General features: G+C 41.6%; 1 protein-coding gene, 2 long non-coding RNA genes and 1 other non-coding gene across 12 annotated transcripts; 1 reads left to right on the top strand and 3 right to left on the bottom strand.

Annotated features, from left to right (window-relative positions):
* Positions 1–9890: 9890 nt before the first annotated feature.
* Positions 9891–14422, bottom strand: LOC122448314. The gene is made up of 4 exons (XR_006271566.1): positions 12896–14422; positions 12063–12162; positions 11450–11506; positions 9891–11378 (listed from the first exon to the last, which is right to left on the bottom strand). It is a non-coding gene; the product is annotated as an uncharacterized LOC122448314 (long non-coding RNA).
* An 8353-nt stretch (positions 14423–22775) lies between these two features.
* Positions 22776–39834, top strand: LOC122448876. The gene is made up of 3 exons (XR_006271800.1): positions 22776–22935; positions 38135–38199; positions 39576–39834. It is a non-coding gene; the product is annotated as an uncharacterized LOC122448876 (long non-coding RNA).
* An 8665-nt stretch (positions 39835–48499) lies between these two features.
* ZNF438 (zinc finger protein 438) lies at positions 48500–232954 on the bottom strand. 9 transcript variants are annotated; one of them, XM_043479143.1, is made up of 8 exons: positions 232465–232954; positions 231843–231945; positions 175305–175362; positions 142986–143063; positions 81820–81887; positions 62820–62903; positions 50714–52496; positions 48500–49388 (listed from the first exon to the last, which is right to left on the bottom strand). In XM_043479143.1, the coding sequence occupies exons 5-8, from the start codon at positions 81854–81856 to the stop codon at positions 48770–48772; spliced, it is 2523 nt and encodes an 840-aa protein (XP_043335078.1). In that variant the 5' UTR covers positions 81857–81887; positions 142986–143063; positions 175305–175362; positions 231843–231945; positions 232465–232954; the 3' UTR covers positions 48500–48769. The 9 variants fall into 9 exon arrangements, with proteins under 9 accessions (XP_043335078.1, XP_043335081.1, XP_043335080.1 ...); XM_043479146.1 differs by lacking the exon at positions 231843–231945 and adding an exon at positions 160118–160230; XM_043479145.1 differs by lacking the exon at positions 231843–231945 and adding an exon at positions 155803–155930.
* A 3999-nt stretch (positions 232955–236953) lies between these two features.
* Positions 236954–237025, bottom strand: TRNAC-ACA. The gene has a single exon. It is a non-coding gene; the product is annotated as a tRNA-Cys (tRNA).
* Positions 237026–288358: the final 51333 nt, after the last annotated feature.

Here is a 288358-nt window from a genome sequence, read left to right as displayed (position 1 = left end):
GCACACAAGCTACACATCATCATCCTCTCCTCTGCTCCAACCATCACCCCCTGCCCTGCCCCCCGCAACCAATGACTCCCAGCCACTTCCTCCCTCCCAGTAAAACTGGTGGCGCTCCTATGGCCCCCAGGCGCCCCTCTGGCTCCACCCCAGCCCCTTCTCCACCAGGTCAGCTTGTTCCCACTGCAACCTCTGTGCTGGCTCTTCCTCTCCCTGGAAAGCATCTCCAGATATCCACACATGTCCCCCAGAGTCTCTGTCCAAATGTCACCTGTCGGCTGACTCTGATGGCGGAGCCCACAGTACAAGGAAAGGTGGTCTTCCAGCAGCTGGGCCAAACATGCTGAGAAGATTCCTGCTTCAAGGGAGCCCTCGTGGCCTTGGATCCTGAGGATAGGATTGTAGCAAAACCTGCAAGGGCCCTAGAGGTCAAAGGTGAGCTTCTCGAATCACTTATGAAGTGGGTGCCTCACACGTGAACCCTCAGAGTCACAGGTGGTCTTCCTGGTGTAAATGTTTCAGTTCAGTTTCTCAGTCGTGTCCAACTCTTTGCAACACCATAAACTGCAGCACGCCAGGCCTCCCTGTCCATCACCAACTCCCGGAGTCCACCCAAACCCAAGTCCATTGAGTCAGCGATGCCATCCAACCATCTCATCCTCTGTCGTCCCCTTCTCCTCCTGCCCTCAATCTTTCCCAGCATCAGGGTCTTTTCAAATGAGTCAGCTCTCCGCATCAGGTGGCCAAAGTATTGGAGCTTCAGCTTCAACATCAGTCCTTCCAATGAACACCCAGGACTGATCTCCCTTAGGATGGACTGGTTGGATCTCCTTGCAGCCCAAGGGACTCTCAAGAGTTTTCTCCAATACCACAGTTCAAAAGCATCAATTCTTCTGCACTCAGCTTTCTTTATAGTCCAACTCTCACATCCATACATGACCACTGGAAAAACCATAGCCTTGACTAGATGGACCTTTGTTGGCAAAGTAATTTTTAATATGCTGTCTAGTTTGGTCATAACTTTCCTTCCAAGGAGTAAGCGTCTTTTAATTTCATGGCTGCAGTCACCATCTGCAGTGATTTTGGAGCCCAGAAAAATTCAGCCACTGTTTCCCCACCTATTTGCCATGAAGTGATGGGACTGGATGTCATGATCTTAGTTTTCTGAATGTTGAGCTTTAAGTCAACTTTTTCACTCTCCTCTTTCACTTTCATCAAGAAGCTCTTTAGTTCCTCTTCACTTTCTGCCATAAGGGTCGTGTCATCTGCATATCTGAGGTTATTGATATTTCTCCCGGCAATGTTTAAAATGTGTAAATATGTGATGCTGTGTGTCCTGTAATGTTGTTTCATTTCAAAGCAAAGGAAAGCGCAGGACACTCTGGCCCATGGTGCCAACAACTTGGCACAGAATCCAGCAAGGCTGGAAGGTGGGGGTGCTGGTGGTCAGAGCCCAGTCTGACCCATCCCAGAGAGATGGGAGACATGGTGCTGGATGGGTTATCAGCCCAGAGACGCAGCACCCAGGTTCCCACTCACCCACCCCTGGGGTTCCAGCTCCTTATATCTTACAGATTCCAGAATGAGCTATGGAGGGGGTTGTTTTAGAGCTGAGCAGGGCTTTTTATAGCAGGTTTTCTTGTTTAAGAATTTGCAAGCTGTGTTTTACTATCTACCTAGAACCTCCCCCAACACCATTAGCTAATCAGCCTGGCAGGCTGGTCCCCTGGGAGTTCTCATGGGTACCTGTGGTCTCTCTCAGGCAGGCCTGCGGGGCCGAGGGAGGCTGCATGATTCACACCCGCTGAGTGCAAAGCCTTGTGGTGGGGGGGGGGGGGAGCTGAGGTGCAGGCTGGAGGGATGCCCGGAGACCACTGGGTACACAGCTCTGTTGTCAAGCCAGCAGGAGGCACATCCCTCCAGAGCCTTCTCCCCATGGCCCTGCTTTCCTCTGCCGGACCTTCCCGGACAAATGAGGACTTTCCCCACAACCTGAGCCGGGCTGGTGGTGATGCTGTTCATTTAATGTATCGCTGGACACAGAGCCCGCATGGGCTGACTGAACATATTCTAATAACTCAGGGGGGAAAATCCATATTGCAAATCACCGTACTTTGCCTGGCTTTACAAGAACTATTTATTCCACTAACTGCAGCATGTTCATCATTCTCGTTCTCCTTGGAGCACATGAAACAGTGCACAGATAAATTAGGGAATCCCTCCCCAAGCCGTTAGCTATGAAAAAAAAGAAAGGAAAGAATGCAAATACACAAGAATCCTGGAAAACAGCTGATCCAGGCAGTGGCTTTGGTCTCTATATCTGAATACTCATCACAGTTGGTAACATTAAGCTGTGGTCCCCCTCCCCAGGCTAGAGAAGAGAGTCATCTGTCACCCAGATGCAGAAAGTCTCTGTGTAGCCTCAGGGGGCTCAGGCCTCAGCTGGGAGTGGGGAGATGACAGGGAAGGCAGAATAGAGGGGTTTCTGTTGGCAGGGACAGTCCTCAATGATGCAAGAGTGTAAACTGAATGTCTCCTGGAAATTCAGGGGACAGGGTAATTACCTGCCTCTAGAAACAGCAGGTACCCAGGTGGCTCAGATGGTAAAGAATATACCTGCAATGCAGGAGACCCAGGTTCAATCCCTGGATCGGGGAGATCCCCTGGAGAAGTGAATGACTACCCACTCCAGTATTCTTGGTTGGAGAATTTCATGGACAGAGGAGTCTGGTGGGCTACAGTCCATGGAGTCACAAAGAGTTGGACATAACTGAGCAACTAACACACTAACAGATACAGGGATGAGGGGACACACAGCTTGCCCGCCTCTTCTATGCCTAGCACTGTGCTCATCAGCAGGTTTAACTGCAATCGGATAAGGTTCATTGTGATCTCATTTTGCAGTTTAAGGTCCCAGAAGCCACAGGAGATTTAGTAATTGACAAGAAAATGGCAGGTCCATTCCCTGGTGGTGTAGTGGATATGAATCTGCCTGCCAACGTAGAGGACATGGGTTTGAACCCTGGTCCTGGAAGATTCCACATGCTCTGAGCAATGAAGCCCACGCACCACAACTATTCAGCGTGCGCTCTAGAGCCCGGGAGCCGCAACTATTGAGTCCTTGTGCCGCAACTACTGAAGCCTGTGCGCCCCAGAGCCTGTACTCTGTAACGAGAGAAGCCACTGCCAGGAGAAGACTGCATAACCCCCGCAACCAAAAACAGCCCCCACTCACGGCCACTAGAGAAAGCCCACGCAAAGCCCTGAAGACCCAGCACAGCCAAAAGTAAATAGATAAATAATTTTTTTAAAAAGAGAAAAGAAAATGGCAGGTCTGAACCCCAGTCCTCTGACCCCAGACCCACTTTCCGGTCCCCGCCCACTACATGCTGTGGGGGAGAGAGGGGCGCTGAGAATTCAGGATGGAGACACAGCATCAAGGGAGGAGGGAGATAAAGACAGGACACCTGGGATATCACCTTCCTAGTGATGGGGTCCCCACTCCACAAGAAACCAACACCCCAGGTTGGCACACACCTGCCATGAGCATCAGTTACATATTGTCGTGACTTTATCTCTCAGTCCCTCTGGAGAGGGGAGGGGAGACAGAGGCCAGAAGAGACACTTTGAACCAATGTTCCTTGGGGTCTGAAAGAAGGGTGACTAAAGAAACTCCTGAAATCCATAAAGACACTTTTTTTTTCTGCATCTAGGGATATTCTTGAGTGTTCCTTAGAGGCCAAGACAGAAGTACCCTTGTTTAAAATTCATAACTCACCACTTGTTCATTTCAATCATACCATCTCCAAAAGAAAAGGAGGATTTTTGCTAGTGCCTAAACGTGAATTAAAATTCATTAAAGTTTAATTCACTATAAATAAATAAAAAATAAAATTCATTAAAATTTAAACCTGAAAACAGTATTTTTTTGAGTATTATGGATTGTGCCATGAATAATAGAACAACTTCTTTTAGCTCCTTTGCATTTCAACCCATTGAGCCCAGACAGCCAGGCAAAACCGTATCTGCCTATTCTTCTAATTTTGTTATTTTATATCAGATGGCAATGGTTTCCATTTGAAAGATTTTCTTTTTCCTGAATGTGGAAAGAACCTGAGAAAATTAATAGGGTATCTTGTAACAAGGCCTGCTCTGGTGTTTCCCGTATAGACATTTCAACTTGTCTGCCTCAAGGACAAAGGTTGGTTACCCTGTAGAGAAACAACCCTGTCCTCTTACAGCGCCTTGGAAGGGGACTCTCCCCACCCCAGGACTGTCTTCCAGCTGCCAAACTAAGTGGCATAGAATCAAAATTTCTAAATTTCCTTCCATGCTGCCATCTTGGTCTGGAGTCCCACAAAGCTTCCTTTAAAGCAAGTTAATGGTCTCTCCCTTCTCTCATCCACACAGATGCCAGCACCATATTTCCCAAATACAGATCAGAGCAGAGTATTTTTCACTCAGTCCCACCGTCAATTTGTTGTTGGTATTCCATCACTAAGTTGTGTTTGACTCTTTGTGACCTCATGGACTGCAGCACACCAGGCTCCTCTGTCTTTCACTATCTCCCAGAGTTTGCCCAAGTTCATCCATTGTATCATGCCATTCAACCATCTCATCCTCTGTTGCCCCCTTCTCCTCCTGCCCTCAATCTTTCCCAGCATCAGGGTCTTCTCTAAAGAGTTGGCTCTTTGCATCAGGTGGCTAGAGTATTGGAGCTTCAGTAGCAGTCCTTCCAATGAGTATTCAATTTTTGATTTCCTTTAGAATTGACTGACTTGATCTCGCAATCCAAGAGACTCTCAAGAATCTTCTCCAGCATCACTGTTCAAAAGCATCAGTTTTTTGGTGCTCAGCCTTCTTTATGGTCCAACTATTACATCCATACATGACTACTGGAAAAACCATAGCTTTGACTGTATGGACCTTTGTCAGCAAATTATAGACCATTATCTATAGAAGGCCCTATATATACTGTTAGTGGTAGTGTAAACCGGTGCAGCCATTATGAAGACAATGGAGGTTCCTTAAAAAACTAAAAACAGAGCTACTATATGACCCAGCAAACTCACTGCTGGGCATATATCCACAGAAAATCATAATCCCAAAATATACATGTACCCAAATGAAAGTTCATTGCAGCACTATTTATAATGGCCAAGATATGGAAGCAACCTGAATGTCCATCAACAGAGGAATGGATAAAGAAGATGTGGTACATATATATTAATACAATGGAATATTACTCAGCCATAAAAAGGAACAAAATTGTGCCATTTGCAGAGACATGAATGGACTTAGAGACTGTCATACAGAGTGAAGTAAGTCAGAAAAACAAATACTGTATATTAACGCATAAATGTGGAATCTAGGAAAAAAAGGTACAGGTGAACCTATTTGCAAAGAAGAAACAGAGAAACAGATGTAGAGAACAAACATACGGACATAGGGTGAATTGGGAGCTTGTGACTGACATGTATACACTACTGATACTATGCATGAAGTAGATGACTAATGAGAACCGACAGTATATACAGCACAAGGAACTAGACTCGGTGTTCTGTAGAGACTTAAAAGGGAAGGAAATCTGAAAAAGAAGGGATATGTGTGTACATGTAGCTGATTCACTTTGCTGTACAGGAGAAATGAACACAACATTGTAAAGCAACTCTACTCCATAAATTTTTTTTTTAAAAAGGAAAGTCCTGTAGCCGTCAAGATCCTCTTAGCATAGGGAGGCATGAACACCCCTCTCTCTATCACACCAATCAGGCATTGTCATGCCATGTGCTATATTTATGTTGCTCCTTCAGCTTAGAATGTTTTCTTCTCTGGTTAAAAAAATCATCCTCGACGACTTCCCTGGTGGTCCAGTGGATAGGAATCTGCCTGCCAAGCAGGGGACACAGGTTCAATCTCTGGTCGGGGAAGATCCCACATGCCACAGAGCAACTAAGCCCATGCCCCACACCCACTGATCCCACACACTGCATGTGCCGTGTGTCTAGAGCCGGGGCTCGGCAACAAGAGAAGCCACTGCAGTGAGAAGCCCGTGCACCACGACGAGAGAGTAGCCCCCTCTCTCCACCACTAGAGAAAAGCTTGCACAGCAACGAAGGCTCAGTGCAGCCAAAAATAAATAAATACAATTATTTTAAAAAATCATACTCGAGACCTAAAAGAGATTGGACCTCCCAATTCTTCTAGCTGGAATGGACCACACATTCCTCTTTGATCTCACAATATCTAGCGCCTCCATTATAGCATGTGTTTCACTTTGCTTTTTGTACTGTTTAGATTCCTTTGGCTGCAACATACCCTTCTTAATGGCAGACATCCTCTCTTTACATCCTGTGGATACTGATTGGGTGTTTCTCGCACAAGTCATGGAACTTGACCTTATGAGATTCACATTTAATAAGGCATGGACCTTTAAGAAGTGTGAAGTCCATATTTTCAACATGTGTGCTGGGAAGAGATCCAATATCTTAAGTATAACAAGAGCTCTGACAAACCAATAAGAAAAGACTAAGTATCCCTATAGGAAATGAAGGTGATTTCAGACATTGCTGGTGACAGTATTCATCTCCAGCACTTTTCTGGAGGGTATTTTGACAATATGGATTTAAAATATGTATAAACTTTGGCTCAGTAATTCCACACTAAGGAGCTTCCCCTAAGGAAGCAATTAGGACGTGCACCAAGATTGAATACCATTGTACTTAACATCATTATGTTAGAAATAGGGTGATTTATAATATTAAAAGCTGGAAACAACACATCCATAGAATGGAACTTTTTTGCAAAAATAAAAATTATTTTTCAAAAAGTATTTAATACACAGAAAAATATCTAGGATAAAATGTAAAAAAAAAGAAAAAAAGATACACACAAAAACCTGCTCCAACACTAGAATGTATCTCTAAGAAGAGGTATTTTAGGTTTTTCGAATTTTGTTTTCAAGTGATTATATGTCTATTTTAAAAGCAGAAAAAAAAATTTTTTTTGAAAGAAGAATATTAAGTATAAAATGAGAGATGAGGCAAATACAGAAAGGCCCAGGGCTGGGGTTCAGCCAATATACACCAATATGTAGCTGTAACAGCTAGGGGCCATTTGATTCATTGGGAGTCTGTGTACTGGTCATTAAAGATATTTAGCATTGGACTTCTCTGGTTCTCCAGTGATTAGGAATCCACCTGCCAATGCAGGGGGCATGGGTTCAATCCCTGGTCTGGGAAGATCCCACATGCCTCGGGGGAACTAAGCCTGCATGCCACAACTGCTAAGTCCCTGCTCCACAACTGCTGAAGCCTGCCTGCTCCAGAGCCTGTGCTCCTGCTCCGAGGAGCCCAAGCACTATGAGAGAAAGCTCACGCAAAGCAATGAAGACCCAGCACAGTCAAAAATAAAGAAAATTTTTAAAAATTAAAAAAAAAAGTATACTTATTGTCATCCATGCAAACAACCATGGTCAAAGGCAGAAAAGGATACATTTCTTAAAGCCCTGATAAGGTGCACTTAAAAATGACATTCAGTGAAAAGAACTGCTTGCTCTAAAACCATTGAGAAAGGAAATGAAACAGACCATCATCTGCTAGAGAATTTTGGAATCACTGAGCTTAAAAGCTGGAAAGAATCTTAAAGACAAGCAATGCCACAGCTGGAGAAAATGTGGTTCAGAAGTACTTACCCACTTTCCCAAGGTCCAAGATGTAGGGTGGGGTGATGGGTTGAACTGTGTCCCTCCCACCCCTCCCCTCAAAATCCATAAGGTGAAGTCCTAATCCCTCAGTTCCACAGAACATGACCTTCTTTGGAAATAATGTCACTGTAGGTGTAACTGGTTAAATGAATAACTCCAGTATTCTTGCCTGGGAAAGCCCATGGACAGAGAAGCCTGGCGGGTTACAGTTCATGGGGTCACAAAGAGTTGGACACAGCTGAAATGACTAAACAACAACAGATGAGGTCATCAGGGTAGCCTTGATCCTATGTGGCTGGTTTCCTTAAAAAGGGGCCATTTGGGCCCAGAGCTGCACACATGGAGAATGCCATGCAGACACAAAGGCAGAGATGGAGGTGATGCTGCTATAAACCAAACAGCATAGCTGAGGATTAGCCAAAAATTGCCACCAAATTGCCAGAAAAATAGGAGAGCATCCTCTCTCTTGGCCCTCAGCAGAGCCAGCCCTGGAGGCACCGTTGATTTTGGCCCCAGCATCCAGAGCTGTGAGGTGATACCTTTCTGTTGTTCTGTGTTACGGCAGCCCTTGCCCCCTACTCTAAGTGAGAAGCAGAGCCAGAACCCGGGTGTCCTGGCTCCCAGCCCAGGACTAAGGCCTTGGAACACGTGTCTAGTAGAAGCTGCCATAGTTAGCGAACTTCTGGACTCTCTCTGCACAGAGGGGTCCATAATCTTCACGGACAGAACTACCTTTAGCTTTGAATCCTAAGCAAAGCTGAGATCAGGACTCAGGCTTGAATTGAAGGGTTGTGAGCTGCTTACGCCTCCAGTTAGAGGTGTGGGTGGAAATGGGTCCTGGAGACCCCTTACCTGTGTGTGAGGTGGGACAGGATGGTGGCCTTAAAGGATCGTGTTGTGCTGGAGTGAATTTCTTTCTATTAAGACCAAAATGGCAGCTCTGTGACCAGTACCTTCATCTCAGACATTTTGCTGTTCGTATATTCCTCCTCCAGGTCCAGATGTCTGAGGCCAGAATGCCAGGTCTGTGACTGCCAATGCAATCCAGATTACACATTTTTTAAATTGTATTTGTTTTGTGTACTTTTTGTTTTTGTATACATTTGTTTTGTATACATTTTTCCAACTGTGTAGTTGATTTACGATGTTAATTTCTTCTATACAGCAAAGTGATTCAGTCACACACATATATATTCTTTTCCGTTATGGTTTATCACAGGAGATTGGATACAGTTCCCTGAGCTGTACAGTAGGACCTTGTTATTTACCTATCCTGTGTGTAATAGTTTGCATATGCTAATCCCAACCTCCCACTCTTTCCCTCCTCACACCCCTCCTCCCCCTGGGCAGCCACGAGTCTGTTCTCTGTGAGACTGTTTTTGTTTTGTAGACATGTTGATCTGTATTGTGTTTTAGATTCCACACATTATGTATTGAATCCTCTTACCACCAGGGCAAAGGAGCTGCAGGGGATGGGAGTCTGGCTTGCTGGAGCTCGTCCCTCTGAGTAGGAAATAAGACACACTCCTGGGGTGATCGGCAACGGCGATCCACTGTGGGTGGGATCTCCCCACCCACGAAACACAGCAAAGGGGAGGCCCATCCACAGAGGCCCCCTGCCTCGTCTGTGCTCCTTGGTCAAAACCACCCCAGACTCAGAAGCAGCTGGAAACTCCGAAGGTCAGGGTCACGATGAGGTTTGTGTCTATGGCCCACTCTGGGATGTGAACTCTTTTGGACAAGACAAAACAAAGGCAGCAAGGAAGCCACTAGGAACCAGTTTCTTTAACTCAGAGTTAGGCAAGAAAACAAGAAATAAATAAGGCCCTGGACTTCCGTTTTCAACTCCTGGGCTGACCTTGGCCAGCTCCATCCTGACCCAGGCCAGACTCCCAGAGCCCCTAGTCCAGGCCCGGCCCTACTTGAATCACCCAGAGAACCAGCCTTTCGGGGCCCCGCCAGGATTCCAGCCAACTGTTCTGTGACCCACAGAACCTTGGAGAATGGAGTATTTTCACAAAGCAGTTTTAAATCCAAACAACAGACTCTTCTGGAAACCATTGCCTCAAGCTACAGGAGGCAAAAAAAAAAACCAAGAAAAGAACAACCTGCAAATTAAAGTTCATAATACATTTTGTACATAGTTTGTGGTTTTATAGTCACTTTAATCTTTTTTTTCCCCCCAAATGCCTCCAAAGATTTGTGCATCGGCTGAGCCAACACACAGTTGCACTTCTAAGCAACGAACTTGTAAAACTAGACTCTGGACCGTGTCCCTCACAGCCTTGTAACATCTCCAAGAGCAGAAGGTGACATGATATAATGAAACAGGTCCAAGTAACCATTCCTATGTTTTGAGTCAATAGCTTCTTTGTTAAAGTCTCAGGATGATACATCCGCCCGGCTGAAGGTTTGTTTGCCCTCCTTTCTCTGACCTGCAGGTTGGCACTGTGTGGCTCCATCATCCTGGGGGTGCTTTGAGTCCATCCAGGGTCCCCAGAACTAAGTCTGAAGATGCACTGGCACAGGGGGATGGCTGTGATGGGACAGACCCAGGGGAGCCCCCATTCTCAGCGCCCTGCGTCTCCCTGCCAGACAGATTTCAGGCCCCCAGCATCTGCTGGACCCCTCCAACATCAGGCCAAGGGCTACACTACCCCTGATGGGGAAGCATTATTCTGTTCTGTTGTCAAAGTCTCCATTTCAAACCAAGAACCATGAACACAACACCATAAAACACCTATACATCAGTAAAATTTAAAAAACAAAAAAAGCAGGGAATTAGATTCAATAACCGATGACACACCACCACAATGAAAAAGAATATGAGAAAGAATATATACATGTATTACTGAATCACTTTACTGTACAGGAGGAATTAACACTGTAAATCAATTTTACTTCAATAAAACTTAAAAAAAATAAAAGAACTTGTGTCTCCAGGCCTGGCCTTTGTTCCCTCTGTTTCCTGTGGAACCCTGGAACCCGGGGCCAGGACAGTCTAGCAAAAGAAGCTGTCAGACAAGAAAGAGTACAGTCAATCTAATTATAATACTTGGCATCTTAATCTAATCTAAGACTGTTCACATTTCAACGGGTGTGAAAACACGACGTGTACTGGAAGGAATCTGTTCTCACCATAGTGAGTACCTCTGGCCTGGGAGTCTGATGCCCTGGGTTTGGGCATGACTGGTCAGCTCACCATCCTCCTGGCCCTGGGCAGCCAAGGGGGTTCGGGAGATGGGTGTCATTCAGCGCGGTGGAAACTCCTGTCTGCATTCCCCATCACTCTGGTCTCCCCTGAAGGCAGGTCCCAAGTGCTATTTCCCCACATTTCCCACCCTGAGAGGCACGTGGGTTTTGGCTTTTTCTGCTCATCTCAGCAGACACACTGCACAGTCACACCCAGAAGTGGATTCCAAAGAGGCAGCATCACCTCTAGTGCCGCCTGAGTTAAGCCTGGGAGAAACTGAAAATAGTTATTTGCCGAGGGGCCTTTCTCACCCTCGGGAGGGTCTCAGAGGCAGACAGCAGCCCCGATGGCCAGCAGGAGGAATGAGGCAGAGGACAGCGGCCACGGAGCCAGTGGACAGTCCAGGTGGGGGCGTGGCTCTCCTCCTCCCCACCTTCTGCATCCAGACCTGGTCCACCTCCTCACCTTGGAATCAAGGATCTGCACCCAGAGGGGCCCCAGGTTAAACACACATTTGGGAGATGGGAGGGATGGGCTAGTGAAGAACCCACCTGCCAATGCAGGAGATGCAAGAAATGAGGGTTCCATCTCTGGGTCAGGAAGATCCCCTGGAGAAGGAAATGGAAACCCACTCCAGTATCCTTTCCTGGAGAAATCCCCTGAACCGGGGAGCCTGGTGGGCTACAGTCCATGGGGTCACAAGAATCAGACATGACTGAGCGAGCATGCAGACACAGGGATGGACACCACGACACCCATGAAAACCTTAGAGCAGCCGTATTTGCCAGCAAAGAAGGGCCTGAGACAGGGCTGGAGCAGAGGAAGGGGCGGCACCAGGGGACACTTCTGAGGCCCCCAGTAGGGCACAGACCCAGGGAGACAGGCAGCTCCTGCCCCAGGCCAACCCCAGGTCCAGCGTAGGGAAGTGGGCGTCGAAAGGCTGCAACGTTTGATTCTCTGGAGTGTGCGCTGTGACCCTCAGGGACAGCCCCACCAGCACCAACCACGCCAAGCTTGCCCTGGCCTTTGGGCACCCAATGTCTTGGAAGCCATAAGGCCAGGCTCTGATCATCAACAGGCCCTCCAATCACCTGGTACCACACTGACCTGGCTGTGGGCTCCAGGCGCCCACAGACAACCGCCATCCCAGCCCCACATCTGTACCTGGAGCAACAGCTAGGGACGCTGGGTCAATGAGGCCGCCCCGCGGTCCTCCTGACTGCAGGTAACCACGTGGCTCTCTGCCCTCTGCAGCATGCGTCCACTAACAACAGGGAAGAAGGGCGGAATTTCAAATGGGGTGAAGAGGAGGAACTCTCTGGAAGGCAGGGTGACATGCCAGGGCCCAGGAAAGGCTTTTCTAGAGCGGAGGGGTGTTGGATGCTGCAGCAAGGAGAAGCGGTGTGATGAGGATGCAAGGAAGACACAGACCTGGAGGACCAGGGGGTTCTGATGGCCAGCGGGACCAAGGCCACCCTGTGGTGATGTGAGGGGGGCAGGGAGGAACCGTCCCAGCATCAGGAGTCCAGAGACCTGCCAGGACCCTGCATCCCTGGTGAGAGATACCTCCTGCCCCACATGGGGACATCAGAGGAGCCCTGACACACGCGGTGTGTCCCATCCGCTGCACGCGCACGCACACACACGCGCACACACGCACACGCACGCACACACACACACACACACACACACACACACACACACACACACACACACACACACACACACACACACACACACACACACACACACACACACACACACACGATGCCCCTCCCCCCTGAGGGGCAGAGAGCAGGCCCAGACAGCAGCTATGCTCTGAGGACACCGTGGGTGGCATTTTATATGGTAACCTCCACAAATGATACCACTCTCCGCTTTAGTGCAGCAGGAGATAACTTCCTTATAAACCGATTTATCCAAGTAAAAATGTGTGTCCACTTAAGGAACAATGATGGAGTAAAGAGCAGAAACAGCAAAAATGATCAAGACAGTACCTGACGGTGTGAGGACGCGGTGGCAGGAAGGATGGTCCTCGGAGGAGTGGATTCGGCCAAGGCGCTGGGGGAAGGAGGGGAGAGGCCGGCAGGGCTCAGGCCTCACGCCCTCATGGCTTCTTGTGCCACAAAGTGGAGTCACACAAATACCAATGTGGCAGCCCCATATCCAGTGCCCTGGTCCCCGGGGATGCCGGTCAGGAGCGCATCAGCCCCTGGGCCCATCCACGGACCATCTGGCATGGTGAATTCCCCCTGGGGCCTCCAGCTCTTTGGGAATCAGCAGCAGAAAAGAAATGCAAACAATTAAGTCACCTATGTAGCCGAGCAGTCAGAGCTGGGTCCCTCCCTGACGTGGAGGAGCAATGCGGGGAGACGGGAGGGAGACCCCACCTCGGGGTGAGGCTGGGCAGACGCCAGCAGAACCCAGGCCAGGCCTGCCCTCCTCCGGCCTCCCTGACCCCGTGCGGATAACACGGCACAGGCGTGGGGGTGCAAACGAGCATGCGCGGTCAGCAAGGGGCCCGTGTTCCCAGCAATTGGGGGTGAGGATCTCGGCTCTGGGCTCTGACGCTGAACCCTATCTCCCTCGGTTTGCCGGGAGAACCCTGTCATGGGCGGTCGCTCCTTGTCCCTCGTCGGGTTCTGGCTCCCCCGCTGCCCCCCAGAGAAGAAAAAGGGTTACACCAACAGGGGCCCCGTGGGGTCTGCCTCTGATTAACCAGTCTGGGAGGCGGGAATTAACTCACGACCCGACCCGAGCTAAAGCTGGAGTTTACTGGAATCCACATGATGTCGGCCAGCCTTCCCACGGTGTCTGCTCTCTTCTCTTCGGACCCTTCCTTTCAGCCCTCGGTTTGGGAGCTGTTTCTTAGGAACATGAATAGTGGAGGAGAGGATACAGGGTTGCTTCTGGAGCACCCCCCAAGCCTGGCCCCAGAGTCCTGACTTCAGGCTCCGGGAGGGCCGGGTCGGCCAGCAGAGTCCAGCCCTCCACGCGCAGGCCAGACCCTCAGGCTCTCAGCGCCGCAGGGGCCCAGAATTTCCAAACTGAACGCACCTGACTTGTGTTAGTTCCGTGACTGTGCTTTAACAAGGGCGGACCCAGGGAGGGGCGCAGACCACCCCTCCCATCTGACCTGGACACGGATGGCTCAGGACCGGAGCGCTGGGGGTGTGACTGAAGAAGGGCCTTGGCTTTGGGGTCTGGCTGAATTCCAGCTCCTTCTCTCTCTCTGTACCCTCATCAGCATCACCACCTCCCACGAAAAGTACTCCTGTGGACCATGGGGCCAGGCTGGCGGCTTTGTTCTCTGATGTTCCCACTGGCTCAGGAAAGGGAATCGCTGATACATTTCCAGATTTTCAGAACTTCTTGGAACTGGGGGTCTATAAATGCCGATGAGGGCTTCCCTGGTGGCTTAGTGGTAAAGAATCCACCTGCCAATGCAGGAGACTCGGGTATGATCCCTGGGTTGGGAAGATGTCCTGGTGAAGGAAATGGCAACCCACTCCAGTAGTCTTGCCTGGAGAATCCCACGGGCAGAGCAGCCTGGCAGGCTACAGTCCTTGGTCCTTGGGGTCACTAAGAGTTGGACGTGACTGAGTGATGAACAACAACAGATGCAGATGAAGAATCAGCAATGTTATATGAACAATTACAGAAAAGCCCATTTTCATTCCCAGATCATGAACCTGGCAACAACAGAATTTCCTAATTATTCAGATCTCCAAGGGTCGGGAGCTGCCAAGAGCTTTGCCTACAAGATCCCCAGTGCTCCCACCTTTGGGCCGTGTGATCCCCTCATTTTAAAGACAGCTGAGGCTGAGAAACATTGGTCATCTCACTAGGTCCTCTGCTGGGAAGGATGGAGACCAGACATGGGGCTGGACAGGACAAGGAGAGGAGCTCTGGATGCAGGAAGCCAGAAGCTTGGAGAACTTGGCCCCACAAGCCCGGTCGATAAGGGATCAGGGAGGTTCCACTTGGAGAACAGAGGCGTGGGTAGTGGTTCTCTTCACTTGAAATCCCTTTGGAAGAAGTGGGCTCAGTGCACACTTGGGGAGGGACTGCAATCTCTGTGACAATGGGTTGTTCCACCCTAAACACACATGAGGGAGGTTTGCATTCTCCCTTCTGGAAGTGTAGACCCAGCAAGGCAGCAGCTACCAGGTGGGGCCTGGCAGGGATGCTCAGCATCCTGGTCCCACCTGAGGACTATGCAGCCAGAAACAGGATTCTGGAGGAGAAGGGAAGTCAGCCTCCTTGATATCCTGGCTCAGGGTGGCTGGCAGCAAGAGAGAGTGCTCACCACTGCTGGGTGGTGGGCACTGGAAGGGTGGGGGGTACTCACAGGGGTGCTGCTGTGCAGAGGAGGAGGGCTTGGGCTGCTGTTTTCAGGTATGTGGGTTTGTCCTGTTACAGTCACCAGGAAGCACAGCACGGGCACATCTTTCCTGAGGTGGAGATGCAGCCAGGTAGCCCAGCATTCAAAGCTCAGCTCCACCACCAGCCGGTCACACGGCCCTGGGCAAGTGAGGGCCCTTCCTCGCTTTTCTCATCTGTAAAGTGGGCACAGCCAGCCCTGCCTTCCTCCAGGGTTGTTGTAAATGCAGGATCCATCTCTAGTCAGTTCCTGATAAACAGCAGATACCATGTGATGTGGTGCTTAAAGGATTTGGAAACCTCATCTCTTTTTTTATCTTCATCCCATGAGTCAATGGATATCACTGCACCCATTTTACAGGAAACAGGAAAATAACCTGCCTCTGAGCTAATCTCAAGCTCATTCCACTGCATCACAAGCCTTTTTCCCTTTGCTTCCTTTTTTGGTTAGATCCAACCAGCACCTATAAGCCCCCTTTCCAGGCCTCCCCTTTTCACTCAGGATGGGTCTCAGCATCCCTTTTCCTGCTGCTGGGCACCCGTTGCTCCAGGCTCATCCAACCTCTTTTAATTGAGCCAGAGAGGGCCTCACCACTTAGCTCCTGCCCAGCTCTTATTAACGCAATTAAAATGCATTCCATGGCTCCAGGGTGTAAATGTGTTCCTACAGCAGGTGATTGTCTATGCAAAGAGGCATTTATGGTAAAAATAGTCTGATAAGTGGCTTAAAGGCTTACAGCAGAGTGGAAGACTAGCTTTCATCATTTGAGGCGTTTTTTTACAGGGCAAATTGTGATGACTGTTCCATCCCTGTGAACACATTGGCTTCAAACCAAGGAAGCGAAAGTCTAGTCATAAGGTCCCTGAAGGAGGGGAGGGCAGCTCAACATTCTGCTCATAGGAGAGTTAGATGCTGACTGGCATGAGGAAGGGCAGCCTGCTTCCCCCTCATGGCAGTGCCGACATCAGAATCCCAAGCTCCCAGATCCCAGATAAAGGCACTCAGCCGTTGGGGCAGGCCCTGCAGCTCACCCTCTGTGGCAGAAAGGCAGAGGTCAGAGGGTGGATCACCTTGACCTTCACCCACCTGCCTGTTCCGTCTGGAATTCTCTGCCTGCACAACCGAGGCCTGTCGGCCATCAGAGGTCCCCAGATGAAATCCTGCTAATCAAGAGCTTTGCTGATGTCTTAGCATTTCTAGGGTGACCTATCCCTGTGTCAGTTTTCCATAACTCTTCTATTTTTTTTCCCTCTCTTGTTTATAAGACCAAATCCTTGGACTGAGACCAAGTGGTTCTTGGTGCCAAGAAACCAGAGAGGCTGCAGAGGCTCCGAGCACGATGCAGAAAGCCTCCCTGAGGCCAGCACCGCCCTTCAGAGGGGCTGCCGGGTGGGGGGGGCCCTGAGTGCACTCAGGCCCTGGCTGCACCCCCAAGCCTGGTAGGGCTCACACCTCAAGTGCTTAAAAACCACTGGGGGCACAGGTCTAGAGCCTACTGGCTCAGGAGGGGAAACCCTGACCAACTGCCTAGGCAATTCTAGGTGCTTCCTGCCTATCAGTCCTGTGATAGGTATTAATACCATCCTTGTCCATACCATCATCATCATGGGTACCATCAGTACCACATCATCCTCACCACCATCACCATCTGGGCACACTCACCACCCTCACCACCATCATTATCAAGGTATCACCATCATTATCATTGGCATCCTCATCATCTGGGTACCATCAGACCCATCATTATATTCTATCCCTCACCCTTTGACCCTGGGGATAAATAGGACAGAAGCTTAATTAACCTGCCTGAGTTCACCCAAGAGGGGTGGGAGTGTTGGTTTCAAGCCCCAGAATCCTGGTTCACATTCTCTCCTCTTAGCCATTTCTCTCTCTCTTTTCTCCTGCCTCTTGGCAGGCTGCCCTCACTTCTTTTCTTGCCATTTCTGTGAGGGGAGGGGTACACATCAGATTTTGCAGAAAAGAATCCTCAAGCCGATGACATGACTATCTCGGATTACCCTACTGAGGGTGGTCGCTGGGTTGGGAGCCGAACATTTCCAGACAAATTTTCAAGAAGCCCTGTCCAGGTATCCAGAGTGATCCAACAGAGGAAGAAATCTTCAGAAGTAAATCTCTTAGACCTACCTCTTTAATTTTAGGGCTTTCCAGGTGGCACTACTGGTAAAGAACCCACCTGCTGATGCAGGAGATGTAAGAGATGCCAGTTCGATCCCTGGGTGGGGAAGATCCCTAGGTGGAGGGCATGGCATCCCACTCCAGTACTCTGGCCTGGAGAGTCCCATGGACAGAGGAGCCACACACACAGATTCTGTAGGGGTAGAGTAGAAATGCAGCCTTGGATGGAGCAGGTCTGGGTGGGCCCAGAAGTTTCACACTTCTCCCAGGGAACCAGGTGATGAGAAATTTCCGGTCTGAGGCCTGCCTTCTGAGCACCAAGGCCAGAGACCACAGGTGACTGACCGGATTCCTGGGGTTTCCTGAGGCTGCCTCGGAGGCTGGCCTGGGGGTTGCCGGAAGGGGTTTTGGATAAGATTTCCCTTGAAAGGGAGAAATTTTTTGTGCTTTGAGAAAAGGTTTGAAAACCACAGCCCTAAATGTAATATCCCATACAATTGGAGACACTTACTAGAGTATGTGGCAAGAAATTTCTCTCCCAAAGCTCTTTTTTCTTAAATATACTTCACTGACTCAGAGGAATTAGTGGCCATATTTGGACAACTGGCCTCACAATGACCTCTCTGCTACCTAACAGAAAAATGGAAAATGTTGAAGGTGTTCTACTTAGAAATAATTCTATTTACATAGCCTCCGTGGTACCCATCTCCCTCCCTCCCTCCCTCCCTCTCCCTCTCTCCCTCCCTCCCTCTCCCTGTCTCTCTCTCTCTCTCTCTCTCTCTCATGGATGCTTAGAGGAATACTTGCTTCTGGAATTCATCAGTTTCAGCTGTTGACTTCCATTTGAGGCCAGAAATTTATTTTTTCCCCTGTGGTTAAGTTTCTTATGGGAGACAGGGGGGAGGAAAAGCTTCTAGTAATTATCAGAAATTGTTATAGTCCCTGAAATATCAATCTGTCCCAAATTTTGAGACCTTGCCACCAGACTGGAGGAAATGAGATATGGGGGAATCAAGCTGGACCTCAATAGAATCCAGGGTTCTCCATCCCCTCTGGATGTTGTATGCCAGGAAAGGATTCTGTGATCATATAAGATGGCAAAATGCTGGCCTGAACAAACTCCTCAAATCTAGGATTCCTTGGAGTCCTTCATAAGCTAACACAGTATAACATTGTTGCCCCAATTGGGGCACAGGGCCTGTGGGATCCCAATTGTGGGATCACAGGGCCTGCTTCTCCCAGATCATCTCAAGGAACACTAACATTTCATGGACCCCTACTTCTGGGACCAGCCTCAGAGAGCCGCAGCTCTGGAGCATCTAATAATCCCCCCAAACTGAGTGGACATCTTTTCCTGTGGATTCCCTCTGCCAGACACCAAGGCCTCTCATCTTTGGAATTACAATTCCAGGAAGGTCCTGAGGGGGACCCTGGCCCAAAGAGGGTGATGACTCAGGCAGAAGCCAAATGCTGCTGGTGCAAGGCTGGGACCCAGGTTTCAGTCTCCTTTTTGTTCCTAGGGTGGCCTGCAGGGGAAGTCACTTTGTTTTATGTGGAGTCCCCTTCAGCTGCCCCAGGGCCTCACTTACTCATGTCTCAAACAGGGTTCTGTGACCTTTTAAGGACTCTACCAGTTCTGGCAGTGAAAGGTGCCTGCACTTTTTTTTTTAAACCAGTGGGTTTTTTTTTTTTAATATATGAAAACATATATTTAGGCATAAAAATGCAATACCCAACCAGAAACCACTATTCTATCAATAATGACATTATTATCTACTCGAAGAACACAGAAGTTAAGTTATTAAGGAATGCCATGAAGAACTAGCTCTTTAAAGTCCTGGTAAATTTACTGTGTTAAGAAAGATGACACTTATTTGGCTCTGGCCACAGTGCCATCGTGTTTACTTTCTTTGTTCCAGAGTGTGATGAGGGGCCATTCAAGGCAAGCTGGGTGACCTTGGTGTTGCCCAGACAAGCATTTTTAATTTCAGTCTTATGTTTTTTACATTTATTCCAAAAAATGTGAATAGAACCTCAAATCTATGCCTTCCTGCATGTTTGTGTTTCAATGGAGTTTGACACAGGCGGTCCCAGGGGCTTGGGTAAAGGCTTGGGTGTTAAAATCTACAAGGTGGGAGCAGAAATGACAATTGTGAGATGATGGTAGTTATAGACACCCAGGAAAAGTCAAGGATCTCCCCAGGGCAGAATTTCCCCCAACTCTGTGAGGTAGCTGCTCCCTAGGGCCAGGGACGTGTGGCTGTGGGGTCACAGGCTTGGCATACACTCCAGCCCGCTGAATCCCCTCCAGCCAGCAGCTGGGGGGGATGAAGCGCAAAGAAGCTCACCTGGTTTTCAGAACAACAGCAGTGAACATGTGTTCCCTGAGTCTTCAGACTCCTATGTCAAGGACTGTGTCTCTCCCACCAAGTCTGATGGTCCCCAGAAGTGACAGATGCCTGAGGACATGTAGGGAAGTCTGCGGATGAAAAGAAAACGCCAGAATGGGGACAATTTTCTGCCTGTCCAGCTGCCTTACGATGCTCTGGCTTCTGTCCCTTTCGATTCCAAACCCTGGATTTCATTCACTGGCTGAGTTATCCTAATCCATCCTGCTCCCGGGACACCTGGTTCAAAGCGTAAGAGAGAGAAACTTCAGTCCCTCAACAGAAGTCCTCATTTGATCCCTTAGCGCTGCAGTTTGACATGACACAGCCTTTGGCATGCACGGTGGCCAGGCTTAAATAATGCAGAACTTTCTATTTTCTGACTATAGCTCCAACCTAGCTCAGGCAAGAGGGCTCTGCCCATTTGTCACACTCCTGTGGGGTTAATAATAGTCCCTGGGATTTCATGAGGGCTCAATGTGTCAGGTACTATTCTAAGAACTTGCCACTTATTAACTCATCTGACCCCAAGAACTAGGGATGATTATTATTCCCATTTCATTGATGAGAAGAGTGAGGCCCGACTGAGAGGTGAAGGAAACTCAGAACTGGGCTCTTGAAGCCTGGGTCACTCACCATTCTCACCCCAGGGAAAACATTCAAGGACCTAAAGCCTTTCTAGTGTCACGATCACAAAAACAAAAGCCAACATCAAACATGTGGACGTCCACAGTCAGGAATTCTCAGCGTGGGTTGAGGGACCCAGAGTTTCCTCTAGAACAACGTGGGAATTGAAGAATCTAGATGAATCTCCAGGGGTCTGATGGAGAAACATGACTTCATGCCTCAGGAAACTGGACTTGGGAATGTAGCCCAAGCTCCCAGCCACCAGTGAGGAGAGGATGGGTGGGTGAAGGAATCTTCTGGAACCTGTATCCCCATGGTATCTCGCCCAGGAAAGAAATCGGGTTCGGAGGTTTGCTGGGAAGCCCGTTTGACCGGCTGCTTAAGAACCCCAGCTTGTAACAGGGCCCTTCTGTGCAGAACCGCCGCCACCTGCCACCTGCGGTTCCTGGAGCCCAGGCCGGATGCGGCTGCCCTGGGCGCTGCTGTCTGGTCGGCAGCTCTGGGGGTTGTGTGGGTCAGCGTGCAGTGTCCTGCCCACCCGAGTCCCTTGGGACATACGGTGACAGGCCATCACTGCTGCCCTTGGCCTGGATGGAAGAAGCCCCGTAAAGACCAAGTGGGTTGGGGACCTGTCTCCCAGCCCGAGGAGCTGGGAGACCCCTTTCTGTAGCCTTGAAGAGACTTCTCTGGACACTGGAGGATAAAGGGAGTCTAACCCCATCTGTTTCCAGGTTCCTCTGGCTTCTTTTAGCATGTCCACTCCCCTGTGAGCTCAGCTCTCTGGGGGCTTGACAAACATCTCTGTCCTGTGAAGTCCAGCCTCTGTCTGTTCTAGACCCCCGCCCACCTGACATTATCACCTGGGTATTTAATGTGTGCCTCACATCACCCCAATCACTACCACAAGATGCCACACCCCCTTGATTGATGCCAAGCCCACCTGCCTACCCCCCAGGCTGATGCCCTGGACGTTGTCCCTGATTTCTTCCTTTCTTCCACTCATCACATCCAGTCTGCCATGAATTGGCATCTAGATCAGGAGCCTCCTCCTGCTGGGATTGCTGCTGTGGGGCCTGCCCTTGCTGCCCGCTCCACAGATCCAGCCCTCACCCTGTGCATCCCCTCACGGCCCCCCAGAAGCCCCACCTGGCTCAGAGCTCAGGTCCCCAGCTGGCCTGCTGCACCCCTGGCCTTGTGTCCTACACTCTCCCCTCCTCCACCTAGCCCACGGGGCTTCTACCTCAGGGCCACTGTCCCTCCACTGGGCATGTGCTTCCCAGGTACCTGAGTGACTGTTTCCTCACCTCCAAGTTGGTGCTTTAATGGCCACCTTCACGGTCACACTTATGACTATGCCATGTCCTGTCCCTCTGGCCTGATTCCTCTTTCTCTGTAGCACTTTCCCTTCTAATAAACTACATGGTTTCCTCGTTTGCCTTCATCATCTGCCTGATTCCCTGGGAGGAGGAGCAAGGATTCTCACCCATCCATTCACTCTCCACTTGGGCACCTACCTCCTGCCACCGAGTAAGTGCTAATGCAAGTTTGTCACCTGAAAGCCCTGCCTATCCTGGGCGTTATAGAGAAGTGCACTCTTCAAACCCAGGGGCCTCTTAAGATTCTGCTTCACAGTTTCCAAACTAGATCCCAGGTCCCCAGGAAGCTCACCTCTCTACTTTGTCCCAGCTTCATGGATCTCAGCCATTGGGGGCAGGGGGGGTGGGCAGAGGGAAGGACCGCCACCTGGGGGAATCTGAGCAGTGACATGAGGACTGTCTCCTCTTCTGGCTGGAACCCTAGGGAAGCATCCTGAGAAGCAGTCAGGTGATGGGGCAGCTGGAGGCTTGCCCACTGCAGGCTGGCAGGTGATGGGCTGGGTCAGGGGCTTCAGATGGCAGGTGGGAAGCACTTAGCTCAGAGGAGGGGGGACCCCGGTGTCAGGTGTGTCTCCCCACCGGACTGTGAGCACCCCTCCCTGGGGTGGGGGAACATCTTCTCTGCCCAGGGGCTGGCTCAGAAGCTGGCACAGTGGGTACTGGTTAGATGCTGGTCAGGAGAGCAGGCACTCACCCCCTGGCCCCGGGTACACTTCCTCATTTGCACGTTTCCAGACTGAGCAGCCCCTCTGCAGGAGGTGTGTGAGTGGAGGGTGCATACCCCAGATTTTGCTTTGTGGTTGGTTTCTTGGATCTACCATTCTCTCAGTTCCCAAGAGGTCAGGCAGCTGTGTTTGCTGCCAGAACACTGCAGAGTGGCTTCGTTCCCACCCACCCTGGGTAACATGTGGAGCACACCCTGGAAACCAGAAAAACAGTGGAGCCCTTCCTGGTTCCCCAAAGAAAGAATGAAAGTGCTGCAGGCAATCTGGAGAAGGGACAGGCGCTTGGCTGCTCAGACCAAGCAGAGTCGTGTCCCCGCACCCCTCCCGTGCTCGTGTAGGAAGACGGGATGGAAGGGGTGGCCTGCGTCCATCTCCCTGCGCTCATCCCTGGATGATGGGGAGGTGAGTGCATTCTCCTACTCCCGTGAGCACACCTCTGCTCACAGCTCTCTTGCAGCTTTTCCTCTCCCTAGAGGTTTGTGTCATGGAGGGGGAGGTATCCAATGTGCAGGCATGGGGCTTAAAGCCCAAGACACTTTCCATCAGTGTGCTGGGCACCTTTACAGAAGACCAAACCTGTGACCATCTGGTGTCCTGGAAACTGGGACCCCCAGCTGTCCGGCCCTTCCCAGCCTTTCAGGTTTCCTTACTTGCTCCCCAAGTGCAATCCCCATGCACCGCCCCCACCCCCCAAGAAACCCACACACCAGGAGAGCTGTCCCCAGTTTGGAGTCCCAGAACCCCCCAGAGCAGTGACATATGGCTCCGTTTCGTCCGACAGCTACTTAGCTTGGGCAGCACTGGAAAACTCCACTCCACGGTGAGTAAGGAAGTTGGAAAGAATGTCGGTCTTCACTGGGATTTCATATGACAGGTTTCTGGCTCTAAGCTTGGATAAGATTAACTCTTCATTCTTAGGAAAGGAAAAAAAACCACTAACTCTCTGAAATAACGGTTTAGTGGAAAAATGTGCAGCTTTGAAAGTATCACCGGCAGTCCGATTTGCACGTCCCTTTCCCAGGGCTGCATATTTTCTGTGTCTGATGATATGTTTGTTACACCTCCTCTCGGCCAGGGACGCATACAGTAAATCGTCGGCTCGAAGCATGTAATCTCTTAACCATAAGGCTCCGACATCTGTTGGCCAGTTGCTGGACGGCGGGATCATTAACATGGCTTCTAATTTTACTCTTTGAATTTAACATAAAAAGTTTTAATGAGTGTATGTAATTCATACTTTCCAACTTCAGAGACTCCTGAAAGAGAAACCTATGCTTTTATAACCCAAGTCTCTGAAGTAGATGGTTGTGTTTTTAAATCCCATTTCCTCCCCTACCCTCACTACACAGATGCAGTATACAACAGATCCACTGGAAATTACCTCCCTGTCCCAAATATGTGTTCCAATATTTGTCCAGATTTTGGTGAAGAGCCCCTTTCAACTTCATGCTCACATGCTATGTCAGATGTCTTCATTCTTTATTTGGAGATTATACTTTCCTCCGCCTATTAAAAAACAAATTGCAAATTGGCACAAGAATGACGACCCTTGAGTCATGTTGAGAGAATTCAGTTTTAAAACTTGCTTTCAACCTCCTGCCTGTTTTTACCAAAATGAGCTGGAGTTGGTAATGGTTTGAATCCACTCTTCCCCTCTCCCCCTTCCCTGGCCATGTTCTCAGTCTCCAGCCTAGAAAGCAACAGATTTTGATTAAATGCCTTTTTGGATTGATCTTTTTACTCAGAGTCTTGCCTCTGTTAATATATTTGGGGATTTTTTTAGGAACCAACTTCAAGAAGCCAGAGCAAACAGAAATGTTCAACCCAGTAACATATGTGATGGAGAAAGCATTCCTTGAACCATTACTCGCTAGGGCTGTGTTTATCATTAACCACCTCCTGGAGAATTTCAAGAGGAATTCCCAGATGAGCATTTGCCTCCTGTTTGGGGTCTTCTGTACTGAAAGTGGGATGAGGCTTTTAAAGCAAAAGGCCCAGAACTAACTTGGTTAGTGTGGCTTATTAACTCCTGCTGCAAGGTCTGCAGATGGTCTACAGACGCCCGACCCTCTTTGCCAAGTGCATTTTATCTGTCCCCCCGCCCAGCAGAGTGGGACACCAATGATGGATGGCCAGAGTTAAGGAGCAAAGTCTCTGTGTTATGGGAAATTAAGGGGACAGCTTCCTTTTGATTCCAAGTTCACCCAAGTTCAGAGGCAGTATTGCATCACCACATTTTGTGTGGAGAGCAACGTCTCAAATGAGCAAAGTGGTCTCAAATGCACGGGGCTACTGAACTTGACCCAAGTCAAGATAAGTTTCCTCTGTCCCTCAGCAGATAGTACTAGGCTCTGCTTTATGCTGGGCACCTTCCAGGACACAGAAGTGAAGTGGAACAAATGGGCTGCTTTCTGGGCACTTATATTCTAGCATGAAGAGAAAAATGAGAAGCAAGTAAATGATTTGACCGTGGCAGTAAAGTTTTTCTATCAAAGAGCCAAAGAAAATTTCCTAGATTCTTTGGGTGACTAGCGATGTACTATTTTTTGAGAATTCTTGGGAAATTTTGCCTGTAAAACATTTTTCAAGAGCTAGGGGGCGGTGTGTTGGCTGGTGAAGAGGCGGAGGCCACAGCTGTGGGTTGGGCGGCGGTGGAGAGAAATATGGAGGAAATCTCGTCTATGGACATCGGATGGAAAAGACGATGCAGGTTACCGTCAAGGAGGGTGTGGGAGGGGCTGCCACCACCAGCTTTGGGCGTCAAAAGGTCTCTAAAGAAGATGGAGAGAAGAAGATGGGGACAGTGACATGGGAAAGGGGGAGGTGAGGAACGGGGAGGGGCAGGTGGGAACCAACTTGGGAGAGCCTTTGGGCTGTGGAGTCGAGTCCTCCCCAACAGATAGGGCTGGTTTCCGCCCTCGTCCATCAGACGGACAGAGCTTGGCTCCCCTGTGCTGAGTTTTCAGGTGATGCGGTCCATTTCAGCTTGTTCCCCTTGTAGGCTCTTCCCTTTATCCCTGTCCTGCTACGGGACAGGTTTCATCCTGAAGAGTCCTGTGTCCAAAGGCACATAAACAGTGTGGGGGTTGCCACCGTGTGTGTTTCAGTGGAATATTATCCACTGGAATAAAGTGAATACCTACAAAGACCATGCAAAACGAGGAAGCACATCGATTGCTCTAGTGCTTTGCCCCATGAAATGTATTGTACTAAGCAGCATCCTTGGAACAATTCCACCCCTCCCCCCCTTTTCCCCCCCAACTGCAGGGTATGCACGTGGAATCTCAGTTCCCCAACTGGGGATGGAACCCATGCTCCCTGCAGTGGAAGCGCAGAGTCTTAACCCCTGGACCACCAAGGAAGTCCTACAATTGACAGTTTTAGTTGAGCACATATTTGATGGCGCTGGCACCTCCTCTGCTGCTCTGATTGGCTCTGAGGGGAGCAGAGGGGCCGGCCTGGGGGTGGGTGCGCCGGCGGTCTGGACCCTGCCCTGCAGCGTGGCTCCTTGCTGTGCTGCGTGTGGTCTGGTCCACCTCTCAGGGTTTAAGCGTGGCTTCCCTATAGCGGGATGGGCGGGGCTGGGGGTGGGGTGGGGAGGCGGTTCACACAGGACTGTCTGGGGACCGGCCCAGCCTTGCTAGCCCCAGCATCCCCATATCCCACCAGCTTCCAGGCGGGAGAGCAGGATCCTCACTTTCCATCACACTTTCTGACTTCCTCGGGGTGGGGGGAGGGGGTGTCATGATGGGGAGGGGATGGGTACAGAGAGGAGAGTGAAAACAAAGGGAAGCATGGTCTTGCTCCGCGGGTGATCCACGGGCAACACAGCCCCATCCTGTCAGAGTCCATCTCGTCAGCTTGTCTTCTTCAGCCCTCGGCCCCTGGCACTGGAGCCTCATCCGCGCAGCTCCCCTGAAGCGCGACACTGGGCCTGTGAAGCCTCTCTGCTTCCTCAGGGGTGCCACCTCCATGCCACCCACAGGCCCGGGTACCAGCTGTGCCCCAGGAGGCAGCACCCAAGCCCCAGCAGCAGCTCTGCCCCAGAGCAAGGCTCCATGATAAGAGGTTCTGGCCCCAGGGGAGGGTGCTGGGAAAGATTTCCAGAGTTCCAGTGGCCTTGGGAAAAAAAAACAAACCTGATAAATATTTCAAGCAGAGAGAAAAAGGATCTGACTGATAAGTTTGGTTCGGGCTGGAGCCAGCCCCGGAGTGGAGGCATTTCAGGCCTATCCCCAGCTCCCAGGCCCCCACAGCCAGGCCGTGTCTCTAGGCGGAGGCTGTCAGTCCCTCCCGGGGCCCTGGGAGAATCAGAGACGCCACAGCTGTGGCCACGCTCATAAAAAAAAGATTCATGAAATCAGGGCCTCCTCCCCTCCACCCTCCAAACCCCAGCCAGGGCCTTCCAACTGGAGTCTCCCTGCTTAGGCAAGATGAAATCCTCACATCTGAAATCTGTCCTACATGCAAGGACCCAAGTAAAGTTAGGTGACTGTGTTACCGGAACGGACACCTGACTTTGTGTATCCAGCACGCGTGTGTTCCTGGGTGCTTTGGGGGGATTCTCTACTTACCCCTTATGATTATAAAGTGGAAGTGACAAAGAGATTCAAGGGATTAGATCTGATAGAGTGCCTGAAGAACTATGGACTGAGGTTTGTGACATTGTACAGGAGACAGGGATCAAGATCATCCCCAAGAAAAAGAAATGCAAAAAGACAAAGTGGTTGTCTGATGAGGCCTTAAAATAGCTGAGATAAGAAGAGAAACTAAAGGCAAAGGAGAAAAGGAAAGAAATACCCATTTGAATGCAGAGTTCCAAAGAATAGCAAGGAGAGATAAGATAGCCTTCCTCAGTGATCAATGCAAAGAAATAGAGGAAAACAATAGAATGGGAAAGACTAGAGATCTCTTCAAGAAAATTAGAGACACCAAGGGAACATTTCATGCAAAGATGGGCTCAATAAAGGACAGAAAGGGTATGGACCTAACAGAAGCAGAAGATATTAAGAAGAGGTGGCAAGAACACACAGAAGCACTATACAAAAAAAGATCTTCCCCACTGAAATGTTGAAGTAATTAGCCTCCAACTAATTAAAAAAAAAAAAAGTGCTTAATGAATTAAAAAAAAAAAAGATCTTCATGACCCAGATAACCATGATGGCATGATCATTCACCTAGAGCCAGACATCCTGGAATGCAAAGTCAAGTGGGCTTTAGGAAGCATCACTATGAACAAAGCTAGTGGAGGTGATGGAATTCCTGTTGAGCTATTTCAAATCCTGAAAGATGATGCTGTGAAAGTGCTGCACTCAATATGCCAGCAAATCTGGAAAACTCAGCAGTGGCCACAGGACTGGAAAAGGTCAGTTTTCATTCCAATCCCAAGGAAAGGCAATCCCAAAGAATGTTCAAACTACCGCACAATTGCACTCATCTCACACTCTAGCAAAGAAATGCTCAAAATTCTCCAAGCCAGGCTTCAACACTATATGAACCGTGAACTTCTAGATGTTCAAGGTGGATTTAGAAAAGGCAGAGGAACCAGAGATCAAATTGCCAACATCCGCTGGATCATTGAAAAAGCAAGAGAGTTCCAGAAAAACATCTACTTTTGCTTTATTGACTACGCCAAAGCCTTTGACTGTGTGGATCACAGCAAACTGTGGAAAATTCTTAAAAGAGATGGGAATACCAGACCATCTGACCTGCCTCCTGAGAAATCTGTATTCAGGTCAGGAAGCAACAGTTAGAACTGGACATGGAATAACAGACTGGTTCCAAATCAGGAAAGGAGTATGTCCAGGCTGTATATTGTCACCCTGCTTATTTAGCTTATATGCAGAGTACATCATGTGAAATACTGGGCTGGATGAAGCACAAGCTGGAATCAAGATTGCCAGGAGAAATATCAATAACCTCAGATATGCAGCTGACACCACTCGTAGGGCAGAAAGGGAAGAAGAACTAAAGAGAACTAAAGAACTCTTTTTTTTTGTCACACATTGATATGAATCAGCCATAGATTTACACGTATTCCCCACTTGATGAAAGTGAAAGCAGAGAGTGAAAAAGTTGGCTTAAAACTCAATGTTCAGAAAACTAAAATCACAGCATCCAGTCCCATCACTTCATGGTAATCAGATGGGGAAACAATGGAAACAGTGAGAGACTATATTTTTGGGCTCCAAAATCACTGCAGATGGTTACTGCAGCCATGAAATTAAAAGATACTTACTCCTTGGAAGAAAAGCTATTACCAACCTAGACAGCATATTAAAAAGCAGAGACATTACCAACAAAGGTCCGTCTAGTCAAAGCTATTGTTTTTCCAGTGGTCATGTATGGATGTGAGAGTTGGACTATAAAGTAAGCTGAGCGCCAAAGAATTGATGCTTTTGAACTGTGGTGTTGGAGAAGACTCTTGAGAGTCCCTTGGACTGCAAGGACATCCAACCAGTCCATCCCAAAGGAGATCAGTCCTGGGTGTTCATTGGAAGGACTGATGTTGAAGCTGAAACTCCAATGCTTTGGCCACCTCATGTGAAGAGTTGACTCACTGGAAAAGACCCTGATGCTGGGAGGGATTGGGGGCAGGAGGAGAAGTGGATGACAGAGGATGAGATGGTTGAACGGCATCACCAAAGTGATGGACATGAGTTTGAGTAGGCTCCGGGAGTTGGTGATGGACAGGGAAGCCTGGCATACTGCAGTCCATGGAGTCACAAAGAGCTGGATACGACTGAGCTAATGAACTGAACTGAACTACTCACCACATCCTGTCCCAGACCCAGAGCAGCCATGTGATCAGGGACAGTAGCCCAAACCCACAGCCAAGACCCAGGATCCTCCCCTGCACTTCTGCTGGCCTCCTAGGAAACTGCTCCACACAGCTGTGAGTTCTAAGCCTTGGTTCATCCCAGCGCCACATGCACTGTTTGGAGAATAAACACAACCAACCAGAGGGGAACCAGTGACAGAGCCCTGATAACATCACTCAGGGGACCTTCCTGGTGGTCCAGTGGCTAAGACTCCATGCTCCTAATGCAGGGGGCCTGAGTTTGATCCCTGGTCAGGGGACTAGATACCACATGCCCCAACTGAGAGTCCTCAGGCCAAAGAAGTCCTGTGCCTACACGAAGACCTGACACAGCCAAATGAATTTTAAAAAGTCACTCAGGCATCCGGAGGAAGTTGCCTGAATTTTCCAGTTGGGTGAGGCAACCCCTCCCCTAACTCTCCCCCAGTCTGATTTGAGTTTCTGTCACTGGCATCCTGTCTGGTGAAGATGCTGATCATCAGGAACAGGCAAAGGATGCTGATCCCTTAAATGATGCCCAAAGAGGCACTTTGGAAGAGGTGTGATAAACAGCCATCCATCTTTGCTTTGGAGGACTTTCCAGGTGGCTCAGTGGTAAAGAACCTGCCTGCCAGTGCAGGAGATGTAGGTTCGATCCCTGGATTGGGAAGATCCCCTGGAGGAGGAAATGGCAACCCACTCGAGTACTCTTGGCTGGGAAATCCCATGGACAGAGGAGCCTGGTGGGCTACAGTCCATGGGGTCGCAGAGTTGGATATGACTGGGCACTCAAGCATCCTTGCTTTGAAGGAACTCATCATCTGTGGCACCAATACACAACCTCAGCCAGCAGAAGGGAAGAAATCCCAGGTCTCCAGAGCATCTACCCCAGGGCTGGGCTTCCTGCCCCACACTCCCCCTCCCCCATAAGTCTCTCATTGAGGCAGAATCAGCCCATTCTTAAGGCAGATGAAGTGAGGGCGTGGGAGCGAAAGCCACCTCCTGGTTCACACTAACAGTGAGAGGCAGAGTCGGAGTCCAGATTTGGATCTGTCTGCCTCCACCCCACCCCGGAGTTTTCAAATGCACCATTCAGCTTCACAGAGGCAGCAGGGTCCAGAGCAAGGGGAGATGGACCGTCTCTCTAGAGAGGCCGGGGAAGGCCTGGAATCACAGAGCAGAGACTTCCTTCCTCCAGCCTCCTCCTCTGCACCATCTCTCACCTCTGGAGTCACGATGTTGCAATCAAAGAAGGTTCTGCTTCCACCCGGCCCTGGAACACACGGATGGACACTGCTACACAGGTGAGACACAAAAGAGATTTTAGGAATCATCCTTTCCACGGTCAGGAAGAAGGAAAGGCATAGCCTGGGTGCCCCAAGTCCAGGAGGGGGGACGGAGGCTGGGCTGCCAGACTGGGTGGACTGAGTTGCTGATAACTCACCTCAGGGTGCTGGCCCAGGTGGATCCGGGTGATTCCTAAAACAATGCAGGAATGCAGCCAGGGGAGGGGCTGAGCTTGCAACTTTGACAAATGGCCCTAGAGGACTATGGATTTTCCCATAATGAATCACACACACACACACACACACACACACACTCACACTCACATCATGGAACAGTCATCGTCCTGGTGGATCACAGCTCCAGCTGGGTGCTAAAATGTGCTGGGTGCTTTTAATGGGCTCTGAACTGTGTTTTGCAGACCCTGGTTTTGGCGGAAGGCCCCCAGTTAGAGGGTGGCTCTGTCCACTTAGAAGCCACGAGCACAAGAGAGAACCTGGAGCCCCAGGTAGAGCACATAAGGATGCCAGCAGCGTCCCCCAGCAGGGACAACGCGGGCTGCTCCCTTGGTAGACAGGTGCCACCCAGTGTGGGGAGCTGCGGCCCAGGAAGGTGGCTCAGGGGCAAACTGCCTGATTTCTGGGCAGCCTCTCCTAAATGCCAACTAAAAATGAAAAATAGATATGCAAAACTCCATCAGCACCTTTAGCCATTATACATCACTCACCTTTAGAATGCAATTAAGAAAATTCTGAAGCTTTCCTCCTGGGGTCTGTTTAAATATTCCAGGGATAGTTTTCGTTGACATCAATACAACATTTGGCCTGATGTTCCACATAGGGAGTCTGAACAGAAGAGAAAAAGTCCATGCTGGAAAAGATTTTCCATCTGTGTTCATCATTTTCTAAGGGAGCCTCTCCCCTCGAAGGGTTGTCTTTGGTGATATTTCTGAAATGACCTGGCACAGTATTTCCACCAGCTCTCACCTTCGGTATTAATTCCAGTACCAGCCACTCCTATCTGAAATGTCTTTTATAATTATGTAATTACACACCTCATTTATCCAATTGTTAAGCCCAGAGACTGATTAAATATTAACAACTGCTTGGTTCTCGTGGCGTCATTAGTTGGAACACAACCCTGCAATCTCAGGTAACAGGCGACGGTAATTATCCTTCACATCCACGCACAGCTGAAAACCCAGGGCAGTTAATCCAGATAAGGGCGCCCAGTAGAAAATGCATTGCCTTTAAATCCTGTTTTATCTCCACCATCTCCAGCAAGGTGCACTTCAGCCCAGCTCAGGGTGTTTCAGCATAAACCTGCCAGTTGCTGGGGGCCGGCTGGGGGTAGGGAGGAGGTGCAGGCATAACAAACAGATCAATCTCCACAGATCTGGCCCTCTCCAGCCATAAATCCGACTGGGCTTTGGAGGTTCTCATGGGATTTTCCCCTGAAGCACTAAGATGGAGATCTGGTTTAGCTTGTTCAGTTCAGTAGCTCAGTCGTGTCCAACTGCAGCACACTAGGCCTCCCTGTCCTTCACCATCTCCTGGAGCTTGCTCAAACTTATGTTCATCACGTCGGTGATGCCATCCAACCATCTCATCCTCTGTCGTTCCCTTCTCCTTCTGCCTTCAATCTTTCCCAGCATCAGGGTCTTTTCCAATGAGTCAGTTCTGCACATCAGGTAGCCAAAGTATTGGAGTTTCAGTTTCAGCATCAGTCCTTCCAATGAATATTCAGGACTGATTTCCTTTGTGATTGACTGGTTGGATCTCCTTGCTGTCCAAGGGACTCTCAAGAGTCTTTTCCAACACCACAGTTCAAAAGCATCAATTCTTCGGTGCTCAGCCTTCTTTATGGTCCAACTCTTACATCATACATGACCACTGGAAAAGCCATAGCTTTGACTAGATGGACCTTTGTTGGCAAGGTAATGTCTCTGCTTTTTAATATGCTGTCTAGGTTGGTCATAGCTTTTCTTCCAAGGAGTGTCTTTTAATTTCACGGCTGCAGTCACCATCTGTAGTGATTTTGGAGTCCAAGAAAATAAAGCCTGTCACTGTTTCCGTTGTTTCCCCACCTATTTGCCATGAAGTTTAGCTTGAGCATCCCTTATTTCAGAAAACAGTGCTGAGGGCTTCCCCGGTGGTCCAGTGGTTAAGAATCTGTCTGCCAATGCAGGGGTCACACGACTGATCCCTGGCCCAGGAAGATCCCACATACCATGGGGCAGCTAGGCCTGTGTGCCACAACTACTGAGCCGTCACCTTAGAGCCTGTGCTCCGCAACAACAGAGGCCACAGCGATGAGAAACCCATGCGCCACAGCTAGAAGGTAGCCCCTGCTCACTGCAACTAGAGAAAGCCCACGCAGATGCAGCAACGAAGACCCAGCTCAGCCAAAAAATAAATTAATTTAGAAAAGAAAAGGGAAACCATGCTCAGTCCGGCAGGGTTTGCCCTGGTTATTCCCTGGGGGCCAGAAGCAGCAGGAGGCTGGGTCCTGAGCCCCGCCTGGACAGCCCCTTATAAAGGGTCCTTCTGCACTGGTGTCCTTCCAAACCAGCCTTTCCCTTTGGGCCTCCCCAACCCTCTCTGTTGGAGACCCTCAGCTTCTCCACTCACTTTCCATCCTCCTCCACATCCTCTGACCCCTTCCACCCCTCTCCCCTGCCCACAGCGCTCCACAGAGCTTTTGCCCCATGGTACCCAGGGCTGCCAGCTGACTGGGGCCAGCTTAACAAGAACCTCAGGTATTGGGTTCACCAGACTCTCCAGGCTGCGGGAGGCCAGGGTCGCTTCCTGTTTGAAGATGCGTCAGTCTGGGGACAAAATCAGCCTTGCCTTCCCTCGTGTCCAGGGCAGCCCACTTGGCCCCTAGACCTCTCCTCACTTCCCTTCCAGGATGCACCCCCCGACTCGTGCCCTCCTGGTGGACAGCAATGGTCCATGTCCTGCCCTGGGCTGTTAGGTGCTCCTGTGGTCTCTGTTCAGACCCCAGAACAGGGCTGCTAGACATTCTGGAATGTTCCAGCAGCCCCACTCACACATGGGGGAGCACAGCACGGGCTGTCCAGCTCCAGGCCTTTCCAGGAGGGCTCCGTTCAGCACAGGAGGCTGCAGCCATCTCCCTTCTGACCCTGGGGTGGTGGCGCTGCCTCCCTTTTGGAAGTGAGCGCCTCGAAAGCATCGTCACATCCAATGTAACATCCCCCTGTAAACACCAAGAATGATGCGTGGCCGTGCTCTGCTTGGCTAATAATGGACCAGCACGAATGAGAAAGGATGAGCTAATTATTGCTCCAAGAAAGTGACAATGTTAGTCACTCTGTCATGTTCGACTCTTTGTGACCCTACAGACAGTAGCTGCTGAACTTGAGGGAATTGTACAGAAGGATTTGGGCTCTTTTTTTTTTTTTTTTAATAAATTTATTGATTGATTTATTTTTGACTGTGCTGGGTCTAAGCTGCTGATCAGGTTTTTCTCTAGTTGCAGTGAGCAGGGACTGCTCTCTAGTTGAGGTGCGCAGGCTTCTCATTGCAGTGGCTTCTCTTGTTGCAGAGCAGGGGCTCTGCGAGTGGGCTCAGTAGTTGTGGCTCTTGGGCTCTAGAGCACAGGTTCAGTAGTTGTTCAGTAGTTGGGCTCAGTTCTTCAAGGCATCTTTCCAGACCAGGGATTGAACTGGAGTCTTATGCGTGGCAGGCGGATTCTTTACTACCAGGGAAGCCCCTGGGCTCATTTTAAAGATATATTAATACTTGGGCAGCAGGAGAAACAAGAAGGGGCAGGTTATGCAGAGTCGATGCTGATGAGCCAACCCCATGTGGGGTGGGGGTACTGGGTGTCAGAACTGGTGAGGGGCTCAGGGTCCTGCAGGCTTTACCGTGATGGCCTGGCCCCTCTGGTCCTCACCTCTGACACTGTGAACCTAACGTCCCATGGCTTTACAAATTAAGAGAGGTAAAGAGGTTGGCATCTATATTGTGTGTCAGAGACTTCCTACGTTAAGTTAGAGGGAAGTGCAAAAAACAATCGCCCTTTGTTTGTTTGTTTTTTGGCTGCCTCACGTGGTGTGGGGGATCTTAGTTCCCTGACCAGGGATTGAAGCTGCAACCTGAGCAGAATTGAAGGAGTCCTAACCATTGGACAACCAGGGAATTCCCCAATCTCCTTCTTAAAAGCAATATTCTTTGCAGCAAATCTGGGGTTTGCATTTATTGCCCAGTAGAGCAAAGCTGTTTAAATCCTCCAAAGCAAACAGACTGGCAACCATCCTCCTGAGACGAGAAGGCAGTTTTCTTTTGACAACTCATTTGCTTGATCTTAATTAGCCCCGAGGTTTTCCTTTGTTGGTGGGTGTTTATTTAATACCAAAGTCAGGGGTAAAGTCTGCGGAGCAATATTACTGAGCATTCGACTCTCTGGAGGAGAAACTCAAGGCATGAACGTGGTTTCTATATGTCTGGGGCGCCGTTAAAACTAACTTTAAAAATAAGGAGACATGATCAGTGGCCCCTGCTTGCTAATTTCTTACTTGACAGCTTATCTAAGGATTTGCTCCTGCAGTCAGTCAGCCCGAAGGCAAATTCTGTGGGAAGCCTTTTTCCCTTTCTGATGTTTCAGTACTGTGGTTTCATTTTCCGCTCCATGATGTCCCAGCTACCTACCTCTTTGTGACCATCAAAGCCCGCAGTCAGGCTCCTAACCAGGTCCAGAAGCCCCAGTGCTGAGTCAGCGCTGTGCCTAGCACCTCGCACAGTGGCCCTGCCTGTGCGGATTTATCATTTTTCTTCTCTATCATGAGACTGTTCCCAGGGAATGCTTTTTCATGGTTGGCAGTAGGCAGGCAGAGCCCGAGACACCTGACAAGCCTTCTTGAGCCATGATTGAAAAAGCACTTCGTCTTACGGCTGCAGTGGGGAAGAGGCAAGAGAACTGGGTCCGACTTCAGGATTCAGATCACAGTTTTCCCTGGAGGTGTGCATGGCAGGAAACAACATTACCCAATCCAGGGCCCTTCTAAATGCTGAAATTAATCAAGTTCCAGGATCATTTGCAATGGGAGAGCGTATGAGAGCATTCGAACGTTTAATTACAATATTCTGTAATTGTCAAATCACCAGTGACATTACATAACGCTCTTGGTGACCAGTTACATGATGTATTTCTGTGTGAGGAGGCAGCGATGCTCGGCAAAGATGATGTCATTGCAGGCACCTTTTCTGCTCCTTCATCTTCCCCCAGAGGGACCAATTCATACAGATAATTTGACTTGATTGTTTTTAATTACATTGTAAACATTTCAAAAAAATTCAAGGATGAAGGTGAACCCAAGTCAGTTGGTAATAAAAATGCAAGTTCCAATCCTTCTTGGATGACAGACGAAATGAGTTTAATACATTTGTGCTTTGTGGAAAACAGGGAACATTTAAAATCGCAAACAACTGAATTTAATTAGCAGACCTTGTTCAAAACAGCCTGGAGAACTCGAGGGCGGGGAACTCGCCCTATCCACTCACAGCAGACCTGGGAGAGCATCGCGGTTCATGGTTGATGTGAATTTGGTGGGGAAACAATGTGAAACTGGCCCCTGGGTTTTTCCATCCGGCCTGACCTGGCAAGCAGATCTACTCAGAGCTTCAGCTGCTGATGCTTCCAATCCCTCACCTTACATAAGCCCTTCATTCATCAGAAAGATAGAAAAGTAGAGAAAATACATTCTGTGTTGAAAGATGGACTGCTGACTGCATTGCTTTCAAATGCAAGTAACTCCCAATGGTGAAGTTCAATTCCGACTTTCCCTCCACTAATAAATCATACTTGGCCATGCTCAGTGGGGCCCTGCCCTGCTCTCCTCCCTGGAAGAGTCAGTCCCTGGGAGAAACTAGTCCTCAGCTGACTTTTGAGTTGGTGATGCTTCCTGCTTCAGGAAGGGAATGTATGTTTTATCAAAGAGGGGGCCTTGGCCGTGGTGTCAAGGAATGTGTTTTCTGTTGCTTAGCAAGGTCATCCATTTTACAGCCCCAGAAACACACAGCATGGTTCACACATTTAACTGCTTCGAACTGTCTGCAGCAGGAACCCTGCTGGTCACCTGTGCTGTGGACTCTCTTTCCTCCATTTAACTAGTTGCTAATCAAGTTCCACGAAAGGAACAGCACCTTGAACTCCAGCAGGACATTTCAGTTCAGTCACTCAGTTGTGTCCGACTCTTTGCGACCCCATGAACGGCAGCATGCCAGGCCTCCCTGTCCATCACCAACTCCCAGAGTTTACCCAAACCCATGTCCATCGAGTTGGTGATGCCATCCAGCCATCTTATCCTCTGTCGTCCCCTTCTCCTCCTGCCCCCAATCCCTCCCAGCATCAGGGTCTTTTCCAATGAGTCAGCTCTTCACATGAGGTGGCCAAAGCATTGGAGTTTCAGCTTCAACATCAGTCCTTCCAATGAACACCCAGGGCTGATCTCCTTTAGGATGGACTGGTTGGATCTCCTTGCAGTCCAAGGGACTCTGAAGAGTCTTCTCCAACACCACAGTTCAAAAGCATCAATTTTTCAGCACTCAGCTTTCTTTATAGTCCAACTCTCACATCCATACATGACCACTGGAAAAACCATAGTCTTGACTAGACAGACCTTTGTTGTACAACTTACCTAGAAAACCAGAATTTTCAGCAGGTTTTCTCAACCCCCATAGCAGGATGACTCCAATGAAGACATTCAGTGGAGTTTCAATATGCCTGCATTTCATTTACCAGAAGTGACCCTCCGGCACTCCTGGAGCCAGAACAGGTGATCCAGTGAGAGATGAACTGCTTAAATGTTCATTCTATTCTGGAAACCAGCATCATCCCCACTTTATCCTGGGAATGTGTAGGTTGAATGTTTCCTTTTAAATCTCATTCTTCAGCCCCTCCCCCCTTAATTAAAAGTACTACAAATGTGCATTTTGCATACATGTATGCAAGTGGTACCTTGTCTCTTGAACTTTGTGTAAATCACTTGAAAGCACTACATTTGCAAAACTCAGCAAACTGGGCTTCTTGCGGGTACAGAAGGTTTGACAGTTGAGGATTTTAGCCTTCCTTCCTTGGGAGGTTAGAACTTGTGGACAAAGAATGTTGGCTACCATCCCAGTAAACAGGGAATACTGCCCATTGTCAAGGCATCAGTTACTGCAGCTGCCCCTGGTGAGGCGAACTTGGGATGCAGAAAACCAGATACTGGCCCTTGACAGTGAAGATGCACATGAAAAGTGATTCCAGACTCTTGCATCTTCCCATACACAGAAAGGCACTAAAATCATCAACCTGATATGTCTGTTCTTATAAGCCATATTTTGATGTTTGACTATGTTTTCTTCTTCAACAAAACCAGCTATATATCTGCCCTTCCCTCTCTGGAACAGTCCCTCAGAGTGATCTGAAAGACTGATCCCTGGGCTAGAGTCTTCAGTAAGACCCATGAAGAAAACATAACTAGCGACTTTCATGTTGTGCTTTTTTTTTCAGTCAACAAACTCACCCATGAAGATGGGACTCCACTCCACGCCCATTTGTATGAATCACAACATAAGGTAGGAAAACAGGCTTGGGAACAGGAAGGGGGCCGCTCCTGCTGGTGTCTTGGGGGTGTCGGGGCATCAGAGTGAGGGCTGGGCAGGCAGGGGGGTGATAGCAAGCCTGGGAGGGGGGTGACCCCCTAGACTGCAACCCCAGTGCTGAGGGCCCGCCCAGAAGTGGTGACGTGGGGCACACAGCTCACAGGAGGCTGGGAGGCAGGGCCGGGGTGGCCCCAGCACCTCTCCACGAGCCTGACTTGAGGGTGGGCAGAAAAGAGACTAAACAAAGAACAGATCGTCGCTGAAAGAAATCAAAGGCTACCTCCCAGTTTGGGACCCAGTAAAAAACTATGTCCCTGTTTGAGGAGGAGGACTCAGCCTCCCGCGGCTGGCTTGGGAGCACAGCTGGGGCCTCTGAGGGGCAGTCCCACCGTGAGCAACCACGTGTGAGTGGCTACGGGAACCACGGGGCAGATGGAGAGGTGAGACCGGCAGAGTAGAATGAGGGGAGGGATGCTTCTCACAGAGGAGAGAACAGGACTGGGAGCCAGGAGGGGCTCAGCTCAAGGTGGGCTCTCAGAGCCAGAGGGAGCTGTCTCCACCTGCATTCCCTGGCTGGTATGTCTTCAGAATGGCTTGGCCATGAAGCCATGGTTTTATGATTAAATGCTCACTTCAAAGGGGGGGAATAATACAGCCCATGGGGTATGTGGAGGGAGGATTTTCTAAACGCTTCAGATTTTTCAGTGGTTGCTGATCTTATTTTAATGGTCTTCTAGAAGAGTTTTCCATTTAAGACATTTTCTCGAAGATGCTATTGAATCTGACAAAGTATCGGGATGATGTAAGAGCTTGCTGCTGGCTCTATGGGCACCTATGTCAGGCTGTACTTAGTAGGAGGTTGGTAGGCCTCAGCTAACAATTGGCTGCAAGTTGGACTGTAGGACTTCCCAGCATGAAAAGTTTATTTTATTATTATTATTCTTGGCCTCAACATGCAGCATGTGGGATCTTAGTTCCCCAACCAGGGATGGAACCCAAGCCATGCCCCCTACAGTGGAAGGGCACAGTCTTAACCACTGGACTGCCAGGGAAGTCGCCCATGTGAAAGGTTTAATTCAAACCTCACAGTGGAGCAGAGCAGATGAACGTGGTCCACGCAAATCATACCTTCAGCCACCAGGCGTTTCAGAAAGAGAGCCGTTAGCCTGTTTTCCTGAAATTCAGTCAGACACGCTCACTTCAGGAGAAGCAGCTCTTTCATCTACCTCCTCTATCAGCCTCACCACCAACTGAAATTCAGCGGTTTTTTTCCCCCACTAAGTTAAAAGACTATTAATGCCTGAGCATGCTTAAATCTGACTGAGCCTATTTTAAATTCCTTGTTACAGCAGAAGGCCTTTTGCTGTTTCTGAACTGACTGCTTGTGACACTGATGGTCCCGCAGCCCCAAACTCTCCCTTGTCGCCAGCAGAGAGCAAACCTTGGGTCAAGACAGCATGGTTTCCTACTATTGCCTCAACTCTTGAGCAAATCGCTCAACTTGGGGGCCCAGAGATTTCCCTCCTGGGACTGTCAACCAGGAGGCAATGAATTTTGTGATAGGGAAATTTTCCCATTTGTAACTGGGCTGAAATTCCCAATGATTTCCCCTGAACTCAGAAAAAGCACAAGTTTGTTGTGAAACTGGCATGAGCTGGCCCTCTTCTTGCCCAATAATAAAGGCCCCCAGAGTTATAACAATTACTACTGAGGTTTTTATTTTCCATCTGTGATGATCAAGATGTTTGAGGTAGTGCTTTAGTGTAATGATGAAAATCAAAGCAACATGAAAACATGGGCTCATTGCCCAATACCTGCCAATTTCCTTCTCTCCTAGTGTCTTTTCCTGTTAACAAGAGAGTCAGATCCTCTGCTCCCATCCATGTGTAAGTGGAAAAGTACAGCCAGTAGCCATGCCTCCCAGTAAACCCATGTGACCGGAAGTGTGGGAGACCTTCCCAAACCAGTGCTGCTCTGGGCCAGGCTGGCTTTCAGCCCAGGAGCCCCAAGTGGGCTAGGGTACAGGTCTCCACATGAGCTGGGCACTCAGGCCTGTGTGTTGATTTGAAAAATTTCCCTGGAGGACCCGTGAGTAGTTCCATAAATACTTTTTTGGGCAACCTGGGACAGATTTAAGCCACTATAAAAAGGGGAGTCAGACTGATTTTATTTACGCCAACACGTTGAAACTGAGAATGATGGCCCCCTGAGGAATACACACAGGAGAAGGTGATTAACTAGGTGTTACCTTTGAGTGGTTTGGGCCAAGTGACTGATGCATGACAAGCAGAATTTGTCCTCACGGCGGCGCTGGGTGTCTGACATGGAGGAGGCAGGAGTTTGGCCGGACATATGAGCCTTGATCTAATTTCAGCCTCAGTCTCTGGAGATGATGGAAGGATACAGATGACTTTGAAGTCCAACCAGTTCTGTATTCGGCCATGTTCTATCCTGGGGACCCAGCTGCACTGCAGGCCTGGCAAATGGCAGATGTCTGACAGAATAGTGAGGCCTGGAGAATGAGAAGGAGGGGGTCATACCCACATCCTTAGGAAGACTGGCCAGACATGGGCTTCTCAGCATAGGCGAGGAGGGAAGGCGGGTGTGGGGGGGGGTGGGGAAGGGAGGGAGGAGGGAAGAAGAAGGCTGCTGGTTCCAGAAGATTCCAACGCTGTCAGAATCTGCATCCTCTTCCGAGGACCGGATTTCTGCCACACTGTTTTATGTGAATTAGGATGAGCAATGAGAGACAATTTCAACCCAAACCCAGAGTCAGTAACTAGTCAATTCAAACATTAAAGAGTTTCTCAGGGTAAGACCCAGCTGGGTGGCAAAGTCCCTGGGTTCCTAAGTGACAGAAACTAGAAAAGAAAAAGGAAAGAGGCAATGACAATAAGTAACTAGAATAAGACTCTTGAGAGTCCCTTGGACAGCAAGGAGATCAAACCAGTAAATCCTAAAGGAAATCAACCTTGAATATTCGTTGGAAGGACTGATGCTGAAGCTTGAATACTTTGGCCACCTGATGTGAAGAGCCAACTCATTGGAAAAGACCCTGATGCTGGGAAAGATTGAGGTCAGGAGAAGGGGGCGACAGAGGATGAGATGGTTGGATGGCATCACCAACTCAGTGGACATGAGTTTGAGCAAGCTCAGGAAGTTAGTGGAGGACAGGGAAGCCTGGCGTGCTGCAGTTCATGGGGTCACAGAGTCAAACATGACTTAGCAACTAAACAACAACAACGAAAAGAAAAAAGAAAAGAAAGCTTAGACATTATTTTTAAAAGATACATGTAAAAGACATGAAAATTAAAGAAAGTGAAAGCTAACTAAGGACCATAAAATAACTGAAACCCAAGAGCTAAGAAACCAAATGGTACAAAGGAATTTAGACAATTAAGAAGTCTTGAACATTGAGTGGTAATAAACAAATGAGCTACAACCTAATTTTTAAATGAGGGCATCAATAGAAAATAGACAAATCACAAAAGGAGAAATGTTATGACCAATAAACGTATTTTAAAGACTTTTTACCTCCTTAATAATAAAAAAATTCAAAACAAGATAATGCTAAAATAAGTTTTAAAGATTAAATTTGAAAATACAAAAGTAGAAGATGGCTTTCTGTGTTGGCCAGGGCTAGAATGGGGAGGCAAATGCTCTACTGTTCGTGGAGAAAATTGGTGTGATCCCCTTTGGTGGAGTGACCTGGGAATCTGTATTAAGAGCCTTAGAAATGTCTTTTGAATCCAAAATATATAAATCCAGGAATTTCTCTTTAATAAATAATCAGAGATGTAAGGAGAGCTACGGCCTTACCCTTTTCCAAAGGGCACTCTGGAGCCTCCAAGATGTTTCTAGAAGCACCAAAAGGCCTTCTTAGTGGCCACAGAGCCTTGGAACTTCCTAGCATTAGTCATCTCTTTGGCTTGAGGCCATTCTTCAGAAGGCCTGCACAATGTAAATCTGGGGACAGATGAGGGTTCTTCATCAGGCCCCTGAGAGCAGAGATTCAAGATCACCCCAGAAGACCAGGCAGGGACAGGGAGGGGTGGCTAGTCGGTCTAGGTCAGGTTGCGTATGCTCACTGGTGGGTCACAAGATCGATGTGGTATGAAGGATCCAGAATTAAAAGAAGAAATTACAACAGAATATTCAAGATGCAAAGTACATGATTACATAGACTATGTCACTTATAGGAAATCGAACTTTTATACCTGTGGGCCATGGTGTGGGACTGTCAGGCAGCAGTGGCTTGGCTCAGGGGTCAGATGGCTTTTCCCTTCTTCACATGGCGGAGGCCTTTCCCGGACAATGCCAACCCAGCTACTGCTTAATCCAATGAAGCATTTTTGCAACTGAAAAAAATAGATAAGATGCAGCCGAACATTCTAATAATGCAAAAGGAAGTGTCCCTCCTTCCCAACTCCTGGCACCCCTTTCCTGAAGCCACCTTCCAGAAGACTTCTATGCCTATTACAAGCACACATCTACCCCTTTTCTCCCACCCTTACTTCCTCCTTTGTAAAAAGGCATCTGAGAGCACACTACACATGTTCTGCACCTTGCTCCCTGCACGAAATACAGATTTTGGCACATAAAGTGCAACTTCCATTTTTCCTCCTGCAGCACAGTATTCTGTCACATGGTGCACTGTAGCTTTTTAAAACCAGCTCTGATGGACATTTAAATTTAGTGGGTCTTAGTTGGGGCACATGGGATCTTCAATTTTCATTGTGGCCTGCGCCTGCAGGATCTTCAGTTTTAGCACTTGGGATCTAGTTCCTCAACCAGAGATCGAACCTGGGACCCCTGCATTGGCAGCATGGACCACGCTTAGCCCCTTAGACCACTGGACCACCACGGAAGTCCCTGTTTGGTCTTATTACTAATGCTGCCATGAACATCTTCACATAGCTATGCTGACCAAAAAAATACACAAATTAGAAGTTGAGAATTACACTTTTGGGGCAGACATACTAAGGACTGATGCCAGGGAGATAGAATTTCAGGTTGTTTAGAGGGACTACTAGAGAGGAATCAGGATATATAGGAGTTTTTGCAAAACAAGAACAAAAACAAACCCAGGTTGTCAGAATATCAAATGATGACTGTTAATTGAAGAAAACCAGACATCTCAAAGTTAATGAATTTAGCACTTCTCTCTGTATGGGAAGATGCAAGGTCTGGGCTCACTGAAATCATTCCTTTGATATGCACTTTAGCTGTTTAGGGCCAGTATCTTGCTTTTCTCCATCTCTTCAGGGTGCACCACTGGGGGAGGCTGCAGTGGATGCTGGCTTGATGGCTCCAATACTGTTTGCTCACTGATACGGTGGGTGACTTTCTTTGTCCACATCTGTCTGTGCACTTGTGCAGGGATATCTGTGGGACAGATTCCTACAACTGGAGTCCCTGGATCAAAAGATCTGTGCATTTTAAAATGATTTTGATCGACATTGGACATCATTTTGATAGACACAGACATCAAATCTGGTTTGTTCTGTGGAGGTGGTACCAAACTCTCAGTGCCATTCTGTTGCCTGGACTCTGGATCCAGGCTCCCCACTCCCCTTACAGCACCCCACTGGGCCTTTCATCATCAGAAAGTTCCTCCTGCTATGTCTGCCCTCCCACTCCCCCTACCCCAATGTTTGGCATTCAATACCATTCAAAAAACTTAGTCTTCTTGGATATTTTAACTTTCCTTAATTGTAACCATTGTCAAAAAGGCTTGGTTCACTGAATGTTTTATGAAAAATTTAATGGTGCTTTAATTTCGATGAGACTAGGAAAAGGCAGTGTGTTAGTTTCCTAAGAGCGCACTCTTAGAGATGGCTATTCCGGAAATAGCCAGAGCTTAGGGAGGGTCCTGCACCTCATGTGTTTGAGCACCTGGATCTTCTTCGAGGCCAGAATTTTATAGTAAGATCTGCATGATAACTCAGGCAATAATGAGATCAAGTTCACTGCTATTTCTGCAAATGCCCTTAGAACATCTGATGATAGTCTCTTTGCAACTCCTGGCTGGAGATTAAATTCCTATTTAATGACAGAAGGTAAAATCTTTCATTTTTTTGAGTAGTACTTAGTGGCTGATTTATCAAAACATAATCTATTATGATGCTAATTGCTTGCAATTTTGTTTCTGGAACATACGAAAAGAGGCAAGAACTGCCATCCAATAGGATGAATTACAGGTGAATTCTTTACAGCTAAACTACCCCCAAGGTATAGTGGGCAATTCTGAGCAGGCAAGCAAGTTTCATTGGGGAAAAAAAAACACCCCAAACTTGGGTAAATGTTTCACGTCAAAATTAGATCAAGTAACCATTACCTCTCTTTTAGTTGTCACATTTGGTTTCCTTCAATAGATTTTGAATTTTCTCCTAGGGTTAAGGCAACACATTGAAACATTCTCACACTTCAGAGCATGGAAGATGTGATGTACCACTCAGCTAACATCCAAACACAAGTTTAAAATACGCTTGCAAAACCGAGGTTCTACTTTTATTATGGGGATTACCATGACCATGACCAAATATGAGCTACAATAAACATTTCACCTCCACAAGGATCATTCCCGAAGAGGTGGATGTGGTTCAAATATGTATTGGATTGCACTCCAAGCCCAGATAAGCTGCCGATTGTCTAATGTCAGGGAAGTCAGTATAAAGTTGAAGCTAAAAATCTGTTAAATCCCACTTCATCCTTACCAGGGCCCTTTTTCTTAGAGCTCAGTGCAAAGGAGGGGAGTCTATAAAATATGTACCTAACAAAGCATGTCAGCAGCTTGAATGGAGCAAACCAGTCTAGATCTGAGAATTCCAATAAATAAATGAAGCCGAGCATTTATTGCCAACAACCCTGTCACTGGGGCCACAGAAGACTGGAGCTGGGCAGCTGGGAGGTGGGAGGGAGCATGGAGCCCGGGAAGACAATGGAACGCACCCAGGTTGGATTATTTATGGCGTGGTGATGAAGAGACAGCTTTCCATATGAGGAACAGCTTAAGAGAGGAGACGCAGAGCTGGAGCCGGAAGAGGCCCAGAGAAAGAGAGAGAAACAAAAGGGGACATGAATAAAAGTGACAGCTAATAAAACAATACAAATCTAAACCGCTGTAACTTTCAGAAATAATTCAGGGCCAAAAGAAAAAGAAAAAAATAATTCTCGTTTTGTTGGCTCCAGGACAACTTTCCAAGAAGCAAAAGACATTTAAGTGAAATGAATGTGCTGCTTTTAAGACCAAATTTGCCTCTCTTCCTTCCTGGTTGTGAGTTCAGGAGCTCCCGAAGCTGGGTTTAGTCATAGAAAGGGAAAGGGGTGATTGTGTTGGTCTTTTGCTCACATATCCATTGTTTCAACAAATACTGTGCAGCGTTCCTTGTTACGTGCTGAGCAAAGACATAGTCCCTGCCCTCAGGAGGTTTATGGTCCAGCATGGGAAACTGAGAAAACCATTGTCAAGAGCAGGACACTGGGTGGGGTCTGTGCTGACAGCCGGATCAGGACCAGGGGAGGCCATAAAGGGACCGACATGCAGCTTGGAATGGAAATAATTCAGTGAATTTTGCCTCTGGTACTGATTAAAAGGGCTTTGCTGTGGCTCAGACTGTAAAGAATCTGCCTGCAATATGGGAGACCCAGGTTCGATCCCTGGGTTGGGAAGATCCCCTGGAGGAGGGCATGGCAACCCACTCCAGTATTTCTGCCTGGAGAACTCCATGGCCAGAGGAGGCTGACCAGCTATAGTCCATGGGGTCGGCAGAGAGCTGGATAGGACTGAGCGACTAACACTTTCACTTACTTCACTGATTAAATAGACACTTACCAAACTTCCATGCGATCCAAATCCCAGTCTGATTATTTAAAAATTAAAATGTACTTTTAAAGATGCAGATTTATGTGGTTCTCCATTGTTTTTGTCCTTGAATTCTGGACAGGAGGCTGACCTGAGCTGTTTTAAATGATCCTCCTGGGGCATCACATACCTCTTCCTGTAAGTTTGGCCAAAAGAAGAATAAATACCAACCACCACTTACTCCCTGGCTGGAGTATATGCCCGACGTTTTACATGTGTGGCTTCGACTGTTCACCACGGATGCCTCGAGGTGGGGTCATGTCTCCCATCTTACCGGACGGATAGTAGAGCCCAGAAAGCTAAGTCCTAGGCAGTGAGGCTCATGGCATCTCCTTCCAAACGCTACTGGCTTTGGTTTCTGTACATAGGCAGGGGCTGCACTAGCAACACAGCTGCACCCTAGGAAGGCTTGTCAGGCAAGGCCTCCCCCTGGCTTGTCAATCTGAGCTGATGCCAAAGTTCTTTTTTCTTTCTTGGCTGCGCGGGGTTTTCGATCTTCATTGCGGCATGTGGGATCTAGTTCCCTGACTAGGGATCGAACCTGGGCCCCCTGATGGGAAACGTGGAGTCCCAGCCACTGGGCCACCAAGGAATCCCCCCCACCCCCCAAGTTCTTTAGCTAAATCACTCCCTCTTTTCTCCCACCTCCTCAGTCAGACGCCCTCTTCTCAGAATTCCCATGGAGGAAGTGTCACCATCAAGGGCCAGAGATGACTCCTCATAGGTGGTGCTGGGCTGCTCCCAGTGTAACTCAGGGAGCGTCCTGATGAGAAGGGGAGCCTGGCAGAGGACTTCACGATGAGCCAACTGCATTTCCCCAGCTGCGCTCTTGGCCCCGTCCTAACCTAATCCTCTCTTTCTTTCCAGAGGCTGTCTAAGCCCTCACTGTCTCACCCTCACTGCAAGAATATGGGTCACAGATGAGACAGTCCCTACAACCTTGGGGATTTTGATTCTACATGTGGGGTGGACATACTCTGTCCCCAAACCTTTGCCCCGACCATCCTCCAGACCCACTCCTCTGCCCGAGGTCTTCTTGGCCAGTATTTAAAAAACACTGCTTAGCATCTGAAGACAGAGGGGCTGAAGAGCCACTTTAGAGCTAAACTCAAGTTTCTTGGTTTGAACTCAAGTAGTATTCATGGTAGATCTTTTTTTTTTTTTTTTTTTTTTTTACTGTTTTCGAGACCACTCTTCCAAAAACAAACCAGATGCTGAGCTGAATGGTAAAGCTGTCCTGTGACTAACCCAGTTCTAAAAACACCACACAGCGTAGGTCTGATATTATCTCTCTAAGGCCAGGTGAAGCGTGATGGATGGTGGTGGTGGTCTGTGATGACCTGGAGGGGTAGAATGGGGGATGGGTGGGAGGGAGGCTTGAGAAGGAAAGGATATGTGCATACTTATGGCTGATTCACACTGTTGTACAGAAGAAAGTAACACTACATTGTAAAGCAATTATCCTCCAATTAAAGATAAACAAAATGAGACACTAAGAAAGATAACTTAAGATCAACTAGCTTGTCAATTAGAATTTAGTTCTTCCTGGGTTTAGATAACTTCCTTTAACACAGAAAACTGTTAGGACACTGCCCCAGCCCAGCTTTGGGCTCCAGGCTGGCCACGAGTATGGTGCTTTCAGCCAAAAGCTGGGACGTGAATGGCTTGAGAGCTCCAATTCCCCCATTCCGAGAAAACGATTTTGCAGTCAGGATGGCCAGAGACTTCAGATGGTGATTTTTCTGATTCTAGGTAATTTCCCAGGAATTTAAGAGGCAATCACTTACTCTTGACTTTCAAAGAGAACCTGAACTTGAAAGGCACAGTTGCATCTAAAACTGATCAGTGACGACAGCACTTCCCGGGGAGGGAGGAGAGGCTGCTGACACACCTCGACCTCTGGGCTGAACCACCCTCTTCATTCTCTGGGTTGTAAATCTTCTACCTCAAAAGACCTTTTGAGAATAACTCTTTACCCAAAAAGTGGTTTCTCTATTAGCTGAAGTCCTAAAAAATGTCTGATGACTTTGATAGGGAGCGCTTTGTCAGTATAAAGACTTACTGGCATCTCATCTTCAGGGAAATGTGCTTTTAAGAAAACAAAATTTTAAAAAGTCAAAGTCCTAAAAAAAAAAAAAAAAGTCAAAGTCCTGAAAACATGGATTTTCAATTATGATAGATGGGAACCTTATTAATTATGCTGCTCCATGGCATAGTCAAATAAACCAGAGAATTTGATAAAGATCAACAGTACGCCAGGGTTGAGACTGAAATGTTTTTCCCACCTGGAAATTTATCACATTAATCTACTTAAACAGAAAACATGTGAATGAACACAGGACACACACACACACACAAACACATGTTTTCACTAAAAACTGTATTTGAAGAACAGGCTAATAGAACTCATTTCAGTCTGCAAATTTATCTTTTTATTGAATCTGAAATAAGTCTCAGACATTAACAGGATATAGGATTTTCAAATAAAACTGTATATGTTAGAAAAATATGCATCAAGAGCATATGTACATACATATTCCATAATAAAATAAGACTATGTACAAAGATCACTCCTGCTACTTAATGCTGATCCTAACTTGTTGGATTCTGGTGTTTAAGCACCTCCACGAAACAGAGGCAGCTGAGCACACACCTCTCCTTAACCCCCGACCCCGTGTTTCATTTTCTGGTTTCGCTGGAAAGTTGGACAACTCCCTGGCTGGAGAGCGTGCTGAAAATCGTCCACAGTTTGGGGGGGTCCTCACACTTGTGCTGCCACTCCCAGTGCAGAAGTAGCTCTTCTTTGCTTCCTAGTATCTGCGCACAAAGGACACAGTTGAAGCCAGGCTGGGGCAGAGGCAGGGCAGCCTGGGGGCCAGGACACTTGGGGCCCTGGGGGTCTCCCCTGGGCTCACTGGGTCCTGGCTGCGCTCGTTCCTGTTTCGTGAGGGCTTCCACGTCGTTCTGATGATGGAGGTAGAGTTGTCTTTTCAGTCTGGGGACTGCACAGAGCTCCCCGGCCGAGGGATGATGCCTTAGCAGCTTCCTTCTCTCAGGACGTTTCCAGAAAGGAGCAGCCTGTTTAGTCAGTTCTCCCTGAGCTGCTCTGCTTCCCAGGGAGGGTGAGCTCTCCTCTGGCATTTGGCCCTGGATTTCCTCGCCATGAATGGAAAGCAGGTGGAACTTGATTTCAGCCAGAGACTGGGCAGTGATCTGACAGCGACCACATCTGATCTGGAACCTGGCCTCATCATTCTGGTTCATGAGGAGGTCTTCTTCCAGGTTGGACTTGGTCTCCCTGGAAACGGGGGAGAGAATGTGTCAGATCTCACTGAAAAACTTCTCCTGACAGCTCCTGGCCTGAGGTCAAAGGCAGGAAGAGTAGAGACCGTGTGGGAGACAGAGGCCACGGTGAAGGTCAATGTCGGACCTGTGTGGTGGGGCCTCACACCTCCCAGGCTAGCAGGGCCACTTCGCAAAGAGGGTCCTCCTTTATGCATCTCCTCTGAGAGCTAACTGTTCTTTGGTTACCATGGCAACAGGTGTGCCCACCAGGAGAGCAGGAGGTACCAAACGTTGCAGGAACCCACTGGGTCCAGCTGAGATGACTGTCTCCACCCATCAGGGGGGCCTTCCTAACCCCAAGTACCCAATGCACTTTGCACAGTTTACCTAAAAATCAAAATGGACTCCATTAACCATTCAGAAGTGAGGTTTCTTTGCGGGAGGTGGCTATGTACCTTAGGAAAAGGCACAGGTATCTAAAAGGGAATGGAAATGCCTAAAGAGACACAGAGACACTCCGGAAAAGCCGGGAAGAAACAGGACTGGTGTAGCTTATTTTCAGTGACTGTGAGAGACTGAGTTGAACGTGAAGAGAAAGGACTGAAAACCATCAGAACAACTGGCGATGATGAGGGACCGAGGTTCTAAAGTGCTGGGAGAGGTTTGATTTGCATGGTACTGATGTGCATGCATCTTACAGAAACCCTCTCTGTCACTCAGAGCAAAAGGGACAGACTGAGGGTGCTTCCTTGGTTTACTCAGGACCCTCTGACCCACCTGACAGGCTTTCACATGACTCAGCTGCCTTGTTTACAATGCTGGAAAGCAGCACCACACAGGCAACGATGTAGGAGACGGCTTACCTGGCATCAAGGGGAAACAGACCAAGTGCTGAGGGGTAGGTCTGCACTGGAGGGGCTGAGTCCCCACCACCTGGTATGCCAGTTTTGGGGCAAACGATGCTCCTTCAATATACATTCTCAGGAAATGAGTTTGGGGGAAATTACTCGTCAAAAGGACCATAACCATAGATGTTAAGTTACTCTTTCATATTTCAGATGCAAAATTAATCTCATGCCCCAATGTCTACAGCATCTCTCAAGCTGGCCCTTGTGCCCTGGCTGATGGAGGATGAAATTGGTAAAAAATCATGAATGATCAGGGACCAAAGAGAAATGAGGCCATTCTTCACAGAACAGAGGTAAGTGGTAGCAGTTAACTTCTCCAATCTTAATCTGAGGGCTGTCTTTCCAAACTCACCTTTAGGAATGTGGGATCTGACCCTGATCTGGAATCTGAAAGCTCCTTCTGGCCAGGTCCCCCGTCACCTGCACTTACCTGTCCACCAGTCCCTCCACCTCACAAGGGGTCTGCTCTCTGGTCCTCGGCAGGTCCCCCGGCTGCGGCTCGCAGGGGCAGGGCTCGGTACTGATGGCCACACCGTGCACCTCTTTCAGGTGGCCGAAGTAGACTCTGATGTGGCCGAACACCTTGGCGCAGAACTCGCAGCACACAAGCTTCCTGGGCCGGGAGTCCCCGTGGTGCAGCCGCACATGCGCGCTCAGGCTGCCCCGCCGCTTGTACACCTTCCGGCAGAGCCGGCAGCTGTAAGGCCGGCTGTCCGGGGGTGCGCTCGTGTGCTCGCGGAGGTGCTGCTTGGAGGAGAAGGGGTTGTCACACACGTGGCTCCGGTGCCAAGTCTTCCTGAGGCCGGAAAACCCGTTGCTGAAGGCAGAGTCGGGCTTTGGGGGCTGGCCGTCCTCCTTCCAGTCCAGATGCTTGGGGGCTAGGGAGTGATCGAAAGACACCAGGCTCCCGGGTGGCGGGGGCTGGAGGGCGGCTGGAGGCGAGGCCAGGGCTGGCAGGACGGGGACAGGTTTGGGCATGATGCTCCGGTATTTTTTCACGGCCCCCGGTTTTTGGTTCCTGGCTTCTTGGGGATCACTTTTGACTCTTTCTTTGCTGTCTTTACAACTAAGGACACATTTCCACCTTTTCCCCTGAAATGTCAGAAGATCGTCTGGGCCCTTGCGTTTTCTTCCTCTTCTCTTCACTGTCTCACCGTTCAGTTTTGTTCTGTGGTTGAGGTCGGGCTTGCTGGCTGGGCAGAAGGCAGTGTCACCGGGGCTCTGTCCAGGAGCCGGTGGGGCAGGTCCCCTGTCCCCCACCTGGGGGGCCGCACGGAAGCCTTCTGGGGTGGAGGGGGTCTGGTCCCTGGCAGTCCTGAGCCCAGGGAAGGGGACATGCGCAGTGTTCACAGCGGCTCCGCTCCTGTAAACCTGCGCCGTCTTCACTCTCGAGTAGGGCAGGATGGGCAGTTTACCTCTGGGGATGGAAGAGGGCACCTGGACCGCATTTCCAATGACGCCTGGTGACGACAAAATGGCTTTGGTGGGATCGACCGGTTCTTGAGGTTTTTCACTGGCGACAGCAGAAAGTTTCCTGGGGGTTTTCTTGCCTGGAACTTTCGCTCTTCCTGAACTCTTCAGGAGGCCCTGCTCGGCGGAGGGCTCCTCTGGTGTGGCCAGTGCTGGGGTGGCAGGAGGAGTCCGACCTCCGTGGTTGCTGGACCCTGGAGGCCCGGGGTCTCGGTGGCCACTCCTGTTGGTCAGCACAGCTGGGGCTTGGTCTGGTGCCGGCTTGGGTGGCCTGGGCTTGTGTGGGGGCTCAGGATGCTCAGGTGGGGAAGGGGCTGCTTGGGTTTGGGCAGGTTTGCTGCAACCCCTCTCGGAGGAGGAACCGAGCCCCGGCTTCTTTCTGACTCCTTTGCCGGGTCTCGGAGGCTGGTACCGGGGGATGGGCAGCTTTAGGTTCTCCGGCAGAGGCAGCCGGGGTTTCTGGATCGGCTGAGCTGAGGCTACGTGCGGCAGAGCGACCAGCGAGAAGGTCCCTTCCTGGCCGGCCACCTGCATCAGCGCGTAATTCTGCGGGGGCATCCCCAGGGGCGTGGAGCCGAGGGAAGGGCCTGGATTCGCCTGATCAGAGAGTGAGGGCGCCGGGCCCGGCAGCACTCTGGGTGCCAAGACTTGGGGTGCAATCTTTGGAGCGATGGTTCTAAACTGACTCTTATTCTGCAGGCCTTTCCCACCGTGAATCGCCCCAGGAGGGATATTTGGTTCGCCTGCAAGGACAACACAACATTAAAAAAAAAAAAATCATTCTGGGATCACTGTCCTGTGGTGAGAGCACAGGTAAGCATCCAACCATCTCTGCCTGGAAGCATCCTTGGACCCAGCCCTACCCTTGGGTGCAGAGCTAGTGTTCCTCAAGATGGAGGTCAGCTCCTGCCCACCTTCCCAGGGACTGATGACTTATTCTCCAGGGTTCCATGGCCCTTGTCATAATGCTCACCACTTTCCATGGTAATTTATCTGTTTGTTCATCTCTACTACGAAACACAGAGCATCCTGAAAGCTGGGACTGTCCTTGTACTCTGCAAATCCATCCTCCCCGTTGACCTCACTCTGATTTATTTTACAGGCCAGTGCTCCCCACCCTGTCCCTGAGCTCTGGCCTACATCCCCTCTGGCATGTTCTGCTGCAGACTCTCATTTCTTTCATATAAATGTCTTGCTTTCCCTATTAAACTGATGCTCTGTGAGCACAAAGCCCATATTGCATCCCACTGTATCTCTGGTAGGAAACAAACGTTTCTTGTCCCAAACTCCTTTCTCACTCGGTTTTAGGACACATCTGACCCACTGGCAGCGCCATCTGTCCTACACACAGCGATGCAAGCCAGACTGAATGCTGGCTCTGTGGCTGCTTCCCCGTGTGACTTGTGAATTTCTTCTCACACCTCTCAAACTGTTTATGTGTGCTTTTGCAATTAAATCACCAGTATTAAAAAAGTTGATGTGACACCTTACACACATGTTGGAAGAAAAACAAAAAGATACAGAGTGATAAAGACACAGAGACAACATAAAAAATACATGGATCACACAAAGAGGCCCTTCCAGGACACCGATGGGAACAATTTTAACTGACAGGCTAACACTTCATATTTGAGATTTATTAGGCTGACCGAAAAGCCATGATTACCGCTCTGAGGGGACAATTATGGAAACATTTCCATGCACTGCTTCTAAGGACTGAATCATTGGTTTTCTCCCCTAAGGCCTCAAGCTCCTGAGTCCTGGCTGCAGAAGAATTTCTCATTTCTGGGTACCTTGTGTCAGTCAGCTTATGTTTTCCAGGTACCCACACTATTCTAGAGATGGCTGCCACACATGGTTTTTTTTCTGAAACCACTGGGGCCAGATGTGCTTTGGAATTTACACTTTCAAATTTTAAAAAAGTAATAAGATGCTTACAGCAGATGTTACATAACACCCTGTTGCATAATACCCCGAATTAAACCTATTACCACTTCTGTAGTGAAATATATGAGCATTCACAAGGTGGGGGGTCGGGGAATGATTTTTAAAGTTCTTATTTCAGTTTAGGCTTTGCCTCTGAATGTGTTTTAATATCCAACTTTTGATAACATTTTTTGTTTTCAGAGCCTGTTGGATTTGGGAGTTATAGGAAGAGGATCAAAGAACTATTTGTTTAGGAACTTCCAAGGGTATAAAGGGCTTCCCAGGTGGCACACTGATAAAGAATCCACCTGCTCAATGAAGGAGACGCAAGAGACTCGGGTTCAAAGATCCCCTGGAGTAGGAAATGGCAACTCACTCCAGTATTTTTGCCTGGAAAATTCCATGGAGAGAAGAACCTGGTGGAATACAGTCCATGGGGTTGCAAGGAGTTGGATACAACTGCCTGCTACTTCATGCCATGTCATGTATCATGTCATGTGAAATGTATAAAGATGAAATGATACAGCTTTTCCCTTAGTTAGCTGGCAATCTAGTGAAACAGCCCATTAAACATTAAAAATCAACCTTGATTTTAATGTCTACAGTGAGTGAACTAACAATTTTGGCACAAAATTGATTTTTTTCCGCAAAAATGACACTGCAAATAAATAGCGTAACAGGGTTAAAATATGTACTGACTGACCAACTTATTCTAGACAGTAATCACTGTTTGGTGAAGAAAAAGTATGCTAGAAACATATTTCCCATGGTATTATAACATACATTAGAGGAAGAAGGAAAAAGACTCATGTTAAGGTCGGAAAGATCAGACAAGGATAATTATGTAATCTGTTGTTTTCCTTTTTGGCTTTGTGACCATAAAGTTCATGGGTAAACTGACTGGTTGATCACCTCATAATAGTCACCTAAACTGATTGGCTATATCTGCTTCATCTTCCTGCATAGTTTAATTTATTTTTTAAGTTCTATTTCCACAGCTTTTAAATTTAAACATCTTTCATGTTAAACCTCATTTTAACCTTTTGGAAGAAGTACTGAAGTAAGCTGTAAATAAATACATTAAACCAGGATTGAGAGAGTTTACAGAGAGCTTAAAATTATTGACAGCTTTTGGTTGCCAAGTGACAAAGCTTGTTAAATAATTACACTGACAATCACAATGGTCTTTGCATCTATACAACCTATCACTGGGCGATTTCTGTTTAGTTCCTACTCCTAAGTGATGGAATACACAGTATTTATAGCAAGAAGAGCTGAAAGAGACGCTATGTTGGCCTTAATTAGTCTCAAGTCTGTGTGAAATACAATAATATGTGACAATAATGCATTGCAGCACAAGACACCTCACTTGTCTGCTCAAGTCTGTTCAACTGGCTCTTCATCCCAGACCGGAGCCTAAGTCCTTGCAGGGGCCTTAAGGGCCTGGAGCCCTGGGCTCCTGGGAGTGCTCCAACCTAGTCCCTTCCTGGGTTCTCTCCAGGCACAGCAGCCTTGCTGCTGATCCTCACAGGGGCCACACACCTGAGTCCCAGAGACTCACACATGCTGCTCTTACCACCCTGACTTGCTTCCCTAGATCATCCCCAGTAAGGGCTGCAGCATTTCCTTCAAGTTTTGCTCAAATAGCCTCTTCATAGCAAACTCTTCTCTTAGTAAAGCGAAGAGCCTTAGTAAACGTGTAGCCCCATTCTGAACTCCCTGCCCCACTTCCCATTTCCGTCTCCTCCAGCACACTTGCTCCATCTCATGGATTACATTATGGTCTGCAGTCCCCACCCCACACCCCCTCCATAAAAGTGAATTCCTTGACGATGGGGAGTTTATTTACCTCTTTAGGGCCTGGAACAGGGTTACGGATGTGTTCAGAAATCTGATAATTACTTGTTAAATTTGTAAGTGATACTTGTAATAAAGTGATCAGTAAATGAAAGAAAAAAAACACAATTTAAAAGCAAACTGAACATTGCCATGTTACGTTGAAAATTAAAAAAAGAAATAGAGAATAGATCTCTGGAATACTTTTTTTCAATTTAACTTGCCCACCATCAGAATAAGGATAGCACCATGATTTTTTTGTTTTTAAAGAAAACAAATAAACAAACAAAAAACCTTTTAAGGTTAAAGGGGAGAGGTGAGGCCAAATGACTAACCATCTGAGGAGGTAATAAGAGAGAATGGTAAATGATGCTATTGGGGTACAAAGAAACAAGCAAGCTCTGAAGAAGAAATTGCTTTAAAGAAAACACACACACAAAGAGGGGAAAAGAAGGGGATTAGAGAGAAAACAGGAGGAAACTAGAAGTGGAAAAACTGACCCTCAGAGCAGAGAATGGCTCTGTCAGCGTGATGAGGAGCAGAAATAACAAAGAACAAAAGATGCAGCTGAAGCAACAACTGGTGGTCAAGGTCACCTCAAAGTCCCCAAAGACTTCGGCTAGGAAGGGGCTCCCCAGGTTTTATGACTAAGTATAAGAAAGCAATCTTCTGACAGTTAAGGTTCCCAGCAATGGAGCCAGTTATATTTATTGAACTGCTCCAGAAGGGAGGGAGAGGGCTAATTATGATGTATTTAAAGTAGATATGCTTCAACGAATCTTCAGAAATTCCTATATTACAGTGGAAATAAAATCTCACATGAAGACCAATGACAGTCACAGGAAAAGGAAGCCGATTGTGGTCCCGGAGCAAAGGAAACTTTAGGGTAACCACAATCCCAGCAAGGGAGAGTACTGATCAGTGAGCAACCTGGGAAGACAGAGCCCTGGGTGACAGGTACGGGGCCTGCCACGCAGTCAATTTTGCCCAGGTTCCCTGAAATTCAAAGAGGTAGATCCTGGGGTAGAAAAGTATATCAATTAGCCTCATGATCAATAATCAGAAGAAATCTGTGGGGTGAAAGGATAAGGCCTTACAGGATAAACTGAACTTACTCACACTTAACTCGATCTGTTGGGAATTCCATACAGATGGAACAGGTATAGAACAGATCATGAAGGTGATGTTGAGTCCCTTCTCCCAGAATCATTAATGATGAGGTAATAAGGAATGAAATGATGCATTAGAAGAAAATCATAACAGGAGAAAGAGGGCAAGGCCACAAAAATAGAGGGAAAAACTCCTTAGGAATTACTCAAATGTTCAGCAGGAGGGTACTAATACAACAGCCAACCATGCAACAGAATACTATGCAGCAGTAGAAACAAAGTACTATTACAGGGTACAAATACAATACTCAGCCAATCAAGCAAAGTGATACATAACACTCTCCAAGATGTGAGATACTATCACTTGGATTTTTTTTTTTTAAAGTAGTGAGAGACACACACAAACTAATTCCGATGTATACACAGAACATCTCTCAGAGGAAACCAAAGAAAGTAGTCTTAGTGTGGCCTTGGGGGGTAAAGGCACAGTGGTGGGGGGTAACTATAGGGTGGGATGAGATGAATGCATATTTTCCACTGAATATTCTCTATGCCTAGCACAGAGGAAGGTACCTATAAATATTTGTTGAATGAATGAAAGGCAAATGAAGGTTTCCTTTTTGGATCTGTTTTGCAAAAGGAGTATCTTTGGGGATGTTGGTGATGGGTAAGTGTGCGTCCGTTTGTAAATGACTGTGTCTAGATGACACAGAGAACATTTCAAGTTTTTCCTTTCCTTGCCTACTTAAGGATAAGAATTGCTAGTGATAAGAGAAGTAATTGAATCATCTGACAGGCAGTGCATCACCACCCCTCAAGGTTCAGTCCTGGGAAGCATCAGAGCTCATTATCTTCCAAGGACAACTGAAGTGCTGAGAACCATCTCTCCCAACATTTGGCTCCTTAAAATAAAACAAGGCAGGGGCTTCCCTGGTGGTCCAGTGGTTGGGACTTCACACCTTCCAATGAAGGGGTGCTGGTCAGGCAGCTAGGATCCCTGACATGCCTCGAGGCCAAAAAACCAAAAACATGGACCAGAAATGATACTGTAAGAAATTCAATGAAGACTTTAAAGGTGATCCACAATAACAACAACAAAATCTTAAAAAACGTAAAACAAAGCGATTTGCAATAAAGGTCAGTTATGCTATAATAACCACAAGTTTTGTTTTTTTTTTAAAGTAGTTTGAACAACAGGAGTGTTTAGAGAAGCTGCAAATGCCATGAAGTTTTTTAAAACACTGAAACGGTACGACTGTAGCAAGTCTTTCACAGCTACGCGGCTGCAACAGTGGTTTATCCCACGACACATTTACAAGGCCTCTCTCCCAGATGGTGTGATCTAAAACCCCTCACCTGTCACCTACTAAATCACAGATTTCAGAGAACTGTGCACTAAATGGTAAGTCGAAATTTCCACTGACATTCATCATTTCTGGAAATCCTGCGAAATTACCCATAACACAGTTAAAGAGGCTCATAGGACTCCCAGGCACTAAACATGGACTTTTATTAACTGGAAACATGAAAGGCTCACTCAGTAAAATTAATTTTGCACAATTCTACAATGCAAATACTTAGTATTACAATTTTAAATGTGGGCTGTTTTTAATATGTTAAGTGTATTAAAAATAATTATTTTGAGGAGTGACATTTACAGTTGGTGAGAATTTGATCTAACTGTGGCTTAAAGGAAAATGAGGTTGTAGTGAGTCCTTATTATGGTCTAGAATCTGTGCTGGGTCTCTTAAGTGAATCCTTATGCAAACTCGACAAAGAGGGTATTACTGTCCCCCTTAACAGATTAAGCAAAAAGAGGCTTGAGGAAGTTAAGTAACAGCTGAAGTCCGCATCCATCTGATTCTAATGTGGACAATGAGCTTCTACTTCTTCATTCTCCCCTCAAAAGGGGGAAAATTTTTAGGCTTCCTTGGTGGCTCAGTGGTAAAGAATCTGCCTGCCAATGCAGGAAACATGGGTTTGATTCCTGATCCAGGAAGATCCCATATCCAAACTAAGCCTGTGGGCCACAGCTACTGAACCGGTCGTTCTAGAGTCTGAGCCAAAACTACAGAAGTCCATGCCCTAAGGTTCATGCTCCGCAACAAGAGAAGCCACAAAAATGAGAAGCTCGCACACCACAACTAGAGAGCAGCCCTTGCTTGCCACAACTAGAAAAAAGCCTGTGCAGCAATGAATACCCAGCACGGCCAAAAATAATCCATCAATCAATCAATAAAATTAATTAATAAAATTAATTGAAAAGGGGGAAAGTCTTTACAAAATTGCCCTTAACTCCAAAATATATTATATTTTATATTACATAATTTATATATTATATTAAAATATAATATTATCTCTAAATTTTAAGGAGGGGGGAAAATGTGAAAGTAGAAATGGCTGTTGTATCCCCAAACTTCAATGACCATTAAAATATTCTTTCCAACAGCCCACTAATTAGAGAACTGATGAAAAACTAAGAGTCACTTGAAGGTAAAAGCAGATATTCAAAGTTGAGCTTACCAATTACTAACCAGAGGATTCTGATGAATCCAATAAGGTGGCTAGCTATTTGTCTGGAGAAAGGACCAAGTGGGTCCTGTGTGCATCTCCTCCATCACATCTAACTGATGGGTGTGGCTGCACATGAGAGGCAGCAGAGGGAAGATTCGGGTCAGTAGTCCACGAGCCCACAGCCAAGCTAGCCTCATTAGGCTGCTTCACAACACGCCCCCATACAGACAGTGTTAAGAGACAAGCACATAAAGCAGGCAGTTCTCCAATAGCTGCAAAAACTCACTTCCTGATTTCCACCCGCAGAACCAAGGCTCAGGGTGCTGCTTCTGAACAAAGTTGCTCCCACTCGACCCTTGGCTGGCTTGGACATGGTTCCACCATCACTCCATCTAGGGAGACACCGAGGTCCGTGGCTAAGTCCAGAGCAGTGAACAGGTAGAGAAAGAGGGTCCCTGCTCTTGACACAGAGCTCCCTGGCTCTAGGCCCAGAACAAGAGTGCTGCCAAGCACTCTTGGCCACAAAAGAGCCCAAACTTTTAGGGCTTGTTTAGGTTTTAATTGTATTAAACCAAGAAACTCCATTTTCAGTTTTATTGCTTGGCATCCCCATTCTCCCTCTCACTTGGCTTTCCAATAATAAGTTCCAGTTGGGGTTCAAACTGTTTCCCAGGATGGTCTCTGGTTAAAACCAGTATGGTGAAACCCTTAAGTCCGAGATGAAAGAAAGGCCTCTGAACATGGGGGGAGATCAATTTAATTTTGTTGAAAAACCTATAAACACATGGAGCCATTGCCTACTGGCTCCCCCAGGCGCCTCCAGGCTCTGCGGCGCCGTCTGCAGGGCTGTGTTGAGTGCTGGCAGGAGAGACAGTGCTGTAAAGCACGCTGGCAGCATAGGCACAGTGTTCTTTGCTTCTGAGGACTCAGGATGCCGAGACCACTCCAGTCCACACATCCACAGCACTCAGACCTCCCAGAGTCACTCTACTAGGACCCCTAGTTGAAGAAATCCGACACCATACAGAGAAAGCAAGACAGTCCCACCTGGCAATCTTGTATCTTGAGTCCATTCTGCTTGGCACACTTGCCCTTGCTGAACTGAGGTCCCAGTCAGCTCCCTTCCCTCCCCTCTTGCAGCCACACCAGGGATGTCCTGGCACCTTCCATTCAGCACGGGCTTTGAGAGCTGTCTTGCTCATCATTGGCTAGCTTAGCAAGGAAGAGAATTCTTTTTTGAGCAAAAGAGATCCTTTTCTTTCCTAGCACTATCCAATGCTGTTTCTTCAACATTAATCCAATGATAAGGCATATTTCATGTGTCAGGTACTGTGCAAAATACTTTGGATGCATTATCTCCTTTAATCCCCACAATCCACTGAGTTAGGAATTACTGCTCATTTTCATTTTACAGATACAGATTTCAAAGCCAGCAGGTAACAGACTGGAATTCAAGGCTTGGCCCAGGTGACACCAAAGGCTCTTCCCAGTTCTACCTGCTGCCTGGAAGCTGTATCCATGGTGATGGCCACCGTCATAGTCTCCAGTGGGAAGACACGGGTTTAGGGGTTCAGACAGATGTGGGTTCAACTCCTGTCTCTGTCTCAGAGTTTAGGAAAGTCACTCACTCTCAGCCTGAGTGTTCTTATTTATGAAGTGTGCATAATTGTATCTGGTTGTTGTCAGGATTAAATGAAAGAAGTATCCATAAACGTGCCAGGGTGGGGTCTACCACATGGCAGTTTTGCAGTAGACATTAGTTTTCCACTCTTGCTCCCTCTCTCTCTTTCCTGGCTGCACTGGGTCTTCAATGCTGCAAGAGGGCTGTCTCTAGTTTTGGTGCCCTGACTTAGCTGCTCCAGGGCACGTGGGATCTTCCTGCACCAGGGATTGAACTTGTGTCCCCTGCACTGGCAGGCTGGTTCTTAACCACTGGACCATCAGGCAAGTCCTCTGTCCTCTACTTTCTCTTGCCAAGAAGTATGAGGCTCCTGACACTTATATTTAGTGGGAGGAAAAAGAAAAAACAAACAAACACAAATCTTGACCATGAATCATATGGAAACAGCGTTGTTGTTGTTCAGTCACTAAGTCATGTCTGACTCTTTATGACCCCATGGACTATAGCCTGCCAGGCTCCTCTGTTCATTGGATTTCCCAGGCAAGAATACTGGAATGGGTTGCCATTCCTTCTCCAGGGGATCTTCCTGACTCAGGGATGGAACCAGTGTCTCCTGCATGGCAGGCAGATAGATTCTTTACCACTGAGCCACCAGGGAAGCCCAGTGGAAATAGTACTGAATCCTTAAAAGGGTATTTCTTTGTTGAGAGGGAAATGAAGTAAAATGGGAAGAAATAACTATTCCTTGTGAATGATTCTCCCAGTAAACCTGTAAAGCATTTCTTTCTTGCCTGTCTGGGGCCACCCACTCTGGCAGCTTCATCTGATCCAGCCTACTAGGCTCTCTTCCCTGCCCGTCCCCCCCACCCCATTTTTTCATGCAGTTGACAAAGTGCTAATCAGATTAACAGTATTTAGTGAAAAGCAGTGAACAGATGTGCATTGCAAAGAGCAGTTTTCTGGGGCCACTCTCCTCTGCTTTTGTTTATACTGAGAATTGATACTAATTGCAATGGTTCTCCAGCTTAGCAGGGAAGAAAGCACCTTCTCTGGTAGACCTTCAGGGCGTGGGGTAAGCCCAGGTCTCAAGGGTCCTGTGAGGGACGGGAACTCTGGTCACATCTTGGGAGAAGGGTGAGAGCAATGGACATGCAGTTTTTCATTTTGGGAGAGAAAACATGTGAGTGCTCGAGGGTGTGGGCAGGGCAACCAGAAGTTTGAAAGCGCTTGTGAATGTCAGTATTTTGCTGGAGAAATCATTAAGAAATATGTTTAAGATAGCTTGTGTATAGAAAGAAGAATTTGGCACCCAAAGAGGAACTACAGCCCATAAAATCGAACAAATTAGATATGTAAATACATCATGAACTGGGAGAAAACAAGCATTCTTTATGAACAAGTTTAAAAGCCAATTACCTAAAATATTAACGTGAGAAAAAATGTTACACAATGTGGGTTTTGTTAAATTCAAGCAGGTAATTATTCTTTTCAAGTCATATAATTAATGTCCCAAATAAAAAGAAAATTTAAAAAGCTCTATCATTTAAAATACAGTTTAATAATGCTCGATTTCAGTGACTTTCCCCTTCATTTTAATCAAGCCCCCTTTATCAGTCCTTATTTCTAGGGGGAACTATTTTGAATTTCAAGTGCCTTTGATGAAAAACAGTTGAAAACTCTATGAGATAGTCTTATTTTTAATGCTTTGAGAAAGATGAAGCTTTTTCGGAAAAAAAAAAAAAAACAAACCCTGTAGCGTGTGCAAGATTTTATTCACTATTATAAAGCAGTTGATTTGGTATCTTTACCCAAATCTAAAAATGACTGAGCAGCATCAGAATTTAACTAAGAGTTAATGATCACTGGGGGACACAGAGCAGGACAAAGGCAACTTTTGAGATACTTGATAAGCCCATTTCCCCACTATTCTTTTCATTGTTAATATTACTAGAATTGTGAATATTCAGTTGAACCTGAGAAGACATTGCTCACTGAAGCTCATCAAAGCAAAATCAGCACATCATTTCATCTGAAGTCCAAACTCCCATAAACAAATATACCTGTACAAGTTGTCTTTCCAGGAGATTCCAACATCTTCTGAGTCAGCAGTTTCTCCACAGGACTGGGGAGCAGGGAGACATCTCCTGCAAGACAGCTTTAGTGAGTCAGTATCTCAGGGCAAGAAATCTTCCACCAACAAGTTAAAAACGGGCCCCTTCTATTTACATCTTGTATTTCAATATCAGTTGGAACAGTTACTATCTGGGATGACAGTTGGTGAAGAAAACCTTTTCCTTAGTGGGATAAACAGAAAGAACAAGGTTTCAACATCAGAACATGCAGACAGTTGGAACAAACTAGGGTGTGTGCACACTGTGCTTGATTTTGGTCAAAATACCCTGCTTATGAAACTCAAGTGGTGAAGATCACAATGTTTCAACTGCAGTATAGTTAAAAGCAAGGGGCTGGAATCACAAGGATATTCTTATTTTTATACCATTACTACAAAAGTAGATTTGCTGTATGTACATAGAACAGACCTTTTTAAAGAATGTACAAACTGCATTTTTTAAAAAAATGAAATAATGGTTCCACTGCTTTATGGCAGAGTTTTATAGATGATCTATCTTCACTTCCGATTTATCTTCAACTCACAAAGATTTAGGACATTTTTTTTCTTTTAATGCAAGTTTTTCTATATCTCAACTTTTATGTCAAATAGTTCATGATTTTAAGTCCAAATGTACAGCACCATGTATTTCTACATTATGTAGATACTTATTCCCTGAAACTCCTGCTTATTAGTAAGTCTTGATGGTTTCTCATTTCTTCAATCAAGGTACCTTCTACCTTAACACAGAGAGACCACCTGTGATACTGACTCTGGAAAGAAAATAAAGAAAATGAAGTGCCAGACACTGCTGGCACTGAGATCCTGAGTTTGCGGGGAACTACTTCTATGAGGTTGACCAGCCTAGCTCTGTGTGGGCTAACTCACATATACTGCACAGAGTGAGGTTCAGCTAATGCTGACCTGAATCACTAAAAAAATAAAGAATAACAATGAAGCCGTCAGAGTTTGAAAGCTGTAGAACCAATCTGGATTCCTTTTCTTTTGAAGTCTGCCCAGCTTCTCCTCTATCAATATCTTTATTGTTCTCTGGATGCAACTAGAGAGCTGGCTGAAGGAAACATTTACTCTCATCTCCAGGTTAGGAACGTGTAACAGTTAACCCCTCATTTTCCCTGAGGGGATGAAATGATGACAAAGTCCACCTGCTCTCTTTTCCCTGAGACTCTGCAGTTTGTAGGTTTGTATGCTTAGGTAGATACTCCCGGTCCAGATCAGGTTTCATGCCTGATCATCCATGGATACTCCCAGAATGCCACGGGTGTCTTTCCACAGTGCTTACCCTGACTGGTCCCACCCTGTACTTTCCACTCCCACTACCTACTGCCTGGAGCCAGAGAAACCCAGCCATTGTGAACACTGGACAACATCATAAATGCAAAGTTTCCAGTCCTGAACTGCAGACCAATTCCACAGTCTGTTTCTTATCCTAACAGACTTCCTTCAGTTCTTCACTGGGACCAGCCAGGTTGTTCCTGTTGCCTTTCTGAAGCCTCACCCCTCTGCCCTACCCTACCCTATCCCCATCTCTCTCCCTTTTCAGTGATTTTGTCATTGACCTTGCAATGAAATGAATACTGGTGACTCCTCCCCCTGCCACCCCCCACCAAATTCACATGTTGAAATTCTAACCTTCAGTGTAAGGGTATTAGGAGGTGGCACCTCCTAATACAGTCTGCACCTTTAGGAGATGAGTAGGTCATGAGGGTGGAGCCCTCGTGAATGGGATTAATGCCCTTATAAAAGGGACTCCAGAGATTTCTCTTCCTCTTTTTCTGCCATGTGAGGATATACTGAGATGATGGCAGTCTGCTACCCAGAAGGGGGCTCTCACCACTTAGAACCTGATCTTGAACTTCTAGCCTCCAGAACTTGAGAAATGAATTTCTGCTGTTTAGAGGCCACTCTGACCATAGTACTTTGTTATAGCAGCTTAAAGTGCCTGAGATCTTGTGGGGAACAGAGAGATCACTGTTCCTTCTTCCTATTTCTACACTCCCCTCTTTAATGATACAACACAAATAAGTCTACCTTCTCTGGGGTGGGGGTCAGGAGCAAGCATCTCCATTGGTCTAAATATGCACCATTCATCTTAAGTCCTCCAACAAGGCAGATGAAAAGATATATGCCTTAGTATTAGGAAATGGCCACCTGATGCAAAGAGCTGACTCATTTGAAAAGATCCTGATGTTGGGAAAGATTGAAGGCAGGAGGAGAAGGGGATGACAGAGGATGATATGGTTAGATGGCATCACTGACTCAATGGACATGAGTTTGGGTAAACTCTGGGAGTTGGTGATGGACAGGGAGGTCTGGCGTGCTGTGGTTCATGGGGTCGCAAAGAGTCGGACACGACTGAGCGACTGGACTGAACTGAATCAGGAAATGGGGTGTTCCCAATGCTGTGCTGCACCCACACATGTCTCCAGGCCCCTCTGTGGCCTCAGGGCTTCTACACCATTGATGAGACCCCCGAAGTCAGGAGGCTTCCTGGTCATCCCACCTAAAGGCAGTGCTCAGCCACACACACAGCTCTTTTCTTTCTCTGCTTTAATTGTCCTTCACAGCGCTTATTTTTATAATGAGATTGTCTCCTCCTCCTACACGGTAAGCTCACTGTCAGGACCTTGGCCCCCAGTCCCTGTCTGGTACATGGCCATCATACAATGTGCTGTTCACTAGCTGAGTGACCTGATAGCTCTTAGCTACACTGTGTTGCTTTCTCCTGTGCTTTTGCTGGACACAAAACTATACAAACAAAATCAACAACTGTAAATAATCCCGGGGCTGTCTCTCCCTTTCAAGTTACTGCCCTATCTCCTTTCTTTTCTTCCTGAGAACACTTACCATAGGTAGAGTATATAATATGTTCCCTGTTTCTACATATCAACAGGTGTCTTTCCTTACCCTAAACCATAAGCCCCCTAGTGAAGGGCTAAAATGTCCCTCCATCATGGGTCAGATTCAGTACTCAAGGTACGATCTCACTTCATCTTCTACCAGCTCTTGATCATAGTATCTCTGGATCACAGATGCAGACACTGAATCTTTCTGGCAAGTCACAAGCTGGCAGGGGAGAGACGGGTTTGAACCCAAGTCTGTCTGGCCCCAAAGTTGCTCTCCTTCCATTTCAACACACTGAACATATAAAGGGGTTTGCTGATGACTGTTAATATGTCAGTCTCCTCCAGTGACTGTGAGTGCCACACCATCCATCTCTGTGTTGAGAAAGTTAGTCTTTTTAACTTTTTCCAATCAGAGAATGTAACCATCAGGAGAGACAAAGAGCTTCCTTTTCTAACAGGAGTCTATAGCATGGTTGCTGGAGATTTACAGGACAGTTAAGATTTTTAAGGAAATTTACACAGAAAGAGTTCCTTCACAATGTGCTTGAATGCCAGGCTTCTTCTAGGGCGGTGGCCTTCTTCTTTTATACTATTTTCTTTTTAAAAATTTTTATTGAAATATAGTTTATTTACAATGCTGCGTTAGTTTCCATATAGCAAAATGAGTCAGTTATACATATATCCAGTCACTTTTAGAGTCTTCTCTCATTAGGGCCATTACAGAGTACTGAGCGGAGTCCCCTGTGCTATATGGTCCTTGTTGGCTACCTATCTTATACATAGTAGTACGTATGTGTCAATCCCAAACTCCATGGTGGCCTTCTTTAACAGAGCTTCTGGTGAACAAACTGCTTAGGTTTACACCAAAGTGAAACTTTTAAAAATCATTAATTACACAGTCTATTTAATAACACTTTTAGGCACTGACTTAAAAGAGGTTTTTTTTTTTAAATGATGCACAAAAATGAAAGGAAAAAGTCATTAATTACTAAGGTCTTTTATAATTTCAGATAGAATATTAAGTTTTCCAGATTTTTTTCAAATTCTAGTCCATCTGCTTCCAAAACTGAGGTCATTGAAGAATATTATAACTGAATGAAGGTGTCTGAAAATGCTGAAAGAACTTCCACGTTCCTCACATGGTAAGTCCTGTACCTTTAGTGAACTTGATAGACCAAGAATCTTCTTTTTTTGGTTGGGGAGCTTTTCGGGGGAAACAAGACAAGTCGGATTACATGTAAGGATGTGAGCTCTTTCACTCATTGCTGGAATGAGCCTGAGTGAGATCCTAATCCTTACGGGCCTGAACATCCTCTTTTTACCAAGCGGGAATTACACTAGCGCATTGTTTCTCGAAGTACAGTCTGCTGACCCAGGAGGGCTCCCCCACTCTCTTTTCCTGCTCGTAATAAGATGTCACTTGCCTTTTCCCCAATGCTGACCTCTGCACACAATGCATTGATGGGACAGAGGATGTAACTGGGTAAAACTGATGAACTCAGGACATGACAGCAAACTGTCCAAACAGCCACATTCTTTGCCACCAGGCTCCCTCAGCAGAACAACAAAAAACCAGGATGAAAATTTAGTTTTGTTAAACCTTGAGCTTACATGCCTTTATAAAATCCTGCATGATGACATGACTTCCGTGGCACACTGAGGCATGGTGGTAGCCCCGAGGAAAAATGCTCGTGGATGGTTTGAAGCTGAACTAGCTGCTCTTCATTGGAATAACCATCCTGACTTGAAAGAACATCTGACAGACATATGTTGAGAGATCATGTTCAGTCCTGGGTTCTGGGCAGACATTTTCTCAAAAGTGGATGAGTGAAGCTTGTCATTACAAGAGAAAACATCTGGCTGTATTCACGATCAAGGATAAAAATTATTCTTTCGAGCAGCATTAGAATTTTGGAAAACTTGAAGCCATCCCCAAGAGCCTGAAGCTTTCCTATACTTATTAAGTTTTTAGACGAGACTGGTGTTTATTTTAACAAATAAAATTTCCAAAATACTGTATAAAATGACATATATAGAAGACCTGCGTAATTCACTGAACTAATGTTTTCTTTCTCTAATTTTATTTACTGAGTTTTTACTGTGTTGGGTCTTCGCTGCTGTGAGGGCTTTCTCCAGTTGCGGCAAGTGGGGGCTACTCTCAAGTTGGGAAGCGCAGGCTTATCACGGTGGTTTCTCTTGGTGCCAAGCACAGGCTGCAGGTACAAGGGCTTCAGCAGTTGTGAGCTGCAGGCTCCAGAGCTCAGCCTCAGTAGTTGTGGTGCATGGGCTTAGTTGACCCTTGGCATGTGGAATCTTCCTGGACCAGGGATTGAACCGGTGCCCCCTGACAGGGCAAGGCGGATTCTTAACCACTTGACCACCAGGGAAGTTCTAATGCTCTCTAATAGACACTGCATGAATGAGCAAAAGATTCAAGTATAAAGACAGACCAAAATGTAACAGAATACAAGACTACAATACAGTTTCAATTTCACATTACAGTTACATTGTAAGCTGTTACCTTACTTGACTTGTTTAAGCTCTGTTATAGTTACCTGACATGTTTTGGTGTAGTAGCAAAGAAAAATATCCACAATTATCTGAGAAGGCCATTAAAATACCCGCTTTCCAGTTACTGTAAACTAGATTTTCTTCAAACACTCCAATATAAACAATGTATCACAACATATTGGCTACAGGACCAGAAAGGAGACTCAAGATTTTCAATGAAGCCAGACTTTAAAGATTTGCAAAAAATGCAAATCAGTGATAAGTCTTCTCACTAATTCTTTTGCTTTGGAAAATACAGCCAATTACACAAAATATGTTAAGCTGTAGTGAGATTACTATTGTTATTTTACTATTATGAGTTATTTTTGGCTGTGCTGGGTCTTCGCTGCTGCTTGAGGGTTTTATCTATTGTGGTGAGCGGCGGCTCCTCACTTCAGAGGCTTCCCCTGTTGAGGAGTACAGGCTCTACACACACAGGCTTCAGGAGCTGCAGCTCTCAGGCTGTAAGGCAGTGTCAGTAGTTGCGTGTGAGCTTAGCTGCTCCATGGCACGTGGGGTCTTCCCACATCAAGGATCAAACTGGTGTCCCCTGCATTGCAAGGCAGACTCAATCACTGGACCACCAGGGAAGCCCAGATTATTGTTATTTGAAAATGAATCCACAAATACACATTTTTTCAGTTTATAATCTCAAATACAGTAAATCCCAATTGATACAACTGACATAAACAAATATTCAGTAGTTTTTAAGAATGTAAAGGGGCCTGAAATTAAAATATTTGAGAAGTGCTAACTAGATGAAACCTGATGTTCCAGATCTTTGAAGATTCTGTGATTTTGTGTGTGTGTGTGTATGTGAATGAGAATAGAAAATAAAATCTGGAAATGTCTAATTTATGGCTGATCAGTTTTTCCTTCACCTTTTTCCTGTGTGAGAATCTGTAAAGCAGATCCTTAGGAGAGAGTTGTAAAAATAAAGCTTTTGGTAATATATCCTAATAAAAATATAAATTACAGTTAAATGTCATTAGTTGGAAATATTAGAATACAGCTTAAATAAAAAATTTTTGAGTATTAAAAATACATAACACTTCAAAATTTACTGTATTCACTTTGAATTTATATTCATGAAATATCTTATAAATTATTGGGTTGGCCAGGCAGATTGTTTGGGTTTTTCTGTAACCTCTTATGGAAAAACCCAAATGAACTTTTTGGCCAACTCATTATATTTAAACTAATGACATTTTTATTTTTTTCTCCAATTTTTCTTCTTCCAACAACACAAAAGAAGACTCTACACATGGACATCACCAGATGGTTGACACAGAAATCAGACTGATTATATTCTTTGCAGCCAAAGATGGAGAAGCTCTATACAGTCAGCAAAAACAAGACTGGGAGCTGACTGTGGCTCAGATCATGAACTTCTTATTGCCAAATTCACACCGAAATTGAAGAAAGTGGAGAAAACCACTAGACCATTCAGGTATGACCTAAATTAAATCCCTTGTGACTATACAGTGGAAGTGAGTAATAGATTTAAGGGACTAGATCTGATAGACAGAGTGATTGATGAACGATGGACAGAGGTTCATGACATTGTACAGGAGATAGGGATCAAGAAAAAGAAATGCAAAAAAGCAAAATGGCTGTCTGAGGAGGCCTTACAAATAGCTGTGAAAAGAAGGGAAGTGAAAAGCAAAGGAGAAAAGGAAAGATATACTCATTTGAATGCAGAGTTCCAAAGAATAGCAAGGAGAGATAAGAAAGCCTTCCTCAGTGATCAATGCAAAGAAATAGAGGAAAACAATAAAATGGGAAAGACTAGAGATCTCTTCAAGAAAATTAGAGATACCAAGGGAACATTTCATGCAAAGATGGGCTCAATGAAGGACAGAAGGACCTAATGGAAGCAGAAGATATTCAGAAGAGGTGGCAATAATACACAGAAGCACTATACAAAAAAAGATCTTCATGACCCAGATAATCACGATGGTGTGATCACTCACCTAGAGCCAGACATCCTGGAATGTGAAGTCATGTGGCCATAGGAAGCATCACTGTGAACAAAGTTAGTGGATGTGATGGAATTCCAGTTGAGCTATTTCAAATCCTGAAAGATGATGCTGTGAAAGTGCTGCACTCAATATGCCAGCAAATCTGGAAAACTCAGCAGTGGCCACAGGACTGGAAAAGGTCAGTTTTCATTCCAATCCCTAAGAAAGGCAATCCCAAAGAATGCTCAAACTACTGCACAATTGCACTTATCTCACACGCTAATAAAGTGATGCTCAAAATTCTCCAAGCCAGGCTTCAGCAATGCGTGAACCATGAACTTCCAGGTGTTCAAGCTGGTTTTAGAAAAGGCAGAGGAACCAGAGATCAAATTGCCAACATCCGCTGGATCATTGAAAAAGCAAGAGAGTTCCAGAAAAACATCTATTTCTGCTTTATTGACTATGCCAAAGCCTTCGACTGTGTGGATCACAATAAACTGTGGAAAACTCTTAAAGAGATGGGAATACCAGACCACCTGACCTGCCTCTTGAGAAACCTGTATGCAGGGTCAGGAAGCAACAGTTAGAACTGGACATGGAAGAACAGACTGGTTCCAAATAGGAAAAGGAGTACGTCAAGGCTGTATATTGTCACCCTGCTTATTTAACTTATATGCAGAGGACATCATGAGAAACGCTGGGCTGGAGGAAGCACAAGCTGGAATCAAGATTGTGGTCGAAATATCAATAACCTCAGATATGCAGATGACACCACCCTTATGGCAGAAAGTGAAGAAGAACTAAAAAGCCTCTTGATGAAAGTGAAAGAGGAGAGTGAAAAAGTTGGCTTAAAGCTTAGCATTCAGAAAACTAAGATCATGGCATCCAGTCCCATCACTTCATGGCAAAGAGATGGGGAAACAGTGGAAACAGTGGCTGACTTTATTTTTCTGGGCTCCAAAATCACTGCAGATAGTGATTGCAGCCATGAAATTAAAAGACGCTTACTGGAAGGAAAGTTATGACAAAACTAGATAGCATATTAAAAACCAGAGACATTACTCTGTCAACAAAGGTCCATCTAGTCAAGGCTATGGTTTGCCCACTAGTCATGTATGGATGTGAGAGTTGGACTATAAAGAAAGCTAAGCACCAAAGAATTGATGCTTTTGAACTGTGATGTTGGAGAAGACTCGAGAGTCCCTTGGACTACAAGGAGATCCAACCAGTCTATCCTAAAGATCAGTCCTGGGTGTTCATTGGAAGGACTGATGCTGAAGCTGAAACTCCAGTACTTTGGCCACCTCATGTGAAGAGTTAACTCATTGGAAAAGACCCTGACGCTGGGAATGACTGAGGGCAGAAGGAGAAGCAGGTAACAGAAGATGAGATGGTTGGATGGCATAACTGACTCAATGGACATGGGTTTGGGTGGACTCTGGGAGTTGGTGATGGTTAGGGAGGCCTGACGTGCTGCGGTTCATGGGTTCGCAAAGAGTCGGACACCACTGAACGACTAAACTGAACTGAATGATATATATTTTTTTCCTCCAATTTTTAGAATTATCATCACAAGATTCTCTTAATAGTATTGTAATCTTTTTTTTTAATAGCACTATTTTTTCAGTACTCTTAGCAAAATGCATTCAAAACCATTTAAAATTACTTTATCAAGATAAAAATAATCATTAATTGCTGCTTCTGATTTAAGTTAGATGCTGGAATTTCTATAAATGTTTTTAGCATTTTGATGTCAATTAATTTAAAGACAACAACAATATGTTTACTCTACTCAAAGCATGACAAGATTTATGAATTCCTATTCCTATTAGTAGTTGTTGTTTAGTTGCTAAGTTGTGTCACAATATTTGCAACCCTACAGACTGCAGCATGCCAGGCTTCCCTGTCCTTCACCATCTCCCAGAGTTTGCTCAAACTCATGTCCATTGAGTCTGTGATGCCATCCAACCATCTCATCCTATGTCACCCCCTTCTCCTCCTGCCTTCAATCTTTCCCAGTATCAGGGTCTTTTCCAATGAGTTGGCTCTTTGCATCAGGTGGCCAATGTATTGGAGCTTTGGCTTCAACATCAGTCCTTCCAATGAATATTCAGGGTTGATTTCCTTTAGGATTGACTGATTTGATCTCCCTGCTGTCCAAAGGACTCTTAGGAGTCTTCTCTAGCACCACAGTTCAAAAGCATCAATTCTTTGGTGCTCAGCCTTTTTTATGGTCCAACTTTCATATCCATACATGACTACTGGAAAAACCATAGCTTTGACAATATGGACCTTTGTCAGCAAAGTATGTCTCTGTTTTTTTAATATACTGTCTAGGTTTGTTATAGTTTTTCTTGCAAAGAGCAAGCATCTTTTAATTTCATGACTGCAGTCACCATCCGCAGTGATTTTGAAGCCCAAGAAAATAAAATCTGTCACTGTTTCCACTTTTCCCCCATTTATTAGTAGTATACTTTTACAAACATAAAATGCCTAACCTATATTCCTGGCTTTGTAACACTGAAATATTGCTGTCAAAGTTCTTCTCTTTTATCCCTGCTCCGCTCGTCACACCAGCCATCTGCATAAATAAAGACATTAGCATCTGCTATATGGCAAATGGTCTCAGGGGCAGATGTTCGCATCCTTGTGTTCGTGTCGCTGGGGCTGCATACATTATTGGAACAGATGTACACAATCTCAAAGTGTTGGGTCCCACGGTGAGATGTTTCCAACTGCTTCCTATCAAAGTACATAAATGCTATTTGCACCTGCATTTATGTTAATGATAGAAAGGCAGCGGGGGTCCTGACAAAGTGAGATGTGATGCTATGAAATATATTTACATGGTTAATTGGAGTTTCCGAAAGACTCCGCTGCCAAGTGGCTACAGTGACACTGATCCAGGCCTGAGTGGATGATCTGACTGGTAGTCTGTTTGAAGCACTGGAAGGCTGGCAATTTCCAATGATGAAAACAGTCCTAATCCAAATTTACTAAGAAGAACATTCTTGACTCTAGTATTTTATCTGAACTAGGAGTAAATTACTCCCAGTATGAGGTCTGCCTGATAAGGCTTAGGCCACCCAAGTCATTTCCATCTTGTCCTACAAGGAAACTTCCATAGGTATGTGTGTGTTTCCCATTTGTACTTCTGTCAACAGCATAACATACTAATACTCACGGCGGTATTTTGCAGAAGTTATTACATTGGAAAGTTCCAATTTGCAACATTAAGGAGTTAACCAAAACCAGCTTGAAAATGTCAATTTGTACTTGGTCTGCAACATAAAATGGTACCAAAAGGCCAAGAACAGCATTTACACTGCTAGTTAAGATCAAAATACTTCCATATGAATGTCACATATTTAGAAACATAATATTTTGGTAAAACATAGGGAACGTTCCCTCCCCTTCCCCATAATGAGGTCACAAAGCCACGTTAACCACTAAACACAAAGCATCAAATTACAGTGGTTCTCATTGCTACTGTGCATTAAATGTGAGCACTGAAGAGCCAGAGCTCACAGTGAGAGTTGCTTTTGTAGCTTGACTGGGCTAAGAACTTGTAGCTGCTCTCAAATAACATATTTATTACTTGATTTCCTTCACATTGATAATATCAACACTGCACAGTGTTGCACGGGTTCTAAAAGAAGTTTTATTCTGCAACTTATTCTGAAGATTTATATTGTGCTCTAAGAGTTTACAAAAGGCATTCCTACACAGCTGATCCTCATTTGCAGATCCTGTTATTTGTGAATATACCTGCTTGCTAAAATTTATTTACAATCCCCAAATCTGAGTCACATTTCCAGCGGTGGTGGACACTCTGCCTTGCCTCAGCTTCCCTGGTATAAACAAGCATTCTTTTTGCAGTCTACTTTAGTGGCACCTTTTTGTGGTATTTTTTTCCCCATTGTTAGTGATTTCACTGTCTAAAACAGCTTTAGAGAATAGTGCTGATATGCTCTCCCATGTTCCTACAGATTAGAAGAGTCTGATGCACCTAATGGAGAAAACATGTGTGTCAGATAAGTGTTGTTCAGGCATGAGTTATAATGCTGTCTCTGTGAGGTCAATTCATGTCAAGGCATCAACAAGATATATTCAGTAAGGTGTCTTTGAACAGAGACATACATAAAAGCAGTTTTTATATTGATAGATGAGAAAATGTTGTATTGTGATCAGAGACTCACAGGAACCTAACCCTGCATTTCCCCTGGGAGCCATGGTATCAGTCAGTTCAGTTCAGTTCAGTCGCTCAGTTGTGTCCGACTCTTTGCTACCCCATGAATCACAGCACGCCAGGCTTCCCTGTCCATCACCAACTCCCGGAGTTTATTCAAATCTATGTCCATTGAGTTGGTGATGCCATCCAACCATCTCATCCTCTGTCGTCCCCTTCTCCTCCTACCCCCAATCCCTCCCAGCATCAGGGTCTTTTCCAATGAGTTAACTTGTTGCATGAGGTGGCCAAAGTACTGGAGTTTCAGCTTCAGCATCAGTCCTTCCAATGAACACCCAGGACTGATCTCCTTTAGGATGGACTGGTTGGATCTCCTTGCAGTCCAAGGGACCCTGAAGAGTCTTCTCCAACACCATAGTTCAAAAGCATCAATTTTTCTTCACAGTCCAACTCTCACATCCATACATGACCACTGGAAAAACCATAGCCTTGACCAGATGGACCTTTGTTGGCAAAGTAATGTCTTTGCTTTTTAATATGCTGTCTAGGTTGGTCGTAACTTTCCTTCCAAGGAGTAAGCGTCTTTTAATTTCATGGCTGCAGTCACCATCTGCAGTGATTTTGAAGCCCAAACAAATAAAGTCTTACACTGTTTCCACTGTCTCCCCATCTATTTTCCATGAAGTGATGGGACTAGATGCCATGATTTTAGTTTTCTGAATGTTAAGCTTTTTTTTTTTTTTTGAATGCTAAGCTTTAAGCCAACTTTTTCACTCTCCTCTTTCACTTTCATCAAGAGGCTTTTTAGTTCTTCTTCACTTTCTGCCATAAGGGTGGTGTCATCTGCATATCAGGTTATTGATATTTTGCCCCACAAGCTTGATTCCAGCTACGCTTCTTCCAGCCCAGCGTTTCTCATGATGTCCTCTGCATATAAGTTAAATAAGCAGGGTGACAATATACAGTCTTGATGTACTCCTTTTCCTATTTGGAACCAGTCTGTTCTTCCATGTCCAGTTCTAACTGTTGCTTCCTGACCTGCATACAGGTTTCTCAAGAGGCAGGTCAGGTGGTCTGGTATTCCCATCTCTTTAAGAGTTTTCCACAGTTTATTGTGATCCACACAGTCGAAGGCTTTGGCATAGTCAATAAAGCAGAAATAGATGTTTTTCTGGAACTCTCTTGCTTTTTTTTTTTTTTTTTGATGTTGGCAATTTGATCTCTGGTTCCTCTGCCTTTTCTAAAACCAACTTGAACACCTGGAAGTTCATGGTTCACGTGTTGCTGAAGCCTGGCTTGGAGAATTTTGAGCATCACTTTACTAGCATGTGAGATGAGTGCAATTGTGCGGTAGTTTGAGCATTCTTTGGGATTGCCTTTCTTAGGGATTGGAATGAAAACTGACCTTTTCCAGTCCTGTGGCCACTGCTGAGTTTTCCAGATTTGCTGGCATATTGAGTGCAGCACTTTCACAGCATCATCTTTCAGGATTTGAAATAGCTCAACTGGAATTCCATCACATCCACTAGCTTTGTTCGTAGGGAGCCATGGTAAAGTATTAGTTAATTCAGTGTTCCTGTGACTTTACACAATGTAACTACTGTGAATGATGAGAATCAACAGTATTTTATCTCATTTGACTATTTCAGGGCAAGAATTATCATCCCCATTTGAAAGAAGAATGAATTGAGGCTCATTGACTTAGCCAGGATTACTGCAAGGAGATCCAACCAGTCCATCCTAAAGGAGATCAGTCCTGGGTGTTCACTGGAAGGACTGATGCTGAGGCTGAAACTCCAGTACTTTGGCCACCTGATGCAAAGAGCTGACTCAGTGGAAAAGACCCTGATGCTGGGAGGGATTGAGGGTAGGAGGAGAAGGGGACGACAGAGGATGAGATGGCTGGATGGCATCACCGACTCGATGGGCATGAGTTTGAGTAAACTCCCGGAGTTGGTGATGGACAGGGAGGCCTGGCGGGCTGCGATTCATGGGGTCGCAAAGAATCAGACATGACTGAGAGACTGAACTGAACTGAACAGAGCCCAGAGGCTTCCCAGGTGGCACAGTGGTAAAGAATTCACCTGCTGATGCAAGAGATGCAAGAGATGTGGGTTTGATCCCTGGGTCAGGAAGATCCCCTGGAGTGTGGATCCCTGGGTCAGGAAGATCCCCTGGAGTGGAAATGGCAACCCACTCCAGTATTCTTGCCTGGACAACTCCACAGGCACAGGAGCCTGGGAGGCTACAGTCCATGGGGCCGCAAAGAGTAAGATGCAACTGAGACAGCACAGCAAAGAGCCCAGAAAAAAGGGCAGAAGAACCAGAGTTCATCTCTTAGCTTGGTGTTCTTTCCCCGGACTGAGAGCAGAGGGGAGGAGAGAAGAAAAAACAGGAGAGGAGCATAGGAAACAGCCCCAATACTATGTTCGAAGAATGAAACTGTGATTAGACAACAAGACAACAAACCATTTTCAGGTTAAATCCTCATAAACAGTAAAATGCTTGGAAAGACAGTCCAGTTTTATTCACTGAATCTGAGCTATAAGAGAGTGGACCGTACTTTGGTTTCCTCTTCGATCTTTGTTCCTTGCCTCTCCAAAGGCAATAAAATATTTGTTAAATAAACACATAGACTTGAGAAGTTCAGCTTGGTGTTTCATTAAAAAACAGATTCAAATGTTTTCATAGCATCCAGGCAATAAGATTTTTAGAGAAAATGAGAGTTTAAAGCATTTTTAAACAAAATTTAATATGTATTTGAGAAACCACTATATGCCAGGATACTTTAAAGCTCACCAAAGACAGAAAATTCATGAAGAAGTTTATAAAGGACCTAATTGAGCAACTGAACACACACACACACACACACACACCCTGATATTAAGAGTCTAAAATAAGTAAGATTATTTTCCTAAATTAAAAATATATATATATATATTATTAACTAGCTATCCCACATATTCCTTTAGTTGAAATGCTATATTCACTAATACCAAAACATTTACTTCTGTGAGATGTAAGTACATATTTTTATGTCTGTAAGACATAAGAATATATTTTTAGGCTGTGATATGATTATTTTTTTATAGAAGTTTATTGAATCAGAAAATCCAGGGTTTTTTTGTTTTTTTTTTAACCAGCTTTAAATCTGAATTCACATGATAGACAGTAATGGTTATGGCTTCACAGTTAAATAATGCACAGGTTTTGAAAACTAGTAGGAGTTGTACAGAGCATGTTCAGCTAACTGCAATGTTTCCAAAGGGGGTCATTAAGACCCACTACATCTTGCCTCAAAGCATCTGCCATTTTCTCAGCTCCATTTGTTCTTACTCTTACTGAATAAAAACAGCACACACAATTTGATAAATATGTTTAAACAATATAAATGTTATGACAGAGCTGAGAAAAGTGTTAGAAGATTTCTGTAAGACCTTTCTACTCACAATCATCTTGCCTAGGAAACAGCAAGACTGAAGGGTGAAACTGGCAAAAAGTCTTGGGAGTTCTGAATGACTCCAGCAAAACAGCCCTGCCCTGGACCTAAGACTTTCCTGACCAATGAAGAGTGGGACTTGTTTTAATTAGCTGTATGGGGACTTAACACTCATGCTTAATTGGCAAACCACAGTCAACGTCTTCCAGGCACATAAAAAACATAAACTGTCCCTCTAAAAGGCCCATTTGGCAAGGTTGCTCATTTGTATGTTTCCTTGTATCAATAACAAATCCATTTGCATTTTCAATCCCAGTGGTGTTTTCTTTCCTTCAACAAAGTTACAGTATAGGTTACCACTGTAGCTGGCCTTAGCATGTAATTTTCCCCCTCCCCACCCCAGAAACATGGTTAATCCCTTGCTACAGTTTGCTGTTTTCCAACATAAAATACATGTCCTTACATTTTTATTAGTTCCTCATTTGAAAATGTCAAACAAAAAAAGAAAGCTTTGGGAAAACCATAAAACTCCAAATCCAAAATATGAGAAGATAGAAAATTGTAACAAAATACATTTGATGAACTTCTGGAGATTCTGTTAATAATATTTTCACACGGAAAGGGATAATATCAGCACTATTATAATAGAGGAAAGCTTTTAACATAGTACAAACTATCTGAGTGATATTACAATGTTAAAATTCTTTATCCAAAATCAGGAAACATTTAAATAGAAGGCACTGGAATTTCTAATGAGTTTCATCTAGTTCTTTCCCAGCTTTAATCCATGTCCCTTGACCCCTAACCCCCACCCTCTGTCTTCTACACCTGTGCTCATGTCCTGAGCAAATGCCACATCTGGTCATGTTTCCTGACCAGCCTCAAACTTCTGGCTCAATCAACTGTTCTCCAGGTACATCATATTCAGGTCTAATGCAGCATTTGTCATGCTTTATTCTGTTTGATTATATACATGTCTGTGTTCTACTAGGATTTTGTGTTTTATAATAGCACAGTCTTCTGTCTGATTTATCTTTGGATCCCTCATAGCATCTGGCATAGTTCCTGGTAAGTACTGTCTTGGTGATCATTAAATCTGCTTCCACTGTAAGAAATTTTGTTAGAAGATAGTAAATGATGCCATGGGTTTTCTTAAGCCCCACAACTCTGCTGTAATGTCCTACTTGAATTTCATACATTAGTGCATGTTGTGTTCGCATCCACACATGCTTGCAAGTCTGAAATTCAAAAGTACCATATTTTATAGACAGCCATAAATCACTCAGTATTTAATTAATAAATGACATATGCTCAGCAAACTTCTCATGTTCCACAAGTGATTATATTTGATGAAAGAAATATAAACAAAACCATAATTTAAAAATCTGGAATTTTTCTTTGTTAAACAATATTAATAGCAATCTAGGACATACAGAAAACATTTGATAAATGAGTAAACTGAAGAATAACTGGGCAATTCTTAGGCCTCATATGTATGATACTATTTTTTCTGACCAATATAATTAACTTATATTTATTTTAATTAATTAATTATATACTTTCTCATGATACAAATTCTAATTTCTGCGTACTTTGGATTGAAATGGCTTTTCATGCATATGTGCTAAGTCGCTTGGTCATGTCTGATTTTTGGCAACCCCAGGGACTGTAGCCTACCAGGCTCCTCTGTCCATGGGACTCTGCAGGCAAGAATACTGGAGTGGGTTGCCATGCCATTCTCAAGGTGATCTTCCTGACCTAGGGATCGAACCTGCATCTTCTGTGGCTCCTGCATTGCAGGCCGATTGTTTTATCACGAAGCCACCAGGGAAGCCCGAAATAGCTTTAAGCATTCATATATTAAATTTAATTCAGGGTCACACTTGGCCTCTGAAGGCTACAAGGCACCCACCCCAAGCAGGAGGGAGCTCTGCCCATCTCACTGCATCAGCCTCTAAAGGCGGAGGATATTAATAACCACCATTAAGAACAGGAGCCAGCATCATCTCATAAGGGCCTGCTCTACAGCGAGCAACGTCTGGGGTGATTTACATATATTATCTCCTTTCATCTCCACATCACCTAGAGGGTAGGACTTACTATCTTCATTTTATAGATTTATAGATGAGAAAGTTAAGGTCAAGTGATGTACCCGAGGTTATGCAATTCGGGGGCAGACATGATTTTCAAACATCCCACGCTCTTCATAGCTATGACACTACCTTTCACTTTGGCAGAGAACGTTTTCTCCAGTTCAGGATTCTTTAAAGCAAACTCCTTCCGCGCACTGACAGTTACACCTTCCACTGCTGTTGCTGCGTAGTTGCTTCGGTCGTGTCTGACTCTGTGACTCCAGGGACTGCAGCTTGCGAGGCTTCTCATCCATGGGATTTCCCAGGCAAGAATACTGGACTGGGTTGCCACTTCCTTCTCTAGGGGATCTTCCTGACCCAGAGATCGAACCCGCATCTCCTGCATGGCGAATTCTTTACTGCTGAGCCACCAGGGAAGCCCACATCTTCCACAAGGGAAGCCCAATTCTGAATCATTTAAAGGCATTTTTTTTTTCTCGCACATGTATCAAAACTTCTCTTCTGTATGGAAGAGAATATACAGAGGCCAGGGAAAGACTTGAATTCCTCTTAAAGGTTAGGCTTTGTTTGCTCTGCATGCTGAGGAAAATTAAATTACTCTTTACTCAAAAATGATTACCTGTACCCGTAAACTGCTTTTCTAAAAGGTCCAGGAGCTCTTGTTAAGAAATCATGATTTTCATTTTAAAAAATCATATGGGGGGGAATTTGTTTCTTTTACATTTCTTTTTTAAAATGGGTATATGGGAAGAAATAGGTCAAAAATGAATAAGAAAATACCCTCTCTGTATATGTATGTTGTGTGTGCACATGTATGCATGAATATATATGTATATATGCTTGTATACATCTCTCTCACTAGAACACATGTCATTCTGCTTCATTAAAGTCAATACTCTGGGGCTTCCCTGGCGGTCCAATGGTTAAGAATACACCCGCCAGTGTAGGGGACACGAGTTAGATCCCTGGTCTGGGAAGATCCCACACACTACAGAGCAACTAAGCCTGTGGGTCAAAACTATTGAGCCCTTGCCCTAGAGGCCATGTTCCCCAACAAGAGAAGCTACCACAATGAGAAGTCATGCACCACAACTACAGAGTAGCCTCCACTTGCTGCAACTAGAGAAAGCCCACTCATAGAAACAAAGACCTAGTGTGGCCAAAAATAAAGAAGTTTTAAAAAAATATTTTTTAAAAATACCAAAGTTTTTTTTTTTTTTAAAGCCAATACTCTGCAACCTCATTTAACATCTACTAACACCAGTTAGCTGCTGGCTGATGGCCTGGGCTCTGCAAATTTTGTGTGGAATGAGATGACCCTGCTCTCAGTAAAAGGGCTCAGTTCAGTTCAGTTCAGTTGCTCAGTCATGTCCGAATCTTTGCAACCCCATGGACTGCAGCATGCCAGGCTTCCCTGTCCATCACCAACTCCTGGAGCTTACTCAAACTCATATCCATTGAGTCGGTGATGCCATCCAACCATCTCATCCTCTGTCATCCCCTTCTCCTCCTGCCTTTAATCTTGCCCAGCATCAGGGTCCTTTCCAATGAGTCAGTTCTTCGCATCAGGTAGCCAAAGTATTGGAGTTTCAGCTTCAATATCAGTCCTTCCAATGAATACTCAGGACTGATTTCCTAATCTCCAATAAAGAAGTGTCATTTATAAACCATGGTTCCATAGACACTCAAGGAATTTACCAAAATAAATAAACTTTCTTATATAATTAGAAATTTTGTTCTTAGTTCCAGAAATAAGTTACCCTTTGGTTAGTGGGCAGTGACATTAAATGTATCAATTAAAACTCCTTACAACACACACATTACCATTTTCCCTGGCATAGCTTATCTTACCTTGATCTTTCGGTAGTACTGAAAATGAACTCTGCATTATGATGTCGCTGACTTGAATAACAGCTGTCCTAGAAACAACCAAGACAAGCAATAATTAGGAAAGAGCTGAGATGCCATGTTAAAATGTACAAAAACATAAATTGCAAGCTTTTTCTAAAACAAAAAGTCTTTTTATTTATACCTATATGAGTAATAAGAAATGGACTGAACTATTAGGAACTAAAGTTTTATTCCTTTCTCATTTTCATAGACACAGGATTTTACTGACTGCTCAGGTGTGGGTTTGGAGAAGGAGTAATGTGACACACTGAGAGTGAATTGCGTCTGCCTCCCTGCCCTCCTGGTGTCAGGGAACTGTGCAAGTAGGCAAAGCTGAGGTTCCCTAAATATGTCCTGCCTGATAATTATATTTTAGGTTCTGTTTAAGAAATAACTAAAATGTTTAACAATGTAGGTAAAGGAACTATAACTACAATATAATCATTTGATGAAACATAATTCAGTCATTAAAATGCAATTTTGAAGATTATGCAGCAGCATGGTAAATACCAATGATATAATATACTGGATGAACACACCAAATGACCGACACACTAGGATTACAACTAAAAAACAAAGGCACAGAAAAATGCATGACAGGAAATATGTTAATATGTATATTTGGGGTTTTTTTGGTGATGTAATTAGAGTTGTTTTCCTTTCCATTTTAGCTATTTTCCAAATTATCTAGAATGTGGGTTCCATATTAATAAGCCATGCAAATGTGTATATAAATAAGACAAAGTCCTTGGAAAAATACAGGTAAATATTTTTTTGTGCACTTCAAACACTGCCATGTTTCTAAATATGATGCCAAAGACAAAGTCATTAAGGTAAAGACTGATGAATTTTTCCATTGAAAATTTTAAATGTTTTTAAAGTAGAAAACTAGATAAAATAAAAGGGCATGACTTCTACTTCCAGCCAAGACTGAATAACAGAGGCCAGATTTTCCCTCCTTCCTGAAACAATCAAGACACAGACAAAATACATGAAACAATATTTCAAAACAGTGAACCTCAGGTCACAAAGACTGATCTTTGAGAGAGAGAAAACATTTGTTTTCTGTCACCCACATTACAGGAAAGGAGAATGTTGATGGAAATTTCCAGAGTAATGAAGAAAACAGCTGGAGAGAGAAGGAAAGAAAGCAATGAAGAGGATCCCTATCAGGTATTCACTTCTGCACTTATCAGCACATACCATGGAGGAAATCCTCCCACCCGAGGCCCGGAAAGATCCAAAGTGCCCAACACTCACGGGAGAACAGGTGTACCACTGGTTCTTACCAGTCAGACTGGAAAACCTAAGTCACGGGACACTGGGTAGAGTATGAAGGAGAATCTTGCTTTAGTAAGGGGGAATAACTGACCCTATTCCAAGCATTTCTTTGGTTTTATAAAACATATCTTAAAGAGAGACCGAAAAGGATCAAACTATTTCCAAGTGTAACTATGTATTAAGAACAAAGCTAAAAAATATTTATAGAAAAACAAAAATATCCACCATCCAACAAAGTAAAATTCAGAATGTCTGACATCTGACAAAGAATTATCAAAGAGGTAGGAAAATGCAAGTGATGGTGAAAAAAATAATAACTGATCCTGATCTGACATAGATGTTAGAATTAGCAGACAAGGACATTAAGTGTATAACCTGTATTTCATATGTTCAAAAATTTAAGTATGAACAGGAAAGATATAAAAATGACCCAAATAAAGTTTCCAGAGATGTAAATTACAATACATAAAATTAAAAAGTACACTGGATAGGATTATCAGCATATTAGACATGTTGGAAGAAAAATATTGGAAAACTTGGAGGCATAGAAATTGAGACTGTCCAAAATCAAACTCAGGAAGAAAGGAGTGAAAAGAAAAAAACAAAAATGAACCAGATCATCAGGACAGATCATCATTTGCGCTCTAGGACAACTTTAAGCCACCTAATAGATCTAGTAACCGGAGAAGAATGACATGGAAAGTCAAAAAAATTATTTTTTAAGAAATAGTGGCAGATCTTTAATCCATTTTGAGTTTATTTTTGTGTATGGTGTTAGAAAGTGTTCTAGTTTCATTCTTTTACAAGTGGTTGACCAGTTTTCCCAGCACCACTTGTTAAAGAGGTTGTCTTTTTTCCATTGTATATCCTTGCCTCCTTTGTCAAAGATAAGGTGTCCATAGGTTCGTGGATTTATCTCTGGGCTTTCTATTCTGTTCCATTGATCTATATTTCTGTCTTTGTGCCAGTACCATACTGTCTTGATGACTGTGGCTTTGTAGTAGAGTCTGAAGTCAGGCAGGTTGATTCCTCCAGTTCCATCCTTCTTTCTCAAGATTATTTTGGCTATTCGAGGTTTTTTGTATTTCCATACAAATTGTGAAATTCTTTGGTCTAGTTCTGTGAAAAATACCGTTGGTAGCTTGATAGGGATTGCAGAAACTTCCAAATCTGAATAAAGCTATAAACATATCCAAAAAGCTAAAAACAAACAAACAAACCCTAAGGCACAAGAAACATGTAAACTACACCAATGAATATCATGACCAAATTGTTCAAAACTACTGAAAAAAGGAAAAATTTAAAGTGAGATGATGCAACTGAGAAGAGAAGTGGAGCAGCATGTTTAAAGTACTGAAAGAAAAAAATCTGTAATCTAGATCTATGTTCATAGAAAGTATTTTTCAAAAATAAAAGAGAAACAAAGTCATTTTTGTTCATACAGATGCTAAAGGAATTCACTATGAGCCCACCCAAACTACAAGGAATGTAAAATGATGTCTTTTAAGCAGAAGGAACAGGATAGCTGATCAGAATATAGATCTATACACAGAAAGGAATATTTTGATATAAAAATAGGAACTTCATGGTAAGCATATAAGGTTTTGTCTTGATACTCAAATTTCTTTAAAATATAACAATTTAAATGAGAGAGGTGACACCACTACAGATATCACTGCTATTTAAAAATACCTGGCAATACATTTGATAATTTAAATAAAATGAATAATTATTCTGAAAGACACAAGCTACCAAAGCTCATTCAAAATGTGAGCCCTGTATTTTCAAAGAAATCAAATTTTTAGTTAAAATCACCCCTCAAAGAACTCTAGGTCCAGAAAGTTTCTTTGGAGAATTCTACTGAATATTTAAGGAAGAAATAATACCAATTATAAAGAAATTCTGGAAAACTGAAAAGGAGGGAATGGTAACTACCTAATTCCATGAGCCAGCATTATCCAGACACCAAAATCAGACAAAAAGCCACAAGAAGGAAAGAAACCTCCAGACCAAAATCTCTTCTTAACACAAATGCAAAAACTGCAAATCAAATCCAACAGTATGACACACCTTGACCATGTAAGGTTATCCTGGGAATGTACACTTGTTTAATATTCAAAATCAATGTAATTCACTGTATTTGTGAAGTGAAAAAAGGAAAACTGTATGATCCTATCAATAGATGCAGAAAACACATGTGACAGAATCCAACATCCATTCCTTAAAAAATGATCATTTAGAAAAATAAGAATAGAAGGAAACTTCCTCAACATGGTAAAAGGATATCTATGAAAAATCTACAGCTAATATCATGCCAAACAGAAAAGAACTGGATACCTTCCCTCTAAATTTACAAACAAGAGAAGGATATCTACTATTACAACATTGATTCAATATTGCATTGGAAGTTCCAGCCAGTGCAATAAAACGAAAATGAATAAAATGCATCCATATTGAAAAACAAGACATGAAACAGTCTTTATTTGCAGATGGAATGATTGTCTATGTAGAAAATTCAATGGAATCTATAAAAATAACTGAGTTTAACAAGCTTAAAGAATATAAGACCAATATACAAAAATCAATTACATTTCATATACAAGTAACAATCAGAAACTGAAAGAATAAATCAGAAAATAAAATTTAAAATACTATTTGTAATGACATCAAAAATATGAAATAACTAAGGGTAAATCTAACAAAAAGATATAAAATACTGAAAACTACAAAACAATGATAAGAGAAAATTTTAAAGACCTAAGTGAATGGAGAGATACGTACCATGTTCATAGGTCAGAAGACTTAATACTGTTAAAATGGTAATTCTCTGCAAACAGGTGTTATGGATTCAATATAAGCTTAATAAAAATACCAACAGGCATTTTGTAGAAATTCACATGGAAATGCAAAGAACTTAGGATAGCCAAAATCATTTTTAAAAATAAGACAAAAGTGGAAGGAAAATACTACGCTAATTTCAAGATTACTATAAAGCCAAAAGTATGAAGACAGTTTAAAGATAAACAAATAGATCAATGGAACAGAATAGACTCACACATATGTGGCTGACTGATTTTTCATGAAGGTGCAGAGGGAAATCAACACAGACTACTGGACATCAACAACAAAAATGACAGCAAAAAATGACAACAACACTGTGAGACCACACAGAAATCCAAAGGGCATCACATATCCGAATGGAAAACCTAAAACTACAGAACTCCCAAAGCACTCTGGTGTTTTATCATGCAAAGGTATCTTGTATAGGACTTCTAAAGCATAATCCACAGAATAGTTAACTAATAAGTAGACTTCAAAATTAAAGACTTCTGCTCTTTAGAAAACACTATTAACAGAAGGAAAAAACAAGTCACAGAGTGGGAGAAAAATAAATGTAAATAATACATATAGAAAGACCTTATATCCAGAATAAAGTACTCTCAAAGCTTGATAACAAGAAAACAAACATGCAATTTAAAAGACAGGCAAAAGATCTAAAGAAATATTTCACCAAAAAAAAAAAAAAAAAGATGTGGCTTGCAAATAAGGACATAAAAAGATGCTTAACATCATTAGTTATTAAAGAAATGTAAATTAAAACCACAAAGAGATACAATCACACACCTATTAGAATGGCTAAAAAATTTTTGAAGACTATACCAAGTGCTGACAAGAATGAAGAGGAAGTGGAAGTCTTATACCCTGCTGGTGGTAATGTAAAACGGTACAATTACATAGAAGAAAGTTGGGCATTTTCTTCATAAGATAAAGATACACCTATCATATGATTCAGCCAATCCCTTCCTACTTATTCAGGAGAAAAAAAGATCATGTTCACAGCAGCTCTATTTATACTAGCCCCAAACCTGAAGCAATCCAAATGTTCAACAACAGGTGAGAGTTTAAACAAACTGTGGTATATCCATTCAATGTAACACTCCTTGGCAATGTAAAGGGATAAATTACTGATCTGCACTACAATATGGATGAATCTGCAAAAACAGCATGCTGTATGAAAGAAGACAGATAAAAGAGGGTATATATTTTATGACCTTAGTTTTATAAACTTTTAGAAAATGCATATTATAGTGACAAAAAGGTGATTAATAGTTGCCTGAGCACAAGGAGACAAGGAGGGTTGGAATGAAGTACCTACTTGGTCCTGAGGAACATATATCCACCCATTAGGATGAACAACATATTCATTATCTTGATTGTGGTGACAGTGTCACAGGTATTACTTATATACAGCAAACTGCATCACATTGCACTTTAAATATGTGTAATTTTTATATGCCAGTTACATCTTAAAATAGCTGTCAAATATTAAGGCAAATTTACTGGGAAAAATTAGAAAACTCACAGCAGATATATAGTTATACAGTTATTCATTTAACAGTCTTTGAGGTGTGACTATACAAGGACACTGTAGACATGGTCCTTGTGCTTGGATCTGGTATAAACAAATTAATGAGAAAGCACTCCATAAACCATAAAACTAGCAGACTTCAGAAACTATGAAAGAGGACAAACTAGTAATCATCAGAATATTCAGCTTGACTAATAATCAAATAAATGCAAATTTCAAAAATAAAATTTCTTTGCCTACAAATTGGCAAAAACAAACAAAATGCATGCTTGGAAAAAGTCTGCAGAGATGTACATGCAAACTGGGGGGTATTTTTGCAAGACGCATTCTATGCCTTACAGTTCTGCACTCCTTTCGATCCAGACTGTCCTTACCCTTCAGAAAATCATGATAAATGTGCAGAGCTATACACTACCATCTTCACTGTCATCATCCTCATTACCTTTTTAAAATTCTTCAGGGTACCATTTAATATACACACAAAATATAAAATCCCTAAGTAAATTAGGACATATATATCTATCTATCTTTATAATGAAACTATTATAAAGACTGTTTCTTAAAATATTTAAAATTATGAAAAATGCTTACTACACATTTTTGTATGAGAGGGGTTGGTTACAGAGTGGTATGGTTCAATTATTTCCCCCAATATTCACATAAGAGAAACCACCAAACAATAAAAGTGGCTATCTCTGAGTGAGGAATTAAATTGCTATTTAACTTTTCCTTTTTTCTTTTTTGTAGTTTTGGCTGAGCTGGGTCTTCATTGCAGGACATGGGCTCTCTAGTTGCAGTGCCCAGGTTTCTCTAGTTGTGGTGCATGGGCTCGGTAGTTGCCTCATGTGAGCTTAGGTGCCCTGCAGCATGTGGCATCTTAGTTGTCTGACCAGGGATTGAACCTGCATCCCCGGCACTGGAAAGTGGATTCTTAACCACTAGACCATCAGGGAAGCCCTTTAACTTTCCTTATCCTTATGGATATATTACTAAGTTTTCCCAATGAAAAAATACTATCTCTGCAACTGACAAAAAAGCAGAACAAAAAGTTTTAATTGCTTTGGAATGCTATATTAGATAAGGATTGCCATTAAAATACTTTCAACTATACACCCCCAATATCATGGTATTTAAAATACGGAATTCACTAAAATGGAGTCTGTTATCTTCTGCCACATAAAACATGATAGTACTTAATTCTATTGTAATTATGAAAAATGAAAAAATTGTGTAATAAATACACCTAATGCTTATTTAAAAAGCACCTGAATAATCAAAATATTGTATCCTCTGATTGGGTTGGAAATAAAAGGTCACTATATAAATGTTCTAGAGGAAAAGATACATTAAAAAGTCACTTAAGTTCTATCAGCATTTTTCAAATATTACACAAGCAAAGCCAAGGCCATCTTGACTCAGGGTACCATGATACAGCACTAGCAGCCACTGTGTCCTTCACAGTCCAGAGAATCTCTGATCATTATAACCTGGCTTTTCTTACATGCATGCTGAAAAGTACATTAAGTAGAAAAATCTATCGGAAAGGAACAAAAATTAAAGAACGCAATGAACGAACACCATCGATTATAGCAAGACAATAGAATATGCTTTATAAATCACTCATATGGTTACTTTTCATTTGAGTTAATATGTCATTTTTAAACTGAGTTGATTAAAAATGAAAATTAGGTGAATTGGTTATATGAGAAGTGACAGCTCAATGGTGCTAGAAATGGAAATCTTCCATTTATTCCTGGTTGAGGAAACCTAGGTACATCATGCCTTCTCTTTGCTATGCTGCCTTGACAAGGTTCCTAAAAATACATTTAGAAAGAATCTTACACGAAAAAATCTTAAATGAAAAACCTTTGCTCCATGCTCAATAAGCTTATTACCGTCAACCCAGAGTGGGAGTATGTGTTTAAAAGTGTGTTCTTGTGTGTGTATTTGGGCACCACTCAGAGAGGTACAATGTCAAGTTACTCTAGATTATTAAGGGAACTTAATATTATCTGATTACTTTTAGGGAGTTACTTCCAGGGGAACTATTTCCTACAGAATAAACATTGCTATTCAGATAGATGCCATAATATGACGACTTTGGTCAGAAGAACATAAAGCATGAAAAAATTGAACAAGGTGAAAAAGTCTTTGGGTGTATAGCCACTGGCTACTTGTAACCGGCTCTTCTTTATATATTAAGATAACGCTACTGACCTACCACTGACTAGGCAGCTGTTCTTCTCCCAGGCCTTCCTCCAGTTTTGACTTTACAGTGATCTTGCGGCTCTGGATTTTAAAGCACTGCACAGTGATTGGCCCACAGATTGTAGGTTTAAGGCTAGAGCTAGAGTTGGTGAATTTACAGAAAACACCTTCCCCTCTTCTTCACTGAGTGCTTACTACTTGCTGGACCTACAAAGTGATACAAACACACAGACACACACCCCTCTATCCTCAGGAGAGAATCAGCACTGTCAGAATCTTTCAAGCAAAAAACTGAGGCCCAAAGAAATTAAGTAACTTGCTCAAGGTCACTAGGATGAGCCAAAACCAATTCTCCAGGTGTGTCTGGTTCTTAAACTCATATACACACTCCTATTTTACTGCGTTCAGTCTTCCTTCCCCATCATCTTGCCTCCACTTTTCTCTCTCGTGAACGCCTGTACAAATGTGTACCAAATCAATGGAAATAGAGAGAGAAGGTTTGTTGCTGGAAATCAGAATTAAAGGAAAATCAGTGAAAGAAAGAATGGGAACCAAGGAAAAGGGAAAAAGTGAGTTAGATAAGCTGGGAAAGGAGTGAACCTGGGAAATGAAAGAACTCAGCGGGAAATGATAGTTATCTTGAAATATTTAAAAGTCATCTTAAAACATCTGAAGAGAAGTGACATGGAAGAAGGATGAGAGGAATCCTATGTAACCTGAGTGCACAGTCCAACCAGGAAGGGAGACCAGTTACAAGGAAACAAATGTCATGTGAACACAAAGTAGCACTTGCTGTGACCACTTATACTCCACTATGGCAACTACTCTGTAACAGCTCTGAAACACAACTCTGTCACTGGAAACGCTGAAGGAGAAGCTGACTTGAAGCTGTTCTAACCAGCCCTAAGAACTGTCATCATAGACTTCAGGAGCATGGCAGGAAAGGACTCAGAGAGGCTGTATAAGCCCAGACATCATCTAAGTGAAAAAGCCGCCTTTTCTTTTTTTTTTTCCACTGAATTAGGAAAGGGTCATGACCCAGTGGAGGAAATGGAAGGAACAGCCCGAATAAACCTGTGAAGTATTCAGGGCTACTCTTGTCCTTTTTCAGACCTGGGTATTGTTTGAAAATGTTTAATGCATTTGAGGATGAATTTTCCTACCCTGTTTAATTTCATGTGCCCATTATATTTCACTATTTTAAGAAAACTTTTCAAATCAACTTTACTGAGGTATAATTTACATACAGCAAACATATATATCTGTGTAGCAATCAGTCTTTTTTCTACATTTTATAATGTTTTGATAAAGTGGGGGCTGGCTGGCTGGACAGAGTGCCCCTTCTGTTGTTCTTGTTTTGTCGCTAAGGTGGGTCTGACTCTGTGACCCCACAGACTGTAGCCCGCCAGGCTCCTCTGTCCATGGGATTTCCCAGGCAAAGAGTGGGCTGCCACTGGGGATCTTCCTGACCCAGGGATCAAACCCACATCTCCTGCATTGGCAGGTGGATTCTTTACCACTGAGTCACCAGGGAAGCATGCCACTTCCAGGGCTAGATAATCCTAGACAAACCCTGGGGAGCACACCTTTCAATGCCAAGTCCATATCCCCAACCCCCTCCTCTATGGAACTTCAAACGTGAGTCAACATTTCCCTGGGCTTCAGCCACCCCAGGACCAGGCACTGGACGACTAGGACTATCATGCAGCCTGAAACCACTGAAATTGTTCAAACTAGGCAATCTAAAATGATCTCTCTTGCCCTACCTTGCCTTTCCCAGGGAGACCACGATAAAGGCATCAGGCCAGGCTTGCCCATTCCTCCTCCCCGTTGACCAGCCCTGGAACCTCCCATGTGGCCCTGAATGCCTGGCACACCCTCTCTCTTGGGAACTGTAAGTAATAACTTCTTCTTTCAAAGGCAGTTGGCTCTGTCTGTAACCCTACCATACCAGATGAAAACAAAATCCCAGGTATGTTACAAGAAATACAGACATGAACATCAAAAGTCCCCTCATTACCTGAAAGAGTCCCCTTGTGTTCTTTTATGGTCAATCCCCACCTTTCTTCCCTGGCCCCAGGCAACTACTAATGCTTTTTGTCACCATGAATTAGCTTTGCCTGTTCTAGAATTTTGTATCATTTCCTATAAATCAAACAGTATGTATCCTTTTATTATGTGGATCAGTAGATCATTTCTTTCTGTTGCTGAATGGATTCCATCCTACAACCAGAATGTAATTTGTCCATCCATTCACCCATGGCTGAGCATCTGAGTTGTGATCAGTTTTCGGCTCTCATGAATAAAACTGCTATAAATATTTGTGTCCAAGTCTTTGCGTAAATAAACATGTTCATATCTCTAGGGTGAAACTGCCTAGCATGAAACTGCTGAGTGGTATAACTACAAGCAACTGCCTGTTTTTTAAAGCAGCTGTACTATATTTCATTGATTTAAAAAAAAAATAACCTTTTTAAAGCACTGATAGAATTCAAGTTTCTTAAGATTTTTATATAAATAAGAGGACTCAGTATCTTAAAGCTCAATTTTATCAAAATAATATAATCTTACGGTACTCAAATTCTGACTAATTTGCTCAGTTATAACCAAATGCTTATTCCTATCTCAATCTGTATTTAAGAAACAAATAATTTTAAGAAACAAATATTATAAAATTCTCAAATTGGTGGAAAAGAATTAGAACAGGTGAAAGAAAATCTACAGCATAAATTCGGACCCACTTTGAAAATTAACTGCTTGTATTAATATTTGCATTAATATCTTTGACAATCTTCCTCCCCACAAATGGTTGCACACTGCTAAAGAGTTCAATAAAACAGTGCCTCTTTAAATTCAGATATTTCTGAATGTCAGCCAGTAAATGGTTTACAGAGTCATCCTGGGGGACTAGTTTATTTAAGACCCTCTGAGGCAACTTTTTTTTTTTTAATACAAACTTATTTTTATTTATTTATTTATTTTTGCTGCGCTGCAACAGCTTACAGGATCTTAGTTCTCCAACCAGAGCTTGAACCCAGGCCACCACAGTGAAAGCCACCAAGTCCTAACCACCTCCAAAGGCTAACTTTTGTAGTGTTACTCCCCAGTCTGGATTCAGTAAACACTGTTGACTCCCTGTTGAAGGCTCTGTTACACTCCTAGATCTACTGTAACAAAACCACCACAAACTAGACAGCTTAACACAGCAGAAGTGTACCCTCTCACTGGGGACTCGAAGTCGAGGATCAAGATGTTGGTGGGCCATGCTCACTCCGAAGACTGGGGGGGAGAATCAGTCCCACACCTCTCTCCCAGCTTCTGGTGGCATCTAACTTCCAGTTCCAGTGGCTGCATCACTGCAGTGTCCGCCTCTGCCTTCACATGGCTTCCTCCTTTGTGTGTCCTTTCCTCTTTCTATGACACCAGTCACTGGGGTTAGGGTGTGCCTTAATTGAGCCAACTTTTCTACCGAGAGTTGGGGAAAGTCTGGCAGTCACCCAATTTCCCCTGATTTTAGACCTGTTGCTTCATGAGTATCACTAGATACTCACTGCTGTTCCCCAACCAAAACCCTAAAAGACAAGGCTGACCTTTAATTTTCAGGAACCCATTCTAGTCCCATCTCAGCTGTGCAATGCATTCAAAAATTGTAGAAGGATCCACAAACCAAGTAGGGAGATGTATGTTTTTAACCAAAATGTCTTACCGATGTGACCCTGAACAAGTCACTGAATCTTTTTGTCTGTTTCAGTTTCCTTATGTTAGAAAGGGAGAGATAATACTACTTAACCCATTTGGCTGATGAAAGGATTAAACTAGAATACTATGTGTTGACAATACTTGGTTAAAAAAAGAACTAATTAAAAAACAACTATTACTTATGGTAGTCAAGTTCTGCAGGATTCTTCCAAAAGAAAAAAAAAAAAAAAAAGGTTACTATTATCTCTGGCATTTCTAAGAAAAACAAAGGAATATACTACAACAGACTTTGAAATACAAATCATATCATTTTCCATGGTAAGATCTAATCATTTACCCTCGTAAAGTGGGAGCACACATAGATATCTGTGCTCTTTCACATGTGCTCCACACATGACCGGACCAGGCAGGTTACAGTATTTAGCAGGGCATTCTTCTACCTTAATAAAAATCTACGAGGAAAGTATGTTCTAGCCTTAGATCTTTTTTTCTCCCTTCACAGATTTTCTATAAAACTACTTCAACTCCTGAGACTCTAACCACACCTATAAATTTCTATTTCTAGTTTCCAAATTCCAGGGTGAAATGTTCTCAGCTTACTATTATACACAGGTCCACTTGACTACCTGCAAACTAAAGGCAGTTCCTGCCTCCAAAATGAAATTTTTTCAAATTCATTGAGGTGTAATTAAATGACGAACAAAGTTTTATGTGCTGAATGTGTACAATGCGATGACACAGGCGGACTTTGTGAAATGGTTACCATAGTCAGGTAATTGGCCATCACCTCACATAGTTACTTTCCCCACCCCCCAACCCGTGGTAAGAATACTTAAGTTGTGGTAAGAACATTTAAGGTTTACTCTTTTGGCAGATTTCAAGAACACGACACAGTATTACTAGCTGCAGTCACCATGCTGTACATTAGATCCCCAGGATTTATTCATCTTATCTTCCCCAGAAATAAGCACTTTGAATTCTTAGAGCTGACTGTTCTGGTATTTATACCTCCATTCTGTCAACAACATGCTTATAATCTTATTTGACTGTTCAGTGTTAGGCAGTATCTACTGGTGACCCACCGTGAAAGAGGAAGATTTATCTATATTTCTATCCTCAATCAACAACATGCTTGCTCAATATTTTTTCTGAGCATAGAATTCCAAGTTGAAATTTCCACCGTCTTCTGGTTTCCAATGTCGCTGTTAAGGAACCTGAAGCTATTTGTGATCCTTTATATGCAATCTGTTTTGTTTTTTTTTTTTTTTCCTTTATGGAAACAAAGCTTAGAAATTTCACAGTGAAGTGTCTTAGCCTATTTTCAACCATTTGCCAAGTAGCTGGTGGGTCTTTTCAATCTGGAAACTCTAGATCTTGGGACATTTTCTTCAATTATTTTTCTGAGACTTCCTAATATATTTTTCTCTGTTCTTTTCCCCTTGAACTCTTCTTATTCAGATGTTTACCCTCCCTGGACTGTTAAACCTCTTTTCCCTTTTTTACATGTTTTACTTCTTTTATTTTTGCTCTTTCTGGAAAAATCCCTTAACTTTATCTTTTAGTGTTTTTTTTTTTTTTTTCTTTCTTTTAGTGTTTTAATTGAGTTCCCCTGGACATCTTTACCCAGTAGTCTGTGAAGGGTCTTTTTCATGCAGATCTAATGATTATCATGTTTTCCCCAGGTTTCAAGTCCATCAGTGGCTTCTTGTTGTCCACGAGATACAGCCAGACCTCTTCAGTCCAGCACTCGAAGCTTTCACACCCTAGCCTGTGTGGCTGTCACCCCTACATTTGTTAAGAGCTGCATCTCAACAGTCACGTTATAGGCCAGCTCTCAGTCGCCTCCACGATTCTTCATGCAATCACCTTCTTGCTCCTGCCTTGCTACATAATTCCTACTCACTTCCTCCACAATGTCTACCTGGCCAATTCAAGACATTTCTATTGATCTGTTCATTATCCTTCAACACACTTTGACTGGCTCTCTTAGGTCATAGCATCTGTTTAACTCTGTCCATATTCCATTTAAATTTGCAAGTTTTACGACATCAGGGACAAAAATACCATATTTATCTTTGTATTTCCAGAACCTAGAAGTGACTGGCTTGTAATAAGGTTTAATACATGATTATTGGATGAATAAATGTCAAGAATCCTGTAAAAATAAGACTGCTAAAAATTATTTAACAATACTTGCGTGGTCCCATCAAATACTTTTCATACCACTTGAATCTTTTATTTTCAACAGACGGGCTTCTAAAATTCTGAGTCATTTTTAAAATGAATAGTGATTTTTGAAATCTGAAGTAATGTCTTATTAATTTTGCCACTACTATACTTTTCCATAACTTAGAGTGACAGGTAAATGATTAGGTTAATTTTGTCAGTAATACATTTTCCTTTGATCTCTACAGATTGCCTGGCTGTGTTTTTAGAAGGACTTGAACCATTCCTAAAATGACTTAAAAATTATATTATGCAAAGGTAAAGAATATCCTAGTGTCTTCATTTTCTCTAGTAGCAGGCTTCAGATGTTTCATGTATATCAACATTTTTAAGTGTCATTAACTACTGAAAACAATAATTTCCAAATAAATAAACCTAGAAAACAATAATTCCCAAAATTATCTATAAAAGCAGTAATTTGACACTGCTGCTTTCCTGTTAAAAGGCCTCAGTGCATTTTAGTTAAGTCTAAAATGACCCAAGTTTTAGGCAAGTTTTAACAAACAGGCATTCTTCCATTCCTTATTCATTCAAATGTAAAAGATAAAGATGTAAGAAAAATATCTGCCTCTTTGTACAACAAACAGAGCATCTTTGGAATTTCCAGCCTGGATTCTCAATGCTAAAAGAATGGATTGTTCGGGCCTGTGAGGTTACCATCATGATGAAGATGAAAGCATTTCAAAAGAGAACTGTACCATTTGGTAACAAATGACATATGGCATCAAATAAAAAGGCTGTCACTTACATACACTGTGAGATTGGTCAGTATTTTGCTTCCTTCCATCAGCCTGGTGGTAGTATTTCTATCCATTTGGGATTTAATTTATTACTTTGAAATGATCATTTCCACCACTCTAATCTACCTTCAGTGACAATCATCTCTAGGGTTAGAGAAAACAGACCTACTTTGAAGACTTTGGAGATCATTTTGGATTCCTCAGGTTCTTTTTTTCTGCCAAGTACCAAAGAGTTTTGGAAGCATCACCACAGACTAACTAGTGTACTTTCAACAACTACTGGATTGGCCAAAATCACTTGGGTATCTCCATAACATGTTAACAGGAAAACCTGAATGAACTCTTTGGCCAACTCAATGTTTCTACCACCTACCTGTCTTGGGGAATTCTAACTTCCCCACAGCACTGCCAGGATGGCCCCTCCCTCTCTCTAGCTCTTTTCTTCTCTACAGTCCACACTGAATTAAAATCCCATCAATTAGCTTTACAAAGACTGCCCAATTAAAAAAGCAACCAAACCCACTGCTCTGCTGTTTCCTGCTAACTTCATCCATGCTCTGTAGTTTTCATGGTTTTTGTGTGTGAACTACTGCCTCATAAGTGATTCTGATGATTTTTCTTCCTTTTCATAAAGTGTATCAGACTCTTTGTGACCCCATGTACCTACTCCATGTACTGCAGCCTGCTCCGATGTCCATGGAATTCTCTAGGCAAGAATACTGGAGTGGGTAGCCATTTCCTTCTCCAGGGGATCTTCCCAATCCAGGGATCGATCAAACCTGGGTCTCCCACACTGCAGGCAGATTCTTCAGTGTCTAAGCCACCAGGGAAGCCTCTCCTCTTCTTAAAATAATTTTTTTCACCATTTCCCTGGAGCACCCCAGTCACAAGTTTACCTCTGCAGCATTACCTAAATTTTTTTATTTCTTGTCACAGATGGCTAAGGTCTATCACTTACGTTATCAAAAATGATTATCTTCAACGTGGAAAAAGTGAAACAAAAATGAACAAAAGCCTGACTCTTGTCCTGTAACCCCAACTTCCCTACTTGGAGGCAACAATTCTTAGCATCTTTGTGGGAATCCTTCTAGTAACAGTCTGTATGTAGACAAGCCAACATGTGTAGAAACAGGCTGTATCACCCATTCTCCCCTCCGCAAGTTGAGCAGATTACACCCACTACTGTCTGGCTTAATATGTTTTCAGCTCCCATATCAGCACTCATGGATCCCCTTCATTCTCTGCAAAGGCTATATTGTACCTCACTGCAAAGAACCACGGTTTATTAACCAGCCACCTGCCAATTGACAATGAGACTGTTCTCAGCCTTCTGCTCTTACACACAAAACTTTGGCATGCATTCATATACTCACAACCCTGCTAGCACGTGTGAGTCCATCCGAACAGTGAAGTCACAGTAAGAATTTCTGGGTCAATTTAAAATTGTTATGGATATTACCATATTGTCATTCAAGGAAGTTGTACTGACTTATCCAATGATGTATGAAAGTGCTTCCAAACCACTATTTTCCATTTTTTAAAAAATGTGAGCCATTTTTAAAGTCTGAATTGAATTTGTTATAATATTGCTTCTGGTTGTTTGTTTAATGTTTTGGTTTTTTGGCCATGAGGCACGTGGGCTCTTAGTTTCCTGTCAAGAGATAGAACCTGCACCCCCTCTATGGAAGGTGAAGTCTTGGCCACTTGATTACCAGGGAAGTCTTCACTATTTGCCAAATTTGCCACAAGTTTTCAATCAACTATCCAAAAGCTTCAAAGACTCCAGCATACCTAGATAGTTTTCTTAATTCTAGTTGAATAGACAAATATTTCTCTTTGCTGAAATACACAAACTCTGACAATAAAATGAAAACCAAGTTTTATCTCTCGAGGATCTGGAAGAGTGGTCATTTGCAGGAAGTCCCTGATGGACTAGAGAAGGGAAAACAAGTCCGTTCGGCTGCCCTGAATCACCCACAGGAGTGGGCATGAGGGGCAGAGAGTGCAGCCCATGAGTTGGTGTCAGCCCATTCTTGCTAGGAAAATGGAAAGACAAAGTGATTTCCTAATTGAGAAAGACAAGCTGGATAAAGTTAAGAGGAGGGAAAGAAATTCTATCCATTTGGAAAACTTGCCTTTTAAAAAATGTTTTTCTTTTCAAGACATCACAGAATGTACAGGTGTAGTTTAAGAGATAATTTTATAGTGTAAAAAGGGTGGTCCTTTGTCTAAGATGAAATGGGGGTCTTCAATGAGGCGCTACAACTGAGGATCAGGTGAACCCAATTAACCCAATTTTTACTTGTCCTTACTAAGTAGTTTATTTTAGATGCACATGACTCCCTGAATCCTTTAGGGTATGACTAGGAAAAACCATAAACAGGCTCTAAAGGTCGTGACATTAATTTTCCTGTCATTCTCATGCTTTAAATAGGCATCAAAAAACTAAAAAATCTTGTCCTCTGGGAAGGTAGGCAAATCTGAAACTAATTATGGTAGTTATTATTGTAATACTATTAAATTAAATGCTATGACCCCAGCTAAATTTATTTTGGTACCTTTTGTTAATGAATAAACCTTCTCAAGCAAGATTACTGCATCCTCTCACATAGCAAAATGATGCGCCAGACGACTGCTAGGTCTAAGTCACCACTCAATAACCTGAATTCCTCACTCACCTAAAGCTGAAGTGAGAAGTTTAATAAGTATACATGGAATGCTTTTGCAGAAAATTGTGTCTGTTACAAAGCTGTATTTAAGGAGTAAAATCCTCAGATGAGTAGAAGACTGAACCATGAGTCTTATCTGCAATGGGCTGTCTTCAGTTGTCTATTTCACCAACTGAAGGCTTGCTCATAACTATTTCGATGTATTTATACCTAAAAGAGGGGCTTCCCTGATAGTTCAGTTGGTAAAGAATCCGCCTGCAATGCAGGTTCAATTCCTGGGTCGGGAAGATCCACTGGAGAGGGGATAGGCTATCCACTCCAGTATTCTCGGGTTTTCCTTGTGGCTCAGCTGGTAAAGAATCCACCTGCAATGTGGAAGACTTGGGTTCAATCCCTGGGTTAGGAAGATCCCCTGGAGAAGGGAAAGGCTACCCACTCCAGTATTCTGGCCTGGAAAATTCCATGGACTGTATAGTTCATGGGGTCGCAAAGAGTTGGACACAACTGAGCGACTTTCACTTTAACTTTCATATCTAAAAGAAAATAAAGGATGGTGGGTATCTCAGTAGCTTCTTTTTTCTGCTTAAGTTTCTAAGGCTCAAACTGCTTTTGTTAGATGTTTGGAGGACAAGATGTCAAGAGGCCACATTGAAGCTTAAGGACATTCTGGTAGTTGCTTGACCAACACCTGGGCACCAGGTGAAAGAGGAAGCCACCTGACCTGGTACTTAGGAAGTATTTGCTGTGTGTGTCTCCTAGTGACCAGAAATCCAAATGATATCCATGGAGACTCCACTGGGCTTGTTTTTGCTTTTAAAGGAGCTCCTTCCAACCTTTTCTGTTTTTAATTTTTATATGTACTTTTGGCTGTGAAGGCTTTCTCAAGTTGCAGCGTGAGGGCTTCTCAATGTGGAGCACTGGCTCTAGAGTCCACCATTGGGCCTGTTTTAATCCTATAAAGGCTAAAAGAAAGGGGAGGGTTGAGGACACTGAATGATGAGTTTGGGTGGGTGGGAAGGGAAAGTCAGGCAAGAAGATGAGCTACAAGCATCCTCGTGGGACTAACAAGCAGAGGAAAGAGGAATGAGTATAAACCACACAAGAAAGAAAAAGCAAGTGGGAGGAAAACAGGAACAATGGCAACATTATTTTAGAAGGAGAAATGGCATGTGAGGGAAAGAAAAAGCACTTAAATCCCAGGTTCCTTAAATATCTCAGAAGATACTCAGAGATTCTCAGAGCATCAGTTAAGAGCCAGTTCTTCCCTTCTCTACTACAGCCAGAAAGACACCTACAGACTCTGTGCGCGTTGCTAGTCGTCCAAGCAGTCAATAACCATCAACTGGTTGTTAATGATCCTCTTGTTGATCAATGGCAACAGCTTATTAAAATTTAAGGTAGGCTAAATGAAGTTAAATATTTTAAGAGCATCTTCTACTTCTCTAAATTTGAAAGTTAGGCTTTGAATAAAGCTTTTGAGTTATCTCTCTTTGTTTAGAGGCGTTGACTATGGGGCGTCACCTCATAGGAAAGATGAGAAAAAGAAGAGTGTGGAAAGAAGTAGGGGAGCCTTTTGTCTTGCAAGCCTCTCTACAATGGTTCATTGTACACACAGGAACCCCAAATCAAAGGATCTGATTAGTAGTGTTTTCTAATCCTTTGTTTTCATGTACTTGACCATGGTCCCCAAATCTATTCCTTCACACTTTTTAATTTGCATCTCAAATTGCTTTTTGTGCTCCAAATGTATACAATGTCATATCAGCAAGTGAAGCAATTTTTAAAAATTATTTACTTATTTTCTTTTAATTTTTGGTTGCACTGGGTCTTCATTGCTGCACAGGCTTTTCTCTAGTTGTGGAGAGTGGGGGCTACTCTCTAGTTGCAGTGCACAGGCTTCTCATTGTGCTGGCTTTTCTTGCTGCGGAGCAAAGCAAGGGCTCTAGGCACATGGACTAGCGTAGTTGCAGCAAGAGGGCTCAGTAGTTCTGGCTTGCGGGCTCTAGAGTGCAGGTTCAGTAGTTGTGGCGCATGGGCTTAGCTGTTCCATGGCATGTGGAATCTTCCCAGACCAGATAGCAAACCTGTGTCCCCTACATTGGCAGGCGGGTTCCTATGCACTGTACCACCAGGGAAGCAATTTTTTAAGCCAGTGTATGATGGTGCTGCCTGGCAACCAAGTGTTCATTCTGAAGCTGTGTTCAACTATGTCTGTGCAAAGGCTTTATGATTATTTAAATATTTCAATATATTTTGCTCTTATTTTAGAAAAATAGTGGAGCTCAAAAGATTAAAGGTAAATATGAATAATATGATATCAAAAGCATAGGTAACAAAAGTAAAAGTAGACAAATAAACTGTCCTATATGAAAACTGAAAGTTTCTGTACATCAAAGAAAGCAACAAAGTCAAAAAACAGCCTACGGCATAGGAGAAAATACTTGCAAATCATTTATCTGATAAAGGGTTAATATCCAGAATATGTAAAGAACTCCTACAACTCAACAACAACAACAAACCAAATAAACTGATTAAAAATGGGAAAAGGACATGAGCAGACATTTGTCCAGAGGAGATACATACAGTCAGTCACAAAGTATGTGAAAAGATGTTCAATATTACTTATTCTTAGAAGAATGCAAATCAAAACCAGATATCACCTCACATCCATTAAGATTAGGCTACTATCCCCCAAAATGGAAAATTTCAACTGTCAGCAAGGATGTGGAGGAGTTGGAACCATTTTACATTGTTGGTGGGAATGAAAAATGGTACAACTGCTATAGCAAACAGTGTGGCAGTTCCTCAAAAAATTAAAGATTAGAATTAACATAAGCTTCAGTGATTCCACCTCTGGGCATATATGCGAAAGAAATGAAAGCAAGATCTCAAAGAGATATATGCATACTCATATTCATAGCAGCACTATATTTATAATAGCCAAGAAGCAACCCAAGTTACCTATCAACAGATGAATGGATAAACAAAATGTAGTATGCACACACAATGGAATGTTGTTTAGTCTTAAAAAGGAAGGAAATTCTGACACCTGCTACAGTACGAGGAACCTTGAGGACATCAGGCTAAGTGAAATAAGCCAGAAGGGAAAAAAACAGACACATGCTCTGTGATTCTACTTATATGCTATATCTGGAGTATTCAAATCAATATAAGCAGGAAGTATAATGGTGGTTGCCAGGGGTTGTGGGGAGGGAAAGACAGGGATTTATTGTTTAATTGGTCTATGGTTTCAGTTTTGCAAAATGAAAAGTTCTAGAGATTGGCTGCACAGCTATGTGAATATAATTAACACTACTGAGCTGCACACTTAAAGACGGGAAAGATGGTAAGTTTTATGTTACGCCTTTTTTTCCCACAATTTTCAAATAGTGAATGTGATTACATTAGTGACAAGGAGCGTAAGCCTTGTGACCTATATAAATTTACGCAAAGATGGCAAACATTCAGGACATTTTAAGTGGGCAAATCTTTAACCTATACTGGAAGCACAGTGGACCTTAGTGAGGCATATATGTCTTCCTTTGTAAAGAAAAATAATAAAATTAAAGAATATTTATAAAAGATATAATATTTATATTACACATACATCTATGTGAAAAGGCATGATGTATTAAGGAACTGCATTTTTTTTTTTAACTTGTTCTCTGGTGACAGAATCTTCTTATATAGCATTATATATTTCAGTGTGTTTTTTTGAGGAACATATTTTATACAGAAGTAAATACTGCCCATAAATAGGAATTACCAGCTTAGGGCTCCTCAGGCCATAAGCTTGTGAACATAGCCACTCTCAAAAATGAACCTAGTTATACTTCCATTTCCCCAAAACATGTATCACCCCATTTTCTCTGGTGCAGTTTAAGAGAGAGGCAGGGGTGTCTAGACAAGCTCTGTTCATAAGGCTACTTTAGTGTCAGCAGCTGAAAAAAGACCCAGTGTTAACAGGGAAATAACATCTTCTCAGCCCCAGGTTGGCTCAGGCAGAGTGAGTGCTGCCCCTACCCCCGTCAATCCACTGCCCCTACCAGCCACACCTCTCCCCTCCTCAGGCTCTGGCACTATCAAAATTAAGTTTCAGGAATGAAGTTAACTCAAGTGGTTGCAGATTAAACTAACCATAGGCATCTCAGAGATTAGCCACAAATCCCTCCATTAGCTCTGAGACAAAAGCAGCAAGGCCATTTATTCTTGGGTCGCCCAAGACCTGGTGCTGTATTCACAACCTTGACAGTGAGACAGCAGACATGTGTGGGTGAGGTCAGGGCAAGTGGGAGGAGGTGCTCTGGGCCATGTACGGCCTTGTGAGGTTTCTGCTGGGAACATTCAGTTACACACGAAGGAGCTAAAACACTGGCAAAGACTGTACACCTACAGATTACAGCCTCCAAACAATGACAAGGCGTGAAATCCCAAACTGAAATCCAACTAATGGGGTCTTTTCTCATTTTGGTATGCAGTCTTAAACACTGACATTACAGGATCAATGGGCTGCTGCTGTAAATTCACTAAGCATTCCGATTTCCTATAAATGACTGGGCAGGGTGTTAATTTTAGGCTCACCAAGTAAAAGCACATAAAAATAAAGGAACGAACCCAGAGGGTAAGAAACTGCTAAGGGTGGCTGCCTCTGGAAAGAGAACTGGGAGGCACATTTGAGAGAGAGTGACTTCCACTGTGTACTCTTTTGTAAACCTTCTGAATATTTTACCCTGTGGATGGACTACTTAAAATAACATTATCAATGACAACAACAACAAGAGTGAACTAGATCTGGAGAGGCAGGTGGTCTTCAGTAAACACTGGCAGGGAAAGACGTGCAGGAAATAATCTTAAGTGAAGCAAACTGTGGAACAGTGCACATAACTCTGATGCCATCTGTCTTAAAAAAAAAAAAAAAAAGAGTTGTACTCCCAAGAGAAACATCAAATTGTCAACAGTGGTTACCTTTAGGACTTGGGGTGGTGAAAATTCCCTTTTTTCTGTACATTTTTTGGTGTGTGTGTGTGTGTTTATACATACACCAACATTCACATAAACACAGTGCCTATGTATACAGACACACACACACATATTTGTATACTGTGTAACCATCCATTTTTACATTATAAACAAAAAGTATTCCAAAAGAGAGAAAAAAATTAAGACAGATCCCACTTTTAAACATGTTTCTGTTCAAGAAGGATAAACAGGTATTTTGATTTTCAAATGGTAATTAACGAACTAAATGGCACTCTTTTCTCACTTTGTATTTTCCTCATTCCAAGTTTACCATAATCGTTACAGTTAATTAGAAATTTTCTGTCAAAATCAAACACACAAAGTTCATCATTCAACCATCTAATGTCTATCAATAAATATTAATTAGTAGGTTGTGCCTAAATCAATAAGGGGGCTGTTAATTTCTTAAAGTTCTTATTTCAATGCATTTGCTAAACCCAAAATAATTTCAGCTTAAGTAACAGACATTTAGTTGAGAACAGATTTTTAAATATAGTACAAAACTTTAAAAAATGTAAAAAATTAAGAATCCAAAGAAACAATCTTCTCTGACTTCCCCTGATGAATTTAGGTCTGGAAGTTTATGAGTCCATTACACAATTTAATTCTTTCCCACCTCCAATGGAACTTATATAAATTTAACATTTATCGTCCTGACACTCTCCAAGGGCAGGGTCCAACCCTGTCCTGTTCCCAGTAGCCCTGGGGCCCTGGAGGAGAGAAGTCTTTCAAAAGTATTTGATGAATATACTTTGAAAGACGTAAACCTAAACAAAAGGAGTTGTAAGATTTACAGATATTCAAGAGCAAAACAGATCCTTAATAAAGGTTATATAACCAACCAAACAAAAAAGATCCACATCGTCAAAAATTGCATCAAGAAAGAAGATTATTTGCTTAAACGATCTGTGTGACGAAATCAAAGCATATGTGCTCCAGGCTCAAGTTGCCAAAATTTCCAGAGTTTTGGCTGCCATGGAAATACTAGGTTCTGAGTCACACAGCCAAAGCCTTGAGAAAACTAACTACAAGTAACTCCTGAAATAGGATTATAACACGATATCTTTAAGGTATATTATTACTGTAAAATCCATCTTATTAGCACACTGTTTCAGAATTCTTCTTCAAGAATCTTTTAAAAATAATTATGAGATGTCTTTCTTTGCCAACAAAGGTCCATCTAGTCAAAGCTATGGTTTTTCCAGTAGTCACATATGGATGTGAGAGTTGGACTATAAAGAAAGCTGAGCCCTGAAGAACTGATGCTTTTGGGGTTTTGTTTTTTTTTATTTATTTTTATTAGTTGGAGGCTAATTACTTTACAATATTGTAGTGGTTTTTGCCATACACTGACATGAATCAGCCATGGATTTACCCAAAAGCCCAGGACCAGATGGCTTCACAGTTGAATTCTACCAAAAATTTAGAGAAGAGCTAACACCTATCTTACTCAAACTCTTCCAGAAAATTGCAGAAGAAGGCAGACTTCCAAACTCATTCTATGAGGCCACCATCACCCTAACACCAAAGCCAGACAAAGATGCCACAAAAAAAGAAAACTACAGGCCAATATCACTGATGAACATAGATGCAAAAATCCTTAACAAAATTCTAGCAAACAGAATCCAACAACATATTAAAAAGATCATACGTCATGACCAAGTAGGCTTTATCCCAGGAATGCAAGGATTCTTTAATATCTGCAAATCAATCAACGTAATACACCACATTAACAAATTGAAAGATAAAAACCATGATTATCTCAATAGATGCAGAAAAAGCCTTTGACAAAATTCAACATCCATTTATGATAAAAACTCCCCAGAAAGCAGGAATAGAAGGAACATACCTCAGCGTAATAAAAGCTATATATGACAAACCCACAGCAAACATTATCCTCAATGGTGAAAAACTGAAAGCATTTCCCTTAAAGTCAGGAACAAGACAAGGGTGCCCACTCTCACCACTACTATTCAACATAGCTTTGGAAGTGTTGGCCACAGCAATCAGAGCAGAAAAAGAAATAAAATGAATCCAGATAGGAAAAGAAGAAGTAAAACTCTCACTGTTTGCAGATAACATGATCCTCTACATAGAAAATCCTAAAGACTCTACCAGAAAATTACTAGAGCTAATCAATGAATATAGTAAAGTTGCAGGATATAAAATTAACACACAGAAATCCCTTGCATTCCTATACACTAACAATGAGAAAACAGAAAGAGAAATTAAGGAAACAATACCATTCACCATTGCAACAAAAAGAATAAAATACTTAGGAGTATATCTACCTAAAGAAATGAAAGACCTATATATAGAAAACTATTAAACACTGATGAAAGAAATCAAAGAGGACACAAATAGATGGAGAAATATACCATGTTCATGGATTGGAAGAATCAATATTGTGAAAATGACTATACTACCCAAAGCAATCTATAGATTCAATGCAATCCCTATCAAGCTACCAATGGTATTTTTCACAGAACTAGAACAAATAATTTCACAATTTGTATGGAAATACCAAAAAACCTCAAATAGCCAAAGCAATCTTGATAAAGAAGAATGGAACTGGAGGAATCAACCTGCCTGACTTCAGGCTCTACTACAAAGAACTGATGCTTTTGAACTGTGGTGTTGGAGAAGACTCTTGAGAGTCCCTTGGACTATAAGGAGATCCAACCAGTCCATCCTAAAGGAAATCAGTCCTGAATATTCATTGGAAGGGCTGATGTTGAAGCTGAAACTCCAATACTTTGGCCACCTGATGGGAAGAACTGACTCACTGGAAAAGACCCTGATGCTGGGAAAAACTGAAGGCAGGAGGAGAAGAGGACAACAGAGGATGAGATGGTTGGATGGCATCACTGATTTTATGGACATGAATTTGAGCAAGCTCTGGGAGTTGATGATGGACAGGGAAGCCTGGTATACTGCAGTCCATGGGGTCACAAAGAGTCAGACACGACTGAGCAACTGAACTGATGAGATGGCAAATATCCTTACATACACATGCACACAACTGAACTTTTGTTTTGACAATTCTTGAGAGAAATCCAAAGCATAATACTCTTTACTGAATAAGTATATTTTTTGGCATGTCTATACTTATGCAATCTATTACAGTTAAGTCTACTCATAAACTTGTATGTTAGTTTCAACAAAATTGAAACCAAACTGGAAAGTTACACTTTTTCTAAATCAAATCAAAAGAAGTGTTCTGGCCACAAGGATAACTAAAGTCATATACTTTCCTATGCAAGGAAAGTATACTTTCCTATCTTTTTTCAAAGCAGGATAGTTCATTCATTCAATCAACATATCAATAACTAATAACCCCACAAGCCAGGCAATAGAACATGCTTTCTGTAAAGGATCATGTAGTAAATATTTTCAGTTTTGTGAACCTTACAGTCTCTATATAGCTTCTCCTTTCTTCTGGGGCATGAAAGCAGCCAGAGAAAATATGAATTTTCAACAAAAACAACCATCATAACTGAATTATAATATTTGAATTTTCAAGTGAGAATTGTTATTGTTATTTAGTTGCTAAGTTGTGTCTGACTCCATGGACTACAGCACACTAGGACATGAGTTGGCTTAAACTCATGTCCATTGAGTCAGTGATGCTATTCAACCATCTCATCCTCTGTCACCTCTTTCTACAGGTGAGAGTTAGCTGTTAATATTTAAATATTGATAAGACTATCAATATAACAACAGCTGCAGCAACTAACATTTATTTTGGGCTTACTATCTTCCAAACAGTGCTCTAGGTATTTTAAATGTGTGTTAATCTAGTTAATTCTCACCACAGCCTTGGGATGAATATGTTATGATCACCCTTTCATGTATAAGGAATTAGGCACAGAGAAGTTAAATAACTTACCTTAGTTCACATAGTTAGTAAATGGTAGAGCTGAGGTTTCAAGATAGGTAGTAGGTTCTGCTAGGTTCTGCTTTTAATCACAACTGCCTCTAACCTCCAAAATTTCCCTCTTCTCTACTTAAAGTTCCCATTTTAAGTCTAATTCTCAGAAATTAAAATGCACAATAGAATAAGAACACATGGAAAACAACACAGTTTTCTACACATGGAAAACAATACAGTTAATGCTTCTCAGTAAAGTGCTAATCCTTAGATGGAGCCTATATTGCCAGTAAGAAAAATGGAAACTTGATTTAAATCAATGCAAGCTTCATGGAAAATTTGTGAACAACAGTCTAACTCCCTCCTGTGTGTGTTGGCCCATGAGGACAAAGATTAGTGAAAATGCCCTGGAAGAAGATTGTAAAAGGCAGGTCGCTACTATTTTCTTTAAATGACTTTTTTCTTTAATTCACCTAACTTAAATTTGCCTCCTGCTATGCTGCACACAAAGGGCATTTATAGGTTTGTAAGGTTTGTCTATTACTGATACATTAGCAATAAACACATGGGGCCTCCCTGGTGGCTCAGATGGTAAAGAATCTGCCTGCAATGCAGGATACCCAGATTTGATCCCCAGGTCTGGAACACTCCCTAGAGAAAGGAATTGTTACCCACTCCAGTTTTCTTGCCTGAAGAATTTCATGGCTATATAGGAACCTGGTGGGCTACAGTCCATGGAGTTGCAAAAAGTCAGACACGACTGAGTGACTAACACACACACAGCAATAAACACTATAAGCAGAGACACCTTTCTTGTAATAGTTACGGTAAAACTTAAATCACAGCCTATTGGCATGATCTGTTTTCTTCATCAGGTTTTTGCCTGCTGGTTCTGTATGCTGACATTCCAAATGCAAGTGAATGCCCAAATAACTAACTCTTCAAAGGTCATTTGAAAAAAATTTTAGGGTATAGATTAAAATTTATTTCTGTGTAGTCTTAAATTGCTGAAGTGGCTTTTAGAAATTATAATAAAACATTATTGCTCCATATAACTGCAGAATAAAAACATCTCTGAAGAACCTGACATTTTAAGACTTTGGCTGGCCAAGGAAATAAGAATTGCTAAAACTGATTTCATTCCAGTTATTCCTCACTGGTAGGTAGTTACCTGCCAGAAAATTATTTCAGAGTCTATTTTCAATACTTAAATCAAAATGAGGAAATTCAAATGACAGATGATCTCTACCATACTGGGGACCCTCAGCAAGGCCAAGTACATTATAAGACCCTGAAGATGCAGGCTAGGCCAAAAGAGACTCCAAGGGCAAAACTCATTTGGCATTTGTAGTTTCCGCAATTTTTTTTTTAACTTTCCCCAAATATTTGCTATCAGTAAATTGTATCAGTCAGTTTAGTCGCTCAGTCGTGTCCAACTCTTTGCAACCCCATGAACTGCAGCACGCCAGGCCTCCCTGTCCATCACCAACTCCCGGAGATTACCCAAACTCATGTCCATTGAGTCGGTGATGCCATCTAACCATCTCATCCTCTGTCGTCCCCTTCTCCTCCTGCCTTCAATCTTTCCCAACATCAGGGTCTTTTCAAATGAGTCAGCTCTTCGCATCAGGTAGCCAAAATACTGGAGTTTCAGCTTCAACATCAGTCCTTCCAATGAACACTCAGGACTGACCTCCTTTAGGATGGACTGGCTGGACCTCCTTGCAGTCCAAGGGGCTCTCAAGAGTCTTCTCCAACACCACAGTTCAAAAGCATCAAGTCTTCAGCACTCGGCTTTCTTTACAGTCCAACTCTTACATCCATACATGACTACTGGAAAAACCATAGCCTTGACTAGACAGACCTTTGTTGACAAAGCAATGTCTCTGCTTTTCAATATGCTGTCTACGTTGGTCACAACTTTCCTTCCAAGGAGTAAGCATCTTTTAATTTCATGGCTGCAGTCACCATCTGCAGTGATTTTGGAGCCCAGAAAAATAAAGTCAGCCACTATTTCCCCATCTATTTGTCATGAAGTGATGGGACCAGATGCCATGATCTTAGTTTTCTGAATGTTGAGCTTTAAGCCATTTTTTCACTCTCCTTTTTCACTTTCATCAAGAGGCTCTCTAGCTCTTCTTCACTTTCTGCCATAAGGGTAGTGTCATATGCATATCTGAGGTTATTGATATTTCGCCTGGCTATCTTCATTCCAGCTTGTGCTTCCTCCAGCCCAGCGTTTCTCATGTAAGTTAAATAAGCAGGGTGACAATATACAGCCTTGATGTACTCCTTTTCCTATTTGGAACCAGTCTGTTCATCCATGTCCAGTTCTAACTGTTGCTTCTTGACCTGCATACAGGTTTCTCAAGAAGCAGGTCAGGTGGTCTGGTATTCCCATCTCTTTCAGAATTTTCCAGTTTATTGTGATCCACACAAAGGCTTTGGCGTAGTCAATAAAGCAGAAATAGATATTCTTTTGGAACTCTCTTGCTTTTTCCATGATTGCATAGCTTTACATAATGTGTGACTGCCTTGGTAAGAAAGAGCTAGTTCTCGAAAGAAAATAAAAATATCCATTCATGTTACTTGAAATTGTTCATACACAGTGTGACTGAGGAAAATCTTCAGTTCAGAAATGGCCCTTTGACCCTCACTTTCCCAGCATCATGAGCCATGCCTTGTACCCCTCTCTTTCACTTCCCATCTCTAGGCTTTCACCAAATCATGTCAATTTTCTCTTTTTTAAAAAGCCCCCAGATACACACACTTCTGAAAAGTGAAGAGTGAAAGTGTCAGTCACTCAGCTCAGACATTTCCACTTCTGAAATCCACTGCCAATGCCCCCTGGCAGGACCGCTGGATACTCTTCTACCTGCTTCTACTCCTGCTCCTCCAGCCCACATGGCCACAGGGACGCTCTCACAGCACAGCGTGCACCACCCAGAATGAAAACAGCTATGCGCCTTAACACGTCCATGGGGTTTTACATGGTCTGCTCTTGGCCCGCTTCTCTGCCTCACCCTGCACTGCTCTCCCCCATTCTCTCTGTCCAGCCACACTGGCCTTCCCTCAGTCTCCACACAGTGGCTCTGTCATCAACAATCTCTATACACATGGACCTCTCCCTGTGATGCTGATTTTCTTTTCCATAACCTGAATTCATCCTTCAGATCACAAGACAGTATCACTCCCCCTTAGGAGAACTGTCTTTTGACCCTGTCTGGCTCAGATACCCCAGTTAATAATGAACAAGTACTGGGACTTCTCTGATGATCCAGTGGCTAAGACTCTGCACTCCTAATATAGACAGCCCAGGTTCGATCCCTGGTCAGGGAACTAGATCCAGCTAATGAAGATAGAGGATCCCAGGCGCTGCAGCTGAGACCTGGATCAGACAAATTAAAAAAAAAAAAAAATGAACACATATCTTTTTTCCTCAGATCACCGACTACAACTGTAATTTTACGTAGCTCATGTCTAATCCCCTGGAGAAAGGAAAAGCTACCTACTCCAGTATTCTGGCCTGGAGAATTCCATGGACTGTATAGTCCATGGGGTCACAAAGAGTTGGACACGACTGAGCGACTTTTCACTTTCACTACCCCCAACAGACAAGCAGCTTTAGAAGGCTAAGTTCACATCCCTTTGGGTTCACATGGCACCTGAAGCATCTGGCATAGTAACAGGACACCCAAGGATCTTGGGCTTGCTTAATATTTATTTATAGTTGTGATATATTTGTGGGCTTCCCAGGTGGCACAGTGGTAAAGAACCCACTTGCTAATACAGGAGACATGGGTTCAATCCCTGGGTTGGGAAGATCCCCTGGAGGAGAACATGGCAACCCACTCCAATACTCTTGCCTGGGAAATCACATGGACAGACACAGCTACAGTTCATTGGGCTGCAAAGAGTCAGACATGACTGAGGCAACTTAGCATGCATATTTGTGATATGCATAATTTGCATATCACAAAATTCACCCTTTAAACTGTACATTTTGGAGTTTTTAGTACATTCACAAAGTTGTACAACTCTCACCATCATCTAATGCCAAAATATTCTATCACTCTGCCCCACTGCCTGTCCCTAGAAATCACTGCTCTATCTTCTGTCTCTGTAGATTTGCTTATTTTGGAAATTTCATATAAATAAAATCATATAACAGGTGGTCTTTGAAAAAATATAGCCACTTACGGCCACAGATTTTCCTCTAAACACTGTTTTCTTTAGTTGCATCCTATAAATCCTGGTGGGTTACACTGTAACAACTTATTGGCCAGAGAGGTATTAATACATCTTTTGTTACTGAATGCCTTTGACTGAAGTGTTTCAAAAGTCACTTAGGTTAACAAATTGGCAGCCAAGGGCTTTAGTTTCTGCAAAAATCCCCCAGTCAATAATGTGTTAATATACTTTACATCAAGGTTTTTCTAATTTTCCCTGTGATGTCTTCTTTGACTCACTGGCTACTTAGGAGAATGCTGTTCAATTTCCACATACCTGTGAATTTCCCAAATTTCCTTCTGCTATTTATTCCTAATTGCATTGTACTTTAGTCAGAGAACATACTTTTATGATTCTGATCGTTTTTATATTTATTGAGGCTTGTTTTATGGCCGAATAGGTAGTCTATCAAGGAGATGGAGCCATATGCATTGGGAAGAATGTGTACCTTGCTCGTGGTGAGTGGAGTGCTCTCTATGTAGCTCTTAAGTCTAGTTGATTTACCTTTGTAAGTGTTTACCATTCCACTTAATATCACCCTAATGGTAAGAGGTACACAGTGCGAAGTCTTTACTTCAGATTTGTCCTTAAACGTATTTTATTTTGAAGAACTCTAGGAGAGCAAGGTATGAAATAAACGCAGCTATTCTATTTTTCCTGATTAATCTTGTATCTATCTCATAGCCATGGTATAAATAAATGATTGCAAACACCCTGCAAATAAAAAGTTAGTACAACTGCACAGTGAACTGTGAAAATGCTACTCTAAATAACTAATACTGAAATTTAGTTTGCCCAAGCACTTTTTGAAGGAAAGATCATATTTTGCCTGATATAGGAAAAAAAATTTCATGATTAACAAACTTCATTTATGAAACAGACTCTAGAAGTAGCATCCATGTTGACTTTTAAAAAATAGGCCTTATAAGGCAAATCTGGAAATTATGATTCCGACATCAATGTGCAAAAATTTTCTAATAAAATCTTTGTATTATTTTTGTATGAGGTTTATGGTTATTTCTCTCAAAGTGTGTAGAAGAGAATATTTGTTGATGTTCTTCACCACACTTAGAAAAGATAACTGAATTTTAAAACTTGAGATGAAAATGCAAAACAATATTATTTGTACAACATGAAGGTCATACTTACATTTATTGAAAAAAGAGTATTTAGAATCTTAAGTAAAAACCATAAAAATATTTACTTTATTCTACTGTGTAAAAAGCTCACCACTTTGTAAAGTACTAAAATTTTTTTAATGTATATGTATGCAAATATGACCTAAATAATGACTACTGAAACAGTTCAGTTCAGTTCAGTCGCTCAGTCATGTCCAACTCTTTGCGACCCCATGGACTGCAGCACGCCAGGCCTCCCCCAACTCCCGGAGTTTACATAAACTCACGTCCATTGAGTCGGTGATGCCATTCAACCATCTCATCCTATCGTCCCCTTCTCCTCCTGCCCTCAATCATTCCCAGCATCAGGGTCTTTTCCAATGAGTCAGCTCTTCCCATCAGGTGGCCAAAGTATTGGAGTTTCAGCTTCAACATCAGTTCTTCCAATGAATATTCAGGACTGATTTCCTTTAGGACTGAACGACTGGATCTCCTTGCAGTCCAAGGGACTCTCAAGAGTCTTCTCCAACACTACAGTTCAAAAGCATCAGTTCTTTGGCAGTTAGCTTTTGTTATAGTCCAACTCTCACATCCATACATGACTACTGGAACCATAGCCTTCACTACACAGACCTTTGTTGGCAAAGTAATATCTCTGCTTTTCAATATGCTGTCTAGGTTGGCCATAACTTTCCTTCCAAGGAGTAAGCATCTTTTAATTCCATGGCTACAGTCACCACCTGCAGTGATTTTTGAGTCCCCCAAAATAAAGTCTGTCACTGTTTCCACTGTTTCCCCACCTATTTGCCATGAAGTGATAGGACCAGATGCCATGATCTTAGTTTTCTGAATATTGAGCTTTAAGCCAACTTTTTCACTCTCCTCTTTCATTTCATCAAGGTTACAAATCCAAAGATATGCTTAACTTTTGGTTCTGATTATCACATAATCAACACTCAGTAATTCACATATAATATCCATGCTGTGTGCTGTGCTTAGTTGCTCAGTAGCATGACTCAGCAACTCCATGGACTGTAGCCCACCAGGTTCCTCTGTCCATAGAGATTCTCAAGGCAAGAATACTAGAGTGGGTTGCCATGCCCTCCTCCAGGTGATCTTCCCAACCCGGGGATCGAACCTAGGTCTCCAGCATTGCAGGTGGATTCTTTACCATCTGAGTCACCAGGGAAGCCCCAAAATACTGGAGTGGGTAGCCTATCCCTTCTCCAGGGGAACTTGCCGACCCAGGAATTGAACTGGGGTCTCCTGCATTGCAGGTGGATTCTTTACCAGCTGAGCTACCAGGGAAGCCTATAACATCCATGAGATGCTACTAAATCACTGCCATCTTTACTTGGGCAACAGGAAAATTCGACTCCAAAAACATATCATAAGTTTCTGTCTAAAATGTAGAGATCCTGATTTTGGGCTGAGATTTTATATTTCTAAAAAAACAGAACTCAAAGTCCAAACCTAACACCTTTCAAGTGATAAAATCTCAGAAAATAATTATTCTATGTGCTTCTCCTAGTCCTCATCTGACTTATTCTTCTTCATTTTATAGCCTACATCCTCTAGCTGAAAGTAAAAAAAGCATTTTACTTCTTGATACTGCATCATAAGCCATTTTCAGACTTTTACATTTCAAGGTAGTGTTAATGATAGAAGGGTGTTTTCCATCCCCTATTAATGACATTAACTATATTATCTAACTACCTGTGAGAAAGTTAAGTATCATGAAGGCATTTTAGAAGGAACTGTGGCTTATGCAGTCACGGTAACCATCATGAAACACAGGAGTGATTCTTAAAATACATTTGCATGCTGGTACATCATGCCTTCTTCCAATATTGATAACCATATCATGGTATATCCACACAACTATGGTACACATGGATGGCAGTGATAATAATCAGGATGCAGAGAGATTTCTGAAACTGTCTTCATGACCAAAATTAAGGTGCTGGCAGGTACATTTATCCTTATACACAGTGTGCCTGGCTAGATCTTCTTTCACATTAGTTCCTGAGACTCCATAGTCCCACTGAGCACTCCTTGAGAAGCGAGCTCTCTGCATTTAACCCATGCCAGGAAGGCAGAAGGCCTTCCTGAGATCCAGAGCACTGTTACCACATGTGAAAGTGGGGAAGAAGAGTCAACTGAGGCTATTCCTTCTTCATACCCTCTTTCCTCTTAGCTTTAATGAACCAGAAGCCCCTGTTATTTTCCTGCTGCCCTTCTGACCATTTCTTGGCCATTCTTGGCTCCTCAAGGTAAACATCGGGTCTCACTTTACAGTCTTTCCCTAGGAGATCTCATCTACAGCTTTACTTATCACATTTAACACACACAAGCACAAGGGCAAGGAGAGCTACTTGTATAATAATAGGCTTTATCAAAAGAGTGAGTTGGGTAATCATAGACTGAATGAAAGAAAAAAAGAAACTAAACAGTAAACACACTGAGGAAACCAGATCTGAAAGAGACACGTGCACCCCAATGTTCATCGCAGCACTGTTTATAATAGCCAGGACATGGAAGCAACCTAGATGCCCATCAGCAGATGAATGGATAAGGAAGCTGTGGTACATATACACCATGGAATATTACTCAGCCATTAAAAAGAATTCATTTGAACCAGTCCTAATGAGATGGATGAAACTGGAGCCCATTATACAGAGTGAAGTAAGCCAGAAAGATAAAGAACATTACAGCATACTAACACATATATATGGAATTTAGAAAGGGTGATAACGATAACCCTATATGCAAAACAGAAAAAGAGACACAGAAATACAGAACAGACTTTTGAACTTTGTGGGAGAATGTGAGGGTGGGATATTTCAAAAGAACAGCATGTATACTATCTATGGTGAAACAGATCACCAGCCCAGGTGGGATGCATGAGACAAGTGCTCCAGCCTGGTGCACTGGGAAGACCCAGAGGAATCGGGTGGAGAGGGAGGTGGGAGGGGGGATCGGGATTGGGAATACATGTAAATCCATGGCTGATTCATATCAATGTATGACAAAACCCACTGGAAAAAAAAAAAAACAGTAAACCTGCTGAAGTCAAAATGAGGACCTGTCTTACATGGTATTGGCTACCGTCTTTTATCCAATCTTATCAGTTTTTATTGGAATCAGTTATTGTTAGGGAACAGAACTATCTTTTATTTCCTACTGTAATTATGTTTTCAGTGTACAGCTGGCAATCCACCTGGTCTAAGTACATTAAGACACAGTCAAGATCAATCGAAATGACAACAAGGATACTAAAAACTTACCTGGAATTTTAATGGGTAGGTTAATTGTAACATGTCTTAAACCACTTTTAAACTGATATTTTAATGATCTCATATTTTACATGCATGTACATATGAAAACTAAAAATTACAATAGATTTTGATGGAATACCGCTCAATGATAAAAAAAAATAAACTACTGATTCACATAATATGGATGGATCTGAAGGGAATTATGCTACAGGGAAAAGTCAATATTAAAGGTTATATACTCTTAAGATTCCATTTATACAATATTATTGAAATGACAAAATTATAGAAATAGAGGACAGTGTAGTGGTTGACAGGGGTTAGGGCTGGGAAGTGAGGGAGGTAGGTGAGTGTGGTTATAATACGGCAACAAGAAAAATCCTTGTGATGGAACTGTTGTGGGTCTTGACTACAGTAGACACAAGAAGCTATACATGAGATACAAAGTGCATAGAAACTAAATATATACATACACAAATGAGTTCAAGTAAAATGAGGAAAATTTGAGTAGGATCTGCATTAGTGAAAGTCGCTCAGTCAAGTCCGACCCTTTGTGACCCCCCATGAACTAGTCCATGGAATTCTCCAGGCCAGAATACTGGAGTGGGTAGCCCTTCCCTTCTCCAGGGGATCTTCCTGACCTAGGAATTGAACCAGGGTCTCCTGCACTGCAGGCAGATTCTTTACCGACTGAGCTATAAGGGAAGCCCAGGATCTGGATTACATTGATGCTAATATCTTGGATATTACATTTGGGAGAAACTCTTACATGTAAAACTGCACATGGGGGTACATGTTATTTCTTCTAACTGCTGTGAACTAACAATTATCCTCAATTTAAAATCTAATAACCAAAAAAAAAAAAGCTTTACGGTGCTGACAGCGCACGCTAAAAGATAGTTTAGATGATTCATCCTGACTACAGAATTCTGATTTTTTTAAAGTAGTTTTTCTCCAGTTCATCCACATTCCATGTTTCTGATGTCAGCCCATGAAGAAAGGCAGATTCAGGTCGACAGAAGGAGAAATGTTTTGAGGTTGTAAAGAACACAATAAAAACGTATCAATATTTTAAAAAGTAGATCTTGAAATGTACTTGAAAGTTAGAAATCATAATGACATAAATAAGTATTTATGACCTAAGAAAAGCTGCCTCCTTTGGAACTTTGAAGTATTAAAAAAAATCACACAGAATTAAATTACAAAGCTAACACACTTGTTTATGCAGCTGGTCTTTTTTAAAATCGAGGAACTTTAAACCTACAATTCTAATGGGCTTACTGGTGACACCCCAATCCTTTGAAAAATAAATGAAATATCATAAATCATCTGACAGTTCTTAAGCTTAGATTTTTATCATCACTCAGACACTTTAACAATAAAAAGCAATATGAAAGGATAGGATCTTGTTTTTGTGACCTATAAAGTTTAAGATAGAAAATAAATCATACTATTAAATGTCATTTAGAACTCCAACTTCAATACTTAGGATTGAATTGGCATAATATTCTTGGTAACTCCTGTGAGAATTCACACAAGCAAAGTTGCTCTCCTTACAAAAGATTTCAGAACTCTGGCACTTCTTGTGATAAATGGAGCAATAAGGTTGTGGAATTGCAATCGGTTTATTTAAGTACTGTACATAGGCAACTGGACTGTCATCTTGCTGGATACCTAGCACTATGAATTTATTATTTGGCATCCAAAGGAATGTCTGAACACTTGTAAAAAGTAAAGGATTGGGGTAAGCCCTTTTCACTTTAGGCTAAGAACTTAGGACCACATTAGAGCTACAGAGTTCAACATTTATTTTCTGGTGAGTTCATTTAATGAAAATTACTCACAAATTTTTGTAGGAAATGCTGATATGAAAAATCCATAAATACCTTGAAACTGCTTAAGATTCAACAGAAGAGCAAGGTCTAAGTGTGAGCCAGAGCATCCTGAGAATTTTTATCACAGTTACATTTTGAGAAGATAACTTATGGGAGGCATTCTCCATAACCTGACTATAAGATAAATTTAACGACTGGTCAATGATCAGCTGAGGTGACATTTCAATTCTTAAAAGCATGTCTTCAGATGTCCTCTGGACTAGCATTAGGGGGCTGAGGTCAAAACTGTCCTATTTAAGACTGTAATCATTTTAGATTTCAGTCATTTTTCTAATTCATTTTAGAATACAGCTTCTGAAACCATGGACTTCCCTGATAACTCAGTTGGTAAAAAATCCACCAGTAATGCAGGAGACCCCGGTTCAATTCTTAGGTTGGGAAGATCCCCTGGAGAAGGGATAGGCTACCCACTTTAGTATTCTTGGGCTTCCCTGGTGGCTCAGATGGTGAACAATCTGCCTGCAATGCGGGAGACCTGGGTTTGAGCCCTGGGTTGGGAAGATCCCCTGGAGAAGGGAAAGGCTACCCACTCCAGTATTCTGGCCTGGAGAATTCCATGGACCGTACAGTCCATTGGGGTTGAAAAGAGTCAGATATGACTGAGCAACTTTCACTTTCACTTTCTGAAACCTTAGCCTCCAAATAAAGGCTTAACCAATATCGTAGCCCTATCAGGCTATGTACAAACATTTGATAAACATTTGAATAAATGACTGAATTAATGATATCAGAATGACAACTTCTTAAATTGTATGTATTATACTGTTGCTAGTAAAGAATGCTCAAAGATCACTTGATTTTAAAATGGATACTGGGAGACTGGGATTAACATATATACACTAATATGTATGAAATAGATTGCTTGTTAGGGTCTACTGTAGAGCACAGAGGGAGAAAAAAGAAGGTACAGTCTGTTTGTAGGACATATACTAAGTTAACCTTAAAAATGCATTATACATTAGATGCAGACAAATGCTACTCAATTCCACTTATATGAGGTACCTAGTATAGGTAAGTTCAGAGTCAGAAAGTATACTGGTAGATGCCAGGGGCCAGGGGTGGGGAGGGGGAGGATGGGAAGTCAGTGTTTGATGGGTACAGAGTTTCTGTTTAGGAAGGTGAAAATTTGGAAAATGGATGATGGTGAGAATGGCACAGCAATGTGAATGTACTCAGTGCCACTGAACTGGACACAGAAATATGGTTCAAAATAAAATAAAAATCACATTCTCTTTCATGAAATTATTATTAAATATCAAATATATATACCAAACAACATTTTAACATATGTGTAAGTTAGTTGTAAAGAAAATTAATAAAATGAACACCTGTCTTGCCACTACTGAGTTCAGGGAACAGAACATTGCTAATAACTCTGAAGTCGGTTTTTCGGCCTTTCCCATTCCAATCCCACTCCTTCTTGCCACGCCTTCTATCCAAACACCCTGAACTTTATCCCCCTACTTTCCTTCCTAGTGTTACCATAGGTATTTTTTTACTGTGTGATTTTGCAAGATCTGGGATGGAATTATTTCAGTTCAAATCATATCATTTTCATATGTTCATGAGGTTCTTCTGTGGTGGTATGTTTCAGTATGGGACAATCTACGTCTTCTCCTGCTGATGGCTATCCAAGGTCTTTCTGATTTTCAGGAACACTGTCATACGAGTTTCTTTGTGTATGTTTGCAACAGCTTTTACCCCTCGGAGTAGAACTGTTGTGTTTGTACACGCACAAGTTGTTAATACTGACAAACTGTTTCACGGTTGATCCAACTGATACCACCAGAGGGGTCAGAGGGGTCAGAGGGGTTGGGGGCCCCACTGCCTTGACACCACTTTCTCCAATCTGGAGGATATAAAATAGTATCTCCTTGAAATATTTTTTAAAGCTGTTTTTCCCCCCTCTCTTTTGGAGCAAAATTTGCATACAACATGTACCAATCATAAATGTATGTATCTTATAACCCAAACCATAATCACACCTCAAAGAAACTGCCTTCATAAACATTCCAGTCATTCCCTGCTCCATTCCCTGGATGCAAACACCTTATTATTTTCTCTCACAGACAAATTTTGCTTGTTCTAAACCTTCATAAAAATGGAGAAACACTCTATATATTCTTTTGAATAAGGTTTCTTTCAGTTAGGTATGATGAGATTCATCCACGCTGTTGCTGGTATCAGCGCCTTCTTTCTCTTGGGGTGGTACTCCACTTTATGAGTACACCAGTCTGCTTATCCATTTTCTTACTCACGGACACCTGGGGGCTGTCTCTAGTTTTTGGCTATTACGAATGAAGTTACATATATTATGTACTTCTTGTGTACATCTTATTTTGTGAACTTATATTTTCCTTTTTCTTGGGTAGATAGGTATCTAGGAGTAGAACTGCTGAGTCATCAGGAAAGTATACATCTAGTTTTTTAAGAAACTTCCAAATCTTTTTCCTAAGACATTGTACCATTTAACCCTCCTGGCACAGTGTAAAAGACTTTCAGTTGCTCTACATCCCTGTTAAAATTTGGTGTTACCAAGCTATTTAATTTCAGCCATGCTGTTGGGCATCTCACCATTTTAACTTGCTCATCATTTCCCTGCTGAATATAGGCTTACTGACCATCCCAATATCTTCCGTTGTGGAGTGCTAGTGTTATAAAGTATCTTTTCAAATCATTTGTCCCCCTACCCCACTTTTTCATTTCTGATCATCTGTGCTTTTGTTATGGAGTTGTATGAATTCTTCACCTATGTAGTCCCTTGACAAGTATAAGTTTTGTGAATATATTTTCCCCAATCTGTGGCTCATCTTTTTTCCTTAACAATAAGTGTCTTTTGATAAGCCCAAGCTTTTTTTTTTATTCTGATAAAGTCTAAGTCATAATTTTTTTCCCCTATGGTTATTGCTTTCTAGATTTAAATCTTTGTCTACTTTCAAAGCATGAAGATATTCTCTGATGCTTTCTTTCTAAAACCTTTATGGTTCGAGTTTTTACATTTAGTAATATGACCCATCTCAAATTAGTTTTTGTGTATGGTACAAGATAGGAATTGATTCCTTTTTTCCCAATGGATATTCAGTTATTCCAGCACCATTTGTTGAAAAACTTTCCTTTCTCCAATGGGTTGCTTTGGATTTTTCTTGGAAATCCAACGACCATGTAACTGTGGGTCTCTTCTGGCCTCTCTGTTCAGTTGCATCAATCTGCCTGTGGATCTTTATGGGAGCACCACACTGTCTTGGTTATTGCATCTTTATGGTCATGTTATGAAGTCAACTCCTTCAGCTATGATTTTGAAATTGTTTATGGGATATTTTCAGTCTTTTACATTTCCATATAACTTTTAGAATCAGTTTGTTAATTTTACAACAACAACAACAAAACCTGTGGGATTATGATAGGAATTAAGTTAAATCTATAGCTCAGTTTGGGGAGAACTGTCATCTAATTGAGTCTTTCAATCCAAGACCTGTCATTCTGCTTCATTTATTCAAGGCTTCTTTTTCTCGGTAATGTTTTATTATTTCCAAAGCAGAAATTTTTGCATGTCTTTGATTAATTTTATTCCTAGGTGTTGTGCTTTTATTAAAAATGGGAAATAGGTATGCTATTGATAATCTCAATTAAAAAATACTCATTATTTATTTATATTCTATACAGTAAACAAAACAAGAACTTCTAAAAATGGGACAAGGACTCCGTGACTTGGCAGTGAAATAAAGGAATGGAGAGAGTCCAAGAACACACATGATGGAAATGGAACAGAAAAATTCCATTAATCCACTCACTTTAAGTATATTCTGTGATGGGGCAAGAAGGGGGTTAAATATGTGACCACTCTTATCTGGAATTGTCTTGATCCTAGTGTCCTTCACAATGGACTGCTGCATGGGTGGCCCTTGGTGAACTAACTTCCCTTCATCAATGTTATTTTCTTATTCACTTAAAATGCTTCGTAACTTTTTCATTTCTGTGATTTCCTTGATTTTTTTCTGCCTCATCAGTACTAGGAGAAGGCTGAGTCTGAGGCCCTTTGGGTTTTATCATCTTTTCTTCCACTTTCCGCCTCACTTTCCTCTCTTCCTCCTCTTTATTAACACCAATGGCTGGCTTATATTCTTCCTCTTCCACTTCTACCTTACTTAAGGATGAACATTTTCTCACTGAAATAAGCTCTAAATTTTTCCACTGAGTCATTGCTGAGGAATAGAGTCTTAGGCTCATTAACAATTCTTTGGTCAAGTGTTTCTACACCTTCTGAAGAAACCTTATCCAAGGAGTTGCTCACAGTAAGATCAAGAAATATAGCATATTTGGGTAAACTTAACTTGTTCAAATCAATGATCCTTCATCCTTCATCAGATATACTAACATATGAAAGAGACAAAAGATCTCCAGCCTCTTTCATTGTTGATCTTAGGCTAAAGATGACTCCAGTTCTTTTTTTTTTTCCTTTTCTAGATGTCCATACATTTTTTTCTGGATTGATTTTTATTTCCTTCATAGGCACTTTCTACTCAAGAAGTTGCTGCACCATTCTTTTTTTCTTCTGAGGGAAGCAAAATTAATAAAGCTTCATCATCTACCTGGCAGGTCTGTATGCTTTGTGAATATGAGTTGGACTCCTCTGGGCAATCAAACTGAAGAACTCAATTCATGGCCTGAATATCCAACACCCTGACTGCAGTCTCAGTAGCAAAGAGCACTGTTTGTTCTCTTGCAGATAAACTTATTACAGACTTGCATTTTTCCTCATCTCCTGCTATCAACCACAGAAGTTGAGACTAGAAATACCAAAGTATAGGCAGTAGGAAACTCAGTTTAAGACTGAATCTCTCGACAACTGGAAAAAATATATAATGCTTCTCAAAAAGAACAGAGGATACTTATTTCTTACTTCAGCTCAAAACCTTTGTAGTTTTGTTTCAAAGGGACAGCAGTGTTATATTTTACTTTCCTAACCAACGCAAACATATTTAGAGATTTCAAAATTAAGTGCTCAAGGTATAAGGTATTTGACTTGTTTAACCTAGAAAAAGGCAAAGTCAATGTATTTTAGAAAGTTTTTTTTTTTAAATAAAAGCATTCAGTGTCAGCAAAGTCCATACCCAAGATCTGTACTTCATCATGAACTAACCTTTAGAGAATGGTACCATAAACATTAATTACTTTATCCTTGTAATAGTTGGATATGTATGCAAACAAGTATATTTATGAGGCTGACCCTCTCAAACATCCTGTCTCAGGCCCTTTCCATCAGTGATAAGACTGCTGAAAAGTCATGTTTCTTTTCTAATTCTCAGAAAACCAAAGGCCTGAGAAATATATAAGTTCTCTCATAGGTAATACCATCAGGACACAGAGTTTATCTGTCAAAGTCTGTTACAAATAATAAAAAAACTTCTACTACTGGGATAAGGAAGTCTTCCCAGGTGGCTCAGTAGTAAAGAATCCGCCTGCCAATGCAGGAGATGCAGGTACAATCCCTGGGTTGGGAAGACCCTCTGGAGGAGGAAATGGCAACCCACTCCATATTCTTGCCTGGAAAATTCCATGGACAGAGGAGCCTAGAGGGCTATATATAGGCCATAGGGTCGCAAAGAGTCGGACACAACTGAGCAACTGAGCATGCACACGCCACTCTATGACAAGGAAATCGAAGTCTTGCCAGATCCTGTTCTGGCAGCTCTAAATACATCTTTATCCTGAAAAGTCGGTTTTTTTGTTTTTGTTTTTTAAATCTGTTCTCTATTATTGCCTCATAAAGGCCCAAAGGAATAATTTTTGAAAAAATTTTAAGTTCAAAACTATTTGCCTGTTGACTTCTACTTAGAGGATTGTTTAGACAGATATAAAAATCTCTAAGTTACTTAATTTTTCTTCCAAATCTTTAAAGTATATTCCATTTTCTTGCACTGATTGAAGGCTGAGGACAATATAATTTCCCCCTTATAAAAACTTCAACCTATCTGCCTGGCTCCCAAAAGGAATGGCTCTTGACCTCTGATGTCCAGCAATTTTACTCGGTACTGACACACAGGATGCCCCTTGAATATGCAGGGTCTAGTTGTCTTTTATTTCAGAAGAGCTTACTCTCTAAAAATGGGATTTATTTTCATTAGTTTGGGTGTCTTGCATTTACAGTTACAAATATGATGGACTTGCTCTTCCTGTCTTCAGTATCAACAGTCTACAAACTGGAACCGTATGATGACTAAGAGATATGTGGGCACAGATTGTTTAAAGGCAATCAAATTCCAGATCTTCATCGTCCTATTACTGATCCTTTCTGCAATGTACCTGAAGCTAAGGTACCACGCCAGGCTTCTTCTCTACCCCGCCTTCAGAATCACCCACTTTATTAAAAGGAATGAAGACCACTCACTAATCCTGGCTAGTGCACTGCCCTGGAATGTAAAAGTCCTCCAGGAAGCCAAACCTGTAAATGCTCCTTTAATCAAAGCATCACAAGAAGGATTTGCTCTCTCCCCATCATACATAAAACATACATATTTTATTAAGGGACAGAGTATGTGGGCCCATGTTAGTATATTACAAATTCAGAAACATAGTAGAATGAAGCAGTAGTGAGAGTGTTTTTACTTAAGGACCTTACCTTCCAATACTTTTATTATTGTAAAAGATACACAACTCAACTCTGGGAGACTTTAGTGAGTGCAAAGCAAGAAATCTTGAAGGCAGCAGTATCACCGTATCCAGGCAACATGTTGTAAGTCTCTGTGCTTATCTATTTATCTATATTAGAATTAGAATTCAGCTGTGTGATGGTTGTCATGGAGACATACATTAATATATTTATTTGGGCTGAAAAATCAAGTTGGATTTTTACTGACAGAAGGAAGTCTGATTTGGAAGATGAGTTTAAAATTGACAACTAAGCTATGTCAATTAGATTAAATGGCAATCATTTTCCCTAAATTGAGTGATGTACATTATAGCTTCAAGGTGCCGATGATAAAAGCACATTTCAGATACATGTTAAGACAAAAACTTTCTCTAAAAATCCACCGCATGTTAGTAAATATATATTAAAATTCATTTTCCTAAATAACACTTTGTAAGTAGATTGGGCTAAACAAGGTGCCTCTAAGTAAAAGAGTAATAAATAAAATAGTCATTTGGTAAACCTTAGTTAAGCCTTTTTGATAAACTTCCCCAAATTGAGAAAGTGAAAATAAATCCCTTTCAAAGTCAGATGTTTCCAAAAATGACTGAGTAATGGAGTTGCCAGTAGACAGATCACTGAAATAACTGATCACTTTTGGATTTCTGGCATGTAACTGAGGATAAAAAAAAAGTTAATAAATGATGCAGTTCTGGCATATTGTAAACACTGATATTTGAAAATCACAGGTATTACATCATCTTTTCAATGTGTATTTGACTTGGCTCACTCATCTCTATGACCTCATTTTTTTATGTGTCATTTCTTTTCCTTTGCACTCTTTCCAATCTTGTTTACATTCCTTTGGTAGTTTTTTCTTTAACTGTTTTTTTCTGAATTGTGCTTCTGACTTTGTGTGTGTGTGCTTAGTCGCTCAGTCATGTCCGACTCTTTGCGACCCCATGGACTGCAGCCCACCAGGCTCCTCTGCCCAGGCGGATTCTTCAAGCAAGAATACTGGAGTGGGTTGCCATGCCCTCCTCCAGGGGATCATCCCAACCCAGGGATCGAACCTAAGTTTCCCGTATTGTGGGCAGATTCTTTACTGTCTGAGCCACCAGACAAGCCCTCTAATTTTATAATTAAACTTAACTATAACTATTCATTTGTAACTTATAATTGAACCATTTCCCATTTTGTGTGTGATATGACATAGGAATTAAATAACATACTCTTTCACATGAGCATCTCTTGCCCCAACTTGATACACTGAAAAATCTGTCCATCCTTTCCCCAAATGGTCTATAATACCAGTTTTGTTATAAATCTAGGCCCCATATATAGATGGATCTGTTTCTGAATTCTCAATTCTTTCTATTGGCCAATTTGTATATCTTTGTACCATACACTGGCTTAATTATTATAATTTCATATTAAGTCACAATAAAAGGCAAGAAAGACACTTTGCCTTCACAATTTTTGGACCACTCCTTTACCATGTAAGTTCAGAATTACAATGTTAAGTATCACCAAAATAACAACAATAAAGATGAACAATATTACTATTAGTAGTTGTTGTTGTTAAGTTGCTCAGTCACGTCCAACTCTTTGTGACCCCACTGACTGCAACATGCCAGGCTTCCCTGTCCATCACCAACTCCCGGAGCTTACTCAAACTCATGTCCATTGAGTCAGTGATTCTATCCAACCATCTTGACCCCCATTGTCACCTTATCCTCCTGTCCTCAATCTTTCCCAGAATCAGGGTCTTTTCCAATGAGTTGTCTCTTCATATCAAGTGTCCAAAGTATTGGAGTTTCAGCTTCAGCATCAGCCCTTCCAATGAATATTCAGGATTGATTTCCTTTAGGATTGACTGGTTTGATCTCCTTGCAGTCCAAGGGACTCTCAAGAGTCTTCTCCAACACCACAGTTCAAAGGCATTAATTCTTTGGCACTCAGTCTTCTTTACGGTCCAACTCTCACATCCATACATGACTACTGGAAAAACCACAGCTTTGACTATACGGACCTTTGTTAGTAGTAGTAACGTTAAAGCCCCAAAGTCTGTTAGGAATTTTATTCTAGGTATATTGAGAGAATTAGCATCTTTGTAACACTGAGTTTTAGAATCCATTAATACAGTGTTTCTCTCCATTAAACTGGTTTGTAGTTAATGTATTTCAATAAAAGTTTATAACTTTGTCAATAAAGGTTGTTGACACTACATTTATTCAAATGCTGTTTATATTGTGCCTCTATTGTAAAACTGTATATTTTTGAAATTTCCCTTTCTGTAGTAACTCTGCTGTGGAGAAACCTGGCAACACCAAATGATGAAGATTAATATCGCTAGTGATGTCATGTGGACAGGATGTGATACAATCATGAGAAAACATCAGACAAACCCCTTCCCTGGTGGCTCAGGTGGTAAAGAATATGCCTGCAATGCAGGAGACCCAGGTTCGATCCCTGAACTGGGAAGACCCCCTAGGGAGGGGAGTGGCTACCCACTCCAGTATGCTTGGCTGGAGAATCCCCATGGACAGAGGAGCCTGGCAGGCTACAGTCCATGGGGTCACAAAGAGTCGGACATGACTGAGTGCTTACACACACATAAACCCCAACTGAGGTCCATTCTACAAAAGATCAGACCACTGCCCTTCCAAGTGCCAGGTCCTAGAAAGAAAAGAGCAAGAAATTGATGTAAACTGAAATAGACTAGAGTTAACAGTTACATGGGGTTTAATCATGAAAGAGAAAAAAGGGCACAGGTAGAAAAACTGAGGAAAATATGAATAAAGGCACAGTTCAGTTAACATTATTGTATCAATGTTAATTTCTTAGCGTGAGAAGCTAAACTATGGCTATACAGGATGTTAATTATTTCAAAATAAAATGTTCTTAAAAATTACCTCCTCTGTTTTGCATTTGTTGGCAGTCCACAGAAATGCAACTGGCTTTTCTATACTCATTTTGTATCCAAAAACCTTGCTAAACTCTCTAGTTAATGCTAAGAATTTAGCTGCAGAGTTCTGTAAATTTTCTACATAGACAATGATATCATTTACCAAGAGTGACAATTTTTTTCTTCCTTTCCATTCCTACATCTTTTTTTTTTTTCAGGTTCACCCACCCGCAACATTTTACTCTACTGGCTAGGATCTCTGGTACAATACTGAATAGACATGGTGATATCATGGATCTTTATCTTTTAAGAGTTAAATTATATCTGCTGATAGCCAGTGATCATTTTAATTTCACCAGAATAATGTAAGGAAAATAAATTGCTTTTGCTTTGAACATTTATATCGTAGAGATTGCAATACAATTTTTAAAAATTTTCTAATACTAAAATGTTTATTTGAAAAGCATAAAAAGACATACTACACAAACTAACATGACAAAAAAAGAAAAGCAATACAGTATCATGTCACTAAAAGAAAATAAAAGTTCTGACACTGACCTTTGTTACCTGTAGACAATTAACAAACTTTCTTTCAGTTCCTGGTATGGAGCTGTCATTGCCAAGTAGCTGCCAAGTCAGAGTCTCCAATTCCAAACCATTCTCCCTTGTACCAGAGGAGGTCTTGTGCATAGTTTTCCCCCAAAGAAATGTCAGTGGAAGGGGACTGAATGTCAGACCTCAGGTTGAGGCTTTTCAGAAGCAGGTATGGTGGGTTCCTGCTCCTTTCTCAGCTGCTGGAGGATTCAAAGGTCCAAGATATAGACCATCACCTATTGATCAAGAACGAGTTCAGTGTACTGCTCATTAGCAATAAATATATTTTAATTAGGTTGAAGCTAGTATGTTTTTTGTAGTCTGTTTACTATAGCACTTAGCTTTTCCCAAGTAACATAAAAAATGCTACCTTTAAGTGGAGTGCAAGCCAAACAAAAAATCTAAAATAGATGAGAACTGCTTAAAGGCCCAGCAGCAGGAAAGAGAGAAACCAAGGAAAAGATAGAAACAGTCATGTCACACAGTCACAAATTTTCCTTTTTTAAATAATCAATTGTTTAAAAAATTCTTTTTGATGTGGACCATTTTTAAAGTCTTGATTGAATTTGTTGCAATATTGTTTTCTTTTACGTTTAGATTTTTTGGCTGTGAGGCATGTGGGATCTTAGCTCCCCAACTAGAGATCAAACTCGCAACCCCTGCATTGAAAGGCAAAGTCTTAACCCCTGGATAACCAGGGAAGTCCCAGTCACAAAACTTTTAATATTAATACAAGTACTAGATTGTAGAAAGGAATCCGTGGTGATAGAAGTCATAAAAGTGGTTTTGCCTCAGAGGGAGCACATCAAAGTGAAACAGCTAGAAAGCGGCTTGCATTGGGGATAATGGAAATGTTCTCTAGCTTATTCTTGGTGGTGGTTTACATGGGTGTATACAATTGTCAAAACTCATTGAACTGAAAGCTGTGTATTTACTGTATGTAAATTATTGTACCTCAATTTCTGAAAATGCATGAGATAGCTTCAAAGGCAGAACAAGTGTCTAACTAAGCCTACGCATGTGTGCTCAGTCGCTTCAGTCATGTCTGACTCTTTGGGACCCCATGGACTATAGCCCACCAGGCTCCTCTGTCCATGAGATTCTCCAGGCAAGAATACTGGAGTTGATTGCCATGCCCTCCTTGACCCCTCGACCCAAGGATCGAACCAGGGTCCCTTAGATCCCCTGCATTGCGGCAAGTTCTTTACCACTAGTACCACCTGGGAAGCCCAACTAAGACTATAGCTGTAAGGGAAAAGAGACAGAAAACAGAACGTTAGAATAACATTATTACTTACTGTATTTATTGAGAATTTACAAGAAAGAAATCTGCATGGGCAACAAACAAATAAGAGGTTTGAGAGCAAAACTGAAAGGGAGCAGAGAATCCAGAAATCTGGAGGCTCCCAGAGTTAGAAAATTTGACTGCTTCTGGACTATACACAGTAAAAGAGGAGACTGAAAAAGGCTTTGTGCAAAAATGGCCTTTTACATTTTCTATTGTGAATGGAGCGAAGTCAGCCTTGCTGTCGATCAGGTTGAGCACATGAACTTCCTGTGAAACCTATTTCAACTGGCCAACCAAGGACCCCTGTAAGCTGAGAGATGGGGGAACTGCAGAGAGGAAGCAAAGGAGTAAATTAGGTGTGGGACTCTCTGGTGTGCTCTTTTGGCTAGAGTGACAGTACAGAATTTATTGTCCAACCCGGGATAGTTTTGAGAGTGGAAGAGGGCACTATTACTTAACATGCATGAGTGCTATTAATATAAACTGAGACTGTCCGTGCCAGACTGGGACACCCAGTCCCTCTCTTACTGGCAAATGGAGTCAACTACAAGAAGGTGGATCAGAAGCCAACTAAATTTCTGAGGGCATAACAAGGACCAAAACTTCACAAGCCTTGCCTCTAAGCCGCTGGCTGACTCTAAAAACAATGTGCAAGCTGCCAAAATTGCATGGTCAGAGAGTAGGGAAAAAGGTTACATAGCCCCCAGTATGTGCTGCATGCTGAGTCGCTCAGTCAGGTCCAACTCATTTTGACCCCGTGGACTGGAGCCCGCCAGGCTCCTCTGTCCGTGGAGATTCTCCAGGCAAGCATACTGGAGTGGGTTGCCAGGCCCTCCTCCAGGGGATCTTCCCAACACAGGGATTGAAATCAGGTCTCCTGCATTACAGGAGGATTCTTTACCAGCTGAGCTACCAGAAATGCCCAAATAGCCCCCAAAGAGGGTATATTTCCCAATGACCACCTAACTGTGGACTTGGAAGAAGATGGGCAAAGAACCTTCCTGTAGACAGAGATTCAAGTCCTAGAGAACAATGAACAAAGGATTTCCATTTGGAGAGCAGGGCCAGAGTCTAATCAAGGGATATCTTCTACCCTAGATGAGAGATCTTCCAAACGCTTTTGCCATTTCTTTTTTTTCTTTTTTGGTCACTGTCAATATTCCTAATTCCAAATGCTCACTTAGCTTCAGAAAATTAAACACAAACTCATAAGTTGCTACTTGGGTCTAATGCAATAAATTATGAACACTGCACGTAATGTGATGGTGGTGAGAATAAACCCAAAGAGTCTTTTACAAAGATCACTGAGCTGCCTGCCAGGAGGCCATGATTCTCATCCAACCTTCACTATTAAGTGTGTGACCCTGGATAAATCATGATTCCTCTGGACTTCAGTTCCTTCATTTGTAAAATGAAGACGAGGATGCCTTCCAGTTCTGTAATTCTAATTTAAAATTCTTGACCTTGCTGAGCCAAAAGAACTACAGAAATCCTCTATAAAATGCCATTACCTGGAGAATCCATAATAGACTAGAGAGTCTGATTTTTACAGCAGAAGCAACTCAGCACAATTCTAAAAAGTATATTGGCAAGAAGGATCTTGGCACTTTTTCATTTCTTGATTTTTCTATATTATTTTGCTCTCATTATAGTACATTAAGGAATAAAATATAGCCCTTTTTAAGGGGAAAAGAAACTTGCCTTCCATTTCATTAGGCGTTCAAAACTAATCCAAAAAGAGAGGGGAGATACACTGTAGATTGTCAATCCAGGTTTGATGCATGAGACAGGGTACTCAGGGCTGGTGCACTGGGATGACCCAGATGGATGGGATGGGGAGGGAAGTTGGAGGGGGGTTCAGGATGGGGAACATATGTACACCCATGGCTGATTCATGTCAATGTATGGCAAAAATCACTACAATATTGTAAAGTAATTAGCCTCCAATTAAAGTAAATAAATTTTTTTAAAAAAGAACACAAAGAAAAAAAAATTTTTTTTAAAAAGCAATTTCAATTCTTTTGTAATATTTACAAACTAAAATTCAGAATGTTTTAAAAACCAAAATGCAATTTGGAGAAAACTTTCCATCTAAAAATACCATAAAACTGTATTTTATTATACAGTCAATATTCATTGAATCTTAAAGATATTAATTTTTCAAATATTAATTAATTTTAACAATTTTTAACTAGTTCACACTAATTAAAATGTGGAAAACATGTCTGCTAAATTTCAACTTTTGATACTTCTAATTTCTGGAAGGAAATAACACTCGAGACTGTCTTCTTCACTGATAAAAGACAAAAAAGTAATATTCCATGCTACATTCTCAACTAATTAATATTCTGTATTTGTTTTTCTCTTTCTGACTTACTTCACTCTGCATTACAGACTCTAGGTGACCCAATTTCATTCATTTTTATGGCTGAGTAGTATTCCATTGTATATCTGTACCACAACTTATTTATCCATTCATCTGTCTATGGACATTTAGGTTGCTTTCATGTCCTGGTTATTGTAAATAGTGTAGCATGGACATGTATACACCACCACGTATAAAACAGATGCTAGTGGGAAGCTGCTCTATAGCACAGGGAGCTCAGCTCAGTGCTCTGTGATGACCTGAGGGGTGGGGTCGGGGGAGAAGCTCAAGAGGGAGGGGATGTATGTATATACGTAGCTGATTCACACTGTTGCAAAGCAGAAACAAACACTACAGTCTAAAGCAATTATCCTCCAATTTTTATAAATTAAAAAAAAACCCCAATGTTCTACATAGATATTTTGTTACTCATAATTAATATAGTGTTATACATGTATAAGGATAACCTTATACAGTTCAGTAACGAATCTGCCTGCCAAGCAGGAGACCCAGGTTCAATTCCTGGGTCAGGAAGATCCCCTGGAGAAAGAAGTGGCAACCCACTCCAGTATTATTGCCTGGGAAATCCCATGGACAGAGGAGCCTGGCAGGTCACAGTCCATGGCGTTGCAAAAGAGTTGGGACACAATTTAGTGACTAGATAACAACATACATGTATAAAAATAAGAGCCAAACATTTGTCACTTCAAATTACTATATGCTGGATAAAGAAAAAACAGCCAACATTTTGCAGATCATGCTATCACATACCTTAATACCAATGAGTTTCTAAATCAGTTTTATTTATTGTCACTGACTACAAAGCTATGGACCAGATGCTGCACTACCATACAAAACAAGGAATATAAACTCTACAGTGCTTTGAGAAAAGATCATTCAATTATCTGTTGAGTGAATAAAACAATAAGAAACTAGAATAAGCATCATAAAATACCCTGAATCTCTAAAACACAAATTTGAAGGTGTACTTTTAGATTATATAAAAGATATATGTAAGTTTAAATAATGGAAAATTTGTAAGTGGAATATTTTAAATGTCCCAAGGAAATTATTTAGAGATATTTGACAGTAACTCTCAGGTCAAAGAAGATTTTCACATTCCTTTGCTAAGTCACAGTATTACAACTTTAATGATAAAAATTATCCCTTAAGAGACTGTTTCAAAAATTTATGTTTACATATAAGTACTGATGTTGAGAAGTCTCTTGTTTGTTCTTATGCAGAATACTTTGTATATGACAATTTTTCTTCTCTGGATTCTGGGAGAGTGTCTTGTACTATTTCTCTGATAACTTTCTCCCATTTTCTCTTGGATTAAGTAAGTGACTGAACTTTCTAGATCATGTCTCTAATGATTTCTTTCTCAGATTTATCTTTCAATCCCTGTCAGTCAGTCAGATCAGTCACTCAGTCATGTCTGACTCTTTGCGACCCCATGACTGCAGCACGCCAGCCCTCCCTGTCCTTCACCACATTCCGGAGCTTGCTCAAACTCATGTCCATCAAGTTGGTGATGCCATCCAACCATCTCATTCTCTGTCGTCCCCTTCTCCTCCCACCTTCAATCTTTCCCAGCATCAAGGTCTTTTCAAATGAGCCAGCTCTTTGCATCAGGTGGCCAAAGTATTGGAATTTCAGCTTCAGCATCAGTCCTTCTAATGAATATTTAGAACTGATTTCCTTTAGGATGGACTGGTTGGATCTCCTTGCAGTCCAAGGGACTCTCAAGAGTCTTCTCCAATACCATAGTTCAAAAGTATCAATTCTTCGGTGCTCAGCTTTCTTTATAATCCAACTCTCATATCCAAACATGACTACTGGAAAAACCACAGCTTGACTAGACAGACCTTTGTTGGCAAAGTAATGTCTTTGCTTTTTAATATGCTAAGTCGGTAATAGCTTTTCTTCCAAGGAGCAAGTGTCTTTTAATTTCATGGCTGCAGTCACCATCTGCAATGATTTTGGAGCCCAAGAAAAGAATGTCTCTAACTGTTTCCATTGTTTCCCCATCTATTTGCCATGAAGTGATGGTACTGGATGCCATAATCTTAGTTTTCTGAATGTTGAATTTTAAGCCAACTTTTTTCACTCTCCTCTTTCACTTTCATCAAGAGGCTCCTTAGTTCTTTGCTTTCTGTCATAAGGGTGGTATCATCTGCATATCTGAGGTTATTTGATATTTCTCCCAGCAATCTTGATTGCAGCTTGTGCTTCATCCAGCCCAGCATTTCACATGATGTACTCTGCATGTTAAGTTAAATACGCAATCCCTGTAAGAAATTTGTTTCAGCCATCATATTCTTAATTTTTGTGGGTTACTTTTGTTCTTTAATTTTCCTTTCTTCTCCTTTTTAAAAAGGACTCTGTTACCCATGGAAAATCTCACATTTTCAGAGACAGTACTTACAGTCCGTTTCTTAAGTTTCCTATTTCTGTCTCTACAGTTCTGTCTTAAGAGTTCTCTGTTGCTCTTTATTTCTGCTTTCCTATGGGAGGCATTTCCAAATATCTGTTGATCTTTGACTGTCTCTTCCATTTAAGTGGAAAATTACTAGCAAAGCAAGATGGCAGCTCTGTCTGTGGGCTGAACTTGTTGAAGGTACTCTTTATTGAAAAGCAGCCAGCTGGCTTTCCTTGTGGGGAACCCCTGTAAGGAGTTTCTTGGCAAACAGTCAGCTTCTCTAGAGAAACTCCCAGCACCTGAATGGGGACTTGAAAGTTTGGCTCCTGGTGCTCAAAGTGCCAGGCAGATGTCTACGTAACCCCACCCTCAGAGCTCCCATTTACCCGAGCCTAGGTTCTCTTAAGTTTCAACATCTCCAGAGAATAAACCTCTCACCCCTTGGGGAAGGTGGGTATCCAGCTGGGTTGAGACAAGGACCTGTATGTCCAACTGGTCCTTTTACAGACTTTCAACTGATTCTGTGTTTCTAACTACTCCTCCAGCCTGACCTAATAACTGTAATCACGGGACCTCCAAGTTTCTGCAAGGCAAAACTGTTTCCTTTCCTGTTACTCTCCTCTGTGGGAGCTCAGATTTTCACCTTCCTCTGCTAAGTCACAGCATCACAACTTTCTGTTCACGTTAGTGGATTAGGGTTACTGACGTCATCGACATTTTATCAAAGATAGAGCTGGAATTTTTTATTTCCTTCATTTTGGATGGATTTTGTAAAAACAGAAGGCAGAACATTCTTTGTTTGCCATCTTAAAATCAGAACCTACAGTCTTTACATGACTTCACACGCCGTGTGTCAGTCTGAGGCCACTACAGCTTTGGTCTGCTGAGCACTCGCTTCCATTGCCCTTCTTTGAACTCCTTTGGAGAAAGCCTCTCTCCCTCCAGGAGACCCCCCCAAGGGGGGCCTTCAGTCCCTGGGCACACACACACCCCTCTACTTGGCTAGGATTCAGTGATCATTCATCACATGGGGTTAAGGAGAGTCGATTCGCATCTTCTTTAAGGCAGGTAGTGAGGCATTTGGCCCAGTGAATTCTCTTTCTGTTGGGTCTGCTAAACTGGGAAGATGACAGTCCCAAGTTGCTGCTGGCCAGTCATCTTACTGATCACATGCTGTCTGGAGAATGACGAACAAAGAAACCGGCAGAGCCGAAAGAGTCCAGCTGAGATCATCTGAGTTCCCGGCTGCAGCCGTGCCTGATGCTAGATGCACCTCTGGAAACCATAGTTATATAAACAATTAAGTTGCTTTGATTTTCATATGCTGGCTTGAGTTGGCCTTCCTGCATTTACAACCGAAGAAGTTCTGGTGAATTCATCATTTAATTGAAGTGTTCCAAATTACTAACAGTTGAATGATACAATACTACTTCTTTGCCAAAAATTAAACAGCTTAACCTCTTTCATTAAAATAAAATTGCAAATCATATACCCATATGTCCCTTTCGCCATTTAGGTAAGATACTTTGATTTTATCTGAATAGTCTCATTTTTCAGGGCAGTGTACCTTGCAGAAAGATATATATATGTTCTATAGTTTTACAAACCCAATAGTCCCTAACCTGCAGAACAAATTTCATCCAGGGATTTCAAAAAGTCTTGTCATCTCTTTAAACCTTCTCTATCAGGGCTCTTAGTTTTTAATAAACTTCAAGTTGTATGGCTGTCTTGCATAAAAGCTATGTGGAAAAACAAAATAATGTATCTCAAAATATTTGTTCCCTTTGGAAGAAAAGTAGGGCTTATATGTAAAGAATTATTCAGCCTCAATCTCTGATCTAGAGCCTGGATATCAGGATAATTTCAATGCAAGGGTTTATGGGAAACAGGGAGACAGTAATAAGATGCTTCCAAGGAAGTAGGTGGGATGCTTAGAAGTCATGTGTCTCTGGGTACTCCTCCTGGACTAACCTCTCCAGTATCACCTCTGGGGCACTGTGCTCACCAGCCCACATTCAATGTTTAAGCCTCTGAGTCTAAAGTTCCTATCTGGATCTTTTATCAGTTTCAAGTGCATCTAGAGGCTATGCAGGTAATCCAACAGTATGAGGAGGCTAAACATTATTAATGTATTATAATTATTTCATTTGTATGAAAAATAAACCTTATTAAAATTCCAGTCTCTCGCACTCTCTTTTATTGACTTACTTTTTTTCATGAAGCATTTCTATCTCTTATTTCTACCTTCTCCATGGTTTGCTTCATAATGCTATCTTAAATAATAGCTTTTTGGCACAGAAACTCCCTGTATGCATAGAAATCATGTCTGAGTAAACACAAATAACAATGAAGATAATTAATAGTTCAGTTCACTGAAACTGAGTATGTGCCATGCACTGTTCCAAGTGCTTCATAGGTTTTAACTCATTTTGTCTTCACTTCAACCCTGCAAGGTGGTAGGGGAAGGTGGGTCCCCTCATCCTCACTTTGCAGACAAGGGAGAGGCGGCACTGAGAGGGTGAGCAACTGCCCGGAGGAGACAGCAAACAAGGTGTAAGTATGACTCCAGGTACTCTGTTCCACGGACCTCTGCCCTAAACAACTATTCTGTGCTCCACCGAGAAACATGCCATCGGTTACGGGCTGAACTGTGTTCCCCAAAATGTTATGCTGAGGTCATAAGCCCATGACCCCATGGACTGTAGCCCACAGGCTCCTCTGTCCATGGAATTTTTCCAGGCAAGGATACTAGAGTGAGTTGCCATTTCCTTCTCCAGGGGATCTTTCCAACCCAGGGATCGAACCCATGTCTCCTGCATTGGCAGGCAGATTCTGTACCACTGAGCCAACAGGGAAGTCCTGTCCTGGAATAGGGTAGGTCCTATTACAATATGATGGCTGTCCTTACAGGAACAAAGTCTGGACACAGGGAAGACAGTAATGAGAAGATGGGGGTAGAGGGTGGAGTGATGCAGCCACAAAGCAAGGAATGCATGGTGCCACCTGAAGCTAGAAGAGGCAAGATGGATCCCCTGAGAGGCCTTTGCAGGAGCAGGGCTCTGCCAGCACCTTGATTTCAGGTTTCTTGCCTCCAAAACAGTGAGGGGAAAAATTTCTGTTGTTTAAAGCCACCCAGTTTATGGTACATTGTTACACACAACACTCCTAGGAGAACAACAGTGTTTCACATATATTGAAACATGCTATCCTATCAAACCTGTTATTTTCAATTTTAACACAAATGGCAGAGTGAGTAACATTTAACTTTCCTCTTAATTCTATTTAAAGAAAACCAACAGTGAAGGGTGGGGGTTGCAGGGGGGTGGGTTGTGAGCACTGCAAAGCTCTCACTCATCTCAGAGAGACAGCTCCTTACTAGCTCTAATGGATGACAGTCACCTCGAATGGCAGGCCTAAAGCTGTCACATCTTCCAGTTTTCCAGAAAACCCAGAAATCTGGATGTGCACATTAAAGGGGTTAACAGAAAGTCCAATTTGGAACTAGTTAGAATAATACCAGTTAATAACATTATTCATGTTGAACACTGTGCAAGCCAAATGTGGTCCATAGCGATGGACCAAATTGGGCCACAGTGTCTGCTGTGTGTCTGTTCTTTGCTTCCTATGTTTCCTTTCCCTTTCTGGAGGCCTCCATCCACCACACCTAGGAAGCAGGTTCAGGGTTGGCCCTAGAAGTCAGGTGGGAGTCAGCACCTCAGGACGAGGGACCCTTTTTGGGATGTGTGGCAGATGGAGAAGAGTCCTACACATATCTGGTCCAAGGCTGACTGAGTGAAGACTTCTGTATCCATATCTGAGCACTGTTCTAATACCATCCTTCCAATGGTCTCAGCTGGTCTTCTGAAAGCATTTATCTTTAGACTTAGGGCTTTAATGGGGTAAAAGTTTGGGGTAAGCCTAGGACATGACCTTGGTACTTCCCAGGCTCACAGACACTTCACTCATAGTCTTGTCCTTATAACTTAATGAGTTCCCTACATTTCTTATCTCTTCTCTGTATACTTGAAAGAAGTGTAACTGGATGACCACTCAGAGCTCAGAGCTGTCTTTCAGTATTCACCATCCTGTAATCTATGAAAGGTGCCCAGAAACCACTTTAGAACAGCAATTCTGTGAAACCACGTTTACAAAATGTGACTTTCGTATTGGGCTTACTAAAAACTTCAAATATATAAATTGTTCTGAGAACATTAACATTACTGTTAGTCTGGTAGATCTATGACTATTCAATAGCCTTAGAATTTTCCAGGTCCTCACTGGCTACAAACATTTCTTCAGTATCTACTAGAGTCCAGACCTGTTTGATATGGTGCAGAAACGAATCATCTCTTCTGATGAGTGAAAAGGGGTCCTTGGGATGCTGCCAGGACTCTCTGCTGCAACTGAGATACCTAAATCAGGGATGAGATACCTAATTCAGGGATGTAGCTTGGCACATCATGGTGGTAGGGATTATAAAACTGACAAATGTTGTTTTGGAAGCTTTGTAGAGCAATGTTAAGATGTGAAATATCACAAAATCTGTCCAAGTCATCTCATTCAATGTTTTAAGGTTTTTATTAGTTTTTCTCTTGAATTAAAAATCTCTCATTCTTCCATGGGGTTTTATACCTATAAAATCTTACTGAAATTCACTAGATTACTCTCACAACAATCTCAAATGGTCAGTAAAATGGGTTTTAGTCCCACAGGACAGATAAGGGAACTGAACCTGAGAGTAGCTTTGGTTGTCAGTGGGGAAGGCAAACCTCACTATACCCGAATCTGCCTCCAGCCTCCAATTTCAAGTTACTGATCTTTCCCAGCAAATAGAAGGCACATGGGATTGTAGGATTAGGCTGTTTAAGTAGTGTGACGATCAGATTTGGGATTGAAACCCAGATTTATCACCGACTAGACCTCCGACCTCAGATTCATGTTTTAAACATTTCTCAAGCCCAAGTTCCTCCATTGTAAAATGGAGTGAAGATCCTAAAAGACACATAGGGAACATGGCACAGAGCAGTACTCAATAGATTTTAGTTCCCCTCTCTCCCCTTTCTCCTACAGGCTCCCTCAAGTCTAAGCAGACCATTCATCACCTGATTAAACATTTGGATGATCAGTGAAAAACCTAAGTTTTATATATTAAAAAAGTGGAGATATTGATAACACAACAATAAATTGTCACAGGCAAACAAGGCCATAGCACAGAGTGTCACAGGCAAACAAGGCCACAGCAGAAAGTGCTGTCATATAAGTCCTATTACAAAGCAGCCAAGAGAGTGGTTCTTTTTTTTTTTTTAATCCACGATGTTGAATCCTTTTTTAAAGGGGACAGGTCACATCAAAACATCTTATCTTGAATTTATTCTCTGTCATCTAATAAACAAGGCCCATTGTTGCCAAACATAGATTATTTAAAGCACACCAAAGAGATGAGAAATGTGTTCACTAACACCAGGTTTGAGACTCCTGAGTGTGGGTACCCTGGCAGCCTTCTCGTCCCACATCAGCCCCCAGGATTACCTGGTGTGTCCGTTTCACAGGAGAACTAAAATTCTAACTCCTTTCATCTCCTATCTGCTGGCTCCCCTGGGTGAGGATGGGGTGGGGGTGCTCATAGACCGACACCAGCAGGGGATGGGCCCGGAGAGGAGGTTGGGGGCTGCAGAAATGGGCAGGAGATGAGCATAAACTCAGAGCAAGGATAGCTGCTCCTGTCAGGAAGCAGGCATGGGTCTGCTACCAGAAAAATGAAGCAACTATCAAATTCAGTGCTAAAAATATTAAAGTGCATAGCATAATTTAGACTACTGCTTCAAATTTCAATGAGATGCTGGAGAATTATGTGCCAGTAAGTATGGTATATGTGACTCTGGCTGTTGGCAGAATCCCGCAGAACTGGGGTTATGTTATTGCATGTGTGGGTGGTTATTAAACACTTTATGCTTAAGCTAAAGGTCATATTCCTCCTGCACATAACTTCGGTTATGATTATGAGTTAGACTTGGTCCATGAGCGGACAATGGTCTCCTTCCATTAAATGCAAACTGGGGGAAATTACTGTATAAGTTGCCAGGCTGTGAGAGAAAAGAGATCACACTAATGAGGGTGAAGTGGTGTAATAGGTTTATAAAACAAATCACGCCAAGCTCAAGAAAGATACCGTCAACTCCCACACCTCCAAATTAAAAATGACCCCCCCATGTGACAGGAAAACTGAAGTGCTATTTACCATCCTCACCTACTGTGGGGAGGGTCAGGAGAACAAGTGCCTCCTTGCCCTCAATTCAGAGCTCATGAGAGTACCAGTGACCTAGAGCTAAATGTCTCTTATGCAAATATTGGAAACCCAAAAGCTACTGTCATGAGGGTATTTAATATGGGGGGCCCCTGCCAGAGCCCCTGCTCAGACTTCCTACTGCTCAGGCTGCCCAAGAAGTCCCTGCTTTGCTTCCAGGACATGAGAGATATGCTTCCATATCCAGAGTCAGAGGTCCTCTACAACAGCGGTCCCCAACATTCACAGCATCAGGGACAGGTTTGGGGGAAGACAATTTTTCCACAGAATGAGGCAGGCAGATGGTTTTGGGGTGATTAAACACATTACATTTATTTCTATTATTATTACACTGTGATATATAATGAAATAATTATACAGCTCACCAAAATGCAGAATCAGTGGGAGCCCTGAGCTTGCTTTCCTGAGCTCAGGCAATAATAGAAGCGGTGGGAAGAAGCTATAAACACAGATGAAGCTTCACTAGCTTGCCCGTGGCTCACCTTCAGCTGTCTGGCCTGGTTCCTAACAGGCTGCAGACTGGGACCAGTGGCCCACGTGTTGGGGATCCCCTGCTCTACAAACAGTGTGATATGTGGTGGCTGCATCAGTACTTATGAGTTAAACAATCTTGGAAGGGCAGACTGAGAAACTTAATGACTATTTATAACTGCTTTTGTGGAAAAATGTTTTCTGCATTCCAAACAACGGAATTGGACATGAACTTTGGGACCACAGTTTATTTCTGAGGCTGGGAACTGACTGTGTCTCGCTAATTACACCAGGGCCAGTGTTTTCCCAGGACAAGATGGCAGTGTGGAGGTCTGCCAGGGGGACAGGACGAGAACGAATAGTTGCCATGAATATGGACCATGTGTGTCTGTAAGGATGTAAGAGGGGAGGATGGGAGAAAAGCCCAGGCACATTCTTAATTTGTTAAACAAATACTGAGCATCATTAAAGGCTATGCTGAATGCTGTGCAAGACAAAACTATGTTAGACACAATGTTTGATTTTCTGGTCCTCATAACCTCCCTGGGAGATAAGACAGATACCAACACACACACACTGAAGTGGCAGGGTAAAATATGCTGAAACAGTGACAAAAACAAAATCCTGGCTGAAGTCAGCAGAGAGAGGGAAAGCTTGTGCTTCTAGCTGGAGTGATCAGGGGAAGTTTCGTGGAGGAGTCCACACCTGAGCTCAGCCTTGAAGGTGTGCACAAGATTTCAACAGGCAGAGGAACCAGAAAGGGAGGAGCAGGGGATATTACAGAGAAACACTAACAAAAACAGTCCAAGTCGAGATGCAGAGGCAAGAACAACAATGAGATTTCAGAGAACAGGAAGGAAGCTCAGCTGGCTAAAGATGGGGATATTTTAGGGGCTTGACTGAGGGCTCTGAATGCAGGCAAAGGCATGGATTCCATCAGCAGTGAGTGAGGAGCCACTGAAGGGTTTTAAAATTATTGGAGTGGCTCTACATGCAGATCTGTAGGGCAGCAAAAATACGACAGACAACAGAATGAAGACAAAGACCATGAGGAGGTAATTGTAATAGTTGGGATTGGTTAAGACGACACCTCAAAGCTATTTTTGGATAAATAGCTATGTATTTCAGGTTCCAGTGATAATTACTAAATATCTCCCTTTAATGATCAAGAACATAGTCAGAAAAGCCAGACTTAAGAAACTAAAAATATATTTGCTACAATGGAAAACCATTTTAGAAACACTAAGTTTGGCCCATAGTTGGGAATTGATACCTAGATGGTATCAATAAATAAAGGATGGTCGTGAGGTGCTACTCTCATTTTTAAAGTAATACCTTGAGTTTAAACATTATATTTTCAACAAGCACATGAGATTTAGCGAGTAATCATCTCTCCAATATCTTCCAAAACCAGCGATTCAATATACAAGGGAACTATAAGATACTGTGAACAATTGAGCCTTGAGAAATCATCAAAGGTGGTGAACTTAATCCTTCACATTTTAAATCAGTCTTAAGCTGGTGCTGAGCAATGTGAGCGGACTTACGTGAGTTGACTCGACTTAGCAAACGTCTTCTAAACTTCACGTTTTCAGTGTTGGCTGAGACATGGCATTCATCTTTATCTGAAAACAAATGTAATGGAAGTATGAAACTGAAAGAATTGATAGGTAGCTTACAGAAGCTAATTAGGTGACTGTACCTAAAGATCGTTAAGAGTTATATTTAGTTCTATAAAACTGATACTTATGTATAATTTAAGAACCTAAAATAAAAATTTCAAGCTATGCTCAAAGACTTCTAAACTAGGAGGTATAACACATTTTCTTCCTATGTTTTTATGTCAATCTCCTAAAAGTTCTGGAAAATAATATATTTAAGCCTGATTTACACTGGATCATTTAAAGTCTACCCACCAATCAAGCCCTATGCAGTACTACATCATGGAGAGCAGGGAGAGGTGAAGTTGAGTAAGATAAAGCTCCCATCCTCAGGAAACCCACAAACCACCAGAGACAGACGAACATGAATAACTCCACATCAAGGCAGACACAGTAAATGCTAAAAATGGTACAAAGTGCTACTGGATTTGGGGGGGCGGGGGGTGTTACTACAGGGAAAATATGTGATGGCTTTGTATTATGGACTGAACTGTGTCTTCCAACTCCTTCTCCTCCCCCCAATTAATGTGTTGAAGCCCCAATCCCCGAGAACCTCAGGATGTGGTTGAATCTAGAGATAGGGCCCTTTAAAAGGTGACTAAGGTAAAATGAGGCCTTTAGGGTGGGCCCTAATCCAATGTGACTGGTGTCCTATAGGAGGAAGTTAGGAAACACAGACACACACCAGGAAAAAGGCCACATGAGGACATGGGAGAAAGACTACATATGGACACGGCAAAATGATGGACACCTGGAAGCCAAGGAGAGACGACCCAGGGAAATCAAGCCTGCAGACACCTAGATCTCCGATGCCTAGTTTCCAAGACTGAGCAGACAAATTTCTGTCGTTGAAGTCACTGGTCTGTGATATTTTGTTATGTAGTCCTGGCAAAGTAACATACTCTGTAATGGTGACACTTAAATTCAGCTTTAAAAGAGATAGGACTTTTAGCAATCAGATAAAGGTAAGGTTTGGAAACAATATTCCAAGAAGAAACAAAAACTACTTTATTTTAGGCACAGCGGCCACAATACAGTGTGTGAGCTCAGGAAAGTCAATATGTTTCTGTAACATGAGCATAGTTTGGTGGTGAGGATGAGAAAAGTAGGTGGGGGAGGAAGAGGGAGGAAAGGCAGGAGGGAGAGAGGAACAGGAGATCCACAGACCAGCAGACAAGGACTGGACTGTGGGCTCGAGGTCCTGTTGTGAAAGGGCTGAATGCTACCTTCAGTATATGTGGTTTTATCTTGTACATAAAAAGAGCCATCAAGGGTTTTAGTAGAAAACTCATTCAAATTTATATCCTAGAAAGATGGTTCTGCTTTCAGAGTTACTACAAGAAGACTGAAAAGGCAGTGAGACCTGTTTTGTTACTACAACAGTCAGGATAAGAAGAAACCAGCGCAACTGCAATGGAATTAAAAAATCAAAAATACAATAAAAGTGTGCTTGAAAATGAGAACCAGAATAACCACCCCATCAGGTAGGTAGGACTGAGGGCTGGACCAGTTACCACCATCCAGTCAGACAGTCACAAGTGCGGCATCCTCAGCCTCCACAGACCTTGCCTTTCAATCACAACCATGTGTTGTGTGCATCCCTTTAAGAAAAGGACCACTCCTTAAAACTGTAAAAAAAAAAAAAAAAAAAAAGAAAGAAAAGAAAAGGACCACTCCAAAGACTCATCTGACTTCTAGCATCTCACCCTAGAACTTGAAAGCCCAAATAAAATCAATAAAAGCCCTACACTCATTTCCTAAAGCAGGCCCCCCGCCCCATATCTGCGTGGTCACTCTTGCTACAGCAAGTCAATAGGGAAGTCTGCTTACCTCCAAAAAGGTTTATTTATTTGACAAGCGGGCTTATCACAAAAAACTGATGTCTATCAATGAAGTCAAAGAAGAACAGTCAAAGAACAAAGCACCCTGTCTTGTGTTTTCAGAGCAGAAGGAGGACTAAGAATAACTTAACGGTTACTCATGATCTTAGAAAGAAATTTCAGGAGGGCAATAAAAGAAAACAAAAAAAATGGAAGAATTTAAAAAAAAGGAGAAATGGAATTAAATACCAAATATTATTCTTTTAAGAGGCCTTGCATAGTTTGAAAGTAAACCTGAATCTTCAATAAGAGTTACTATTTTCTTTTTAATGAGAGTAAAAAGAAGGAAAAGGGATTAATAATGAAGCAAAGTCAAGAGAAGGTAGAGTTAGCCATGTTAAGAGGCGAAACTGTTCTTCATGGTTAGAAATGGAAGAAAGGATGGGTGATGGATATAGATAAAAATTATTGTGTGTAAGGGTGTAAAATTGAGGGAGTTAAGGTCAATAGCAAGGCCATTTACTGTGATAGAGACAGGAAGGAAGTAGGGAGGGAAGGAGAGGTGGAGAAACAGTACATAAATGAAGACATATCTGAATTTAAGGGCTTTTAAAAGAAAAAAGTTAGAGAAGAGAAAGGGGCTTTCAGCATCTGAAATCTTGAAATGATTCTGACTGACAGAACAAAGCAACTTAAAGAATAATGAGTTCTGAGTATCAGAAATCTCAAAACATGAATTAGAAGACACAGATATAATCACACGGTGTGGTGTGGAGAGGACAGTTTCAAGTGTGATGTTGACATGATTGAGGAAGTTAGAGTGATGGCCCTCTTGTAAATCAACCAATAACAAGCCTTAGAAAGGGGAGATGGCAGCATAAGAGTTAGAAAAAAAAGGAACTGATGCACAAAGGTGGCACCTCGATCCCTGAATTGACATTGGAGAGCAAAGAAACACATCACCTTCCCTTTAAAATCTATAGACTTAGAAAAAAAATTTTTTTTAATTTTTCTTGAGATGGTTGTGGGGAAAAAAAATTGGCACTACCTACAAAAGCCAGGTTTAAATTTCTGGGGAGGAAAGGGAAGAAATCTGGGGATAAGATCAAAGTTATAGGGACTTCTCTGGCGGTCCAGTGGTTAAGATTCCATGCTTCCAATGTGGGGGCTGAGTTCGATCCCTGGTCAGGGAACTAAGATCTCACATGCTTCGTTCCTTTGAAAATGTTAATAAAATTGATGAATGCTTACTAAGAAAGAAAGAGAAAGCTCAAATTAACAGTATCATATTTAAAAAAAGACATATTGTTAATCTGAGCTTTCTCTAGTTTATTTGAATTTAGTTTGCACTTCTTTTTGTAGCTTTTTGAGATGGAAAATTATACCTTAAGTCGAAAACATATGCATTTAAAGTTATCCAATATTCCCTAGGTATTACTTTGTGTCTCACAAGTTTTGATACTGTTTGATATATTTTGATCACGGTTGTATTTCTTTGACCTGTGGATTATTTAAAAGCATGCTATTTCTTTTCCATGCAAATTTAGGGTTTTTTATGTTTCAGTTATATATTTCTAACTTAATTCTACTGTGGAACATATACTATATGTTATCTTTTAAAATCTGTTGAGATTTGCTTTTTGGCTTAGTACATGTCCTATTTTGGTAAAAATTCCTTGCATGCTTGAAAAGAATATGTATTCTGCAGTTGTTGGGAATAATATTCTATAAATAGCAATAGGTCAAGTTAATAACCTTGTTTAAATATTCTATCACCTTACACTTTTAACAATCACGTCAAAAATCTGCTTGTTACATTAGTGGTTGAAAGAAGGTTGCAAAATTCTCCAACTATGATTCATCTGTTTCTCCTTTTTGTTCTGTCAATTTTAGCTTTATGTATTTTCAAGTTATGCTGTTAGGAACATATAAATTTAGCACTGTCTGTCTTCCTACTGAATTGATCATTTATCATTATAGAGCGTCCCATAATTCACCCTTCTGTAAGGACTACTCTGTCTGATATTAACATATAAGATTTCCTTTAGTCAGTATTTGTTATAGTGTACCTTTTATTTTCTTCCATATCCTTTTATGTGAAATATGTCTTATGTCTTAACTATACATTGTCTTTTTAAAAAATCTAGTCCAAAAATTTCTGGTTTTAATTGGACGAAGAAGCCTATTTACATGTAATTTAATTACACTTAAAGATACTTTCATGTTATAAATTTTCTATTCATTCCTTCTGTTCTTTTTCCTTCATTTATTCTTCTTTTTTTGATATTCAATTTTTTTATTATTTTATTTTACCTTTGGTAAACTTTTTGTTTAAATATCTTTGTAATATTTCTAGCAATTATCTTAGAGATTATAAATACTTCCTTGACTTCAGATGACTTTTACCACTTCCTGGGTGTGAAAAAAAAAGTCAGTTTAAGTTCATTTACACCTACTGGCCCTTTGTTCCACTGATTTTAAATATTTTATTTCTACTTATGTTTAAAGCCCCACAAAACATTAATATTGTTGCTTTCAATGGTCTGAAATCTTTTATATTTATTCATAGGCTTCCCTAGGCTCCTCATTTTTCCTGAGGTTCTATGGCTCATCTGGGATCACTTTTCTTCAGACTGAATAACTTCCTTTAGTATTACCGCACTATGGGTCTACTTGTGATAAAATCTCCCACCTTTTGTCTAAAAACATCTTTATTCTGCCTTCATAAAAAAATACTTTTGCTGGGTACAGAGCTTCAGGTTGGCAGTATTTTTCCTTTCTACATGTATTTACAGATGCCATTCCTTAATGTTCTGATTTTAATAATGACTGTAAGCCAGTCAGCCACCAATCTTACTGCTGCTCCTTTGAAAGCAGTGGGGCTTATTTCTTTTGATTGTTTCAAGATTTTTTCTTTATAGCTGGTTTTCACAAGTCTCACCAAGTTGTACATAGGTGTGGTTTTCTTCATATTAATATTGCTTGGGGTTCACTACGTTTCCTGTGCTCCTTGAATTTGTGGATTGCTATCTTTAATCAATTTGGAAAACCTTTGGTCATTATCTTCTCAAATATTGCTTTTCTCATTCTCTCCTCCGGGGACTCCAACCACATGTATGTCAGATGAAGTGACTTGATCCTATGTCTCCTAAGCTGTTTTGTTCTTTCCATTCTTCTTGCTTTCTGAGATTGTACATTTTCCCACTGAACTGTCCTTTAGTTCACCAGTTCTAGTTATGTATTTTTTGTTGCACCTACTTTGCTCTTAAACTCAAATCTTAATTTCAGATGTCATATTTTTCAGCCCTAGGATATCAATTTGATTATTTTTTAATATTTCCACCTTTCTATTAATACTGTTCATCTTTTCATCCATTTTCCTAATTGCTTCCTTTATTTCCTTTAGCACATTTACAACAACTATAAAATCTTTGGTAACTCCTAGATCTATATCACTGGCGGATCTGCTTCTATTATCTTCTTTGAACATATATATATATATACTTTTTTTTTTTAACTTTTCACATGTCAAATAACATTTTACTGTATTCTCAATATTTTGAATGTAATAGCCATAAAACTGTGGCTGACATTATTTTCTCCCAGTGAAGGTCCATCCTTCCCTCTACTAGACTGGTAGGGTAAGGAGCTGTTCACTTCAATCTAATTATCTTACTTCTGGTGTAAAACGTCTCAAAGGTGAAATTAATTGTGTTTATTGCAGCTGCACCCTAACCCTACCATGCAGAGACTGTCTCCTAAGCACTGCAGGACTGCAGGAGACATCACTGCATATTTCCAGCTCAACTTCCCATCTTCCCATTCTGTCCCAAGGCTCGGGAAACAACCTATGGGGAAAACCAGCTGTGTGTCTAAAGCCTCCCTAGGGTCCAGTTCAATATGCCAGACTATGTGATCATCAAAACTTCCATGGTTTCTCTTTCCCCTCATAGAGTCTCACTTATGCAGCAAGCTTGATCCTTGGCCAGTGTTCATTTTGAGCAAACACACTCAGGAAAGAGGACTTCTAGCAGTCTCACCTCAAAGATGCTCTTCCATTTCTGTTACTTCAGTTCATTTAGTATTCTTTCCATTCATAGCTCTAAGGTCTTCAAAAATATGACTCTGCTTGAGTGACACAAATATTTTTAAACTCCTCCCATCGAGAAGTGGGTACACATATTACTTCCCAAGCTTTGAATCTGAATGGCCTCTTTAACCAATAAAATGTGGTGGATATGACAAGACACCAGTTTTTGGGTCTAGGGCTTACGAGACATGGACAATTTTAACCTCCTATATCTAGGAATATATGGAAGGCACTGAACTGCCACTAAAGAGAGCCAACTAATCTGATCAGTTAAAAAAAAAAACCAAAAAACAGCTTTTGTTTTCACCAATTTTTCTCCATTATTTGTCTGTTTTATAATATCCTATTTTATTGATTTCTATTTCTTGTTTACTACCTTCAACTTACTCTGGGTTCATTTTGATTTTCCAGCTTCTCAAAGTGAAAGCTTAGATAACTGGTTTTAGACCTTTCTTCTTTTTTAATATTTGTATCTTAAAGCTATACATTTTCCTCTAAGCACAGCTTCTGCTGCATAAATATTGTTCACATGTGTTTTCATTTTTCATTGAGTTAAAAATATTTTCTACTTTTTCTTGTGATTTCATGGAACCATGCTTTATTTAAAAGTGTACTATTTAATTTCTAAATATTTGGGGAAGGAATTTTAGATATTCTATTGCTATTCATTTCTAATACAATTTAGAAATAGTGAAAGAACATGTCCTGCATAGTTTTAATCTTTTAAAATATATTGAGACTTGTTTTATGATCCAACATATGACCTACCTTGATGAAAATTTCATGTGTACTTGAAAAGAATGTGTATTCTTCTATTGTTGACTGCAAGATTCTATAAATGTCAATTAACTCCAACTGGTTAACAGTGTTGTTCCAGATTTCTTTTTTATTAATATTCTGCCTACTTATAAATCAAATGCTGAGAGAGAAGTGTTTGAGACTAACTACAACTGTAGTTTTGCCTATTCATCCTTTATGTTCAAGGATAACAAGGCAGTATATGTCCACTCCGCTTATTTAAAATATATGCAGAGTACATCATGCAAAACACCAAGATGGATGAAGCACAAGCTGGAATTAAGACTGCCAGGAGAAATATTAATAACCTCAGATATGCAAATGACCCACCATCCTTATGGCAGAAAGTGAAGAGGAATTAGAGACTCTTGATGAAGGTGAAAGAGGAGAGTGAAAAAAGTGGGCAAAAAACTCAACAATCAAAAAATGGCTCTATACCAGCCTAGAGAGGTGGGATGGGGAGGGAGATAGAAGGGAGGTTCAAAAGGGAGGGGATATATGTACACCTATGGCTGATTCATGTTGGAAGTTTCACAGAAAACAACAAAATTCTGTAAAGCAATTATCCTTCAATAAAAAATAAATAAATTTTTAAAAATTGGAAAAAAAAACCCCACAAAGACCACGAGCATCCGGTCCCATGACTCCATGGCAAACAGATGGAGAAAAATTGGCAGATTTTATTCTCTTGGGCTCCAAAATCACTTTGGACAGTGACTGCAGCCATGAAATTAAAAGATGCTTGCTTCTTGGAAGAAAAGCTATGACAAATCTAGGCAGCGTATTCAAAAGCCGAGACATTACTTTGCTAACAAAGATCCGTAGAGTCAAAGCTATGGTTTTTCCAGTAGTCCTGTATGGATGTGAGAGTTGGACCATAAAGACGGCTGAGCACTTAAAAAAAGATGCCTTCAAATAGTGGTACAAGAGAAGACTTTTGAGAGTCCCTTGGAGAGCAACGAGATCAAACCAGTCAATCCTAAAGGAAATCAACCTGAATATTCATTGGAAGGACTGATGCTGAAGCTGAAGCTCCAACACTTCGGCCACCTGATGCAAAGAGCCAACACATCAGAAAAGACCCTGATGCTGGGAAAGACTGAAGGCAGCAGGAGAAAGGGATGACAGAGGATGAGATGGTTGGATGGTATCACTAACTCAATGGACATGAGTTTGAGCAAACTCCAGGAGATGGTGAAGGACAGGGAAGCCTGGTGTGCTGCAGTCCGTGGGGTCGCAAAGAATCAGACATGACTGAGCAACTGAACAACAACATCCTTTATGTTCTGTCAATTTTTACTTTAAGTATTTTGAAGCTCTGTTAATGGACTCATAGATATTTAGGATTGTTATGTCTTTTTGATAAATTGATTCATCATTATGAAGTATCTCTCAATATTGCTACTAATAGTCTCTGTTTTGAAGCCTATGTTGTAATTAATATAGCCAATCCAGTTTTCTTAGTGATTAGTGTTTGCATGGCATATCTTCTTCACTTCTTTTACTTATAACTTGTGTTCATATTTGAATAGGATTTCTTGTGAACAGCATGTAGTTAGTAGGTTTTGCTTTTTTATCTAGCCTGATGATCTGTCTTCAGAGCATTTAAACCATTTATATGTAATATAACTATTTACATGGCTGAATCTGAAATAATCATCTTGCTATTTTCTAATTTAGTCTTTGTTTCCTTTTCGCATTTTTTCTTGCCTTATCTGTGACTGAATATTTTTTAATATTTCACTTTATTTTCCTTGTTGGCTTATTAGATGTACCTGTTTCTTTTGCAGACTGAATATTTTTTAGTATTTCACTTTACCTTCCCTGTTGGCTTATTAGATGTACCTGTTTCTTTTGCAGTTTTATTGCTCTGGTGTTTAAACTATAGAGCTTTAACTTACCACAACTTAAGTTTTAATAATATTTTGGGCTTCCCTGATGACTCAGACAATTTTATCACTTCATAAATAAGAATTTTACAACAGAAGATACCTATTCCTTTCTTCCTGTCTTTTGTGCTACTGTTACCATCATTTAACTATAGTAAGACTGTCATCCTGCAGAAGGTAGGTATAGGCACTCTGGCTGACAGCCTCAGCCAAAATTAGCTTTTGAATGATTCTTATCAAAGTACCAGAAATGTAAATATGAAGCTGTCTCAGAGCCTCGCAACCAGCTCATCCTTCAGCTGAATGCCACCAACTAACCTCAGCTGATGCTACATGGAGAAGAATAACCACCAGCTGAGCCTGCCCTTTGCACTGACTTACAGACTGTGAAGTACAGCAAAATGACTGTTTTCCTAAGACTGTAAGTTTTTGGGTAATTTATAACAGAATTAGATAACCATAACAGACACTAGGACATGGAAGTGGGGGCTCTGTAATAAAAATCTTAAAATACTGACATTGGCTTTGGGACCAAGTGGTGAGCAGAAACAGGGAAGTCCTTAAAAACACTGTTAATGAAAGCCTGAAGGACTTTAGTGAAAATGTTAACAGATGGAGAAACGACAAGCCCTCTTACACGGTGGTGGAAAATGTGTAACACTATTCCTTGCATAAAATAGAAAAGAGAAAACGTGCCCAATAAAGTGGTAGATTTGGCTAAGGAGATTGCCAGGCAGAAGAGTGAAAGTATTAGTCTCTTTCAGCCTAGTGTAATACAGGATGCAAAGAGAAAGATAAGTTAACAAAAGAACTCTTCCATTTTCAAGCAGAATTTAGAGCTAACAAAAGAACCATTTCACTTTCAGAAATTTAAGGAGCCAGGACTTGCTCTTTTCAAAAACAAAATATTTTCTCATCCCCATTCTTCCCAGACAGAAAACTAAGATATAGCTTCAAAGTAAAAAGTCAAGTTTAGGCCTCTGTCAGTAAAGCATGGTTTCGGGATAAAAAATTCTAGAGTATGACTGTAAAATGCCATCATGATTACATGTTGTATCTAATTCAGTTCTAAGAATGTTAAGAGTGTGCCTCGTAAGACTATCTTTTCTAGATAAAAAACCTGTAGGAATCTTGAGGGTGTCCCTCTTGGACTTTTTCAAATAGAAAAAGCTTCACAGAATCTTATGGGTATCATCTTATAACACCTTTACTCATAGTCTGAAGTAGAAAAAAACATTATCTCAAAACAAATGTGAATGTGGCTTCTGTGTAACAGAGCGGACTATAATCTGATACACAGGAATTTCACAAAGCTTTTAAAAGAATTATGTCAGATAGGACTGACAGGAGCAGAAAGAGAGAAAAACTGAAAAGATGCTTCTGAACTCTCAAATTCCTACAAGCAGGAAGCAAGGCTGGCAAGATTACCCAGTTGTAAACATGAACCATATCTTATATAAAATGATAGATGACTCAGAGTTGCTAGGGTGAAGTCAGGAGTCATTGATAATCATTTCCAGGGGAGTAAAAATAACGCTAGTAAAGAAATGACAGCATTAGGATTTCAAAATTACTATGAACCAGTGAAAGCTATGCACCTCTTGCTTCCTGATTCTGAATGGAAATGCTTACTGCAGTGATTCTATGCCTGCCTCTCTAATATGTGCTGAATAAATAACTTGTCTTTTGAGGCAACTACACCAGGCGAGCTTCCTGCACGTTCAGACCTGACTTAAATGACAAGGTCCTGGACCTGAAGCTTGAGAGTAAAGCCATAGAGGGATGGCAACTTCGGATTCTCGGAAGGGGCTGAGTACATTTAGAATACAGGAGGAATGTAAATCATCTGTGGCCAAGAGGGTGAACTGTAGTAGACTAAGATGGCCACAAATTCTGATACCTCTTCCACTGAGAGGCCACTCTATGACCCATTCTCACTGAAACGGGGAGGGCCCTGGCACTGCTTTGACCAACACAATATGGTAGAAGTGATGTGGGGCCAGTTTCCAGTTTTAGACCTTCCTCTATAGCACTTCCCTTCCTATCTCTTGGAAAATTCTCTCTAGGTGTCCTAAGCCACAACAGGACAAGTCTGACTCCCTTGAGACTATGCTAAAAAGGTCATATAGACACATCTATCTTTGTCCACACACCATATATGTGTGTAAAGATATCCTAGATTCTCCAGAGCATCTAATCCATCTACCAAATGAATACCATCCAGTGATCTTAGTCAGTGCAATGTAGAATAGAAAAATTACCCAACTGAGACTTGTCTAAACTCCCAACCCACAGAACCATGAGCTATCCAGAACAAACCATTCAGTGTTGGGGCAATTAATTATATAATAACAGATCACTAAAATAATGTTACTTTGTAATTTACTTAGATTGTTGCGGGACTCACAATGTCCTGTGTCTCCCCTCTACTACCAAACTGGAAAAGGAAGTCTAAACCCAGATCTTATTCAGAAGTAATTTGCAAAGTTCATTACAACGTACAATTATTTGTTAGAGATAAAAAGGCCAATATTCTCAGAGATACTATAAAGCAATTTTCCAAAAATGACAAACTTCAACCAAGTTACTGCAATGAAAACCAACCATTTTCATCTTACTAAATAAGCTACTGTTTGTATATAATCAAGCCAAAACATGCACACACAGGTTGTCCTTTAGTTCATTTAACAAATGCTTATTTAGACACTTACTCATGATTAAAACACGACGAGAATTATAAATATAAAATTAATACCATTTGTAGTAGTCTCAAGCAGTGATTTAAAAAGAGAACATAAAGAAATACTGGTGTATTAAGATAAATTATGAAGTATAGACCAGGTAGTAGCTGTTACTAAGGGGATAACACACATATATATACACAAACACACATATATGTGTATGTGCATGTTGACATTCATATCCTTATAAATGCAAGAGTACCTGGTACCAGTATGTGTGCATATGCGCATGTGTGCTCAGTCTCTTTGCAATCCTATGGACTGTAGCCCATCAGGCTCCTCTGTTCATGGGATTCTCCAGGTAAGAATACTGGAATGAGCTGCCATGCCTTTCTCCAGGGTGTCTTCCTGACCCAGGGACTGAACCCACACCTCCTGCATCTAATGCACTGAAAGAGGATTCACCTGATTCTCATTCAGGCCTCTCAGCCCATAACCATTCTGATGGCCTTAAGCTGACTGGCGTAAAGCTCCTATTCATGGAGAAGCCTAGACTTGAGGTGGCAGGACCAAGGTCGTGCACATCTTTGCAGAACGCATGGTACCAGGCACGATGCTGTGTGTGTCATCATTCTCTAAGTATCTCTAGGTATTTGTCCACTGATTAACATTACTATTCAGTGCTCTAGGATGGTCCTAAGGTAAGGAATAACTATTTGGGAGAAAATATAAGCATTTTTCCATCATTAGAATAACAAATGGGCTTATTGGTTTTAGGCAATATTAACAGACTATAATTTAAGTAATTTGTGACTAAATGTCATTTTTCTCTATGACTGAGCAGTGCCACAGTTAGCCAGCCAGGTGGAAAAAGCTCTTAAGGACTTGGACATAGACTGTTGTGAGGAATTAACTGTCTAATAACAAAAAACTCTGAACAGGATCTATCATTAGAGACTAATAGGAAAAGTGAGAGTTAAACTATTAGACACGTGCTTAATGACACACGTACAAAGCAATTCAGAATCTACAAAAGTAATGTCTACTTCACATTTATTCAAACAAACCTCTACTGAAAGCCGTCCATGTGACAGGCTACCTCAGGCTCTGGGGAACTGAAAGGAGAATGGGAAACAACGACGAGTCACACTGGATTTCTAAGGCAGATCCAAACAGAATCAATCTAAAAACTCCTCTACCTGCCTCCATGGGAAACCACAGATAAGGTGTATAAAAAGTATTTTATCTCACTACCTGAAGCCATGCAAATAGTCTACTTTGGCCTAAACACCAGCAAACTTTAATTATCCTAGAAACTCCTTCAAAGAGGCATTGTTTCATTTCTGTCCCTCCCTGAATCCTTAGGTTCCCAAGTTGGTGGGTGGGAACATGGCAATGTGCTCCAAGCAACAGGAGCAGACTTACCCTGAGCTGTGTTAGAGGGAAGCTCTCAGGGATGAGGCCAGGGCTGGAATAGGTACTCTGTGTCCCTATCCATCAGTAGCTGCTGACATATACAGTGCTTCACAGGAACATGTCATTTGCTCCCAAAACTTTAGGGGGAAAGGAAAAAATAGAAAATCTTTTGCCAACCACAAAAATGCACGTTTAAAAAGTTGTGGAACAAAAATGAGCTGCTGTATACTTTAAAAACCAGATAAAAAGTAGAAAATAAATACCACCCTACACTCAGCTACTACCTCCTGAATTGAACTGAAGCAGAAATGTTGCCATTTCAGCTAAATGGCTTTACATGAGGTAACTTAAAACACTCTACCGATCACGTAAGCTAAAAGTAAGATGGTGGCATCAAAATTTACCCTTTTCCAATCAGAACTCACTTTTCAAATGTGCTTTTAGAAGGAAAAATGTAATCTTCACTAGATCCAAAGGGCTTTCGTTCACCTAGAAATTCACCAGTTCAGGAATCAGAAGATTTTTAAATCTAATTTGACAACAGGTTTGGTTGTTGGCTGCTAATGTGAATTTTAAAACTAATCCGTTAGTGCTCTGTTCTTGTTTTAAATCAAAGGCATTTCTTCTGGGCTGCAAATTAATGAGAACAGCTAGCCTATCGCATGGACCAAGAAGAGGTTTCTAATCTTTAGAAGCAGGAGGTCCGCCTACATACATGATCACCTGGGACAAACTTGGCTAGCGCAAGCTGGTGAGAAGGTTATAGGAGCCTGGGAATGTTTAACATCAAGAGAGGAATTACAGCTCAGTAAGATCAGAGGGAATTACACAGGAAATGTGAACAGTAACCCTTTCATATCTCCATGCCCGCTCCCACTGCCTGTGTGATAAATGAGGTCCTGCAGCCACCCAGCTATGTGCATACACAAGCCAACCGCAGAGGGGGCCTGGGAAAAAGCCATTTTATACACACGCACACAGACACACACACACGGCACAGCATAAATTTATGATGACATGATAAAATCACGTCCCTCCAGAAAAAAAGCCTTTAGCCTTTCTAACTGCCACATATGCACTCCATCACTGCCTTATCCAACAAGGGCCCTAAGTAAAAGTCCCAAAGAAACTTGAAGAATCAGGCGGGGGTGGGGAGGATGGAAGATTTGGCAGACTCTTCACAAGTAGGGAAACGTGGCTCCTCTGAAGCTGACCAAACAAACAGGTCTCCACCCTGGCTTATGTTTAAACATCTTGTTCCTAGTCAGTCTGTAGGGAAAACATTCTTTCCACAATAAATAATATGCAATCAAATCGGAAAATTCTTACCCCATCCTTTATCTACTCTCTGTAGAAGTTTCTTCTGTACTATAAGCCAGAAGCTTAGAGAATTCAACTGACTGCAAACTCTTTTTTTAAAGAGTTGCTTAGGTATAGTCAAGGCACGTTAAAATATTTCTAGTTGCTAATTATGGAAAAGCAAGTGTGACTTGCAGATTCTGGACTTCTTCAGAGACCCCCCTGGTTAGGATCTCAAGAAGCGAAGCTACTCTAGCCACAACTGCCTCTGAGAAAGGAGGAAATGTTCAGCTGCTATAAATAGGTGAGTCTGAAAGAGATTCATTAAAAAATAAAACAACAACAACCAACCAAAAAACCCCATGCTGCTCAAGACAGTAAGAATACATAGGGGGAATAAAATAAAATGAAGGGGAAAAGTGCTATCTTCAGTAGGCTAAGTCTAAAGTATGGAATGGAATTTTACAGGTTACTCTGAAATAAGATTTCACTGGCATAACCAGGTTAGGGACGGTTTGTCACAAAGAGTAGGTCAAGAAATCAATGAAAGTGAATACACAGATGACAAAGCAAATCACCAATGAAAATTAAAAGGCTTGGGTTTTTGGAACTATCCAGAAGAGGGAACAGTAAAACCAGAGAATTTTTTTTTCAGCAATGTGCCTCCTTCAAAGCACACATATTTTTCTCAAGCAGCAAACTATACCAGTAGTGATCCAGTATGGTGACTGGGGGGCTTTCCTGATGGCTCAGTGGTGAAGGATCTGCCTGCCAATGCAGGAGATGTGGGTTCCACTCCTGGATCAGGAAGATCCCCTGCAGAAGTAAATGTCAACCTGCTCCAATCTTCTCACCTAAAAAAATCCCAGGGACTGGCAGGCTACAGTCAAAAGGGTTACTCGAAAGGGTCACAAGGAGTCGGACACAAACACACACACACTGAATGGCAGGTCACACACACACATGCAGGACACACACACATGCAGGACACCCACACACACAGGACACACACACACACAGTGAACGGCAGGTCACCCAAAGAGCAACTGAGATTTTCACAGCTTCTAAGCAAGGATCAGTTCCCATCAGAGCCAAGACCAAATGGAAAGTCAATGGCACTCTCTCCTCATCCAGAATTGAGAGCTGACTTGGAAGGTCTCTTCATCATTTTAACTCCATGTCTCCTTCTGACAAACATAAAAACCTCACGCCCTCTTTGAATGTTGAGATTTGAGGATAATTTAAGTATTGCAACCAAAAAGAAGACACAGCAAGGTAATTTCTGGTCATTTTTTCAAACCATGTTCTACTGCAACAGAATTTATTAACAAATACTTTTCTATATAGACATATTAATTAACACCTGTTAACTTTTCAAGACAAAAAAAAAAAGGCCAAAATGTTTACAAACACTATATATTAATGACAATGAAAAGATATTTACTGGGACACTGGGTATGTCTCTTCTCTTTGAGTTACTGCAGATGATCTTTTCAACTCTTAACACTAGGCCTGAAGAAATGCTGGCTGTACTTCAAAATTTGTTTAGGCCTTCCCTGGTAGCTCAGACAGTAAAGAATCTGCCTGCAATGTAGGAGATTTGGGTTCGATGCCTGGGTCAGGAAGATCCCCTGGGGAAGGGAATGGCTACCCACTCCAGTATTCTGGCCTGGAGAATCCCATGGGCAGAGAAGCCTGGTGGGCTACAGTCCATGGGGTCGCAAAGAGTCAGACATGACTGAACAACTAACACTTTCACATTGAGCAATAGGGCCCCAGCTTCCACCCTGAAGATCACAGAGCTCTGATACAGTGCTCTCTTCCATGGAATAAAGGACAGAGGAAAGCAGGTTACATTCTCAGGACAGAGGAAACAGTGAGAGGCAAACTGCAGATGACCTCGACAACAGTTCAGATGACAAAATGATAGAAGTATCATGCGATATTCACACATTCACACAACGCATCACAATGTATAAGACACTTCATGTAATTTTACCCCACAACATCACTAAGTGGATGTTAAGGAGAGGAGTGCAGCAAAGGATGAGATGGTTGGATAGCGTTACCGATTCAATGGACATAAACTTGGGCAAACTCTGGGAGATAGTGAGGGACACAGAGGCCTGGCGTGCTGCCGCCTATGGGGTCACAAACAGTCAACACGACTTAGCAACTGAACAACACAAGTGGATATTATTACCATTTGATTGAAATATCACAAAGAGGCCTTTTCAAGGTTCCCCAGCTAGTTGAGCAGCAGAGCTGAGATCTAAACCTTCTGATAGCTGTCCCAGATAGTAAAGATCTTTATTTTGTCAAGAAATTTTGAAAATATCTTTATCCAAACTCTAAAGTCAGAGTACACATAATAAGCAGAATTTTTTTTTTCTCAACCCACCCAACAACCACTCCCTGTCTACAAACTGCCATAAAAATGATTAGTTTCTGCAACTGTAACCTTTTACCAGGATGGCTAAGAGCACAATGAAAAGCATCTTTCAAAATTTAACCTCTGTATATACCCTATGACTGATTCACATTGATGTATAGCATAAACCAAAAAGCAACTATCCTTCAAGCAAAAACAAATTAATTTTAAAAAAAAATCCTGCTCACACCTAGGACTTGTATCCTATAACTGACCCCTAAATAAGGACATCATCACAGGCATGGGCTCTGAAAATCATTAACTACTGAGGAAATGTCTGGGGTGTCTGTTCTTCATTTAGTATGAGTCAAACATGACACATGTACTACCGGCTCATGCCTGAAAGGTGAGCACACCCCCAGCCTCTGGCTTAGCAGAGACACCTACCTCTGGGACTGGCTGGAGAGACCAATGGCACAGAAGAAAGAATCTCACAGAAATAAATGTTATATTCGTAACAATTAAAAGCAATCATTCTGTTTTATTTTTGAAGTTGTACTAAAGAATGATGATTAAATTACATTAGTAATTTAATGTAAATGTGAGACAGAATAAAGTTGGAATTTTACTCAAATAAAACCAGTTTTTACTCACCTCTGAAGTTTATTATGAAGACTGGGAGACAAAACACATGAAAGATGCTAAATATCTTGCCTAGCACATAGTAACTACTCAGTAAATGTCAGCTGTGATCAGCAACATTACTGCTGTTAAAAACAAAAGATATAATGGAAGGTCACACTTAAGTGAACCAGCAAAACATAATACATTTGTGGGTTATTTTTTAACATCTACACAAAACACAAGTATCTTTTCTAGACATACATGTATATAAGTATTCAGAACAAGATTTGGAAGAATAAATGGCAAGAGATGACCCTGGCACTGAGATGGTCAAAGGTAACTTAAATCTGATGTGTAAGGCTTTAAAAAAAAATTATGTATGCCTTGCATCAATAAAATTAATTTTTAAGAAAGCAAAATAGAATAATAAAATTATACAAAGTATTATTGTATTCTCTTCAATTGCACAGCTGATTTCAGTATTACATGAAAAAGTTTATTTTATTTGTAGATAGGGTCCAAGTGAGGTTCTAAAGCTCCTGTTCTTTACTAACACCATTCAAGCTTTATATCACAGACTGCTTTCAACAATGTTCCTAATGATAGTCATGTTCACTACACTAAAAATAACTGTCTGTGCAAAAAAAAAAAAAAAAAAATCTTCCTTACAATTTTCTTAACTTTTAAAACCATTCAATGTACTTAATTAAGATCCAAGGAGGCTTTCAATATCCAAGAAGTCATACATCAAAACAGCTTTACATGAATGATACCTTTTTTGCCTCACATTTTGTGTGTGTTTATATCTCATAAACCACATACAGAAAGTCAAGTTGCGGATTCATTTTAAGGCCAGAGTTGCCTACTTAAAACCATCATAACAATTTCCAATGTCTTGAGGGTTGCTCTAATTAAAAACCTCTCCTCCTAGGCTCTTCCTAACTTCTAATTCTTTGTCTGTACCATTTTGATGCTGGTTTGAAAATTCTAACTTTCCTTCTCGTTCACAATCATAACTTTGACTTTTTCATCCCATTCTTCTTCCTCTAGATCACCTAAATGGGAGCCTATAAATTGTACACAAACCAGGTCACAAAAGCTCTTATTAACTTCCTCAGAGGAGCAAATAGCAGGCCTCCTGTGGTTCAGGCATGGAAGGACCACAGGCCCAACCAGCTGGGACCCTGCAATTTACAAATCCAGCTTATAAATTAAAGACCTCTAGTGCTGTAAAAAGGGACAGACATTTCAACAGATGAGAAGACAGAGAAAGCAGCCTCTTATTTGACCAGGAGGGCATTAGGCTGAACAGAAATCCACACCTCAAGTTTGTGGGAGGCAATGTGATCTCTTTTAGATATATTTATAATTCAAGTAAGCCTTTCTCTGTAAATAAATGGGGGAGAGTATTTGATCAAAAGGGATCTTCCTATAATTTCAAATAAAAAATTATAGGTATAATTTGTATACTTTGTATGTACATACTGTGAAAATCCTTAAAGAGATGGGACTATCAAACCACCTTACCTGCCTCCTAAGAAACCAGTAGGCAGGTCAAGAAGCAACAGTTAAAATCAGACATGGAACAACAGACTGGTTCAAAACTGAGAAAAGAGTATGTCAAGGCTGTATGCTGTCACCCTGCTTATTTAACTTATATGCAGGGTAACATCATGTGAAATGCCAGGCTGGATGAAGCTTAAGCTGGAAACGAGATTGCTGGGTGAAATATCAATAACCTCAGATATGCAGGTGACACCACCCTTATGGCAAAAAGCGAAGAGGAACTAAAAAGCCTCCTAAAGAGGGTGAAAGAGGATAGTGAAAAAGCTGGCTTAAAACTCAACACTCAAGAAATGAAGATCATGGCATCCATCCCATCACTTCATGGCAAATAGGAGACAGTGGAAACAGTGACAGATTTTATTTTCTTAGGCTCCAAAATCACTGCAGATAGTAAAGATGCTTGCTCCTTGGAAGAAAAACTATGACAAACCTAGACGGTGTATTAAAACACAGAGACATCACTTTGCCAACCAAGGTCCGTCTAGTCAAATCTATGGTTTTTCCAGTAGTCAAGTATGGAGAGCTGGACCATAAGGAAGGCTGAGTGCCAAAGAACTGATGCTTTCAAATTATGGTGCTGGAGAAGATTCTTGAGAATCCCATGGGCTGCAAGGAGATCAAGCCAATCAATCCTAAAGGATATCGACCCTGAATATTCATTAGAAGGACTGATGCTGAAGCTGAAGCTCCAATACTTTGGCCACCGGATTCCAAGAGCCGATCAACTGGAAAAGACCCTGATGTTGGGAAAGATTGAAAGCAGGAGAAGGGGGTGACAGAGAATGAGATGGTTGGATGGCATCACCGACTCAATGGACATGAGTTTGAGCAAACTCTGAGAGATAGTGAAGGACAGGGAAGCTTGGTGTGCTGCAGTCCATGGGGGTCTCAAACAGCTGGACATGACTTGGCAACAGAACAACAAGTTATTATACATAAAGCACTAGACTGTGCCCAATACAAAGCAAAGCATTGTACAATTCTGGGCTATTAGTACTTTTAATATCAGGAATGTGTACCTCTGCGGCCAGAAAGTTAATGAGCACAGCTTACAACAACCACTGAAGGAACAGGTGCCTTGAGACTGCTCAGTTCTTTTCTTAGAGCAAGTTCAAATCTCTTGCATCATTCTGTCCTGTGCATTCTAACTACTGATGTCTTCCTACATGTTTCTGCACACCTGGTGCTCTGCATACCTGATGATGCAACTCACTGTGAATTCTAAATGTCTTGAGAACAGAGACTCTATCTACTTCACCTGTAGTCTCGACATCTAATATAGCATCTCCAGAGTAGCTGCTCTATAAAAACCCAGTGGAAACACAGTATTAGCCATCTATCCATCAGCCTCATTCAAGTTCACTTCCTGAGAACAGAGGCTACTGAATGTTGGCCTCTGCACCCCAGAGGCCTACCACACAGTGGCACTTAATAAAAGCCTACCACCTACATTTTTTATCCAAGTTTCAAATTTATTCTGCATTTTATTTTGACTTATTCACAGCATCTATTTACTGAAACAAAATGCATTTCTGAAATGAAACGATTCTTTTTTTTTCTCCCCCAGAAGCTCTTGATAGAGTGGGAAATAAAACTTCAATAACTTTTTAGTTCTCAAGAGTGATGACTACAGCAGAGAAGCAACGATCTTTTCTCCACACTGTTCTGGATGGCGCCTTTGTGGGAATCATCCTCCAGAACGGAGCCAAAACAAAGCCCTTCTTCAGAAACAGTCACCCTTTGACAGTTGCACAGATTTCATTCAGTCACTGCTGTGTCCTTGCTCTTTCACAATTGTGACATGTTCATTATCTGAAAACTCTCTCTGCCCACCCTACTTGTGATCATGCCCAGCTCAGTTTTTGACAAAAAGCCAGCTTGGGCGGCCTCCTGCTGCTGATCGTGTAAAACAAGATTTCAGTGTGAACAGCTTTTGGACCACTCAGGAGCTCATCAATGAAGGATCTTCACTGTGACCTTAGGTCTGATGCCTGCTTGTGAGACAGCTGGGACCTGGGACCCTTTGCTGCAAGGCTCACACCTGGACAAAAGTCTCCTCAAGCCACAAAATACAAAGAAACTACAAGGGACTAAAAATAACTGTGTGCATGCATAGCTAGGGCAAATTATGGATAAGAAGATACACAAAGACCAAAAAGAACCCAAATGCCACTTTTGAGGAGCCAGGAGCAACAGCAGGGCGTTGGGACCAAAAGCAGGGTACTGGACACATCTCCCTGCACGCAGCATCACCAAAGCGGTGGGCAGAGCACCTAAGCCACCCCTCTGGCCCAAGTCCTGGACCTGCTGCCCCTACCCTCACCCAACATAAGGGACTAGTTCAACCCGCCTCAGGAAGCAAGCAAGGGCACGTGTTATTTTCTCTGCCCTCAGTTGTAGTAGGGGCCCCAATAAAGCCTTCCCTGAATGTCTCATCTAGCCTCTTATCAACTTCTGTTGATTCAAAAAGGCCAAAAACCATGGTCAGTAACAGCTGAAGGTCACATGGCGGATCTATCTCCCAGGACCCTCAGTCTCAAGACACACACACACACCCCAGGGACAAAGGCAAGAACCTTCTGGGAGTCTAAATAAATATCTTAGTTTTCTTAGGGAAAGATGGTAATTTCACATTCCTCTGAGTCATTCTATCACCAGATTACTTCCAGGTGTTGTAAGTGGGACAGTCCACCACAACATGTGTCACTTGCTAATATTAGGTTAGGTCATAAGTACACGAGTCACACATAATCCTTCTAGTTCTCCCTACTCAAGGTAGTAAGAGAAGTGATTTATTCCTCTTGACTGTACAGATGAAATGAAGCTGACTTCCTTGCTTAAATGAAATTAAAAATAAAAATGCTGTCAAGTGGAAATTCCCTGGTTATCCCTGGTGCCCTGGTCAGGCGTGGAGTTTCAAAGTTAGAAAGCATCTTGGAGAGTCATCTTTCTCATTTAACAGATCGAGCTGAGACCCAGAAGAGCTGAGAGGTTTGCCATGGTCACAAAGGAAAACAGAACCAAAGCTAGAATAACAGTCTTCCTGCCACCTCAGCCCATTTGCTTTCCACATACCACACAGACATGAGTCGCTGGCCAAGAACTTCACCCTGACCCACAGCCCTGGAGAGGCTGTTCTCAGCTTCCCCTCACTCCCTGCATCTTGGTAGTCCAGCTACATGATTATCAGTTAAAAAAATAGAGAAAGACAATCCTTCCCTCGCAAAGTAACTTAGCAACATCATTATTTTCTTAAAGATATTATCCCTTGCAACTGCTACAGGCTTGTTCCCTCCACACTATTTCCAAGGCAAGGCTGCATGGCCTCCAAGAGCCACTTCCCTAAATAGTCCTCAAGTATATTCTGAAAAACATGGGAAAGCCCCATATACAAGCACACTTATTTTAGTGGCAGAATGGAGATGACATCCACTTGAGAAGGTCAAAGGGCTAGGAGCATCCAAGGTAGGGGAAAAGCCTATCAGTGTCGAGCAGAAGGACAGACTCTGACACTGAGCAAATATTAGTGAGCGTGTAAATGCCATGCCCTGTGCTATGGATACAGTGACTGACAGGGACAGCACAGAAAGCAAGATCACCAGTAAATAACATTCCCCACCCATCACCATGAAATCCATTATACTCAATAATCCCGAACACAGTCTCATCAAATATAAAATTTGATATATTAACTTCAAATTTGAATTTTTTCCATTTCTTTCTCCCCACCTGGTCTGATAAGCAGGGAAATGGCCTGAAGGTGGGCAATAATGAAAAGAAAGTGTCTTTTTAAGCTATAATACAGAAATAGATCAAGAAAATGAGTAGTGGTGTAATATGGCATAATAGCATAACGACTTTCTTAAGATTCACTTTGATATACACTTGGAAAACAACAGCAATTCATTTAAAGTTGTGACAATATTAGGGTTTTCATAATTTTTATATGTATAAAAGTTACAACTATAAAGGTTAACAAAAGGAATATTTTATAAATTATCAAAATTACAATTTAATAATAGTCTGAGATAAAAATCTCAGATATTAATGAAAACTGAGAAACAGAGAAGTAAACCTTATTAACCTGGAGAAGGAAATGGCAACCTACTCCAGTATTCTTGCCTGGAGAATCCCAAGAACAGAGGAGCCTGGCAGGCCATAGGCCACAGGGTCACAGAGAGTCAGACACAACTGAGGTGACTAAGCACACACGCATGCAAACCTTATTAAATTCCTCATTTCCTACTGAGGCACAACAAAAGATACCACCTCATTCTCGATTGGTATGACAGGGACAGCATAGAAAACAAGATCTCTGGTAAACAATATGCCCTACTCATCACCATGAAATCCATTATATTTAATAATCCCAAACACTGTCTCACCAAATATAAAATTTGATATATTAATTTCAAGTTTGATTTTTTTTCAATTTCTTTTACCCCCTGGAAAAATCTACATAGGTACTATATAGATTTAAGGTTTCAAAAAAAATCTTAAAAAATAATATTTCAAAGCAGGCAAAATTCAAAACCAAATTAAACAAAAACAAAATTTAAATCAAACAGTAAAAAGTTTAAAACATAATGGAAAAATCAAAGACATTATAACAAAAACAAGATCAATGAAATAAAATCAATTAAAGATCAATTTTGATAATAAACATAAATGAGTTATAATATCTGTTAAAAGACAAAGGTTCTTCCCAATAGGTTAAAAATATCCAACTATGCTCCAGTTATAGAAAACCTATCTTAAAGAAATGACAGAAAGATAAATAAAGGATAAATATAAATAAAGATAAAGAAAGGATAAATATAGTAAGAAATATCGGGACATATAAACTAAAGTAGCATATTAATGTCAGCTAAAATACAAAGCATAAGATATAAATTAGAAAAAAGTCACATTATTCTGATAAAAGGTACAATCCTCAATTGAGCTACTGACAAATAACATATGAACACAGATATCAGAACAGACAGAAATATAAAGAAAATTAATGGAAGAAATCACTGATTTATATCTCTAAATCTTTGACAGATCAGATAAAAAATAATTATAGAAAAGTTAAGCAACACAATAAATAAATATTTTGGTGTCTTACAAAGAAGGCAACTTCTTTAAAAAGATCTGTGGAATTTTACCAAAATCGATCATAAATTAGTCCATAAAGACATTTAAAAATTAGAAAAGCTGAATGCTGTGTCTCCATTTACTAATAATTAGTACCGAAAGTTTAAAAGTAACTCATAAACTTGAGAAACACTCTCCTAAATAACTACTAGGTCAAAAAGAACTATTGGCATGAAATCATATACTATTTTAGAAATTATTTTACTTGAAAATACATACCAAAATATATTAGCTATGACCAAACAGCACACAGAGAAAAACTTAAAAATCTTAAATGCTTTCCAATTTGTCCAAGGGTATAAACTTTCTGCCATAACAGAAAGACTCAAAAATACAACAGCCAAAATTAGAGACTTTTCTTTTTCCTGTGCCAGTGTGGGGTACGGGGAGAGGTATGGGTCACAAGGTCATTCAGGGACCCAGGCTAACTCTATCAACTTCCACGTGGCTTCTGTCTCTGGACCGACATAGTCTGCTATGCCTGATGTTACATCTTAGCCAGCAGGAAAGGAAAAGAGAAAACCTAGGTTAAGCGGCTTGTCCTTAATGAGGTAACCTTAAACACATCATCAGTCACCTCTCCTTAGTCCAAAGCCATACCCTGCTGCAAGAGAAGCAGAGAAATGTTGCTTTTAGAAGGACAGCCATGTATGTGCTCAGGTAAAATCTAGGAGTTCTATTCCTAAAAGCAAGAACAGATTCTACGGGACACTGGAGTATCTTCTACATATTCTTATCAGTTTTTAAGAAAATGAAAAGAACAACAAAAGAAAACCAAGAGTGGATTATTCATAATTACTTCATTTAGCTGGATTCTTCTTAGTGCCAAAGATATTACCAAATATCAATTAAAGAAATTAAAAAGCTACGTCAAAGAATTCTAAGGATGCTAGGGTCCCATTCCAATGTATCAAATCATAGGTTAACTAACGGATTCATCTACTCTCTTTTCATGTTTAAGGATATTTAACTCATGTATTATTATTTATATAGTGTATACTAGTTTATCTAAATGGAATTTTTGGGTCAACTCAGCCTTACACAGAGGTCTTCTAACATTAGACAGAAGTTAACCTTTTGTTGGGCTTCCCTCGTAGCTCAGTTGGTAAAGAATCTGTGTGCAATGCAGGAGACTTGGGTTCGATTCCTGAGTTGGGAAGATCCCCTAGAGAAGGAAATGGCAACCACGCCAGTACTCTTGCCTGGAGAAGCCCATGGACAGAGGAGTCCAGCAGGCTGCTGTCCATGGGGTCACAAGAGTCGGACACGATTTAGCAACTAAACTACTACCAACAACATTTTGTTAGTAAAATAACTTTCAAATTTTTGGAATTTTTTCAAAACAACATTATAGAGGTATAGTTTATATACAATAAAATATTTACATTTTTAGTGTACATTTCAGTGAATTTTATAAACACATACATAGCCATATAATTACCACCACAGTCAGGATATAGAATACACTGACCAAATCAAAAGGTCCCCTTGCGCCTCATCCAAGTCAATCACACTCCAGTTTCAGCTGCAAATGACAATGTGTCTGCTTATTGTCACAACAGATTAAATTTTTTTTCCTAGCATTTCTGGTATAATAGCTGTGGGTAGTAAATGGAATCACAGAGCTTGTATTCTTTTTCGTCTGGCTTATTGAACTCAGTATAATGTTTCTGAGATTCATTCATGTTGCTAAATGTATCACTACCTTAAGTTCTGAGTAGTATACCCCTGCAGAGATATGCCACAACATGCTCATCTATTCACTATCTGATGGACATCTACGTGGCTTCCAGCTTGAGGCCATTATGAATAAACCCGCTTGGACATTCCTGTACAAGTAACATGTTTAAACATGTTTTCATTTCTCTTAGGTAAACATTTAGTAGAAAACTGTTGGATCATGCAGTATTAAAATGCTTAACTTTATAACACACTGCCAAACTGTTTAAATGGTTTATCATTTAGATTTCCTACCAGCAATATATGAAACGTCCATTCTAATATTTGTTCTTTTAATTTTGAGTATTAGCTATTCCGATGAATATCTGATGGTATCTCATTGTTTCGGTTTACATTTTTCTGATGTCTAATGATGTTGAAGACCTTTTCTTAGGCAAAACTGGCCATTTGTTATTTTCTTATGCCTAGATTTCTAACTGGGCTGTCATATTACTAATGAGCTCTAAGAGTTCTTTATATACTCTGGCCACAAGTCATCTGTCAGGTATATGTATTGTGAATATGTTCTCTCTGTTTAAAGATTGCCTTTTCATTTTCTTAACGATGTCTTTGGAAGAACAGAAGTTTTAAATTTTGATAGAGTCCCATTTGTCAATTTTTCTTTTATGGTTCATGCATTTTGGGCCCAAAAAAATCTTTGCCTATCCCAAGTTCACGAATATTTTCTCCTGCAATTTTTTCTTGAAGTTTTATAGTGTTAGTCTTCTATATTTAGATCCATGATTCTTTTCAAGTTATTTTTATATACAGAAGAAGTAAGGGTTGAGGTTAACTTTTTTACATTGAATATTCAGGTGTTCTAGTACCATATGTTAAAAAGACTACCTTGTCCCCTTTGAATTAACTTGGCATCACTGTCAGAAGTCAGCTGACCATTACTAGTGTGCATCTACTTCTGGATTCTCTATTTTATTCCATTGATATATATGCTTACCTTGATATATATACACGCCTTGATCACTGTAGCTTTAAAGAAGGACCTTTAAAATGCAGAGGAAGTCCTGAGATTAGGTACTAGAAACCTTCCAAAACTGTTCTTGTAAATTTTTTTTTCTTTTTTCAGGTCCGTTGTATTTTGATATAAATATTAACTCTCAATTTCTAATTTTTCATTGCTGGTATATAAAATTACAACTGATTTTGTGTATCTTGGTTATACCTGGTAGCTCAACTGGTAAAGAAACCTTCTGCAATGCGGGAGACCCAGGTTCAATTCCTAGGTTGGGAAGATCCACTGGAGAGGGAGATAGGCTACCCACTCCAGTATTCTTACGCTTCCCTGGTGGCTCAGCTGGTAAAGAATCCGCCCACGATGCGGGAGACCTGGGTTCAATCCCTGGGTTGGGAAGATCCCCTGGAGGAGGGAAAGGCTACCCACTCCAGTATTCTAGCCTGAAGAATTCCACGTACTACACAGTCCCAATGGACTATATATACCCCTGTATAGTCCATGGGGTCACAAAGAGTTAAACACGACTGAGCAACTTTCACTTCACTTGTGTATCTGCTTTGTGTCCTTCAAGTTTGCTAAATTCAATGACAAATACTAGTGGTTTTTTGGAGTTTCTTAGCATTTTCTCTATACGTGATCATATTGTCTGCAAATAAAGATCTTTTATTTCTATGCTGCCAATATGCATGCCATTTGCTTCTTTGTATTGCCTGTTACACTGGCTGGGTAACAAGCAATACAATATGTAATAATTCTCCATTATAGAATTAGATGGTGGCTCAGATGGTCAAGAATCTGCCTGCAATGCAGGAGATTTGGGTTTGATCCCTGGAGACAGGCATGGCTTTCTCCAATATTCTTGCCTGGAGAATCCAATGGGCAGAGGAGCCTGATGGGCCACAGTCCACGGGGCTGCAAAGAGTCGCATATGACTGAGCAACTTAGCAGCAGCAGCATGGTGGAGATGGGCATACTTTTTCAACCTTTCCTCTCTCGATGCTTTTGGTTAAATTCTCACCATGTTTTCCAAGTTCACTGACCTTTACCCTGAAAGATCTAATCTGTACTTAGTCCCATACTAGTACAATTTTCATTTCCAATACTGTATTTTTTAAAATCTCTAATGTTCCAATATTTTCTTTTTCTATCTTTTATTTCATTCCTCATTATGTTTATATACATGAACCATATTTACAATAGCTATTTTAAAGGACCTGTATGCTAGTTCTATCATCTGTCATTTCAGGGTCTATTTCTATTGGCTCCTAGTTATGGGATTTTTCTCCTGCTTGTTTATCTATGATGTTTGATTGGATGAAATTCACTGTGAATTTTATGTGGCTGAATGCTGGATTTCTTGTATTTGTTTAAAGAGTGTTGGATTTCTGGCAGACAGTTGATATTGAGGATTAATATGATTCTTTTGAGGCTTAGTTTTAAGTTCTTTTAGGGTTTGTATAGAGGAACCTTTACTCTAGGGCTTTTCTTACAGTGACCTGGTAATTTTTCATTTCTCATGAGATTGTCCTTACAAGCTTTTGCAAGTTTTACCCTATGCATGCACGGTTGGTGTTCATCAGACCTGCGGGGGCACCTTTATGTGTATTTCAGAAATTCTTTCTCTGTCCAACATTCACCTTTTTAAGAAGGAGAGACTTTAAATATATCAGGCTTTTCTATCCTGTACCTTTGTTACTTCCTTCCTTGTTCCATAGCAAGAGACAGGTACTTCACTTTTAAATTTGGTTACTGAATATTAAGGTTGAAAGGAAAACTAAGCTCCCTCTAAGAAACCTGCTAAGCATACCTTCCTAGGACAGGGACAGGCGAGAAAAAGGTATTTCTTTAGTTTTTTTTTTTTAATTGAATACAAAAAAAATTTACAAAAATTGAATATAAAAAAGTACTTATTTAATTACCCTTATTCTATTAATTGTGTTGGTAGGTACTGAACTAAAGCCCTAATATGAAGCCCCCACTAAACCATTAGAGAGCTAATACATTTATTGAGGAAAAAAAAAGAGCAGATGTTTGGGGGGAGGTTGAAGAGAGGTAAGTGAGTGGTAGGAGGCAAATGTTTCCTCCAAGGCGACATTGTGATGAACTAAGCTGGGGTATACGTGACAGTTGTAATAACATTAATCATCATAAACTATATCTAGAAAATTATGCTCACTACTGAAAATTGGAAAAGGCCACATATATAAAGATGAAAATATATGCCATCTGTAAATCTATCACTTAGAAGATTAACAACTGTTAACATTTGGCATGTATCCTCAGAGTTTGGCTAAGCATATACATGTATATACATACACACACACACACATATACACGTACATCTTTGTTAATTTAAAGTGAAATAATAATATGGATACCACTTTTTAAATTTCCTTTTAATTATAAGCACAACTGAGAGTTGTGTGTTTAGAAACATGATTCTACTTTTATTTTTTAAAAAACTTTTGTTGGTGTATAGTTGCTTCATAATATGTGCTAGTTTTTGCTGTATATAACATGATTCTTAACCGGGGACGGGATAATGGTGAGATGAGGGAAGGACCTGCAGGACCCCACTCACCTCCCCCAGCCCCAGACCTGTCTTGATAAGCATCTACTCTGATGCACTGACATTCCCTGCTGCTCAGAGTGGGGTCCATGGATCAGCAGCATCAGCAGTACCTGGGAGCTGTTAGAAGTACAGAATCTTGGGCCCCACCACGGACTTAATCAAAATCTACATTTTAACAAACTATCCAAGGGACTCACATACACACTGGGGTTTGAAAAGCTGAGGCTGATAAGCTTCAACCTGACACTGTCAGTGACAGAACCCACTGTCATTGGCAGCAGCCAGGAGTCTCGGTCTAAGAGTTCTATGCAGATCCATTAAGTCTGAAATTTTATTATACTTCTGAATAGAGATGTTGGACAGGGGGACATAGATAGGAGCCCGGAGCTCATGGGAAAGATCGAGGTAAAGAAATAAATGAGGGGGATAGATGATATTTAGAGTGAAGGATACATGAGTTCATATAGAGAAAAAATGGAGAAAGCAGTCATGGACTGACTGAAGAAAGCCAACTTCCTGAGACCACGAAGAAGAGGAGACCGCAAACGAGATTTGTAATTGTATTTCTATGCTATGCTGTCAAGTGTAAGTCAGACTGGACATTTAGAACCACAGAAGAACACAGCTGGAACTGATGGGGAAAAGTTACAGACAGATCTCTGCCCAGTGTAATGAGCAGTATAATGAATAAGCTGGCAACATTCTCATTCCTCCTCAAAAAGCAACTAGAATTATTTTATATCTACAAACTACAAAATCCACAGCCAGCCACCATGATCTTCAAAGACCACCTTTCAAAGTCATGTGCAGCTCCCCTTCTGCCTCCCAGACTACTGATGAGTCTGGAGAGCTCCATTTCACATGCCAGCCACTCAATTACCCATCCCTGGCCTCTGGCGTGGGTCCTGGCTTCTGAATCCAAGTTCTCACCCCCACTAACCACTTCAAGTTGCCCAGCACTGACCAGGAGGCACACTGAGATCATGTTCCGCAGAGCTGCCAAGAGTTCTTGGCATCTGATCAATGGAGCACACAATGAGTGAGTGTTCGGCAATTAATCAGGTGACAGAGAACAACGACTGACAAGCTCAGGAGCCAGAGGATGAGCCAAGGCAAGGCTGGACCAGGGACCAGCAGACTCCGCTCCACGCCTGTAAGCCTGGGGGACTCTGCTCTAGGTCACCAGTGGGATCAGACATCCTTAACCCAGACGAGTTGCAGTAATGGGAAGTTTACCCCATGTCCTTAGACTCAGGGCTCCCTGGAAGCTGGTAACATTAGGAACCAGACTGTAGGTACTGAACACTGTGGGCACCAAGTCGTTCTTCCTCACACCCTCAGGGTCGGCCTAGAGACATCTGTTATCCTCTGACCTCATCTACGATAATTCCAAACTAGCTCATAGGTGTTTGTGAAGATTAAATGAGACCACTGTAAACAAAAAGTACAAAGCGTACATAGAAAGTATGCAGTACCTATGCGCTACCTTCATTTATATGTTAGGTGACTATAAAATGACAGCCAGCCAGCTGAATGGTAAAGCATGTTTCCAGAAACAACACTTTTAATGCTCTTCGAGCACAGAAGAACAATAAAAAGACTTTTTTGTTTGTTTGGTCTGTGTGGACTATAATATGATCAATGAAATTTCAACGTGTCCTAAAAGAATTTTCTTCCCTTTTTAAAAACTTTCCTACCAAGGCTGGCACAAGTATGTTATATAATTAGGAAGTAAAGATACAAATTCTATTGATATGATATTGATGACACCAATTCTGAAAAATATCATCAAGTAAAAAAACTCTTCAAGGCCAACAATTATTCTGCAAAAGTCATTCAGGCCTGGGTCTGTTGTTTTAAATGTCTATATCCTTTAAGTACAATATATTTCTATTTCCCTTGATGAAATTTAAGTTTAACTAAAATCACTAAAGTTGGCAACAGCAGCAGGAGACCATTTATAAGGCCAGCAGGGCTATTTAATTTTATTAATGAAAAGTTATATAATAGTTTCAGCAAACTACAGAGCTCCTTTCTTATAGTCTTTTAATATTTATAGAAATTTAAAAGAGTTATACTGCTAGAGTTCATTTTGGAAACTGAGAATTTCAATTATCTGACAGCAATCAATTATTTCAGCTCAACTACAGAAATGGCTATGTAAGAGTTATGCTCATCTTTATTCATACTCCTTCATGACAGGTCAACTATGTCTAGCACTTGACCTAGAAACTCAAGTAGCTGTGACTGAACAAAACCACCCTAAAAGGATCTCAACTCCAAACCACTGAGTCATATCACTGGTGTTTTTGCTTCTAACAGATATACCAAAGAAAAGAAAAAGAGAAACGTAGTACTCTGTGAACCATGTAAGGGGCCTGCTTATGTTAACAGAAAGAGCTGTACTAAACCACTGAAGAACACACACATACCTTAAAGGAACTGAAGAGCAAGTCTATAACTGAGTTCAAGGAGATGTTCACGGACACCAGGTCAATGTCCAGAAAACAAAATCCCACACCTCCCATGAACTGTAAACTGAAACCTATAGTCCCATATTTCCCTGCCATCTCTATTGCATGGAATCTGGGTTTTTCTAAAAGCAGCCATTTTGATTTTTCAAACTGTTACACAGAAAAGCTACTCCTAAACTATAATTTTCAAATAAATCATGATTTTTTGGCTTTAATTAAAACTTTTTATCTTGGAATAATTTTAGATTTACAGAACAGTTGCAAAGGTACTATAGAGTTTCCATGTTCCTTTCACCAAATTCCACCTAAAATTAGCATCTTACATTACCATGGTACATTTGTCACCACTAAGAAAAGGATGTTGGTACATTACTATTGACTAAACTACAAACTTTATTTGGATTTCACCTGTTTTTTCACTAGTATCTTTTTTCAGTCCTGAGATCCAAGCCAGGGCACCACTTTGCATTTAATAATTTCTTTTTAGGACTTTAAGTTTTGAAATATGCCTAACTCATTCATCGTATTAACAATGTTCTCATTATAATTATTACAGAAAATAAATCTAAGGCTCCCTGGAAAGTGTGATTTATTGGACACCAGAGAATGTTATATTAAATTCATGTAAACATGGTATTTATAATATTTTTACTGAGAAGAATAAAAGGTAAATCTCTTAAGTAAAATATATTCCTTTGCCTATTTTTGTCACGAACCAATGCAATCAAATTATTTAATGTTTCAGAAATATCTCTTCAAAAAATGCTTGGCACTTACCTATGTCCTAAGGCTCCAGTAAAAAGTCCTAAGATATGGTGAATTCTTTTCATTAGTCCTGTAATAGAATATAAATCAAATATAAATATTAAATATAATATAAATATAAAATGTTATCACAATCATATTCGGATAATCCATTTTTATCAAATATATGCAACAACTGTATTCCTTTCATCCCCAAATTTCACTCTTAATTATTGTATGGTATTTTTTTAAGGTAACAAAAGAACTAATGTGAGGAACAATTTCATAAATGTATTACATCTTTAGTTTAAAAATGAAGGCATGCAAAATTTAATACAAGTTTTAAGATGAATAGAAAATGTTCTAGAAAAAAAAGGAGTACCACAATGAATAAAACTGACTAAGAAGAATGCTTCACATTCTTTTCCATGTGCATAATGCTGTGGAAATTACTAACTGGTCACAAACAAGTGAATCACATTGTGGGCACAGCCTTGGTGAGGGGAAAATGGTAACCAGGAGTTGGGGGTTAGGAGATTTTTGAGAAGACACGTGCCTGGTAAAGCATCTATGTGTGTCATTTTGACTGAGACAGTCCCAACTTATGTCCATTGTTGCAATGTCCCATCCAATTTATTATTTGTCTTGGGTTTTCCACTTCCTGGTGATTTTCAATGACAGCATTATAATAAGCCAGAACATTTACTTCCAGGCTCTGCCCTGATCTCATTGAGCGGTGTGAGATGCCTAAGCTGTTAACCTAGTTGTCAATTTAGCCTGTGGTTAAATGTGTAGACCCTGAGCAGTAACCCATCGCTGGATGGGCTGTAACTGACATCTCATTCACAAAGTCAGCATCTGAACCATGAGAAGAAAAGGGAAGTGCACTTGGACAGCAGTAGCCAAGGGACAGCTCAATCCTTCCTTCAGTCTTGGGTGGAGGTGGGAGAAACAGTCAATGTTGCTGCCCCAGCTGTAACTAAGCTTGACGGTGTTAATTTAAGAATAGCAGATGGAAAAAATGTTTTATATACAATATTGATCTACAAAGCATGACTCTTCATTTAGATCAAATGACTGGTCTTGAGATTAATCCTGCTCAGATCTGACTACAAAGTATCTTGTTTACGAAGTTAAGTGACAAGTATTATTCTCTTGGCTCTAATAGAGAAGAAATTCACAGTTAAATGATGCCAGCTTTCTATCCGTTGTCAGGAGATATTAATACATCAAACAGAAGAAACCAGTTAATTCCAAAAATGGTTTGACTGTTTTCATCCAATTTATGGAATCAACATAGAGCTTTTATAAGTCTATTCTGCACTATGTAGTACACCTGACACTGTATAGCTAATTCAGTTAAGAAGTTCAAAAACAAAGATAAAACTATAGTTAGTTCTCATTTGTCACAGTAATTAAGTTCTACAAAGTCATCATGAACACCAAATTAGCAAACACCAAACTACTGCTCTTAGAGGAAACACAGAGTTAGGTTTCTGTGAGCCTCTGGCTTCAACAGCTTCATCAACTGATCAACAAAACCTTGTGTTTTACATGTTTCTGTATAAAGACACTATATTTAATATATATTATTGATTCATTAACATTGAACTCACAGTCCACAGCACTAACTCGTGCCTGAATAAAGCTTATTTAAGACATGTATTTCCTCTGTAAAATACATCACATCGTAGCCTTCTTTCACTTAGGAACACTGTATATAGCACTTCAACATATGCCTTGGAGCTACTGTAAACAGTGAAATCACCAAAAAATAAAAAAGTGGCACCCTGAAAGGTGTATACTCTGAGAGTGTGAGAGCTGAAAGAAAGCCTTGCTTTACCTCAGCTGGGAACAAGTAGGTTGAGCAACTCAAATTTTCTGTTACTATGGCCCTAAATAACTAGAAAAGGGCCAAGAATACGGCTTTGAGGTTTTTAATTAATTTTTTTGTGAGTAGGGAGAATTCACAAAATGGAATTTGTAAATAATGAGGAGACATTATATTTGACTTTACAGTGATAACACAAACTTTAGTTGAGCACAGTATCACAGAGCAAAAATCAATGTTCTTATTAATTTATAAAGCACAGAACAGAAATTAGCTTGAACATGGTTGTGATTAACACCTAATTCACAACCATACCATGTAAATAGCAATATATGATGTTTAAGTAGATGCAAACACATCCCACAATTATATTCACCAAAGATGGACAGTCTACCAAACAACACTGACAAATATTTATACACACACACAGAGTTAAAGAAAGTGAACCAGAATATTTTTTGACAAATACGATGTTGAATAGAAACTACTCCAATGTGGCAGTACATATTTTCTCTTTTTGCTATCAGTTTAGTTGCTTAGTCAGGTCCGATTCTTTGTGACCCCAGGGACTACAGCACGCCAGGCTTCCTTGTCCATCACCAACTCCCAGATTTTGCTATATATCTTAGAAATCTTTAAGGTTTTTAAGACTCAGTAAAATCATCAATAGCGTGGAATTTTTTTCAGTTGAGCACACTTTAAATATTCGCTTCATAATAAACATATGGACAAGAGGGAAAGGGGGGTGGAGTGAACTGGGAAATCAGGATTGATGTTTATATACACTACTATGTATAAAATAACTAATGAGAACCTGCTGTATGGCACAGGGAACTCCACTCAGTGCTCTGTGGTGACCTAAGTGGGAAGGAAATCCAAAAGAGAGGGGATGTATGTACATGTGTGGCTGGTTTACCTTGCTGTACAGTAGAAACTAACAATACAGAAAAGCATCTATACTCCAATAAAAATTTTAAAAATAAATATTGGCTTCATTTTGTTCAGTTAGTTGGAAATCTTTAATTCAGATTTAATCTACACAGAGAACCAGGGCTTTTTACTTAGATAAGTTTATATTTTGTACCAGGATAAAATGGATTTCGAAATACTGACAATCTATTAACAGCAACATCTAAATTTGGTAAAATGTTCAAAAAAGATTTCTAAATAGATACAACTTATCTGACAAGTTTTCTCTTGTAAAAATTTCATTGAATAAAGGTACTCTAAATAGAGTAAAAAGAAATCGTGCCTATGAAAATATATGGGCTACAATATTTTCATGTTAAACTATTTAAAAAAATCAAAATTTACAATGACCTCAATAAAGTAGAATTTGCTTTGAACTTACCAGGTACCTTAGTACCTACACAGATGTTATACTCTCAAATTAAAAAATTTATGATTTACAGCAAGTAATAACTATTGAAAAAAATAAACAATTTCAAGTTTAGTAATCAAAAAAGAAACTGTGAAGACTACAATTTTAGGAAACAAAAATAATACAACCATGTTTCAAAACTACATTTCTTTCAGAAAAATACAGAGACCCAGGACTACAAACAAATTACGATGAAGAAACTAAATAATGTATATGAACTTTTACTGAGAATTCTATTTATGTTCTTTTTAAAGTTGAAAAAAATCAACATGAAACAGTTTTGTTTTGCTTGATATTTATCCTGATGATTTGGGTTTTTTATACTAACATGGAAATATGTTAATATTTTTCAGAAATAAATTTAAAAATAACTTCTTAATGGGACTCAAATAAAAATAAAAATAATCTGTCAATCAACAAATAAAATCATATTATTTCATTATTTTTTAGTACTTATTTTCAAAAAAAGAATCTTCAGTTTGGGTAATGGATGGTTAACCCAACTTCGGTGGTTAACTTTATGTGCCAACTTGGCTAGACTATAATGCCCAGCTGTCTGATCTAACACTAGTCTACATGCTGCAGTGAAGGTCCTTGTGGATGTGATTAACAATTAGTCAGCTAACTTCAAACAGATTATTCTCCATAACGTGGGGGACCTCATCCATACAGTTTAAGGCCTTAACAGCAAAGACTGAACTTTCCCAAGGAAGAAGCAATTAATTCTGTCTCAAGACTGCAACAAAGAAACCTTGCCTGAGTTTCCAGTCGGCTGAACTACCCTGCAAATTTTGACTCAAGGTTACATCATCAACTTTTACCTAAAATGTCTGCCTGTTGGCCTACTCTACAAGTATCACACATGCTAGCTCCAACAATGACTTGAGCCAGTTCCTTAACATAAAATCTCTTTCTCCCTATCCATCTTTCTTTCTTTATATTTATTTATTTGGCTGTGCTGGGTCTTAGATGCAGAATGTGAGGTCTTTCAGTGGCAGCATGCAAACTCCAGTTGTGGCATATGGGCTCTTCCTGGACCAGTGATCGAACCTGTGTTACCTGCATTGGCAGGTGAATTCTTAACCACCGAACCACCAGGGAAGTCCTTTCTTTCTCTCTTCCTTTCTATTGTGTATCTAACTACCTATCTACCTATCTATAGTCTGTCTGTCTATCAGTCTATCTACCTATCATCTATCTATCTATGCACTCACAAAAGCTATGATAGCATAGATAGCTATATCTCCTGCTACTTGCATTTCTCTGCACAACCTAATACACTAGGTAAGAGACCATTAGAAGTATCAAGCACCTCCACCCCATGGAAGCTGCTCCCTGATAAAAGTAGAAAATGAACCAGTTTCATCTCAGGAAGCATGCAGTCAAATCACTAACAGTATCTTTAAAGAAGAATAAAACCTCAGATTTTAGGGCCACATCTTTCTATTCCAGAATGATACCAGATAACCCAACAACCCAGGTTTTAAGGAACAAGGTTATGTCTTCCTTCTCTTTTTTATCACCATTCTAACAGGAAGTCTGATTAAGAGAAAGTGTTCTAAAGTGCTGCTTGGCAAACATTTCATTTTGCTAGACAAACAATGTCTCAGAAGACATTGTGAGTCCTAAGTGCTATAAAGATAGCGAGAGAACATAAAAAATATGTTTTTGAATGTTTTCAATAATCATGTTTTCAGTAGTATTACTGTTGTCATTCTGAGATTGCTGTATGTGTAATATGGGATAAAAACTAATGAATAATTATCGAATTTTCTAATTCTATAATCACTTGAGTCTTTCAAAACCAGGATTCTTGGCACAGATAAAAGGAGATATAAAAGGAAGATTCAAATGCACTGTAGTCTAGAGTTTTAATTGGAAGCATCAATATGAACATGTGAGGTATTTTATTGTATCTTAAATATGTGCATATATTTCTGAGCCCTGATGACAGAAAAGGCCTACAAAGACCAAACCAGCATCACTGAGCATTCCTTAGAGACCAGAGCTTCTTAGAGAAATGGCTAATTCTGGGACTCAGAAGCCAATTTCAAAAGGCTCCCACTGGCCAAAGATGGAATAATTTGAGCTTCATTAATGACAATAATTGAAATGGATTAAAACTCATCAAATATGTTTAAGAATTCATGATTTTTCTAAAAATTTGGTCACCTTCAAGAAATGATAGAGAACCAATTAATTATCTTAAAAACAATTAAGTCAAAGAAAAACCTCAAGAATTTGTCCTGCCTTTCCTTTATGAACTGTAATACCTAAACTTTTTCAACTAGGATAGCATTTGCAACACACACATCTAATGGTAATGAGTAAAAGTCTAACTGGCTAGGAGGGTATAAGCACAGCTTTAAAACAACAAGTGGTTTATATTAACCAAGGGGTGTCCACTGAGGGAAACACCTTCACACTGCCAGTTCAGCCAGGTCACTAAAAAATACATAAATAACTAAACAAACAACATTAACGCCCAGCTCCAAGGTGGTAAGTCCACAGAGTTGCTATATGTTATTTAAATTTTCCAGTTTTCAACAAATATGGCAAAATGTGCAAAGAAACAGAAAACCCATTTGCAGGAAAAAAGAGAGGCAATATAAATTGATTTTAAAGGGGCTAGATGTTAGACTTAACAGATACAGACTTCAAATCAGCTATTATAAATAAATTGGGCTTCCCTGATAACTCAGTAGGTAAAGAATCCGCCTGCAATGCAGGAGATCCCATTCGATTCCTGGGTTGGAAAGATGTGCTGGAAAAGGGATAAGATACCTAACTCCAGTACTCTTGGGCTTCCCTTGTGGTTCAGCTGGTAAAGAATCTGCCTGCAATGCAGGAGACCTGAGTTCGATCCCTGGGTTGGAAAGATCCCCCTGGAAAAGAGAAAGGCTACCCATTCCAGTATTCTGGCCTAGAAAATTTCATGGACTGTATAGTCCATGGGGTCGCAAAGAGTAGGACACCACTGAGCGACTTTCACTTTCACATAGAACTAAAGGAAATCATGTAAAAGGAATTAAAGGAAAGTACAATGAATATCAATAAAGATATAGGAATGATAAAAAAGAGCCAAATAGAAAATCTGAAATTGTACAATAACTGAAGAAGTACAATAACTGAAGTGGAAAATTCACTATAGGAGCTCAACAGCATATATGAGTCAATAGATATTGTACAATTTGAAGGATGGGGAGAAAAAAATGAAAAGAGTGAACAGGCCACCACAGAAAAAGAGAAAGGGGCAGAAAAAAGATTTAAATAAAGGCTGAAATCTTCCCAAATTTGATGAAAACATTAGTAATCTATATATTAAGAATTTCAACAAACTCCAAACCAGATAAATATAAAGAGATCTACATGCAGACAAAATATAACCAAAGTGTTAAGAAAAAGAAAAAATCTTGAAATTAACAAGAGAAAAATGACTCATCACATAAAAGGAATACCAATAAGACTAATAGCTGACTGACTTATCATCAGAAGCATAAGAAACTAGAAGGCAGTAGGACTGAATATTCAAAGTGCTGAATATAAAAAACTGTGAATTAAGATCTATGTCTAACAAAACTATCTCTCATCTATGAAGGTGAAATCAACACATTCCCAGAAAAACAAAAACTGAGAGAATGTGTTGCTAGAAGATCTACTTTACAAGAAATACTGGAGAATTCTTCAGGCTGAAAGCAAATGACACCAAATGGTAATTTGAATCCACACAAAAAACAAGACTGCCAATAAAGGTAATTATGTAAAACCTATAATTATATATTTCCTCCCCTTCTCTTAACTGATTTAAAGAGCAACTCAATAAAACAATAAGCATACAATAATATTGTTGAGCTAATAAGACATAAAGTTTTATATATTTGATAAAAAAAAAAAAACAAAGCAGCAGCAGATGAGAGCAAAGCTGCATTAGAAAAGGAAATAACACCAGATGGTAACTTAAATCCACAGAACACATGAAGCAATGAAAAATAGAAAAATTACTGTGACTCAATAAATATGTACGTACTCTCCTTCTCTTAGCTGCTTTAAAAGACTTAAGATTTTTTTTAAAGATTTACATAAAGTAAAAATTATATATTGTTGGGTTTCTACAATATACAGACATAATATGAATAACAAGAGTAGCAAAAAAGGGGGGAAGAAACAGAGCTATATAGAAGTTTATTTTGCTGAAACTAGGTAAATATCAGAAGGAGATTCTTTTAAGATCTGTATAGAAAGTCCTAGAGCAAACACTAATGAAATAATTCAAAATGTATAATTTTAGAATTATTAAAGGAGCGAAGATACCACACTGGAAGAGATTCACTTATTAAAAAAAAAAAAGAACAAAGAAAGGCATAAGACCTATGGAAAACAAAAAGCAAAATGGCAGGTTTAAATCAAACCATATCAATAATATTAAATGTGAATAGGTTAAACAATCCAACCAAAAGTTGGAGATTATCTGATTGTATTTTTAAAAACTGTACCATATGTTGTTTATAGGAGACACATTTTAGGTTTGATGAAAGTAAAAAGATACATGAAAGTGAAAGTGAAGTTGCTCAGTCGTGTCCAGCTCTTTGCTGACCCCTTGGACTATAGCCCACTAGACTCCTCCGTCCATGGGATTCTCCAGGCAAGAATACTGGAGTAGGTTGCCATTTCCTTCTCCAGGGGATCTTCCTGAACCAGGGATCGAACCCCAGTCACCCGCATTGCAGGCAGACGCTTTAACCTCTGAGCCACCAGGGAAGCAACCATGAGAGAATCAGACAAAACAGACTAAAACCACAACAACAACGAAGAAGAACTGAAAGAATAAATAAACAATTCAAAAATTATAATGAGAGATTTCTTTATCCCATTTCAATACTAGATAGAACAACCAGGAAGAAAATCAATAGAGAAATAGAAGACTGGAATAAAACTATAAGCCAACTAGACCTGCCAGACATCTGTCCACTTCATCCAACAACACAATATACATTCCTCTCATGTCCGTTAAACATTCTCTAAAACAGACCATACTCTAGACCATGAACAACCCTCATAATTTAAAGTGATTAAAATCACGTCAAGAATGTTCTATGACCACGATGGCATGCGTATCAGAAATCAGTAACAGAAGGAAATTCTGGAAATTCACAAATGCATGAAAATAAAACAATATACTGGTAAATAACCAATGAAACAAAGAAGAAATCATAAAGGAAATTAGAAAATACCTTGAGACAAATGAAAGCTAAAATACAACATACCAAAATTCATGGGGTGTAGATAAAGAAAGCAACGCTTAGAGAAATTTTATAGCTGTAAATGCCGATATTAGAAAAGAAGAATGATCTTATTAAATCAATAACCTATCTTCCATCTTAAGAGCCAAGGAAAAAACAACCTAAACCTAAGCAAGCAGGAGGAAGGATATAATATAGATTAAAGTGGTGGACTGCTGTCTATAGGGTCACACAGAGTCGGACACGACTGAAGCGACTTAGCATGCATGCATGCACTGGAGAACGAAACGGCAACCCACTCCAGTGTTCTTGCCTGGAGAATCCCAGGGATGGAGGAGCCTGGTGGGCTGCCATCTATGGGGTCGCACAGAGTTGGACACGACTGAAGCGACTTAGCAGCAGCAGCAGCAGCAGCAAAGTGCCAATGGATGAATAGACTAGAAAAACAAGATAGAAAATCAGTGAAAACGGAAGTTGTCTCTTTGAAAAGATCCCCCAAATTAACACCCTTTAGTTATGAAAGTGTTAGTTGTTCAGTCATTTCTGACTCTTTGTGATCCGTGGACTATGGCCAACCAGGATCCTCTATCCATGGAATTCTCCAGGCAAGAATACTGGAGTGGGAAGCCATCCCCTTCTCCAGGGGATCTTCATAACCCAGAGATCAAACCTGGGTCTCCCACATTTAGTTACAGTGACCAAGAAAAAAATGGCAGAACACACAAATTACCAGAATCAGAAATGAACAAAAAGACATTACTATTAGCCATACAGAAATAAAACGTATCGCATAGGAATACTACAAACAACTATAAACCAACAAATTGGATAATTTAGAAGGAAAGAACAAATTCCTAGAAAAACACAAACAATTAAAACTAACTGAAGGAAAAACAGAATCTCTGAATAAACTTATAACAAGTAAAGAGACTGAGTTGGTGATTAAAAACACTTCCAACTCAGAAGACTTCACTGGTGAATTCTGCCAAACATCTAAATGAGAATTAATACCAATCATTGATAAATTCTTCCAAAAAAAAAAAAAGAGGAGATAATACTTCTATGAGGCCAGCAGTACTCTGATACCAAAACTAGAAAAAGATATCATACAATAACTACCAATATTCTCTATGGCTACAGAGGCAAAAATCTTCAACAAAATATTAGCAAATGAAAATCCAGCAATATAAAGAAGCGTTATAGAAGACAACCAAGTGGGATTTACCCTAAGAATGCAAGGCTAGTTCAACAAACACAAAAAAATCACTCCATCAACCATACAAATAAAAAATAAAAACCACATGATCATATCAACACACAGAAAGAGTATTTTCCAAAATCCAATACCCTCTTGTCATAAAAAGCATTCAACAAACCAGAAATAGAAAAACACTGAATGCATCCCTCCTAAAACTAGGAATAAGAAAATAAAGTCCTATTTCTTACCATTTCTACTCAACATTTCACTGCAGGTTCTAACCAATGCAATTAGATAAGAAAAAACAAACAAAAAACTCAGCACCCAGAGTTGGAAAAGAATAACTATCTCTATTCGTAGAAAAAGGTGGCTTACAACTCAACATTCAAAAAACTAAGATCATGGCATCCAGTCCCATCTCTTCATGACAAATAGATGGGGAAACAAGGGAAACAGTGAGAGAGTTTATTTTCTTGGGCTCCAAAATCACTGCAGATGGTGACTGCAGCCATAAAATTAAAAGATGCTTGCTCCTTGGAAGAAAAGCTATGACCAACCTAGACAGCATATTAAAAAGCATAGACATTACTTTGCCAACAAAGGTCTGTCTAGTCAAAGCTATGGTTTTTCCAGTAGTCATATACAGATGTAAGAGTTGGACTATAAAGAAAGCTGAGTGCCAAAGAATTGATGCTTTTGAACTGTAGTGTTGGAGAAGACTCTTGAGAGTCCCTTGGACTGCAAGGAGATCAAACCATTCAATCCTAAAGGAAATCAGTCCTGAATATTCATTGGAAGGCCTAATGCTGAAGCTGAAACTCCAATGTTTTGGCCACCTGATGCGAAGAACTGACTCACTGGAAAAAACTCTGATGCTGGGAAAGACTGAAGGTGGGAGAAGAAGGGGATGACAGAGGATGAGATGGTTGGATGGCATCACTGAATCGATGGACATAAGTTTGAGCAAGCTCTGGGAGTTGGTGAAGGCCAGAGAAGTCTGGCGTGCTGTAGTCCAATGGGTCGCAAAGAGTCAGACACAACTGAGCAACTAAACAACAATTCAGAGATAACATGATTTCGTAGAAAATTCTAAGGAATCTACTATAAAATATTAAACACAAGTAACCAGGTTCAGCAAGGTTGCAGGATCCAAGAATAAAATACAAATTCAATCTATTTGCATACAACATTAATGACCAAAAGTGAAAGAATGAAATTAAGAAAACAGCTGCATTTACAATCACACCAAGAAGAATAAAGTACTCAGAAGGCATATATTTAACAAAAATAGTATAAGACTCACTCAACTGGAAACTACAAAACATTTCAGGGAAATTATAGACAAAACATGCTATATTCATGGGTTATTAAGAATTAATATTGTTTGGATGTCAATACTCCCGATTCATTTATATATTCAGCACAATTACTACTATGATCCAAGCTGCCTTTTTCTGCAGCTGTTTAAGAAAAAACTGATCCAAAAACCAATTCAGATATGCAAAGAACTCAGAATAGCCAAACAAGCTTAAAAAAAGAACAGAGTTGGAAGATTCACATATCCCAGTTTGAAAACTTACTATATAGTTGCAGTGATCAATACAGTATGGTACTGACACAAGGACAAATATATAAAACAATGGAAGAGAATTAAGAATTCAGAAAGAAACTCCTATATTTATAATCTATTTTGACAAACTGTGCCATCCAAAACAATTAAATGGCAAAGTACAGTCTCTTCAACAAATGGTGTAGGGAAGACTGAGTATCCATATGCAAAAAATAATAACAATGTTGAACATTTTCTTGCATAAAAATTAATTAGAAATAAGTCTGAGAGTTCAAATTAAGTGCTAAAACTACAAAACTCTGAGAAGACAAAAGAGCAGTAATTCTTTATGGTCTTGGGTTAGGCAATGGTTTGTTAAATATGATAACATAAGTACAAGTGACAAAAAAAATAGATTGGGACACATCTAAATTAAAATCTTTTGTGCTGCAAATGATACTATAAAGAAAGTGGGGGAAAAAACACAGACAGGAGTAAACAATCATAAATCACATACCTGAAGAGGGACTTGTATCAGTTATAATGAACTTGTAAATCTTTAATAAAAAGGTAAACAATTATATAATCAAAATTATTTTCCTAATTTAAAATTTTTAAATTAACAAAGGATTGGAATAGGCACTTCTCCAAAGAAGATTTACAAATGGCTAACAAACACATGAGAAGATGTTCAATGTCATTTGTCACTAGGGAAATACAAATGAAAACCATAATACATTTATGGTCAATTAAATATTCAATTTCTAAAACTTCAGTTCAGTCACTCAGTCATGTCTGACTCTTTGCAACCTCATGAACTGCAGCACGCCAGGCCTCCCTGTCCATCACCAACTCCTGGAGTCCACCCAAACCCATGTCCATTGAGTCAGTGATGCCACCCAACCCTCTCATCCTCTGTCGTCCCCTTCTCCTCCTGCCTTCGATCTTTTCCAACATCAGGGTCTTTTCAAACGAGTCAGCTCTTCAAATCTGGTGGCCAAAGTATTGCAGTTTCAGCTTCAACATCAGGCCTTCTAATGAACACCCAGGACTGATCTCCTTTAGGATGGACTGGTTGGACCTCCTTGTAGTCCAAGGGACTCTCAAGAGTCTTCTCCAACACCACAGTTCAAAAGCATCAATTCTTCTGCGCTTAGTTTTCTTTATAGTCCAACTCTCACATCCATACATGACCACTGGAAAAACCATAGCCTTGACTAGATGGACCTTTGTTGGCAAAGTAATGTCTCTGCTTTGTAATATGCTGTCTAGGTTGGTCATAACTTTCCTTGCAAGGAGTAAGTGTCTTTTAATTTCATGGCTGCAATCACCATCTGCAGTGATTTTGGAGCCCACAAAAATAAAGTCAGCCACTGTTCCCACTGTTTTCCCAATTATTTGCCATGAAGTGGTGGGACCAGATGCCATGATCTTAGTTTTCTGAATGTTGAGCTTTAAGCCAACTTTTTCACTCTCCTCTTTCACTTTCATCAAGAGGCTCTTTAGTTCTTCTTCACTTTCTGCCATAAGGGTGGTGTAATCTAAAACTTAGAAACAAAATTTATCTATCACAAAGATGGCAGCTTGTGACAACCACAGTTTGTTTTTAAGTTTGCATAAACTTCTCAAAGAACAAGGAAATAAAGAAATATGTCTATATAAATAAACACAGATACAGACATAGGTATATGAGGAAAGTTTGGAGTCATATGTTTCTGTCTTACTGGACAGAGTTCTGAATATGCTAAAGATCTCTTAAGAGCAATTTTATTTCCAGATTTCACCCAAGTTATAAAGGAAATGAAAATGGCAACATCACTGAAGTGATGTTCCAACATCACTGAAGTGATTGCTATAATACATCACCAACTCCCATGTCCACTCTGTCACAGACTCTTAAGAAATACCAATTCCTCCAGAATCTCGAACAAATCCAACTAGATATGCAGTCTACAGTGTTTTTGTCACCCTCAAAGTGTTCCCCAGAGTGGGTCCTAACTTTTCCAGACTGGGTATTATGACCAGCTTCTATCACTGAAAATAGTCTTTAACATTCAATCACTCAACAAACACTGATTAATTATGATGTTAGAAGCTATATTAAGAAACAAGAAAAGTACAATCTTTGTCCTTAAAGAAATCGTAGTCTACAGGAGGACAAGCACCAAATAAACCTCCAGAACTGAGTAGTGTGTTTAACAGCTAAATGAGTACAATTTACATACCTCATGGCTGTACAGAAAAGGAGCATCTAATTTCCAGGGACAGAAAAGGGACCAGGGAAGTGGGGCGATAGGAGAAGTAACCCTGAGCTAAGTCCTGGAAGATAAGCACTAAAGGGAGAAAAAGAAGTGTTTCAGGCAAAGGTCCAAAAGCCCAAGAGAACTCAGAATCAAGGCCAGTTCAGTCCTAACGCCCAGGAAGAGTGGAGAAGGAAGAGGAGCAAACATTAGACAGGCAGGCTGAGACCCAGTTTTGAAGCCCTCTGCTCGCATGGGCGGAGAAGGCAATGGCACCCCACTCCAGTACTCCTGCCTGGAAAACCCCATGGATGGAGGAGCCTGGTAGGCTGTGGTCCATGGGGTCGCTAAGAGTTGGACACGACTGAGCGACTTCATTTTCACTTGTCACTTTCAAGCATTGGAGGAGGAAATGGCAACCCACTCCAGTGTTCTTACCTGGAGAATCCCAGGGACAGGGGAGCCTGGTGGGCTGCTATGAGGTTGCACAGAGTCGGACAGGACTGAAGTGATTTAGCAGCAGCAGCCTGCATGGGAGGGAGTCTGGATTTTATCTGCAAGTTGTGGGAGGCCAAAGAATTTTGAGCTCAGGAATAATGTGATTAGGCTTGTATCTTTTTTAAAAACTCACTGTGCAAAAGTATGAGGTATAAATATCAGAAAGTCTGATATTGGAGATAGACAAGCACTTCTGGAGAGCATGATAGCAACACGGGTGAAAAGAAATGGCTCAAACTAAAGCAGAGACAATAAAGAGGCAGACAAAAGGATGCGCTCAAGGGATATTTAGAGTGTGGAACATGAACTGACTGCAGATGGGCGTAAGGAAGAATAAAGAATTACAATGAGTTTCAGGTTTCCTACTTGAGAAAAAGAACACTGCCATTCATCAATTTTAAGAAGAGAAAGAGAACACAGGAGGAATAAGAACTGCAGGTCTGAGAGTCATTCTGAGTTCTGAAACTCAGAAAGAAGGCAGTAGTTAGTAAAATCCATATCAATGTCCCCAGAGAGGTTCAGTTCAGTTCAGTCGCTCAGTCATGTCCAACTCTGTTACTCCAAGGACAGGAGCACTCCAGGCTTCCCTGGCCATCACCAACTCCCAGAGCCTACTCAAACTCATGTCCATCAAGTCGGTGCTGCCACCCAACCATCTCATCCTCTGTCGTCCCCTTCTACTCCCAACTTTAATCTTACCCCCAGCATCAGGGTCTTTTCCAATGAGTCAGCTGCTCGCATCAGGTGGCCAAAGCATTGGAGTTTCAGCTTCAGCATCAGTCCTTCCAATCATTATTCAGGACTGATTTCCTTTAGGATGAACTGGTTTGATCTCCTTGCAGTCCAAGGGACTCTAAAGAGTCTTCTCCAACACCACAGTTCAAAAGCATCAATTCTTTGGGACTCAGCTTTCTTTATAGTCCAACTCTCACATCCATACATGACTACCGGAAAACCACCAGAGAGGTTAAGTAAGCTCAGTTCTACAAGCCCCAGCTCAGACTTAACTGACTCAGAAACTCAGGATGGAAACCAGGGGTCTGTACTTCCATCACCCTCCAAATGATTCTGTTTACACACTAAACCTGGAGAATCTGGAGAAGCTCTGGTCTCACCCAACACTAGTTAATGATGCTAGCAAAGGCCTGGGCAATGGGTGGGCACTGATCATGACAAAGGGGAGGTCTATTATGAGGAGCAGCAGAACTCAGGTTACAGAAGATTTAAGGAATAAACTGGAGGAAAAGAAATGGAGACAGCATACATAGACCCTTCTTCCAATAAGCTTGAAGACAAAGAGAATACAGACTAGAAATAAAAATGAGTAAAAAATGATCAACAGAATAAGGTCCTCCAAGAGGCAGGAACAGATTCAGAGCCCAGGCAGAGAAGCCAGGCTTGGAAGGGATGGTGGACAAGAGGGGCTGCCTCCCAGTCCTCTTTCCATCTGGGATAACAGAATCCTAATTGTGTTCTTCTCGGGGAGGAGGGCGGGGGGACCATGAATCCTGAGTAGCCAAAGCCAATCACAGGACTTTTGTACCCCCTGCCACTGACTGGTTTAGAAATGGGATATAGGATGTAGATTTGGCTAGTAAAGTCAAGTCTTCTGGGAGGCTTCCTTTTTTTCACTCTGATAAAAAGACATAAGGGACTTCCCTGGTGATCTAGTGGCTAAGACTCTGCGCTCCCAATGCAGTGGGCCCAGGGTTTGAACTCTGGTCAAGGAACTAGATCCTCAATGCTGCAACTGAGAGTTCACATGCCACAACTAAAGATCTCATGTGCCGCAATTAAGACCAGGCACAGCAAATAAATATTTTAACAGTAATAACGAAAAAGACATAAGGAAGATGCTATGACCATGTGTAAAGCAGATAGCTGGTGAGGAGTTGCTACATAACACAGGGAGCCCAGGCTGGTGCCCTGTGATGACCTAGAGGTGTGGGATGGAGGCAGGGAAGGCAGACTCAAAGAGGAGGTGATATACATGTAATTATGGCTGATTCACGTTGTTGCATGGAAAAAACCAACACAATATTGTAAAGCAATTTCCCTCAAATTAAAAATAAATTAAAAAAAAACAAAAACAAAGGTCATTCCTTAAATGGGAAGGAAATCCAAAAAAGAGGGGGTATATGTAAACATAGAGCTGATTCATTTTACTATACTGCAGAAACTAACACAACATTGTAAAGCAACTATGCTGTTGTTTAGTTGCCCAGTCATGTCCAACTCTTTGCAACCCCATGGACTGCAGCATGCCAGGGTCCCCTGGCCTTCACTGTCTCCTGGAGTTTGCTCAAACTCATGTCCATTGAGTTGGTGAGGCCATCCAGCCATCTCATCCTCTGACGCCCTTTTCTCCTTCTGTCCTCAGTCTTTCCCAGCATCAGGGTCTTTTCCAGTGAGTCATCTGTTCAGATCAGGTGACCAAAATACTGGAGCTTCAGCTTTAGCATCAATCCTTCCAATGAGTATACAGGGTTGATTTCCCTTAAGATTGACTGGTTTGATCTCTCTGTTGCCCAAGGGACTCTCAGGAGTCTTCTCCAGCACCACAGTTCAATGGCATCAATTCTTTGGCGCTCTATCTTCTTTATGGCCCAGCTCTCACAACTGTACATGACCACTGGAGCAACTTTACTCCGATAAATTTTTTTTTTTTTCCAAAAAAGAAACAAAGATGCTAAGGTCTGAATGTCTGTGTCCCCCCAAGACCATATGTTAAAGCCCTAATCCCCACTGTAATGGTATGTGGAAGTGAGGTCTTTGGAGGCTATCAGGGTTCATTAGGTTATGAGCATGGAGTCCCATAATGATATTCAGTTCAGTTCAGTCGCTCAGTCCTGTCTGACTCTTTGCAACTCCATGAACTGCAGCACGCCAGGCCTCCCTGTCCATCACCAACTCCCAGAATTTACCCAAACTCATGTCCATTGAGTCGGTGATGCCATCCAACCATCTCATCCTCTGTCATTCCTTTATTCCGCCTTCAATCTTTCCCAGCATCAGGGTCTTTTCAAATGAGTCAGTTCTTCAAATCAGGTGGCCAAAGTATTGGAGTTTCAGCTTCAACATCAGGCTTTCCAGTGAATACCCAGGACTGATCTCCTTTAGGATGGACTAGTTGAATCTCCTTGCAGTCCAAGGAACTCTCGAGAGTCTTCTCCAACACCACAGTTCAACAGCAGCAATTCTTCAGCACTCAGCTTTCTTTATAGTCCAACTCTCACATCCATACATGACTACTGGAAAAACCATAGCCTTGACTACACGGACCTTTGTTGACAAAGTAATGTTTCTGCTTTTTAATATGCTGTGTAGGTTGGTCATAACTTTCCTTCCAAGGAGTAAGCGTCTTTAATTTCACCGTCCATATAAAATAAGAGACCAGGTGGAGAAGTGTTTCTCCTCTCTACCATGTGAGGAAACTAGAAAAGAGAGAGCTGTCTGCAAGCTCATGAAGAGTCAAATCTTCAGGCACCTTGATCCTGGACTTTCCAGACTCTAGAACTGTGAGACATACAATGTCTGTAGTTTAAGCCACTACACAACATTTTGTTATAGCAGCAGAATTAAGACAAGAGACACCTCTTGTTACAGTCTTGGATACTTTGATACAAAGATGTAAATCTTGGCGCTAAAGCTGTCTGCCACCTTGAGACCAGAAAGGAACAAGTTAGCTAGAGGACAAAGGCTAACTCATGCATGATGGCAGAACAGAAAGACAGAAACATCCCAAGAGCCCAATGATAGCAGTTAGCTGCTACATGAACCTACAAAACCATCTTTCTTTCAGAGTTCTATTTATATGAGATTATTACTTATTTTTTAAGCCATTTACAACTGAGTCTCCTGTTATTTACCAGCTGAAAGCATTCTGATATAGAAAGAAAGATTTTCACAAGATGGGCATAAATGAAATTAACTTTGCCTATTAGACACCATTCCTTTCTCCAGGGGATCCTCCCAACCCAGGAAGCGAACCTGAGTCTCCTGCATTGCAGGCAGGTTCTTTACTGTCTTAGCCAATTGAAGACCTGGGAATCTGAAGGAGTTTCAGCCTAAAGTTTCACTTATTAAACAAAATGAAGCTCATGTAGTTCTAGTTTATAAAGGGACTGACCTTAACAGCTCTTTTCTGCTTTAAAAAATCTAGTATTTCTAGTGATAACAATAGCCAGTAATGACAATAATGATGATAATTTTGATGATGATAAGCTAAAGTTCATGGTTATTAAAGTATTTTTAAAAGGTAGGTATTTTACCCATGTACTGTTTACCTTCAGCATTCCATCTGACTTCAATAAAGAAGCCATACCAATCTCTCTTACTTTCTGTTTATAACAGTTTTCATGTCAGTTTCACTTTTCATATTTTCGTATACACAACACTATACAAATACAGTTTACAGAGGAATCCTTAACTTTAAAGGACAAACTGAAAACCAAACAATTTGTAATAAGATTTGTATTTTTATTTCCATATATTTTCTAAATCTGTTCCTTGATCTGTGGAATGATACTTTTGATTCCTATCAGAGGGTATAAAGTCAACACTGTAGCCATACAGATAAATACCAGAGAAAGCAGGTTGGAACACAAATAACAAACAGCACTAGGTATGTGCCTATGCAAGTAGTTTCCAAACAGTGAAAAAAAAAATTGCAAGTTAAACTAAATTTTTGAAGCCAAAAACATTTTCCAATGGGAACCATGTTTCTATGAGTCATTCCATTACTAGGCCAGTCCATAAAAGCCTTATAAAACCATATGCATAGGACTATTGTTTGAACCACTTTTTCCTTTGGAAAATACATCATTTTCTCCCTCCACCCTCCCTCAACCAAGTCCCAAGGGAATGGGCCTTGTCGTGGATCCTCTCCAGCCTCATCTCTCTGCAGTCCAGACACACCGTGCTCCTTCAACCTGCAGGGCCTTCTCCCCTCCAAGTCACCGCTGTCATATCCTTCCTGTCCTCCTCATGATCACCTCCACTCAGCCTGCTGGTCTCACTCTAAATGCTACTTCCACAGGAAAGCTGTCCTGTGTCCTCCCACTGAGTCATGGGTCCCTGCTACCCCTCCCCACCACTGTTTCATCACAATGCACTCTACCCACTTTTCATGTTTCCCACTCAGTGGTAAAGAATCTGCCTGCCACGCAGGAGACCTGCGTCCGATCCCTGGGTTGGGAAAATCCCCTTAAGAAAGGAATGGCTACTCATTCCAATATTCTTGCCTGGAGAATTCCACGGACAGAGGAGCCTGGCAGGCTACAGTCCATGGGGTTGCAAAGAGTCAGACGTGACCTAGCAACTAAACAGAAGCAGCACAGCAAGCAAGAGTTAACCTGATCTATGGTCAAAACAGAGGATTAAAGGGGTTTTCCAAAGAAGATCTGTCCACTTCTGAATTTATACCCACAGCTAGTTCACATGCAGGAGGCTCAGCTATCTAATTTCTTTCCCGTTGCTGGTTAATAAAGTAACTTAAATGGAACATTAAAATTCTAGCAAACAGGAATAAGCACATTTTCTAATAATACCTTTATCTCTTTCTTGCAGGTAATGTTCATTCTTGTGCCTTTACTTAACTGTAACTGATTTCCAAATTTGTATCTCTAGGCCTAACACTCTCTCTTATGCTGAAGCTCCAAATTTTCAGCTATCTATAATTTTCAACCTGAATGTCCCACAAGGACTTCATTCCATCTTCCAGATCCTCCTCGACCTTTCTTTCCTCCAGTGTTTCCCATCTGAGATATTCACATCATCTTCCAGTCACTGGAGCCTGACACTTAAGTTAACTCACCCTTGCCACTTAACGACTGGCCCATGGACCAACAATGGTGCTCATCTCCTGGAAACCCAAAATCTGTGGCCCCACCTCAGACCTGCTGAATCAGAATCTACCTTTCAACAAAATCCCCAGGCAATTCACATTCACACTAAGATTTGAAAAGCACTGATCCACAATTCCTCATTCTCCCTACCCTCACATATCAAAGCTGTCACTAAGTCTACATAGGAACGTGTCCCAGATACACTCCTTCCCATCTATGTCTGTTGCTGCTAAGCTGCTAAGTCACTTATGTCCCACTCTGTGCGACCTCATAGACGGCAGCCCACCAGGCTCCCTCGTCCCTGGGATTCTCCAGGCAAGAACACTGGAGTGGGTTGCCATTTCCTTCTCCAAAGCATGAAAGTGAAAAGTAAAAGTAAAGACACTCAGTCGTGTCCGACTCTTAGCGACCCTATGGACTGCAGCCTACCAGGCTCCTCCATCCATGGGATTTTCTAGGCAAGAATACTACAGTGGGGTGCCATTGTCTTCTCTGATCCATCTCTGTTATCTCTGCTCTAATGTAAGCTGTCACCTCTTGTCTAGAACACTGTGATGACCTCTTAGCCCATCTCATTCCTCTAACCATCAACTGTCCCCTAGAATATAAAATGAGACATTCAGTTGTACAGCTATGAATTTTGAGACAGACCATGTGGCAGGTGGGGTGGAGCTGCACATAATGTAAAGCTTGTCTTATCTATTTTGCAATGTATAATCTAGGGATGATCAGAGAAAGGGTCACATGGGAAAGGATAAAAAAATAAATAGAAGATTGAGAACTACCCTTCTCCTGTCTCCTTGTCATAATCTCCATACTGATGCTGGCTGTCTATCTTTCCTGCCAGACAACGGCTTCCCTAAATGCATCCTGTATCTCAAGCATTAGCAGACAGCATTAATAGATACTCAAAACCTGTTACCAAAGTCAAGTACCAGACTTCCTTGGTGGTCCAGTGGTAAAGAGTCCCCCTGCCAATGCCAGAGACACGGGTTCAAACACTGATCCGGGAAGATTCTGTATGCCTCAGAGCAACTAAGTCCAAGCACCACAACTACTAAGCCTGTGCTCTAGAGTCCAGGAGCCGCAACTACTAAAGCCCCCATGACCTAGAGCCTGTGCTCTGCAACAAGAGAAGCCACCGCAATGAGGAGTCTGCACACCACAAATAAGAGAGTAGCCCCTGATCGCTACAACTCGAGGAAAGCCCACACAGCAACAAAGACCAAGTACAGCCAAAAATAAATAAATAAAACGATTTCTTAAACTGTTAAAAAAAAAGTCAATTGCCATTTACACCTGACATCATCAAAAGCTATAAAACTGGTCATTGATAATGCAAATACATACTTTATAAACTACAAAGTACTAAGTACCATATATACACTGACAAGAAGGAATCTTTTTTTAATTTTTAATGAAAATCTCTCTCAAGCTGTATACATCCAGGCACAGTAAGAGTTCAAATATGTCTGGAGACCTAGGAGGCCTAGTTGTTTTCTGATACATATACTAGATGATGGGACAGGACGAAGAGTTTAGCCTTTGACAGGGAGAGGAGGCGTTCAAGTCAGCCAGCTGATTTTTTAAAATTATACATCTTGTCATAAAGATCAAAGAGTTATCTTTATATAGAAAATAAAAAACTAAATTTTACCTACAATTTAAAATCTTTCCATTTTCATTTTGTATATTATTTTTTTAAAGCATTTAAAAATTTTTTATTTTATACTGGAAGATAGTTGATTTACAGTGTTGTGTTACTTTCACATGCACAGCAAAGTGATTCAGATATATATAATATATATATTCTTTTTCAGATTCCTTTCCCATATAAGTTATTACAGAGTATTGATGTAGAGTTCCCTGTGCTATAAAGTAGGTCCTTGGTGAGTACCTCTTTTATATATCGCAATGTGTGCCTATTGTGTACATGGTAATCCCATATTATAATAGCTTTCAAATGCAGCTGAAATCACGCTAAATATACCATTTTGCATTTGGTTACAAAATTTGGCCATAAATTATACTCATAATTACAGCCACCGTATTAGAATGATGGAACTAACACGACTGTCCATTAAAACAAACTGTAGTCCATTGAAACATTCACCAAATTTCAATCCTTTCATTCACCCTTTATTGAACAACTACTGTGTACAAGGCTCTGAGGCACAACTGCCCAGCCCTAAGCTCAAGAAACCCCAGACAAGTGACAGGGGTGACTCACATAGCCCACTCAGAGGGCAGTTCAGCAGCAGCACTGGCGAGGGTGGGAGGCCCCCCTCCCATCTGCTCTCCAGGGAAGAGCTCAGGAGGAAGGCACGAGAGAGGACAAGACAGGAGTCTGAAATCACTGTGTCATATTGAGGGCAGGGCAGCAGCAGGTAGTAGCTACAGCACAAGAAACAGCAAAAAGCAAATGGCCCCAGTCCCTTAAAACCTCACTAGAACAGGGAGTTATCTGAACTTCCAGTACTCCTGAGAGATAAGAAGGGATAACTCAAGGCTGATTTAAAATGCATTTCTTTGATTACCCATTTTTATCACTAACTGTATTTCTTATTAATCTGCTAAAATTCTCTATCCACTAATATACTAAATTTTGACATTATTTTTCCTCTTTAAGTTTGACAGAATCCTTCAGGTATTACAGATATTAGCCCTCAGTCACACTTGATATGGGCATTTCCTCCTGTCTGTTATATTATTTTTTTCATTGTGAAGAAGAATTAAATTTTATGTATTCAAACTGGTGATCTTTCCTATGGGGAGTTTGTCATTGCTATAATTTTTGAGTTAATGATTTTTTTTCACAAATCCAATAAAGAGTACACTCTATTCCTTTTTCTAAAATGTGATTTTATTTTTTGTTTTTTTCATTTATTTTTATTAGTTGGAGGCTAATTACTTTACAATATTGTAGTGGTTTTTGTCATACATTGACATGAATCAGCCATGGATTTACATGTGTTCTCCATCCTGAACCCCCCTCCCACCTCCCTCCCCTTCCCATCCCTCTGGGTCTTCCCAGTGCACCAGCCCTGAGCACTTGTCTCATGCATCCAACCTGGGCTGGTGATCTGTTTCACACTTGATAATATACATGTTTCAATGCTATTCTCTCAGAACATCCCACCCTCACCTTCTCCCACACAGTCCAAAAGTCTGTACTATACATCTGTGTCTCTTTTTCTGTCTTGCATATAGGGTTATCGTTACCATCTTTCTAAATTCCATATATATGTGTTAGTATACTGTATTGATGTTTATCTTTCTGGCTTACTTCACTTTGTATAATGGGCTCCAGTTTCATCCATCTCATTAGAACTGATTCAAATGAATTCTTTTTAACAGCTGAGTGATATTCCATTGTGTATATGTACCACAGCTTCCTTATCCATTCATCTGCTGATGGACATCTAGGTTGCTCCCATGTCCTGGCTATTAAAAACAGTGCTGTGATGAACACTGGGGTACACGGGTCTTTTTCAGTTCTGGTTTCCTCGGTGTGTATGCCCAGGAGTGGGACTGCTGGGTCATATGGTAGTTCTATTTCCAGTTTTTTAAGGAATTCTCCACACTGTTCTCCATAGTGGCTGTACTAGTTTGTATTCCCACCAACAGTGTAAGAGGGTTCCCTTTTCTCCACACCCTCTCCAGCATTTATTGCTTGTAGACTTTTGGATAGCAGCCATTCTGACTGGCGTGTAATGGTACCTCATTGTGGTTTTGATTTGCATTTCTCTGATAATGAGTGATGTTGAGCATCTTTTCATGTGTTTGTTAGCCATCTGTATGTCTTCTTTGGAGAAATGTCTGTTTAGTTCTTTGGCCCATATTTTGATTGAGTCATTTATTTTCTGGAATTGAGCTGCAGGGGTTGCTTGTATATTTTTGAGATTAATCCTTTGTCTGTTGCTTTGTTTGCTATTATTTTCTCCCATTCTGAAGGCTGTCTTTTCACCTTGTTTATAGTTTCCTTTGTTGGGCAAAAGCTTTTAAGTTTCATTAGGTCCCATTTGTTTATTTTTGCTTTTATTTCCAATATTCTGGGAGGTGGGTCATAGAGGATCTTGCTGTGATTTATGTCAGAGAGTGTTTTGCCTATGTTCTCCTGTAGGAATTTTATAGTTTGTGGTCTTACATTTAGATCTTTAATCCATTTTGAGTTTATTTTTGTGTATGGTGTTAGAAAGTGTTCTAGTTTCATTCTTTTACAAGTGGTTGACCAGTTTTCCTGGCACCATTTGTTAAAGAGGTGGTCTTTTTTCTGTTGTACAGTCTTGCCTCCTTTGTCAAAGATAAGGTGTCCATAGGTGTGTGGATTTATCTCTGGGCTTTCTAATTTGTTCCATTGATCCATATTTCTGTCTTTATGCCAGCACCACACTGTCTTGATGACTATGGCTTTGTAGTAGAGCCTGAAGTCAGGCAGGTTGATTCCTCCAGTTCCATTCTTCTTTCTCAAGATTGCTTTGGCTATTCGAGGTTTTTTGGTATTTTCATACAAATTGTGAAATTATTTGTTCTAGTTCTGTGAAGAATACCATTGGTAGCTTGATAGGGATTGCATTGAATCTATAGATTGCTTTGGGTAGTATAGTCATTTTCACAATATTGATTCTTCCAATCCATGAACACGGTATATTTCTCCATCTATTTGTGTCCTCCTTGATTTCTTTCATCAGTGTTTTATAGTGTTCTATATATAGGTCTTTTGTTTCTTTAGGCAGATATACTCCTAAGTATTTTATTCTTTTTGTTGCAATGGTGAATGGTATTGTTTCCTTAATTTCTCTTTCTGTTTTCTCACTGTTAGTGTATAGGAATGCAAGGGATTTCTGTGTGTTAATTTTATATCCTGCAACTTTACTATACTCATTGATTAGCTCTAGTAATTTTCTGGTAGAGTCTTTAGGGTTTTCTATGTAGAGGATCATGTCGTCTGCAAACAGTGAAGAGTTTTACTTCTTCTTTTCCTATCTGGATTCATTTTATTTCTTTTTCTGCTCTGACTGCTATGGACAAAACTTCCAAAACTACGCTGAATACTAGTGGTAAGAGTGAGTACCCTTGTCTTGTTCCTGACTTTAGGGGAAATGCTTTCAATTTTTCACCACTGAGGATAATTTTTGCTGTGGGTTTGTCATAAAATGTGATTTTAAACATATTTAGCTCTTGATACTAGCTGGACCTGATAAAGACATGATGTGCATAAACATTCACATAAATCATTAACCTCCCTCTTCCAGTCCTACTCCCATCCCTTTGCTAAGATGCAGCCAGGGAATTCCCTTTCATCCCAATGCCTCACCCATTTCAATTCAAATTCCACCACATCACAAGGTTGGGACAGGAGTGGCTGGAGCAGGTATCCTCTGCACTCTCTTAAGAGATGGCCCTGAGACAGCCACACCCTCTATAACAGAATTCAGAATTAAGAATATTTTAAGGTACATATTGAGGACAGTAAACATGTAAGTGCCTGGGCTCTTGCTACTCTCTTCCTACTCTGATCCACCAACTTCTGCTTCCTCTGAGATCTTAGAAAACATGATATACAAATCACACGAAGATATTAATCTCATGATGACACAATGCATTCCTCTTCTCAAGGCTACTGGTACTTAAGGCTTCAACCAAAGATACCACTTCTTTTTTATTAATTTTTATTGGAGTATAGTTGCTTTACAATGTTTGTGTTAGTTTCTGCTATACAGAAAACTGAACCAGCTGTATGTATACATGCCTCCCCTCTTTTTTTTCCATTTAGGTCACCACCCTACCATTGAGTAGAGTTCTCTGTGCTGTGCTATACTGTTGGTTCTCATTAGTCATCTATTTCATACATAGTAGTGTGTATATGTCAATCCCAATCTTCCAATTCATCCTACTCCCCCTTCCCCCTTGGGAACCATAAATTTGTTCTCTATTCTATATCTCTATTTCTGCTTTGCAAATATATTTATCTATCATTTTTCTAGATTCCACATACAACTGATAATTTACTTTCTGACTTTGTTTTTCTCTGATTTACTTCACTCTGTATGACACTCTCTAGGTCCATCCATGTTGCTGCAAATGGCATTAATTCATTCCTTTTAATGACCGAGTAATATTCTATCATACATATATTCCACATCTTCTTTATCCATTCCTCTGTTGTTGGACATTTAGGTTGCTTCCTTGTTTGGCTACTGTGAACAGTTCTGCTTTGAACATCAGGGTGCATGTAAGAAGATACCACTTCTTACCATGTCCTCTACCACCATGTGCAAGCTCCTGCCACCTTTTCACCTGGATCACCATGGTGGTTTCTGAACTAGTCTTCCTGCTTCAACCCTCCAATTCACGGTCTACTCTCAACAAAGGTCTGACCTAGGTGAGATCCTACCATTTCTTAGCCCAAAACTCTCTGAGGGCTTACAAGTTCACTCAGAACAAAAGCCAAACCACCTCCAATGCCCTGCAAGGTCATAAATGATCTGAAATGAGGAAAGCTAGAGGACAGGAAATCCACAGAAACACCAAGAGTCCATTCTGGTTCTGTTAAATTTGTTATAAGAATTCAAAATGCACAAGGCTGCCAAGAATGCATTATCGTTTGATCCTCAGAAGGGACTTCAGGCTTGATAAGTGATTCTCAACTAGGGGTGATTCTGTCCCCCAGGAGACACTCAGCAATGAGTGGAGACATTTCCAGTTGTCACACCCGGGACAGAGGGAGGTGTACTGGCATCTAGTGGGGAGAGGCCAGAGATGCTGCTACACATCCTGCAATGCACAAGACAGTCGTGGAACAGACTGTCATCCGACCCCAAATGTCACTAGTGCCGAGGGTGAGAAACATAAATACGGAAGACTTACTCAAATAGATCATTTTTAAACCAAAAGGGCAAGGTGAATAAAAAAGAGGACTAACCCTTGAAGAACTCCATTGAGAAGTGAAGCACAAGTGGAAGAACCAGCCAGAAAGGAAAAGGAGGAAAGCAGGAAAGGCTGGTGTGACAAAGGCACAGGGTTCCCAAAAGGAAGCACTATGCAGCTGAGGTCCCTGCATGGAGAACTGCTCAGACGCCTAGCAGCACAGGAGGGTGAGAGGCCTGGAAGCCAGGAGGACGGACGCTGTGGGCAGGGAGATACAAGACACCAGGGAAGACTGCTGGCAATTGTGAGGCAGCCAAGTGGATCATTAATGCGAAACCAGGCAGGTAGTGGGGTTCATCCAGTCCTAAGCATTTACCAGACAGGAGGAGATCAAAGGACTGCAAAGGAATGCTGGGCATCCGCAGGTAAGGAACTGAACTGGGGTGGGAGAAGGCTGGATAAGGAAGGACTGATGACCGAGGGAACTCAGCAATACAGAGAAATGGTGGGGGGGAGACGGGGTAATGAACTGAAAGTCTCGAGGAGTCATAAAGACTTTCCCACATCAATAAATAGAATTCTCTACCACACTTTTAACTGCTTTATAGTAATACAACCTATTTCTTGATACTGCTAAAGTAAATCTGATTTTAAGAAAAACTAGCTATTTACCTTTTGAAAACTGTCAGCCATCCTACTTACCCTAATGGCATTTGCGGAGAAGGATCAAATGGCATTTTTGGAAAAGACCGTGTCATTGTGAGAGATATGCTACATAATAGACTAGGTTAAACTCGAGCTCTTTCATACACAAGAGTTGCGACCCTGGACTACTTACCTAACTTCTCTGAACCTCAATCTCTCTACGTAACAGATTGTGGGAGGCAGAATGATGACACCTCCCCCCAAGAATTTCCACATCCTAATCCCTGAAACCTGTGAAGATGGTAGGTTACATAACAAGGGGAACTAAGACCGCAAGTCCCAACAACTGACCTTAAAATAAGGAGAGTATCCTGGGTGATTGAGATGGGTTTGAAAAGGAAGAGGGATGAAGAGTCAGAACCTGAGGACTGTGTTCAAAAGACCCATTCCTGCTGATGCTGAAGATGGACAGAGGAGGTGTTCCAAGGAAGTGCGGGCAGCCTCTAGAGGATGGAAAAGACAAGAACACGGACCTCCTCTAAAGCCTCATAGGAACGAAGCAGCCCTAGCAACCCTCAGGGACACCCATTTCAGGCTTCTGACCTCCAGAACTGGAAGAAAATTCATTTGCACTGTTTCAAGTCATTATGTTTTTTGTTCCATTTGTTACAGCAGCAACAGGACCCTCACACACAGGTGAAACAAATCATCTTCACAGACTGTTGTGCAGACTAACCAAGATGACACACATAAAGTACCCAACAATGCAAAGTACATAAATAGGAAGTATTTACGGGTTTTTTCTTTTTTTTTTTTTCCTTTTGCTTTTTGATGTACAAGAGGGTATGGGGGTTGGTTGCCATGGCTCTGCAGGACCAGAGATCAAATCCTGCTCCCTGCAGTGGAAGCATGGAGTCCTAAACATTGGACCACCAAGGAAGTCACCAAAGAAAGCATTTAAATAGCTGCTGCTGCTACTGTAATAGCACTAAAACCAATAGTCATCAACAGAGAGGGCTTCCCTGGTGGCTCAGTGGTGAACAATCCAACTGCCAATGCAGGAGACATGGGTTTGATCCCTGAGTTGATAAGACTCCCTGGAGAAGCAAATGGCAACCCAGTCCAGTATTCTTTCCTGGGAAATCCCAAGAACAGAGAAGCCTGGTGGGCTACAGTCCATGGGGTCACTAAAGAGTTGGACATGACTTAGCAACTAAGCAACAATAATCAACAAAGAACAGTGACTCAGTTCTAGCACTTAGTCAACTCTGTGACCGGATACCTCAGTTAGCTTCTGTAGGACTCAAGTTTTCTTACTTATGAAACAATATAAGGGCAGCTCAAATAGATGACTTTTGAAGTTTCTTCCAGCTCTAAAATTTTATGACTCTAAAACCTAATTCCTTAATGACACATTCTACTTATTGCCAATTAACTGATTCAGAAAATCCTATTAAATAAAAATAGTAAGCCAAGCAGTTTTCATTTTATGCTTCAACATTTTCAACATTTTATATTGCTGAGTTATGGCCTTATAAAGTTGAGTCATGGCCTAAAATCACAGACCTGCAAGTGATGAAAAATAACTAAGTCATCCTGCTACTATTTAAAAGGCTTACAGTCAAACTATAATATTACTAGTATCTTCTCAAATAGCTCAAAGTATATCCCTAAGTATTACCTCATTTATTCTTTTTTTAACAGCTTTATTGAGATGTAACTCACCTACTCTACAATTCACCCTTTAAAAGTACACTCTTCATTGACTTGAGTATATTCAGAGTTGTACAACCATTACCACAAGCCCTGACCATTTTCAACATCCCGAAAAGAAACTCCTTACACATCACTCTGCTTCAAGCCTCCCAGCCCACTAATCTACTTTCTGTCCCTATGATTGGCCTATCCTAGACATTTCGTATAAACAGAATCAAGGAATATACAATGATGTTTCGAGAGTCACCCATGTTGCAGTATGTATCAGCACTTTTCCTTTTTTATTACTGAATAAAATTCCATTGCATGATATATTTTGTTTATTCATCACTTGATGGACATCTAGGTTGTCTCTACTTTTTAACTGTTAGGAATAATTGCATCATGAACACTCATGTACAAGTATTTGTGTGAATGTATGTTTTCATTTCTTTGAGGTATATAGGAATGGAATTGCTGGGTAACCATGGTAATTCCACATTTTAACCTTTAAAGAACTACCATGCTGTTTCCCAAAGTGGCTGCCCCATTATACATTCCCACCAGCAATGTATGAACATTCCAACTTCTCCACATTCTTATCAACCCTTCTCATCACCTATCTTTGATTATAGTCAGGTAGTGGCTGTGGCTGCTATCTTCTGTGGTGATTTGCATACCCCATGACTAATGATGGTGAACATCTTTTATGTGCTTTCTAGCCATTTGTAAGTCTTCTTTGGAGAAATGTCTATTCAGCTTTGCCAATTTTTAAATTGGATTATCTGTCCTTTTTATTACTGAGTTATAAGCATTCTGTATAAATTCTGAGTACAAGTAGATTATCAGATACATAATTTTTCTTTATCTCATCTTAGTGCAGCTACTTGCACTAAATAAACAGATGCTGTGTTGCTATTCCCACTATACAGATAGAAGTGGCATGTCATGGGATTAAACGGACTTGAGAACTATCAGACTCAAAAGCTCCTGTTTTTATTAACTTAAGGAGGCCATATACTGATAACAACACTGGGGCAGAACATCCAAGGAGTCTCTCCCAGTTCAACCCTGATGCTGTCTTGTATGGATAATCAGACAATATGATCTCCAAGTTATATCATAGGTACAGTGTTATGAAGTGTTATGTAGCAGGCACAATAACTGACTCCTAGCTCAGGATGCATTTGTGAACATGAGACCAAATCTTTGTCCTCGTTAGCCTGATAATTTGGCAGGACGATGAAAAATCCCTCCCCAAAATCAATTTCTTAACAGCAAATGATCCAAAGAAAGAAAATTTTTCATCTTAATGCTTAAAGATCCACCCTCAACTCAGAAGAAACATGACAGATTTTAAAGTAGGTGATATTCTGGTTTTTAAAATAATCCAAAGAGCCAAACTATTTTGTGGCCTCAGATGACCTTGTTTTGAGTACTGGCCTTAATAAGGCCATCACTTTCAAATCCTTTTTATAATGCTGCAATGCTTACTTTAATGATATTGGTCAAAATGAAACTTGACTAGAGGAGGAAAATACTCATACTTTTTTTACCTTCAATCAGAAAAACCTGAAGGTTCCAAGACTCTATCTTGACCAGTTCCTACTCCACACCAAACAAAAATGTTATGATAGCTCCATTAAAAATAAAAACAAAAACACAGCACAAAAATCCACCACCAAACAAAGGGAGTTCTAGCCTTGCCTACCAAAGTATTCCCAATGCAGAGCAGATGGGTCAAAAAATCCTCACAAGACTGAAAGTCCAGCCCCTAAGTAGCCCAGGCAAACTTTAAATTTCTCAAACTGGTGTTTTTTTCTCCTGAAGAGTTCCCACTAATGGTATATTCTATACCATAATATGTCTGTGATCTTTTATTATAAAAAAGCACTTACCATTCTATTAATTAGGGTCAATATAAGGATTTGGTGAGAAGGCAAGACAGAATTCATGGCTTATTATTAGAACTCAATCCATCTTTACTGTGCAAATTTAGTAAATCAAGTAACAGCCAGCAAGTAAAACTAACACTGGGAAGACACCCATGCCCGCTTGATAGTTCTGAGTGCCCTCAGCACGCCACTTTGTAACTGGAGGTCCCCACGCTCCCTCTGGCTGGAGGCGCCTAAGGATTAAGAAGGCACAGCTGAGCCGGGAGCATGACCCCAGGTGACCCCAGGGAGGGCCTGTGCAAGAGGCAGCACCACGGTTCAAGACAGGGCTTTTCCACACTGTGAAGGGGAGGCCAGGCATTTTCTGGAGGCATCTCAGGATTGCTCTAGGGGTCAGAGAAGAGCTGTGAGCGGGCCGGCCACTGCACTTCACCTGTCTTACATGCTAGGCCTCCTCGGACGTCTTCTGAAGCCTGAAATCAGACTGCAACGAAAACGTGTGACCACCTAAGTCTAGAGGAAGTCTTGGCCAAGCAGACAACAATGTGCATCAGATCTGAAAGACGAGGTGAGGACAAAAGGGGAGAATGAATAATGAAGCTGCCGGGGAGCAGTCAAAAACAGGAAAGGGTGCGGAATAAGCCAGGGTCAGGGTCAGGGTCAGGCCTTTCTCCACTGAAAAGAATGCCTATTGTGGAGCAGGCGCGTCTGCTTAAAGGAGCAGTCTGGGATCCTTCACCTGGAAGCATGCGGCTACTCAAACCTTCAACTCCACATGCTGCCTGTGGGGTCCAGGCTCTCCTCCTTCTGGCTCCCCAGATTCCTTGCCTCCCGCTGCCAATCAATTCCTCGAACAGCAGCCAACATGAACCCTCAGAAAGCAGACGGTCCCTCCTCTGATTGGTGGTGTCCTCCTTCCCAGGACACCTGAATCAAATCCTAAATCCACACCGAAGTCTGGCCGCCACACCTCTCTGGTCACTTCTCTGCGCTCCACTCGTGCTCCCCAACCCTGGCCAGGGCTCTGCCCACGCTGTGTCCTCAAGTCTGCTCAGAGGTCACCTCTTCCTATTCACACTGTCACCTGCTGACCTTTGACCCATCTTCATTTTTCTCTTTAATATTGTCTTACTATCCAAAATTCTCTCTCTACCTCCATGCTAGGAGGAAGCTCTGCTGCTGCTGCTGCTGCTGCTGCTACGTCACTTTAGTCGTGTCCGACTCTGTGTGACCCCATAGACAGCAGCCCACCAGGCTCTGCCGTCCCTGGGATTCTCCAGGCAAGAACACTGGAGTGGGCTGCCATTTCCTTTTCCAGGAGGAAGCTCTACCAGGGCACAGACTTTGTTTTGATCTCTGTTTTGATCTCAAGAGCCAGACCACCGAGAACAATGTTTGGAAGAAAAATGTTCAATATTTATGAAGGAATGAAGAAGTCATAGTTGATCTGAAGTATGTTTAGGGCTCCAGTTTTTCCCCACACTTCTCTCTGATTTCATTTCTGACCCACCAACCATGCCCCAAGCTTTACCTCTTGTTCACTGTCATCTTGGATCCAATCACCCCATGTTACAGCCACTCCTTTGCCTAAACTCTGAACTTTCTTGCTGGCCTGTCCTTCCCCTAAACGAATCAAAGGATCTACTTCTTTACTCCCACACCCCAGCCATCCAGAAATCAGTCTGATGAAAAGCCCCAGCCGTGCTGACTGGGGGCTCCCCTATCAGGAGCCCATTCATTTTTTCGGAGTTCCGAATCCAGTCCCCCATCCGTAGCCCATCCATTTCTTAGGGCTCCCAATCCGGGCCCTCACTCTCCGCCCACAGAAACAATTTCATCAATGTCTTCATACTTCCTACTCTCTGGTCCACTCAGTAAATGACATCACCTCCACAGGAACAAAAGAGAGGTCATTAGGTCAGACTCCCTCAGCTTCCTCCATCCCCCTGAACAACGGCCACACGCCCGCTCTTACCTCCTTCCTGGCAGCATGGAGGAAGGATGTACCTCTTCCTGTCCAAAGGTAACCTTGAACCAGAGCTCTAAAACACACCATCTAGCCCCTCTCCTTAGGGATCTCCCCATCCCTGATCCAGCTCTCCCCACTCATCTTCACCTTCCCTTCTCATCAGGCTTTTCCTCCACAGCACACACACGCTCAAATCTCTCCCATCAGAAAACAAATGAACAGGGGCTTCCCTAGTGGTCCAGTGGTTAAGAATCTGCCTCCCAATGCTGGGGACTCAGGTTTGATCCATGGTCAGGGAACCAAGATCCCACATGCCATGGGGCAACTAAGTCCACACACTGAAACAAGGATCCCACTTGCTACAATTAGGACCCAATGCATCAAATAAATTAATTTATTTTTTAAAAAGAGAAAGAAAACAAATGAACAAAGAAAACTAATATTCTTCCCCAGTCATCTGCCTCTCTCCTGCCACAGTCCTATTTGCCCCTTTCTCTTCAGAGCCAAGTGTCTAGTAATACAGCTTCAACTCGTTATTTTTACAACTCCCTTTGACTACTCGATCCTTTGAGATCTGGATTTTGCCTGCAAACATAAACTTGTTCTCCCCAAAATCCTGGTGACTTCTGAGCTACAAAATCATTCAGAATTTTTTTATGCATTTTATGCATTGCTAAGTTGCAAATGTTTCTCTTCCCTCTAAATATTTCAGCACTCACATAACTCCTAACTCAAGTTGAGTATTACATTTTTTTTTCCTCTTTTGAACATGCAATGAAATGCACCAATCTTTAGTGTACTAGTTAATAAATTCTGACAAGGGCACACACCTGTGTAACCTGAAACTTTTTCGAGAAGCAGGACCCTATCCCTCCCCCAGAAGAGGCCGCCAGCCCATCACAGCTCCACACCACTCACCACCCCCCTTCCATCACTCTCTGGGTATTTTTTTGACCACAGCCCAGCATGGTGGGTCCTGGTGAGAGCTCTCTCCCGGGGTTCCAGAGAGCCTCCCTCCCATCCTGCTGTCACACGGCAGAGAGAGCTCTGGGGTCTCTTCCACTTCCTGTGAGGGCACCAGTTCAATAGGATCAGAATCCACACTGAAGACCTCATCTAGCCCTAACTGCCCCCTTAAAAGCCCGATCTCCAATCCAGTCAGTCTCATGGGGGCTTAAGGCCTTCCACATGACTTGGAGGGGAGACACAATTCAGTCCACAGTAGCCCACAGTAATTACTTTAAAGCACAGTAAAACTGAACACCACAATAACTGTGCAAGTACAAGAACTCTAAAGCAACAGAGGCAACAAGTATTACATGAAAATATCAAGATACAGAATTGTATATAGATATGTAAAACATATGCACAGGAAATAAAAAGGAATATATCATAACCATCAGAGGACAATGTTCAAGTTAAGAGCTTATTTCTAAACTCTATGCTAAACAATTTGAAAAATAAATTTTCATAGAAAGAATACATTAATGAAAAGCTTCAACTGAAAAAAAAAGTCACTAATAACAATTTCAAATCTAACTTTCCCTGTTTGTTTCCTGTTTATCTCGCTGCCATCTGTATTAACTAGGCTATAAGTTAATCTGCTGTGACAAAACCAAGAATACAGTGGCTCAGATGAAAGAGAAGTTTCTCTCTCATGTAACAGTTCAGGACAGACCAGTGGTCCCAGAAAGGTCCAGACACTGAGGTTCCTTCTGTCTAGTCCCCCCACTTCCTGGGAACACTGCCTCGGTCTCTGTGACAGAAGCTGACTCACAACACCTTGCTCATGGAGATGGGGAGAAGAATATGACTAAAGCAGACTGGAATACAAGTATGATTTAGAAGTCACACATGTTACTTCCACTACCATCCACTGGCCAAAATTCAGACATGTGGTCTCATGTGCCCACAACAGGCCTAAGAAACACGATTTCTACATAGGGACTACAGGCCAGGCTAAAAGTCAGGAGGTGGGAGAGTACCTTCTTCCCCTCCGGGCAGTCATCTTCCTAAAGGGATAAGCTGGATTCAGCTCAGTCTACAATCTCTGAGCAACGCATAATCTTCAACAGATATCAAAGTGGCTCCAGCCCAACCCAGTGATCCACAAACTAACAGACCAGGTATCCTTCGCTCTCCACTACCACCATCACACCCAATACACAGTGGACCAAAAATAAGATGAATGCAGTTAAGTCTCCCAACCTGAAAAGAAAAGAATAGCAAAGACATATCCCTACCAATGATGAGATACAGCTAGACAGGAAAGGCAAAGACTCCCCACTCCACCAGGGAAACCAGGCCCTCAATTAAACTCAGTCCTGTTCTCTGGGGAGAAGGGAGGATCTCTCTTGTCAGTGTGTCTTACAGAGCCTGGCTTTGCCTCTGGAAGATTCTTTCTTTTTTTCCACGATCCTTTCTCAGTTCAGTTCAGTTGCTCAGTCATGTCCGACTCTTTGCAACCCCATGGACTGCAGCACGCCGGGCTTCCCTGTCCATCACCAACTCCCGGAGCTTGCTCAAACTCATGTTCATTGAATCAGTGATGCCATCCAACCATCTCATCCTCTGCGGTTCCCTTCTCCTCCCGCCTTCAATCTTTCCCAGCATCAGGGTCTTTTCAAATGAGTCAGTTCTTCGCATCAGGTGGCCAAAATATTGGTTTCAGCTTCAGCATCAGCCCTTCCAATGAACACCTAGGACTCATTTCCTTTAGGATGGACTGGTTGGATCTCCTTGCAGTCCAAAGGACTCTCAAGAGTCTTCTCCAACCCCACAGTTCAAAAGTATCAATTCTTCGGCACTCAGCTTTCTTTATAGTCCAACTCTCACAACCATACATAACTACTTATAGTATACTTACAGTATAGTTATAGTTATATAGTATAGTTATAGTATAGTTATAGTTATAACCATAGCTTTGACTAGACAGACCTTTGTTGGCAAAGTAATGTCTTTTGCTTTTTAATATGCTGTCTAGGTTGGTCATAACTTTTCTTCCAACGACCAAGTGTCTTTTAATGTCATGGCTGCAGTTACCACCTGCAGTGATTTTGGAGCCCCCCAAAATAAAGTTTGTCACTGTTTCCATTGTTTCCCCATCCTTTCTAGCCATATATGAAATAGGTATAGGAAAGCAAGTGCTCCAAAAACGTGGCAAAGAGCTGGTGGCCAATTTGGAGGTCAACGGTTGCTTTAGGTGTCAATGTCAAACCACCACAGGATTTTCTAAGTCAAATTTGTGGCATCGTTGACAATGCCACAATACAATCCTCTCAAAAATGCAACAGGCCTGTTTGCCTTCAGTCAGCACCACATGAAAGCAGCCACATTTCTCTGGTCGTAGATACAAAGCTTGTCATTTCTTCTCCTTCCCTTGCTGGGTTCTGTGGCAGGTCCATCCTTCTCTCCCTCAAGTTAAGGTGAGCTACCTGGAGGTCATGTGACTCAAGACAGGAAGATTCCACCACCACACCCCAATGACATCAGGATAGGCCATGTGACTTCAGACCATTCTTCTTGCCTGACTGATTTCAAGCATCAACCATTTTGTTTGCTTTGGCTAATAAAGTATGAAGAAAAATAACAGATGCCATGTCCCAGCACCTGATTCTGCCACATGCTGTCCCTTCAGCCACAGAACAGCAACGTCTCCAAAAAAGCCTATTCCTTTGGCTTTATGTAACACAGGATGTGGAACATAGCCACAGCCATGTCATGAGTAAGAAATGAATCTTTGTCGTTGTAGGGAACTAAGACTTTGTATTTTAAAGTGTACCTTTACCTGGCCATGGGGAAATTTTGATGGAATTTAACAAGTAATAACAACAAGTGCCTCAAAATTAAGGACCTCAAAATTCAACAAAGGACATTCTAGACAAAACTAACAAACAGGCAAAGACTGGGATTATGTGTTCACAACATTTAAAAAAAAGGGGTGCGGGGGATTTAATAGCCTACCTACACCAAGAACTCTTGAAAAATACAATAAAAACACAGGACATGCAACTGAATATTGGGTAAGAGACAAGGAGACAATTCACGGATAAACAAAATTAAAGTGGTCAGATAAAATACAGGATGCCCCATTAAGTTTGAATTAAAGATACATAATAAAAAAAATTCAGTATAAGTATGTCTTGACAATTACATAGTATATACTTACACTAAAAAACTGTTATTTGAAATTCAAATTTAATAGAGTGTCCTGTATTTTTATTTGCTAAATCTGGCAACTGGAGGTGAAATCCACGTGGCTAGCAAGTGAATGAAGAGAAGGTGAGCCTCACTAGTAATCAAAATAGGCAAATTAAACTCATGACAAACCATTTTATAACCATCATGTTAGCAAAATCCAGAAAACAAAGCTTTTACTGAAGAGCACATAAACCTGTTTTTTTTCCCCATTTTACTAGAAAAGATCACCTACCCTAAGATTCTTTTTTTGACCATACCATTAGGCAATAAAAGCCCAACTATTCACTGTATGTGCACAGAGAAAAACCACATTTCAAAGTCACTATTTCATACTATAGACACTATAGGAATAATCCCAATAACCATGGTCAGGCAGGCTGCCCAGGTGGCTCAGTGGTAAAAAAATATCTGCCTGCCAAGCAGGAGTGAAAGTGAAGTGAAAGTCGCTCAGTGGTGTCTGACTCTTTGCAACCCCATGGACTGTAGTCCATGGTATTCTCCAAGCCAGAATACTGGAGTGGGTAGCCTTTCCCTTCTCCAGGGGATCTTCCCAACCCAGGGATCGAACCCAGGTCTCCTGCATTGCAGGAGGATTCTTTACCAGCTAAGCTACAAGGGAAGCCCAAGAATATGGGAGTAGGTAGCCTATCCCTTCTTCAGCACATCTTTCAGACTCAGGAATTGAACCGGAGTCTCCTGCATTGCAGGCAGATGCTTTATTAACTGAGCTACCAGGGAAGCCCATTAAACAGGCGACATGGGTTCAGTTCCTGGGTGGGGAAGATTCCCTGGAGAAGGAAATGGCAACCCACTCCAGTATTCTTGCCTGGGAAGAATTCCATGGACAGAAGAGCCTGGCGGGCTACAGCCCATGGGGTCACAAAAGAGTCAGACATGACTTAGTGACTAAACAACAAACATCAATCCACAGCCAGGCGCAGAAGACTCTGCCAGAAAACTTAAGTATCTATTTAGAATAAATTTATAAAGTGAAATGTTGAGAATGAATATGGCTGAGTATCATTTAGTAGTTAATCAACAGCTCTTTCATAAAGAATATCATAACATCAATTTTGATACTGGGTGAAGATTAACCTCTTAAGGTTAGCTCTCACAGCAGGTCAGAAACTTGGACTGTAAACAAAAACAAGGACCATGCTTGACATTTTCAAAGAGCTTTCACATTAATATGCTTTATCTAAATCACAAATATTGCTTTAGCACTGGATAGTACCTATCTGGAAGGCAGAAGTAAGACACAAAAGCTGTAGGTTAAGGATGGAAATATAGGCAGAATATAAACAGAATATACACAACATCCATTCTTTTTTAAGTATGATGAGCTTACAGCATGTAGGATATTTTAAATAAAATTTCAATACAAAAAATAAAGTATACCAACAACTTATTTTGCCTTCTTGAACTTCTAGGAAAAATAATGCCCTCTGACTTTAACATCTTCATAGGAAAACATTTTTTAAAACTAAAATATTACTATGAGAGATCAATTTAGAAAAACGCCTACTTTTTTGTCACAGTTCCTGAAAATATTCATAAATAGCTCTTTATTTCATTCTGAAGAATATTTTAAAATAAACATTAAACCAAAATACTTTATAAAAATGGTACTAAGATACAGTAGTTGTGATAAAATGATTCACAGACACTAACATGATTCTGCCCACCTTATAGAAAAGGCATGCAATATAATCCTAAACATTCTAAAATGTAAGAATAATTGCTAGTTAACTTTCAAAAGGTAATCCCTTCTAGATGTACCTCTAACAACAGCAAAAAAAACAAACTTTAGATCTATAATTCAGCATCCATCAAGACTAATTTTGGCAGATATATGACACAACACACCCCCACAAGAGAGAAAGATAAACATAAAATTAACACAGTTTTCACCATAATGTTTAAAGCCTTAAAGTAATCCATAAACCACTATTGCCTTTTCAACTATATAAAAAACAAATACTTGAGACTGCCTGGGTCCCAAATATCACAGAATCTTGAGACTGGTAGGCAGGAAACAAATGATAGTCACTCCACTTTTTTTTTTTTAATTTCAGAAGAAAAGCACAATCAGTAGCACAATGGTAACATTAAGGTTTGACATAAACACAGAAAATGTAAAGTAACTATTCTCCAACTTCAAGAAAGGAAAAGATTATTGTTTGGCTCTTGTCCTAAGCTGGAAACAAGTAAACAAAAAAGGGGTTTTAAAAATGCCCCATCAAGCAATCCTTAAATGCTAATCAATATTTCCACTTAAGTACACAGCTGAGAGAGTCAGTTCCAATCAGGATCTACCCTGCTTCAAGACCCTTACTCCTCATAGCTTGCAAGTCCCTGAGCTCCAAATTTAGAGGTCAACCAATCCTTAAACTCACTTTGGAAAGAAACAATCCTAAAACTCCATGTTTACTCAAAATCCTACCTAAGTCTCTGCCTGTCTTGAGAACCACATTCTGCAAGCATAGTTCTCCCTTGTTGAGCAAGCATGAAATTCAGCTTTCATTCAGCTATATTTGGGTGTGGTCTCTTCCTTCAATAATACAATAAATATGAGGGTTACTTGGTTATTAGCATTTTTCTTCATGGAGGAAAGAAAAATCTTTTTGTTATAATAATTCAATTTTATGGAAACTTGAGACTCTTCACCTTTTAAGTCTAAATATAATCATTTTTGCCCAATATACAACTGTACTAGCAAAGGGATCCTTTTCCTTCTCTGATTGCCAGACCAATAATCTCATACCATCAATGGTCCAAATCCAGCCAATGAATTTATGAAACACTAGTATTTCCAATTAGTCATACGTGTATCAATAATTGAATATCATTATGGGGACTTCCCTGGTGGTCCAATAGTTAAGAATAAGCCTTGCAGTGGGGTGGATGCAGGTTTGAACCCTGACTGGGAAATTAAGATCCTATGGTGTAGCCAAAAAAAAAAAAAACAACAACAAAAAAAAGAGAGAGAGAGGAGTGAATATCATCAAACAGTCTTCAAATAAAAAGATAAGTGATCAAAAACTTAAGTAGACATTCTCTTTGATCTAACAGAAATGACAGTGTGGCTTGGTTTTTTTAAATCTGAAAACCTAAATTTTAAATCCTACCTTTGCAATTTAATTATCTGGGTAAATGGATCATCTCTTCTTAAATTTTCCAATCTAGAAAACAAAGTGACTATACCCAGCTCCTACTACCTCACAAAAATGTTGTATCTACTCATTTAGAGTATGATGAACTCTAAATGTTTCAGAAAGGAAAACAAGCCCAACCATTACATTATCATTTTGTTTGTTGCAGAAGTCAAGTCACCTTGAGGTTCAGGTCACCATAGAGAAAAAGTAAGAGGAACTGTCTCAATTTGACATAAAAAATGGCTAAAGAGGGAACATTTCATGCAAAGATGGGCATAATAAAGGACAAAAATGGCAAGGACCTAACAGAAGCAGAAGAGATTAAGAAGAGGTGATAAGAATACACAGAAGAACTGTACAAAAAAAAAAGCTCTTAATGACCCAGACAACCACGATACTGTGGTTACTCACCTAGAGCCAGACATCCCGGAGAATGAAATAGGCCTTAGGAAGCATTACCACGAACGAAGCTAGCTGAGGTGATGAAATTCCAGCTGAGCTATTTCAAATCCTAAAAGAGTATGTTGTTAAACTGCTACACCCAATAAGCCAGCAAATTTGGAAAACTCAGTAGTGGCCACAAGACTGGAAAGGTCAGTGTTCATTCCAATCCCAAAGAAAGGCAGAGCCAAAGGATGTTCAAATGACCATACAACTGCACTCATTTCACAGGCTAGCAAGGTAATGCTCAAAATCCTCCAAGCTAGGATTCAACAGTACCTGAACTGAAAACTTCCAGATGTATGAGCTGGATTTAGAAAAAGGAGAGGAACCAGAGATCAAATTGCCAACATCTGCTGGATCATAGAAAAAGCAGGGCAACTCCAAAAAAGGATCCACTTCTGCTTACTGACTACGCTAAAGCCTTTGACTGTGTGGATCACAACAAATTGAAAAATTCTTAGAGATTGGAATACCAGACCACCTTACCTGTCTCCCAAGAAACCTGTATGCAAGTCAAGAAGCAGCAGTTAGAACTGGACATGGAACAACGGACTGGTTCAAAGTTGGGAAAGGAGTACAATAAGGCTGTATGTTGTCACCCTGTTTGTTTAACTTACACGCAGAGTACACCATGTGAAATGCCAGATTGGATGAATCACATGGGAATCAAGATTGCCAGGAGAAATATCAACAACCTCAAATAAGCAGATGATACCAATCTAATGGCAGAAAGTAAAGAGGAACTGAAGAGCCTCTAGAAGAGGATGAAAGAGGAGAGTGAAAAACCCGGCTTAAAACTCAACATTCAAAGAAATAAGATCATCCAGTCCCATCACTTCATGGCAAACAGATGGGGGAAAAGTGGAAGGAGTAACAGACTTGAGCTCCAAAATCACTGGGGATGGTGACTGCAACCATGAAATTAAAAGACACTTGCAACTTGGAAGAAAATCTATGACAAACCTAGACAGAGTATTAAAAAGCAGGGGAATTCCAGAAAAACTACTTCTGCTTCACTGACTACGCTAAAGCCTTTGACTGTGTGGATCACAGCAAACTGGAAAATTCTTAAAGAGATGAGAATACCAGACCACCTTACCTCCTGAGAAACCTGTATGTAGAACAAGAAGCAACAGTTAGAATGGGACAGGGAACAACAAACTGGTTCCAAATTGGGAAAGGAGCATATCAAGGCTATATAGTCACCCTGCTTATTTAACTTATATGCAGAGTACATCACAGGAAATGCTGGGCTGGATGACTCACAAGCTAGAATCAAGATTGCTGGGAGAAATATCAACCACCTCAGATATGCAGATGGTTTCACTTTAATGGCAAAAAGTGAAGAAGAACTAAAGAACTTATTGATCAAAGTGAAAGAGGAGAGTGAAAAACTTGGCTTAAAACTCAATATTCAAAAAATGAAAATCATGGCATGCCGACCCATCACTTCGTGGCAAATAAACAGGGGAAATGTGGAAACAGTGTTGGATTTCATTTTCTTGGGCTCCAAAATCACTGTGGATGGTGACTGCAGCCACAAAATTGAGACACTTGCTCCTTGGATGAAAAATGACAAACCTAACATTTTGCTGACAAAGGTCTGTATAGTCATAGTTTTTCAAGTAGTCATGTACTGATGTGAGACATCAGTATCATAAAGAAGGCTGTTGGTTTAGTCGCTAAGTCGTGTCTGACTCTTGTGGACCCCATGGATTATAGCCTGCCAGGCTCCTCTGTGCATGGGATTCTCCAGGCAAGAATACTGGAGTGGGTTGCCATTTCCTCCTCCAGGGGATCTTCTCAACCCAGGAATCGAACCTGGGTCTCCTGCATTGCAGGCAGATTCTTTACTGACTGAGCTATGAGGGAAGCCCTAAAGAAGGCTGATAAGCATCAAGAAATGATGCTTTCAAACTGTGGTGTTGGAGAAGACACATGAGAGTCCCTTGGACTGCAAGGAAATCAACCCTGAATATTCACTGGAAGGACTAGGGCTGAAGCTGAAGCTCCAGTACTTTGGCCACCTGATGCAAAGAGCTGACTCAATGGAAAAGACCCTGATGCTGGGAAAGACTGAAGGCAAGAGGAGAAGGGAAGAGACAGAGGATGAGATGGTTGGATGGCATCACCAACTCAATGGATGTGAGTTGGAGCAAATTTGGGGAAAGAGTAAAAGACAGCGAAGCCTGGCAAGCTGCAGTCCACGGGGATGCAAAGAGTCAGACACGACTTGGTGACTGAACAACAACAAAAGAGACTAATAAGGGTTCTAATTAGACTATTAGAATGAATGGGAATCCTATCCCAAATAGAAATCCCTCTAATCAGATAGGCAAAGTAAATTGTGCGAGAGGGATGCGTGACCCAAGTATGCTCAAATATGGCTGAGAGCTATCTTTGTGCTGCTTTTGGCCTTAGTGTTCTCAAAAAATAAATTCTAAATAGCCAGTACTGCTACCTTATGGCTTCCCAAAGCTCAGTGAAGCATCCACTCAAGTCTGATCAGAGTAGGATTACAAACACTGAAATACTAATTGATTCAAGTGCCAACATGAACATTTGACTAGGTGTTGAAGGAAACCACATCACCCCAAAATAATCTTGACACATTATTTTGAATGAAAGACATTTAAGAAATAGCAGGTGCAGAAGGACACTCTGAGACTCCTTTGTCCTTCCTGAGAGCAAGAGATAAAACTCCCAAGTGAAAGGTACCTTCCCCATAGCAGGAGGAAGGAAGACATTCTTATCAGCAGAGGCGGGGGACTGGGGGCTGGGAAAGCTGTACAAACAAATCTTATGACAGTAACCCTTATCTTGCCATTATCTCTTCACCACTCACTATCTCTGCCCCACACCCCCTTTGTCTTGTCAATTCTTCACAAATTTATCGTGTGTCTAAAATGTGCAAAAGTTTCCGGCTCTGGTCACTTCTTCAGGTCTTCATTCTCTTGTGACGGCCCCTGTGTATATGTCAAAGTTTAACAAAATGTGTATGTTTTTCTCCTGTTAATCTGTTTTACGTCAGTTTAATCTTCAGGCCCAGCCAGAGACCCAAAGAGGGTGGAGGAGAATTTTCCCTCACCTGCAGGGTCAAGAGGCCTAATTTAGTAAGGTTAGGCAAAGACTTGGTGAATTTATCCAGAAACTGTCAAATTCACTTACAGAGAAGAATCCAAGGAGAGGCAGCACAGCTCGGTGGAAACAGTAAAAAGTCTATGATGTGTTTGGTGACCCTGAATAAGTTCCTTAGTATCTCTGAACACCATTTCCTCCTCTATAAAATAGGAATTATTTCACAGGACTATCAGAAAGATTAAAAGAGATAAAACATAACTAGTAATTTTTTAAATGTCCTAAGGGGACTTCCCTGGTGGTCCAGTGGTTAAGACTCTGAGCTCCCAACGTGGGGGGCACAAGTCCTATCCCTGGTCAGGGAACTAGATCCCACAGGCTGTGCAGTGCAGCCAAAACATAAGTAAATATAAATTAATTAATTAAAAATGTACATTCCTAGTCATTTAAAAAAAAAGGTCCTAACAACCAGATCTCTGAGTCCTCTACTTACTTTGATCTGGTCACTAACTTGCTATTTAACACACAAGAACATACATGACAAGTCATTTGATCTAAATCTGTTTCCTCATCTGTCAAATAGTTGGGGAATGGATACCCTAACACATTTCCTAGAGTATTTATAACCATCACATATGGAAATGAATCTGAAAAAGATTGGTCAAATGTACAAAAACCTGTGTAACTGGGAGATAATTAATTCCATACATACAAAAACAAAGAAGATTCATACGAGCGAACCTATTATAAACCAGGATTATATAATACCCCAATCAAATTAATTTTAGTAAGAAAAAAATGTCATGCCTAAAATCATACCTCAAATGCTAGACACACTGGCCACCACATGGCTGTTAGCTACAAGAATTCTTTTCCATGCAATAAATGAACCAAATGACCTCAGCTCTCCAAAGAACTAAAAGCAGTTCAACAACATCTTTTGTTCAAGTCAGGTGTTTGCCATTTACAACTACTACTTCAATTTCTAAAGCAACAGGAAAAAGAGAAAAAGAAAGCAAGCTATACACTGCAGGGTTTCTCAACATCAGCAGTGTCGACATTTTAACTCAGATAATTTTAAAAAAAAAAGAAGCCCTTTTTACTTTATTTTAGTTGTACTGGGTCTTCATTGTGGCTTGTGAACTTAGCCACCCCGATGCACGTGGGCTCTTAGTTCCCAGACCAGGGATTGAACCCCGTCCTCTGCATCGGAAGTTAGATTCTTAATCCCTGGACCACGAGGGAAGTTCCTAACCTAAATAGTTTTTTGATGTTGGGGTCGCCCTGGGTACCGTAGGTTATTGAGGTGTTTCCCTGGCCTGCACTAACTAGATGCCAGGAGCAATGTGCCCCCATCCTCACCCCACCAACACACACGCATTTGGGACAACTAAAAATGCCTCCAGCCTTTGCAAATGTCCCCAGGGTGGGTTGGGGGAAGGTATAAAGTCATCCCCAGCTGAGATTCACTGAGCTATAGCCTCATTACAACATTCCAGTATTTATTTCATATCTGGGGCTTCCCTTGTGGCTCAGCTGGTAAAGAATCCGCCTGCAATACGGGAGACAGGGGTTCAATCCCTGGGTTCGGAAGATCCCCTGGAGAAGGGAAAGGCTACCCACTCCAGTATCCTGGCCTGGAGAATTCCATGGACTGTATAGTCCATGGGGTTGCAAAGAGTTGGACACGACTGAGTGACTTTCACTTTCACTCTCTCTTTCTCTCAGGTCAGTTCAGTCGCTCAGTCGTGTCCGACTCTTTGTGACCCCATGAACCAGAGCACACCAGGCCTCCCTGTCCATCACCAACTCCTGGAGATTACCCAAACTCATGTCCATTCTGTGATGCCATCCAACCATCTCATCCTCTGTCGTCCCCTTCTCCTGCCTTCAATCTTTCCCAGCATCAGGGTCTTTTCAAATGAGTCATCTCTTCAAATCAGGTGGCCAAAGTATTGCAGTTTCAGCTTCAACATCAGGCCTTCCAATGAACACCCAGGACTGATCTCCTTTAGGATGGACGGGTTGGATCTTCTTTCAGTCCAAGGAACTCTCAAGAGTCTTCTCCAACACCACAGTTCAAGAGCATCAATTCTTCAGTGCTCAGCTTTCTTTATAGTCCAACTCTCACATCCATGCATGACTACTGGAAAAACCATAGCCTTGACTACACAGACCTTTGTTGACAAAGTAATGTCTCTGCTTTTTAACACGCTCTCTAGGTTGGTCATAACTTTCCTTCCAAGGAGTAAGCATCTTTTAATTTCATGGCTGCAGTCACCATCTGCAGAGCTCTTGGAGCCCACAAAAATAAAGTCAGCCACTGTTCCCACTGTTTCCCCATTTATTTGCCATGAAGTGGTGGGACCAGATGCCATGATCTTAGTTTTCTGAATGTTGAGCTTTAAGCCAACATTTTCACTCCCCTCTTTCACATTCATCAACAGGCTCTTCAGTTCTTCACTTTCTGCCATAAGGGTGGTGTCATCTGCATATCTGAGGTTATTGATATTTCTCCCGGCAATCTTGATGCCACCTTGTGCTTCATCCAACCCAGTGTTTCTCATGATGTACTCTGTATATAAGTTAAATAAGCATGGTGACAATATACAGCCTTGACATACTCCTTTTCCTACTTGGAACCAGTCTGTTCTTCCATGTCCAGTTCTAACTGCTGCTTCCTGACCTGCATACAAGTTTCTCAAGAGGCAGGTCAGGTATTCCCATCTCTTTCAGAATTTTCCACAGTTTATTGTGATCCACACAGTCAAAGGCTTTGGCACAGTCAATAAAACAGAAACAGATGTTTTTCTGGTACTCTCTTGCTTTTTCGATGATCCAGCAGATGTTGGCAATTTGATCTCTGGTTCCTCTGCCTTTCCTAAAACCAGCTTGAACATCTGGGAGTTCACGGTGCATGTATTGCTGAAGCCTGGCTTGGAGAATTTTGAGCATTACTTTACTAGCGTGTGAGATGAGTGCAATTGTGCGGTAGTTTGAACATTCTTTGGCATTGCCCTTCTTTGGGACTGGAGTGAAAACTGACCTTTTCCAGTCCTGTGGCCACTCCTGAGTTTTCCAAATTTGTTGACATATTGAGTGCAGCACTTTCACAGCATCATCTTTCAGGATTTGAAATAGCTCAACTGGAATTCCATCACCTCCACTAGCTTTTTTGCAATGATGCTTCCTAAGACCCACTTGACTTCACATTCCAGGATGTCTGGCTCTAGGTGAATGATCACACCATCATCATCTCGGTCGTGAAGATATTTTTTGTACAGTTCTTCTGCATATTCTTGCCACCTCTTCCTAATATCTTCTGCTTCTGTTAGGTCCATACCATTTCTGTCCTTCATTGAGCCCATCATTGCATGAAATGTTCCCTTGGCATCTCTAATTTTCTTGAAGAGATCTCTAGTCTTTCCCATTCTATTGTTTTCCTCTATTTCTTTGCATTGATCGCTGAGGAAGGCTTTCTTATCTCTCCTTGCTATTCTTTGGAACTCTGCATTCAAATGGGTATATCTTTCCTTTTCTCCTTTGCTTTTCACTTCTCTTCTTTTCATAGGTATTTGTTAAGACCTCCTCAGACAGCCATTTTGCTTTTTTGCATTTCTTTTTCTTGGGGATGGTCTTAATCCCTGTCTCCTGTACAATGTCATGAACCTCCATCCATAGTTCATCAGGCACTCTGTCTATCAGATCTAGTCCCTTAAATACCCCACTTTCTTCAATTTAAGTCTGAATTTGGCAATAAGGAGTTCATGATCTGAGCCACAGTCAGCTCCTGGTCTTGTTTCTGCTGACTGTATACAGCTTCTCCATCTTTGGCTGCAAAGAATATAATCAATCTGATTTCGGTGTTGGCCATCTGGTGATGTCCATGTGCAGAGTCTTTTCTTGTGTTGTTGGAAGAGGGTGTTTGCTATTATCAGTGCATTCTCTTGGCAGAACTCTGTTAGCCTTTGCCCGGCTTCATTCTGTACTCCAAGGCCAAATTTGCCTGTTACTCCAAGGTGTTTCTTGACTTCCTACTTTTGCATTCCAGTCCCCTATAATGAAAAGGACATCTTTTTGAGGTGTTAGTTCTAAAAGGTCTTGTAGGTCTTCATAGAACCATTCAACTTCAGCTTCTTCAGCATTACTGGTCAGGGCATAGACTTGGATTATCATAATATTGAATGGTTTGCCTTGGAAATGAATAGAGATCATTCTGTCATTTCGGAGACTGCATCTAAGTACTGCATTTTGGACTCTTTTATTGACCATGATGGCTATTCCATTTCTTCTAAGGGATTCCTGCCCACAGTAGTAGATAATGGTCATCTAAGTTAAATTCACCCATTCCAGTCCACTTTAGTTCACTGATTCCTAGAAGGTCGATGTTCACTCTTGCCATCTCCTGTTTGAGCACTTGCAATTTGCCTTGATTCATGGACCTAACATTCTAGGTTCCTATGCAATATTTCTCTTTACAGTATCAGACCTTGCTTCTATCACTAGTCACATCCACAACTGGGTGTTGTTTTTGCTTTGGCTCTATCCCTTCATTCTTTCTGGATTTATTTCTCCACCAATCTCCAGTGGCATATCGGGCACCCACCGACCTGGGGAGTTCCTCTTTCAGTGTCCTATCTTTTTGCCTTTTCATACTGTTCATGGGGTTCTCAAGGCAAGAATACTGAAGTGGTTTGCCATTCCCTCCTCCAGTGGACCACATTCTGAGACTGATAGATTAGAGTGCAGTTGGGAGCTAACAGTTTTGCAGTATAAGAGCTCAGTAAAAGAATGCTGTCTATAGGAGAATTATAGGTACAGGAGGGAGTTATGGTTTAATTCTCTTCCATCAACATGCTCTGTTTTTGCTTAATTCTAAGAATTTCCTTCTTAGAAGTTCTTTTGGGGTAACAACTTAGTTAACCAGTCACCAAAGTTTAGTCCCTACCAGACTTACTAATTATTATTCATTAGTGATTATATGGAAAAAAAAATCATGCCTCAAGATTTTGATTTCTAAGCAATCAAATATGAAATGAATCAAAATTAAGTGCTACTTATCTATCTAAATTATTAAACATAGTCAAAGATTTAAAATATTAAGTAAAAGTACACAAATTAGTATTCAGCTAATTACTGTAGATATTTAATACATATATGTTGATGGTAAAATGCAAAAAGAAACCATAAGAAGTAGAATTTTGAGAATTATATTAAATGCCTAGTATACACCATCACTAGGTGTGACACATGGTTTTCTACAAGAAATAATTTCCATATACTTACATTGGTACTCATAACATAGTAGTGAAAGTCATGTCTGACTCTTTGTGACTCCACAGACTATAGCCCAAAAGACTCCTCTAACCATGGACTTCTCCAGGGAAGAATACTAGAGTGGGTAGCCACTGCCTTTTCCAGGGGATCTTCCCGACCAAGGGCTCGAACCTGGGTCTCACGCACTGCAGATTTTTTACCATCTGAACCACCAGAGATGCCTGTTAATTTTGCCTAGGTAAATATATATTTCACCTGATCAGTGTGACAGTGACTTCTGTTGTCATCAAACACAAGAGCTGACCACCACTCCCCCTCTGCTGGGAGCTACCTGATACAAATAACCATCAGCCTGCTCTCTGGGGCTGCCCAGGTGGTACTAGTGGTAAAGAACCTGCCTGCCTAATGCAGGAGATGTAAGACATGCAGGTTCGATCCCTGAGTCAGGAAGATCCCCTGAACAAGGGCATGGCAACCCATTCCAATATTCCTGCCTGGAGAATCTCAAGAACAGAGGAACCTTGGTAGTTACAGTCCATGGGCTCACAAAGAGTTGGACACAACTGAAGCAACTTAGCATGCACCCACAGCCTGCTCTCCCAGAGCCTGAACTCAAAAAATGACAAAGCATGAGCCATCAATAGGTCACTGTAGACACAATTCTACTTGATACCATGTCTAATGTTCTAAAGGAAGCTACTGTAATTGTGGTAAAAAATAATAATAATAGTCATGTCAACTCCACTAAATTTAGAGACACTGCAATAGCAGAGTTAAAATTCTGTGAGCTGCAACATGAAACAGCACATCTTTCAATTTTAAAACTTGTGGCAGGTTCCTGTTTAGAGTTCTGGTAGACTTCGTTGTTCAGATCAACTCTGCTGCTGAAAGCTAAAAAAGCTAAACAAAATATAATTGTACATGTTGTAACAGAAAAGCTCGGAAATTAATCATGAAATCTACAATGGTGTAAATTTATATAATCTTTCATAGTTTGAATTTGAAATACACATATTAGGAAGTAATACAATTGTGATAAATGTGTGTAGGTTATAGTATGCCCTGAAAGAGATTCATGGAAATAAGATACCTATTTTTGTGTGTATTGTTCATATTCCTATGTTTCCACATTGTTCCACATATAAGAGATGTAATCTATAATTCTGTTCATGACAAATATCACCAGATTCTCTTTCTCAGACAAAAAAATATAACTCAATGTTAAAGAGGATCAGCAGAGAAACTCAAACTTACTCCAATGTGCAGAACTTTGGCACAATTCACTGAAATCCATGGAAACCTGCCTAAATACTTCACACAACCCCTCTGTGGTCCTCTATTATGCAAGCTGCAACATTTCAAGCCAACTCCTTTATTCACTAGTGAGCCCTGTCAACACTGAGGTAATAGAACTGGAAAAACTCATCACTCCACCGTGATATTCAAATATCAAATTGTATTTCATTTGGCAATAATTACACAGTTGCCAAATAAAACTAACGCAAATATAGTACACTAGACAAGGCTTCGAGTCATTCTTTTCTTGAAACAGACTCCTGGGGAGCCTCGAATTGATCCTGTGATTGCTGAGGCATTCCTTCTCTCCTCTGACCCCTTCCCGCCCCACCCCTCACGCATGTTCCAGGATGAACTCATCGGCATGCATTTCTGCATTTAGCCTCCTCTAGTTGTATTCCCACAGGTCCTTCCTCATACTCTGCTCCTCCAGAGGAGAGCTATGTTTTATTCATTTCTGAACTCCTCACACCTAGCCAATGTTCTGCATATAAAGTCATCCCTAATATCTACTCCACGGCAGGGACTAGAGATGGAGAAGGAGAAGAAATACAGACTTCACCCTCTGGAAACTCACAGAAAGGGAATATGGGATACGGGCTGCCTGAACAGAATCAAGTAATGAAAGGCCAGTTAGCCTGTGTTTCTTTCTCCTCTTGCCATTCAAGGCTTGCTGTTGTTGTTCAGTTGCTAAGTCCTGTCCAACTCTTTGAGATGCCATGAACTACAGCACACCAGGTTTCCCAGTCCTTCACTATCTCCCAGAGTTTGCTCAAACTCCTGTCCAGTGAGTGACGCAATCTAACAATCTCATCCTTTGTCACCCCCTTCTCCTCCGGCCCTCAATCTTTTTTCCCCAGCATCATGGTCTTTTCCAGTGAGTTGGCTCTTTGCATCAGGTGGCCAAAGTACTATGGATTCAGCATCAGCATCAGTCCTTCCAATGAATATTCTGGGTTGACTTCCTTTAGGATTGACTGGTTTGATCTTCTTGCTGTCCAAGGGATTGTCAAGAGTCTTCTCCAGCACCACAGTTGGAAAGCATCAATTCTTCAGCACTCAGCCTTCTTTATGGGCCAACTCTCACATTCATACATGACTACAGGAAAAACAACAGATTTGATTTTATGTATCTTTGTCATCAAAGTGATGGTTCTGCTTTTTAATACTCTGTCTAGATTTCTCATAGCTTTTCTTCCAAGATGCAAGTGTCTTTTTTGATTTCAAGGCTGCAGTCACCACCCACAGTGATTTTGGAGCCCAAGAAAATAAAGTGTTACTGTTTCCACTTTGTCCCCATCTACTTGCCATGAAGTGATGGGACTTGATGCCATGACCTTAATTTTTTGAATGTTGAGTTTTAAGCTGGGTTTTTTACTCTCCTCTTTCACCCTCATCTAGAGGCTCTTTAGTTCCTCTTCACTTTCTGCCATTAGATTGGTTCAGTTCCGTTCAGTCATTCAGTCGTGTCCAATTCTTTGCCTGGTAGGCTGCAGTCCATGGGGTCGCTAGGAGTCAGACACAACTGCGCGACTTCACTTTCACTTTTCACTGTCATGCATCGGAGAAGGAAACGGCAACGCACTCCAGTGTTCTTGCCTGAAGAATCCCAGGGACAGGGAAGCCTGGTGGGCTGCTGTCTATGGGGTCACATAGAGTCAGACATGACTGAAGTGACTTAGCAGCAGCAGCATGTGAGCACAATTGTACAGTAGTTTGAATGTTCTTTGGCATTGCCCTTCTTTGGGATTGGAATGAAAACTAACCTTTTCCAGTCCTGTGGCCACTACTGAGTTTTACAAATTTGCTCATATATTGAGTGCAGCACTTTAACAGCATCATATTTTAGAATTTGAAACAGCTCAGCTGGAATTTCATCACCTCCACTAGCTTTGTTTGTAGTAAGGCTCCCTAAGGCTCAGTTGACTTCACATTCCAGGATGTTTGGCTCTAGGTGAGTGGTCACACCATCATGGTCATCTGGGTCATTAAGACCCTTTTTTTATAGTTCCTCTGTGTATTCTTTTCTCTTTTCTTGAAGTAAACTCAATTTTTATTCTTCTATATAAAACATAGATATAAGCATAAAATCTCCTTAAAGAGCTTGCAACCCTGAGGCGATGTCCTTGGGTATATAAAGTATACAGCAATAGCAAATGAAATCTGAGCTCCAGGAATGAAAATGGACTTCAAAAACATAATATTTATACAATTGCACACATACCAATAGTATTCTATGCCTCATCTAGTCTCTGAATCCAACTACATCAACTGCCTTTCAGTTTGAACACTGGACAGCCTGACTCCCTACATATATTCCATCATACACAATGCCTCCTTTCCAACTGAAATTTAATAAATTAACATGGGATTTACATATAGGGATTTCTATATGGTGAGTGCATTGCCAGAAAGCATAACCAGTTTTTGACAACAGCATCTTCCCACATAAAAACTTTGGCCCTCAGAGGGAAGTTGATGCCATCTGACTACAGTAACCTTGAGGGGGGAAGGTCCTTGAGGGTCCCCTGGGATCCTCCAGAGGTGAGGTGTTTCATATAACCTGAGGGCTGCATCAAGGGTCCTCTGTGTATTCCTATCACCTCTTCTTAATCTCTTTTGCTTCTATTAGCGCCTTACTGTTTCTGTCCTTTACAGTGCCCATCTTTGCATGAAATGTTCCCTTGGTGGTGGTGGTTATTGTTCAGTCACTCAGTTGGGTCTGACTCTTTGCGACCCCATGGACTGCAGCATGCCAGGCTTCCCTGTCCTTTGGTATCTCCAATTTTCTTGAAGAGATCACTAGTCTCTCCCATTCTATTGTTTCCCTGTTTCTTTGCATTGTTCACTGTAAGAAGGCTTTCTTATCTCTCCTTGCTATTCTCTGGTACCCTGCATTCAGCTGAGTATATCTTTCCCTTTCTCCTTTGCCTTTTGTTTCTCTTTTCTCAGCTATTTCTAAGGCCTCCTCAGATAACCACTTTGCCTTCTTGCATTTTTTTTCCTTGGGGATAGTTTTGGTCACTGCCTCCTGTACAATAAACCTCTGTCCATGGTTCTTCAGGCACTCTGTTTACCAGATCTAATCCCTTGAATCTATTCGTCACCTCCACTGTATGATCACAAGGGATTTGATTTAGGTCATACCTGAATGGTCTAGTGGTTTTCCCTACTTTCTTCAACTTAAGCCTGAATTTTGTAATAAGGAGTTCATGATCTGAGCCACAGCCATGTCCAGGTCTTGTTTTAGCTAACTGTACAGAGCTTCTCCATCTTTGGCTGCAAAGAATATAATCAATCTGACTTTGGTATTGACCATCTGGTGATGTCCATGTGTAGAGCTGTCTCATGTTGTTGGAGAGGGTGTTCCCTATGACCAGTGCATTCTCTTGGCAAAACTCTGTTAGCCTTGGCCCTGCTTCATTTTACTCCAAGGCCAAACTTGCCTGTTTCTCCAGGTATCTCCTGACTTCTTACTTTTGCATCCCAACCCCCTATGATGAAAAGGACATCTTTTTTTGGTGTTAGTTCTAGAAGGTCTTGTAGATCTTCCCAGAATCAAATCGTTCAACTTCAGCTTCTTCGGCATTAATGGTTGGGGCATAGCCTTGGATTAATGTGATGTTGAATAAACACAATGAGGAACAAAAGCAGACTTTCTTTTCAGAAATACAAATGTGTATCTTCAGCCCTGACCATTCTTCTGAGTTCCATATTCCTACATCCAAGAGCCTGTTCAATGTGTCAATCTGGTGGGAGTTACAGGGATGAACTGCACGGATTCTAAAACAAGACCGCCTGGGTCTGAATCCCAGCTCCATCACTCCCAAGCTAGGAGACAGCCGGCTTCTTTTGTGGCTCCTCCACACACACACACAACTGTCGTAAGAATTATATGGATGCACATGTGTAAAGGTGCTTAAAACCCAGCCAAGCACACAGTTCACACTGACATGGAGCTTACTGCCATTACCAGCACTGGGACTGCTGTTACTATGTCTGCATGCAAGTTCATGCTATGTCGCTTCAGTCGTGTCCAACTCTTTGCAACACTCTGGACTGCAGCCCTCCAGGCTCCTCTGTCCATAGGATTCTCCAGGCAAGAATACTGGAGAGAGGTTGCCATCCCATCCTCCAGAGGATCTTCCCAATTCAGGAAATCAAACCCGCATCTCTTACATTTCCTGCACTGGCAGGCGGGTTCTTTACCACTAGTGCCACCTGGGAAGCCTGTTACTGTGTCTATGGAGCATCTATAACTTGCCCAAAACAGAATTCATGGTTGTCCTCCCAAACCCCTTCCTCCCTTCTCAGAAAACAGCACCACTGTCCATCCAGCTGTTTGAGCCTAAAACCAGAGAAATCATTACTTCTCCTTCTTCTCACACTCCAACTTCTAGCATCAAAAGTATACTGACTTTGACCATATACCATCATCCCGCCAACTATCTCCCCTAGCCCAAACCCCTGCCATCTCTCCCCAGGCGACAGTAAGAAACGCCCATCTCCCCACTTTCAATACTCCCCACTCCACAGCCCTACTGCTAATTCTCCCTCCAAGAAAACTGCAATCAGATGCTGTTCCCTTGATGCAAGGCTCCCTGTAGTTTCCCATCACATTCAGAGTAGCGTCTTCACACACCCTTGCCCCCTTAGCTCACAAGGGTCCCCCTAGTTGCTGGCCCTCCAGTATCACTTGCCACCACCTTCTCCCTTCCTTGCCTTGTTCTAAACACTCTCCCCTTGCCATGTCTTGGCCACCTCAGACCACTGCTGTTGCTCCTGTCGCAAGACAGTACCATACAATACTCTGAAGTCTGGACTCAGAGGTCGAGCTACCCACATTCAAATACTGTCCCTATCACATTTTAGCTCTGTCTGCAAGCACACAGTTGTTCAGCTGTGTCCGACTCTTTGCAACCCCATGGACTGCAGTCCCCCAGGCTCCACTGTCCATGGAATTTTCCAGGCAAGAATACTGGAGTGGGCTTCCATTTCCTACTCCAAGGGATCTTCCCAACCCAAGCATAAGAACCCACATCTCCTGCATTGGTAGACGGGTTCTTTATCACTGAGCCACCTGGGAAGCCATGAGCATATCCCTAATATTTCTGTGCACCGGTATCCTCATCTATAATAAAAAATGGAGATATGAACACACATCTCAGAAGTTTGTAAAAATCTAATTTAGTGTTTAGAAGAATGCCTCACATAGTTAGCTCTAGGTTAGGGTTTACTGCTACGATTATGCCTGCCTGAAAATTTCTTACCTCAGGTTCTTCCTCTCACTTCCATCAATTCAAAGCCACCTCCTCTGAAATTTATTCCCTGATGGACCCCATGTCAAACAACCTGCCCTGTACTCCCACTGTTGTTCTTATCTTCCTTGACTTCACTGCACTTACCACCATCTGAAATAACATTATGTTCTTATTCTTTGATGCCTGATACCCCCCTGGACCATGAGCTCCACCAGGTTGGCGACTTTGTCTACTTGCTGCTCTATCTGTAGTTCTGACTCAGAACCTGACTTTGAAAATACACATCTCCTATACAGGTCAGTGGACCGGCCGGAGTTTCTTAATAACAATACTTAGCCAGCCTTTCATTTTCGTGATTGTGTCTGAGCCTCAAAAAAGAAACAGTACATATACTATCATCTCCCATTTTAGGGAGGAAAAGAAAGTTCCCAGCTTGGGTGACTTCTCTTTGGACACAAGCTAGTAACAATCAGAAACAAAAATCAGAACCCTTGCTTTCTAAGGCTCTTCAAACTTGGATGGAAGGGTATTGGGCCCCTGAGCTGAATTTACAGAAGTGTTTGTATTCAATTTCCTGAATAAATACACCCTAGGGGCGCCCAATAGTCTTCCTTTCAAAGTTCTTAACAAACACTTGCTCCTGAATTTGAAAAGTTTCATAGTATACACTAACTCATCAAAAATGCACCAACCTCTGGCAAGCCAAGAAAGTCAAGCAGTAACATATGATGAGGTGATATTCCAAACTGACAGATCAACAATCCCTAAAACACAGAGTGTCTGTGTTGAGTATACTGTGCTCATTCCAGGACGCTTTCTCTACAACACCAGACAAGAGGGCGTTTTAATTGCTGAGAACATTCTGATACTGATACCAGTGATTTCTTGACCCCTGTCCACCAAGCTCAGAGACAAGAATTCAGATCTGTGGTCCGGTTCAAGTGTTGTCCGTGATTAGATGGGCGGAAGGAGAGAAGGCAAAATTTTGAAAACATTCCCCTACCTACAAGACCTCTGTCAGATGGCCGCTGGTCACCACATTCTCATAATAACCGACTGGCTTAAGTCTTCTCCTGGCAAGGCTACCTCTCACAACGCTCCAGGCCCTGGGAAATACCCATTAGGGAGGTCAGAGACCGTTATGCCTTCATTTTACACAAAAAAAAGGAAACTGAGGCAGCAAGTGGCTATCCCTTCAGCTCGCCCTCAGCTATCTGGAAGCTGCGGGGACCCCAAAGGAAGCCCAGATGTGCGGGGGTCTCTGCAGGAACCCTGCACCGCTGACTCAACATGTCAAACTCCAGGGCAGTTGGAATTCAGTCCTCTCTACGAGGAAGAAAGGAAAGAGGCTCTTCCCTTGGACTCCCCGTTCTCTGGCCTCCACTGTGGTCCCAACGGAGACCGTGCGAGTCTCCCAGGGCGCGGCCTCGCCGGCTCGCACTGCCGCCCAGCCTGCCACGGAGAGTGCGCTCCCGCCCCGGGCGGGTACCTGTCCCGTCACCGCGTTCAGCGGCTCCCCGGACCGCCCCAGGGGCGGAACCCAAGGCCACCACCGACTCCTGGGGTGCGGACAGCTGGGCGAGCCCCGGAGGCCCAAGCAGCTTCAGGAATCCTCAGAAACTTACAGTTTTCCTACCGCGTACGCGTCACGGCGAGGTGACGTCAGAGGACCCGGCGCCTGGGCAGGTCAGGCCGCGGGGCACCGCCCCCCGCGCAACAGCGGGAGACACGCCCCTTCCTCAACGGCCCCGCCCCGCCGCGGGGCCCTGGGCGCGGAGCAGGCGCAGACGGCCCGCGTGGCTGCCTCCGGGAGGGCTTCCCAAACCAGGCCGCCGAGGGCGGGGGCTGCTTGAGAGAGCTGTGCTCTAGCCGTGGGGCCGGGAGCGAGGCAACAATGGGAGTGGGCAAAGACCCTGGGAACACAGCAAACAGGGTGTCGCCAAGGGGCTGGGCGCCAGAGTTGTGAAGTAAATTTTCCACAGACTTTGCCTTTCTTCCCTCACGTGTTCGTTAAAAGTTCTCCACGTGCGGAAGCAGCCATTTGTTCTCCACCAGGTGCTGCGGCCCCCTTCGCCGGGAGCGCTCAGGTCTCCCACCAGCCCTTGCTCCTATGCCGCCCCGCCCCGACTCCGCCCCAAGGGTTCGGCCCCGCCCATGCCGAGTATGCTCCTCCCCAACCAGGCCACCCCCTCCGTTGGCCCCGCCCCCTAGGGTCCGCCCTTCCGGCTCCAACTGGAGGCAGGACCGGCGCCGCGCGACCCCGCCCTGCCCTGGCGGCTGTTCTAACGTTTTACTTGAGTTTTTAGTCTTTCCCTTTCGTACTAGATTTCCAACTTTTGCACAGGTTCCACTATATTGGCTTTAACAGACGATGATCTGTATAAACAAAATATTTACGCGTCTTCGCTCGTGTAAACTTTCCACCTCTTCCTCACCAGGTGACATTTTCCTGCGCCAACCCGGGTCTCTGCTATTTTATGCTCTTTTCTGGTTAAAAGATGGCTTAGTCAAAGGAAAACTGAAGGCTCGAAGAACCGACAGCAATATATTAAACATTTATTTCTGCCTTGTAGGATTTTTCTATTAGTCTTACAGTCAGAAAGAAAAATAATAATAACACTTTATCCTAAAAAGTGGCTCAAACAACTACGTCTTGAGGAGAAATAAAGAATGGGGAAAAGAGGTCTTGGAAGTAGATGCCAAGGAGGAAGTACGGAAGAGAGAAAGGATCACTTTTTAAAACTTGGAATCAGGACAAATAGCTAGATCAAGCATGGAATTTTGCCAGACAGCTCCAGTGTAAATAAAACCTGAAACAATGGTTTGTTTACACTCTCATTGAAAATACTGTAGTATTTTCATAGGAAAGAGTGATGACGATGACGGGGACTGTTAGCCTTTAACTCTTGACATCTGGGCTGGTTAAAAATAAACGTATTATTCAGGAAAAATACACTTAAGTAATTAAAGTTTAAAAAAGTTTCTGACTTGGATATTATTTGTATGGTTTACCTTACTATAGCATACAAAGTTTTAACTGGGCTTCCCTGGTAGCTCAGACAGTAGAGAATCTGCCTGCAATGCAGGATCAGGGACCCATGTTCGATCCCTGGGTCAGGAAGATCCCCTGGAGAAGGAAATGGCAACTCACTCCAATATTCTTGCCTGGAGAATTCCATGGACAGAGGACCGTGGCCGGGTGTAGTTCATGTGGTCGCCAAGAGTCAGAAACGACTAAGGGACTAAAACACACAAGTTTAAATGATCAATATCATAACATGAAAGAAATTTATAAAGTTTGTAGATAGAAATTTTAACAAAAATAAGGTTTTTGTTCTGTGGAGCAGAGTTATAGAAAAATTAGCACTTTTCAAAATTCCACATATTAGAAAAAAATCTAAAATTCTACATATTGAAAAAATAGCAATATTTGTATTTTTCCTTGTTAAACAACAATTTCAGAAAACTTTCAGTTGTTAATTTCATTAATTACATGCTTATAAAATGTTTTATGTATATCATCCCAAAATTGGAATTCTTTTTTTTTTCCCATTTATTTTTATTAGTTGGAGGCTAGTTACTTTACAATATTATAGTGGTTTTTGCCATACATTGACATGAATCAGCCATGGATTTACATGTATTCTCCATCCCGATCCCCCGTCCCCTCTCCCTCTCCACCCGATCCCTCTGGGTCTTCCCAGTACACCAGCCTGGAGCACTTGTCTCGTGCATCCAACCTGGGCTGGTGCTCTGCTTCACCCTTGATAATATACATGTTTCAATGCTGTTCTCTCTAAACATCCCACCCTCGCCTTCTCCCACAGAGTTCAAAATTCTGTTCTGTACATCTGTGTCTCTTTCTCTGTTTTGCATATAGGGTTATCATTACCATCTTTCTAAATTCTAAAAGAAGCTGTGGTACATATACACCATGGAATATTACTCAGCCATTAAAAAGAATTCATTTGAATCAGTTCTAATGAGATGGAAGAAACTCGAGCCCATTATACAGAGTGAAGTAAGCCAGAAAGATAAAGACCAATACAGTATACTAATGCATATATATGGAATTCTTTTTTAATGAGATTCTAGATACACCTATGGGCATGTACCATATGTAAACATCATCTGTCTTTATGGAGTGGAAATGATCAAGAAGACATACCAAATGCACTAAAAATATTACAATACAAAATACCTTTGTTCTTCTGTCCATGGAATTTTCCAGGCAAGAAGACTGGCGTGGGTTGCCACTTCCTTCTCCTGACCCAGGGATTGAACCTAAGTCTCCTGTGTCTCTTGCAATGGCAAGCAGATTCTTTACCACTGTGCCAGGTGGGAAGCCCATCTCTTAAAACAAAGATCTAGTCTCTCTTCAAGTCAAGTTCTATTATTGATTGCCTCTGCTAATAACTGCCAGCCTTTCTTGGCACTTAGATCTAAATCACTGGTCAGTACTCTATGTGAAATCTTTATTTACTCTTCACAAAAACTCTTCAATCTAGGTACTATTTTTACTTGTTTAAAGATGAGGGTAAAAGTGAGGTTGAGTATTTGCCTCAGGTCACAAGCTTAAAGTTATCTGACTCCCAATTTCAGCATTAAATATTTTCCTGGAGAAATCCAAGGAAGGGAGAATATATGTATATGTGTGGCTGAGTCACTTTGCTGTACAGCAGAAGCTAACCCAACACTGTAATGTTAGGTTCAGGCAATTTGTAATCAGTTAAAGCAATATAATAAGGCCAAATTAAAGTTAGATTTTAAAATCTGATTTCACAAACTCAGATCCAGTTGCATCTAGGCCTAAAACCTGAGATAGGGCTTAGCTCACTGAGGTGTTCCATTTGGTTCGATTTAAATGGTTTTAAATTTTTGAATTGATATCAGAAGATAACATTTAAAAAGCAAGTCTTGGGACTTCCCTGGTGGTCCAGTGGCTGAAACTCTGCACTCCCAATGCAAGGGGCCCAGGGTTCACTCTTTGGGTCAGAGAACTAGACCCCATATACTGAAACTAAGAAAGAGCCCACCTGCCACAAGGAAAATCAAAGATACTACATGCCATAACTAAGACCCAGCACAGCCAATTAAAATAAATTACTTTATAATTATCAGAAAATTTAAAAAGAAAAATAAAAGCAAATATTTTGACTTCTTCCAAAAAAATCAAAAGGCTCTGATGATGTTAGTCCCCCAGTCAACCCAGTTCAAAGACATATAGATGGTTCCTGTTTTCTCATCTCCTCACTTGGTTGCTATTTAACCTACCACATGGCCCTGAAGACACTTGAGTTTATGAAGGTCTTGAGAGTGAAGTCTTTAGCTTAAGGAAGATACTGTTGTTGTTACTGTTATTGTTCAGTTGCTAAGTCATGTCTGACTTTTTGTGACCCCCATGAACTGCAGTATGCCAGACCTCCCTGTCCCTCAGTATCCTGGAGTTAAGAAAGACCATAAAACCTGCAAAATAAGCAACTTTGCTCAGAAATCCAGTAATGCTCTAAGTGAATTAATAATTTTCAATAGCTATATTTTTTTCATTGTGTCTGTATGTGTCTCCTAGAGAATAAACTTTTTGTACATTAGAGAGTTTTCCAAAAAGATACATCTTTTTGGTATTTAAACAACAAAAAATACTTAAGAAAAATTGAAGTGCAAAATAGAAGGCTGGGTGCACACTATGGCCGGGCGTATGGGACTGTGGTCTTGATTGCATTCACAGAACGCACAGGCTTACCCAGCAGAGAGTCACAGAAGTTTCTTTCCTTCCCTTGGCCTCTGTTCTCAGGTAGCAACATGGGAAAAGGAAAATTAATTATCTTGTTAATTATCACGTTCACATTTTGTTCTATACCACAAATGGTAGTCTCGTCACCTTTAAGTTATACTTAAAAGTGAGCTCTGAGGCTGTATAGAATGTGGGTATTTAATTAGTCTATTATTTGGGAGAGGTTCTCTTGTCTAGTCATATGGTGAAAGTGAAAAGTGAAGTCAGCCATATCCGACTCTTTGCAACCCCATGGACTGTAGTCTACCAGGCTCCTCCTTCCATGGGATTTTCCAGGCAAGAATACTGGAGTGGGTTGTCATTTCCTTCTCCAGAAGATCTTCCCAACCCAGGGATTGAACCTGGGTCTCCTGCACTGTAGGCAGATGCTTTACCATCTGAGCCACCAGGGAAGTCAAGCACATGGTAAGTACTGCCATTGACATTAGTCAGGATTAGATAATGACTGCCATTGACATTAGGATTAGGTATGGTTGCAAGATAAAACCCCTGATATAACAGGTTTAAACAAGTCTGAAGATAATCTCTTAAGGTGTAAAAATGTCTGGATGTAGGTAGTCCGGTGGGACCAGTTCACCCATGCTGGTGACAGGGATTCAGGCTTTTCACATTTTGTTGCTCAGTCATACTTAACCTACATTCCCAAAGTTATCATCCAAAATGGCAGCCAGGCTACAGGACTGCCTCCCCCCCTCCCCACCTCCCTGCCAGTTGGCAGGAAGAAAATTCAGAATATACAGCAGTTATACTCCATAAAGGTCATTTTTCCCAAGATTTTCTCAGCTAATTAAGCAACTAGACTGATAATTTCTCAATTCAATTAAAACCTACTTATAATAGATGTCAATCATTGAAATACTTTAAAATGCATTCATGGTATATGCATTCCCAACATGTCTATTATCATCATTGTTCTTGAATCTAGGGACAGTGATTCTCCATCTTGATGACATTTGAAAGCTGTGTAAACTTTAAAATGTAAAGCAGGGGGGCTTCCCCGAGTGGTCTAGTGGTAAATAATCCACCTGCCAATGCAGGAGACACAGGTTTGATATCTGATCTGGGAAGATCCTACATGCCACAGAGCAACTAAGCCTGTGGACCACAGCTATTGAGCATGTGCTCCAGAGCCTGGGAACTAAAACTATTGAACCCACTTGCCACAACTACTAAAGTCTGCATGCTAGAGCCCATGCTCATGACAAGAGAAGCTAGCACACTGCAAAGAAGAGCAACCCCCACTTGACATAACTAGAGAAAAGGCCCACCCAGCAACAAAGATCCATCACAGACAAAAATGAGTAAATAAATAAAATTATTAAAATATAAAGCAGAGATGTCCCTGGTGGTCCAGTGGTTAAGACTCTGCACTTCTACTGAAGGGGGCAAGGGTTCAATCCCTGCTGAGGGGAACTAAGATCCCTCATGCCACTAGGCCAAATGAGAATGAAAATAAATAAATAATAAAACATAAAGCATTTCTCAGGTGATGCAGCTGGTCCAGGATCCATGCTTGAAGAACAGTTGCAAAGGCAAAAGAGGGACTGACAGTTGGGGAGCTGGAGGGGAGCTTTTGGGGGGGGGATCCACATGAGTTGTAGGTTGCATCAATGGCTCACCTATACACAGGGCCCCAAGGAGTATGTGTGTTCAAGGAAGCTAGGTGTTTCAATTTGGAAATATCTAGCTAACCCCATTTAACCCCAGGATTAAACTTGGGTTAAATTTGATCCAGAGGCATGAGGCTTTATATTTGTGAAAGGATTGCACAGACCCATGGGCAGGGGTGACCAGGTGTGGCAGCCACATGGCACTGAAGTCTAGAGAGGTGCTTCCCCATTGTTTTGTGGTTTGTGTACAACCAAGGGAAGGAATAGGAACCAGGAAAGTAGACTGATGGTAGCATTTTCTGCCTCTCTAGGGTAGAAGCTAAGTCAGATTGGATTTAATTTAGAAAAATTAAAGAAATGTGGTAGTTCTTGTGAATTGGGTATCATGGGACTAAATTATGGATGTGAAAAAAGTTGAAATATGTGCAGGAAATACCCTGTTGTTGTTGTCCAGTCACTCAGTCATGTCCAACTCTTCGGGACCCCAGGGACTGCAGCACACCAGGCCTCCCTGTCCGTCACCAACTCCCAGAGTTTGCTCAAACTCATGTCCATTGTGGACAAGGCAATGGCAACCCACTCCAGTATTCTTGCCTGGAAAATCCCATGGATGGAGGAGCCTGGTAGGCTGCAGTCCATGGGGTCGCTAAGAGTTGGACACAACTGAGCGACTTCACTCTCACTTTTCATTTTCACGCATTGGAGAAGGAAACGGCAACCCACTCCAGTGTTCTTGCCTGGAGAATCCCAGGGATGGGGGAGCCTGGTGGGCTGCCATATATGGGGGTTGCACAGAGTTGGACACGACTGAAGCGACTTAGCAGCAGCAGCAGCAGCATGTCCATTGAGTCGATGATGCCATCCAACCATCTCATCCTCTGTCGTCCCCTTCTGCTCCTGTTTCAATCTTTCCCAGCATTAGGGTCTGTTCAAATGAGTCAGCTCTTCACATCAGGTGGCCAAAGTATTAGAGCTTCAGTTTCAGCATCAGTCCTTCCAATGAATATTCAGGGTTGATTTCCTTTAGGGCTGACGGGTTTGATCTCCTTGCTGTCCAAGGGACTCTCAAGAGTCTTCCCCAGCACCACAGTTGGAAAGCATCGATCCTTCGGCACTCAGCCTTATTTATTGTCCAGCTCTCACCTCTGTACATGACTATGGGGAAAACCACAGCTTTGACTATATGGACCTTTGTTGGCAAAGTAATGTCTCTGCTCTTTAATACACTGTCTAAATTTGTCATTGCTTCTCTACCAAGGAGCAAGCACCTTTCAATTTCATGGCCGCAGTCACCATCTACAGTGATTTTGGAACACCCCCCCCCCAAAAAAAAAATAAAGTCTGCCACTGTTTCCATTGTTTCCTCATCTATTTGCATGAAGTGATGGGACCAGATGCAATGATCTTCATTTTTTGAATACTGCGTTTTAAGCCAGCTTTTTCACTCTCCTCTTTCACCTTCATCAAGAGGCTCTTTAATTCCTCTTCGTTTTCTGCCATAAAGTGAAAGTGAAAGTTGCTCAGTCATGTCCAACTCTTTGCGACCCCATGGACTGTACAGTCCATGGAATTCTCCAGGCCAGAATACTGGAGTGGGCAGTGGTTCCTTTCTCTAGTGGATCTTCCCAACACGGGGATCAAACTGGGGTCTCCTGCACTGCAGGAGGATTCTTTACCATCTGAGCTACCAAGGAATCCCCTTCTGCCATAAGGGTGGTGTCATCTGCATATCTGAGATTATTGATATTTCTCCCCACAATCTTGATTCCAGCTTGTACTTCATCAGCACTTTGAATGATGTACTCTGCATGTAAGTTAAATAAGTTGGGTGACAATATACAGCCTTGATGTACTCCTTTCCAAATTTTGAACCAGTCTAGTTCCATATCTAGTTCTAATTGTTGCTTGTTGACCTGCATACAGGTTTCTCAAGAGATAGGTAAAGTGGTCTGGTATCCCCATCTCTTTAAGAATTTTCCCCAATTTGTTGTGATCCACACAGTCAAAAGCTTTAGTGTAGTCAATGAAGCAAAAGTAGAAATAACCTATAAGGGAAAAGAATCTTAACTTATATAAGTGAATTACTTTGCTGTAACAACTGAAATTAAAACAACATTGTAAATCAGTTATATTTCAACTTTTAAAAGTCCATAGGCAGCATATTAAAAAGCAGAGACATTACTTTGCCAACAAAGGTCCGTCTAGTCAAGGCTATGGTTTTTCCAGTAATCATGCATGGATGTGAGAGTTGGATTATAAAGAAAGCTAAGCGCCAAAGAATTGATGCTTTTGAACTGTGGTGTTGGAAAAGACTCTTGAGAGTCCCTTGGACTGCAAGGAGATCCAACCAGTCCATCCTAAAGGAGAACTCAATCCTGAGTGTTCATTGGAAGGACTGATATTGAAGCTGAAACTCCAATACTTTGGCCACCTGATTGAAGAGCTGACTCATTTGAAAAGACCCTGATGCTGGGAAAGATTGAAGGCAGGAGGAGAAGGGGACAACAGAGGATGAGATGGTTGGATGGCATCACCGACTCAATGGACATGAGTTTGGGTAAACTCCGGGAGTTGGTGATGGACAGGGAGGCCTGGCGTGCTGCGGTCCATGGGGTCATAAAAACTCGGACACGACTGAGCAACTGAACTGAACTGAACCGAAAAACCCTGTAGTGAATTCTGTGACACATCACTTAGCTCCCTCTTTAGAAGGCAATGGCAACCCACTCCTGTACTCTTGCCTGGGAAATCCCATGGACGGAGGAGCCTTGTAGGCTATAGTCCATGGGGTCGCAAAGAGTCGGACACAACTGAGCGACTTCATTTTCACTTTTCACTTTCATGCACTGGAGAAGGAAATGGCAACCCACTCCAGTATTCTTGCCTGGAGAATCCCAGGGACGGGAGTCTGGTGGGCTGCCGTCTGTGGGGTCGCACAGACATGACTGAAGCGACTTAGCAGCAGCAGCAGGATGGAGACACTCATCCAGCTTCCAGACATGCGAGCTTGGGATGGATCCCAGCTGTATCCCTCACCAGGAATTTCCCTTACCTGCAGGAATCAGTCTTGCTCAAGCCTAGTCTTCTCCTTGGAGACAGCTCACATCCCATGACTTCTTATTGTGAGTGAGGAGGTCTGGCCGCCTGGTAGGACTAAGACTCCATGCTTCCAATGCAGAAGGTGCAGGTTTGACCCCTGGCCAGGGAACTGAGACCCTACATATCATGGGGCATGCCAAAAAAAATTTTAAAACAAAAAGATGTGATAACCCTGAATGGGCATTTCAGCTCCCAAACTCCCCATGGGGTCAGTTGCAGCCTGGGATGAATCTGCTTGGCTCCTCAACACCCCCTCTTCCCATCCCTCCTCCACTTCACTCTCTTACAGGTGCAGTTTCCCAGCTGAATGCTGCATGCAAATCTCAGGGTTTGGGTGACTATTTCTTAGGGGAGTCTATCTCTGATCATCTTAAAGCTGATTATGTCATTCCTCTGCTTAAAATTCTTTGCCTCCAGACTATTTAGTCCCTGCAGTGGTTAAGACTCCACAATTCCACTGTAGGGGGCACAGGTTCAATCCCTGGTTGGGGAATGAAGATTCACATGCCACGTGATGCAGCCAAAAAATATATATTTTTTGAAGTATTAACTCTAATTTGGCCTACAAAGGCTTTCCTCGGCTGGCTCCAATCCATCTCTCTGTCCTCAGTTTGCTCTGTCACCACTGACTCGGCCCTTCGGACAACATGTATCTGTATCCTCAAGCTCTCTAGATTCCTTCTTTGGGTGTGATCCTCTCTCTTCCCAGGATAAATATCTCACCTTCTGCTTATCCTTCTGTTCTGCCTTGGATCAGATGTCAGCTCCTCTGAGAAGTCTTCTCATTGTTTCCCCAACACCACCATGCAACCCTTGATGAAAATTTACCATCTAGTCTTGAAACTTACTTGTTTACTTTATTTGACCCTCCTACTAAATTGTGAGTTCCTCTAGGCAAAGACTAAATTCTGGGTCTGTATGCCATCTTCAGTGGATTTTAGATTTTCAACACATTTTTGGTGAATGAATGAATAATAAATACAAGGATAACCCAGGCACTGTAAAAAGCAAAGTATTAAACACTAAAAAATTTTTTGCTATACTTGGTTCTTGGCATCTTCTATTTAGAATATAATGTATTTCTTTAGCAGAATCTATAATTTTTTAAAAATCTTTTTTTGTGTGTGTGTTCTAGACAGCTATGTGGACCAGTAAAACAAATTGAGGCAAACACTTGAAGGTGAAATGAAATCCAAACCTCAGATCTGTAGTTAGTTTTATGTTTGTAAAAAAGAATTGGGGCGGAATGGTGTAGAAATGCCAGCGATTTCAGGAGAAGGGGTGATGGCAGAGAGTGCCCATTAAAAGTTGGTTGGCTGGTAAGAGACTAGAAATTTTATTCCCATTCCCAAGAGGCTTATTTTTTATCTTTCTTTTTCACATGGTAAAGTGGTGAATTAAACTGCAAAGTTAATTCTTGTCGCTAAGAAAGGGATTGGAAATGTATTAATTAAGGATTGCTGAGCATTTAAATTTTATTCATGAAAACGAAAACTTTTACATAATTAAACAATTGTTTGTTCTCTTTTACAGCTTTATGTTATTATAATATTATAATTTAACATCAATAGTTTAGACTCTTAGGTTCCAGAGACTTGGATGACTGTTTTAAAGTAAGAGCTATGTTTATTGATATATTTGATTTTGTGAATTATGATCCTGGAGTTCCCTTGAGAGATGATGTTCTCTTTTCTTCAAAGATGAAGTCGTTTACAGGATGAGATCTTATCTTGCAGGAAACCATGAATTCACTGTAGGGAAGAAGGATTTGGATTTTGCTCTGGTAGAACATGAAGTACATTTTGAAATCTTTACTGTCTCTTTCAAGGATTTATCTTATGCATGAAAATAATCTTTAGCCTTTTTCAAAACACATGAATCTATCTTTATAGAAATTGAATAGTTGTTCTGCATGAAAACCTAAGAAAAACAAAATTATTTCTTTCTGGTAAGGTAAAAACAAGGTAAAAAAAAAAAAAGAAAAAAAGTATTGTATCTCTGACTCAAAAATTCAATATTTAAAGATTATGTCAAAATCCTTATGTTAAAACAGTAAGGCAGTCATTGAAAAAGTTGGAATTGTTGTCTTCTTTACAAGTAAATGTTGAGATTGTAGATTCTACATTGTGAAAATTGAATCTGAAAACAAGGTTCTAAACAACTAAAAACTAAAGAATATGTTTCTTTCCCCAAATTTGCCTCACCTCTTAACACTGAGTTTGGATTCCCTGCTACTTTCAGTAACTAAGCTATTCTAACTCCCAGATAACATTAAAAATACAACTGCATGGAAAGGAAATAACTTTGGAAGTTAGGGGGCTTCAAGCAAAACTAAATTGTAGTGCTTCAAATGACACCAATAATGAGAGGGGTTTTTTTCAATTAAATCCTGGGTTTTTTGTTAACAGAATAAAAGCTTTAGTTTTTTATATATGGACAGAGAAAATATGTGTATAAACCCACTCTGTCCTCTCATCACCTTGATGGACAGAGATTGTTATTAACAAGAGTGTAATACAGGCATCCAGAGAGTCTGGAATTCTGTCTCTGTTAGGATTTAGAGCCTGCCAGTGGGTAGCAGCTGTTTTAAATTTAAGAGGACAGGAGTGAGTTAGCGACATTTTGTAAGAAATAAATGAGCCCTCAGCACAACCAGTTGCTGGTAAATTCAGAAAATGATAAACATTCTTCCTTGAGCAAGAAAGCAAGATTGGAACCACACCTGCAAAGATTTATTTTCAAAACAGAGATGTTGCTGTGCAACTGAAATATTCCATTGTCACCCTTTCCCCCCGATTCTTCCTACAGGATCATCTCCTGACTTCAATCGCTCTCATAAAATCTGAGAAGTTTTGATGATAATAAAACAAAACTCAAGACTTCTCAGCTGAAAAGTATCCACTTCGATTTTAAACACTAAGTCAATTAACATTTGCCCAACATAATTTTTTTCTCTTGGTCTATGCTCTTTTTTTTTCCTGTGAAAATAGCATCAACATTTTAAAAAGAGTGAAATAACAAAAATAAAAAGACATTAAAAAACAATCCAAAACTGTACAGAAAACTGAACAGTTCTTAAACCACACAATGAAGGGGCTACTAACATCAGATTAAAAATAGATAGCATGTCTTATGTTTAATCCTGTGATTAGCATCCTGGAGCATTTCACTGTGAACAAACCACATCTTTAAGTCAATTGTGTGAAATTTTAAACTACCAACTTTCTAGTGTTTCCAAATATCATGTAATTGGTATGAATGAGAAAATTCGTATTTCTTAATAAGTCTAATTTATAGAAAAACAAATTCCTGCCCAGGTTGCCATTTTAATTTCCTGAAATAGATCCCCATGTCTGTCACTCAATACCCTATAAACTATATGCATTCCTAATTTCCTTGTCTCTAAATCATAATTCAGGAAAATCTATGAAAAGAAGAATCTATATCCAGAGGTAAAGTGAAAATTGAGATAAAAATATAGGATAGTAATGGAAAATATACACAACATAATCAGACTGTCGTTCAATGCCATAATTTGCTTCTAAAATTAGACAATCATCAAAATACCTCTTCATATTTGTAGTTTTCAAAACTATAGGATTTTGCCACCGTTAGGACAATGATACACACACACAGAGAAACCACACAGGCCAAGATAAATCAAACTCAAAATGAATTTTAGGTCATTTTAATAAAGTTAGTCTTTATTAAAAAGACTATATAATAAATTAGAGTATTTTTTGAGATAAATCCAGTCCAAGCTTTACAAAACTACTGTTTCAGTAAAAAAGATATATATATCCCTTATATATATATATAAACATATATACATATATATTTATATATTATATATATACATATATGACATATATATATGTTATTCCTTCTCATGAAAGTTTGAGTTATAAATTTTAGGGTATCAGAGATGGTGAAAAAATAAATGATAGTAAAATAATTTCTATTACTATGGTTTATATTACTGCTTCCAAATATGACAAGAGGAGGTGAGAAAAAGATCCATTGTGATCATGATCATAACCGCCCAATCATTACCCCCCAAATCACATAAAATAAGAAGCTAGAAGTAAAACAATAGCAAAAACAAAGAAGGAAAAAATCCTCAGGGTACCAGTTTAGCTCTGTGCTCCCCTCATTGTGAGAGGTTGCTTTTCATAATGCTTTGGAATTGCAAAAGAAAGTTTGTCCTACAATGTTTTTTTCTATATAATAAGTGGGTCTGTATGTGGTTTCTCCCTTATATTGCACAATCCTTGGTGGTAGAAGATATGTTTTTTTTTTTTTTTTTTTTAGAAGATATATTTTAACTTACCTGTCTGCAAGTATTCTTCTGTGAGCACAGAAGTTCCTTAAAATACAACTGAAAAAACATACACATAAATAATAACACATCTTGTTCTTAAATTTAATCTCAATGATGTAGCAATAGCTGCTTTAGGGAAGGATTCGAGCAAAGCTGAACCATAGAAAGCAGTTGCCAAATCCTTTAGCTGGTGCCTTGAAGGGGCCACATGATAACCTTTGATGTCTAGTTCAAATGTTAAATCTGTGGGAGCAATGGCTTAGAAACCCTGAAGCTCTAAACCATGGAAATCCAATTTTGACTTAAATAAAAAGCATTTTGTTGAAAATGGTTTCATACATTAAGAACCCTTGATGCATATCTTCTACTAATTTGTCTTTAATCTTCTGGAAAAAGAAATAATTTTGATATAATCTACATCCCCAAACATAAATGCAGGAACCCAAAAGTATACAAAAGTAATTATTGCTATTAACTAAATGTCGGAGAATTTTAAAACTCTATGAAAAGACATTTAAGGAGACAGGATAAGCACTGATTTTTAAAATGTTAAAGGTCTGAAATGCATACATATGTCCAGAAAAATCTAGTTTAAGTAATATTAACAATATCCATTTTTATGTATTTTAATTTCTTACAAATATTTTTAAACGTGTGAAATCAGAATTTATATTACAGAATAAATGTTAATTTTCAAAAAACAGACATATTTTAGCTCTATTAAGTGTGTTTAATCATTCAACAAGCATCAATCACATTTTTTTTGCAAGATACTGAGATACTGACTATATAGTAAGGCATTGATTTTCAAGGATCTTTCAGTTCTGTGGTGATAAGATAGTGGTAACAAGCAATAATAATACAAAATATAGAACTAAATAGTGCTCAATTTCAGTTTAAATATAAGTTCTAAATAAACATTTGGCAATTGAAATTTGGCAACATAATTATGAGCCATGACCACATAGGTTTATTAAATGAATTCATACCTATGAAATTCCTGGAACATACGTAGTAACTGCTACAAATCTTTTAATTATTAGCTATTTATTCCAGAAATATAAGGATGACTCTACATTATGAAAAATACCTAGTTTATTACAATAACAAGAAAGAAAAATGCATTTTTTTCAATATATGCAGGAAGCACACTTGATAAACTTTAGCAACAATCAACTGAAAACCAAAATCCGGCAGTCATAGTGCTAAAAGGCAAATGGGTTAAGCATCATCTTTAAAATCAGAAAACAGAGGGATACCTCCTTTATGATTCTGAGGTCAGTCAAGAGGCAGAAACCACAGCAGTTGTTTTAGCAGAGAGAATTTAACACAAAGAATCATTAACTAGGTGTCAAATTAACAAGGTAATTTAAAAAACAAAAAGAGAACTTGGGATCACAGAGTAGCAACTGCAGAAAGCAGCTATCAGGAAGAGAGGTTGGATTTATTAAAACTTAGAAGCTTGGGGAAAGGTCTTATGGAAATGAAATCCAAATGTCTCTCGTATATCTGAGTCCAGGGTGCAATGAGGTGGTTTCTACACACATTAGAAAACTGTTCGTGGGATAATGTTCATAGAATATGGAGCAAATAAAAAGACGTCAGAAAACAAACAGGAAGGAACAATCCCCTCTTACTTTTTCTGCTTGTGGGCTCTGCAGAGTTTAACATGGGGTCAACTTGTTAGAACTCAAAACATGGTTTGCCAAATGCCATCCCCTGTATCGTAAGCAAAGCATCAAAGGATAAGTTTGGGATGAAGAGATAAAGCTTAATAAGTCCCAAATTTGCTATCATCATTATTACTCAAAAATTAGAGATGTGGGCTAATGCTGAAGGTAAGAAAACAAAATGGTCAATAACAATCATTAGAAATACTGGGGAGGGCAGAGAGAACTCACTTTATTTGCACAAGATGTTGTTGTACTTAGAGAACTCAAGAAACTATACTAGATTACTTTTTTAAATAAAAGATTAACATAAGGTGGCAAGATATGAGATAAATATACAGCTATCAGTGGATGGTTCTCTGTTCTTGTTGCATCAATTAACTCTGATACAATAGGAAACATTTATTTCTCACTGACATTCCATAAGGACCAAGGATTGGTGATGGGAGACATTCTTCCTTGAATCTCTTGTGTTCCTACATATGCTGCTGAGTATGCTAAGCCTTTAAAACCCTGATTTTCTTTTCTTTTTTTTTTTAACCCACCCATTCCTCAGGATTGAGTTTGCAGAGTGACTGTGAGGGAGGAGGTAATATCTACCTCTGGGGCACAGGGCAGGCTTGCTCACTGCTTGCGAAGACATGATGAGATTTCAAGTTCAGTGTCCCTCTCCTGTAATGCAACTGACTTTGTGTTCAGGCATCCGTCTGGGTCCCCATTTGAAGATATGGTGAACCAACTCACACCTGCTGACACTCTCTCTGGCTGCTATCTTCTGTCTCTGACCCAGGAGTTAAATGTCTTCTGGCAGCATCCATGCAAGTGGCAAATGAACACTTTAGCTTGAAAGCAAACTATGACACCCTTCACAGTTCTTGACAATTGGCAGCTACTTTGCTCCAAGCCACGGGCTGGCTGGAGGTCTGCTTCACAGACAATCTCATTCCAGGATCTAGGCTGAAGAAATAGCCCAGAGTTGGACATGTTCCTGCCAGAGAGCAGAAGCTCAAGAAGATAAGTATAAACACACAATCGAATTTCAAGCTTCTGTTTGATGTGTTTTTATCATATATTCAATGGCCAAAGCAAGTCACGTGGCCAACCCAGATGGGGATAGTATGTAAGCATGTTTCATCTCTAAGAAGATACTAACAACATGCATACCTCTCTTACCATGGAGGGAGTGGATAATGACCAATAATATAATCTACCATACTAGTGATAACCAGTTAAAGATAAACGGAAAATACAAACCTTTTCACAGCAGTTAAAAAAAAATCTAAAAATAAATTAACAAAGAATTATAATAGCTACGTGAAAATCTTTTTTTTTTTCTCTCTCCCTTGAAAGATGTAAAATAAAACCTTAATAAGCAAGTTTCCTGGTGACCTAGTGCTTGGGATCTGGGGCTTTCATTGCTGTGGCCTGGGTTCAATTCCTGGTCAGGGAACTGAGATCCCAAAAGCCTCATGGCCCAAAAACAAACAAACAAAAACAACCAACAACTGATAAATGAAAACTAAAGCTACTAGATGAAAATATGGTATGATTTAAAAATTTCTTCCCCAATTTAATACATGTTAATGCAAACTAAATCAGAATCTTAAGTTTCTAATGTTCTTTAAATTGAAAAGGAATTATTTGTCTTTATGGACCAGCGGGGATCATCCATGAGAAGCTGGTAAATGATAAAGCAAGTTGCAGGAAAATGTGCAATTATATAGCACTACTTTTATAAAATAAAAACACTATGTATTTGTGTGTTGATATAAATGTGTATGGGCTTCCCAGGTGGCGCTAGTGGTACAGAACCCATCTGCCAATGTAAGAGATGTGGGTTCGAACCTTGGGTCGGGAAGATCCCCTGGAGGAGGGCAGGGCAACCCACTCCAGTATTCTTGCCTGGAGAATCCCATGGACAGAGGAGCCTGGTGGGCTACAGTCCACGGGGGTGCAAAGAGTCAGACATGATTGAGGGGACTTAGCAGCAGCAGCATAAATGTGTATTTGTAGGAGCATGAAGAAGAGGTTGAATACATAATTTGATTACCTCAGAAGGATGTTTGTAAGAGAAGGGGAATTATTTTTTTTTCTCTTTACATCTCTGTATTGTTTGATAATGAAGTTTAGTCCAATGACAAATAAGAAATCAGAGAATCGAGCTTCCCTGGTGGCTCAGTGGTAAAGAATCTGCCTGCCAATGCAGAAGACGCCAGTTCCATCCCTGGTCCAGGAAGATCTCACATGCCATGGAACAACTAAGCCTGTGGGCCACAACTATTTAGCCTGCACTCTAGAGCCCCAGAACTCCGAACATTGAGCTCACACGCCACAGCTACTGAAGTCCGCACGCCTAGAGCCTGCGCTCCACGACAAGAGGAGCCACTGCGATGAGAAGTCCCCACACCACAACCAGAGCGTAGCCCCCTGCTTGCCGCAACTAGAGAAAAGCCCTCACAGCAAAGAAGACCCAGCCCAGTCAAAACTAAAGAAATCAGAGAATCGTATAACTGTTTTAAATCTTATCTAAGTCTCCATTAAACAGTGGCAGGCTTCAGGCTGACACAGGTATACACACAAAACATTTTGCTTCCTGGGCTCAGGAATGAGGGGAACTAGGGGATCATCTTCTGCCATCAGCATCACCTGACTCTTCAAAACCGGCTTGTCACTCTTGAAAACACTCATTAAAAAAATATTTCTTTTCTATAAGGCAACTGAAGATGGCAGCCAAAACACAAATCTGATGAGGCTCACTTATATATCAAGGTTGGAGCCAGGTTTATTACAGAGAACAAGGGTTCAACTTTTTTATGCCTAAGAACACTGATCAAACAGGTAACCCTCACCTCGGCTACCATAGCATTTATTTTTTAATTTAATTTTTATTTTATATTGGAGTATAGGTGATGCTAATGGTAAAAAATCCTCCTGCCAATGCAGGAGACGCAAGAGATGTGGGTTCAATCCCTGAGTTGGGAAGATCCCCTGGAGAAGAAAATGGCAACCCATTCCAGTATTCTTTTCTGGAGAATTCCATGGGCAGAGGAGCCTGGTGGGCCACAGTCCATGCAGACACAGAGTCGGACATGATTGAGCAACTGAGCACACACATAGTGGATTTATAATGTTGTGTTAGTTTCAGGTGTACAACAAAGTGGTTCAGTTACACACACATATATATTCATTCTTTTTTGGATTCTTTTCCCACATAGGTTATTATAGAATATTGAGTAGAGTTCCTTGTGCTATACAGAAGGTCCTTGGTAATTATTTATTTTATATACAGTAGTGTGTATGTTAATTCCAAACTCCTAATTTATCATGGCATTTAAATCAGATTCACACAAACCCTTATTTTTATATGCATGCTATGCACACCTAAGTTGCTTCAAGCATGTCCGACTCTTTGCAACCCTATGGACTGTAGCCTGCCAGGCTCCTCTATCCATGGGATTCTTCAGACAAGAATACTAGAGTGGGTTGCCATTTCCTCCCCCAGGGCATATTCCCAGCCCAGGGATCAAACCCATGTCTGTCTCCTGCATTGGTAGGCAGGTTCTTTACCACTAGCACCACCTAAGAAGCCCCTATTTTTATATGGGTAGATCTTATTATTAGAGTGCAATTCTCTGTGGCATATAATACTAAATAATATTAGAACATATTAACAGGAACTGTAATGATTTTATATAAAGTATCTCTTTTAATCACTGACTGACCAAACTTCACAATCTGGAGAAAGTTTCAGGGAATGATGCATTCTGAGGGATGCCAAAAGTTTATTTGAGAGGATATTTCTCAACTACTCCAGAATTTTTCTTTCTCGAATTCTGTAGTCAAGCATTAGACAGTCTTACCTGCTGATACCACACTTTTCACATCAAATCCTGGCCTTTCCCTCCCTCTAGTTTTGTTTTTTAATTTTTATTGGGCTATAGTTGCTTTACAATGTTTTGTTTCAATTGTACCCAGAAGTGAACCAGCTGTATGTAAACATATATTCCCCTCTCTTTTTTTGGATTTCCTTCCCATTTAGGTCATTACAGAGCATTAAGTAGAAAGTTCCCTGGCTATGCAGGGAATAGGTTCTCATTAGTTATTTTCTAAGTAGTGTACACATGTCAATCCCAACGTCACAATTCATCCCACCCCTGCTTCCCCACTTTGTGTCCAGACATTTTTTTCTCTACATCTGTGTCTCTATTTCCGCTTTGCAAGCAGGTTCGTCTGTACTTGCTAGATTCCACATATATATGTTAATATATGATGTCTTTTTCTTTCTGACTTGCTTCCCTCTGTATGACAGACTCTAGGTCCATCCACATCTCTGCAGTCTGGAGGGTCCTTGAAAAAATAAAAATTGAGCTACCGTATGACCCAGCAACCCCACTCCTGGACATGTACTCAAAGAAAACCATAATCCCTCCCCTTAGTTTGATGTGTCTTATGACTGCCCTCGAGAGCACTGTGCTATGCCATTTCTTTATGCCTGACTTGTGGTTAAAGATGGCATAGAAGGACAGAACCGTTTCTCAAGCCTTCAGGGCTACAATTAAACCCATAATATCTTTGAAGCCCTGTCAAAATTCTTCTGAACAAATGAGCTTTAAAAAAAATTGATTGGAATATGCACAGATGATGCTCCGGGAATACTGGATTGACAGTGAAGAATTCAGCAGGAAAAATAAAAAATTAGTTTTTCACTGGTGAGCATCTAAAACCCTGCCCAGTAGCCTATGAGAACTGCTCATGTCATTACCAAGGTAGCCAACCTCATGAAAAGTGCTAGAGCACTCGCCTTCCTTTGTGAATATTTGAATGTTCACGATAAAGTTCTTATGTTCTTTCCTGAAGTTTATTAGTTATCGAAAGGAAAGACATTTGGCTAAAGAATTCAGGGGCCCTTATTTTTAGAACATCAAGGAAACGACCCATTCAAACTTTCGAAACAAGTAACTTTCACTGGGGTTTGTCATATTTGGCAGATATATTTGGAACTTTGGAGGTGGAACCTGAAATTTTAATCACTAAGCACCAATGTTAATGTGTGTTAAGTATACTCCTGGCAGTGATGACCAAAATCCAGCCCCAGGGAGAACTTATCATTAGTACAAAATAATCTCTTCTCTCTCTGACTTAATCTTTGAAAGTGATTTGGCGGGGGGCGGGGGTGGGGTGCGGGGTGCGGCAGGGGAGGGAGAAGAGGTAAAATAACATCTAGTCTGCCTGAAAGAAAAATTCAGGTAATATTTTCCTGATACTATGGCAGAAAACTCCATTTGGAAGTTTAGGAAGAAATTTTTCCTCGCTCAGATTTCATATTTGCCAAACAATTCCCAGGAGAAGATTTGGGGAATCAAATTTGCTTTTGTTGTGACTTTCAGAGGATAATTTGGAAAAGCCCGAAGAACTTATTTTACCCCAAATAAGTCAGTCATCCGATTTTCACTGACTGTATTTACAAAACTTTTCTCTTTAATTTTTCTATTTGTGTCTGAAAACAAAGCAGCATGATTGGCTTGATGTTAAAAATGGCCTGTATTGTGTTCTGGCTTCCAAAATCCAAAATCCCATCTAAACTCTTCCAAAGAAAGCTCAAGAGTAGGCTCCCCAGGCATATAAAATCACAAAAATAAGATGAAGAATGTAGGACTAAGTTAAAAACTGTCTTTCTTCTAAAATACAATCATTTTTATTTAATTGTGACCTTTAATCAATTCTACCAGTTAAAATGGAGTCAAAGGAGACCATGATTCTGAACAAAGAGAGTGGGCTAAAAGGATTCTTGTCTCATTTTTTTTGCTACCTCATGAAATGCATGTTTATCTGTAACAAGAAAGAGCTGATTGCAGTTCCCTTTAGGTTATGTGCCTTTTCAGATTATGGTGTCCTCCCCTAAAATTCACTTTCCCTAGATTTATTAGCTAAGTAAATAGTTTCTTGCCCTTCCAATTTCAGATCTAGCCAGTCTCTTGCTTTGGAGAGCCTGGTCCAGATGGAGAGCCTGGCCCGATGAAGGGGCCTTTCCTCCCTTATCCACAACACTCTGTGGACCTTCCACACACTGTGCACTCCATGCTTCCAAGGACTACATTGTATTTGATTTTATATGTGCAGCCCCTGGCTGAGTGCCAATTGCAGGCTAGTCCCTCAACAGACATTGGTTGCCCAATATTTATAGAGGAATACATGCAGATACGGCAACCCACTCCAGTATTCTTGCCTGGAGAATCCCATGGACGGAGGAGCCTGGTGGGCTACAGTCCATGGGATCACAAAGGGTCGTACACGACTGAGCGACTTCACTTTCACTTTCACGTGCAGATATATATGTTAGAGAGAGTGACTAGAGAACAGTCAGTGATTAACTAGGTAGTGGGGATAGTGGGCAGGCAGGAAAACCTTTACAGAAGAGGTGATAGCAAACAGGATTATACAACTGAAATGGCTGCGCCATGAACGGGGGTAAGATAAAGGAAACATGAAGGCAGCGACTCCTAGGAAAAGACTTAGTAGGAAGGGAGGGAGAAAGGAAGGAAAGAAAAAAGGAAAGATGGAGGGAAGGATGGTTAGATGGATGGTTCGAAGGATAGATGGATGGATGGATGAATGGAAGGAAGGATAGATGGGTAGAAGGAAGGATGGATGGAAGGAAAGAAGGAAAAATGGAAAGATAGAATGAGGGAAAAAGGATATTAAGCAAAGAGGCCAAGAAGTATGAGGAGGTTTAAGGCAATGGGGAGTGGTGGGGACGATGGTAACCTGGAGGGTACATGCTTCATTTAAGAGGGACGCCATTACCAAGTTTTTGTAGATTCTACTCATGCAGGAATGTGAAGTCTAATGTTGAATCTTTTTTAAAGAGAAGCTAGAAATCAGATAAGAAATCTCACAGTTTTTAGATATAGGCAAGTAAATTAAAGTCTTAACACAGGCTGCAAACACATATCCTGGGGCTTAGTATGTCAACAACTTATTTTGTGCCCATAACAGGAAGCACAAAGACTGTGACAAGCAATTGTCTTTCACGCCGGTCAGTGGCCAGGAGGTGGTACAAGAATTACATAAAAACACCTATGTTATCTCTGTGGCATTTCCTAGCAAACTGTGTGTCTTCATCATGGTTTCCTAGTGAACTGTGTGTCTTCTCCGAGTGAAAGTCCCCATCACTGGGAGAGCGCTGCTGTGTTTGTGGGTAACTGAGGAATTCCACACCTCTGAGGGGAAAAGAAAGAGATGGTTTTATTTCACGCTGTACATTAATCACCATAAGAGAAGGTAGAGGAGGAACCATCAAAGGCCCCTGAACAGAAATCTGAGGGAACGCCTACCTTCAGGGCACTTGAGGAGAAGAAAGGGAACAAGTTAGTGAGGAAAACAAGGAGGGTTTGCCAGGGGAGCCTTGGGAGGAAGGCCAACGAGGTCGTTTATCACAGAGAAGCCCAGGTTATATTGAGTACGCTTGTTTTTCTTTTTTAAAATGACATGAAAAGTCATTTTAATGACTATTAAATGATTTCTTCAACCTCCTTTTGTATGCCGGTTCAGGAGTTAACGCTCCCTGACAAACAACACAGTGTGAGAAAAGAGACGTGAGGCCACTCCACATCTGCTTTGCCTTAACCTTTCTCCACAGGAAAAACAGTCCTGACGACTTGGACCAGTTTTTAAACTTGGAATTGTCTTACATGGGACCGAAAAGCCCTCACACACGATGAGATTAATCTCATGGCGTTGAAACCTTTGGAAACCTGGCATGTGATTCTCTTCTCAGATTGGAAATGCACCTAAGAAAGGACTACAGTGAGCAAACAAATATGAGGAATGTGCAACCACGTTAGCGATCCAAGACACACAGATGAAAGCAGCGACGATAACCTTCGGAGTTTGGAATGATGCTGGTTCCGAGGGCTGGCTGCTTTGCTGTTCTCTCGGCTCTGAAACATGGCCGGAGCTCAGCACTACTGGGACAGACTCAAAAAAAAATAATCTGGCAATGCATTTCTAGAGCCACAAAGTATTCTGACTGTGTAGTTTTGGGAACTAAATTTGAAATCTATATAAATGAGAAAGACTACAGGTATACATGTTTTTGTGACATTTTTATTTACACGATATTCAGTGAGCCTAGGATGGCTGTTAGTTAAGATTTTCTGAGGCCGGTGTCTCTAGAAGCAGAGCCTGAGATGAGGACTGTTGTGCAGGGGACTTAGTAAGAGTTCGCAGGTAAAACCTGTGTGAGAGTGAGGGACCCAGGATGAGGCTGAGGGAGAAGCCAGGTGAACGTGTCGATTTGACTTGAAGTCCAGCCTCAGTGTGAGCCCACGGGAAGCCCTGGAGTGTGAACAGTCCCACAGGTTGTCTGACCTTGTACAAGGCGCTGACCCCTTAGCACAGTGTGAGTTGTTAGCCATGTGTAATGACTAGGGGAGGATTTAGTCTTCTCTGCCTTTCCAGCTGAGGCAGCTCCTATCAAATCTGGAAGAGGGTTCAGCTTGTGGCACCTGGAGGTCGGATGGCCTGGCCTGGGAATGGAGGTCTGGACACTGGTAAGCGCCTCCCTCCTCTCCAGGGTGGAGACTATGATTGATTTGGAGAATCCAGCTCAGCTCATCAAGTCTAGCATTCATTGAGGGCAGATCTCCTGGAACCCTCTCAGGTTTGATCAGCCTAATCCCATTTTGTTTTCTTCTGGGAACAACATACCCCTTTATCTGCAAAGGATTCTTCCGCTGGGAGCTGCTAAACTTTTAGTTTCTCCAAAAGCCCGATTCCCTTCCCCACCCCAACTTCTACCACTATTCCAGCCACAGGTAAAGAGCTGAAGAAATTGGTAAAAATAAGGAAGGAGACCTTGGTAGGCAGGAGACAGAAGTGTGGCTCTCACAGATTCAAAAGTTGGGGACGGTGCCTGTTTTTCTTCTTAATGCCAACCCAGTGTATCACCACAACAGAATGCATGAGTCAGAAGCTTGTCCGGTCTCCTTGGGGAGTATCTGTCTTGTTCTTGTTCGGCCTTTGGAGTGTGTGCCTTTTAATCCAAAAGTCTGTTTTTCCATAGAATCCTCTGGGTGTGGACAATTGGGCTGGTCTTTTATATATGGTCTCCTCAGCTTTTAGTTTCCACTGCCAATCTATTTGTTTATCTTCCCCAGAATTTTAAAGAGAAATTGGGAGGATTCTCAAAGCTAGCAGGATTGTCCAGTTTTCTGCCACGTTAATTCAAAAGACTTTTTAAATGGAAAAAAAAAAAAGTGTTTGCACATTTGAGAACTTTTTTGAGAACGCCTTCAAATGGATGTCTTTTTTGCTAAATACTTCCTGTTTAAACCAGATATTCTTATTTCTACATATGCTTGAGAAGTATGTGATAAATATGCAAATTTAAAAAGAATAAATGAAAAGCACTGAGGCTTTTCCACCTGAAGTCTTAAAAATATTCAAGAGACAAGGGGATCTAATGGAGGAATAGGAGCCAGAGACGACAGAGAAGGAGAAAAATTCAGGAAGAACTGAAGCGGTCAAGGGCTTAAGTTTTTAGTTCAAATCTCTGTTCTACTCCTGCACATCTGCAGCTTTGGACAAGGTCATCTTTCCAAGCGTCAGTTTCTTCAACTGTATAATGGAAATGGCATTTCTTCCCTCTCTGGGCCAGTATGGTGAAGGCAGGGGATGTTTACCCTGCAGGCTCTGGAATCAGAATGCCTGGCTTCAGTTTTGGCTTCACCATGCCCCAGTTGTATGGCCTTAGGCCCAGTAATATTTCTCAGTTTCCCTTCCTGAAAAAATGAGCATAATCAGAGTATTTATCTTCTAGGGCATGATTGGAGGATTAAATGAGTTAAAAGCATTGACATGCTTAAGAATACTTGGCACATAGCAAGCCTTAAAATAACAATAGCTGGTTTAACAGGATGTTAAAGAGAGAGAGAGAAAGATGATATAGATATATACACACACATATATATTTTGACATCTACAAATATATGTATACATATAAATATATGAATCACTTGCTGTACAACAGAAATTAACACAACATTGGAAATCAACTATATTTAAATAAAATAAATTTTTTAAAAACTGGCTAAAATTTGTTAGCTGTTATTATGATTTTTAAATTACCTAATGTATATAAAGAAAATAAGTGTTCAATCAACATTATAACAAGGATTTGATCTGTATGTGATTCATAGTAGCAAGGGGTATACTCTGTGTTCCTGATTTGATGTCAACATCACTAAGAACAGATGACTCACACATCACATGACAAGGTAACTGGGGCCTGTGCTAAATGTTGACAGGTAGATAAGCTCATATTATTAATATGGTGTATCTTCTTTCTTCATTTCTTTTTCCAAGAATATAAAATATCTTCTTATCTCAGCATGATGGATTACACTGACAAAACCGAAAACTAACCAGTCACTGAGAAAGAGGCTTAATTAGTCATCCTCCCCAAGAGTGACAAGGAAAGAAATAAGGAGAGAGAGAGAGAGAGAGACAGAGAAACCATGAGAGTAAATGAACAAGATATGAAAATAAAATGGTTTCATAAAGATATCAACATGAAATTCAGAAACTGAAGTCTACGTGGTATCTACACCTGATTGTAGAAACTAGTCAACACTGAATTCAGGCTACCTTGGGTGAAAGGGTATTAGAAGAGCATCTTATTTCCAGGCAAATGAACATCTACATTTTCTTTTTGGTAACTTCAAGATATAAAGGCCTTGCAATCCATTTACAGTGATCACGAAGACACATCGAAATTATGTGTTGAAATGTGTGTTCAACGTAAAGATAAGACAGGTGTCACTGCTCTAAAAAATGGTTTACTAAAGGAACTGAATTTATGAAGAAATAAGGTTGGAGCTTCCCAGGTGGTGTGAGTGGTAAAGAATCCGCCTGCCTGACAAAGTAGGAGATATCAGAGACAAAATTTCAATTCCTGGGTTGGAAGACACCTGGAGGAGGGCATGGCAACCCACTCAAGCATTCTTGCCTGGGAAAGTCCATGGACAGAGAAGCCTGGCGGGATACAGTCCAAGGGATTGCAAAGAGTGCTCAGACATGACAGAGCATGCACGGGGGTTGGGGGTGGCAGGGGCGGTGGGGAGTTGGAGCAGGCCCCTCAAAACTATGCTTTGTAGCCAGAGCAGCATAAAGACAAAAGATGGTTCCTGGAACAATGATCTCAAGAGCCCAGTTAGGCAACTCTCGGGGAGTATTGAAAATGCCACAGACAACAGAGTGGCATCACTGCCAACATTTATAACCAAACAGAGCTGGCAGGGCAGGCAGGGGAGGCTGTGGGCTGCTGTGAAGGTGGGCACCCCAGGCCCTGCTACTGCCACCAGATGAGAACCACACAGGCTTGGTCTTACTTCTAGGGGAGGGTCTCTTAGAGGCCCACAATGGCTATTTTCTTAAAGATAGAGTTTGTAGGTTCCTAGTGCAATTAGTGTGGTAATTAGGCTATTTAATCTTTTCTGCTGAAGGTTTTCATTCTACTGCTGCAGTAACATTGCCACTTGCCCAGGAAGAGATCATGAACCTGTGCAATCCTGGGTCCTGCTAACCTCATTGCCAATAAGCAGCACGGGAGTTACCTTGCATTGTAGCTCATCTGATCTGATCAAGATGGCGTCAAAAAACTGGATACTTTTTTAGGAAAATTGCAAAGCGACTTGCTAAGAAACAGGTTGCTTTTGATGGTTGGAAAGAGAACTATGGTATGAACTAAAGTGCTGGGCATCTTGGAGGAAAACTGAGAAATAAGCAGTGAGTGAGGTAGTTGGAAGCACAATCATAACAGTAAGGTTAATGCTTAGTCAACATCTAGTATACTCGGCCCTCCATATCTGTGGGTTCCTCTTACACAGAATCAACCAATTATGGATCAAAAATATCCAGAAAAAGAAATTCCAGGGACTTCCCTGGCAGTCCAGTGGTTAAGACTCTGAGCTTCCACTTCTGGGAACGTGTGTTTGACTTCTGGTTAGGGAACTAAGATCCCACATGCTTTGAGGTGGGGGACAGGGGAATTTCTTGAGCTAAATTTTAAAAAATGAAAATAAAACATATCAAGTTAAAAAAATATGAAAAAAAAGACAATAAAAAATGTTCCAGAACATTCCAAAAAGCAAAACTTGAATTTGCTGCATTAAGTATTGACAGCATTTACATCTAGAGATAATTTAAAATGTACAGGAGGATGTGTGTGGGTTACAGGCAAATATTGCATCATTTTACGTAAGGGACTTGCACATCCTTGGATATTGGTATCCGTGGGTGTTCCGAAACCAATCCTCCAGGGATGATTAGGGATGAGTGTACAAAGGGGTCTTTATGGGCATCTTTGGGAGCCCTAAATTCTATCATTTGCATTTTCCCAATTTTCTTCTCTCCTGGGGAGCCTGGGGATAGGGGGGACAAGAAATGAGTAAGTAACAAATTGAAACAGCAAGGACTGTTGAAGAAAGAAATGAAGGAAGATCAGCTCCCTGCCCCTTCCTCCCCGGGATTCAGGCATCAAGGGAGGGGCCTCAGAAGAGCCAGGATATCATCCCAGACTCAGCTCCAGTTACAACCCAAGGGGCCTGAGGACCAAAGTGGCTTGGGAGACTTTAGACTTAACATCCGCGAGTTTCTGCTCCTTTTTACCCTCAGTCTGTTTCCAGCTGTTTCCAACTTCAAAAGGATTAACGGATTGTGGTTGACTTTAGGAGTTGGAGAGTAGGAGGGTATTTATGGCTGATCCCAAGGCTTAGGAGCCAGAGAAGGAAGGAAACCTTGATCCTGAGAAACAGGTGGGTGCAGTAGAAATCAAAGCCATGGGACAAACCCAAGAATTCTTGGAAAAAAGAAAAGATTTAGTTGACCTCAGGCAAAGAAACAGCTCAGGGGACTGCTGTCTGGAGGTTGGAGTGACCCCACTCCCCTCCCCCAGGCAGCTCCCTTCCTACAAACTTCCCACTCTGTCCTGGAAGTGAGAGGACCCTGTTTCCATCATCCAGGAAGTGTGGGGGTGACGCAGGAGCCCCTAGAGTCTTTGCTCTGTGAAAAGAGACTCTGGAATCCCATGTTAGAACTGGTGGGCATTTTTCCAAAGGAAATTTTAGGGTGTATGCTTGTGCTTCATCACTTGGTCATGTCTGACTCTTCTGCGACCCCATGAACTGCAGGCGACCAGGCTCTTCTGTCCATGGGATTATCCAGGCAAGAATACTGGAGTGGGTTGCCATATCCTACTCCAGAGGATCTTCCTAACCAACCCAGAGACTGAAGTTGTGTCTCCTGTGTCTCCTGAATTTCAGGCAGATTATTTATCCACTGAGCCATATAAACACAAATGATGTACCAGTAGAAACATGCTGGGTATCACTTTTTAGCTCAGTACAATAAGTGATGAGGCTGACAGGAAAGATAAAGGATATAACAGCAAAGACTGGAACTCAGATTTATCGGTGATTCTTGAGCCACCAGGGATGATGTTTGGCAACACAGCCAGGGTAGTGCTCTGGAAACTCAGGAAACTCGTGTTCTCTAAGCTTGGGGATGGGAGGCAGGAGCCAGCCAAGGTCTGAAACAAGTGACAGGTATTCAGGTCAGGGGAGCCAGCAGAAGGGCGGGGTTTCAGTCCATATCTCCCCAGATTCATCACCTCCGACCACAGAGCACTGGACTTATCTGGCATCCTAGTTAAGAAGGCAGCTTCCTGGGCTCCTCCCCAGATCTACTAACCCAGGACTCCTGGTGGCGACACCCAGGAATCTTCATGTTTTTAAAATAAACTTTTTATTTTGTATCGAGGTATAGGCGATTAACAATGTGATAATTTCAGGTGAACTGCAAAGGGACTCAGCCATATATATACATGTATCCATTTGCCCCCAAACTCCCCTCCCATTTAGGCTGCCGCATAACATTGAGCAGAGTTTCCTGAGCTATACAGCAGGTACTTGTCGGTTATCTGTTTTCAATATAGCAGTGTGTACATGGCCAAACTCCCTACCCATCCCTTCCAGCCATTCTCCCCCCCCCCCCATCCCCTTCCACCACTGGCCGCTTCCCCACCTCCTGCCCCCAGCCCCGGCAATCATAAGTTCATTCTGTAAGTCTGGAATTCTCTGTTTTGTAAGTTCATTTGTATCATTTCTTTTCAGAGCAGGAATCTGCATTTTTAACAACCACTCCAAACAAATCTCTCACATTCTTCTACATATTAATAACAGAGAAGCACTGGTTTAGGTTTTGTTATCTAGAAATGTGGGTGCCTGGAGAATAAATGAGAAGAGCAATCCAATTCTTCCCCTGATCTCTGAAGACTGAACATCCATGAGCTGGCCACGCACAGTGTTATTGCTGAATAGATCTCATTATGACTACAATGTCTGTAACACATATAATCGCTATTGTGTTGCTTGGTAATTAGGCATAAATGTGAATATGTTTACCTAAAGGATTGCAATTCACATTGTTTTAAAGCCAGCATTTCTGCTGTCAGCAGGGGAGAGAGAGGCAGGAGCTGGGAGAGTGCTGTAAGAACACAGCTGGAGAATGTCAACTCTTACTGGCGTAGGATCTAGACTGGGTGTGTTGATTCCTGTAGCTGAGATGCCAGTGAGAGGAGGGATCATCTCTTTCTTTCCTGGGTGGGAGGTGGAGCCAACCTCAAATCTGGGCTTTCCTGTCCCCACGTGTGTGTTCTCTGAAGCCCAAGCTCCCTGGTCCCTTACCAGAAGCCCAGCACGCTGACTGCTGGACTTCCCAGGGCTGGCTACCTCCTTCCCGGGGTGACCTGAGCTGGGAAGGAGAGTGGGGTCAGCCATCGTGAGCAATACAGCATGAAGACAGATGTGGGAAGATTCACATCCCAGGACAGAAGAGCCACATGTTCTCAGGTCCTGTCTGGACCTATTGCTGGAGAGAAAGAACACTATGGTGATTACAGTTACTTACCCGAGGGCACAGGACTCATTCAGGGGAGCTCTGCACCTTGATCTTGGGTTTCCTAACTCGTTGCCCCTTCTCTTCCACCTGTGCCTCAGCTGGTTTGGCTCTAGTTGGTTGAAGCAGAGCATTTGACTCATGAGACTTGTATACCAGGCACAGCTGGGCCTGTGAATAGCCTCCTGTTCTTCTCCTTATCCCCCAGTCAAGAGATGGCTCCTATTAGGTGTCACACCATTTTGTTGGCATATTCGAATTACAAGTCACTTAGAATCAGTGTTGGTGGCAGGATCTTAAACCCTCAGGAAAGCAACATGTTGGATCTCTTACGCCCCGTTGACTAATTACTGAACATCATTGTTTGGATTCCCATTTATTATTTTCTAGCAAATGTTCTTACTCAGTGTGGCCAAGGGCATCAAAAATAAATTCCAACATTGCTTGTGCTAATTTTGAGAAGCTGAGGTCATGCAGCTTGGAAATACAGAGAGGTCCCAGGGACAGACATGGCGACACTCAGCCTGGTCCCAGTCCTTGTGCTGAGCTGATGGACAGAGCTAGGGACTTCCTGGAGATAAGACTCAACCCCTGCCCAGAAGGACCATTCCCAGGGAAGTGGTTGCATAAGAGGGTCCTCAAGTCTATCAGAACCTTTCCACTTAAGAATAGCCATGCCCCATAACAGTCTAAAGTTTGGGGAAAAAATAATCAACGCCCTTCTTGTTTCTCCACTCAGTTACCAAGTAGCATTGGAAACCAAGCAAAACTTGTGTTTAAAAAAGAAACATCTGTTCTTCTCCATAAGTGACCTGCGCTCCAGCCTAAGTGGATGTGAAGATGTCTAGCTGGCAGGTGAAACAAGTCCTTTACAAGAGTTTATCCTCAGCCTGAAAAAGCTCCCAGAGCCATCACACGAGGGTGCTTACCTTCTGTCAAGTGATGCTCTATTGCTCTATAGGGGAAAAAAAAAGACTATCAAGCACCCGTGGTTTCTAGCCAAGGATGAGCAATTTGGCAAGTTTACCAGGGCAGGCTGCTAGATAATTCTTCTGCAAGTTGTCCTGGAATGGTGAGAGTTTTGACTTTGAAGGTTTTGTCCAAAATATCCCCAAGGGTCCTGTATCACTGTGAACTCCCCATTTTCCTTTTTGGAGCAGACAAATGATTCTGTCAAGAATAGATCTCATGTTGCAAGAAGGAGAGAATGACTTTTTTTTTTTTTTTAAGTAGAAATGCAGTCATCACTTCACTCCTCTGCAAGAATGAAGGGGAGAAAGGTGTGATGGCATATAACCAACGATAATAGCTTCAGCTATGTGAACCTCTTTATAGATCTTGGAATTTTTGAAGCTGAGGTTGTCTGTGCCAAGATACACTTGGGCAACACAACCTGAGAAAACAAAGTTTTAAATAAAGCACTCTGACATCTTTGTCTAATGACACATGCAATTCTGTAATAGACCGAGCTTACGTCTTTCCTTCCAGCTTGGGAGAAGGCAGCATCAACCGAGTCTGGCCCCGAATCAGAAGGAAAGTTGGGCCTGGCTTCACCCCTGGATTCTCTGCAGCAGCTGATCTAAGAGGCAGACGGAGAATTTAGACATCACCCCCTTAAGTTGAGATTTTTGGGGAATCTGTTCCCGTTCCCTTGGTTTCCAAATATAAACGTATGTGAAGATTTGGACTGAGAATGGACAATGCTGTAAGTTATTCGGGACCCCAAAGAAAGTGGGGTGGGCACTCCTTTATCTGGAGAAGTTATCTGGGAAACCCCAAGTCTTCTTTCTGTAGGCTGACCACAGTAAGAGCTCCATTTTCACTATGAGAGCCAAACATTAAAGCTAATAAGATATTCTACCGGCTTCAACATTCTAATTAAAAACCTGACTTTATTTTTTTGGAAGAAAGAAAGCAGAACACTTATTTCAGTCATAGAAATAACCATATCTTTGGCTGGTATTAGAGGCTGTTGGTCTCCCAAGCTCCATTTGAAATTCACAACACGGGAATTTACAGAATTTTCATAAAAGCAATTGAAGTTATAGAGTCTCCATGAACTCCCAGGGTGTACTTCTATTAACAAAAGATGTTTTGCTTTACTCACACCTGCTTGGTTCTCCATGGGGGCTCAAGTGATACACATTCCAATCGAGCAGCGTCAATAAAATCAAATAAAAATTAAGTTCCAGGGGATGGAATGGAGATACACAACATTACTGCACAAAGTCCATTTGAAAAGGAGCTGAGTTATTGGAACTGGCTTTTTAAGCAGAAAATGGTTAGAGAAAAATAGCTTTATCAACCGTAAATTACACAGTTTTGACTTGGAATTCTCTATCTGCCCACTTTAACACATCTCCCTTCTGTTTCTGTGTGTGTGTGTGTGTGTGTGTGTGTGTGTGTGTGTGTGTGTGTGTGTGTGTGTGTGTGTGTAGGGAAGGGAAGATGGATGGAGAATATTAGGAAGAGTTAAAAGAAAAGAGCTAGCAAAATAGAAATTTCCTTTTTTTCTTTGCATGTTACTGGAAAGAATTACAGAGCTGTCACACAGTCTGCCTAAACGAATGTTTATACTCATTAGATTATGGTCTTAAGAAAAGAAAACTTATGTTTCCTTACTCAAAGTCGATGAGATCCCACTTCCCTTAAGAAGCCTTCTCTCTATCGGGAAACAAAGTAAGAACTTAATTCCCCTTGTTGCCAACACATCCATTTTTATGCTCAATATTAATATGTCAAAGGTTTGGGTGTTGTGCTGGGACTCACAAAATATCCAAAGGTATGACATCGATAGTCCTCCCTCCACACACGCAAACTCACATGGAGCATGAATTCTAAGTGAAAGACAAGGGCCCTTGCCTTCAAAGAGCCTACTCCTTCCCGGGAGCAGGAGTATGGTGCATGTATGAGTACTGGGAACATTTTATTTGTGAGAGAGAAAAGTTCCTTGTTTTTTACCAGTTGCTTTAGAAGGAAGGAAGGTTGTTAAGGGTCTGCTTAGGGTGAGGTGCTGGGTGTGGGTATGCCAACTGTGAGAGAACCTGCAGCTCTGCATGGGGAAGGGAGGTATCAGAGGGTAGGATGGTGGGAAGATGTCAGAAGTAGGAAAGGCCAGCCCAGAGCTGTGAAGAGCAGGGAAGAAGAGAGAGGTGAGGCTGCCTGAGGCTGAAAAGAAGCTCTGCAAGGGGACCAGAGATGTACCACAGGGATTTTTATTAATTTTTTTTAAGTTGAAGTAGTTGATTTAAAACATAGTGTTAGCTTCTGGTATACAGCAAAATGTTTCAGTTATATATATTATATATATTATTATATATTATTACATATGAAAGTGAAAGTCGCTCAGTTGTGTCCAAGACTTTGCAACCCCAGGAACTGGTGCAGGATGGAGGCACAGAGTGGGCGCACAGGAGGTGCTGGCAAGCATGGTCATGCCTGCCCTCCTCACATTTCAGAGGGGTGTCTGCAAAGGACAAACCCAGTGTGGTGGCTCTGACCTGTCACAGCTGACTTGGTAACCAAGCACTGAATGCATCTGCGTGTAGGAAGACCATGCACATCTGTCAGGAATGTAGAGGGAGGGGAAAGTTTGCTTTGGACGGGCTCGGTGACTTCTCAACGTGTTGAGGTGATTTTACTTAATTAGAGTGTTCTTTCACCTTGGTCTGGAACAGTTTTGTGAGTTTAATCCTCCAGAGCAGCTGTTCTCAATGGAGGTGTCCCCAATAAATTGGTGTGTTGGAACGAGTTGGAAGGGTACGGTAACTTCTCACTAAAATCACCAGAAGTGGGGCAAATGAAACCACCATAATTTTGGATACTTAAAAAAAGCACCACCTCCAGAAAAAAAAAAAAAAAAAAAAAACCTCTCCATTTTCTTCATTGCTATGACATATGGCAGTTTATTTTTTTATTTTTTTGGGCACACCTAACCCAATGGGTGTTCCCAGCTTGGTAGCTATTATTCCATTCCTTTTTGTCCCCCTCAAGAAGGAAATACAAGAGAATGGGAGAGAAATTATTGTAGGCATTATTTTCCTTAAGGTTAATTCTAGGCGCGGTGGAAACAGTGCTGAGACTGATTGATGGGATGTCTGCCTTGGAAAGGGCTGTGGCAGTGCGTCACCAGGTATTTGCCATTTTGAGTTGGATCATTTCTACGAGTTCTGTGGTGTTGCAACTCTTTAATTTGCTTTGTGTTCTAGTCACCTATGTCGTAGTCATCTGGAGGACTGTATCTTACACAGTTTTGATTCACTCTTCTCACTGAGTTCAGCCAGGTCCTGCGCCAAAAAGGCTTAACAGGTGTTGCCAGAATTCAACAGACTTTATACACCATTTAGCTGAGTGCATCTAATCTGGGTTCTCTCTTAAAATTATGGAACAATTATACAAAGTTGCCCATGGCAACTCGTATGCATGTAACACTCAATACAGAGGAGGTACACAAAATATTTTTTCTCAGTAATTGTCCTAATAGAAGAGAATACAGTTTGATCAATAGCAAAACTGTATTCAGCCAGAAACTTGAGGGAATACAATGTTATTGATTTTTTTTTTTCAGAGCCAGTGCTTTTAGGAACCCGTCAAGCACACATGGCCACTTTTCCGACTTGGTAAACACAGTTCACAGGAACAAATAGAAGCTATGCGACCACATCATAGTCCTCACGCTAAAGACTATCTGGATGGGACTAACTGGGTTAAAACTGCGAACTCAAGAGGCCACCAAAAATTTCTCTTAAATAGATAAACAAACACCAACCATCCTGGGCTCTCAGAGAATTTTGTTGATAGTGACCTCTTTATGAAAAGACCAGGTAAAAGAAAATAATTCAACAACTGATCATTTGTTAAGCCAGGAACAGATAATTCTAGGTTTTTCCACATCAAGCAACCCAAACATGAGTAAGAAGTTAAACCCCTGAACTATAGAACATCTGACATACCATTTACTCTTTCTTGGGTTGCAGGTACCAAGCCTGGATTAAATGACTTAAAAACCTCACTTCCTGGTATTTATGGTTCCCTAAAGCTTCATTCTTAAAGCATTTGGAAACACCTAGTAATCACCTTGAATAAGGCAGTTCCACTTGTTCTGTAAACTGACCCCCAGCTTGAAGAATTATATAAAGCAAACAAATAAATAAAAGTAATTACTACTGCAAGATGTTTGAAGGAAATTCTTCTTTCAAGAGGTGACTTACTGAGAGCATGGAATTTGGAGCCCAATTACCTGGGTTCAAATTCAACTCCAACATTTACAAGCTGTGACCATGGACAAGTCTTCCGCCTCTGTGCTTCCCTTTTCTCATCTGTAAAAAAGGACAATCTCAGAAAATATTGCACCTTCTGGTGTGTGGATAGAATGCCTGGAAAGTCATTACAAGGCATGGCTGGAGCACCATGCTACCTGATGTAAAGTCATTAAAATAATTTAAGTTGTCTTCTTCTAATAAACCAATTAAAAGTTCTCTCTGAATATTGGATTGAATGCTGTACATGCAAAGCTCTACCATGTGTCATTGTTCTTTAATTATAGATGAATGACATCATTGATAATTATTAGAGAAATGCAAATCAAAACTACAGTAAGGTACTACCTCAGATGAGTCAGAATGGCCATCATCAGAACATCTACAAATAACAAATACTGGAGGGGATGTGGAGAAAAGAGAACACTTCTAAAACTGTTGGTGGGAATGTAAATTAGTCCAGCCACTATGGAGAACAGTGTGGAGGTTCCTAAAAAAAAAAGGACTAAAAATAGAGCTACCATATAATCCAGCAATTCCACTTCTGGGCATATATCTGGACAAAACTATAATTAAAAAAGATACATGCACCTCTATGTTCATAGCAGCACTAGTCACAATAGCCAAGACATGGAATCAATCTAAATGTCCATTGACAGGTGAATAGATAAAGAAGAGGTACTGTGCTGTGCTTATATACATATATATGTCTATATATATACACACACACACAATGGAATAGTACACATCCATAAGAAGGATGAAGTAATGCCATTTGCAGCAACATGGACGAACCTACAGATGTTCATACTGATTGAAGTCAGCCAAATACAAATATGATATCACTTATATGTGGAACCTAAAATATGACACAAATGAACTTATCTATGAAACAGAAACAGACTCACAGACATAGAGAACAAACTTGTGGTTGCCAAGTGGGGAAGAGTCAGTGAGGGATAGATTGGGAGTTTGGCATTAGCAGAGACAAACTCTTATATATAGGATGGATAAACAACAAGGTCCTACTGTATAGCATATGGAGCTATAATATGTATATAATATATTCAATATCCTGTGATGATAAACCATAATGGAAAATATGAAAAAGAATGTATATATACATACATATGTATGTGTGTGTGTATATATATATATATAAAGAACTGAATCACTTTGCTGTACAGCAGAAATTAACACATTATAAATAAACTGTACTTCAATAAAATTATAGATGAGAGAGGTCTGGTTCTCACCACATCCATACCTGCAGAGTCAATACTCATATACATGTGGTTTTCCAGCTACATGATCCATAGTTATGTTTTCACTGGTAACCAAATTCTAAAGTCTGAATGTCAGCCAGTTCCTTAAAAAGTGACTCCCAACTGCTTTCACACAAAGGTGACATGGGCCCATCCCAGAGGCAGAGTGGACCTGGACAGCAGGTACTTCAGTCTGAGAACTAGTAGCATGGAGAGGCGGGAGCCCAGATCAGAGCAGCCGTGAAGCCCCATGACTAAGGGGCAGCTGTGGAAGGCAGCCAGAGGTCAGGCTGGCGCTAACAGTACCAGATCACAGGTGGGAGCAGCAGGCAACAGGTCCAGGGCCGTACTGAGCTGTAGCATGTGCTAACTACTTTACCTGTAAAAGATGATGGAGTCCTTGCAACAATCCCAAGGGTAAGTGAGGTCACTCTCCCCACTTTGTGGATGAGGAAACTGAGGTTCATAAAAGTGAAGCATCTTGCACAAGGTCACTTCCCTTCTGGCAATCGGCAGATCTGGAACTAAATCTAAGTCTGTTTGACACAAAAGCCCAGGCTTTTGACCACTCTGCTGAGGTTCTAATAAGAATGGATTACACCTGCTGATGGATTAATTACATCTAGTGAATGTAAGTTTTAGGCCCTGGTCTAAAGATTTATATTTCAATACAAATGTAATTTGCATTTTTTATTTATAAAACATAAATGTAAACTATATTTAATATATATTTATATTTTGATTTTGAAGGTTTTGTGTTTTAGCTGCACTAGGTCTTAGTTGTGGCATGCAGGATCTTTAGTTATAGCATTTGGGACCTAGTTCCCTGACCAGGGATCAAACGTGAGGCCCCTGCATTGGAAGCATGGAGTCTTAGCCACTGAACAACCAAGGAAGTCCCTTATTTATGTTTTATATTTTCAACTGTGGAACAAAAGCTTGAGTTCCAAATTACTTTTTTATTGTTTTCATGTAAGTATAGTTGATTTACAATGTTGTGTTAATTTCTGCAGCACAGCAAAGTGACTCAGTTATACATATATATACATATTCTTTTTATATTCTTTTCCATTATGGTTTATCACAGGATATTGAACACAGCTCCCTGTGCTATATAATAGAACTTTGTTGTTTATCCATCCTATATATAATAATCTGCATCTACTAATTCCAAACTCTCAATTCTTCCCTCCCCCGACCCCCTCCTCCTTGGCAAGCACGAGTCTGTTTTCTATGTCTGAGTCAGTTTCTGTTTTGGGTTCCAAATTAAAAGGACAGGAAGCAGAAGGAGGAAGAGAGCTGGGTGACTGAGTGTGGGTGAGGTGTCTAAGACCAGGTGTGCTGCAGGGGGTTGGTTATACTTTTAGGATGACCAGAGTAATTGATCTGAAAAGGTCAGGAGGCTAGGACCCACTTCTTCCAGAGCCAGTGAGGAGGACCTGCTCAGGCTGCCTGGGTCCCCTGCCAGGCCTATGTCTAGTGCTGGCTCTAGAAATGTTCTTATCAACTAACCCTGTGGCCTGGAGCACCCCCTGTACCCTACTGCCCCAAACTTCAGACAGATGCATGCTCTACACTCTTCCTCCTGCTCTCCACCTTCTATCCTCCCCTGGCAACTTCCCCATCCTCCACCCCTTCATCATCTGGCCCATGTGATGCTGCTGAGAATAAAAATGCAAACACATTATATCTGCTATCCACACACACTACACATCTTAACTCATTCGATTCTATTTCCTGAGCATTCTAGAGTTTTTTCTAAATAATTCTCTCTTTGCTCTCACCCCAAAGTACATTCTTAAGTTCCTTACATCTTTTCTAATGGTTTCGACAATGTTTTCGACAACACGGCGTGTCACGAGAAGGTGTCCTTTCTGTCGACAGACATGCAGTGTTGGACTCCCTCCTGGATTCAGGGTCACCCCCGCTTTGCCCCTCCCCCCGCTCCACCCTCTCACCCACCTCCAAGAGCCCTGTTCTGGGGCATCTGACATTCTCGTTCTTTCTAAGCCCTTCAGGAGCTTGCCTGTGAATTTACCTCTCTTTCCTCCTACGATCAGTCTTTCCTCTCAATCACATATTTGCAGAATTGTGACTGTCCTTCAGAATTGGCTCTAAACATTGCTTCTCCTATTTTTTTTTATCTTTAAGGTGTAAGGTTATCAGCCCTGAAACCTGAAGCCGGCCACAAATGGCCTCATCTCCCTCCTCCCTGGCTCAGGGGATGGATTCGCATGTAAATTGGGAAGGACCACAAATGGCAACAGCTGCACCCCACAGGCTATCACTCCCCTCACACTGAATAGAGTCTGTGGCTGGTCTCCTCTGCTTCCTTCCATCCCCTTCAAGAAAAAAGAAAAACACTCAGCAGACTTCCATAGACCTCACCAGGCCAAAGGACAAAGCAAAGAAAATCTCTTTACGACACATGTCACTGTGAAATCATTCTCGTGGTTTTGATAAATATGAGGTGTGCTGAAATTAGACATCATAAATTTGGGTACTGAGAAAAGATGGCTTGGATTTAATAGAACAAACTGCTGCATGAAATCTGTCTTCTTAAAGTTAATTAAAGGAAGTAGAAATGGTCATCTGTTAGCAGAATCTAGCCCTCCAAGGAATAGTTTGTGAATATAAATGTAGAAATGTATGTACACAATTTGTACACACAGGTAGGTATTACATGTGCGGATGTACAGTGTGTCTGCACTGGCAAACAACATCTAGTCCAGAAGACATTGTTTCAAAGAAGATAAATGGCCAACAGGCACGTGAAAAGATGCTGAACATCACTAATTATTAGAGAAATGCAAATCAAAATTACAATGAGGTGTCACCTCATGCCAGTCAGAATGGCCATCATCAAAAAGCTACAGATGGTAAATGCTGAAGAGGATGTGGAAGAAAGGGAACCCTACTGCACTGTTGGTGGGAATGTAAATTGGTATTGCCACTGTGGAGAACAGTATGAGAGATTCCTCAAAAACATTAAAAACAGAGTTGCCATATGATCCCACTTCTGGGTGTATCTCCAGACAAAACTATAATTCAAAAAGATGCATTCACTTCTATGTTCACTGCAGCACTATTTACAGTAACATCCAAGACACGGAAACAACCTAAATTTCCATAGACAGACAAATGGTTAAAGAAGACATGGTACATATATACAATGGAATATTAGCCATAAAAATAGTGAAACAATGCCATTTGCAGCAACATGGATGGGCCTACAAATTATACTAAGTGAAATCACACAGAAAGACAGATACCACATGATATCACTGATATGTGGAGTCTAACATATGATACAATGAACTTATCTATGAAACAGAAACAGACTCAACAGACATGGAGAGCAGACTTGTGGTTGCCAAGGGGGAGCGGTGGGGGAAGGATGGAGTGGGAGTTTGGGATTAGTAGATGCAAACTCTTATATACAGAATGGATAAACAAGGTCCTACTGGATAGCACAGGGAACTATATTCATAAAGGAAAAGAATATGAAAAAGAACGTACATATATATATAACAATCACTTTGCTGTACTGCAGAAATTAACACAATAATGTAAATCAACTGTACTTCAATTTACAAAAAACAGAAAACAAAACACAGGCTGTGTGGAAACGCTCCAAACAAAGCTGCAGGCGTGGCTTGGTAGTTAAGCTTGGCCTTCACCACGGAACCAGCATTACCCTGTGCTGCCGGAGCCTGGACGCTGCAAACTCAGTTTCTGCTTTTGCAGGCCGCCTCCCAATTAGGATCCACCAGCAGGGGACCCTAGAGGGAGATGGGAGATGGAGGTTGGAGGACGGAGCAAGCCCCTTCTCAGGTGCTTCCTATCTTGTCAGTTACCCACCAGGGCCCCTCCCTCTGGACCTGGACCCTGGCAGCCGAGTCCATCAGCAGGTAGTCCCTGTCTGCAACCCTCTCCCCACACCTAGTAGGAGCCTCAGCACCCCTGCCCTCAGAGCCATCAGCCCTGGCCCAGGTGGTGTCCCCTCTCTGAGGTCTGGGTCTGAGTTCTGCAGCCCCTCCCAAAGCTTCTTGGTCTGGAGACACTGCCCTCTTCCCTTTGTTCCTCCAGCCCTGGCATAGAAGCTGCTTTCTGCACTTAACTATTCCTCTTTCATTTCAGGGTCTGCCTTATGAGTTGTGAGTTCTCTGATACCTGCTTAACCGATTTCCTATATTAAATTCTCTCTGCTAAATAATTAGTGTTGTTTCTAGTTTCCTGACTAGTTTAAAAAATTAGGGAATTGAATTATATGCATATGGAATACAACCGTATGAAGCTATGTAAAAACAGATGGGGAACAGGAAAAAGTATCAGGAGGAAATTTACCCAAATCCTAATAAGTGATGGTATTAGACAGAGAGTTAGGCTTATGACAGTTTTTTTTTCTCCCTTCATTTCTACTTTGGAGATTTTTTTTGATAATGTGATTACATTACTTTCATAGTAAAAATATATATCTTTAAAAATTTGGGTAATAGTTGCTTTACAATGTTGTATTACTTTCTGCTTTACAGCAAAGTGAATCAATTAAAAATATACATCTTTATATATATTTTTTCGTTTATTTTTATTAGTTGGAGGCTAATTACTTTACAATATTGTAGTGGTTTTTGCCATACATTGACATGAATCAGCCATGGATTTACATGTGTTCCCCATCCCGATCCCCCCTCCCGCCTCCCTCCTCATCCCATCCCTCTGGGTCTTCCCAGTGCACCAGCCCCGAGCACTTGTCTTATGCATCCAACCTGGGCTGGTGATCTGTTTCACCCTTGATAGTATACTTGTTTCAATGCTATTCTCTCAGAACATCCCACCCTCGCCTTCTCCCACAGAGTCCAAAAGTCTGTTCTATACATCTGTGTCTCTTTTTCTGTCCTGCATATAGGGTTATCATTGCCATCTTTTAAAATTCCATATATATGCATTAGTATACTGTATTGGTGTTTATCTTTCTGGCTTACTTCACTCTGTATAATGGGCTCCAGTTTCATCCATCTCATTAGAACTGATTCAAATGAATTCTTTTTAATGGCTGAGTAATATTCCATTGTGTATATGTACCATAGCTTCCTTATCCATTCGTCTGCTGATGGGCATCTAGGTTGCTTCCATGTCCTGGCAATTATTATATTTTTTTTAAAAAGAGAATTCAATGTCCAGTATGAGACTATGTAACCTGAAGAAAGTTTGGCCGATAAAACCAGATGAATTATAATCTGGGTAATGAAAAGTGATCGAAAATATGATCACAATTCCACTGGGGATATCTTCAGAAAAAGAGAAGTGATGTCACAGCTCTCCAAGGCAGTGGATAATGGTACAGTTCAGAAATAACACCATGAGAAGATTGATATGAGTCTCCAGTAAATTCTACAACAGCCAATTACACAGAGGACTTGAGAACCCTGGGGAAAAGCTTGGGTTTACAGACAACAAATTCTGCCAGATTCATCTCATTTCCTTTTTTGTTGGGTTATTATATGGGTTGATCATGTATTCACTTATTTATTCACTCGTTCATTCATCCAACAGACATTAATTACATAAATGTTCCAGGAACTACATTCCAGGAACTGTCTTGGCAATGAAGACAGGAATATAAGCTTCTCGTAGGAGAGAAAGGTACATGACATTCAGATGCTGTCAACATATGTCCTAGAAAATAAATCATTCTAATTTAAGCTTTTTCTTTTACCCAATAATATGCAAAACAGACATCCATATTTTATACCTGAGCCTCACACATCAGTGTCCCCCAGCTCCCACTTCAGGTGGAGGGTGAATTACAGGCACTGGGCAGGATGAGGGGGGGGGCGGTTTGGGGTAAGGCATGGGTTGGGTGAAGGAAGGTTCAGGGGTGGGGAGGGTAGGTGCCATCTGGCAGCCAAAACACATAAAACCAGGCAGCATATGTTTGTCGCACTTGCTCATCACAGCAGGGGCCATCAATCATCTCAATAAGATGTCTGCTCACTGTCTTGATGTCACATGAAACTTGAATGGTCCATCTATCAGATTCTCTGATTCTCCCTTAAAGCTACAGTAGTCAAATGCATTTACTTTTTTTCTTTCTTTTTTTCAAACGGAATCAGTTTATTTTGCTTTAAAAGCAATGGGCTGAATTGTGATATCCACAATCTACTGCTAATAGTTTCAAATCATTAATGGCTGGCTTTGTGCTTCCTATGAAGACCGATTTCCTATAACCTAGGCTGGTTATAATCAGTCATGCTGGTTTAATCAGTCTGCTTCTCTGCCTTTTGAGAGGATGCTTACAAGCATACTGGGGTGCCAAGAACAGTGAGGACCAAGGGCTCTGAAGGATGCTCCCAGATCAAATCCCAGCTCAGCCCCTTCCTAGTTCCATGAAGCCTGAACCAACCACTGAAACACTGCCTTCTCTATAAGTGGATGATATTAACCACATCAGGGTCAGAGCCATTGCACTAACCTACAATCAAAGCCACCACGTATGTCAATACTTTCCAGTAATAAACAGATTTAGCTGACTAGCAATGAAACCCATTCCATTTTTGATGTGGACACTATGCTTTTTTGGGTATTCTTTCTGATTTGATTGTCCTTATTAAATATATACAGAACATCAGAAGGAATAATTTGCCCATAATATGATCTTTCATTCTCAAGTCTAAACTTAAATAATTCTTTGTTCTTTTGGTACTCCCCACTGTGTATATTGATCTTTGTTTAAATTCTAAAACTCCATTATAGTGAGGGTTGCAAAGATAAAGACTAAAACACTTTCGAGGTTAACCCAGATTTAGATGTTCAGGTATCTTTATTCTTTTCTCCCTCTGGATAAAGAGATTGCATCCATAAAAATTCCAAGCCAATGGGAATGAATAAAGTGGAAAGTGAAAGTTTCCCACAATTAGCAGTGGGGAGTGTTGAAGATGGAATAAGGACAAGAGTTTGGTTGACCGTAATCCTTGGTAGTTAACAGTGATTTTACGTTTTGACCTAGCTACATTAATATGGATGAGTCAAAATGCTCTGCTTCAGGGCAGGCAAGACCCCAGAGAAAATCTTTGTAACAAAATGTTCAAAGACTCGATTGGGACAATAGCCAAGACATGGAAGGAACCTAAATATCCACCTACAGATGAATAGATAAAGAAGATGTGGTACATATATACAAGGGAATGCTAGTCATAAAAAAAGAATGAAATAATGCAACGACGTGGATTAACTAGACATTAGCATACTGAGTGAAGTAAGTCAGACAGAGAAAAAGAATTACCATATAATATCACTTATATGTGGAATCTAAAACACGACACAAAGGAACTTTTCTATAAAACAAAAACAGACTCACAGACATGGAGAACAGACCTGTGGTTGTCAAGGGAGGGTCAGAAGGAAGGACTGAAAGTTTGAGTTAGCAGATGCAAACTGTTACATGTAGTATGGATAAACAACAAGGTCCTACTGTATAGCACAGGAAATTGTATTCAATGTCCTGTGATAAATCATAATGGAAAGAATATGAAAAAGAATGCATATATAACTGTGTTATACAGCAGAAATTAACACAACATTGTAAATCAACTATACTTCAAAAAAAAGACTCTCGTGTAAGTTAAAGAAGAAAACAGTGTGCATCAGGGCAGAGCTGAAGAGGAACATTTGGGGAGGTGTGAGGCTTAAGACTGAGGTTACTTAATTACTTAAATAGATCAATCAATTGCCCACATAAAGCACCACTTTTCCTAGTACAGAGAATTTTTTCCCATGGATCTTCATAAAGGTGCCGCTGAGTGAAGCAGTGATGTGTCCCAGCAGCCTTTAAAAGTACAAAAGGCAATGAGTTTTGTGAAGATGTTTCTTGTATCAACTTTCAAGGAGATGAAGTCAAAATACGATCATCCAATTCAGTTAAAAGAAATGCTACGGGAATAAAAATTATATGGCCTGTGTGTATAATTTATCCGGGGAAAATTTTAGAGCTGTAGTTCTTAACCTCTTCTATGTTGTGGGCAACTTTGGAAAATGTTCCATTCATTTATCTTTTAAAACAAATATGTGTAGAGTCTCCATCCTGTTCCAAGCAATGGCAGCTGTGGGAACGTGCTGCTTGGCCTGGGGGAACAAAGCTGCTTCTCTTCCAGGCTCACCATCATGTTCACACCAAGGCTATAGCCCCCTGAGCTGTTCCTGATCCCAATCAATGATGGAGCCCAGGCGAGAGGACCAGATAGAAATAGTCCCTGCCCTCTGGGAGATGACTATACTGTGGAAGCCATGCTAAGCATTTGGAACTTTATCTCCCCAAAGGTTTTTCATGTTTCATTTTGTTTTCTAATGGCAAAAGCCTTAGAATAAGAGACTTTAAGCAGATGAGTGTCACCATCAGGTTGATGGAGTTTGTCTGGGTCAAAATGTTTGACATTTGATAAAGTTGGACAGGTGGCCGCCTTGGAGCCCCATCTGTCTGAAAGCAGGGACTTTTCTCTGAGTGTTACATTTAGCCTAAGCTTTTGAATCAACTGCACTGGAGGGGGTAAATGTTGCTGCAATAGAATCAGTCAAAAAACAGGTGGAAAGTGAGGAGTTCCTTTTTTTTTTTTAAATCCATCGAGTTTGGGTGCAGCTGATCTGTGCTTGAAAAGCTAGAGTAAGCAGGCTTCCAGTAGGCCAGCAGGACTGAGAGGCCACAACGTCCTTCATTTTCATTCCTTCATGAACTCACTCTCACAGCAACTCCTCGTTCTCAGTTGCTGGACATTCTGTTCCCTTGCCTGGACAGCCTGTCTTTGGTCCAGTCTAACTGAAGCTGATCTTTTAAGTCCCAGCGGTAATGCCCTTCACTCCAAGAAACCACCTCCCAAGCTGGGTCAGGTGCTGCTGCTCTGGCTCCCAGGGCACAATACACATCCTATCACTGTTTACATTTTATTTTTTATTTATTTTTCTTCTCCATGATGGTTTATTACAGGATATTGAATATAGTTCCCTGTGCTATACAGTGGGACTTCGTTGTTTGAAAATGAAACTTCATCCTATATAGACTAGTTTGCATCTGTTAATTCCAAACTCCCAGTCCACCCCTCCCCCACCCCCTTCCTCACTGGCAACCACAGTTCTATTATCTATGTCTGTGAGTCTGTTTCATAGATAAGTTCATTGGTGTCATGTTTCAGATTCCACATATAAGTGATAATCATATAGTATTTGTCTCTTTCTGACTTACTAGTATAATAATCTCCAGGTCCATCTGGGTTGCTGCAAATGGCATTGTTTCATTTTTTATGGCTGAGCAGCATTCTACAGTATATTTACAGCACATCTTCATTATCCATTCATCTGCTTGGACATTTTGGTTGTTTCCATGCCTCTGTTATTGTGAATAGTCCTGCTATGAACCCAGGAGTGCATGGATCTTTCTGAATTACAGTTCTGTCTGGATATATGACCAGGAGTGGGACCGTGTAGCTCACGGTAGAAAGCTTGCTTGGAGGGTCCCCATCTATGTTAGGACAGGTCACGCCTTCCAGTAGGGCACAAGTTATACCATCGTCTATGCAAATAATGCCCCTGAAGTTGGTCAGTGCACACCCTGTGCAGCTGTACATCTCTACCCTGACTGCTTACTTTTTGTGTATCTTCTCCCATTAGACAGACTACTCCAGAAAGTCCCAGCTCACGTCTCCTAGCACTAGTGATGGTAACTGTTCAGCTAACAAATCTATCCATGTTAATGCATCTAATGGTGAAATGGAATCTCCCCCCTTGGATTATTACACCTAAATTTTTCCTACGCAATGTGTTTGTGATTGGATTAAATTAGTAAGATCCTCAGTGGCATATCTGCATTTTTGTTTTATCCACGGCAGCATTAACATGACCAGATTTCCCACCCCCTATATTTCCTGACAACTTTTATCAAACTGCCCCCTAGAAAGACAAGCTTCACAATTGCAAGGACATGAGCTAAGACCAGTTTCAAGGGCTAAGCAATCTGCTGACACAGGATGAAAGGAGGGAGTCAAGGACCAGTCAGAGAGAAGTTCCACTCACAACACAGGTATCCATCTCAGAGCCCCCTGCCTTCCCCACTTGCAGGGAATCTGACACCCAGCTCAAAGCAGGACTCAGTGCCAGCCCCAGCATCAGCTCCCAGACACCCTCCCCCCAAAAAACAAATTATGGACAGAAAAGATAATGTAAGAATTCAGAAAAATCATGTCCTGTTTCCTCCTGTAACTCAAACAAGTTACTTTAATAATTTAAATAAAAAATACCACAAAATCCCCTGTATGAAGAATGTCTTTGGAGAAAAGTCAAAAGAGACTCAGGCTGGGCTCATGCTGGTTTGGAGAAAGTGGCAAGACAATTGATGGTCATATTTAAAGGGTAGCTGAAAATAAGGGCTACAATTTGAGGACTGAGTGTCCCAGAAAGTGGATTTGTTATAATAGCTAAGAGAGAGGAGGAGGAGGAAGAGTGGTATAGAAAGAAATGACAAACTCCTGGAGGGTTCTGTTCATGACTATTCACTTGCCTTGCTGTATATACTACCGTAAGTCCTCTACATATAAACCTTCAAGTTGTGAACTTCCAAAGACGTGAACGTGTGTTCGTCAACATCAGGCATGAGTGAAATTGTAGCTTTCCCTCCATCTCCTGTTGCTGACAATCCTTCAGCTCTACCATCTCCCACATCCTCTCTCTCCTCCAATCAGTAACTCTTCTTGCCTGTTCACTTGATGCCAGCCCCTGTATGCCAGCTGTTGTTCTGTACTATTCAAGGTACTGTACTGTATGATTAAAAATACTTTATTTTTTGTGTTTGTCTTATATGTATTATTTGTGTGAAAAGTATCATAAAACCTATTACAGCACAGTAATATAGGCATCACCAACTCAATGGACATGAGTTTGAATAAACTCCGGGAGAGTGAAGGACAGGGAAGCCTGGTGTGCAGCAATTCATGCATTCACAATGAGTTGGACACGACCTAGTGACTGAACAACATCTATATAACTGACTGTGTTAGTTGGGTTCCCAGGCTAGCTTTGTTGGACTTATGAACAAATTGGACTTAATGAACATGCTCATGGAACAGAATTCATTCGTATGTAGGGGACTTACTGTATCCAGAACCAACCCCTTCCTAGTCAAGCCATGTCTCCAAGGACCAATCAACAGATAATAACAAAGTACCTGTCCATTCAAAAAGAGGGATAATCTGCAACTAAGAAAAACACACACATAAAAATGACCTGAAATGATAAATCTCTGGTAGGAAACATGCTTAAAAATGTGTTCTAAATATGTCAGTATTTACCAATAAATTGAGGAATGCTTTCTTCCATCTGAAATTAAAATTTTCAGCTTAAGACAATTCACCCTGCTGAAAAGACATTTATTCACTAAGAAAGTTATTCCCTTGCAACATTTACCATCTTAAACTCAGGTTTCTCCAGAGGGTTAAGCCCCACTTTGCTAGAGGAAAGAAACCATGTGACTAGACGAGCATCCTCACTAACACTGTAGGATGGAATTTAGAAATAAGATCTACGTAACGACTACCCCTGAGCACCATAATCACCCACAGGCACCATTTTCACCAGTGGAAAAGATGGCATCTGCTTTGGATGCAATGAAAACTACATTAATGAAAATGACCAGGTTGAACTGTTAGGGAATACTGATGGAATTCAAGGAAAAAGCCGTACTTGTGAGCAGCTTAGATAATTGGAAGATCCTGACTGACATTCACTATCGTAATGATGACAGAGTTAATTCCAGAATTTCACATAACAGTGTAGCATGTTGAGAAAAGTGAATAATCCTTACTCTTTTTGACACCCCGATATGCATTAAACATTTTCAATAATGCTCTTAAGTCTGAAACTATTTGAAACTATGGATTGAGTCTCGGCTCTGGCAAAATCTGTGCCATCAGGAGAATTCTTTATGCTTCTCAGTAGTCTTTGCTCTTAGTGAAATAGGCATTCACTAGTATTTCAGTGTTTTCCCCTTTTACCCCACAGCAGAGACAGCAAACATGGTGCCAAGACCTCCTCCTTCTTCCCCAGCAGGCATCACTAGTTAATCTCAGCACACTTGCTTACTAAGCCCAGACCAGCATTCCAGAGAGGACAATTTATTGAGTGGCCAGTCAGTCAGTGCTTGGGTGAAACCTATTTGCCATTCCTGTCCCCTAAAACAGCTCTACAAACCTGGTTTAAAAGGTCAGCTACATTCCATATATTCAGCTCTCTCTAAAATTCCTTTTTGTGACTGTCCAAAGTGTTTCTCAATAGGCTACTTGGAAACCAGATGTGATTTCACATATTGAAACATCACTAATCTTTTAACCTGACATAGGTAGAAGACAATATATGATAAAATGAAGGGTCAGCCAACTCATTTATAAAAACCTGAGTGATACTTTTTATAAATATATTTTTGTATAATGGAGTAAACCCATAAGCATGGTTAAGTTGTATTGATCTGTGAAATATTAGTATCTGGAGGGGATCAATTCGTCAAACTTGTAAAAATTCAAGCAAAACTGACTTACAATATTGTATTATTTTCAGGTGTAGAGTATAGCAATTCAGTATTTTTACCGATTATATGCCATTAAAAGTTTCTACAAGATACTGTGCTGTACAATATATCTCTGTCACTTATCTATTATACTTTAACATTGAAATTTTTGCCACAGTGGTAGCTATTATGACATCACAAAAAATCATCTTTAAAAATAATCTTATTTGCTAGGTTTTTTTATATTATGATAAAACACAAACTAACTTGATTAATTAGTAAATTTTATCAGCAAAAGCTCAGCTTCTAGTGTCACAATTTGTCATATATACCTTTATCCTCAAGTCCATTCTCAACAAAATTGTTCCTAGGAAAGGGTAACTTCTGGCTTTAAACATCATCAGCCTCAAATACTGTGATCATTATTTGTTTTCATCAGAATAGTTGAAACTCAAGCCCAAGGCTACTAAAAGCTTACACTAGTAGCAGGGAAATTACCCAAAAAGGACTGGAAGACTTCTTAGCTTCTTTTCCTATCCTTAACCTGGGGACCATCTGCTTCTCAGGATGTGAGAAAAGCTCGTAGGCAAGGTGGCCATCAAGAGGCCTCCTAGGGAGAAAGAGGGGGAGGAGGCTGCCTACTGTCCCTCCCATGTCACTGTCTCCTATCTCTTCTTCACTGAACCCTAGGAAGCAATGGAACAGACATGGGAGGCATGATGTGTTCATTTAAGGAAATCAGTGAAAGTTGCTCAGTTGTGCCCAACTCTTTGTGATCCCATGGACTGTAGACTGCCAGGATCTATGTCCATGGAATTCTCCAGACCATAATACTGGAGTGGGTAGATGTTCCCTTCTCCAGGGGATAGTCCCAACCCAGGGATCAAATCCAGATCTCCCGAATTTCAGGTGAATTCTTGATCCACCACTTAAGGAAAGGATCTGTGTAAAATGCAAAGTCAAAACTCTATCATGCATGCTGGATGGAAGCCAACTCTTTAAGGTAAAAGCAAAACACAAAGCACCTCTCCATTTGCAGTGAACATGGGAGCTGAGTGTTTGCTGAATTCTCTTTTCTGCTACAGGAGCATAAAACCACCTGAGGGCAGAGGACCTTGCCTCCTGCCCCAGGCACACTGCAAAAACAGCTGTCAGACCTAAGGGGCTGTATCTGAGGCAGGAATGTGAAATGGGGTTCAACCCACCCATCGGCAGTGCTGGGGAACGAGCTGGATGTGGCCTGTTTTCTTATATGTAAGATGCGGTGATGCTCTTGCACTGCCTGCCTCACAGCATGCAGGGAGGGGAGGAGGGGAGAGAAATGACGTCATGCATGTGAAAGTGCTCTGTCACTTAGGGTAAGAGTCCCCAAAGAGCCATGGCAGTGCTAGGGATTATTTTATGGTCATCCTCATCCTCTTATGTCTATGATGTCCTGATAAACTTCAGGACATACAACTCTTCAGATTCAAACAAGATCAAAGAGAGATTTAGATAAAGTGCAACACTGTCAAGCTCACCTGGGTTTACCTCCAACCTCCACGTTTCCAGTGGTTCTCAACCCTGATTCAGCACTCAAGAATCTCAGAATCGATTGTAGGTTTCAGTTTATTAAAAACATGTATTTTTAAAAATTCTACATATAAAGCGGTATCATATGGAATCTAAATTAGAAAGATACAAATGAATTTATTCACAAAACAGAAATAGACACATAGACATATAGGAAACAAATTTATGGTTACCAAAGAGGAACAGGGGGAGGGATAAATTAGATTGAGATTAACATGCAGACACGACTATATTCAAAACAGGTAACCAACAAGGACCTCTTGTAGAGCACAGCAAACTCTACTCAGTATTTTGTAATAACCTATGAGAGAAAAGAATCTGAAAAGGAATATATATTCTTTTTAAAATTTATTTTTTTATTGAAGTGTAGCTGATTTACAACGTTGTATTATTTTTTGTTGTACAGCAAAGTGACTTAGTTATACATATACATACATTCTAGAAAAAGAATATATGTTCTTTGTTATATATATATACACATATATGTATATGTGTGTGTATATATACGTGTCTGTGTGTGTTAGTCACTCAGTTGTGTCTGATTCTCTGTGACCCCACAGAGCCTGACAGGCTCCTCTGTCCATGGAATTCTCCAGGCAAGAATACTGGAGTGGACTGCAATTTCCTTCTCCTACACACACACACACACACACAAAACCAAATCACTGAAACTAACACTATTTAATGAACTATACTTCATTTAAAAAAAACTTGAAAAAATAAAATTTTCATTATATACTGTAATGACAACAAAACCCCATACATTTAAAAAACTATTTATTTATTTGGCTGTTGTGGCCCATAGGCTTCTCTCTAGCTGTGGAGCTCCAGCTAGAGTGCATGAACTTAGCTGCCCCATGGCATGTGGGATCTTAATTCCCCCATCAGGGATCGAATCCATATCCCTTGCACTGGAAGTAGATTCTTAACCACTGGACCACTTTCGGGGAAGTACCCCAGAAAAACTCATACATTTTTAAAACATAGAGAAATCATGCATAAGCTTTAGCCCAGGACTGGACGGAACCCAGTGGCTTGTATTTTTTATTTTTTTACTACTTATTTTAATTAGAATATAATTGCTTTACAACTTTACAATATTGTGTTACTTTCTGCTGTGCAACAACTGTGAATGAGCTGTATGTATACATGTATCCCGTCTCCCTTGAGCTTCCCTCCCACCCCACCCCCATCCCATCTCTCTAGGTCATCGAAGAGCGTGGAGTTGAGCGCCCAGCTTCTATTTTTAAAAGTTCCACCAGTCATCCTGATACTCAGCCAGGGCTGGGAACCACCCACTAGGTGATGCAAGCCAGCTGTACTAACCCTACACTCCACTCAGACCCCAGAGCTTTTTCTTCCAAGACACAGGTCTGCGCAATGGGCAGCGATGCTGTAAACTTCCACTGGCCCTGCCCTCCTCCTGGCCCCTCCTTCCTTTTCTTACCTTCCCAGGAGAAGCTACCTTCCCAGTGTCAATTCTGCTCCCACCCCTCCTCCTCTGTCTCTAATTAACTGTGATGATGACTTGGAAGAGGAGCCACCTGAAGTGAAACCTTGGTGCCTATCTCTTAGCATCTAACATCTAACACAATCACCATGAGTAGGATAATGGCTAATGAAACTCAGAAAGAAATTTACTGTACAAAAAGATATGTGTGCATTTAAGTAAGTGCCTGGGATGACATTTTGCTGAATTCCAATTTATGTGGGTTTTTTTTTTTTTTGGTTCCAGGTAACGACTTCATTGGGGCTTCCCTGGTGGCTCAACAATAAAGAATCCTCCTGCCAATGCAGGAGATGTGGGTTTGATCCCTGGATAAGGAAGATCCTCTGGAGGAGGAAATGCCAACCCACTCCAGTACTCTTGCCTGGAAAATTCCATGGACAGAGGAGCCTGGCGGGCTACAGTCCATGGGGTTGCAAAGAGTCGGACTCAACTGAGCCACTAAACAGTAACAACAACGACTTCATTAGCAAGACACGACTTCATTGATTAATTCTTTCCTCTTGGGTGAAAAAATTTTATTTTAAATGGTTTCTCTCCAACTTACCCAGTCACTGGCATGCATAATTTTAGCAGAGTTCATTCTAATCAGCTCCATCCTAGAAAAAGATTTTTGTGTTTTTTAAAATCCCCCCTTTTTTTCTTGAGCATTTTTAGTTGAATTAATCTTTCTGTACCTTTGCTGTTAAAATCTTCTCTGGTGGGTACAGGTAAGACCATTAAACTGACTGCTGACATTTAGAATGTTCTTGTTCTTCTTATTTCCCCAAAGTTTTTCAGCACATTCACACAGTAATACTTCCCAGCTGGTAATGGACGCTGCCTCTGGAAGAGGAAAAAGCAAGAAACCCAGGCTCGCTCCTCAGCTGCATGTTATTACCTGATTCCCAATTCACAGGAAATGAACAATCATTTAGTCTTGACAGGTACATCCAGAAACTGTCTTTCTTTTCAACCTGAACAAAAAATCAGGGCCTGCAGAAGTTAAGCATTAGCCTTAAAGTATGCTTCCTAATTTTTTTTCCCCCAGTGTTATGAGGATATCTTCTGAAAGCTTTTGAAAACACTCTGGGAAAATGCTGCCAACAGGCTTAGAAACCCAGGAGGAAAAAATAATCATCCAAAGAAATACTTTGTGTCCAGGAGGCTATGTAAGTGAGTGGTCCCTTGTGAGTTGGAGAAGTTTAGAAATATGTGATGGTAATTGGGGCGTTAACCTGAACGGCCTCGTTAGTGTCTTAGACCGAAGAGGAAAGCGAAGCTGTCAGCAGCAGACATGCCGCCCCCCCTCCTCCATCCAACGCCCTAAGATCAGTCCTGGGATGAACGAAAAGCAACTACATGAATGCTGGAGAGGTTTTCTCTCCTTTATCCTGATGAATTTCTCCCTCAACTGAAAACATTTCCATTTTCTGTAGTTTTCCAAAGTAGGAATAAATCAGCATAGAATAACACTCCCCCTCACCTTGCAGTTTTTCACAGAGTCCCACCAGGAACCTGCCTTCCTCCCCACACCACCTCAATGGCTAGATGGATGCTGGCCCCCCCTGTACAGGTGACAAAAAGGGGGATACGGGAGGCTTTGCAGGCTACCTTTCTCCTCAGGGGTAGCTCCTGGCCGGCAGCTGGCCCTCCCAGCTCCTCAGGCAGTCCTGTTTAGTCTATTGAGCTGAGGATTTGAAAATATTGACTCCAGCTTAACTTGCTTTGCCCCCTATTATGGGCCATTTGTGTATGTCAGTCTTTATCTCTGGACCTGAGTCAACCTTCACCCCTTTCTCCCACCTCCTCCTGTTTCAGGAAGAAAAAAAAAAATCAAAGCCTAAATATGGAACACATGTGCCTCTCGGCTGGGCTGTAGAGCGGGGTTGGGAAAACGGGAATTGTCACTGGCCCTCTGTCCCTGTGTGCCGGCCTGCCTTCACACCTGGGTCCCCCTGACACTGCTGCTAGCCCCAACTTGAGCCCGCTAACCATTCACCACCCACCTTCCAGGGCCTGCCTTTCCTTCAATTTTCATCTTTTGGGGCTTCTCTGTGTGTTTGCTGGCTGGCTTTACCAGCCTGTGAAAAATCCAATTGCCTTAATTTAGGGTAGATTTGGAGGCCGGTAGGCACCTTTGACATTAAGATCTGGAATCTTCTGCCACCTCTGCGTCTGAATGGCCGTGGGCATCCATGACTCACCGTGAGGTCATACATTCCCTGGCAAGGTTTACAGTAACTGGGAGGCTGAGGTGTCTGCAGGTGCCTTCCAAACTGCGCGTCCTCATTCTAACTCACTCCACGCTGCACTAGCATCTTTTGAAGTAGAACTTCATGGGGTGAACAGGAAGACTACAACATTTTTATTATCGTTGGCTTCCTTTGCTGAATTAGCGTTTATATTTTCCCAGTAGAAATCCCCAAATTGAAAATAGAGAGGTGTCAGCTAGCACCACTTTAGTGAAGGTTGTGTCAACATTTCCTATAAACCTTGTTTTTCTAGGGTTTATAACTAGACCATAAAAATGTGCTCAGCGACGAAACTTGGCTTAGAAAGGAAACCTGGGAGCAAATTTTGCAGAATTTGAAGAGGGGGAAAATAAGTTCAGCTATTTTTTTTAACATGTGCCAATTCTAAACTGGAACTGATGGGAAAGTGTATTTTCTCTTTGTGTGATTAAGATGGAAGTGCAGATTAAAAGAAGAAAAAAAAACCTCAAGAGATTATTTCATTAATATGGGCTAATCGCACTTGTTAATTTTTAGAGAAGATGTTAATGACTGAGGTGTTGAACTCTAACCCTCTGAGCCCACATCTGCGGGTACCAGTTTTGGCAAAGCCGTTAGCTGCACATAATAACGTGATTTGGCAACTCACCCTCACACCTTTTAGTGCAGGAAACCACCAACGCTTCGAAGGAAAGGATCTTTCCTGACAAGAGGTTAATGGGCCATTTCAAAATGCATACTCACTCAGAGTAGCATCATTTTACTCATCTTTACTTAATCTGCAGGTCCCATTTATCGGATGACCCCAAAAAGCAGCTCCCATAATGTCTGTAGAAAGGTAAGCATCTGATCCCTCCGAACGTCTGCCTTTTCCTGCCGGCGGGGCTCATCCTCTGCGTGGCTAGCAGCTCCCGGATCCCTTTGGCTGTGCCTGCAGGTCATTGGTATGTTGGAGGCCATCTGTCATCGTGCTGCCCTGTGCCCGCGTGATGTCCTGGTCTGCATCTTTCTGTCTCTCCGGATGGGCTCTGGGAAGATGGCAGCCACCAGGGGCAGGCGTATTACGGAGGAAAGGAAGAAAGTGCTGGACCCAACGCCAGAGAACCAAGTTCCAGCATCCGCTCTAGCCTTCCCCAACACTCAAGCGAGAGGCTTATGGAGAGTCCACTGAAATCATATAAAGCACTTGTAAAACTGTAAAGCGTGCTCCAAATGGAAGCAGGAAGTGCCTGCCTCAGCATCAGTATCCAAGATGTCCGCTGGCGTCGTGAGGAGTGTAAGGACCGGCCCGCCCCCCACTTGGCGCATGCGTGGACTGGGCTTCCTAACTGCACGCCACCCCCGGACTCCGAAAACTGGAGTCATTTCTTCAAACCGCATTTTCTTCTTCTGTTTCTCCCACTCGTTACGAATCACTGACCACCTCTGTTAAAGGAGAATGTTCCAGGGCTTTGGCTGTTCCTTTCCATGGACATCAACCCCCTCCTGGTCCAGATGCCCCTTTGATGTTACCTTGTTCTGCCGCCCCCACGCCCGCAAAATGACCTCAGGGCCTTCTGCTTGCTGCAGCCATACTGTTTTCCACATTTTCTCTGGGACTATCCTCCACAGCCCTCCACTGCACCCTCGGGCTCCTTTCCTCAAGGAGAAGCTGGCTGCACACCTTGGGTATAAGTGATGTACATTTGGGGTGGGGAACGTCGCGCCCCGT

Source organism: Cervus canadensis, chromosome 10, assembly GCF_019320065.1.
Source record: "Cervus canadensis isolate Bull #8, Minnesota chromosome 10, ASM1932006v1, whole genome shotgun sequence".
In the NCBI taxonomy this organism is placed as follows: Eukaryota; Metazoa; Chordata; class Mammalia; order Artiodactyla; family Cervidae; genus Cervus; species Cervus canadensis.
Note: the sequence above shows the minus strand (reverse complement) of the source record. Positions and strands in the feature narration are given on the sequence as shown.

Excerpts from the sequence above, each read along its gene's own strand:
- ZNF438 (XM_043479143.1), bottom strand. The coding sequence starts at position 81,856 with ATGCAGAGTTCATTTTCAGTACTACCGAAAGATCAAG. Across the intron at positions 62,904-81,819 it reads AGTACTACCGAAAGATCAAG|GAGATGTCTCCCTGCTCCCC; the intron begins GTAAGATAAGCT and ends GCTGTCTTGCAG. Across the intron at positions 49,389-50,713 it reads GTGGAGGGACTGGTGGACAG|GGAGACCAAGTCCAACCTGG; the intron begins GTAAGTGCAGGT and ends CCCCGTTTCCAG.